Source organism: Sporothrix brasiliensis, assembly GCF_000820605.1.
Source record: "Sporothrix brasiliensis 5110 chromosome Unknown Cont20, whole genome shotgun sequence".
Classification (NCBI taxonomy): Eukaryota; Fungi; Ascomycota; class Sordariomycetes; order Ophiostomatales; family Ophiostomataceae; genus Sporothrix; species Sporothrix brasiliensis.
In genome coordinates this window covers 1,836,547-2,058,796 of record NW_024467139.1, presented here as the reverse complement: position 1 = coordinate 2,058,796, position 222,250 = coordinate 1,836,547, and the positions used below count along the sequence as shown (strand labels likewise).

Here is a 222,250-nt window from a genome sequence, read left to right as displayed (position 1 = left end):
CGGCGCGCTAGCGCTTGTCTTAGGGCGGCCGTTGTCGTAGGCCTCCCGCTGGCCGCCAATAAATTTTGGCTGTTGGAAGCGTGTCGGACCACACACGAAAGAGCCGCTTCGTCCTCCGTTACGACGTCGCGGCTGCGTTGAAGCGTCTTTCTAAATCGTAAAATACCGACCAATATCGGGGCCATTTTGCATGTGTAGGTGAAAGCGAATGCGGCGCTTGTTGCATCTTATTCGGAAGGCATGGCAAGGTGTACCTTCCTTCAATACGTTGCATGGGTACGCAACGTGGTGTTGCTGCTGTTGCCCTGTATAGCGAGATCGAGGCCTTGATACAAATCCAGGGAAGGAGCAATCTGCCAACAGGACGGCCGTAGCAACTTCCCTTTTTCTTTTCCCAGTGTCAAACGGTCGCTCGTCCCGTGGGCGGCGCTTCAGCCCTGTCGCGCTTTCCCCCTTTCTGCTCTTGCCTTTGTTTCTCCAGCAGTACCTTCCAGGAGCTCTTTCCGCAACTTCCCTCCGCTTGTTGCTGTTTCCATCTACTACTGTCCTCCTTCTTTTCGGGTCGCTCTCCTCTCCTCTCTTCTTTTCATTATCGCCATTGTGTCCTTCGCTTCGATCATCGCATCCTATACATCTCCGTTGCGTCCACAGACGGCCTGCATGCGCGGCCTGGCAAAACGAACTAGAGGTCGTCGCCTCCAATCACCACTGGTGTCAGCACTGCTGACGGATTCCCCCCTCCTCGACGAATACCTTCTCACCTACCCCCTGGTCCAGTCCCATTTCCTCACCAAAGGTCTCATTAGAGCCGGCTAGACTACCCTTTTCAGTCCAAAGATACCCGGTGATCGCTGTCTTTGTCTTGCTAGAGCTGTTTTTAGATTTACCTTAATCTTTCGTCCACATCAGCCGCATTTTCTCCCTCCCATTCCACGATACTCGGTCTTTCGCTGCCGTTGCTTTTTTTTTCTCTTCTTTTCTTTCTGTCTATCTTTTCTTTTTTTTTTTTTTTTTTTCCTTTTTTGATATCGCATGCCACTACCGCGGATCTCGACCAGCCGACAATCCTATCCCCGCCAACCACATCACGCGAAGGGAAAAGCAGCAAGCCACTCGTTTCAGGCACATCCTCCGCCAGTATTTACGCTGTTGGCCACTCTGTTCAGTCTGCACCGACCGTCTTGACGACTCTTCTTAATTCGTTGCGCCTGTCTCAGTAAAGCAGCAAACACGACAAAAGATACCTATAAACATAGCCAGTCGAGGGCAGTGCCTGTACTCCTCTGTTTGGCTTAGCGCCTGTTTACCTCGTTTGCTACCTTCCAACATTTTCCTTGTTCCTCACCATCCTCCTCTCTTCCTCGTCCTTCTTAATACCATGTGCGCATAAGAGGCCATGGATCCGTACGGCTCTACATGGGCCCCGGGCCACGTTCCTCCAGCACCATCCTCCGCTTCCGTCTCCGTGCCCTCGTCCGGGTCTGCCACACCTAGCAACGCGCCTCCTCTCAACCGATCACAGGGATCTCAAGACACAGTTGGCCATCGCATCTCCAGCCTCTCGGACATTGCCGACTATGACAACTATGGCGCCCAGCAAGCGGCTGCGCCGTCTCCATACGACCCGCAGCCGACCCTACGCGGTCGTCCGTCGCTTGTATCCCTCGACTCGCTCGTCTATGATGAATCCCTCAACGCTTACACGAGAGTACCAATACCAGCCGCTCCGCCAACTGCCCTCCCTCCGACAACATTGCCAGCAGTGGCTCCGTTAACTCCAGTACCATCTGCGCCGATCTCGACCGTACCGCCAGTTTTGCAATATACAGGTAGTCCACCGACAATATTGCCAGCTGTGGCCCCGTCAACGCCCGTGCCTTTGGCACCGACCTCCACTGTACCACCAGTTCTTCAATATAGAGATCTTCCACCGACAACACAGGGTGGTGGTGGCGGTGCGTGGGCAGTGTCCACAGTTGCATCCGAACCGGCTCCATACTCAACGTACAACTCTGGATATGGTGCTGGCTCTGCACCCACAGTTGCGGGCGCCACAATCACCCGTCGGCTCAGCAACATGCTCTCCGGACGGCGGCAGAGCATGCGCCGCGCCAATTCATCACATAGTACCATAATGGAAGAAGGGCCGTACGGTGGCACGAGGGAAAGCATCGACATGACCAGCTTGGTTCAGAATGCAGCACCTATCAGCATGTCGCCGACCTCGTCCAAGCCATACTCTCGCCTAGCCGAGCACGACATGGAGAACGGCGACGACAATATGCCGCCCCAACGGAGCGCAGGCGGTATGGCGTCCAGCAGTGTCCCCGTAGACCTGTCTAGCTTCTTTGGCCCAACAACGGGTCAAGACGAGGCGTTTATCAAGCGTCTCCATGAACAGGAGGCTCAAGGAACGCTGACAATGGGCCTGGGAGCGGGTTTTGAACCAGGAGCGAAGCTTAAGGAGTCGGAGCTGCTGGCCAACGCCTCTCATTCTGACCACCACACCACGTCGGCAAACAGCCCCACGTCAATCTTTGGCTCGGGCCGCGGAACGTCGCTGCGCCGGACGCTGTCTAGAAGATGGGCGTCCTCGTCTGCGGCATCTGCCTCGGCCTCCACGCCACTCACACCCGCCGCCGGCTCGCCCACCAGCACCAGCCAGCTGTCCCGACAGGGCACTGTGCGGGCACTCGCACAGAGCGAGGCCAACCGGAGGGGTGAAATCGTCGAAATCATTATGGAAGAGGAGGAGGAGGACGATACCACGACCAACAATCGAGACAATGGACATAGTCGAAACCTTAGCGACGATACAGCCAACGATGATTCCGACATCGCCAACGTCGGCTCCAAGGTCGACTTGAGCGTGATGTCGGGCCCCGAGGGGCCCGATCCCCTTTCGGGTGGCAGCATGAGCAGCGCGAATCGGCGGCAGTCGTCCATCCCATTACGCATGGGCACCACCGACGGAACGCAGAGGACGCAGGTGTTTTACCCGCAGCCCAACTGGCGACCCTTTTCCATGCGATGGCCTTATCTCATGACCTTGATTCTTCTGTCGATTGTGCTTGGCGTTGCACAGGAGCTCATCTACCGCATGTCATTGAAACGGCCGCTGGTCAAGTTCCACTCTCCTGAGGAAATTCCGGGCGGGCTCTACTTCACGGTCAAGTTTGTGCCGACCATTGTCGCCGTTACGTTCGGCGTTCTTTGGCAGATCACCGACTTTGAAGTCAAGCGGCTCGAAGCGTTCTATCAGATGAGCAAGGGGGACGGTGCCGTGGCGGACGAGTCCATCAACGTGGACTATGTGACGTACTTTACTTTCTTCCGGCCCTTCCGCGCCCTCTACTGCAAGCATTATGCGGTGGCCGTGTCTTCCATTGCGTCGCTGCTGGCCGTGTCCCTCGTGCCGACGCTCAGCGCCGCGACCATCGTGCTGACCCCGAATCGCGACGCGCGGCTGGCGAGCCCCCAGGGCGAGAAACAAGTGGTGATTGGTGCCGTGTGGTCCCGGTTCTTGACCGTCGTTCTCTTTGTGATCGCCGCGCTGGGCTGTGTGCTGTTCTTTCTGCTCCAGCGACGGCGCTCGGGCCTCATGTCGGACGTCAAGGGCATTGCGGGTCTTGCGTCCATGGCCGTTGTCAGCCATATCATGACCGACTTCAAAGGTATGGATCTTGTCACGCACAAGGAGATCCACAACAAGCTCAAGGACCACCGGTACGTGCTGCGCAACTCCTCACTGGCGCCCGACGACGAAAACCCAGTCTCGCTGGCCGAGCGCGAGCGCTACAAGGAGTTTGACAGCCACATGTCTGAGAACCCACACCCACTGATGCTGCGCGCACGGGGCTGCATCCCCTACATTGCCGGCATTCTGTTGTTCGCGGCGCTGATTCCCATTGTGCTCTTCACGCCGGCCAACGTGCTGACCGACAAGGCGGCGTGGCTGCTGACCGCGCTGGCCGTCGCGATCAAGCTCGGCTGGGGCGGTCTGGAGACATCGGTGCGCATGATGGAACCATACTACATCCTGTGGCGCCGGCACGCACCGGCCAAGACGCTGACTCTCGACTACACGGCGATGCCCTTCCTGTGGGTGGCGCTGCAGGCGCTCAAGAACGGACATTACTTGGTGTTCTTTGTGGGCTTCGGCACGGTCATGACCGAAGTTCTGACAGTATTGGTGACGTCGCTAGCCACAGTCGAGGGTCACGACTTTATCGGAACGGGCGCGTCGTCTCCCACGGCGGACACCGATGCGGACAGCGGTGAGGAGACGGCGCTGTCGTTTTGGTTGACGCTCGGCCTCGTCACATTTATCCTGTCGTATATGAGCATCGTGGCGACAGTGGTGTTTATCCGGCGGCGGCGGTCATTCCTGCCTCGGCAGCCCAACACGATCGCGTCGGTGCTTGCGTACATCCACCAGAGCAAGATGCTGTGGAGCTTTGTGGGCACGAGCAAGAGCAGCAATGCCGAGATGCTGGTCAAGCTCGAGGCGATGGGCCACAAGTACGGGCTGGGATGGTTCGAGGGCCGTGACGGACAGACGCACTGTGGCGTGGACCAGGAGGAGCTGATGAGCAGCTACAAGCTGGGCTACGACTACTCGCGAAGCAACAAGCCGTGGAACGATCAGCCCGAGGAGTGGCTGTAGATGTGCGCGGCAGAGCTCGAGTTGTGGTGATGTTGTCAAGTCTATTCAGGCGTTTTGGTGTTTTACTATGACATGTTGTCCTGGCGAAAAGGCGTGGAAATGATATCCAGAAGCATGTTCACAGACATGGACTATAATGCATCTGTCTCTCATGTAACATATGTCAAATGTATTCCAGTCGATTTTGATGAATTGTTTAACTTGCGATTAGTGACATATGTTTTAATTTATGTGTTTTTTACTATTGTATGCATAGATACGACGAGGTCTGCGTGCATATGAAATATTACGAATAAAAATAAAAAAGCAATATACGTATTTTAAAAATATTTGGTTTATTTTACTTTTTGTACTTCTCTCTCTTTGATGGCCCGTCCATTTTCATGCCATCGCATCTCGTGACTATGACGTCCTACCGACCAAAAAGCCAAGCAGTCCCGGATTTCTGGGTTGCGAGATTGCTGTTGATTAAGCAGGATTTTTCCTCCACGAAAAGAAGGCATCACCAGTTTGTTCATATTACACATGCCGCCCTGCGGCATCCATCCTTATTTGCTTGGCCCGCTCGCCTCTGCCCGCGAACTGCAGCGCATACTCCATACTCACACAGCAGAATAGATTAAATAAAGCACACGTAGTAAACACAAGGCAATCCGTCGTCGATCCTTCCCGGCTTGGCCTCTTCCAACTCCTCGCTGTCACGATCTCCCTTTCCGGCTTTTCTGCACACGCCTCACTATCGAATAGATTGCCCCCCCAACGGTGTACGTCGCACTACCGTGCCTTTCTTTTCCGTCTCGCAGTGCATTGTAGCAAAATGGGTAAAGGCGGCAAAAGTGGCACGCCCCAGGTGTCTTGTTCCGCGCTGTTTCAAAACTGGGAGCGGCCCCTTTTCGCTGTTTGGAATAGACACAGCGCAAGGCACACGTACGTTGTCAAGGTTGAGTGCCGCAGTACTCCGTACAGAGTACGAAGTACGCCGTAGCTCACTGAAAGTGAAAAAGAAAATGGATGCGAGAAAGGTTAAACAGAAAATACAATACGCACAGAGTGAAAATCACGACTCTCGACGTTCACACCACAAAAGCCTCGCAGATCAACCAGAACCATAGATGCCTCTCTTGTCTGTTCCTCATGACCACGGTCACACACTGCGTGGATGGCTGGGCCTAGATGCAGCCGCCAGCCAACCCCCTATGCAGCCCTCTTCTCTCTAGAGAGTGTTCATGGTCATGTTTGATGATCGCGAAGGGGCTCCCTTGCGGGCTCCCCTCGTTTGTTTCTGATTCGGCCGTCTCCCACGTTTTGTCTCCCAAGAGCTCCCAAGAGCTCCCAACGGACTCGATCGTCTGGACCCTGCGACCCTGAGTTTAAACCTTGTTTTCCATTTCTTTGCCTCGTCCTCTGACAACTTTAATTTTATTTCTGCAACAAGAGCACATGCTGCCTTGTCCGGCGTGCGTTCTCGTTCCCTTTACCTGGATCGGGCAGAACGGGATCCGGCCGGGCTCTGCCATCCAAGAGAGCGAGTGCATCACATCGACCGGCGACCCAAAACACAGCTCGGGTCGCAGACTGCCAAGAATTCGTGTTATCCGTCCCCAAGTTTTGATTTGTGAAGCTGTCGGTCAGTTCTATCGTCCGTTCATCCCGTCAGGCATCCAAAAAGTGTCGACAAGATTTGGCCGGATCCAGATGTCGATGATCGGAGGGGTAGGAAGACAAACTGTATTTCCCACCCCGACTGGCATCTCGGATGGATTACAACAGTACAGCGTCTCGCGCCGTGCATCAAGTCAAGCCGTATCAATACGGGCCAGCCCCCGTTCCTCTGGCTTCTGCTCTTTTGCCCGAGCAGCCGCCCCAGTATCGCATTCCAGTCAGTGCCGACAGATGACATCGACCACAGTCCTTTCGTGGGTGTACAGCCTCATTCATCGTTTCGAAGAGCCCTAGTACCGTGTTGTGTCCGTCGTCGGGCGTCGTCCTTTATTTGGACTTTGGTCGAGAGGCTTGGTGTTTGTCGTTCTTGTCTCAATCCACGTCTATCTTCTTATGTCTTGTCGATCATTTGAGTGCTCTCTTTGTTACGACTCCCCAAACATTACGCAGACAAATCGATCGTTGTCGGCGACGGTCCCATACTGTGATTGGCCCTTTGCTCTGTTATTAGAGCGTGTGCCCAGTTGTCCCACTGTTCCTCCACCCCTTTTGTTCGTAACAACTGCGTGGCTGTGCAACTAAGATTGCGATTTGTGTTCTGATGGAGCACGCGCGACAATGCAGTCGTACGCAGACGCAGGCACGACCTTTGCAGACGGAGTCGTGTATCGGATTCCTGGTCAAATGAATCTTTTGATGGCCTGGCCTTGGTAGCCGTCGTGCTCTGGAAGTGACATGCGGCCGCTGGCCTCTGACAATTGGTGTTTTGAGACAGGCTACAAGCGAATGTCCCCACCTCCTGAGACTCTGTTGTCTTCTTTGATCTTGTTGTTGGAAGACTCGCCAGCCAATAGACCTTGGCTGGACCGAAAGGCTGGTCGTCCGGCGGCTGACCACGCGTTCTGAGCAACACTGCATCACCCGTATCGTTGCAGGACAGCCCTGTGCCTGTTGTCACAACAGTACGCCGTAATACTCTCTTTCGTTGTTCCAAGGACCACATCGCGCTCTTGGGCCTCAGGATGGGCTTGTTCGCCGTGTTTCAAGATAGCCGACGCTGAATCTGGCTGAACTATGGGCAACAGCCAGCCTGAGAGCTGAGAGCTGAGAGCTGCAGGCCGTTCGGCTTGGGGCCTCCTTTCCAATGTCCCTTTGTCTTGTTCCAAACAGCTCCCAAACACGAGCCGATGGTGGCAGTGCAGAATGGGGAGAGAAGCTTCATTTCGTTCGTTGCGACGCGCCTTCCCCGTATTTTGGTATTTTGGTATTTTGGAATTTTGGCATTGTCTCCTGATTTCTGGGCCTCCATTCCCCTGAACAATCCGGGAAGGTGCGTTTCCCAAAGCGACCCGAGAATTAATACGGAGTAAGCTCGTATCAATTGCGCCCAAGAAGACAGTGTTGCAACGCATGTAGCACTGTGCCAGGCCGCTCCTTCACTGGAGTGCGCGTCACCTTGCAATCACTTCTCGCTCTCCTTTGTCGCTTCCTATTTTATCTCTACTGGTGAACGCTCCTTCCCCACTGCGCTCAGGGGTGCAAGTGTTCTGCAAGTGGGCCGGGGCACGCCCCAATTGGCAAGAAAGAGTGAGAGATCAATTCCTGGGCACAAGAGTAGAGGAGTAGAGGAGTAGAGGTAGTCGAAGAGCCAAGGCGCCAAGACGACGTGAAGGACAGGCCAGCAAGTCCAGTTGTCCAGGTCTGGCCTAGAGGCAAAAAAAAAAAAACGCGCGACATTGCATCTAAATTAAGAAACAAAGAGCGCAAGAAAAAATGGGGGAAAGATGTCAACGAGGGTCACCAAGCAGCCGTCGTGTTCTGATAGTGATGTGCACTGTGAAAGCCCAGGAAGGACCTGAAAGAAGGACCTGAAAGAAGCAAAGCACCTGAAAGAAGCACCTGAAAGAAGCACGATGCAGGAAAAGGTGTCGCAGTGTGGCGAGACAACAAGGAAGTGCGCAACCAAGACAAGAGACAAAAGAACCAAAGATCGAGGCAGGCAACACACCCTTGCAAAACGACGGCCTGTCATCCAAGCCTACGACTACGAGACGGTTCTTCGTCAGCGACCGCAATACGAAACCAGAAACAGCATCCAAAGCCGAAAATAGGGACGAAATGCACACGGCGCCGCCGTTCAGAATACGGCGCAGCCACGTACGAATTATGACAAACGACAAACGCGCCCGATAAGTCGATGCAAAAAACACACACGAGATGCATTGCAACGAGAACTGAAAAGATTCCATGCGACGCCCTTGACCGGCTGGCTCGGCGCTGCATTTGATTTCTCTTCAATACGAGGTGACACACAGTGTCTATACTGGAGAAGAGGCATGAAGATGTACTCTCTCCCATAATAATCGTGGTGAGATACATTATTGCGGGTAACAAGAATCCCACAAATATGCACACTGTGTTATGGTACATATTTAGTGCAACGCCAGACGTAGCAGCGGCATGTACCCCAGCACCTGTGGCCACCGTGTGGGTGGAACGCCGGTCGGGCACCATCATTAATAGCGATAAACAGGAGGGGCTCCAGGGGACATTCAGTGTGCATTACTGTATTCGTACGCATACTCTACAGGCTACAGCAGCACGCTATCCGCGCTCTACAGGCGTCGGGCGCCCATTAATGCCCCTGTTAACAGTCCAATCGCTATTGGCACACCCTTCACCCCCTCTATCCCGCACTTTCATTTGTCCATGCATGGATGCGCCCACACCCCAGTCGCTCTCCTGACCTGCTCGTCCCAGACTTCTGTGCGCTTGGGTGTGGTTTGGTGCCTCTCCTGCACTGTCACCACTTCGCTCCGCCCGAGTACGAGCTTCAGCGACTGTCCAGGTCTCAATTCGTCCCAATCCAGAAGTAGCCACGGCCCTCTCGCTGGCTACGTAAGATACACTGGCACCCACTTTTTGTGGCCCCGGCCTTCCCTGTTTGCTCTGTTGCTCCTGCCCCCGGCCATGTCCTTGTCTTTTCCCTCGTAACTCCCCTTTGCTCCTGCCAGCCAGAGACAGACACCAACCACCACCGTACCACAAAGGAAAAACAGAAGGAGGCGGTCCATGCTCTCGCTTTCCTCCTTTTCCTCTCGTCATTGTCCACTTCCTCTCGTTTTCATCATCACCAACCGTCCATCACCACTTTGATTTCGTCCCCTCTCCCATCCGCGTTTCCTTCGCTCTTTATCTGTGGTGCAATCGCCGCTCTCACTTTTTGTTTTCGACTCGCCAGCAACCGGCTCTCCCTTCGGCCTCCCTTCCTCTCGCCTGCGGTCGCGCTCCCCCCCCCTTGAAAACGGTCAATTTCCTCCCTCGCTTGTCGTCGTGGGTCGTCGTCTTTGCCATCGACCGTCCTGCACATCGTTCGACACTCGCTTAGCCTGTGAAAATAACTTTTCGCATTTTCTCTCGTTTTTGTATCGTCAGCATCGATTTCGTCGACGACTCGTTCAATAGCGACCCATGATTTCCCAGACGTAAATCGTTATCCATCGACTTCCAACTCGACAACCACAACCAAATCGAACAGAGGACCACCACCACCCGGTCCCCCTCTATCCGCAATCATGTGGTCTTCCGCGAGGTCGCTCCTCTTTGCCTTGGTCGGCGCGCTCAGCATCACCGCGGCTTCGGCCGACCAATTGCTAAAGTCCAACTCGCTCAACACTTGCCAGGCCAACTCCGGTTTCACGGCCAGTCTCTTCGATGTCGTCTTCACGCCCAACAACAACTCCGCCAGCGTCAACATGGTCGCCGTCTCCTCTATCGAGGGCCATGTCCTGTTCGACGTGAACATTATCGCCTACGGCCTGCAGCTCATCCGCCGCACGGTCAACCCCTGTGACGCCGGCCTGGCCGGTCTCTGCCCCATGACCGCCGGCAAGCTTTCCATGACGTTCAACATCCAAGTCGGCTCCGATGCCAGCGACGTTATTCCCGGCATCGCTTACAGCTTCCCGGATCTCGACGCCACCGTCAAGGTCTACATCAACATGACATCAGGTGACCAGGCCGGCCAGACCGTTGCCTGTGTCGAGGCCGACATCTCCAACGGCAAGACGGTCAACTTGCTCGGCGTCAAGTGGGCCACCGCCATCGTGGCTGGCCTGGCTCTGGCGTCTTCGGCTGTTGTCTCGGGCCTGGGCCACTCAAACGCTGCGTCCCACGTCGCCGCCAACGCTCTGTCTCTGTTCAGCTACTTCCAGGGCCAGGCCATGCTCGGTCTGACGGGTGTCAAGCTGCCGCCTGCTGCTTCGTCCTGGACGCAGGACTTCCAGTGGAGTATGGGCATCATCCGTGTGGGCTTCATGCAGACCATCTTCACCTGGTACCAGCGTGCCACGGGCGGCACGCCGTCCCAGCTGTTCAATTCGCTCACGGCTGTTTCCGTCCAGGTCGAGAAGCGCTCGCTCAGCCTTGCGGATGCCGCCTCGCAGTACCTTCCGAACGCCATTTCGTTCATGCCGCGCCACATTGCCATGGCCCCGCGCAGCCTGGTCCGCCATGTGACGACCGGTGTCAGCGCTGTGACCAACGCCGTTGCGAAGCGCTCCACTCTTGAGGTTAACAGCTCCGGCAGCTACGTTGTGTACGGTATCCAGCGCGTCGCGTACGTCGCCGGTATTGAGTCGACGAACTTGGTTCTGACGGGCCTGACCTTCTTCTGCATCTTTGTCGTCGTTGTCATTCTCGGCGTTGCTGCTTTCAAGGGCTTCTGCGAGCTTGCCGCCAAGCAGCGCTGGATCAAGAGCGACACGTTCCTTGAGTTCCGCAACGGCTGGTTCACCGTCCTCAAGGGCATCCTCTTCCGCGTCACGCTTATTGGCTTCCCCCAGATGTGCATTCTCTGCCTGTGGGAGTTTACCCAGGTCGACTCGCCTGCCATTGTTGTTCTGGCCGTCTTCTTCTTCTTCGGCATGCTCATCACGCTTGGCTGGGCCGCTTCCAAGGTCATCCGGATCGCCCGCCGCTCCGTCGCGATGCACCGCAACCCGGCTTACATCCTGTTCTCGGACCCCCAGGCCCTGAACAAGTGGGGTTTCCTCTACGTCCAGTTCCGTGCCTCGGCCTATTACTACATTGTCCCCATGCTGGTGTACACCCTGGTCAAGGGCATGTTTGTCGCCTTCGCCCAGTCCAAGGGCGTTGTGCAGGCGATTGCCTTTATCCTGCTTGAGGCCTTTGCTCTGATCGCCGCCACTGTCCTCCGCCCCTGGATGGACAAGAAGACCAACGCCTACAACATTGCCATTTGCGTCTTCAACTTTGTCAACGCCATTTTCCTGCTGATCTTCACCGACGTCTTCGGCATGCCTGGCCTCGTCATTGGCATTGTGGGTGTCGTTCTGTGGATCATGAACGCCGTCTTCTCCCTGGTGCTGCTGATTATGCTGATTGTGACGACGACTCTGGTCTTCATCCGCAAGAACCCCGATACCCGGTACCAGTTCATGGCCGACGACCGCGCCTCGTTCATGAAGTCGCAGACGCAGCTCAACACGACCACTGAGCTGGACGCCCTCGCTGTTACCGCCCGTGGCGACAAGGCTGGCTACAAGTCCAACCTTGACCTGGACGATGACAACGAGTCCATCTCGTCCGAGTCGCTGCGCCGCCGCACCGACCCCAACTTGGCGTCGGCCAATAGCGTCGCGGCTCCCAACAATAACTTGTACCGCGACCCGCCCCGCTCGCCCGTGGACCCGTCCATGCCCCTCTTCCCTGCCGACAACCGCAGCCACGCGTCGTTGCAGAACTCGGGCGGTGCGCCTCAAGCGTACGGTGGCTACGGCCCCGTTCCTGGCAACGCTCGCTCGCCGAGCCCGTACAACAACTCCGCTTCCAATCTGTCGGCGGGCGGCTACCGGCCACCGAACGGTGGCAACGGTTTCCGCCAGCAGAACAACGCTAGCCCTGCCAGCTTCCGCCAACAAAACAACGCCAGCCCGGCAGGCTTCCGCCAGCAGAACAATGCCAGCCCATGGCAGCGTGGTGCCGGCTACGACCACTAGAGGGGAACGCTACAGCGGCACCAACAGAGCTCCAAAGCATTGTGAAAGTTGTGTTGTTTGATTGTGCTTGGACGGACTGGCCCATCCAGCCATTTGTTGGGTAGCGTGTGCTTGGCAAGAACGTCTGTCTGCATCTGGCAGAGCAGTCCCTTGCTTGTTGAAATTTTATTGGTCTTTCGGTCTTTTTTTAATCTCTTTTTTATAAACAGCATGTCAAAAAGGCGTCTAAGGAAAGGAGGGCGACACTAAAGCCTAGGGTAGTTTTTTTTTGTTCTCTTTTCTCTTGTCTTCTGTATCGGAAGTGCGTTCGAGTATTTCTTTTGTCACCACCACGCTTCATCCCCCCAGCCTCCTCCCATTGCATATCAGGGACGGCTTACTCTATTCCCTCTGTACACAACCGACATCGTCCATTATCGCATCTGCGGTACTTTCTTTTTGTCTTTCATCTCTTTACTATCAGTCAACTTTTTTTTCAGTCTACAGATCACGCTTCACTAGTTATCTTTTTTCTTACTTCAATCACTGTTCTAAAGTACTTCTTATCCTTCACATTTGTAGTTCACCTCAGAAATACACACGTAAGTTGTGAGGCAGTTTGGAAGTTTTTATTCATCGCATTCTTTTGGGGTGGAATATTCAAGGGAAAGTTGGGAAAACAAATAGCCTTCGGGGCTTGTTACGTAGTTGTTACACATAGGAAACAAGATAAATATTAATGAAGTCAGGCAAAATAGAAGGTTGATAATGAAGAAAAGCCAATTCGCAGTCGTTTTCAAGTCATTAAGAGATAGAGTACACAGGCAAAAGAAAGAGCAAACACATAATACAAGGAGATAGAAAAAGAGAGAGGGAGAACCAGAGAAATGGTACAAGAGACGAGAGCCAAGAGTACAAATAAAAGAGGTCAGAAAAATGTAGTCACAAGGAAAAGAAAAGACGAGGAAGCACAAGACGATCTAGAAGAGATAGATGGAGAAGAAAAGAAAAAGAAAGAAAATAAGCAAAGGAAGTTGGGTGACGAGAGGCAACAATCATAGAGCAATGCTCTTAAGATCGCTGAGACCCTCGGCCTCGAGCTGGCGCATGGCGGCGTCGGTGCCACCGGCCTCAGCCACGGCACGCACAAGACGCTCGCTGAACTTGCGGGTCTTTTCTTGCAGCTCGCGCTCGCGACGGGCCTTGGTCTTGGACGAGCCGCTGGGTGCGACGCCGCTCATAAGCAGGCTGTGGTCGTTGGGCGTAAAGTTGACAAAACAACTGCCGCCGTTGGAAGAAGCGGACCGTGGGCGGTTGGCCTCGACTGAGGTAGACCGCTGGCGACGGCTGGGCGTCTTGGGCTCGACTGTGGATGCGCCAACTGCCGTGGCAATGGCAGCCGCAGCCGTCATGCTGGTAATGCCCTGCGTGGAGGACACGCGGCGCATGTTGCTGGCCGAACGGCGCTTGCGGATTGCGCCATGGCTAGAGGGTGTGGTGGCACCACTGGGCACGGTGCTGAAGCTGCTACTGCCGGGAGTGGGTGATGTCCGCGGCAGTGCCTGCATGGAGTGTGAGCGGCGGCCCAGCTGGTGGCCACGTGGCGTGCTGGGTCCGGTCATGGCGGCGGCCGACATGCCGGAGCCATCGTCACCGCTGCTGACCTTGGGCAGGTTATTGACACTGGACCGCTTGCGCGGAGAGTGCAGTCCGTCGCCACGGCTGCCATGGTAACGGGCACCGGCCGAGGGGGCGCGCGGCTTGGGCCGACGGCTGCCACCGTTGGCTGTAGCGCGGTGGTCATGGCGGTGCTCGTACTCAGTAGCAGGAACCGGCGGAGGCGGGGGGTAGCCCGTACCCTGTGGTGCGCCGGTGACGCCCGGGAAGTAGTACTGGTTCTGCTGGCTGCCCGGTGTGGTGGTGCCGGCCGCAGGCGGCATGTGGATCATGAGACCGTTGGTGGCCAGGTCGGGCATGCCGTAGCAGAGGTTGCCATTGACATCAAACGCCTGCGCGTTGGTAGCCATGTACTCGGGCGGGAAGCCAGTGTGGACGTTTGTGGTGTAGAGGGTGTCGGCGTCGCTGGCCTGACTGGCCTGCTCCAGCGGGTCACCGACGGCGGACTCGACGATGGACTGCTGCCACCAGTCTTCATCGGTGTCCATTGCCATAGCAGAGGCGTCGTCCTCCACGGTAGCTGCCATGGCAGCCATGGCAGCTGTGGCACTGGCCGAGGCAACAATGTTGGAGCCGGACATGTTGGCCGCGGCGTCTGCCAGGTACGCGCTCGGCGAGACCAACTGGCCGTGTCCCGTGCTTCTCCCAGAAATTTTTATGGCACTCGTGACAGGCGTGATGTCGTTGTCCTCATCTTGGATGTGCTGTGGTGAAGTCCTGCCGCTGGGCGCTGACGGCATCACAGAGGGCCAGCACGCGCTGCTCACACCACTGGGCGGCGGCGGCTGAAGGTGCGGGTGCGGCTGCTTCTGCTGCTGTTGTGGCGGATACTCCGTCTTGACGTGCGGGCGCAGAGCAAGCATGGCATGCTGCGGGTGCGGCTGGGGCCCTGGGGCACCACCTCCACCAAAGAAGGCGTTGGTATCCGCAAACGGATCGTCGACCAGGCCGTTCACAAATGTGGCCATCTCGGTCCGGTGCAGGTCCTCTTCGCTGACGTTCTGGTGGTGGTGCACCAGTTGGTGGTGATGGTGCAAAGAGTGCTGTGGAAACTGTGCGGCCACCAGACGGTGGAACTGGGGGCCGTCAGCGACGGACGAGGCGACAGAAGAACACGCAGACGTAGAGAACGTCGACGATGTGGAGGACAGAGACGATGCCGTGCCGGTATGTGGTGGAGTTGGCGGGTAGCTGCCCAAGGCGGCGGCGTGTGCGGCCGACATGTCAAAGTCAAACTCCGGGTTGTCCGAGCGGTGGCTGCGGTAGTGAGCGTGGTGGGTCTTGTTAAGCTCCGGCATGCCGGCGTCGTTGAGGGTGGCCATGGGCGCAACAGTAGGTGGCACGGCCTCATGCATAAATGCGGTGCGTGAGCGACGCATGTTTGACGCCTTGTTGCGGAGAGTTGCGTAGATGCTCTCAAAGCGGCCCGTCTTCTTGGGTGAGGACGAGGCCGTGCGCTGCTTCCTAGGGGAGAGTGCAGGCTGGCTGGGGGGAGGCAAAGGGATGTTGTCTCCAGACAGGGACGAGCAGGAGGCAGATGCTCGGTGGTTGGGATGAGGGTGGACAGGCTGGGAGCCGGGCAGAGGCTGCTGGGGGTGTCTCGGCGATATGCGAGCAACTTGGGCAGAGGGAAGAGGAGGAGGAGGAAGAGGGGGATGAGCAGACTGTTGAAGATTGTGAGAATGAGACGGAGAATGAGGCTTGGGATGAGAATGGGAAGAATGGGAAGAAGGAGCAGGACGGGAAGGCGATGAGGGCGGGGGGTTAGAGGGTAAATAAAGAAGTTGGGGAGCCTCAGAACGAGACGGCGAGGCAGAGGTTGTTGGGCCTGTTATGGTCGCAGTGCTAACAGAACTGGTCATGGACGATATGGACGAGGCGGTGGCCGCAATGTCCTCGTCTGGGCGATGCATGATCGAGAGATCTTGGAGACGGAGGAGCTGGTCGTCGTCCGTGGTGTTGCTGTTGGAGGTTGGCGCATTTCCTGGCGCCGGAGCTGTCGCTGGCGCGGCTGTTGCTGCTACTGACTCAACCGTCGCAGGTTGTGAGGGAGGCCGAGCAGATGCGGCGCTAGTAGTCGAGGCAGAGGCCATCCTGGCGTGGCTGCGACCCCTGGCCGTCTGTCCTTGGTTAGCGGGCACATTCCCGATCGGGAGAGAGGCATCAGAAACGCCGGCATCGCCTTGGGGCCAGGTGACTGGGGGTGTTCTTTGTTGAGGAGGCTGCTGCTGGAGATCATAGTGCAGCTGCTGGGGCGTGGCTCCAAGGGGGGGTGCGTCGTGGGGAAAGGGCTGCTGCAGGTGCACGAGGGAGTGTGACTGGGGATGTGCCTGGGGATGTGCCTGAGGATGTGCCTGAGGATGTGCCTGAGGGACATGCACCAGCTGCTCTTGGCTGCAAGTGACCGACTCTTGCATCTGGCGCATCTGCTCGTTGTGCTCCTGCAGCTGCTGGAGGTAGATGGTCTGCAGGTACTGTGTATGCTGCTGCTGTGCCTGCTGCTGGCGGAGACGACGGTTCTCGTCGTCTCCGAACAGATTGTCGCCCTCAAAACCTCCTTCACCAGCGGCCGGGACCATCTGATACTGGCTCAGAACAGCATTCATCTCGTCAATCTCCTCCTGGCTCATCTGCTGGAGCTGCTGCTGGAGCTGCTGGAGCCGGTCATACTCGCCGTCCATGGCGTGGCCCTGGGCGTCCATTGTCACGAGATGGGGATCTCTCTCTCTTTCAAAAAAGAAACGAAAAAAAGAGAAAGAAAGAAAAGAAAGAAAGAAAAAAGAAGCCCAGGAACACGACGTAAACTAGCCGTACGCTTCCCGTTTCGACCAATCAGGCTCACGGACCTGCAGTAGTTGCAGTCGCAGGGTGCAGTAGCCGCAGTACTGCAGACGATGCAGGCGATGTGGACGATGCAGACGGGTTTCTTTGTTTGCTTCTGCAACGGCGATCCCCGGACGGTCTTTTTTTGGCAGCCGCGTTCTTTCTCGACTCGCGTGGTCTTGTTTACTGCCGATTTTTCTTTCTTTCAGAATTTCTTTCAGTCCTTTCCTCGGCCTGTCTTTATCGTCTTCTTTGACAGACAAATCAGTCTAACGCAGACGGTGCACGTCTTTTCTGGAGTGTGTGGGTGTGAAGGTAGACTAGTCTGTCCCTGCGCAGGGATAGACGATCAGGGCAAAGATAAACTGTAAAGAGGCCGAAGCAGGTGGTGATGCTCGACTTGGCTTCGGTGGAGAGGCCGTTGACGATCTCCAGAGGTCGAGGTATAACGTCCACGGTGTGGCTTGCGGAGTGATGTGGCCTGGGTTTGTTTTTGGTTGCTTTTTTTTTGGTTGTTGTGAGGTCGCGAGACTTGGATTGTCCCGAAAAAGTAAAGCTCCGTTATTGAATGGTGTGACTTCCTGGTTGGGTTGTTGTGAACAGGAAGGAGCGACGTTCTAGACGATGTGCAAAAGGCAGAAGGAGAGGGAGAACACGTCGAGCTGGTCTTTCCTCTTCGGTCGAATCGGCGGGCACTTTCCCGTTTTGAAGAGCACCGTTCGATTGTGCTTTCCCCCGTGATGCCCGTTTATGACCGTTGGTGTCGATGCTTGGTCGTTCCTGCCACCCTTGCTTCTTGTTTTTTGTTTCTCGTTCGGACTCTTTTTCGCAATGATTTTGGAATCTGGCTGCCGCAACTTCCGTCTTCCTTTGTGTACGACAAGGAAGGTGGTGACTTGGGGATTGTAGTCGTTGTGGGAAACTGGTCAGCTCGACTTGAAACGGAAATAATGTTGAATGGGAAGGAGCGATGGCGTTTCAAGGAGTAAAGAAATATAAGTTTAGAAAATAAAAATAAAAATAAAAAATAAGATGAAGGTGCAGAAGAGCTGAAGACTGAAAGGATTGTGTGTCGATGCTGGCTGGAAAATGCAGTAGAAGTCAATTGATGCTTGAAAGGCTCTAACAATCGCGACGGAGACGAAGACGAAGAACATCCATAATAGACGATCACGTCGATGAGAAGGAGAGTTTTGTGAGGCAAAAAAGTATCAAGGCGAGAGAAGCAAAACAGCAACAAAGTATATCAGAGTCCGAGCATGCTTTCCAAGTGTCCGACTCAGTCTGTTTGCTCCCCAGCGCTGTCAACAAAATATTACAATGGACTGCAGCATCACTGGCACGGCAACAAGACGAGGCAGGCGACTTTTTTTGGTTCTTCAACTTTCAAGTAGGTACACGACAGAACAGCACTGATAGTAGCTGTATGGAAGAGGGCAGTCGGTCACAAGGAACTGTACGGCGAAACGGCGTCGTCAAGGCAATCGTTTACATTTCTGACGTGCACCAAACTTGCTGGAAATGGGGCCAGAGCAGGCCAAAACGACCGGCGAAGATCACCCGAGGTTTCAGTCGACAAGCCTCTTTCAGCAAACAGCCGCACATCGTATTACATCAACGTTTGAAGACTAGTCTGCACTTGCTAGTGCGAGTTGTTTTGCAAAACGTTGGCCAAATTGTGCCTTGACTTTACAACACTACAGCTTAACCCGATGGAGAAGGCCGTAAATCTTCAGAAGCGACAATCGACATAGTATCGACACAAACCCAACCAGAAGCACGACACCAGGGCAAAGAAAAAGCAGCACTGTATTTTGGCCATGCCGTATGGGCGCTGCAAAAGAACGGTGCGAGTTTTGTTGTGTTGTTGGTTCTAGAGAAAGATGGGTCATGTACTGATCCCTGTAATACGATTGGCTGAATAGTCAGGGAGAGTGGGACGGCCATTCCTCATCTACATAGTGTGATTTCCTCGTCCTTGTGGGCTTTCGTGTCAACAAGTCCAGCATGCCAGTTGGTATTGGTAGGCGAGTGCAAGACATGTGTCCAGGCGTGTGTACAAGTGGTGTGTCCTGTTTCCGTTGAAAAGGAAACAATTGAGACCAATTTGCGGTGGGAGGATAAGCCAAAAAAAGAACGAAAGAAGTAAAAAGAAAGAAAAGAGAATAAAGAGGACAGAAAAGTAAAACAACTCCAGTCAAAGAGAACAGAATAACAGAAACGAAAAGAAAGACAGAACAACGTACAGATACAAAGTACAAAGTATGTTTTCAGCCTTCTGGCTTGCTCTTTCTTTGCCTTTGACCAAGTTGTCTTTGACAGCTCCGGATTGTGGCTTGGCAGACAAAGCCGGACATGGGGGAGGGGAGGGGTGCAATATTACGGGAATTTGAGCATACGAGAGGTTGAAAAGAACAGGGGGCAGAATAGACCAGAGTGCAAGGCGCTGGACGATAGGAAAAGGAAAAGCGGCCATGGAAGAGGAGAGTCGACGAATAAGAGGCCAAGGAAACCGGAAGAGTTGGATGAATGAGCGAAGAAAATGAAGGTCGAGGACGAAGGTAAGAGGGGAAAGACCACGGAAACTAACGTATCCTTTGCTGCCATAAATAATACAGCACACTTGTGCAATCGTCGAGTCCACCACAGAGAGGCGGTGAATAACTCCGAGTAAAAACGGGTGCCTTGAAAAAGGGAAAAAGAAAGTCTCCCGGAGCCGAATATGCAAGTTAAAGACTGTACGAAACACAGTACTACCGCCTCCTCATTTACATGGCACAAAATAAGGCATATTTCTGTAGTCTTCTCCCTACACAGCTGAACTGATGGTAGATAGAATACGACGTCCGGTTGTACTGGGGGCGACAGTGGGAAATATGCTTGAATACGAAAGATGGTGTTGAGAAGATGCAAGAGATGTATTTCTCGAGGGACGATTATTTCCATCTTCATGAAGCGGCAGCTGAAAAGATGCAAAGAGAGGGATGTGATGGACAAGTCGCTTGCTGGGGAGAAGGCAAGGAGACCGACATGCCCACCCCCTCAATGCATCCACATTGGGCAATGAACCGCCTTTTTTTAGTTATTTTATTTTATATTTTCCTCCGATACTGTTGGCAGATTTCCGCCATCTCGTACTTGCCTCAACGGTTGACTTATTCTCGATACTCAATGCTCACTCGTCATTTTTTGGCTCATGATTGGTGTTGGCGCCGGAGTTGACCATCTCCCTTTGCTCGTGGCGGGTGATGAACGACGGCCATGTGGCTAGAGCTAAGTGAGCCCTTGGATCGCCAGACCGTCGACTGATGTGCTTTTGGCTTTGGATTTGGCGTCGATTTTGTCTTTAGACTTATTTGATGCCGTTTGCCGCTTAAGCGCGCCTCGAAGGAGCCTTCAGGCCCTGTTCACCGTTCCCCATCTTAAGCAGGTAAAGGTAAGATAATCTGCCGTACCGTCAAGTAAAGGCGAAAGAGAATAAAACCTGGGGGTAAGGCAAATGGCATGACTAGCTCAAAACGTGGCCTGAAGCTATTGTGTACGTCGAGTTCTTTTCTTTTATTTTTATTTTATTTTTTTTATTCCTTTTATTTCTTTTCTCTCTTTCTTTTTCGTTTGTTTCTTGATCTTACCGGCCGACACCTATTATGCTCTCCGCTCTTTCGGATAGTGCACCCTGTCATGTCTTCTGTCCCACATCCACTCAACAATCTTGTCAGAAGCCAAACTGTCATCCGCCACCCCCAACTACGCCCAGGATATGCCAAAAAGGTGCCTAGCATGATGTCTTTTATGCGCCAGTTCGACCAGAGTGCAACTGTCAGAACCAACAGACGGCACTAACCCCATTTTGAGCTTGTGTGCATAATGCTTTTTTGTGCGCTACATATCGTAATTCTGTCATACGCAGTATTTTTTCTCAGGCTGTCGTATTCCGGCCTGTCTTCTTTTGCTTTTGGTTGGACGCCAACCTACTTATTGTGGCCGCCAAACCCAAACGGGCCAAGATCCGGAGATGTGATCCTTAGTACACCAACTGACGGCAGCTCAACACTATGCTTGTCCAGCCTGCTGCAATGCAACAAGGGAGACCAAGATGGATAGTTTAAAGTCAAAAAAGACAAAACGCAAAAGACAAAAGACAGAGACAGGGGAAAAGAAGGGAAAAGAATGATAAAAAGGCTTGAATGGATGATCAGACGACCTTGTGCTGCTGGGCCCAACAGACGATCAGCCAACAACCTGTATCTCGACAGCCGTTGAGGCTTTTGATAGCGTGGACGGGCTGTTTTTGTTTGTTGTTGGCAGACCGTTTTTCTTCTTCATTATTATCCTCTATACTCGTCTCTGGCGTTCTTGTTTCCTTTTGTTTACTCCTCGTTTGTCTTCTTTCGTTTCACTCCTCTCCGTTTTCCCTTTCATTGTCGTTCACTCCTTGCAGAAAACATATCTACCGAGACCCCGGGTACGAAGACAATAGGTTCGCGACCGAACTGCCCGACTCCTCGGGGCGGATACCTGACGCACAGGGATTGTATTTTTAAACTTTTTCGGAGGGCGAAATAGAGAGAGCAATGACCGAAGGGGGGCCCGTGTTTGCAATGATTTGCTTCGCATTCGTGCCGTGTAGATGAAGGATGCAGATGCAGGCGCAGATTCCTTTCCTGTTAGAAGTCTCTAGCCCGTACGTCGCACAAAAGACAAAGAGACAAAAACGTCTGTTCACTGGTGTTATCCATACGAAGGTAACCAGGTGGCTGGGGAGGTTGAGGTTGGAAGAGTTGCCTATTTTGTCCATGTTGCAAATTTGTGCATTATCCGATGTCCGTCCACCTTATGAAAAACGACGAGGCCGGAGAGGTGACTTGCAGGAACAAAGAATGGAAAGGACAAGACATGGCTGTATGTTGCACACAGATGCGTAAAGATGTACGACGCAAGAGGATGCAAGATGCAAGAATCTAGCTGCAGACAGCCAGGCAGAAGCAGGGCGGACGAATATTGCTCCTTGCTATCGAGGCCATCACCACCAGTATTTGTTTTGTGGCAAGAAGACGATGAGAAATTAAAGGGAAAAAAAGAAAGAAGAAAAAAGGAAGAGAAATATGACTACAGAAGCCAATGGCCGGCCGTTACGATAGCAGGATAGGGGGGACGTCTGCATTACTGTTAAGCATACCGCAAGGACAAGACGACTGCCATTTCATGTTGAGTAGGATTTTGATTTGATTTAATTTGATTTATTTATTTATTTGATTTCTTACTTCTACTGCGTCACCCTGACATCGGCAGACCTCCTTCACCACGACCGCTTCTCTTTTACCACTCCCCTGACGAAAATCACTTCTACGGCGTTTCTGGAACATTTGAGCTTGCAGCCACAAGTAGAAAGGGAGGCTGTGGTCCCACGAGAACTACTGCTCCCACCTATTTTGACATTCAGATCTTCTTGACTACCCCCCATCTTCTTTTCAATTTACTAACTTCTCACTGCCGTATGCCGTATGGTATTCTCTTTGTTTGCTGCAGTCGACCACGAGCCACGAGGGGGCTCTGCGTAGTGGTGGAGTCCATTATTTGCGTCGTTTTTGGATCGCTTGTTATTTTTGGCCGTCTGCTTCGGCGTTACTTTGCACACACCATTATCCCCCACAACATTGCATAGCCTTCTTTGTCCGCATCGCTTCCTCCCACCCCTCCTTTTTTGATCTCTTTCTTCTCCTGCATCCCCTTCTTCCTTTTTTCTTTGTTGACAGCCAACCACCCCTGTACCACGGCCAACTTCCAATTCCTTCCTTTCGCCTTCTCCGAGCCTTCGATTCCTTCTTTCTTTCCCACGTCCCATTCTTCTGCTCTTCGTGGTCGCGGCACGTATGCATGAACTGACTATTATTGCACACGCCGTGCCGCATATACCATCCTGTTCCTCGAACCTGGTTTGTCGTCGTTGCCTTTAAACACAACAAACGAGACAATGGCCAACGAGACTTTTTGAGATATAGTCTACACTAACGCCTGTCTCACTGCTACTTGTAGACAAGTACTTTGTATTTTCTCGCTCTCCTCTTTCCTCTCTCTCTCTGTAAACCCGGTTCTAACACATGGCTTCATACCACACTAATCCTTACAAGGATTAAACCCGGCTTTACAAAACTGTAGGCAATCATGACCGGGCGAACAACAGTCGCGACTGACCAGAATAGTCAGAACAAGTATCCAGACCAATAGGACATCGTTTATGTGCTGCACAACTGCGAAGCGAGAAGGAAGGGAGGGGCAATCGACTGTCTGTTTGTACGGAAGAGGATACACAAGCGAGAAAACTGTTGAAGCAATACAACGAACAGACACACACACAGAAAGATAGAGAAGGAGGCAGAGGCGTGTCAATTGACGCGAGGTGTGGGAACATGTCAAAAGTGCATGTCACAGTAAAAAAGTAGGCCTGTCAAAATGGACTCGAAAGACGAGAATAGAAAGTGTGCCATCCCATCTGCCGATGCCCGGGCCTGTCTGTTGTCCTCTGCTTCTGCAGGGTGTCGAGGCCCCTTGCATGCCTTTCCCCTGTCCTGAACCCAGCCTTTTCAGTACTGACGAGCAGCCACACTAAGCACTTGCTAAGTTGACTGGATGGATGTCCGGTGCCCTGAAGTAGGTATGCAGCAGCCTGTCGCCGGCGTGCCCGGTCGGGTGCGCATCGTGCTCGTCCGTATCAGGAAGCCGGGAGAATGAGTTGGGATTGTTCAGGAGGAGGGAGGGAGGTCCATGTATTCCGTATGATGCGACGTATAGCGCAGCAGCGCACGGCGGTAATCCGGATCGAGAGAGAGAATGAGACGTGAGTGCGCCATACACCTACCTTCCTGAACCGTCCTCCGAACTGAGAGCCTTCCAAAATGTGGTGTCAGTATGTACAATGGTATTCGGACTCCTCCGAGTGTCATTATGGGCGCGCTCCATACATCAAGTCCGCTTGCCACTGGTTTTCGGACGGCACAGAACATTTTCGTTGCTCTATTCAGCTTACATCATGATTTCGCTGGTCGTTGGAGACAAGACGTCGACGCGGCCGGTCCCAGTCGAGGTACGGTCTGTGAAAATACTTAGCCTCATCCAGGATGCCGTGGGTGTGGGCGAGGGTACCATCGGGATATGCACGATGGCCCATGAATTAGCCGTCGCTGTAGAACACCACTTCCTCGCGTCCTCCCAGACGCATTGTCAGCACTCGTCAGTTCGCAGTGCTTTCTTTTTTTCTAGCTGCCAGTCAGTACATGTTGAGAGCCAGCAGGCAAGGGCACCGCGTGGAGGCTGATTTGAAGGTATTCTGAATTTTGAATATTATTGAGATGTTTTAGAGTGGGCATTTGTGACTGAGCCATCAACCCAAGCCGCGATCAAACCGTTTCCCCTGGTTTTCAGGGCCAGTGGGTGAGTGACAACGAGCTTTTTAATCCTGTTTCCTTCTTCCCAAAAAGCCCAGGTATCCATGAAAACAACCGACCAAAGCGACTCAGAATGAGACAACAAAAGAAGGTCCAAAGGGCAATGAACAAAAAGAAGAATAGATGCGAGAATGATGCAACGGGAAAGAGAAAGAGATAAGGGTATCGTCCCACGCGGAGAATGTAAGCTGAAGTAAGAAGAGCAGAGCGGACAACGCAAAGAAACGCCTGGTCAACAGCACTAAATGAGCACTATGGCAAACACCCGTCTAAAAGAATCCCAAAACGTCCTGAAAATCGAAACGAGGAATCTTGCAAAGGTGCATAAAATGACAACAAATGTAAATCAACAAAAAAAGAAACGAAATGCTGTTGTTTTGTATCCCATGTAGGATATCAGAAACGGTCGTCTACAATAAAGGTTGAAAAACGCCAGAAGCTATCGTCGTCAAAACGTCAAAAATAATAAGTTGAAGCAAGATGTAAATGAAGACAAGGCCGAATCAAGACATGTCGGCGGGCACATCGATCGACTCAGGGGCGGACGGTGCCCAAACAGGAAGCAGGTACTGCTGCGTCGGTCGTTGCACTTGTTCAGGCTGTTGCAGTTGAGGCTGCTCAACCTGCATGAGAGCTGGGTCCGGGACCGGCGGTACCAAGGGCTCAGGCGGTGGTGAGGGCTTCGCTAGTGGGACAGACTGCTTCTGAGCTTCGGAGTGGGCTGTGGCCAAACGAGCGTGCTCGCGGGTTTGGCTTGTCCTGCTTCTCCTCTCTCGGCTTTCACGGGGTTGGTTCGCATCCTGTTCTCGTTCTCGGTTTGGATCACGGTTTGCTCTCTCTTCGCGTTTGCGAGCTCGTTCCCGATGGCGTTCCCTGCGCCGTTCGCTGCGCTGATCGCTTTGCAAACCGCTGCCGTCTTTGTGGCTGCCGCCCCGAAGGCTGCTGGTGCTGTCATTGGTGGCCACGCTGCCATCGCCAGGCGGTCGCCGCCGACGCATACGCGGCTTGTTGTGCACGAGATTCGTACAGCGCATGGCCACTTCGGACGACAGGCGGTAACGGAAGGGTCCTATGTACTTGTGGAGAGACTCGGGCTGATCCGGGTCCCATAGTGGTGGCAGTGATCCAATGAGCGAACTGTTGATGCTGGAGGAAAGGCCGAGAGACGGAGCCTGCGCTTCGATGGCGATTGGGTCTGCCATCTCGACATCCATCCGGTCGTCGGTCGGTACTACGACATTCGAGCCATTTGTCGAGCTACCATCGGCAGAGTTTTCCGACCGAACACGCTCGGCCTCACGGGCCATGGCCATTTGGATCAGCCGCACACGTTGAGAGGGGAGCATGTACTGGCCGCTCGGGGTGGTGGTCTTCGCGCTGTCTTGATTAGTTGCGTGCGAGAGAGTGGTCGAGCCCGACGCAGATCCGGATACAGGTGTTTGCGCGCCCTCAGCTTCTTCCGGGATTGTGGAAACGCGGTCGGCAATGCTCTCCGTATTGGGTTTATCCATGTCGGCCTCTAACGTATCCATGGGCGGGTTCGGCCCGTCACTGTTATGTAAAAAGGAAAGTTGGTGTGGCTGGAGGTAGGCAGTGTAGAACTGTTTTCTCGGCTGTAGGCGCTCGCTGGTTCGGGTTGTTTCTCTTGCTGATGATGCTTCAGTAGATGGGTAGTCGCTGCGCTGGTCATTGTTGGAAGTGGTATCTTCAACACGTGTATCCATAGCATGTGGGCTACGAACAACGGAAGAGTCGGCCTCGGTCTTATGTGCAACCATATCAATTGCAATCGTTTCGCTGTGGTTGTCAATGGTACCCGTGATAAGCGACGTAGAAGCCTCGACCATGCTGCTGGAACTCAACCAGCCCTTCATATCGTAGCCGGACGACGGAACATCGTTGTGCAAGGGAGCCAAGTGCGGCATAGTGAGAGCTTCGCGTGACAAGGGAAGGGAGTGCGGGGGCGGGATATCGCTTCGTGTTGATGCGGATATGGAGGGTTGACGGGAGTGAGGGCGCGATTGTGGCAGAGAGTGAGAGTAGGACAGTGATTGTGAGTAGTAGGAGCGTGCGTAGGGCTGTGGGTGAGGGTGGAACGAGTGTTGCGGATATGGTGCTAGCATAGCCATGGATTCGAGGGGAAGCGGTGCCAAGTTATCGTCTCCCAACTCAATCGACGATGCTGCCGCCAAAGCTGCCGCTCCAGTACCAGCTGGTACCAGTGCTGGTATTGTCTGCTCCGCCTGCGCGGCGGCTAATGTTGCTGTTGGTGTTGCCGTTTCTGCGGGAGGTACCGTCTCTGGTTTCGGCTCTTGTGATATGTCGGTCTCGGGGCCGGTCTGCCGATGAAACGGCTTCAGGTCGAGGTTGAGATGACGCACGCTGGCATCAGCTAAAGCGGTTTGGCGCATCCGCATGCGCTGCAAGCCGTGCGGAACAACGGGACCGGCATCGATATCCACACTAGGCGCATACGACGACGAGGGACCGCGCTGGGACGCTGACTCTAAGGGCGATGGTGACGGCGGCCGAATCACACAGTCACCATCGTCATTTCGATTATCCTGGTCCATGTCGACTTCGAGATCCATGACGGGTTCGTTGCCACAACGGCGCAGACGGAACTCGGCCATGCCAGGGCTGAAATTAGCCAGGGCGTCCCCATATCGGCTTTCATATCGATTTCCGGGGCCACTACAAAGCTCGCCGCCTCGGCTGCGTCCGCTGCGTCCGCTGCCAATACCACTTCCACTTCCGCATCCACTGACACTAGTGTTGATACTGCCGCTAGTGCTACATGGTCTGGCTGCCTTCGTATGCTCGAGATGGTGGCGGCTGAACTCGCCGGCGAGCTGTTCGACTTCCCGTGGTGTTTCCGCAATAGACGGAGCCGATGCGGACGGCGAGAACAGGAACGGCGGCGAATGTGAGGGCGAGCGTTCCTGCGGGTTGGCATCGAGTGGGTACGGCATCCGTCGCCGTTGGCGTGACTGTTTCGGTTGCTTCGTAGCCTGGGATCGGTGGTGCAAGAAGGCGGAGCCTGCTGGCGGCATGGCAAGCAAGGACACGAGTGGCGATTGGATGTGCTGTGCAGCCCTAGATTGTGATGAGTTTGGCGTATGCTGTTGTAGACTTGAACTTGAAGCCGATGATGAGATGGGTTGCTGTGGTTGCGACTGTCCTTGTGGTTGCGTTTTTGACGGTGGACGAGGCGATTTGGAGTCACGTCGCCGTTGGCGCGGCCATGTGCGCAAGTTTCGTTGCCGCAATGCTGAGAGTAAAGCAAAAGATGACGGCATTGACGACGCATCGTCGGTGTCAACAGCTTCAATGGAGTCGGTGACGGTTCCTGGGTCGTTGTTTATTGGTATACTGCGGTGAATATTCCTGTTGTCGAGGTCGCCGCCGCGGCCATCGCCATCATCAGGCGGCAGCGGCGGCGGCTGGCCTGAGCCATGTGGTTGTCCGAACATCCCTCAATGTGGATGGGGACGACGGGGCCCACGGCCTCACGACAACAGCGTCGTCAATTTCGGGCAACCCGTTGGGTGTTTGATACTATTTGGCCATGTTATCGCTGCTGGTCCATTCGGCGAGTTTGTTGATTGGCCGTACAGTTCACGATTGTGGTGTCAGAGCAATGCTGATGCTCACAAGACGAGACACCATGGACCGGACGAGAGATAAAAAATGAGACGGCGATAAGGTGAGAATGTGAAGAGACGAAGACGATGGAACGCAAGACCGAAGAAGGAGAGAGAGAGCGAATGAAACACAAAGTGTCTAAGACGAGGGCGAAGGCGCAAGGTGTACGGGATACAGGGAACACAAAGTGAGGCCCAGTGCCAGGCGCCAGGAGACGCAGGAGGGCGTACACAGGATATACGACTGTGCAACTTGGGGAAGCCAGACGAGGAAATGAGGAGGTGGGCGTGAGAGAAGGAGACGACAGAGAGTGAGAGAGTGAGATAGTGAGAGAGAAAAAGACAAAGAGGCGGGATAAAAGGCGAGTGTTACACGACAAGGTGGATCGTGCGAAATAACGATCGATTGGCAGGAGGAGACGACAAATGTGGTGAGAAGGACGATCAAGAACGCGGAAAGCAGAATGCGGGTGGCTGCAGTGAAAGAGTAGCAGAGCGGAAGCCCACAAGAGAGACGACGAGAGGCCTGAGTGAAAGCGTTGGCGTCTGAGGCGTAGCCGTCTGGTTCAATGTCGACAGTTGAAAGATGGGAGTCGAGGCCAAGAACGTCGTAAAGTCGGCAGTGTTGACAAACGCACGATGCAGACTGCGAAGGAAAAGAGACGGAGACAGCACGATGGGACCAACAAGGTAAAGAAGGAAGGTTTGTTCACTGGAGAAGAAACGCCTGGCCGTGTTTCTGTCGGTGGTCCCCTCTTTTCTTGGCTACTCCGTGGTTTGGTCGTGGTAGTATCCCGCCGTCGTCGGGAAGACGATCCTTTCAGGCCCAGCCGTCCCCTCGCTTGGGATTTGAGGTTTACAGCGAGTCTCCGCGGTTCTTTTGGACAAGGTTCGTAGTTTGTGGGGCCGCAGCAGTGCTGGGACTCGATGGGATAATACTTGACAAACACTTGGTTAGAAGACGCTACTCACTGGTCAAAAAGGAGAGACAGGGCATGAGTAGACGAAAAAGGGTGAAGGCCAGGTCGTGAGCTTGAGAGAGACAAGGGCGTGGGTGGACGGGTGTGTGGATATCTGAGTTTTGGTGGAGATGGGAGGGACAATGACACCCCCCAGGAAACGGAAGAGGCCAGACCTAGCCCCCATAGAAAACGGAGGCGTGGCTCTTGAAAAGGTGATGGGACAAGACGTTTCTTTCTATTTTTTTTTTTTTCGTGTTGTATTCACTGTCGAAGAGATAAACCTGAGAAACATTCTGGTTGTGGGCAGTGCATAGACCAGAAGCACTCCGTATTTGGGCGGGTCCATCATTGTTGTTCACAATGTTAACGATTCAGTGGCAAGATAATATCTTACATATCATCTGGATATGCACATGTCCTCTACGGTGGAGCTGGCGAAAGCGTTTCGGGGCTAGGATGGCTAGGACGGGTAAAGGCTTGACGCCGGGTCGGCCTGGCTGGAGTGGAGGGAGAAATCAGCGTGTCGACCAGGAAGGACCCGGAAGGGACCCCCAATAATGGGGGAAATTGGAAGGCTGCAGGGAGACAGGGGAAGCGGTGGGTAGCAACATGGGAGACTGAGAATTGACTGTGAGATGTGGAATGCGAACCTGGGTACGAATTACCGTCGTCGCTTTTTCATATTGAAACTTACCTTGTAAAGTTTGCTTGCCAATTGCCGACGACAATGACAATACAGACAAGAGGACAAAGGAACAACCTGTGAATACAAAGCCTGTTGGATGCGTAAAGGCTTCATCGTACCACTCGAGGGGCGTAGAGACGAGAAGAAACAAAAAGGGCGGAATGAGAGGATAACAAAAAGGCGGTCGGACAGACCCGGCAATAGGGATTGTGATAGATAGGCTGGGCTCGGTGTGACCGAAACACAAAGATCGGGAAGTCGATGTTGGGACGCGGAGGCGAGGAGTGAGGAAAGATTGGCGGTATGAAGATGCATGGGGGGGGGGGGGGGGGCGCACGATGCCCATGGCGATGCGAGGAATGCAGAAGGGATGAAATGCTGGAGAGAGAGAGGGGAAGGCAGAAAGGGGCCGACTGGAAACACAGAAAGGGAGAAACGGGAAAGAGGCTCAACGGCTGTGTTTGGCATGCACGGGGCACAACTGCTACGAGCCAGACGAGGCAAGAGCGACGCGAGCGACACGCTGAAGATGCACCTTGAAGGCAGGAGCGTGGGCAGGTGCAGAGGTCAATCGTAATCGTCTACGACTGCAGCGTACAATGTGCAGAGCGCTCCGGACGCTGCTGCACAATACAGGCAGTTGCTCCTTCCTGTTCTTTTCATCGCTCTTCTTGCTAGTTTCGCAACAGAGAAAGAACGATGGCGATCGTTCTACGAAGCTCAGTACAGGGGCAGGTGGCAGGTGGCAGGTGGCAGGCACGAAGGGAGGAGCGACTGGCCCAAAAGATGCGAGTACGAAAGGCAAGGCGTGAAGCACGAGAAACACGCACGAGAAGCATTGCGAGACAAAAGAGAAATGAGCTGCCGCCCAATCACCAATAACACCAAAGTCCGTACCAATAAACCCAACGACCCAATTCGTGGGCAGTGGGGCGCAGACCTTGGGACAGCAGCAGTTCGTCCTGGGGCCATGGTGGTGGGATTTTTGTGTGTGTAATTCGTATCTCGATGCCGGAGCGGAGCAGCAAAAACGGCGAATCGCAGCGCCTCACAGGTCATCTGAGCGCTGAAGACGGGCGAGTGTGCTGATGAGTATGACATAGTAATTACGGAGGATCTGAAGGATTGTTGTTTGGAGTCTGGATTTCGGGGTTTCGGTAGTTTTCCATCATACTCGAGCCACGGCGGCCTGCATGCTCAACCGACAGAAGAGACGTAGAGGCGGAACAATGCACTGTGACACGGCACAATAGACCGTAAACGCATGGACTCCGTGAGTGTTTATTGGTTGCATCAGACCTTATTGATCTCTGTGTGACAGCATGCTCAGCACTTTAAACGGGTTGCCAGATACGGCGCCGCGAAAACACTCCTCATCGGGGCCAAGAGCTCTCCTCGCGTAGAATCATGAAAACATGGCCAGGTTCAACGTAAGATATGTTTTGGGTGCATCCAAGGCCAGGTGATCGCCAGGATGTGACAGCGAGAATGCAGTGGCGGGATTTTTTGACTTCTTTTTTTGTTCCATCATCAGTCCTGCCACAACTGCTCAAAGGTGTGAGCCGCGCAAGTACTCGGTACAGGAAAAGAGCACACACTTCTGCGACGGAGGATGTACCCGCGACTCGCTGCAAACTTAAACTCAACATGTTTCGTACAGCCTCCCTTGGAGCAACGAAGGACAGCAGGGCGTCGAGTAGCAAAGGGAGCGGAGAACCAAAATTGTGGCGTCCGGAAGCACCATTGCTAGCCAATCGTCGTGAGGGAACCCGCTGGGTACAGTTTGGTTGGAACACAGATGCAATCCAGAATGGGCATGCGCTCCAAGCGAGGTCACGAAATAGGGATGGTGTGGGTGGAGAGGGGGGGAAGGCGGCGCATGGAAGTGCGAGGGAGACCGCCTTTCATCTTCTTGTGGCGCTTTAACCTCTCCAAGAAAGAAAACCGTGAGAGAAGGAACAAAGATCAGACCCATGGTGGTATCTTACATTGTGGTTCTTTTCCAGGCTTACCAAAGTTCAACCAAAGTGAAGTGTCGTACACTCGGGTGCGATACCGAGAAAACTTAAATATCCTCACTTCTAACGAGACCAAGTGTCGCATTTTGGTTTCGTCTTTGCTGCTCCTCCGACGGCATTGAAGGAGCGGCCGGGTGGCCTCCAATCAAGGAAACCCGCCGCTACTCTGCATCTTACTATTTAGCCATTCATGAGAGCTACGAGGTGGCTGACAGGCAGGCACGAGAGGATTGATGCGTGAGATTCTCTAGGCAATCAGTGGCTATAGCGCGGGTCGGACGCAGGTGCTCATTGGACGGGTTTATGTGCGTGCAGCGATCGTCATAGCCGACATCTTGCGACGATATACGAAAAGAAAAGAAAAGAGATGCGCAACGAAAATATAAAAGAATAAAGCAAATGCGAGGGAGTGGTGTGCAGATGTTCAAATGCCTCTCCAGACATGTGGCGGTCAATAATCGTGGATGGGCGAGAAGAATGTCCGTTGTATTACGGGACACTTCCCCTACGAATTAAGCAAGCAGAACAGACTACGACCGTATGGGATGCTCGTAACAACCCATGAAATCCGACAAATAGAGTCGACGGAATTGCGAGGAACGGGAAAGGGGATCAGAGGCAGTTTCCCGGGAGAACCACGCTTTTGGGACCAGGTCAAGCCCTGTGGGCATTCAAACACAACCATCGGCGAGGTGACAGACCAACCCTGGTCGACAAAGTCCTTATTTCTGGCGGGCTTGGTTCGGCTACAGCTGGTGCGACCAATGGGGAGGATAGCATGGAAGACAAGGGGTGGGGGAAGGGTGGCTAGGCCAATCTCTGGCCGACTCTTGTGTCTGTTCAAAGACTTGTATTGGTGCGGTGCAGAGGAGTGACTTGAGTGGTCGCCGTGGTAGGGAAGATGTAAGCGAGAAAAAAAGAAAAGAAAAGAATGGAAGCAAACGTGAGGCGGCGAAAGTAACCTGGGTGACGACCGGAATATGTGCGACATATTACGACGTAAATACGGGTGGGGAAAGAATATATGCATAGAGGTATGGGAGCAGCATAGAATGTCTGGTTCGGGCAGCAGCCGCTGGGCAGGGATCACACAGAGCCCATACCCCGGTGAAGGTTTGAGAGTGGGCTTTAACTTACTGGGTACTCCAATTGAGATCAACAAATCTCGGGACCGACCAACGATGGAGGCTGTGGTATTTTGATACACCCTGTCGGAGAAACAGTGCAACCGTAATAGATTCTACATCGCGTGTCCAGTCCATTCCATCATGTTTACTTCTCCTGAGGGGCTACTTGTATGATTCCTACTTTGTGGCGTCTTTACTGACAGCAACATTCCACATTTTTGTCATCATTTTCTCTCTTTTCATACCCTGTCACGGGGTTGTTTCGTTTATGGGCCCGGTGAATGGACGCTTTCCCCTTCCCGTATCCGTATTTACTTAGGCACAACAGAACAATGGGCAGCGAGGATGGACCCCGAGAACCAACTGACACGGACTTAGCTCCGAGGACGGCGACTCCCCTGTCGACAAGAAAATTGGACAAATCACAAGGCCTGAGTTTAGACATGCACGCCACACTAGATCTCATGATCGTTGTAAATTGTAAACGTCAGTCTATTTTTGAGGTAGAAACGCCATTTGTTGCACAAAAAACAACCCTAAAAGAAATTCGCCGCTGTTCTGTACAACCTGTCTCTACCGAACAATGTCCGGCGGTGGCCAGGTATAGTCATACTGTACGACGTGCTTTTCTGGCCCTTTGACTTCCGTAATGGACCTCATGTCCACTATGGCGTTATGGGATATATCTCCCTTGACGCGGCACTCCTTTACTGTCACTATTTCTCCAATTTCTCTGTCGTGGCCAGAGCTACGGATTGGACAATATAACTGTGCCTCATGGTTTACAGTTTCCAACCACGGGGACATAACACTACGGTTCACAACCAAGTAGCGGTGGGCGCTGTTCCGTACGCCTTTTTGTTGCATTTGTCTTGGGATCATTACCACGGCAATGGCCGAGGACGACTTGTGACTGGAATTGAAGTAAATACAGAAACAAAGCTGAGCAGGAGAGACAAAAGGAGAAAAGGAAAGGAATCTCCGCTGATCGTCAGTCGGTACTGCCGCTCTCCTCTGCAGTAAATACTACTGATCGACGGGAACATTGCAGGTTCGCTTAGCACCATGTCTAGGGACTTCTGCAAGGGAACGCGCTGGAAAAAAGAAAAGGGTTTCGGTTGGCAAGAGTGGAAAACATACCTTGGCAAAAGGAAGATGAAAAAAGCAAGCAGACCAGATGTCAGACAGATCATTTCTCTCATGCACACTGCACGTCTTTTCACACACAATTGCCCTTTCATTTTTCCTTGTTGCCGTCCTCTCTGTTGATCACATTTCACAAAAGACACCCATGATCGATCTCAACGTCATCACCACCTGGATACGCGCATTGTCATCATGCAACATTCAGGCGACCCATGGATTGTAGCATTTCATTTCGATTATTTCTTTGTTCACTTTCATGTTGATTGTCCGGTCATTGATGTTGGCACGTCCTCTGGCACTTGCTGCCCTGCTAGTTTGTCAGTTTGTCAGTAACTACTGCCAAGTAGCCGTCCTTGTGTTTGTCTACTTTGCTCGAACGATTGGCTTGAGATCTTCTAGGTTTTGCCGATTGACGGCATTGCCTTGTTGTCAGTGTTCATCTCGTACGCTGTTTCCCTTTGGAGCAACACAGGTACTAGAATGTCTGAGTACTGCAATGGCGGCGGCAAAGCGTCAACGGTTTTTTTGTTAGTGCGAAAAGTGGCAAAATGTGATAGATCACAATATTTTCAAACTTCGCCCAAAATACTCTCACTCTTTCTCCAGGGAAGAATGCAGTCAAAGTTGGCTCTGTCCATTGGTTTTGACCGTTGTGGCCGTGTCCGCAAAGGATAGCATGCCCGTCCCTTTTACCTTTTGAAGTGGAGTACGTGTTGGACAGAACGCTTCAGAAAACCAATTTGTGTCCGTATACTTCCCCGTGTATATCACAACCATCATAAGACCCAACACCAGGGCCATTAAGCTGTTTCGGCTACAAGCCGGGATGAACCATGCTCGAAAAGGGGCCGAAATAGACCAAGCAGAAGACACAGACAGGCAAGTCGTGGAAGAGATGAAAAGCACAAGGGAAAAGCCAGAGCGGCTGTTTCAAAGGCTGGGTAATTAATATATGCCAAGGTTGTTGCTGCTTGATACCGCTTGTTGTCGTCTGCTGCAAGCCTCTCCCGAGTTACACTGTTTTGTTGCGTAATACTAAGCCAGCCATCGTATTTCATGGTCGGGCACTGGACCGAAGGCAACTGAAAGTTTCCGGACCCAACGCTGCTGGGGCTGTGATGAAACAGACCCCCCGTGTCTTCTATGACTTTCATTCTCCTTTTATTTCGTCATCAGAACTAACTTGAAGATGTCCCTCGCGTCTGTATGAGATCACGAAAAGCACGACTGTTGATGTGAGAGTGCTCCCGTCGATAAGTCGTCATAAAACCCGGAGGCAAATGGGATGAAAGACGGGATGGCCCGCTAAATGTTAGTGCGGTGTCAGTGCATACCACAGCGCTCGTCGATCACACGTGACCTCGCGCAACTCGGAGAAGGTGCCCTAAAAATGTGAAAGGTGAATTTGGCGATTCGAGAAGGAAGCAACGACTGAGCAGTCAACCAAGACGAGAGAAACAAACAAACACAACAAAACCTTGCCAATTGTCATCGTCAACATGCGTCCGTACAGATGCCTGTCATCTCTTGCCGGTCGCATCAAGAGTAGGCCGATCGTGGTCAACACTCATTCACGCTCTTCAAGCTCTTCCAGCTCTTCAAGCTCATCGTCGTCTTCCGCGGACCTCGCGCAGCGTTCTCTTTTCATCAATGTCCGTCCACCTCCCGCGTCTCTTTCCGAGCGCCGGTCTGTGCTGGGCGTGCTCGAGCGGTACGGCAAGGCCGAGCTGTTCAAGAAGCTGGCTGACAACAGCTCGTTTGTATGCATTGCGTCGAGCACGGCCATGGCGGCAGCGCTGATCCAGCGGAGTCCGCTGCAGTACGAGCTGCTGGCCGAGACGCTGCAGGCTGCACAGCCGTGGGGCCATCCGCGGGTGGCGCAGTTGGTGCAGCCGATTGAGACGACGTCCATGTCGACGGCGACCGCCAGGTCCGGCTCGCCGCCCTTGCCGCCCCCGCCGTCATCTTCGTCCTCTCCAAACTGGTCGACTTCGTCGACATCGTCCTCCCCCATCCATCAGCGCTCGTTCGTGGTCAGCGTCTTCCCCAGCATCGACTACCACCACCGCACGGTCGTCCGCAGTAACCCGCTCCGCGGACCGTGGCCTCGGGACCGTGACGAGGGTCCTTCGGGCATGGCGACCATTGTATCAGCCAACACCGACAACTACCGCGACACGTTCGTGTACAATGCGCTGCGAGCCGTCGTACCTGAGAGCGCGTCGTCCGCAGCGCTGTGCGACTGGCGGACGCGGCAGCCGGCGGCCGGGTACGACTCAGAGTTGGCGGCGTCGTCGTCTTCGTCGCCATCGCCATCGTCGTCGATAGCTGCTGCCCGCATTCAAGAACGACGAGCACGCCGGGCGCATGCGAGCAAGTCAATCCTGTCAAGTCTTTCTGGGAGAGCCGGCAACGGCAGCGGCAAGGCAGAGACCACCAAGCGCCCGAACCAGTGAAAAAAGAGGAAAGCGGATGGGAATTAATAACAGCTACCACATGCATCTATGCGTTGATTCCCGGTTGTATCGTGCCCCTGGCGCAAGGTACCTGCTGTGCCCCATTTCCAGTGGCAGGAAGAGCAGACACTGCCCCAGCAACCCTGCGGTGCTTATCCACGCTTTCCCGTCAGTCTGTACGGATCGTTTTGAAAAGCGCCACGCAGCTCTCTGGGGGGAAAGCGCGGGAGGACAGACCACGGATGATATTCCTAGATCAAAGGAATCCGATGGAGCCCGGAGCCACGACTGCAATAGGTCCTGCCAGAAATCTCGATGCTGGCCCTTGTTGCCACCGCCGATACCTCCGAGCGCGGCAGCTGCAGGAATTGCGAGACGGGGAGACGAGGCTGAGGAGGCCTCGAAGGCAAGCGGCCACAAGTGGCCCAAGTCGGCTGAAATCTACACGAGCCACGATAGTTCGAGACACCTTTCACGAGCAATTCGCAAGGAGACAAGCAACTTCCCAACTTTCATCACAATCCGTTTCAGGCTTTTTTGTTGAAATCTTGTCCGTTTTCGCATTCGAGCGATTTTCCACTTCTTGTCTTTGCCTGTTTTTTTCGTGGCGGCCGTTCAGCCACCCAAATGCCATTCCACTGAAAATTCGGTTGCCTATATGCACGTCGTCGTCGTGGTTGACGTTTTTGCCTTCGCAGTGGGCTTTGACGCCCGAAAGAAACGCATGTTCTATTTTTACTGGCTCATCCAGTCAAACCCAGCCAAGAACAGACCCAGGCAACGGTCGACCATCGGTCAGCCAATCGCACCCCCTGTCTCTTCATCCTCGTCCCCTTCCCACCTCTCCCTCCGTCTCTTCCTGTTTTCAGGGCCTGCACAAACCCTTCCAGGGCATTCTCTGCATGATTACAGAGGCACACGTCCCTTACGAGAATCTTCGTACGGGTCGTCCGTTTCAAGCTTTGGAGCAACCTCGGCGTCGGACTTCCCGCCCTAATGTTCAGTCGACCAGCCACATTTAACCTGCTGAACAAGCAAACAGCATGAAGAATGAGGAAAAGAGCGCACCCTTTTCAGCGCTCAAAGCCCGCCAAAACACTCAGAGCCTTGAAACCCAGCGAATAGGCGAGTGGACTTTGTGGGAGCCCTCGCTGTTTGTCTGGTTTTCGCCTGCCGGCAAGCGTTTCAGCATATCTCATTTGGTCCCAAATGCTTGGTTCGCCATTGCCTTTCGCTCTTTCGGTCCCCCGGCCCCCATGACGTTACTTCTCTCCACCAAACGCCCCGACCATCTGGGTGACTAGGTGTCTAAGCCCGCTTACAGCGGCATCGCCCCGTGACTCGGTGCGTTTGCTGCTGAATTTCGCTGTCAGACTCCTCGACCGTAGGCATCACCATACATTCGTCCTAATTGCCTCGTCACTGCATGCGTCGGCAAAAAGGGTCAAACGGGCATGTGCTTCGCTGGGTTTTGAGACTTTCGTTTATGTATATATGTTGAAGCCCACCTTTTCGTATCCTGCGAGGGAAAAAAATACACAAGAAATATAATCTGTTGACTCTCTTGTCTTACACGGATAATACGAAATCTCACCTGTACAACACGTGCGATCCATCACCTCACAGCCTGCGTCATCTGACAAACACCTCAAATCATCTGCTTTTTTGTCATCCATGTTCTCTTTATCTATAAACAAATAAAGGCAACCAAAACATCTCACTTTGCTCGCAAACTCGACTAACTCAAAATTCTGCCAAAACGGACTCTCAAAAGAGAAACGGCGCCTCACCCAAGAATATGACCGCAACAATGACTTCTGCAAGGTCCACTACAATGACCATCAAGCCTTACCTCCGCGTGTACACGGGAAGTGATATGCACTATCGCTTCGACGACGAGTCGGGGGAGTGGTACGACGGCGGCGACATACGCTTCTTTGACCGCTACGACTACGGCGACGAGGAGGAGGACAGCGAAGAAGAGGATGCATTCCCTCAAAGCATTGCAGCTGCTTCTAGCAGCTGGCAAAGTACCGACAACTATCTACCAAAAGATACAGGTGACAGCCTAACAAAGCAAGCCGAAGAGGCTACGTCAAAGGACGTCGAGACAGAGCAAGACGACCAGACACAAACACAACACGACCTTAGCTACTATGGTTATGGTGACTATGACTTTAGTCAGCTCAGCAGAGTCACGACCGCCTTTAACATCCACGACTTTATGGATCCCAATCCCATGAGTGCGGTTGAAGACCGTGATAAAGAGGGCGACAAGGAGGAAGACCAGGACGACGAGGGGACCGAGGGAGACTACGAAGACGAAGAGGACGCGAATCGGCGGTGGCCTTGCCCTGAGCCTCAGCGTTAAGGAGAAGAAAAGGAAGACCGAGACGGAAGATTTAGACTTTACCGCAGCGATGCGATTTGGGTGTTCCCCATGTAGTTTTACGGTCATAGCTTTGGGACAACGATATGGGGCGAGGAACACAGTGACCGCAGCTAAGTGGCTCCCTTTATACTATCACGGCCTAGAATGGCCACCATAATGTAATTAGGTACACGTCTATAATGCATTCATCCCATCCACAATGAAATTTCTACCATCCCTCCACAGATCCCAGCGCCGCATGTATCCGGCGGACCTCCTCGCCGCTAACCGTCTCGGCCTCGGCACCCTTTGCCGTTGCTGCTGCCGCGTCTTCCAGACACGATGAGTGGAACGACACCACGCTGGTGTGGCGGCCCTCCTCCTTTTTCGCACCCAAAATGGCCTTTTCCAGCGTGCTCACATTCTGGCTGCGCACACCACCGCCCACGACAATCTCAATGCTCGCATGTGGCCGCGCCTGGGCTGCGCCGGCCACGTCCCGTTCGGCAGCGACCAGTGCCTGCAATGTGTCTGCATGGTCGACAGCGCCGCCCTTGCCCGGCCCGCCGGCTGTCAGCACGCCCGCAAAGCCACAGTCGCGCAGGGCAGCCAACCCTTCTTCGGCCGCGTGGTTTGTCGCATCGCTGCCCAGAACCAGGTCGAACGCCCGATGGAAGACGCATGCGTACGGCTCGGCGGCCTGCACGAGCTGGCGATTGCGGTCGGCGTCAATGCGGACTTGCCCATCTTTGCCGTCTTCTCTCGCAAGAATGCCAAAGACAAAGCCGTCGCCGCGCGTTGCTCGTAACAAACCACTGGCTACAAAGGCTTCGAGGTCGCTGCGCATCTCGCGAAACTCGTCGTCGGTATACAAGAAGTCGGGCTCGCCCAAATCCGACGACGGCGGCCCCCGCGGTCGGATCATGACGCGCAATGGGACGGTTGACGTGGGGCCAAGAGCCGACGACACGGCCTCAACTTCAGCACGTGTCGGTGTGAGTCCGCCAGCAGCATAGGAGCCTGTGCGGTTGACTTCGAGGCGCGTGGCGCCGTGTTCGACGGCGACTTTGGCCGCTGCCGCCGAGAAGACGGGGATCTCAAATACGGCGGGCATGTTCTGGCCTGCGATTTGTTTTGTTCTGTAGCAAGGTCGAAGCGGGGAATGTGGCCATATACTTTGACAGCTGAAGAGTCAACTGAAAAGTGAATTGAAGATGGAAGGTTGATCCGTGAGTTGTCCAGTAGTCAATGTCGTTCGGTGTGATGTAAAATGTGGGGCCTGCAACCGCGACTAATATAAAAGGTGCAACGATTCCCGTGTCCAATTTATGTATGACATCAGGGCCACTCCCAGACCCTCTTGCTCCAGTTTTCTCAACGACACTTGGTAGAATAACGGTAATCCATCAACACTGACACTCAACACTGCAAGCACAAGAAAGGTAAGAAATAATTTCATTTGGTAAGACATCGCAAAAGACAAGGAGTTAGGAGAGATGTTCAACAAAAGGACTTAAGTCGACGCAACACAAAACCAAAAACCAAATAGATATCGAAATCGTTCAATCCTTCAAGGCGCCGTGAAGTTAGAGTGCTTTCCTTGCCAATGCATCCTATCCCTGCTCCCAAGCCAAATCACCGTGCACCAATGCTCAAAACAATTATCCCAAAAGTGAAAAGCAGTATCAGAAGTCCATGCTTCTCGACGACGCCGGTCATGATTCCTGCCGAGGTGTTTGCAAAAAGGTAGAAAACTCACCAGTAAAACTAATAACGAAAGGACAAAACAATAAATGTGCAAAGAGATCGGGGACAGCGTAGAAAAGACATGGTGTGGGAGGGGGGGGGGGGAGGGGGGGGTTACCATGTCCTACTCTTGGGGCCATTGGCTGACAAACATGCTGTCTGCCTCTTCGTCTTCCTTAATTTCGTCGATGGCAGACTGCCAGTCATTTGCAGCGGACAGCTGTTCATCCATGGCGGATGGGGTGATCGTGGGGGAAGTGGACCTTGGTTCTGAAGACATTGCCACCTGCATCGGCGCCGACACGGGCAGCAGCAGGTCACGGACCGACAACAAACCGCCACCCACCGGACCAACGTCCGCCATCGCAGATCGTGTCACACTTGGCTCGAGACTCAGCTCCTGCCGGCCCTGGTCCTGCTGTCGGTCTTGGCGTTGGTCTTTCCGCTGCTGAGGAAATAACAAACCGTCAACGTAGCTCTGAGCCGGCAAGGGCTTCGGGCCACCTTGCCGTTGCATCTCCTGGATGTTGTCGGGGAGAGGCACATGAGTCAGTCGAAGAGGCTCTGTTGAATGAGTCGGAGGCGGCATGCTAGAGAAAGCTGGCGGCTGAAGGAGCGGAAGAGACATGATCGCCGACAAGGACGGCATTGTGAATACGAGTGGATCTTGGGCGAAGTGGCCGGGGAGTCCGAGCGAAGAGAGCGCGGGGAGCGTCAGTGCGGCGGAAGTATCTCTCGGCGCAGCAGCCAAGCCGATGTCAAATCTACCGACGCCTGCAGCATCTGCCGCGTCTGCTCCGTCATTGGTACCGCCATTGGCAGTCTTTGTTGCCGTGTAGCCCAGCCCAGACAGGGTGGTCGTCCTCTGGTGAGCCGAGCCCGTATCGTAGTATGCGCTGCGGTGCTGTCTGAATGGTTGCGTCACTGTGTCAGCACTGGCTGCAAGGCGGAGCTCAGCAAAACGCGCGCGGTTCGACGGAAGGCGAACTGAGTCACCGACCAGAATACCACGCCGCACAGAGTTTTGGGCAGTACGGCTGCGTTGAATCGGCGCGTGGCCAGTTGTGAGGCCTAGAGGAAACGATTAGTCATGGGCCTCCTTCAGATTGGGATCAGATTGAGAGGCATATCGAAGCTGTCTTCGATAATGAGGAAAAAGAAGAAGAATAGCAGGGTCATATAGAAGGCGGCAGATGGAAGAAGCATACGTTCGTCTGCAATGTACGACCGCACAAAGCGGGCAGCATTGGGCGAGAACCGCTCGAGAACACAGTTTTGGAAGAAATGCTCGTCTTAAGAATCGTTAGTAGGCCTGAAAAGCAGAAAGAAATGTGATGAGCGATGGAGAAAGAGGAAATCTCACACAACATGAGGGCCGTATAGGTGCGCCGCGCCAGGCTCCCCATTCTGTCCTGCATCACCTTCCGAAGAGACTCCCAGCCGTGAGGCTCGCGACTGGGGCGAGAATAGAGCTGCCGCTTCTTGGAGGATGGAATGATCTCGGTCCAGAACACTCGTTCTTCCTCCTCAGACCAGACCTTACCTCCCATGGCTGCGGAAGAGTGCCTTGTTGTCGTAACTGTGAAGTGGGAAAGAAAGCCAGGAAGTGCCCAGGAAGTACGTTGGCAAACCCGCAGGAGTGCGTGTCAAAATGCTTGACAAAATAGAATAGAAGTGGCAGTCAAATGCACAGACAGAAGGAAGTGGAGAGACAGGTATGCAGACAAAGGCACAAAGAATGAGGGCGGAAGAGAAGCGAGGATGGTACAGTAATAAATACACCAGTTTACAAAACGATGAGAGTACAGAGATGGCGAAAGAGAAAAGAAGAAGGTCAAAAGAAAGTGCTCAGCATCGCGCACCAAGATGCCTGGATGACGAAGGACGGTCGGTGATCGAGATATGACGAGCTTCGAGTCGTGAGCTGTTGGACGATTGTTAAGTATGTTGAAACGTGGCGTTGTGATGATGAAAAGAAAGCGACGAAAGACGTGGAGAGGACAAAGGCTGGCGAAGATGATGTTGAGAAAAGGAGCTGTCACGATATTTGAGAGAATATTTATGGCAATCTAGGAAGCAGCAAAGTGAGCTTCAAAAAGGAGGGAACGACCATGAGCGAGGAATTTGGTTGCATATTCTCGCACAAGGACGATTCTTGGCCAACTTTATCGTCCTGCAACGTCCTCATGACCACATATTCTTCCGTCCGAAGCCAAGTCGATGCCCCGACTGTGTGGGCTGTCTAGCTTCTTGACGTGAAAGTGAGAGCAAAGTGACAGCAAGTGACGCTGAAATCAGCCAAGACGGGAGCATCTTCGGAGTGCCTTTTCAATAGACTTTCCTCCATGATTCTTCAATGGTGGAAAGCTCAATGTCCAGCAGCCACATAGTCAGCATTATTCAAATGGACTTGATGGCAGTGGTGCTTCGTAACCGCGCGCTGTCAGTGAGTCGGCGAGCCGTCGTTCCAAGCGAGCAAACTACGTTGTTAGTGACAACATAGTGACAAGACAACGACAACACCAAAGCATACCCTCCTGCCCCTCTTACGTCTTTACATTTCATCCCACCTTGGATTTTACTTACCACACTCTTCTTCCGAGGCGCCACGACACCCTCACGCACCCACAATCCCCAACCGCCCATTGTGTTGGCCAGCATCATATCCGTTGTCAGCCGGTCGCCGACGACGGCAATCTGGTTGGGTGCTGTCACGCCTGTTTCTGGGTGCGCACGAAAGTAGGCCATGATCTCGTCGCCACAGCCGGGCTTCTTGGTCGCATGGGGCAGCACCGCGACGCCTGTGCTCGCCTCCACGGTCGCCAGCAGACTGCGGTCCTTGTCGTGGCTCAGTGCGCCCGCCGTGTTAGACACGATGAGAAGCTTCCGGCCGGGGTACGCCTCGCGCAGTTTCTTAAAGTGTTGCTGCCAGAAAGGCCCGAGCCACGAGTCAGTTGTGACGTTGTCCTCTCTTCGCCTTTGTTCTCCCGATATACCCCGCCCAGCCTCACCTCATATGCCGGATACACCTCGCTGCTCTCGGGAAAGGCAAAGCAGTCGTCCTTGTCGAGCACGACGGCCTTGATCTCGGGCTTGCGGCCGCCCGTCCGAGCTACAAACGCACTGTCGAGCGGAATGGGAATGTCGTTGAATGTCGCCACCACGCCATGAGGCAGGCACAACGCCGGCCTCGCCAGCAGACGGAAGACGTTGACGGAGGCCGACAAGTTGAGATTCATTTTGAGGAGCGTCGGTAGTTATCTTCTGCTTTTATCCAGGCGTACGGCGTATGCTTGGAAAGCTCTACAGAGTCGATATCGACAACTTCAACATCAACCGAGGAGGTTCGAATCTGCGTTGTCTTTTGCACCTGCCTTTCTAAGAGCTCTTAGTGCGCTGAAGCTGGAAAGAGCTGTTGGCGCATTGACATTTGGTTGGAAGGAGCGGAGCGGCAGGTAAAGTGGGTCCAGTAACGAGTTAATGGGAAGGGGCAAAAGAGCCAGCCAGCGAATCGCGACTCGGACGCGCGCTGTGGAAGGTGCGACTGGCATTATCGCATTGTTTTGCTCCGTGCTCTTTTGCGTTCGACCTTTCTTCTCAAACTTCTTTCTTCCCATGACACAACACAGCATGCAATAAACGCCTCTTTCTACGCAGGCTGTCGCCATCCCTCCGCACCAATGGCGCGCACGACCACACCACGGAATAGTAACCGCGGCGGCGTGGCTGAGGCAACCACCGTGCCGACCTCCTCCCCATCTGCCACTCGTCTCGATCGACGACAGGTGTCGCCGCCCAGCGACACAAGCGTCGCCGAGCAGCTGAACACGCCGACGAGGAAACGATCTACGACTGCAGCTCGGAGAACGAACGGCACCGCCAGCGGCAGCGTATACGATGTGCCGGGCGATGATGGACGCGACGTCTTTGAAAACTCGCGCAAGACCGACGAACGTTACCTATCCGTGGCAACTGCCCACAAGCCCAATGGCAGTCGATCGAGTCGGAAGCGGAAAGCCACATCTGCCGAGCCTCTCGTCACAACAAACTTGGACGAAGAAATCGACGACCGTGGCGAAGAAGGCATACAGGCGAATGGCCATGGAGATGACGGCGAAGGGACGGACTCGGGCGATGGCCCCGCGCGTTCTCTGTCTGTGGCTGCAGAGACAGCATTGGACTCTGCCATAGAGGCTGAGCCGCCCGTGGCAGGACCCGTCGAGACGCCAAGGAAGCGTGGACGGCCACCCAAGGCACGCTTTGGCCGACCGTTTCGATTCGCCCGGCCGCTCTGTCGAGCAGACTCCCACGAGCAAACGGCGCCGTACAGGCGACGCGTTTGCGACGCCGACCAAATCGACGCCAACCAAGGCAGCTCGTGGCAGTGTTGCCCAGACTCCAAACACGCGGCGAACACTGGCAGACCGGTCGGCACGAAAGAAGAGCACACGTGCGCTTATTGACCGCATGGTGGCTGGGGCTGACGACGATGATGAGGACGAAGCAGCTCTAAATGACGCCATCCTTGATGCAGACGACGAAGATGGTGAAGACGGTGAAGACGTTGAAGACGACGAGGATCCAGAGGCTGCCGCAGAACCGGCTGCTTTCGAGCTAGGACAGGAACCCCCTGCCGTTCTCGAAGCCCACGAGGCATCCCTTGACGCCCCAACGCCGAGAAAACGCGGCAGACCACCAAAGGCCAAGGGCGCTGCAACCCCCGCAAAGGCGGCTCCTGCTGTTCCAGGTGCTAATGGACAACCTGCCAAGCGGGGTCGTGGCCGGCCGCGCAAAACGGATACCGGTCCGTCCACCTCTTCGGCTGCAGCACGAGACGCCACGCCACCGCGCGACCTGCCGGCCCACGAGCACTACTTCTTCCAGAACCGCGCCGGTGCCGGCATCAAGACGTCCAACAACACACTGGCTGCGCTGCGTCTTCTGACATACGACGAGTATTTTCGACTGCGCGACGGCGGCACGGACAACATTGTCAACCGCCACGAAAAGCAAATCGGCTACCTCGAAGAGCTGCATTCGCAGTCGTTTGCACAGTGGGCGTTTGAGCTCTCGCAAGGGTTTAGTGTGTGTTTGTACGGGTACGGCTCGAAGCAGCGCGTACTCCGCGCATTTGCAAGAGCGCTGCACAAGGGCATCCGCGACCACGACGCCCACAAAATTGTCATGGTGAACACAAACACAGCCGGCGCGGCGGCCACGGCGGCCGCGGCAGCCGCTGCGCCCTCGACCACAGGAGGTAGCATGGGTATGACCGCGTCCGCGGCCGCCTCCACGCTGCGGGACATTATGCTTGTCGTGGCCGCCGCCGCCGGCGGCGTGGCGTCCACAAATGGGAATGACGCCGCACATACAGCAGCACCAAAGTTGCCCTCCGGGCTCGCTGCCGCGGAACGCATTGTAATGTCTCTCCTGGATAAGGCTGGCAAGGCCGAGAGCGCCTTCCGGGTCACCCTCATCATCAGCGGCATCGACAGCCCCAGCCTCCGCCGCCCGGCTGCCCAGGCAACGCTCGCGCGGCTGGCCGCCCACCGCAGCATCAGCCTGCTGTGCGCAGCCGACACGCCCGGGTTCCCGCTGCTGTGGGACGGCGCCGCGCGCAGCCAGCAGAACTTTGTGTTCCACGACGCGACGACGTTCCGGCCGCTGGCAGGGCTGGACACGGTGGACGAGGTGCACGCGTTGCTAGGGCGGCGCATGCGGCGCGTGGGCGGCAAGGACGGCGCAGCGTTTGTGTTACGGAGTCTACCAGAGAATGCGCGGACGCTCTTCCAGCTGCTGGTGGGCGAGGTGCTGGCGGCCGACGAGGGACAAAAGGGCGGTGGTAGTGGTGGCGCCGGTGGCTTCGGCTACGACGACGAGGACGACGAATACGGTGACAACGACGGAGGTGACCACGACGACGGTGCCGGCGAGTCGGTAGCGCTTGAGTACCGCATGCTGTACAACAAGGCGGTCGAAGAATTCATCTGTAGTTCCGAGATGGCCTTCCGGACGCTGCTGAAGGAGTACGTTTTCTGCCTTTTTTTTTCATTCTTTTTTTTTTCGGTTCGGTCGTACTAACTCTCTACTCGTTAGATTCCACGACCATCAAATGGTGTTGAGCCGAAAAGATGCATTTGGTACAGAAATGCTAAGCCTGCCATTCCGGCGCGACGAGCTAGAGGCGCTTTTGGAAGACCTTGCCTCGTGAGACCGGGAAAAGGTATACCTGCCGACTTGTTTCACCGGGGACAACATTCATGATACTGGAGTTCATCATAGCAAACATCGGCGTTTATCATTGCGGATTCATGTTACTCTCATATCAGTCGCCATAGAATAGAGCATAACAAATGAGTGAAAAAGACGCAGGGTATTACTGCTGCTAATTACTGCATATCTATGGATATTGTGTATCTGTTTACTTTTAAAAACATGTTGAAAGGGTATCGTTGCACATAGACGCGTACAGAAAGGTTTGTGTACACCACATTATAAGCCAAAACTCTTGACACATGTCCATAAGATGACGGGCACGACAACATTGTCGTTGCCACCCGTCAGCACGGCCTCGGTCAAGCTGGCCACGGAGGCGCACACGGCGGCACGGGGCGCGACCGACTGTGCTGCCTTGCACCCGATCCACGACACGACGCGCTGGAGGGAGGGAGGGAGCGCGGCCCTGAGAGTGTGGACGACGCCTTTTGTGCTCGCTGCGCTCGCACCTGTCGCGTCTGTTCCCACGCTCGCTGCACTCACGCTCACAGGCGCCAGGGCCTCCCCCGTTGCTGCCCATCCGCCCACGCGCAGCCACAAACTCGCCAGCATCAGGCCCGCAAAGACCGCCAGGGCAAACGCGGCGCTGCCCTCGAGACTCTTGCCGCCGCCCCAGAGCCACTTGCGGCGGCCCCAGCGACGGCCAATCAGGGACGCGGCGGCGTCGCCCAGACCGACACAGATGATGCCGGAAACCATGCTGACATCACGCGTGGGGACGTTCCAGCCGTCGGTGGGTATACCAAATGTTCCCGATGTTCCCGATGTTCCCGATGTTCCAGATGTTCCAGATGTTCCAGATGTTCCGGGCGTGTCTGGAGTCGTCGGCATCCGCGGCAACGAAGCCATGGACAGCCACAGCGGGATGGCACAGCCAATGAGTAGAAAGATGTGGGAAATGACGACTGGGCCGCGCAGGTCGCGGCCGTCGACGTAGGGCGTCAAGAAGGTGGCAATGGGCCGCGACAGGGGTGGCAGTTGGCTGGCGCGCACGAGGTCGAGCAGCAAAAACACAGCCAGGACGAGAGAGAGGGCGAGGGCGGCGTAGGCCGGGTCGACAAAGGCGGCGGGCAAGAGCATGGCGACCATCATAAAGTGAAAGACCTTGCGGCGGGTGTCGACCTCGTAGACGGGCGACAGGGTAAAGACGACGGCAAGGCCAAAGACGATGACGATGCACCAGTAGGCCGCCAGCAGAAGACGGGTGGTGGCGGCGCCGAGCCAGGCCTGGCGGATGTGCTCGACCCAGCCGGCGGCACACGAGGGACAGGGGGCCGAGGACATGGACGACACCGTGCGCGGCGGCAAACACACCCAGCCCTCGAGGTTGGCCTTGACGACTTCGAGACGGAACCAGTCGATGTCGCCAAACAGGTAGCCCAGCGCCCAGCCAAAGGGGTCACGGCCGTGCAGCGCAAATGCCGCGACATAGGGACGGATGCCGGCCAGGATGACAAAGGCGATGCAGGCGTAGAGGAAGCCGGCATAGAGCCACTTGCGACGGCCGGCCTGTTCGTGCGTGAGGGAGAAGAAGGCACGGATGGTGGGCGAGGTGGCGCGCTTGCGGCGGCCAGAGGGCGTATGTGTGACGGTCTGTGTAGTGGAGTGTCGACGGGGTCTGCCGCCAGCGTTGGCACCTTCGGCGGTCGCATCGAGAGGAGCGGTGGTCAATCTGGCAGCCACCACGGTCGCAGAACGCTTCACAGTCTTTTGCGTGTTGTGCATCTTGGGCATCTTGTGCGACATAGTCTTCCATGCGGCTGCGTCCACGACACCACCATCCCGCGGCGGCGAGTGGTTGCCATTGTCGGTTGAGTCGTCCGAGTCGCCGAAGCTGTTGCCCCGGAAGTCCGCGCCGCCCGGGCCTGGACCATACATCAACTCGATTCGGGCGCGCCGCAGCGACTTGAGCTCGGCCCAGACACGGCTCACGACAGCGGCAGGCGACAGCAGCCACCAAAGGCTGTCGGTTTTTTGGGCGCTGGGATCGTCCCTTCGAAAGCGCCAGCGAGGGATGCGGGCAAGGAGAATGCCGCGACGGACAACGCCACCGCCGAGTACGAGGATGCCGACACCGCCGGCCCAGAGGAGAGCCTGCAGAATGACGGCCTGGGGCGAGGTAGCCAGGAAGAGCAGGTTGATGAGGGCGACGGACAGCAGCTGTAGCTCGGCGGGGAGCAGGCTGGTCGTCGTCAAGTCGTGCAGCAGCCAGCACAAGGTCTGGTGCAACGGGTAGATGAGGGTGGCCAGGTCGGGCGAGAGTGGCGCGACGGGCGTTTGAATGGTGGAATGCAAAGCGCGTCCCTTGAAGGACGAGGGCAGAGCCTCAGCAACCGTAAGTGGGACGACAGAGAGGGTCCAGTGGATCGGGCTGCAGAGCTCCGTGGACAGCGAGAAGGGAATAAGAGGCCTGGGCAGCGTGCAGATGCTCAAGACGAGGTTGAGGAGGGGAGCCGCGTGCAAAGTCGGCGTGGCGAGCAAAAAGGAGACAAAAACGGGAATGGTCAGCGGGTAGAAGAGAGGGGCCGGGTCGAAAGAGGCCGGGATGGCGATGAGCTGGCGAAGAGGGGTGCTCGGGGGTTGCTCCTCGGCATTGTCACCTCTGCCACGCGTTTCGTAGTGGCGCAGCCAGAGGACGAGACGCAATGGGTAGAGCAAGAGCAGGCCGCCGATGACAGCCGTCACGGCCTGCAGCTCGTAGCGCCAGTGAAGGAGCAAGGGACGCACGTCCGGGTTCGAGAAGAGCAGGGCGGCCAACGAGACGAGCAGCAGCAGTTCGGTGGACCGGCGGACGATCTCGCGGCGGCGGCGGCTGCGCTCGGCGCTGCCCCTGCCCTGACGACGATCCTTGTCGCGACTGTCGAGAGCGGCAGATGCAGCGACGGCATCGCGCTTCAGCTTCTGGAAGAGCGTCTGCGGGGATATGGACGCGTGGCCCTGTGGACGCCGTCCTTCGCCGTGAGCGTTGACGTCGCGGCCAGCTGTGGCAGCTCTATCAAGCTGTTTGTCCTGCGCGTCGTCCCCCACAAAGCTGTAGACGCTGCCGGCCACACTATCGCCGGCATCCGTGTCCGCGCCGCTGCCGTTGTCGCGCTGCTCCAGCCTCCCTGTCCTTTTCCTCCCACTCCGTGATCGACGATGCTGTTCGCTTTCGTGGGCACCGCCAACATTACCACCACCACCGCTACCGAAACTATGTGGCGGCACGGGCAGCAGCGGTGTCGACATGCCCGACAGCACCTCGTTCATTCCGCGCAGGCCCTTGTGTGGCTTCGATCGCGGCGCGGGCAGACCTTTGAGAAAGTGCTCGTCGTCGGCCTCGGTGCCGCTGTCGCTAGCGGGCGACGAGTCTTTGAAGAAGCCAAACCCGGACGCAAACGACGCCAGCGACAGTGCGGATGCAGGGGACGGGATGGCCCCAGCAGCATGGGCCGGGTGCGATGTGTCACCTGCACCAGCTGCGTGAAGTGTGTCGAGCGTGTCGTGTGTGTTGTTTGTTTGTGTTGCGTGCGCATGCACTTCGATGCGGTCGGCTGGGTGGAGGAGGTCGCTGTTGCGGTGGTGGTAGGGGTGCGGCGAGCGGGACAGCAGCCGCAGTCCGCTCACAGCATGTGGTATTGGGGGGCCGTCGTCATCGCCTGGATCTCGTATTGGTGGCTCGCCCATCGGTGCTTTCGACATTGTTGATGCCATCAAGGCCGTGGTTTCTATCGTCTCGTTTCGGCCGCCATCGCCGCCCATGCTGCCGAATCCGTTCGATACGGAGCTGTCCGACGCATTGTCGCCGCCGTCGGTGGCCGTCATGATGTTTTTTGTCACAGTCGCGGCGTCTTCCAGGGACAGCCGCGGTGTGTTATCGATGTGTCGATGTTTCGAGCCGAAGGAGGCCGAAGACGGTCGGGCCGTTGGGACGGCAAAATCCAGATGACGAGAGGTCGTGCGCAGTTACATGGCTCGAGGTCTGGCCGTCGAAAATATCGGATACGCATCAAGAGGGTGAGGTGCTAAATGTGACAGAGGTGCCACAGGTGAGCTGGTCGGCCCGTCATTGATGTCGTGCGATGCGGCTTGGTGGAGGACAAATCACATGAAAGAGAGGCTCGAGGCTGGTGATGTCCACAAATGTGTTTTCGTCGTAAGTTGTTGGTGGCCCACAATGGCAGGCGCGACAGAATGGTCGCACTGTACGACTTAGGGAAGGTGCGCTTGGCTTGTGATTTGGCCACATTTATCGACATTATTGGGCTAGCCATTGGCTAGCGACGCGGCTAGATTGGGAGCTGCGCGACTTTAGCGCGGTTAACAGCGCTATTGGTGCTGTATCTGACACCTAATAATGCGATTTCCTCATTTTGACGACACGGTGTTGTTTGATGCTCTCCCTGTCAAGGGATATAGAGAGCGGCCGACTTTCAAGATGCACGTCGATAATATCAGGTGATGCGTCTCATCTCTGCGAGTCTCAAACCTTACTTTTTGGTCGACACAGACTCATCTCTAACCCCGTTGTCGCTTGGCAGATGTATCTGGACTAGACGACAATATACGTCGAATAAAGCATTAAATATCCGATAGGAAAATAAGGCCATGTCGAAGAGAGTTTGATATGTAACCGAGCTGCGGCAAGTGGAGCAGTCGTCCTGCGGCTTTGTTGGGTTGATGACACAAACAATTATTGGAAGAAGTTGATATCTTGTAGTCTGCGGTGGATGCATAAACGTGGCCAGACAAATCTATACGCACACTATTTTTGAACTTTATTCTATGGTTTAAAATGAGAATACTCGTTTCTTCTGTTTTATTATTTTTATTATTTTTATTTTATTTTATTTTTATTTTTTTATCAAAGAAGAAAAAAAAACGTGTAAAAAGGAAGATTGAAAAAAAAAGTATTTATTTATTTATTTTTCTCTATATTCCCAAGGCAAAGCTGCCGAACATAAAACAAATAATATCCAAACAGACCGCTGTTACAAAATCATCGTCTTGCAATATCTTAAAGACAACATATCTCGGGTCATGCTCCATCGATAAGCGGCGATCTCGGCGATCTACACCATAACACTTAAACCGGTATTCCAAAAATAAACACCCCTTGCAATGAACCTTTTCCACTTACCGACTGCACTTAATTACTCGCCCTGCACAGCCAGGAGCCGAACAACCCCAGATCCGCATCTCACCATCTCCAATGCTCCAATGTACAAAGCTGTATGGACGCTACATTGTGTCCCGTCACCAAACAGTGTCAACATTCACCACCATTTCCACAGATCTCGACTGCCGTTGGTTCAGGACGGAACGCCGACAAACGTCGGCCAGCAAAACATGTTGCTCACTTCAGCAGTGGCTGCGGTCTGGTAAGCTTAGGTTATGGAGAAACACCAAGCTTTGCAGGCTTTTGCGTCTCGCGTTCATCCCCCAGCTCGGGCTGACCCAAATACACAACACCTGCTGGGGCCAACCGCAAATCCGGCATTGTCAAACGTCATGACGCCTGTGCGTTTGTCCGCCCATCGTGAGCCAGGCCGAGTCCATCAAAGTAAGGTGGGACGAGGCACCAAAACCGAAATGCAGAGCAAACCGCATAGCCAGATGCCGTCCTGGATGGTATCGCGTGAAGAACGAAGAGAGGCGGTCAACTCGGGCTCTTTTTGTTTTGACATGTCAACGAAAGCGCCAAACACGTCACCAACCTTGAGAGGTCCTTTTGTCAAGAAACGCCCGGGCGTCGACTTACCTGCATATGCGGTGGGGGTCCTGCATGCCCCGTTCTGGGCCTGCCTTCTGGGTCCGCCTAGCTTGGCTGGCTGGCTGGGCTCCAACACCGAACGCTGACGCAGCCCGGCCACATTGGCCTTGGCGTTACTGCCGAAAAAGGCCCCAAAGGCACGAAAACTGGGTTGCCTCGTCCGATACGAGGTCACCAACATGAGAGGAAGCAGGCGGGAGACCGAAGAGCACTCGCAAAACATGCAACCAACCGACGGCGTCGCCCATGCTCCTGCCACGCATTGTTGTCCTCACTGTGTCGTACTTCGTAAGTTGTCGTCGTATCCAGACAGTTCGTATCCTGCAAAGTATCTTACGTGTTTCAACCTCCTTTTTGTCACAAACAACCACTCTACTCCTAAAAGAAGCACCGCCCAACGTAGGACAGGGACTGACACGCCCTGTGCCCTCCTGCCTTGTTCGTTTGGCCCTACCCTTCGCTTTAGGAAGCCGCGAGGCGACCAGGGGAAGAAGGATCGAGAATATCGCCCTAGGCACCGCCTGGACCACGTCCAGGATGCCCAGGCGGACCACCCTATCCACCAGCCAAGACGGGCATGGAGAGCTGAGAAAGTGCATTACGGTGGGTTGTAGCAGAAGACTGCCACGGCGCTAAGTGGAGAGTGCTCTTTGGTTCGCCGTCTGGCCGTTTCCAAAAAATGGCCGACTTTTGTTTCGGTGGCGCCTTCCCTCTTCAGTTTGTGTTTGCGAATTTTCGCGTGGGTGTCTCCATTTGGCTGGCATTGGGCCTGCCCCTGACTTGTACCTTTTGGCAGCTCAGTCGCCAATCGCTCTCTCCCTTTTCGGCTGGCCCGGCCAAAACGGCAAGGCCACTACGGCGTACTCATGTCCCGACCTCCTTCCAATCTCCCCTTCGAATGCCATATTCCGCGATCCCAGCAAAAACCTCGTTCTGGTTCTCTCTGCGTTCTTTTGTTTTGTTACTATTTTTGCCTCGATGCTTCTCAATCCTCTCGCTTTGTCTTCTTTTCCTCTTTAAAATTCTTTCACTGTTTACGTTAGACCCTGGCAACCTTCGTTTCTTCTTTGTTACCTAGCATACGCCCCTTCCTGACGCTCCGTGTCTGCCTCAGAGCCAAATACGAGAAATTCGTTGTGCCAGCCACTTGCTTTTCCACCCGTCCACAAGTCGGAGAAGCGAGACAGCAACCACTGAGAGGTGCAGCTTCTGGCGCCACCGTTTCCTCTTTGTCCCGACGACAGTGACACTGCGTTGTCGTGACTCCGTACTTGGTGTCTCTGGAACGTGTACTCCGTGTGCCAACGACCCCCACACACACATCTGTGTTGCCTGCTTTTTTTAGGTCAACAAAACGAGGCTGACTCCCACTGGGCTCTCGACCACATATTCTATACTGCTGTCTTCTCTTTTCCGTTCTTCCTTTTTCAACTCTTTCCTATCATTCACCTCACCACACTTCTTCGACATCACCACATCCACAATGGCCTCCTATCCCACAGCAGAGGACGAGAAGCGGCTGCTTGCCCACGCCGCCGAGACGACGACGACCACCATCGCCGCCGATAGCCGGAAGTCCAAATGTTCGCATGCCTGCAGACGCCGTGTGGCCAAGGCCAAGAAGGTCGTCCACTTCACCGTGACCCTCGCCTTCGTCGTGGCCTGTTGCATCGCCGTCTTCGGCCTCGGCTCCCTCGCTATCGGCACTATTCGTTACGCCCGCCCCTGCAGCAAGCACAGCGGTGCCCACAACGTTGGCGGTGCTGACCGGAACGGCGCTGCGGTTGTTGTCGCCGACGGCGCCGCCCCTACCGGCAGCAGCTTCTCCCGCCTGCTCGAGGCCGTCTCTCCCGAGGCCCTACACGACCTGCTGCACGAGTACCTGCCGAACACCTACAAGCATGGCGTCTACCCCTCGGAAAAGCACGCCCTTGAGGCTGTCCACCGTCAGAACGCCGCCCTGGCAACATCCATTGTCCAGCTGGCCCGGCGCGACCTGAACAGCTCGACGTCCAGCACCTCACCCATCTCCTCCACGCCCTCCTCGACCTCGACCAGGAGCGGCAGTACGACGTCCCTGCCGTCGTCGACGTCCATGAACTCACCCACATCGGCCTCGTCGACGTCCTCGCACACCACGTCCAAGTCGAGCTCGTCGGGTACGACCACCACCGGCCGGAGGGTCACAAACGTCTTTACGTCGACCATCAACGGCACGCCCACCGTCGTGACAGCCACATCCGTTGTCGGTGCCGGACCCACCAACTCTGCCGGCTCTCCCACGAACTCGGGCACCCTGCAAACGGGTGCCGCCGCGCCCATGGGGGCCGGTAACAAAGCCCGCTTCGCTGAGGCTGTCGCCGGTGTCCTTGTCGGTGCCATGCTAATCTAAGCATCGCAGACGAACCAGCGTTGGGGATGAAATGACAAGGGGATCAAATCGGCACCTGCAGGAAGTGACACGGTGCAGATCTGGCAGAAGACCTCGATTCCTACTCCACAAACAGCGGCCTGTCACTGCCCTTACCTGTGGTCATCCTGATTTTGGTTCACTGGGCGGTTTGGGTATTGCGTTTCTGCACCCTTCTGTCATCCTTTCCTCCTCCGGCGCGTCAGATGCACTGTGCTCAAGTCTGCTCGCTGCCCTTTATGGCCTTTTAAATCATGATCCTCCCGCTCTCAAATTCTCTTTTTTCATTTTTCTAATTTGTCGTTTCCTTACATCATTGGCTACTGCTCTCTGTCTCTCTCTTTTGATTCCCCCTCCTTGTCACTCCTTTTGCATCATTGTCGTCAGCCCAAACTGTTTACTTTCCTTGAGCCTGTTTTGCACCACATTACCACATTCCTTTGCATGGACGGGGCGTTTATCATTGTTTCATTGGACTTGAGTTTGCTTTTTTATTCCTATCGAGAATAGCCTCTTTAGGTCTCTGGATTCACGAGTACTACATAGGTCGCAGGACATACAAAACACGGAGAATAGAATACTACAGTTTAATAACCAGTTCAAAAGATACTCGACGCGTTCTTGAAAAGTACCCAACGCGTTCAAAGTCCAACGAACCACGGGCCGTGGAGACTAGAAGCTAATTCGTGGGCGAAAATGTGCCACACATGCCTGACAGTCAAGCTGTACAGCGACCTTCGAGGCTTGCACTTGAATTTGTAGAATACAATCGGACGAAGAGTACCTCTGGCACGGCGGACAATCATGATTTTCTGCAGTGTGTTAAAATTAAATACTCTCTTCCACAATGTCTGAAGAAACCCCTCTGGCACGCAGCAACAAAAGTCTAAGACTCGTGGGTGAGGAAGCTGCTAACTTAACGGTATCCATTTTAGCATTGCTCTTCTCCTTCGTCGACAGTTCCGAAATAAAGAGTACAGAAAAACACGCAATGTCAAAACGCGCGAGACTATGCTCCTTGCTTCGGGATCGGATGGGTCGGAATGGATATATTGGTTGTCCAACGACGAAAGGGATGGCGGTGCCTGGCCTCGGAGCTTGTTACTGTAGATCTTTTCCTATGGAGATCTGAGAGGCAAATGTCTCTGGGAAGACAACATACGGCGGCGTTCATTGCAACTAGACGGGTAAAAACATCGATATTGATTTTATGTACCGAAACTGATATGATACAATGTTTACTGTCCATGGCCTTCGTTATTGAGGATGTGCCCACAAAAGAAATATTTAAAGTTTAAAGTTAATAAATGTTCTTGTAAATCCGGGGTGGATAAATAAAATAAATAAAATGGCAGCGTGAGGGATCGTTTTAAAAATCTTAATGATAACATGTTTTTATTTTTTTTTTATTTTTTTTATTTTTTTAAAAAAGACAGAAACGGAACGAACAAAAATGCAAGTCATATAAAAAATATATATGGAAAGCCCTGGAATAGGTAAAATGCCAAAAATCAAAAGAAATCGAACCAGTCACCCCAGTCATAAAAAGACCAAAAAAGCCATAATCTTTAATTGCTATAAATCAATGTATATTTTAAAAAGCCAAAAAAGCACGACGCCTCACCTTCGAAACCGCGGTATACCATGTACGCCAAAATAAGAAATTATATCAACAAACCAATGGACGCCTAACAAAATGGATTTACCAGCATCACCTTTTTGTTGTGATCTCCCATCTGTTTTTTCTTGTCAAATTCCAACAGACCCTTGTTCCCGTCCTTCCACTGCGCCGATCGTTTGGCTCTACAACCTGACATCTTCTTTCCCTCTACCCCGGGCCAATCTTGGGCATGTCGTTGTGTTCGCTAAGGCGTGATAGGTAATTGTTGAGATCCGCGAGCCGCTCCTTGTGGGACTTGAATAGCTCAGGGCGTGCGGCGCGCGCCTCCTCGGGCGATGCGTGCATCAAATCACGGATCTAATGGTTAGCAGAGGAAAGAGACGATCGCAACTTCGGTTACCAAACACTAGCCTCGCATGCGCACTGGCGACTGGCTTACCTTTTTGTCTTGTGCTTCGGCAAACCGGCGCTCTGCAGTTGTCATGCGCGCATACGGGTCGTTTTTCAGGTCGTCATAGTCGTCGTCGTAGTCTTCGTCGTCACTGCCGCCCTTGCCTTCCTTGTTCTTCGTTTCGCTCTTCTTCTTCCTCCTATCCCGGTCCTCACCGCCAGAGCCCACCTGCTCCAGCTCGTCCTCAGCGTGGCGTGCCCGGTTGCCCTCCTTATCCTTGTCCCGGCTGCTTCTTTTCTTCTTGTGCTTCTTGCTTTTGTGCTTCTCCACCTTGGCGCCTTTCAGCCGCAATGCGCCGCCGCTCGCAGACGCGTACTCGCCAGACGGCATGGCCAGTGTTTGTGGGCGTAACGTAGTGTGTGTGTGTGTGTGTGTGTGTGTGTGTTGGTATGGCTGGGAAGCCTCTCCCCGCAAAACTCAAACGGTTCTTGAACCTACTTCCTGCAGGGACCTATGTGGGACACTGTTTGTGTCTTGTGACGGGGAGCGCGGAACGACGGCTCCTTGGTCCCGGGGACCAGAGAACGCGGTTCCGACGCGAAAGAGTAGTTGTGTTTTCGAGAGACGAGCGCCGGCCGTTTTGTGTGTGGACAGGCGCGAGAAACGCAAGATGCATACCCCAGGCCCGGAGGAATGGAGGCGAGAGGTCCCTGCCGAGTCTGGATGCAGCTGGGGCGATGGGCTGGAGGAATACGACGAAGAGGAAAGAACGTTGGACGTTGGATGTTGGACGCCAGTGGCGCCTGGCTCTTATCGATTGGCAGTTGTGGCCGTGGATAAGAGTCACGTGCCTACTAAACGCGGCTGAACCTTGTTTTGCACGCACCTTCCTCCACCGCCTTTGCAGCAGAGCCCCACTCCTGCCAAAATCACTATTTCTTTGCATTCCTGCCGCCGAAAACCTTTCTCGCTTTCTTCTCTTCTTTTTTCCTCCCTCAGATCAAAAAGTATACCCAGAGGCGCCACGACCATCATCTCGAAATTCCAAACCCACGGTGATGCGTTGCTAGATTTGTATTCCTTCTCCGAAGGGATCCCTCTGCAGATTGAAGTCCACGATAGGAAGTTTGTCGTCTCGCCCTCGGGCCATGAGCGCGCAAATGTCGAAATTTCGGATACATCTCAGAACCAGTCATGCATCGCCAGTTTTGCATATCGTATCATACGCTGAGCGCCTTGGCTAGTCTTCTCACGACCGGAATAGCGTAGGACGTTCAGATTATGTCCTCGTTCTGCGCGCTTCGTGTTTGCGTACCCGTATCCCGCATATTCACAGCCAATTTGCGATGCATTCCGTCGCCGGACTTCGATTAATACGAGCGCAACACGACGGGCTTAAGTCGGATTAAATTCCAGCGATAAATTATAAGCGCGCCTTGAGCGGCATGTCGAAGACGACCAGGCGGCCAAACAGGAGGTGGAAGTACCATGCCTGACCGCGATGTCACTTGGCTCGTTTGCAGCGACCCTGAAAAGCAAAGTCGCGTCTCCCCTTTCCTCGTCTCTTTTTGCTTTGTTTATTTGCGCCGTCTGCATTCTATCCCGTTTGCTTTTGTACTTTTGCTTTTTATTTGCGAGCCGCGTGCCGGTCAGCCCCGGTGGTGTGATCTCCCTGGCGTCCTCGCTTCATCTTTTTTCGCGTATGGCTTTAGTAGGCCTTTTCTAACACTTTGGTGCGGGACCAGCTCTCGGCCACGTTCCTGGCCAGCTTGCGTGTTGTTGTGAGCACCCCGTGCATCGTGGTCTCCCTTGCTGTCAAGGTAAGCATAAGGAGACTACTCATGGCCAGTTAAAGTAGACTTTCCGAGGACGATGATTCGATCGTCGTTCGCTCGCTGCAAAGTACGCAATTTATTTGGACATGTTGTTGCTTCTTGGTCTGGAAGCGAACATCGTCAAGCTGGCCTGTGAGGTTGACTATACTCCACGTCGTCAACGTCGTCAACATCGTCAACATTGCCACTCTTCAGCTGTACTAATGGGCACAAACATGCAGTGTCTCACCACTTTCCATTAGCGGCGGCGCGTGTTTCCATAGTCCTCTGTGCTTTTGCTTTGTCATTCGTCTGAACCAGTGTTCTGTTTCGCGCCTTGTGTCTTTTGTCCTTTTCAGATCGTCCTTATGTGGGTGCAAGATCTCAAGAACAGGCGGCCAAGTCTCGTATTCATTTCTTTTTCATGGGTTTAATTCTTCTTAATTATTCTGACACCACAATCGCATGGCAGCGAGGCCAGCGCTGCTATGCATCGCCGGATGCCTCTGCAGGCCTTAGCGATCGCCCAAGAATGCTTCTGCTGTGGCACATGCGATTGGCCCCGTTGCAAGCCGTAGATTCGACAGAGGCATCGTCTGATGCAGCTAAGAATGTGACTGAATTTCCCACCCATTCTTCACGCCCTGGACCAATGCCAAAAAATCATACGACGGACGCATCTCCGCACTTCTTGCTCTCTGCCTACTGAACAGTGCTCCAGGCACGCGGATTCTGCAGCAAACGTGCCTCCCTTTCGCCGGCGTTTCCCTCGCATGTTGCTTGTTTTAGTCGAGGCACGATCTCGCGATTCCCGTCCTTCTGAACGTCTATATGAAGGCCGCTTCTCTCGCCTGTTGTTCGTCCAGCTTTCGTTCTTCTCCTCATCATCCAACAACGCTTCGACAGTTATCTTCTTCGACACTCCTTTCAGTCACTCGTTTATTTGCAGCTCTATAGCTCAGGCCACTCTTTTTAATCTTGTCTACTTTTGCTTCTCTTCACATTTTTTTTGTTGTTTTTAAAACACAACCCCCCCCAGCCACATTCAAAATGTCTGCTCTTTCGTCTAGCGCTGCCGTGCACAACGGCACCATCTACCCGACCACGACCACGACCACTGCCACTACCACGGAGACCTTTACCACCACCTACACTCATTGTGGCAAGGCTGCTGATGCCACCACTGTTTGGGATGCCACCTACACCATCATTGAGGTCGTCTGCGGCGATTCGGGTAGCTGGACCAAGCCCACCATCCCTCCCAACTTTGTCGAGACCGTTGTTGTCTGCAACGAGACTCCCGTGACTATCACCTGCCCCGTGGAGACCGGCAAGCAGACCGGCAGCGTCTCCATCTACGGCAACGGTGTGACCGCCACGGCCGCGGCCGATGCCCATGCCACTGCCAACGCCAACGCGGGCGGTAACGGCGGCTCATCCGCCTCGGCCAATGCCAATGCCAACGCCAATGCTAATGCCAACGCGGGCGGTAACGGTGGTTCATCTGCTTCTGCCGAAGCCCACGCTGAGGCTAATGCCAACGCCAACGCTGGCGGCAAGGGTGGCAGCGGCGGCTCTTCTGCTGGTGCTTCGGCCAACGCCAACGCCAATGCCAACGCCAATGCTGGCGGCAAGGGTGGCAGCGGCGGCTCTTCTGCTGGTGCTTCGGCCAATGCCAATGCCAATGCGAACGCGAACGCTGGCGGCAACGGCGGCAACGGCGGCAACGGCGGCTCGTCGTCATCGTCGGCCAATGCGAACGCCAACTCCAACGGCAACTCCGGCACCACCGTCTGCATCAACGGCAAGTGCTCCAGCACCTGGCACAATGGCACCAACACTGGTTCGGGTGGGCGCGCTTCGGCCAGCGCTTCGGCCCATGCTACCGCGGTCGTGACGGCTGGCTCGGCTACGCTCAAGAACTCCCTGACCCTGGCGGGCGCTGCGTTCCTGCTGGTCGGCCCCTTCCTTCTGTAAATGTCTTGGCATTCTTCGCCGACTTTGTCATTCATATAATGTATTCATAAGGAGTTGCTGCTACTTGATTTCTTTTGTCTTTTATGGGAATTTAATTTGTCGTTTTTCTACTTTGGGCCTTTTTTCTTTCACTCGCTTCACGACCTTTGCACCCTTTCGTCATAGGTCGCTTCTTTGCTCATCGCCCTGGTGAGCCATCTTTAACTTTTTTTACGGAGGCATTGTCTTGGACTTATTGGATTGAACCGAACCCAATGGGTCTCATCAATATTCGTTTCTTTAATTTAATTAAAACACGTTTTCTTTGACGCGCTGTGAAATGAATATTGTCATGATTTGCTTGCTCGTGTCTTAAATAGTCACCAATTTTCAGGGACTTGAACCTAACTTCGTCCGCCAAAGGAAAGAGCGTTTCATAATTATGACGTCATTTCTGATATGGCCGATTAAGCACAATATGAGCGTTAAGGTCCAACTTGTGTTTACTCGCAGTCGACGGAATGATCCTTTGCCGTTTCTTCATAGATATGCCTAGTATGAGTTACTTCTTGCCGTAGTTTGTCGTATTTTGTTACGCTGGCCGTCTGGACGTCTGGACTGACAACAGCCCAACACTCGGGCGGCGGGAGCGGCAGAATCCGCTGTAGTCAGGTACAGTTGCCTAAACTAGAAGGCGGTGAGATCGGGCATTACAAAATATCTCAACATCCCACCATTTGGTCGGTCTGATCGGACCATCCGTTGCGATACACATCGTAACTGTTTTCTTGGTATTTCCAAATTGCATGTTCTTTTTCTTTTTCTCCATTTTGGTTTGTTCGACAATACCATGCTCTATGAGGACAGTAAGGAATAAAACTCTGCGAACCTTCCCATCTCACCAACTAAAATGGCACCGATTCCTATCACGATCGTCACGGGCTTCCTCGGGTCCGGCAAGACGACACTCATTCTCAACTTGATCCCCCAGCTGCGCGCCGCCAACCCCAACTACCGCCTGGCTCTGCTCAAGAATGAGTTTGGCGACCTCGCTGTCGACTCCCAGCTTGCCGCGTCGAGCGCGGTCGCCGGTGTCCGCGAGCTGCTGAATGGCTGCATCTGCTGCAATCTCGTTGGCCAGCTGGGCGACGCGCTGGAGGAGCTGACGACAGACAAGGGCGACGGTGCAGGCATCCCGTCGCGCATTGTTGTCGAGACGTCCGGGTCCGCCTTTCCTGCGACGCTGGCGCTCGAAGTCAACCGCCTGGCGCGGGCGACGGGCGGCCGTTTTGCGCTCGACGGCGTCGTCAGCGTGATTGATGTTGAGAACTGGGCGGGCTACGAGGACACGAGCTACACGGCCAAGCTGCAGGCGCGGTACACGGATCTGATTGTGTTCAACAAGTGGGAGGCGTGCAACGAGCAGCGCTTTGATGTGTGCCTGGACCGGCTCGGCGATCTGCACACAGACGACGTGGCGTGGGTCAAGAGCCGGCGCGGCTGGGTGGACGCGGGGCTGGTCTTTGGCGTGGATGGCGGGCTGCTGGCCAAAGCACTAGGCGATGGAACGCCCAAGCTGAACGGCGACAGCAATGGCCATGCGAATGGCCCTGCAGACGGCCACAGCCACAACCACGACCACGAGCACAAGGACGACCACCAGTCCGAGGTCGAGGTGCTCTCTGTAACGCTCAAGGGGGACAGCGAAAACGCGTCTGTGGACGTCGCCAAGCTGTCGAAGCTGCTGTCGTCGGCTTCCAAGGACGAGGTATACCGCATCAAGGCCGTGCTCTCGGTCGATGCTGCATCGGCGTCGCAGCTTACGAACTCAGACGACAGTATCAATGTGAACCCATCGACAGAAGAGCTAGCAGAAACATCTACCTCGACAGAGAAGACGGGAACAGTACGTTACATTCTCAACTGGGCCTTTGGCCGCTGGACGATTACGCCCGTGGCACCGGGTATAGACGAGCACGCATCGAGCGAGCATGCGCCCCTGCGCATGACGATGATTTTGGCCCGTTATGAGAGCACCAAGTGGACCAAAAAGTTGCAGACGGGCGACTTTTTGGCCCTGGCCGGCGACGCAGGCGCAGCGAAGGATGCGTTGGCGGTTACAAAGATTGCGTGAGGGAGGAGAAGCTGGGACAGGTGGGGTTAGTTCACGAATTACATGCATGATACACTAGAGGGCGTTTTGGTAAGGTACCATACGAGATGTACGGTCTCATTTGTTATTATAAAGATTACACTGGGGATAATATAGGCGTTGCATTTTATAAACAATAAGTTGTGGGGGAATATAGAGAACACGTGAAGAAAACAGAGCGACCATAAACTAATTCTAAATTACAACGGTGGAGCAAAGTGCACCTGGCGCGTTTCGGTTGTTTTCGAGGCGTGTGATTCTCTTTTGAGTGCGTTGCTTTCCGCGCTGCTTCTGTTGCTTCTGCTTCTGCTGCTTCGGTTTGTGGGTGTCGGCTGGCTGCGGTGCCGCTTCTCAATGGCTGTCCCCGGGTTGCTGCTGAAATAGTACGAACTTTCTGGCCATATGGTCGTGTAGTCGCCACAGCTGCTACCATCGTTGCTGCTGCCATCATTCTCGTACAAAAGCGCCTGTTGGGCCCGGGCCTCGTAGTCGATGGCCGGGACTGTAGGCACAGTGGTCACAGCGGCAACTGCTTCGGACGGCTGAAGGCATTTTTGACTCACAGAGCCAATGGACACGATGCCCATCTGCTTCTGCTCCTTGGATGGCATACCGGTCATGGACTTGAGCAAAAAGGCGAGAGCCGTCGAAGACGACTCGGACGCCGCACGGTTAGCACAGGGGTCTCTCTCCCAGCGGCAAAATACAGAGCGACGATGGACCTTGGAAGTCCTCGCTTTGCTCCCTCTACTTGCCTTGATTGTTTCACTCTCCCACTCGAGGAGGGGCTCTCCTTTTTCCTCCTCGGCGACCAGGAGGGCCTCGACAATGGCAGGATCCTGTGTGCCGTATATGGAAGGCTGAGATCCGGTATCGGGCACGGCGAAAAGCGTTTTTCTCTCTGGACTCAAAGCTTTGTCACGCGCCGGAGACTGGGGAGGTGGTGTTAGTGGAGAGACGTCTGCTGAGTTTGGCCGTGGGCTCGGGAGATTTTGCGGTTCCGGATTGTGCGCCTGATACGGGCTCGAGAGCTGTGCTTGCCGCAGTGGCGAAGAGATTCGGGGCACCCAGAGCTCGGGATGCCGTGGTAGATTGTTTTTTCTCTTGTGCTGGGATTGCTGAGGTAGTGACAACGGTCGCTGTGACGGAGAGGGTGCAGACCGATGCAGTGGTGGTGGCAGCGGTGGGCGCGGCGGGGAGCTCGGCTTCCGCTCTTGCCACCGTGGCTCCGTAATACCTTGGATTTGTCCCGTCATGTTATTATCTGCGCCTGTCAACGGCCCCGTTTGTCCTTGGTAGTTTCCATTCTTGGAAGGATGCGTCTCATCATATGTCTGGCTGTCTATTAGGATTTGGCGGGGTGGAAGTACGTGAACGTTGTTGGAAATTCCGACTCTGACGGGCTGGGGAAGGTTAATGCTTTGGCCAGTTTGATCGCGGGCAACACGCTCGGCGAACGAAACCAGCTCGTGGGGTGGCAAGATTGGGCGACGCTGGAGAAGCGGCCTCGCAGAGAGGGGAGGCGGAGGACGAATCTGGCGCGGTGTCTGTTGGCGTGATGGCGGCTGGTGAGGCGATTGTTGGCTTGGTGACGGCGGGTAGACTGGCGACTGGGGAATGTGCGGGAGGGGCCGATTTGTATAGAATCTCGCCGTATTAACGTGGATGGGTGTTGGCGGTCGCCCTGACGTTCTCCGGGGCTGCGTAGACCGGCTGCTGCTATTGCTTGGCTCCCTCTGAACGCGGCTGCTATCACCGTTGTCGCCACCGCTGGCAGCGCTGCTATTGGTGCCACTTGTGCCACTTGTGCCACTTGTTCTGCTCCTCACGGTGCTGGCATTGCTGCGAGTACTGGGCCTCGATGCAGCATTAGTTGTTGACCGTACCGGCTGCGGAAGAACACTTGGGAGTGAAACTCTTGTCTGGTGGTCACGCGCTGTGTTAGCTGAAGTAGCCGGACCTGGTGCCGCGGGAGAGGAGTAGGTACGAGAAGATGATGTAGCGGCCGTGAATCTCGCTTGAGAAGATGGCGCTATTTTGCGCGGAGAAGTACGACTGCCAGTCAAAGGTGCTGGGGGCATCACCGAATGGGAAGTTTGGCGCCTGGAAGGTGAAGAAAAAGAAGATGACGAGGCTGGAGCATGCTTGGACGGAGAGGGCCCTTTCTCTTGGGTTTTCACGACTGTTTGTGTATGCGCGACGTGCTCCGCCTGCTCACGAACTCGGCCTTTCATCATTCTAGCTTTCTCCCTTTATGGACTCACCTCTTGGTGGGATATCGCTCTTTGGCCGAAGAAGCCGTCGCCTGCCTGCAGTTCCTGGAATAGGACACGGCACTCGTCTTCAGATGGGGCGTCGGATGGCAGGATAGGAACGACTGGACGGTCAGGGAGGTGCACGATATGGAAACTGTTCCTGGCTGTCGTTTGTTGCTGGGCGCGATTTGGTGTGTCGCTTCGTAGTCGATGTGTGAGGCCCTGGAAGAGGTGCCCGATGGCGCTGTTGTGACTGTGGTTGCGGCTGTGGCAGTGTTCGCGGGAGTTGCTGCTTTCAGCTGTTCTTGCTGCAACGGGTGCACTTTGGTGTTTAAGTGGGTTTTTCATTTGTGAAGTGTAGAAAACAAAACAAATTAGAGAAGAAAGTCGTCACTCTTAAAAAGGCGAGGGGGATGGCAATGCGAGATACGGATCAAAGGTACAACAGTCATAAATTGTTCATCGAAAAAGTTATGAACTGCAAATATCCATGCTGTTCATGATTGAACAAGACAATCTATCTTTCTTCTTATTTCCCCTCAACGAGCGTTTGACGACGGCATGGCGCTGGTTTTCTTACTTTCGAAGACGCCCAATGGCGATGCATGCTGGTGGACAAAGGTTCGTGTTGAACACCTCCGAATGCTCTTTGTCGTATCGTGGTTGCTGCGGTTGGTGGTTCTTTCAACAGCAGTACAGGCCGCTTTGTCGGTGAAAACAAATAGGTCAAAGAAATAAAGAGGGCGCCTGCGAAGCCAACCCGTTGCGGCTATCCTCAAGTCCAGAAATAGTGCTTCCGGTCGCATTCAGCAAATCGAAGGGCTAGAGGCTGACCGTGACCGTCATGTTGTTGCTCAGAATCATGAGCACTGGAGGCAGCCCCTGGCAGAGCAGCTCGACATCTGATAAATACTGCACGCTGGCACTCTCGTCCCGATGGGTGCCTTCGTCTGGAATCGGCAACGTTGTAAATAAGACTGCAGCACCGCCTGACAGATCGTCGCTTTCGCCGCTCTGCTGTCGCATCAACTCGTTCAAGATTAGGTGTTGTGCTCGGCATGGTAGATCGTTGAACGACAGGGCCAAGTCCTGAGTAGAATAACTTGAGCCAGTTCCACTCCTGTCGTCGGTGCTGTCATTGCTACCGCTACTTTTACCGCTGGCGGTACTATTGACACGCTGCCGGGACTTGTAGTCGGCCAACAGGTGCGTGATGCCGATGCGAACGTCGCCGCCGCCATTTTCTTCTCCCAAGTCGTTCTCGGTGAAGGATGCACGCTGCACGACTGGCGTTGACGAATGTCGTGAGAGGAGAGGACGATGCGGTCGCTGCTCTTGTTGTGCGGACGAATCTCTTTCTGGCTCAGCAAACGAGACGGATGGTCGTGGCGTCGCTGCCTTGGAACGTTTCTTCGTCGCGGATTCTGCGAGACTAACTCGGCTTTGTCGCGAATTTGTCCGCGAAAAGGGCGGACGTTCTGGCCGATTCGACTCCGATATCTCAGCAAACATGATTGTGCGACCCGAGTCTTCGGGATTCGTAATTCGAGTTTCTGGCACAATATTGCTCGAGAAGCGTATAGACGACGACGATGTTGGCGCTACAGGTGCAAGGGCGGCAAATTAGTAGACGTTCGTCCCGTAATACTGGGACACTGCTTGGACTTACGTGGTTTGCCATACACCGTCAACGAGGAGGTGTCTTGATGCTGTCGAGACTTGTCTTCGCCAGACTGGCTACTGACTGAAGACAGCGCTGGGGTTGACATCGTGCCGTAGGTGCGATCGGAAGCGGTGTTGAGCGATGGCATGAAAGCAGGCGTAAGTGAGGATGGGGCCGTCGATGTAGACGTTGACTGCTTTGCACGCTTTGACTCGTCTGTCTTTTTGCGGCGCAATGTTGGTCTCTGGGCGAATGCATCGCCGTGGCTTTTTCTGCGATCAGGTGCCGCCAGAAGCGGACGACGAATCGCATCTGATTCGTCGTCCACATCGTCCATGTCGCCTTCGGTAGCCGCACTCTCAACATCGTTGAAGTCGGTGGCGTTAAAATCTTCTTCATCGGACGTGGAACTGTTGTCACTGATCGCACTGCTATACTCGTCACCGTTATCGTCGCGATTATAGTGTGGATAAGCAGGCTGCTGCCCGGCAAGGTTCTGTGTGCGGATACCCAAGCTCACGCCAAAGCGAGCCAGGGCTGACACAGTCTGGTGCTTTTGCAGCTCTTCGATGTGCGCTATGCTTGGACGTCGCCTGCGTACGTCGTCCTTCCAATTTGCGACTGAAGAGCCGTCATCATTCCCGCTGTTTGGCCGCGGCGTTCCTTTTCCACGGATTTCTTGTAGCTTTGACCACCACAAAGAGGCCCCCAATACATCATCCACAATTTTTTCAATGGATGGGTCGGCGTCGCCTTGGACAATGGCTTCGTAGGTGGCCAAATCACCGCTTGCCAGCCAAAATACATGTACCTCGGCAGTGATGCGTAGCTTTTCAAGGAGCGCTTCTACTCTTCCACGTTCTTCCTCGACTTCATTTTCGTACTCAACAAATACCATGACGCGTAGACTGTACACTCGTTTCCAGGCCGGGACAGTGTGAAGGATATACCCGAGTTGGAGAATCAATGTATCTGGCAGAACAGCATTAGATAGTGACCCATGGCATTTTGCTAGATGGACACTTACACGTATCAAAGTTTGTTGTTAGGACGCTCTTGCCATCGGCTTCGAGCTCTGCTGACATTTGAATGGGCCACAGGTCGATGTACTTCTTCGTGTTAGTCCCGTCTGTCCGCGGCGTCTCCAGGCTGTGGAATCCCTTGGCAACAGCAACATTGATGCGGTGCCGCAAGGCCAGATCTTCTAGAATGGTGAGATATTCGGTGGCCTTCATCATGCCTTCCGTCTTGATCACATCTGTTGGCAGGACGCCTTCCAGAATCCTAGATGTAGTATCACCACGGCGCCGTCGTGGCCGGATGACCGCTGTATTGCTGACCTTCGACGGCAGATCTGTTGCCGTTCCTGTGGCTCGTCCTGCCGGAATGGCTGCCGCATCAGACAATGGCAGTTCTGGAATCCTTAGGACAGGATTTGTCGAGCGGAGTTCGTCCATGTTGTAGAATCCCAAAACAGCAATATTCGGGCGCATGCCACCCAGGCCACTTGCCAAGATGAGATTTCGTGCGCCCCATGTGATCGACGGCGACATGGTCAGCTGAACGAAGGCCTTGATGCGAGAATACTCGGTGATGTACTGCGACCACAAAGTCTGCTGTAGCTTGGCTTCCAGGACGCCTGTCGTGAAGTCATCCGTGACGATGACGTGGCCTAGGATATAGAGGCCGCCCTTCTTCATCGAGTTGCAGAATTGGATAAGGCGAGTTTGTCGACGGGGGTCGTTGGTCAATAGAATGATCTGAGGCCGCCAGAATTTGATGTGCTCGGGCTTCAAACGGAGCAAGTATTTGCGGACCTGGTGATAGATTAGATTTTGCGAGACATCACCCCAGCGTTTTGGCGGGCAGAGATAGTGGATCAGCAAGAAAAGCATCACAAGCAAAACGACAGACGAGGTAGCATAGGTTTCGTCAATAAAGAACATGGCAGCGGCCGACATAACACTGCCAAGCAGGGCCGTTTGCCAACTGAAGAACTTGAAAGCCGGCCGAAAATTGGGTGCGGACCCAATCTTGAGCAAGAAGCAAGCCAGGTTCATGACAAAAAATGTCACCATGTAGCCCATGGAAATGAAGGTGGCGATTTGGTTGAGGTTGGCAAAGAGCGCCAGCTGGGCAATTGCGTACGTCACGAGGAGAGCAAGAAGAGGTTCGTCGTGTTTTTCCGTGCCCCACGCAAACACAGACAGACCAGGCAGCAGCTTGTCTCTACCAAGAGCCTGCATCAGCTTGGACGCTCCGATAAGACCCATTAAGGCAGAGAAGAATGTCACTGCGCATTCGCCAGCCAAAATGATAGGTGCCCATAAGCTTGTTTCCTTGATGATGTTCGGCTGCGTTAAGAGCGACATGTGCGTTGTGCTGGAGGCTAGTGACATAATCACGATGAGATATAAGGAAAGTGTAGAGGCCATGGCCCAGAGGGTGCCGGCCGGGATGGAATTGCTCGGATTCCGGAGATCACCCGACATCGATGCACCGGCAAAGATGCCAGACGTAGCAGGGAACAGGATGCCAAACAGGTCCCGAAATGTGTGCAGACCACGGAAGGCAAAGTCCTCTCCAGAATGGGGGAAGAGGTTGGACCGGAGCGTGGCCAGCCGCATGCCTGTGAACTCAACGCCGCTCACTGGGTCTGTAAAGGGCTTGCGAACGAGCACGGACAGAGGAATGCTCAGGGTTGCGATGGCAAGGACTACAAGAAGGCCATTGCTCGCCTTGGCAAAGAGGGCGCTGCCGGCGAAGCATAGCGATGTGCAGATGACCAAAACGACGGTCTGAGAAAAGTAGCCCCACCAGTAGCCGTGTGGCACAAGCGAGTCGAAACTGAGGTCGATGCAGTCGATGAGACCGACGACGTTGAGTGCGGTATTGAGCACTTGGGAGAGGTAGAACAAGAGGCCGATGGAGCCGCCGAACTCGGGTCCCAAGGACCGAGAGATGAGATAATAAGTGCCACCGCCCTTAACCTCGCCGTTTGAAGCGACAGCCGAGAGGGACAGTGCTGTCACAAAATCGACGAGATATGACACGACGAAGAGACCTGAGTAGATGGTTAGGCCCAGATAATCAGATAATAGTATGTAAAGAATAACAAAACAGGTGGATAGGACTTTGCTTACCGAGCATGCCCAAGAGGCCGATCTGTCCAAGGATGCTGCCAAACCGCAGGAACATGAGAATGCTCAAGATGCTGAGGCAGACAGGCACATAGACGCCGGAAACGACGCCCAGCTTGTGCTTCTTGGCACCATGCTCGCGCTCGACTCGTTCCATGACAGGTAGAAGAGGTATATGCGCTCGCCGGAAGCTCACCAGACGCCAAGAGAGATGCCGAAGGGTGCCATGCGCGTCTGCCGACGCGAATACTAGTGGCTTGATTTCTAGTACGTTTCGAAGTCGAGGTTGCTGAAGATGGTATACTAGAGAAGTTGTGAGAATAAGGCCACGGAAGGGTTGAAAAAGTAACCATCAATCCCGGGATATCCCAGATAATTCGTGGCAGCTATGAGAAGCCGAGATGTTGTCGACGCTGCGGGGAGAATGCAAGCAAGATCTGGTCTGCATAGATGGAAACTTAACCGGACCAGGGATCGACAATGCTCGTGGTCCTTGCGATTTCCAAGGTTTTTGCAGCTGCACTCGGAGGCTCGATACTGCACATGTGTGACGGGACCCAGGTTAGCGCGAGAGCGAGTTCAATTTGAGAGCTTCAAACGGCCGAGAAAAGTTACCTTTCAACCTATGATACGAGGCTCAATCCGAGGCCATTTTGGCCTGACGTCTCGCGACAGCAGGGTCATTGCTGCGTTGGTTTGGCATGGTGGAGCTGGTCGCCCTGGCACAGGGCGCTTGGGGGAGCGCGGCTTGGCGGGTACAAGGCAGGGTGCTGTTTACCAATGGAATGTCTTGCTTAAGAACAACGTGAATGAGGAACGAAGGATGTGTATTTTGAAATTGAGACAAACGCCTTTCTGCTCTAAAGAGCTCTTTCCATAGTTTTATTTACAAGTCTTTTCGTACCTTCCCCGTCTAGATGGGTGACTGCAGGCACCTCATCGCAAAGGGGCAGGTGCAATGGTTCGCGCGCGAGAATTTTGACAAGAATGGCAACTGCGTCATCTTGTCTCAGCGGTAGCACGATAATCCTCGACGGAAGGATCGAAGGGAGCCATTTACTGCTTCCCCGACAGTTTCCTACAGCGAAATCCTTGTCCTCTCCGTTGGTCCTACGCTGTGCAATTAATGCTATAGAGTTGCACTCCGTATATAGGAAGAAAAAAGGGGACACTGGCGAACTAATACGGCTCGGACAACGGCGTATAAGCCCTCTTTTGCTGTATGACTCAGTTAATAAGCAGAGAAGTGGTCCGCTAGGCTGTGGAGGTCGCTGGCGGCGCGGGCAGGCACGACCGACCAGGGCCTCAGTAGTCTATTTTCGTCGTGGTGGTGGTCCGGTCGCCTGACAGTCACCTGCGGATAGCTTGACAGACCAAGACTTTACGGGGCAGGAGCCACCTGTGCCAGGACGAGATAAGGACGGAGCTTGGTATCACGAGCCCACAGGCACTGCGTGAATCGACCAACGACCGGCGCTTGTTTCGGGCAGTCGCCTGGCTCTTTTCCCGTGTCATACTGCAGCAATCAACAACCTCCTCCGACTCTGCTGCCTCCCCTCTCCAATTAATATTGCGTCTTCAAATAACGCACATCACCTCCCCATTGTCTCATCCCGCCCACAGCTTCGACTCTTTTGTCAGCTGTTGGGCATTTGCATCCACTATTCGACCGCTGCTTTTAGGCATTTTCCCACTTCGATTTCCTTTTTTATTGCTTCTATCTTGTTTTACGTCTTCTTAACTTGTCCGCTTTCTCCTGGCGCTCTCTCGACAAACGCCTTTGCGACAGCTCGGCTGTCATATCTGCTGTCGGCTCTGCCATTGGCCACGGAAGGGCCTCCTGCAGAACAGCTGCACTTCTCGCGATAGGAACAGACGGTCGTCGCCTGTGCCCCTCAGCGCTAACCGACGCCGTTTTCTTCGACTCAGACGCCCCGATATGCGACGATAGCCTCAACCTCAAACGTCTCTATCTCGACCCTTCTCCCCTCTCTCACTACCACCAACTATCACGGCCATGAGTGATAAAGGGCGGAGCTCGCCGGCTCCGCAACCGTCTCCCCGTGCAAATGCGGCCCTCCCTACGTCCTCGCCGATCGGCTCCTTTCGCGCGCGGTCCCTTGGCACCTCTGTACCTCGAGCTGATACGACTGCCCGTCTCGCAAATCCCGTCCAAAATCTTGGCACGTCGCCTGCATCGGCGGCCGGCGTCGGTGGCCGTGGGGGCTCGGGACGTTGGTCACCCTCAGGCAACATGACCCCCCTCGCTGGCGGAAGTGCTTCCGGAGCGTCGTACTCTGCCGGACCGGGCGTGTCTGCTCTGGCTATGGCACTCTCAAACTCTATTGGCACGTCTCCTCCGCGGTTCGGTACCCCTGCTGTGCGGCCTGCGTCGCCTTCCTCAGCGGCTGCTATTTCGACTGCTGCGGCTGCGACCAACTTTAGCAGCACGCCCTCTGTCGGCGGCACCGGTCTGACACCCACAAACTTCGGCTCCTTCGACTCAAGACAACGGTATGCGAGCACGAGCGGCGCCTACGAAGACCCGGAGATTGTGCGGAGACACTTGGTGCAGCGCACCGACGCTTCCAGCATCTCTGAGAGTGCGGCCGATGCCAAGGGAAAGCAAACTGCGCAGAAGAACGGCGCCGTCGATGGCGCAGCTGGGGGTGGCGGCGACACTGACTCGGTGGGTGCGGTGGGCGCCTCTGGCATTGACGACGACGAGTTCTCTAGTCTGCGGCTGCAGGGCGGCGACATCACAAGGCCGATCTACAAGTGGACGGAAGAGGCCACGAACAAGATACAGCGCAGCAAGAGTTTCACAATGCCGCGACCGGAACCCGAGAGCGAGGTGCTCGACATCAACACGATCAAAGTTCCTGGCGGGTTCCGCAGAAACTACCTCCGCCGCACAGCCGAGGAGGGGTACGGCACCTACGACGACGACGAGAACGGCGGCCACCGCCACGCTCACCACCACCACCACCACCACCACCCCCACCCCCACCACCAGGGCCCGCCACAGCAGCAGCCGCAACTGTTCACCTCGAGCTTCCTCGAGTTCTTGTCCATCTACGGCCACTTTGCTGGCGAGGAGCTCGAAGAGGATGACGAGGTGCTCAACCCCGGCGAGTATTTCTCGTCCGGCGACGACGTGTCTGGCCAGGATGTCGCCGACGGCGAGTACTGCAGCAGTGAGGGCAGCGGCAGCTCGGACGATGAGCGCGAGCCGATGGAAGACAGTGCGCTTCTGACGCCCTCGCGGCGGAAACGGCGGCGGAAGTCCCGGGGCGGCAGCGGCAAGGCGAGCCCCATGAGCGCCGCTGCTGTCTTGCTCAAGTCGTTTGTGGGCACGGGCGTGCTGTTCTTGCCGCGGGCGTACCTCAACGGTGGCATGCTCTTTAGCAACCTGGTGTTGCTGTTCGTGGCGGCCCTGAGCTACTACTGCTTCGTGCTGCTGGTGACGACGCGGCTCAAGATCGTGGGCTCCTTTGGTGACATCGGCGGTATTCTTTATGGCAAATGGTTACGGTTCATGATCTTGACGTCGATTGTCATCAGCCAGGTTGGCTTTGTGGCTGCATACATTGTCTTCACCTCGGAGAACCTGCAAGCCGTCATCCTCGCCGTCACCGAGTGCAAGACGCTGATCCCGACCAAGTACCTGATTCTGATGCAGATGGTCATCTTCCTGCCGTTCTCGCTGCTGCGCGACATCAACAAGTTGGCCTTCACGGCGCTTGTGGCTGACGCCTTCATCGTAATTGGTCTCGCGTACCTGTTCTACTACGATGTCCTGACTCTCGACAAGTTTGGCGTGGCGGACATTACCATGTTCAACCAAGACAGCTGGACCCTATTTATCGGTACGGCAATCTTTACCTTTGAGGGCATCGGCCTCATCATCCCAGTTCAGGAGTCGATGCGCCACCCGGAGAAGTTCCCCAAGGTCATGCTCGCCGTCATGGTTATCATTACGACGGTGTTCGTCACGATGGGCGCCGTGTCGTACGCCGCGTACGGCTCCAAGACGGAGACAGTGGTGCTCTTGAACCTGCCACAGGGCAGCAAAATGGTCAACAGCGTGCAGTTCCTGTATTCGCTGGCTATCCTGCTGTCTACGCCGCTGCAGATCTTCCCGGCCATTCGCATCACGGAGAACGGCCTGTTTACACGCAGCGGCAAGTACAACCCGTACATCAAGTGGCAGAAGAACGTCTTCCGCTTCTTTGTTGTGGTGGGCTGTGCGGCCATTGCGTGGGGTGGTGCTGACAACCTCGACAAGTTCGTTGCCCTCGTCGGCAACTTTGCCTGCATCCCGCTGGTGTACATCTATCCTCCCCTGCTTCACTACAAGAGCGTGGCGCGCAGCCGGCTGTGGAAGATCAGCGACCTTGTCCTCTGCTTCTTCGGCTTCATCGCCATGGCCTACACGACTAGCTTGACTATTCTGAGCTGGGCCAATTCGTCAACTGAGCCTGCCATCCCTGGCTACTGCGATAAAACGTAACGTTTTGATAAGCGACGCGTGTTGGAGTTGAAAGAGCTGCTATTCGTGCTTTGTTACTTGGCGAGCCCCTTGCCTCGTGCTTTTCATCTCTTGTCACTGTTGACATATCACATTTACCCCACCATGCATCATCATTTCCTTGCGTCTCTGTTTCCATCTATTTTTATCTCCTTCGCATGTTTCTCGCACTGAGCTTTTCTTTCTGTGTCTCCCATTTCTCTTTTGCAGGCATTCGAGGCGATGCAACTTCAGGACGACCATCTCTGTGCTGGCCCGTCCGCAGGTCGACTTCCGCTGGCTCTGCGACGTGGACAGTTTTGGATTATATGATGCGTTGGCTATTATACTATAGATAGAAGGCCACTATCTTTCTAGTTCCTTGTCTTCATGAGATTTCTGTCTCTTGGATGGACGTTGTCCGTCGCGGCCACCACATTTACTGACTGTTGCTTATCATCAGTCACCCAATCAGCACTGTATTTGTATTTCATAGCCTGGTATTTTGTAATTCCTTACGCAGTACAGCCTCTAGCAATAGTTGCAGTAAATGCCGCTCAGTTGTGTAGTTAGTGTGACGGTGGTTGTCGTGTGGAGAGAGCTCTGATTGGCTAGCCTTGCGAGTGTGCTGTGTAATGTACGAATAGCTTGTAGCTCTCTGTAATTCTAGCACTGTGGTGGAAATTGGGGCGAATGCTAACTGGCTAGCCGCCGCCACCTTCCCCAATTTTCACGAAGCCTCGCGCGCCGCTTTTTTGGCCGGCGCTCCCAAATCCTCAACCTCGCTCTTACATTTGCACTCACAACCTCGTCGTCGTTCGCCTGTTCTTCACCGCCATCGGCTCATCCTCTCTCACGCCCGTCGCAATCTGTCGCATCTCGCTGCGCAGCTTCGTCATCCCTCTCTACACTCCTCCGTACCGAGCTGCCTCGGTGGCCCCGAATTTCCTCACGGCTCGATCGTTGTTGACGCTATGAACGCTCCCGACAGGTACGTGGACGATAGTCAGCTGCTGCTGCACATCACTGCCGAGCTTCACACTACGCATATCGCGAGACGTCGTTGTGTTGGTAGACCGAGATGGACCTCAGCGTGCGCTTGGATGGAGATGCGCTTCAAGTGAGGCAAAAGTCGGCAAGCAGTGTTTCGATGGTACTTTCCTTTCTCGATCGTCTACCAGGAGCTACGGAAGCAAATTATTGGACTCGTCCACGGAAAGAACAAACATACATACAAGATGGCAGGTGTGCCTCTTGGGATCTGATGCTGGATTTTTTTGCTGCGCATGAAAAGGAAAGAGCTGTCCATCGCTCCTTCCTCACGGAACACAACATGCAATACGACGTCTGCTTCTGTTGTTTCTGTTGTTTGCTCTTTCCCGTCACCCGCTCCGTGCGCTTCGCTTTTGTCCTCGGCCCTACCCCTTTTTGCGTCCCATTACGAAAAGTCCATCCAGAAGCACGCGCTCAAGCATGACTCGCATTTTCCACAACAACGTACCTGAGAGGTTGTGCACAACAAGACGACGCAGAGAGTGGCGCTTTATAATATTTGTAATTTGGATCGATTGCCTCTAACAAGCTCTACAGATTCGAGCTGTTCATCCTCGCCGATGGCGAGAAGAAGATTTCCGAGACGCCGTTTGCCGGTAGGTTTCGGCCCATTTCTACGCCGACGTCGATTCGAGGTCGTCCATGGCCAGGCTCTAACGGCAATACGCAGGCATGGCAAACACCTCGGACTTTTTGATGAAGAAAGAGGACCACACGCTGGGCAACCTTCTTGCGGAGCATCTGAAGATGCATCCCAAGGTCCTCATGGCTGGTTATAAGAGTACGTCTACCTGCTCTCTATTGCACGTTCCGAGCGACTCCTGCTAACACAGTCAGTCGCACACCCTAATGTGGCAGAGGTCTTGCTCCGCGTCCAGACAGACGGCACCATTACGCCCAAAGAGGCGATTGTCGAGGTGTGCAAACAGCTGGTGGCATCGCTCGGCCACCTGAGTCGCGAATTCACGCGCGAGTACGAGCTGCGGCGTATGGCTACGGTCGGCGAACAGCAACAGGGTGCGAATGGAGGCTTGTGAGAGCAGACCCTGCCTGATGCTGTCTTGCTCTGCGTGTCTGGATCGTTTTTATCTATTTTATTACACGCTTGTTTTTCTACGTTTTGTTTTCTGGGCGTTCCGGACGGTTGCGGCAGGGAAAAGAAAAGTACAAAAGCCGGCACGTTCCGGTTTGAAGGCTGTACATATCATGTCACTCGGAGAAGGCGTTTTGAGGCAAAATGGAAATTGATGGTCAATTCGACATTGATGCATGCGGCAGTGCCCTTTGTATGCTTTTTAAGCTAGTAGCGACGTCAATGTGGATTAGTCATAATACATCACGTGATTATATACGGCGATAAGGTTGCCCCAAATCCAATATGCATCTGCAGATAAAGGTCCACACTTCAACTCCTCCTTCATACCACTCCACCGGCAATCAGGCTGTCGTTTCTCAACCTCGTGCGCCGACGACAAACATCGAATCATCGCGCCGGACCCGTTGCTGCGGCTGTGTCTGTCGAACCATCGACATCTGCGCCGCTCTAGACGCGACTTTGTATTTATATCGAACTGTATCAACAATCATCGACACTAGTGCGTGCCTCTTTGGCTGCATATTTCGCCAGACGGGTGGGGGCCAACGACGAATCGCAAAACAAACCTACCCAACCCACATCACACCGACCGAACACACGTCGCCTCCTACATCATGTCTGACGCTCGCAAGGGCACGTCGTCGTCTCCGGCGCCGGCGACGCCAGCTGGCAAAAAGGCCGGCGCGTCCGGGACACCCAAAGTGAAGAACGACGAGGAGGCCACGATTAAGGTGGCATCAAAGAAGGACAAAGACAGCAAGGATAAGGACAGCAAGGACAGCAAAGAAGGTGGCCCTGCGTCCAAGCCGAGCGGCACCATCAAACTGAAGAAGCCCCCGCCGAAGCACAAGCAGCCAGGCAACTGGAAGGAGGGAACTTTTGTGGATCGTAAGTTGTATCTACGGCGACAAAACTATTTCAGTTGTTGTGCGACAAATTGTTGCAATGCCGTTGTTAACATTTGTCGTCGAACAGAAGAAAAGAAGAAGGGCAAGAATGCCAACTCCGCCATCCCGGCGCCATCACCGAGCCCAGTGGTCAACCAGCTCGACGAGACGGCACGCGAAACATTTGCCACCGGCCGCCCACTCGAAGACGCGCTCAACCTGCAAATGTGTAAGCACTGCAAGAAGAGCGTACTCGCCACCGCCGCAAAGCAGCATATTGCGGCGTGCCTGAAAGTTAAGAAAGAGAAGGCACAGCGGAAGAAGGAAGCGAAGGAGGCCCGCGACCGGGCGCGCGAGCAGCAGCAGCGGGACGAAAAGGAAGCGCAACGCAAGCTAGAGGGCCGTGACAAGGACGACGACTCGAGTGACAGCGACGACGGGAACGACAAGAAGGCGGCGGGAACCGGGACGCCGAGCGGCAAGGGCAAGAAGTCTGCGGCGGCTGCCAAGAAGGGCGACGCGGCGGGCGACTCCAAAACGGGCGCAGCAGCGAACAAGAAGCGCAAGGCCGAAGCCGAGATTGAAAAGGCAGCGCCGAAGAAGAAAAAGAAGGAGGAGGCCAAGCCCAAGACAGCAAAGCCCAAGGGCCCCGTCGATGTGGAGCGACAGTGCGGTGTCATTCTGCCTAACGGTCAGCCGTGTGCCCGCTCTTTGACATGCAAGAGTCACTCAATGGGAGCCAAGCGTGCTGTTCCGGGACGGTCGTTGCCGTACGACATGCTCTTAGCGGCGTACCAGAAGAAGAACCAGGCAAAGCAGCAGAGTAAGTTGCAGGTGGATGTTCCCGAGAAGTCGTTTTTGATGGAATGTCTTGATTTACTAACCCACCTCTCGCAGAGGCTGCCATCGATGCCAGCGCGCCGGCGGAGGAAGAGGAGGATCCGAATGGTGGCAACATCGACTCGGATGAAGAGGCGGCGACGGTGATGAACGCCATGGCGAACTGGCGACCACGGCCGGTGGTGCCGCAGCACGCGTTTGCACCCATTAAACGCCAGTATCAGCTGGCACGGTTGTTTGAACAGCTTAACACGGCGACCAATGGCGGGCGTGTGAACATCTTTGGCGTGCGCGGCTACGGAGCACAGAAACTACCCGACGACCACCCGAGTCTTGCTGACAGCGAGGATGCTATGGGCGAGCCCGATCTTGACATGCTGACGACCATGATGCCGCCAGCAGTGCCAGCTTCTGTCGGCCGCGCAACATCCACGACGCCGGTGCCGCCACCCACAGTCACATCGACGACGCCAATACCCGTGCCGGCAACGCCGTCGTCCTCGTCACCACCTGTAGGCATGCGCAACCATAGCAGCCCGTCGACGACGCAGAGGCCAGTTCCTGTGGCTGGCCGTGCTTAGCATAAACGCGCCATAAAGGAGGAAAAGCCTGATATCTAGTGCCACTGAGACGATTGCTTCTTTTGTTCATACCCTTCTCTTCTTCGGCTGTCATTTTTTTTTCCCCTCTCCATTATTTATATCTCGGCATCTGGTGATGGCGCAACCGGCGTTTCGGACGGGAGTCGTGATAGAAGTCGGTGGTTTTTTTGTTATTTTATTTGGACATGATTACGAGGCGAATACCAAGTGTTTATATTTATATTTATCGTTTTGGACTTTCTTGTTGTCTTCCTCTCCCGTTGATGTCACGACGGTTGATGCCTTTGGTGTATCCCAATATCGAGTTTGTCGTTTTGTTTTCCCTGGTCGCGCGACCCGCATTGGGCGTGTTCCGGTTGGGCAACGAGCAGGAGCATGCAGGCAAAATGCAAGATGCGATGCACCCACCGCGTTGTTTACGTTATTATGCACGACGCAGGTGCCAACGCAGCAGCCGACATCAGCACCCAACCACGTCGACCACTCATGCATACAGCAACCCCCGTCTCTTCAGCGAGCAGCCCAATGCACCCGACAAATATACCGAGTATGCGGTGAGGACAGTGAACAAGTGGCGAGAACATATTATTTAGGCGAACAACTGGGGCGACGGTGAACGGCGGAACGACTGCCAGAAATCAAAAGGCAGAAACAAGTCGAAGTCAGTGTCTGCCTCAAAAAATAAATCATATAATAAGCGGTCGGCAAGCCTCCAAGGCGATTGACGCGCACCAACCTCTGCGTCATGTCTTTTGTTGTTTATACCGAAACCATCATTGACACAACACGAGTAGCATGCCTCTGTCGGAGCCGGTGACGTTTGCCATTTCGGGCTCTCTAGCCACTGCTGTAGCGGCACTTGTCACTGGCCGGGCCGTGTCGCTGGAAACTGTTGTTGGCTCCAAATCGACAAATCCGACCACGGCAGCAGGCAACGGCTTTGTTTTCTTCCTCGCCTATTATGTCGCGGCGACGACTGGACTGCGGCTTGTTGGCCGACACAGCCTTGACGGCGTGACGCCAACATCGAGTCGAAGTGCAGAAGCGCTGGCATTTATTGTCGGTGCAACAGCGGCGGTCTCTACGCGGTTACTTGGTCCGAGGGACGATGTTGAGCTACGCCATGAAAATACGGTTGGAACCGAGTCTCGCCCACAAAATGGGGAAACTGGCGCTGGAATACCACCAAAACATGACGCACGGCAGCATCGATGGTCACTCGCGGCCCTCGAAGACGACCTTGTCCTGGCACTCGATCCTGGCTTAACTTTCTGCATTCACGAGCTCCTGGCACGGCTGGTCGCCCAGAGACAAGGGAGGCGACACCCTTCGAGACAACAGCACACGAATGGCCCCAGAGCCGCCGTGATCACCTTCCTACTTGCGGCTACTAGCAAGGCCATTTCCACGGCCATCACATACCCGTTGTACGCAGCATCTTTTATAGCAGAGGCAGAAAGACGGCGACTGCCTCCAACAGAACCCGATGACGATGGCAATGACAAGATCCTAGCCCTGCTGTGGAAGACGTTCCGCCACCCGGGCGGTCCCCGGGCGCTCTACGACGGATGGTTACGGAACGTGGCGTCCGCAGCTCTTAGCCACGGCATCACCATGGCGATCCAACGAGCCCTATACGGCCTTGTCTTGCGGCTGGTGTGCTCGGCCACCAATGCCCTTCGAAAGAGGACGGCGTCCATCTCGCGCACAACGAAAGTGGCTCTCTCAGACGCAACCGAAGCACGTCGGTCATCACTACAGATTCCGGCTGCCACAGCCAACCACTTTCGTGACGAGCGGGAAGAGGCCACCAAGGCTGTCGAGACGTGGCTCGAGTCAACAACAGGAAGCAGCGGTGTGGCGCAGAGCAACGTAGGCCACGATACTGCCCGCCTACTGCCCCATCCCAATCCGTCAGCATTCCCAAAAGCCATTGCATCTAGCCATGAGTCATGGGTGGCGAACCAACGCACACGACAAGACGGCTCTCACCGCACTTCTCCCAAAGACAGGGCATTGGTTCGCTATGATGCCACTCAACGTACCGAGACGACCATTCCTCAGGGCCGGGGAGCTCCGTTCCAATCGACAAGCGGCGCAGAGTCGATAGCGACACCGACAGAAAGTGGCACGGGTTTTGAACGTGACGACGACGGTGCTGGTACTGTTATCTTTAACATGATCTCGAAAATCCCACGCGTGGTGAAGAAGTAGACAATGGATGATGGAGAAATAGATGGAGAAACAAATAGACTTGTTCATTCACGCGCACTCTCGAGTGTTGTTTGATACTGTAGCCCATAAATTGAAGCCTTTACTGTCCCCCTCGTGATATGCCCCCTTCTATATAAACGCCGGTTCAGGTATGATCCATTCATTGTATTCACCATTACTCTCGCCGTCTGTCCAGCACCTTCTAACACTGAAAGGCAACGCCATTTTTCTTGACTTCGCTGGCGCCACCGGCCGAAAAGCCCGTCCCTTCGCTGCGAAGGTCCACAAGGCCCGGCTTGACACGGTCCTTCTTCTTCTCTTTTTTATCCTTTCTGTCCTTCCTGCTCTTCTTGTCCTTCTCGTCCGGCGCGTCGTCCAGGTCCGTCTCGCACACGTAGCACCGCACCCTGCCCGTCGTTCCTGGCGGCGCGTGCGGGTCAAACAAAACAGACTGCCCGTTCGCTCCCGGCGGCTTCACAAATTTGTGCACGCAGCTGCGGCACAGCACATGACCGCAGGGCTTGGCCAGCACGGCTTTGGACGCGTTGGTGAGCATCTTGTTGCAGGCCGGGCAGATGTGCTTGCCGTTGGCGTCGCGCTCAAACTGCACAGATACGAGCGTGTGGAGCGAGTAGCTATGGTGGTCGTGGCCGGCTGGGCACAGAGGCGTGCCGTCTGCTCCGGCACCACCCTTGCCATCGGCACCCTTCGTCTTCGCGTCTGTCGAGCCGTCCTTGTGTCTGCTGGTCGACGGCGTCTCAGAGGGCGTCCAAAAAGACGGAAGGGCCTGGGCGTCGTGCGCGGCTGCGCGCTCGGCCTCAATGGCTCGCCGTGCTTTGGACCGGTCCTCCTCGGCAATGCGCTGCAGCTCGTCCTCGTCCAATGCGAACTTGCGCTTCTTGGTCAGCTGTGTTTTGTCGCCGTTGTCGCCGTTGTCGTTGTTGCTACCAGCAGCGTCAATGGAAGGGCCGGCTTCGAGCAGACGTCTTTGTGTCTGCGTGGGCGTTGGTGTCGATGTTGCAGCCGGTGTGTCTCTGTCGTGGGCGCCGTTTGCACGCCGGCCTGCCTTCCATCCAACCTTGGTCTCCAGTCCGGCCTGCACGAGCTCAAACTCCCTGACCGCCCGCGCCTGGTCCTCGGCGTCGTCGCGTGCTTGACGCTCGGCGCGTTCCCTTTCCTCCTGCTCGCGCGCCTTTTCCAGGCGGCGCATCTCCTTCTTTTGCGACAAGATGTTGTTCAAGGCGCATTCCCGGCAGAAAATGTCGCCTGCTGGGCAGGCGACGGGGTCTTGGGCGAGTTCGAGGCACAGCGAGCATGAGGCGAAAGGCAGGAAAGAGTCGCGTGTGAGGCGGGCCGACGAGACGGTCCAGGCAGCCTTGGCGAGTGAGCGCTCATAGGAGGTGAAGACGGCGCGACTGGTGTTTCGTTTGCCTGTATCGTGTGAGCGCTTGCGCGGACGAAGAACAAAGTGTCGAAAGAATAAGTGAAAAAAAAAAGAACAAAAAAAGAAACGGCAACTTACTATGCGACATGACGGCGATTTAGGCAGCCGTGGAGGTTTCGACAGCAAGAAGGCCAAGACAAATAGAACGTAAAACGAAGAAACCAAAGAAAGAAACGAAACAAATGGCTCGGCACGGGACGTTCTGGAGGTGGAGGAGGACGTGTGGTGTCCCTGGAGAGATGCCGAGAGGAGAAACGGCAGAGTTGCTTGTGCACTAACTGGATTACAGGCAATTGAAGCTGATAAGATAAGCGCAAGGCTGAGCAGAAAACAGCGCACAGCCTGGCCAAGTCGCTAAAGACAGCGCTGTAAATGCCCACCATTCGGTAGGTAAGGATATTTTAGGGGTTAACAAGCGACTGCTGTATCTTATCATTAACTGTGACTTAAACGTTAAATTAAACTTTCGTGAAGCAAGATGCAATAACGTCACTGGTGTGTCTATCCTGTCCTCCTTGGTATACATGAAGCAGTGCACGCCTGCGTCTAAGACAGGAAACTCGTCAAAAAGGGCAGAAAAACAGACACTTGCCGACCCGACCGAACATTCAGTCTGTTGTCTGCGAAAAGTATCTTCATCCAGTAATCATCATCCCCATCTTTCCTCTGTCCCCCTAATAGTCGTCGTCCACAAACGACTCAGTCTCCTCTAGGCCCCGTAGGACCTCCTCAATCTCTGTCGGGTCCGTGATCGCCCACACGCCGCCGCCCTTGACCAGGTCCTTGCCGCGCATGCCCACCTCTTTGCCCACGAGGTTGCGCCCGACCTTGCCAGGCCCGATACCGATCCACCGCCGCACACCCTCCTCCTGGTCCAGGTAGCGGATGCTGTCCCACCAGCGCACCGTCTCTTCGCACTGCCGCGCCAGCAGCTCTTTGAGGTCGTCCCGGCTGCCAAACGGCCGTGCCGTCACATTGCTGATGCACGGGATGGTGCCCGGGAAGGACACAATGTCCTCGCCCTCGCGACCCGCGACGCGGCTGTGGCCCGCCAAAAGCCGTCGGATCTCGGCCACGGCCGGACGCATAATGGGGCTGTGGAAGGGGCTGTCGCTGTTGAGCCGCACCGCACGCGGGTCGTGGCCCAGGAACAGCCGTACCTGCGCCATCAGCTCGCTGATGCGCTCAATGTTGCCGCTCAGCACGATCTGGTTCTTGCTGTTGATGTTGGCAATAAGCACCTGTTCGCTCGGCGGCGGTGTTGATGTCGCTGTCGCAGCTGCTGTCAGCCGCTCGCCCGTCGCGCTGTACCCCAGAAACTTGTACACGGCCGCCACCAGCGGCTCCATGTATTCGGGCTCCGTCACCACCGCCACCATGCCGTAGTCACCGCCGTGCTCGTCGCGCGCACGCTGCGTGGCGCTCGCCATGGCCTCGGCGCGTTTCCGCACGAGGTACAGGCTGTCCTCGAACTGCAGGTAGCCACCCGCGACCAGCGCCGCAAACTCGCCGAGCGAGTGGCCCAGTGTGACGTCGATGCGCTCGGCCACCCGAAAGTCAAACTCGCGCTCCAGAATCCGCAGAATCAGAATCGATGTCGCCATGATGGCCGGCTGCGCGTTGGGCGTCGCGGTCAGCACCTTGCCCGGCCCCTCCTGGATAACGTCCGACAGCTTGTATTTCATGTAGTGGTCGATCTCTTGTATTATGTCGCGCGCGGTAATGGGAAAGGCCTCAAGCCATGGCCCGAGCATGCCGACTTTCTGTACGCCTTGGCCTGGTGGGTCGTTAGTTTTCATCGTACTCCCACGCTGACAAGAACATTGCTCAGTGGCCTACCAGGAAAGAAGATTGCTGTTTTTGGCCGGACTTTTGGCGTCGAAGATGACCACCTGTGTTGATGCAGCTCATCATGGCGCAACACCGGACCTGAAGACGCAACCCAAAGGCGTCCCCGTTGTCCGCTGGCTGGACAAGATGTGCGTGGGCGTCGAGGGTAAGACGTCGAGAAGGGAGCGGTACGAAGCCCCGTCCGAGGGGCGTTGAGGAGAAAGCCCGCGAGAGAAGAAGCGAATGACGAAGTGGAGAGCAAGGAGAAAGAGGAGGACAATGGAAAGGAAGAAGAAAGGCGGAGTGGGACGGGAAGGGCCACGCCCCGCGGAAGTCGTCTCATGGCTTTGCGCCAGCCGGTGACGAGGTGTGAGGGGTGTCGGGTGCACGCATCAGCGACAGTCGGTCTGTTGGAGGAGAAGGTCGACGACGGCGACGTGTGGTATGTTGTCGAAAGAGCTGCATGCAGTCGAAGGAGGTGGTTGGAGAGGCTTCACAAGCCAAAATGCCCACAGCTCGTGGAAATGACGCCGGCGGTTTGCGTCCTGCAGTTTTGGCTGGCGAATCTTGAACAAATCACAGACTAATTCCGGCAAACAAAAGCCCGGGTGGTCAGTTGGGCGCTCGCGCTATGCGTTTGCGAGCATGATCTCTAGTATTTTCCGTCGGAGTCACGTCAGGGCGTCGTTCTGACGGAGTAGTGTTCGCCTGGAGAGAGTTGCAGGATCGCTTGTCGTGGGGCCAAGAGTCTTCCTTGGCACCTTCCTCCACTAAATGGGCTCGATGGGGTATTATTGGGGAATTCGTACGTTACACGGGGAAGTAATTAGGGGGCCTGAGGCGGCCCTGCAGCCAGTCGTAGCTCGGGCTTTTGCGGCTGAATTTGCGCGTCGTTCCTGCCCATTTACGAAGGTAACGGATTTCGGCAAGAACCACAGTTGATTCAGGCTTGACCAAGTCTACACCTGTGAGGCAAGAGCACCAGGAGCACCGCCGACAGATCCGCGAACAATTGGTGACTTTAGCGCATTGCCATCCCGAAGAGCGGTACCTGGAGCTCCGATTTATCGCGTTACGCGACCACTGTCAAGACCACGCCGGCAGGCGTCGTCGGCAACCAACCGAGCCGACCGATCGCTCAGTGTTGTTCTGTGACTTTGCATATGATAATTTGATTTCTCCCTCAACCAATGTACCAAACACATCGTCAAACATAGAGAGCCACAAAACCAACGGCATACATACCGTCAACATGATATGGCAACAAGCCAACCCAAACTCGCTAAATAGCACTTGCAACCGACGACACCAATGCATCCAATGGAGCATCCACCGCCCAGCCGCATCAACAAGATGTCCTCTAACCGAGGTATGAGAGAAACGGGGGCCACATGCGACTTCACAAGAACTAAGGTTGTCGACTCGTGGGAAGACAGCGAAAGTGACGATGAGGCAGCAGCCGAATACACACCTGCATCGTGTGCGTCTATACCAGTAGTGTCTGCTGAGCCGGCCGAGGGATGGCTGCAGGAAGTTCTCTTGGCTTTTGAAAAGTTACTGAAGCGGTTCGAGGAGAAGTTCCGTAACGTCTGGGCATAGATTAGGATATGGTGGGCCGTCGATGTTTTGTGCTGGCATAAAGTAATATAAATTGTGCTATCAAGAGTCGTGTATTTGTTATTGATCGATTAAGCCATCTGTAACCACCTGAAGGGTCCAACCTGCAATGCAATACGAGTTATACAACACATGCAACATTGCAAAACTGTGCACTCTACCTTTCGTTACAGAGCCTTCGTTTACTTCAGCAGCTCTCCGGCCCAGAGCTGTCACAAAGGCGTATTGTCGCGCGCAATTTGGAAAGTATCCGGAGCAATGGTACGTCCGTGACCTCTTCCCCTTCTGTTTCCAACGACACACATACTGCAGCTAATACGACGTGCATCCAGCCCTACTCCGTGCGCCGTCTTTGCTATTTTTTCTCCGTAGTTCAGCCAGTGCGTGTCTTGGGTCCCGTCTGTCGGACCCTTGCGGTTTGTTTTGGTTTGTAAGGAAGGCCTCGCTTTCTGGTTCCGCGCATTTATTTGCCAACCCATATCCCATATGCTTACGCCAATGCCAACCTAAACAGCCGGAAATCGGGCAGCGGTAAGCAACATGCAACGTGAAGTACACATTACAATCAAAGTGATTACTCCGTAGTTTAACCAGCGCTCGCTAACGCGCGCGTCCGGCCCGGCCGATATAATATATCGTCACGACGTTGGGCGATATAACAACAAAGGCAACACGTCGATGGCACTCTTATATTTCCAAAAATACGCAACCAGGGTGAAAAAAAGGCAGCTGGCAAGCAAAGAAACACAAAACAATTTGGGGGAAAAGGGGTCGGCGGGAAGAAACACGTCGGATCTCCAAGTGTGAAGCTCTCCATAGCGCCTGTTGTAACAACACACGTTCTGGATTGAGCTTGCGGTCTCCGTGCTCTGTGCTCCGTGCCCCAAATGACTGACACGCAAGTCAGGGTGTCTTTGTCGGTGTCGCCCTTTTTGTCTTTTCTTTTTCATCCTTTGTTATGAAAGAGGGAGTAGTTGTTGTTTCCAAGTTCTGGACCAAAAGTGGCAATTTGCATGTCAACCACATGGTTCCCATAGAACGGCGTCTACTAGTGCTTTCGATGGCGGTAAGGGGAGTGTGATAGTGACCACAGGGGCGGCGGTAACAGTGTGCCAAGTGTTGCTAACTGCTATTGCCCAACAAAGGCACCAACATGTCTCAGTCAGATAACCGGACGTGAGAGTGTAGCAATCCTTCCGCTCTTTAGCAGGGGATCTAAAGTGGTTGCCTAATTGGTCCAAACAGGCGGACTTTGGTATTTAGTTTAGCTTGGCCAGAACCGCAGCGGCTCGCCCGCTAGTCCGTCGCGCCTTCCCTCTCAGTCCTTTTCTACAACGAAATTTCAGACACCCTTTGTTTCTTGCTCTGTTTTGCTCCCGTCCGCCCTTCGCTCCTGCTGTGTTGTAAAGGGCGCCACACAGACTACTCTTCTGTCTTCTCCCCAGTCTAGGCCCGGTCACATTTGATTGCCAATGAACGCCCTGTGGGGGACACTGTAGACTCGCCCCAAGAATGCACCTTCCTCGAGCATAACAGAATGTGAAAGCCAGTGTGCACCCCATACCACCTTCCCTGTGTAATTACCCTGTCCACCCCCGCTTTTCACCCCTACAAAGTACGTGCACCCTGATCTTGCGCTAGTCCTCCTCAGACTACTTACACCTAAATTGTAAAGTACAAGGAGCGACGCTTGAATGCACCTTCCTCATTCTTCTGATGCGGCACATTCTTTGACTTCTTTCTCCTTTTCATCGACATCCTCTCTCCCATCGCCGCTTCGTCTTCTTTTCGCCCTCTCTTGAACCACGCTCTATTCTCTCCTCGTCTCGCCAGGCCTGTCACGCCCGCCCTCCTCCGACAACCTCTACCCCTTGCCTTCATCCTCTACGCTTCTCAACGTCAGGCAGGTCGAGAGCGACCAAGCGATACAGCATTCAACAGCCCACCCGCCGCCAGCAGCCTTTTCTTCCCAAAATCGACACTGCTTTCCAACGAACGAATAGACGGCAAGCCGCCACGACGTGCCGCGTCCTGATCCAACCATCGTCGTGAGATGTGATCGCGTAGACGAGTCAAAAGGGGCAAAGCGGAATAGACAGAGGCAAGGCGACCTGCAGCGAGAGCTTCTCGAGCCAGCCTGTCTCTCTGCCTTTCTCGTTCTTCGGGCCACCTCCTCGCTTAACACCCGTCTGCGTTCCACGGCAGCGCTCTTCTGGGTTATCTTTACAGCCTCTACGCGGGAAACACCTGGCCCTCGCCTGTCAGCTTGTCAGCCTGTCTGTCTGCGTCTGTTCCGCACGTCTAGAACGGTCTGCGGGTAAATACGCTCGCAATCTCTACCCTTGCAGCGCCGCCACCAGCAGACGAAAGGGGAAGAAGGAAGAGAAGAGACAAGGGACGATTGCATTTGGCCACCATTCAACCACTTGACGCCTCTCCTGTGTCGCCCCCGACCGGTCTCCTTCGCCAGTTTTCTTATCTCGATTTTCTCTTCACCGGGCACCATTTTCTTCTCACGGCCTTGTATTATTGTGCCACAACCTATGCCTCCAACTATTAGGTGAACTGCCGCCGCACTTCCTCCTCGGAAAGTGAACCTGCGCGTCCCTGCGTATCCTCCGCGAAGATGGAGCCTGTGCCCGAGACTGAACGGATGGAGGCGTTTCGCTCCTCGCCGCTGCCCACGCAGCGCCTCCAGAGCTCGTCATCCTTCATATTTGCCTCGCCGACACCGTTAACACCGCGGATGGCGACCGATCCCGAGAACAACCCACGAAATTCTCACAACCAGCGCCGCTCTACTGAGTCGCCTTCTCCCAGCTCGCCCCCATGGGTGCCAGCACCGAATACCCTTCCTTACCGGCCTCGTACCGCCTCACCCCTCTCCGGCTCGCACGTGCGGTCGCGATCGACCGCGAGCGTGGGCAGCCTCTATCCACCTGCCATGGGGCGGACACGATCTATGCCCGGCGTGAACGGCGCTGGCCACCTGCAGCTGATTACCGTTCCGCGGACATCCAGCCCAACACTCGGGCATCGGCCACCCACCTTAACCACGAGAACGCCAAAGAAGAGCCTTATCGAAGACGTCTTCCCGTCATCACCAACACGCGTCTCGGTCATACACGATGCAGACCAGCCAAATCTGCACGAGCGTAATAGCTCTCCCAACCTCGGCATCCATACCTTACCGACCATCCCCTCCGACGGCACACTCAACACGAGCATCACGAGCCAGCCACTCGCCCGCACCCGCCGGCCATCCTCGCCGTATCGGCGGCTTTCATCGTCAAGTGGCGGCTCACCCTCTTCCCTGGCACCGGCACCGCAAACCGTGTCGGCGCCCTCTCTTTCTACCACCACGTCATCTTCGTCAATCACATCGACTACCTCAACAACCTCAACCGCCTCGACCACCTCATCTGCTTCCACGACGAGTACCAGCTCATTAACACCTACCGCAACATCCGACGCACCCGTTCCTGTAGCCTATGTGGCCTGGACACCCTCATCGCCTGCAGCGTCCTCCCCTCTCTATCGGCCGTCCGACACGCTGCTGTCAGCTCCGTCCTACGGCAGCCTCGGCGGTCTCTCTTCGTCTTCCGTGCCCTCCACGCCGACGTCCACGCGATCACGCAGTCCGAGCATTTCCAGCTTGGAGACGATCCCCGACTCGCCCGACGCCGAAGAGGCTGCTCTCGAAGCCGAGCGCATGGCCCAGCTAAAAGCGGCAGCCGACGCCGTTGACGGAGACAGCAAGGGCGGTCGTGGCAGCCTTGACGTCCCGACGCGTGGTCGGACTCTGGCTTTTGGCTCACGGGACAAGCGGAAGCGCTGGAGTGTGTGCGGTGCCGAACGGCGAGGCGACCTCGATTTGGAGACGATCTGGGAAGACTGAGAACGGAGGACTAAGCTTTGGCTGAATTTCTCTGCTCTTCAATGTCCCTGATTTTAGCTCGTTCTTGTCGTGGTGGATTAACTTCACCCATCCGTTCCTGCATTTTACGATCCACCGACAGCATTCCTCTGGAAGGACTTGCTCTGATACCCTCGTGGCCTATTGCATTGTTCTTTTTATCAGCCCATTTTCTTTTATTTTTACGTTGCATCTCATCATCCAATGGCTGTTTTTTATTTATTGCCCTTCGTTATCTCATATCTCTTGAAAGGGTACGACAGCTGGCGCATACCCAAGCCTAAACACAGAACGTCACGTATCGGAATAAGGCCGGGTGATCCTTGTTTCTTTGATTATGCCCTTTGCACTATCACTTGCGACTGCTTGTTGTTTTATGTTTTACGTTGTCTTTGCTCTCTGCAAACTGGTTGGGATTCCGGGACACTATGCTGGACGGGAGGTTCAAATTATCTAGCGTTCAATGAAAGCTCCTCTTTTCTATTTGCAATTTTAGACACCGTAAACGTATATACCGTGACCATTTTCTATTTTGCCTGTAGGCTCACTCTTCGTACGCAACCAAAATTCGTTTAGTCGAAGGGAATTCTCCGCAGGGCTTCGCGGCCATTTTTGCGCATCTCGCCAGCAGCACCAAGACTGCTCGGCACGCGGATACCACAGCAGTCGCCCCATCCGCTGGGGTTGTGAATATGGCGCACGCCGCCCTCCTGAAAGACGTCGACAGTATCGTTGCCGTCTACAATCGCGTCCTCGTCCTCGTCGTCCACGTCGGCGCCCGCCTCGCCGGCCTCCTTCCCCTCACGCGGCAGCGTCATGCTCGGCGCGGCCGGTACCAGCGAACCAAACAAGAAGTGCTGCATCACGGGTAGCTTACGCAGCACCTCGGCCACAAACATGCGCCGCATGCCACCCTCGACCTTCTCCCATGTCTTGGTCGCCGAGATGTCGTCCAGCATGGGACTATGCCAGCGCAAGCTGTAGTCACCGCTGCCGCCGCCACCAGCCGTCAGTTTCTCGCCATCGCCCACCTGCACGACATTCGTCGTCGAGGCCGCCTTGATGCTATTGACAAATCGCACCTGGCCGAGATACAGATAGTCGTCGCCAAACTGCTCCAGCGTCAGTGGCTGGTGTACCGCCCGAGGCGTGATGTAGCGGTGATGCAGCAGCTGTGCGGCGCCGAACAGGAACGGTAGGAACTGATAATCATCCAGCCCCCACACACCGTGCGAGCCCGCAGGCTCCAGGTAGTATGTAGTCTGCACAAGGCGCATCACGTCGAGGTAGCGCGTAAATACACACAGCACAAGCGCCGGCATGTCGTCACGGCTCACGAGGCCCAGTTGGTAAAGACACAGCAGCCACACGACAAAGTGAAGCTCGTGGCCGGAGCCGTAGTCGATGCGCGCGCGGTTGCCAAAGGCCTGGGCCAGGTACGCCGCCGCTTCCGCAATCGCCGACACGCCCTCGCTCGCACCCTCGCGCTCGCCCTCGTCTTTCGCCGTCTCCTTCTCCTTCATTCCCAACTCCTCCTTGTGCCACTGCACTGCCCGCTGCCGCACCTGATCCACGAAGCCGCGGAATCGCTTGTTGCCGAACCGTGAGCCACCGGCGTCGTCGGGCGGGTTGGCATACACGAGCGCTTCAGCCTCGTCCAAAATAGACAGCAGCGCCAAGACGACCGGCGACAACGGCCGCTGTGGCAGGTTCTTCTGGTACGTCCGTTGCTGCTGCTGCCCCGGCCGCCACTGGCCAGGGATGTCTTCGGGCAGTTCCGTCCGAGTTTGCCGTGCTGCCGCCGCAGCAGCCAGAGCGTCTGCAAATACGCCCGCGGGCGTGTCCACCACCGACTCCGCCAGGCCAAACACCCACGCCTGCAGGAGGGTACAAGTTGCTGACTCCAGGAAAATCTCGTGGTCGTTCTGGCTCAGGATGCGACGGCGTGGGATGGCAAATTGGAAGTCGCCCAACTTCTCCGGCGTAGCCGTTGGTGGGAGTAGAGATGGCGTCGGGGGTGCCGGTGTCGGGTTGGCGGGTGCTGCGGCGCGGCGACGGGGCTGCAGCTTTGGGATGCGGTCACGCAGGTTAGGAATACTACTGGCATTCATGGTACCGGACGAAGACGGCACCCGCGTGGTGGCCGGTGGAATGCTTGAGGCAGCCATTGATGGCCGAGGATGCAGTGTTGCAATAACGAACCAGGTTCGAGGTTGTGTTGAATGCAAGTCAGTCTTGGGACACAAAACGAGCTTGCAGAGCCGGATCCTGATCCTTCGATAAGGTCGGACAGATACAGGACGTAAAAGAAGACTTCCCGATGTTGTTCGATATAAAGCTTCCTTTTTGTCGTTTGTCGTTAGAGAAATAGGAAGATGATGAACAGGATAGGGTTGAAGGTCTGACGTATTTTGGAAGGCACACGCTCCTTCCCTCTTTCCAGAGGCGAAGTTGCACCTCCCAAAGTGGCGTTTTATCCTTTAGGCTACCGCTTCCGGAGTACTTGTGGAGCTCGCTGAGGAAAAGGAGCCTGCTGGCGTCCCAAAGCTTCGACTTGCGGGGTAGGTGCGATCCAACTAGCGCAGGCAACATATCTTATCTTCTCGGATTGGGAAAGAGCAAGGCTCTGGAGCGTAAGTGCGGCACCTGCCATAAATTTTTCTAAAGATTTTTTTCCAGAGCCTCGTCAACACTCCAAAGCTCAACACCGCCAATATCGCCCAGTACGTTGCATCCCACCGCTACAGCACAACTGCCAGCCACGTAACTGTCCTTTTCGCCCGATTTCACAAACGCACAATGACTGCCGTCGCAGAACCGGTGGCCGTGCTGTCACCGCTGCCTCGCGCAGACGGCTCAGCAACTTACTCGTACGCCGGCTACACCGTTTCTGCGTCCGCAAACGGACCCATTGAGGCCCAGAGACGGGACGAGGATCCCGATGAAGCTACTGTCGATGTTGTCGTACGACCAGCTGCTGGTGTAGGAGGTATGTCCTTGCCAGTTGCCGGGGACGGGGCTCATCATGATGCTTTCTGTTCATGGCCCATGTCACCTCCCCACCCCGTATTGTTCGTTGAACATATGAACTAATTCTCGAGTCCACGCTGCTGACATCTTGTTGCTTTTGCACCTATATAGGTCCTAGTGAGCGCCACCTCGAGTCTGTATTGAAAAAGACACTGCAAGAGATCATTCTTGTGCACGACTTCCCACGCTGCCTCATTCAAGTCGTCTTGCAAGTGCAGGCGACGCCTGAGAACGACTATGTCAACACACGGTTGAACATGCCCGGCCTGGTGCGTTACTATCCTTGATGTTTATTGTTTTTTTTTATTGTTTTTTTTGTTTTTTTTTTGGGGGGGGGGCGTCCTTCTCTAGTTTACTTGCTAATACCGCTCAGAATATCGGCGTTCTTCCAGCGCTGCTGCAGAGCGCCATCCTGGCCCTGCTCTCAGCAAGCATTCCGATGCGGACCACGGCGACGGCGGCGTCTCTGGCCATTCTTCCGGAAACGAAAAACAGCACTCAGGCGAAGATTGTGACCAGCTTCTCCCCACGGGACGCTTCGACCGCTCGGTCGACGCATGTCTTCGCCTTCTCGGCCCAGGACGACAAGCTCCTGCTCGCCGAAAGCGAAGGTGAGTTCACCATGGGCGAGTGGGACGAGGCACTCGCCGCAGCAAAGAATATGTGCTGCCAGAGCCAAGAGGCTGTCGATACGTCTGGCGACGGCATGGTGCTGGACAGCAACGACAACGGCAACGACAACGGCACCGATTTGCGTGGTTTCCTCCGCTCAGCGGTCCAAGGGAAATTGGAAGATGCTCTCAAGTGGAAAACAGCACCGAGAGAATGATTTTTTGTCCTTCCTTCTCATCACATCTCACTTGCAACATGTTCGTTCCAGTCACTTTCTGGGGCATAGCTCGCCGCTTGTGCCGTCTCTTCCTCTTTTTAGGCTGCAGTTGTAGGGATGTGCACGATTCACGAGGCACAACAGACGATGCGAGGTCGCGAACCGTCCCCACGAAGCACATCTCAGGCATGCCAGGCCGCGAATTCGAAAGCAAAACGCTGCAGCTCGGCGGCATGGATCCGGCTCTCTATCGGCTTGTTTGATCAAGACCAGGGGAAGAGAGGGGAGAAAAGAAAAGAAGCAGCAAAGTCAAAAAAAAAAGTCGAGAGAGACAAGCCGTGAAAACAAAAGAGAACATAACAGGTTGACGGTAGAAGAAGAGACGCTGAACAAGGCTTGTCGCTGAGCCGAGGACGAGCCAAGAATACGACCAGCGACGAGCAGTCGCCGCAACCTCCTCTTCGTGTGACCCTCGATATCCAGCGGCTAGATGTGACAGCAATACAATATCGGTCGCATCTTGTTTAATCAACAACATTCGTCACACTACTCCGTCCTACACATCCCAAAATATAGCTCGTATGCTATATTTGGTGCTACCGCTGACTCCGGCGATCAGAGTCACTGCTCGGTCAACAAATGACAAGACAGACCATGTCACCAGTGATAGGGCTCGACGTAATGCTACACTGTTTGGATCCCATACGAGCTCCAACATCCAAGTTGAGCCAGGTCCGTACTCCGCCAGGCGCCCAGGTCGCGCCCGTCTCTTCGATTTCCAGCCTTCTCTTTTGTTGTACTTGTTTTATCTCCTTTTTTGTTCTTTCCCTTGTCAAACTCACTCTTACAACATAACAAACTTTTACGTTCCCCCGGCCTTTTCTCAAACGAGCCGGCAGGTGGGTCTAACTGGCACGGTTGTGTTTGGGATATGCTTTTCTCGTGGATATTTTAGGGGTGCTGGGGGGTGTTGGGGTGTTTTAGTAGCAAAAAATGCCCTCGTTTCATCTCCTTGGTCTATTTCAGCGTCAGTCCAGGTGGGAAAAGCCCTCCTCGATGAGACAGGAAGGCTCCGCTTTCAATGGATTGGACTGGCTCTTTGGGCCTGAGGGTACAGGTAGAATGGGAAGCGAAAACAGTTTTCAAAACAATAATTCTCCGTAGCCAGGCGTGGAACGTACATGGCCATACAAGTCGTTACAAGTGCTTCTCCGTTTGCTTCTTCTATCGGAAATAGCATCACCACATATTACAGCTTTCTTGCCCCTTTTGTGCCAGAAACAGAATGCTGGGTCTTGGCACTGGTTTGGGACGGTCTTGCCGCTTCTGTCCTATTGCAGCGCCATGCCAAAACACGTGGGTTTGAATAAGAAAGAGCCGCCGACAGACGTTTTGAGGTTTGGGAAACTGGTCCTTTTCGGTCGATCTCCGGTGAAGAGGGGAGGCAGAAAAGAGGCAAAATGGAAAGAACGGATCTCGAAGGTGCAGCCGAAGGGAAGGTGCCAACAACTGTCAGAGAACAGCGGGGGGCGGTACCAACGGCACGGTGGGCAAGGGCCTGACGGCTCCCACGTTTTCCCCTGCTTGAGAGTGTTCGTTGCTGCAACCGGCATCCCCACAGCGTAGTGATTGATTCGCGCTAGAGACCGGTGGGCAGCGGAGTGTGATCCACACGGGTCAAACTGAAGTGGAAAACAACCTGCCCAGCAAACAGCGAGCCTCTGTGAGCGACAAGCCAAACGACAGGGGATAGGTGGAAAGCGTGAGGAAATGAGAGTGTTATTTACCGTCAATTATTTTACCATGGCAGGGCAAGAGCGAGTTTGAAGAAGTGTCGTGGAGGGAAAGAACGAGCGAGGTCTACAAAATACACAACAGGGAGACGCTTCTCACTATCACTTCTCATAATGCTCCTGCCTGGAACAGCCGTACGTGGCTGTTTTGTAAACTTTATGGAAGGAACAAGCGGCCTGCGGATTTGCATGTACCTGCGGAGGGAGCAAAACGTGCGATACGTCGTAGAAACAATGTTGTATCCGACCCTAGAAGGCAAGAGCCATTCAGGCCCTGCCTTCACAGAGCTTGAGACACAGCGGGAAGGGGCAGCCTTGCCACTGACTACCTTTTCCCCTGTTACTCCTGCCGCGTCTGTCCAGTCCTGTCGACGTATTTCATCCCCTTCCATCCAAACCAAAACACACATTGATCTGAACAGATCCCTGCAGTTCATCCCCGTCTCGCCAGGATCACCAGCGCGGCGTACCGGCCCTTTGAAAGAATGGTCACTGAGAGCGCGAGCACGCTGTCGGATGCCCGTCGGGAAGGCCACCCTCATGCAGAGCAACACCTCCAAGGAAAATCACGTCCAAAAGAGACCGATCATCCAGGGACTGGAGGAGAAGAGAAAGGAGAGAAAGGAAAAAAAGCAAACAACCAGAACGAGATGCCATGTGCAGGATGATTGCGGATAGAAGTTGCCTCTGCTCCCTACTGGCTGGCATGAGCGCCGCCATTGTGGCGACCCAAGAGCCTCTGTTCACGAACGACGACATTGCGCTTCCGGATGTCGGAATGCTTACATCCCACTGACAACAGACCTTCTATTTTTAATTCTATCAACACACACTGACGGCGCCAGAGGCACAGATAAAACAGGACGAAAAGGGGCCTGGCCACAGAGGGCCATGGAAAGGGCTTGGCGTTGCAAGGAAGCAACAAATAGCTATCAAACAAACCCGCAGGCGTCTTGGGGATGGATCACCAAAGGCATCAAGATGCCGCCGGTGGACACTGCAGTGGGGTTGCGGCCCCGGACATATCCACCCCTTTACGACTTGGGTCTGTTGCTTCTCTTCCCCACCCCCCCTGAGCTTCTCGCGACAGATCTTCTATGCCACATACAGAGCTACGACGGTGATCTCGTGCAAAGGATGCGAAGGGACTGACCACATACCACAGAACACAGGCACAGATACGATCACATATTGGCCAAAGTTGTCGTGCCAGTTCCGTATTTAACTACCCACGGCTCGTCCAACCCGTTGCTGTCGTGAACCTCACCTCGGCTCTTTCTTTCTCTCTCCTGCCCTCCTCTCAGTCGGCCCAACACCTTTTCATCCCTTTCCATTTTTCTTTGCGCCGCAACAACGAGCTCTGGAGTTCCGATTGTTGTTTATTTTATTCTTTTTTATTTCCCTTCTCTAGACTTCTGGCTTTCAAGTTTCTACTTTTCACTCATATTTCTTAATTAGACCATTATTCACTCGCCGTTTTTGCTTCTTCACGAGCTTACTTTCTCAAGACTTTCTTTAACTTGGAATTTGTTTCCTTCTCTGTCTCTATTTTCGAATTCGTCACAGTGCATGGAGCACCCGCATAAAGCACATCCTTCTTTACCACCCATTTCAGAACTGTCCACCAGTCATCTTCGACTTTCAGCACGATTATTTCGTCGTCAATCACATTGCATATCCCTTTCTAGCGATACCGAAAAGCGTCACATTTGATCGTTTAGCCTTGTTTTTGTTCCCCTTGTGCTACTTTCACCCAACTACTGATATCGTGCCCGGCCGCATTCCATCCCACGTGCAGCATTTGGCACTGGTTCATCTTGTTGTTCGCCCATCACACGACTCGGCGTGCAGCAAAACTAATTAGCCCAGACGGCACACGGTCCTCTGGAACAATCCCCCCCAGTCCTTGCACTCCTACTGTGTGGCCAATCAGTGCTGTGCACTCGCCATCTTCAATCTCACACTTTGAGTCTGTAAGTACAAGCTGGGACCAAAACATCCGCCCTCTGCATATTGCAGGGCCAACCAAGACCAGCATCCTGATAATAGGATTCAAGGAAAAGCGCGAAAGTCTGGAGCTGCACAGGGTTCTGACTTAGTTGTGCTCTTAGTGTGTCTCAACCGACGGACTTGTCGGAATTGGCCTACTCTCGCGTCGGAAAAGCAACCTACGTGTACACAGAAGCTGGAAGGAAGTTCGGCCGGGCGATATCCTCGCCCTCCTTTCACCGTGGAACCTGTCTGTAAGTTGATGCCCGTTATGTGGATTAGCCCACTAGCGCCAGGTGATCCTTCTTTGCAATGCAAAGGTGGTGCACATTGATGGAGGAATATACCCGCGCTAACACCTCCAGATTCTCCGCGATTCTATTCCAGCCCTTCCGGAGGCAGACCTACCAGCCGGCTTCCCCACCAGTGTTCTGTCCCAAGTAGTGTCACACCTTCCAGCACTTCCAAATCTGTACCAGGATTTTCTCGGTAGCAGACCGCTAGAAGCCTTCCGAGCTATCAACCCAGATCAGGGTTTAGGCCAACGGCAATACCATTCACCTAACTCCGCCTTTTATTACCCAGCGGAAAAAGTATAAATAGAGCCAAAAGACTAGCAAAAACCAAGGGGGAAATCACAATGGCTAGCCGAGTTTCCTCGCCGTCAACTGCGATTCACCCTGCCTTGGCGCACACGACGCCTCTTGAAGGACTGGAGTCGTTGATTTCAACTGATCGCACCGACAATCTCACCGAACAACGTCCCAGGACATCCTACAACACCATTTCGCAGTCTGCCCTTCTCACTGGCGACAGTTCATCGCCCCTCACCGATCTTCAGGGCACGTCACATTCAGAAGCAAAGGACCAACAGACCCAACAGGCGCTCCAGCAGTATGTGGATCGCCTAGGTGAGCCAGCCGCCTTGTGCAGACCACAGTCTGCCCGTGCCCACCACGGCACTCTCGATTCGGTTCCCCGCCAAACGATCATCAAAGCTCTTGCTTCTGTCGCACGAAGCCACAAGCCTGAAGCTCTCTCGCTCGGCTGTGTGCTGAACGCCACCATGCAAACCTCGCTGCCGGTTGTCGAGGTTGCCTCGGACAGCCAGCCAGCTGCAGGTGGAGATCTGGATGCACAGCTGTCGGCATCTCTGCAGCCGCCTGCGACTGCGCAATTCCAGCCTACCACCGGTAAGGAGTCGTCGTCACAGCAGCTTTGCGATGCTCTCAACGACCTCGCCCTGCGCAGTAATGCTACCCCTACGACGTCTGCTGCAGCCGCGGCCTTTTCCGGGCTGAAGTCGCCTTGCTACTACCACGAACGCTTCGACGACGCCGTCGACATTGAGAAGGTTCTGGAAGAGATCAAGAACGACGAGTACATGTCTCACTCGCGGCTGGTACAGACTGCCACAGGAGTGCGTGAGGTTTCCAAGCAGCTGCAGCGCCGGCCCATCAAGCGCGCTGTGCGAAATATCATGATTGTCACCAAGGCACGCGACAACCAGCTCGTTGTCTTGACGAGAGAGCTCACGCAGTGGCTGCTCTCTACGCCGCGGTATGGTTCGGACGTTGGTGTCAACGTTTACGTCGATGCCAAGCTCCGCAACTCGAAGCGCTTTGGTGCTCCTAGCCTTGTGGCCGCCGATCCCCGCTTCGAGTCCATGCTGCGGTACTGGACCCCAGATCTGTGCTGGAGCCAGCCTGAGAAGTTTGATCTCGTCGTCACACTCGGCGGCGACGGTACCGTGCTCTTCACGTCGTGGCTGTTCCAGCGCATTGTGCCTCCTGTGCTGTCTTTCAGTCTAGGAAGTCTCGGTTTCCTCACGACGTTTGAATTTGAGCGTTTCCGCTATCACCTAGACCGCATAATGGGCAACGAAGGCATGCGCGTGAACCTGCGCATGCGTTTCACTTGCACCGTCTACCGTGACGGCACTACCCCTGGTGCGCAGCCAGAGGAGGGTGAACAGTTCGAGGTTCTCAACGAGCTTGTCATCGACCGTGGCCCGTCACCCTATGTTTCCAACCTGGAACTCTACGGTGACGACGAGCTCCTGACTGTCGTCCAGGCCGACGGCTGCATATTCTCCACCCCGACAGGTAAGTCGCAAAGAAGTTTCCTATACTGTAGAAAGGTTTTCTCTTCCCATCGCCTCTTCGTGCTTCTAACACACACTTTCAGGTTCCACTGCTTATTCTCTGTCTGCTGGCGGATCACTTGTGCATCCGGACATTCCAGCGATCCTGCTTACTCCGATCTGCCCTCATACACTGTCTTTCCGTCCCATGGTGCTTTCAGACACTATGCTTCTGCGTGTGTCCATCCCACGCAACAGCCGTGCCACTGCGTACTGTGCCTTTGATGGCAAGGGCCGCGTTGAATTGAAACAAGGTGACTGTGTCACCATCACTGCGTCGCAGTACCCGTTTCCTACTGTCACCCGCACCGATACTGAGTGGTTTAACTCGGTTTCGCGCACCTTGCGCTGGAACACGCGTGCCGCCACGCAGAAGGGCTTCGATGCCAGCCAAGGGGAGAGCGTCAGCGACCTGGCGTCTAAAGATGAAGTTGACTGGGACATTGATACCGACTCCGGCTATTATGCCAGCGAGGAAGGCAGTGTAGCTGCCAGCCCGCTGCGGCGGCAGATGAGTCTTCTCGGCTTGTGAGAGACTCCTCATTTCTCTATCCAAATCCGAGCAAGTATTGTAAGCGTCATTACATAGACCGTTGCATGTGTTTGCTTAATACCCAGACACGTCGCTACGATAGTGTCCTGCGACTCGAGCTCTTTAGCCTCCTTGCTTCTATGTCGCGCCTGCTTTTCACGTCCTGTTTTTATTATTGCTACTTTCTGCTGTACATGATTGACACGACCAAACATTGCCAAAAGACGTTGCCCATGGCATCATTTCATTGCATTTCACTCCCTCTTTCTCTCTTATTGTACATAGCCAGCTGGGAACATTTTGTTTTTGTATTTAGCGCTCGAGACTCGTTCGAACACCTTTTTATATAGAGCTCAAATGATTGAAGATCACACAGTTTGACTTCACCAAATTATGAGAACGAATGAATGATTTTATGTGTTTCATATTTTGATGTGTTTTGGGACAAAAGAAACATACAAATCCAAGAACAGCCCATTTGTACGACGTACGACGTATATCATACAAAGACAAAAGCCCCAAGCGCCAAGAGGCTCCTCGCGCGCTCGTTGGCGAGTCGAGGAGAAAGTAGTAAGAACAAAACATTAAGCTCCGGCCTACCGTTCATATCGTTGTGTTTTCTTGACAAAGTGAGAGAAATCGGGTGTCAGATCGGGTCCTTTGGTCACGTAAAAACGGAAAACGAGTACTGGCTCGAACAAATAGAAAGAACAAAAAACGGATACAAAGCAGTGATGCAGTGGGAAAGAGGCAATAGAGCAAACAAGGACAAAGGAAATTCAGGAGCACAGACAGTCGTCAGTAAGGGGGAAAAAGGAAAAAGAGAAGCAGCAAATCGTATCCAACAGTACCTGCGACACCACTGACGCAAAATTCAAGCCTCATGTTGGTATTACAGAATAGAAGAACTAACCCGCCACCCTCAGTAGATAATAGATTTTGATTTTTCCATGTAGATGGTCGCTTTTTAGTGTTGCTTGTGTGCGGATGTGTGCGTGTGTCTGTGCCGGCATCGAATAAGTAACAAGTGCCCCTAACCTCTAGAGAGTTTTATCCACGGTGTTCCGGTGTAGGATTATCGCGATAATTGGTGCGATTCGGTCGCTGAACCCAGCCATTTGCTCGAGAAGTGGTCGCAACAAAATAGCATCGTTGTTTGTTGAAGGCCGGATTCCATTTGCGCGGATATCTTTCGAAGGCAGCTGAACGCGCCAATTCAGCGCCAGTTACCCTGCGAGAGTGAAAGCAGACCAGCAATGCAGTCCATGTCGCCCTTCTTGCTCGGGCTAACCTGAGCACCGCGCATAAAACGCTCGACGTCATCCGGAGCAGAGAGAGTGGCTGCCCGGGACAACTGGGCGCGCTTCGGTGGTGATCGCCCAGATGCGTCTTCGTAAATGTCAGCAGCATCAAATTCGGCAACCTTGCCCCCCGTCATCCGAGTTGCAAGTTGGGCGTGTTTGCTGCCCTTGCTACCGTCGCCTCCCAATACGGCCCGCTGCTGGCGTCCGTTCCTAGACGATGGCAGTGGCCGGCGCCCGTTGCTTCCAAGGCTATTGGCACACAGCTGGCCGAGACTTGGACGGCCTTCTTCATCCGGGCTCCAGTTTTCCTTGTCGGAGTCGTTTCCAGACAGCAGCGTGGAGAGCTTAAGTTTCTTCTTCTTCTCGTCATCGACCCACATCTTGTCTTTACCGCTCTCCTCGCGAGTATTGGAAACGTTCTGCATCCGTGCAACGCTGCTCAGGGCGCGGCCAAGCTTAGCACGCTTCATGCCCGGTTTCGGAATGCCTGAGCGAGACGATACGTTCCGCTTGTGGCCGTTGGGCTGGAGCACAGAGGAGGACAACGTCATAGACGAGCTGCTAACCGACGAAGTTGAGCGCAGCAGGCTGATTGCGGCAATAGCCGAGCCGCTCGCCTCCTGCTCTGCGTGAGCACTGAGCTCGTCGTCAACGCGTGTATCCGAGTCACAAACAGACTCCCAAGCGTGCACATCACGCGAGCGACCCCGTAGCAGGCGTGGCGGGTGGGGGGCCTGGGGCATAGGGGGAGGAGCCGATCCGCTTGCTAGCGAGTTCGTCAGGCTAGAGATAGGCGGGAGCGTAAGGCCCAGGCTAGGCAGAGCCGAGTGGCTGCGGCTGAGGCCAGACCGGCGAATAGCAGGTAGAGATGTGAGCGGGCTGTCACTGCCGTTGCTGCTGCTGCTACCCGTTCGCCGGTCGATATCAACAGTGGGGTTCGGCGGAGGCAAACGCCGGGGAGGAGATGGCGACTGGCCTGCGATAACTTCAGCCTTGCCTTCAAGGGAAAGAGAGAGACGAAATGGGCGCTGCCGGGCTTGCTGCGTAGGGAGATGCTGCTGTTGTGGTGGAGGTGGCAGGACTTGGGTTGATGACGTAGGCCGGACAAAGGGTTCGAGTCTCACGGACTCGTTCCGGGGGTGGCCGCCGTTTGGTGAGGATCCGTTCCCCTCACTCGAGGAGAACGACGTAGAAAAGGAGCTGTGCATGTTCCAACGATTGGCCAAATAGCCAACAGAGCTCATCGAGCTTGAGAAAGAGCGAGGACCGGATGGTATCTGAGCAGCCATCGGTGCTCCGCTTTCGGACGCGGCAGATTCTTGTTGCTGGCGCTGGGCAAGCGCCTCGGGTATCCACGGGCCAATTTCGGGAGAGGAGGTGGGCGTCGTCGATGGCATAGGTGCAGATATGGAGGCGGACGTAAACTGCTGGTAGTGCGGGGGTGAAGACGCACCGCGGCCATCCGAAGAAAAAGACGAGTGCTGGGAGAGAGAGGCGTGGCCGAACGGGGTTGTCGGGTCGGAGGAAAGGGCGTGCATGCCACCGTACCGGAGGGCAGCGATTTCCTGAGGAGAAAGCGGACGAGACTTGCGACGGTCATTCTGCCTCCGGTTCTGGAACCAAATCTAATGAGACAATATAGTGGTTAATGCATGGCGAGGGTCGCGTCGAATTCGCGTCGACTTGACGGTTTGGCATTGTCAAGTCGTCAGTAAGATTATCTATACATACCTGAACCTCCTTCTCATTCAACGACACCCGGCTGACAATGTCCAGACGCGCCGTCTTGTCTGGCTTTGGATTTGCAAGGTAGGCAGCCTCGAGGATAGACTTGTCCTTGGCCCTGTAAGTAGGGGAGATGAGTGTTAGCCGCGTCATTCTATATACATTCTCTCTCTATACGTCTGTGTGTGTGTGTGTGTGTATTGGAAAACAGTGGATTAAGAATCAAGGCATATAAAACGTAGCAATGCAAGGGGGTGAGGCATCATGAGAACGCGTCCCACTCTATACTTACGCAGTCCGTTTTCGCTTGCCCTTGGGATGCCGTAGCATGCTCTGGTCACCAGCGTCGGATAACAGGGTGAGGGAGTCGTCGGCCTTGTCGATGTTGCTACTGTCACTGCTCCGTGGTGACGAGGTAAGCGGCTCGTTTGACGCGTCACCGTCGGGGCGGGCGGCGGCGGCCGAGGACGTGGCAGGCAGTTCGGACGCCATGGCGGGCGGTGATGTGAGGAGACGAAAGGAGGACGAAGGCGAGAGAGGCGGAGGAGAAGTAAACGGTGGAAGCGTCCTAAACGCGTTGCTCTAGGACAGAGGCTCGAGAGGAAGGAACGAAGAAACGAGGAAGAGGGAAGAGGAAAGAGAAGCAGAAGCAAGAGGAGGAAGGATGGGTAAAAAAAGAAAGAGCAGCACCGGCTCAGAGGTAAGGCAAGCGCGATCGCGAAAGCGGATCAGGCAAGACACGACAAAGCGCTCTAAGACGCCCACAAAGATACAATATACAAGAGACACGAGAACCGCGAAGCGTGTTGTAGCAGTGGATTCTGGCCAAAAGGCCAGTGGCCCCAGCAAAGCAATGCTGCGGAGGGTCCAATTAGTGGTTCCCCATTTCTCGTGCATATTAATAAACCCATGGCTGTTGCAAATACGCCCCTCACTTTCCCTATGTAGCTTTGCACTTTACCTTTGTGAAGCACATTCCCATGGCACGCGGCCCTCGTCTTTCGATTGCAAGTACTCCGTATAACACACGTACGATGTACTTGTTCGTTCTCCGTGTCAGTGAGCTTTATCCGTATCCTTCCCATCTCCAAAAGTAAAATACACGAGCTTTCGGTTGTTGCACCGTGGTCGTCGCCACGGCGCGCGTGGGAAGGTGCTTTCGTGCCTGCTCCTCCTTGGTGCAGCTAAAGAGCAAGATTGCCCTGCAGCAGCATTTTACGTGACCCAGCGGGTAGCCCCACTGGTGCTCGTGCCTTTTACCTTGTCATTCGCGTCAGCCAATAAAAAGACGCGCTGGAAGCTCTTGTGCCCCGAATAGGCAATTAAGCAAACAGACCCGCTTGTTTGGTTGACCAGACGACTCTAATTGCAAAGGCCTGCTCCTGCCGATTCTCGATTTTCAAGACCAAAAAGGGCAGTCTCGGAGCGCGTTTGTTTCCAACCCCCAGTCCCATCTTAATGAGACGCCCCTCTTTCCTCACCGTAGAAGCGCGCAAGCGTTGTCAGTCGCGACTGCTTCAATGCCATGCTCTGTCACTTGCTTGTCCTGTCAATTGGCAATTGCTCGTGCAACTTCCGTAAATTAGACCTGCCGGCCTGCGCTCTTGACTTGCACCTTCCGATCGCGTCGTCGTGCTGCTGGCGGGTCCAGGAGCGCCTTCCTGCATTGCAGCCCTTCCCTCTACTGTCCACAGAGGCTCCCTTTTGTCTCGTTCTTGCCTCTGTCTGTCCTACTTCGGTACTGTCTCCGTTCATATGCGACATATTCCGTCCTGCAAAATGCCAACCTCACACATACACGGACCCTCCCTTATTTTACTGTTCCAAGGTCTGCAGAACTGACCCGACCATTCCCTTTGCAACGCTACAAAGTACATCAACGCGCCACCCAGTCAAAGGACGGAGTACAAAATACCAGACGCCAACCCACACGGCCTTGGCCCGAGCACTCATCTTAAAATGCATTTCTTGTTGTCTCGTCTCACTGCAGCGCCCACCTCACCCACTCACCGACCATCCGGATCGACTGCCAGCTCCTGTCACATGCAGGGTATTAATAGCACGTCCGCGGGGTTCTGCCCATTCAACATCCTCGTCGCGTCCCAGACTCTGGTCGGCTGAGATTACATGTGCGGTGATGACGGCAGTGTCGTTTCGGCGCCCACTGCTGGCAGCGGTGAGTCTGGTACAAAAGGAACAGCCGTGCTATTCGTCGGATCACGTCCCGTCGACAGATCCATGTTGGTCACGGCGCGTCGAAACATTTCGAGGGCGAGGGCAGGTTTGTCCACCGGCAGAAAGTGGCCAGCGTCGTATACGACGGCAAAAGTCAAGTTTCCATACTCCCGCACCTTGCCCTGGGCCCTCCCCTTTCTGTTTCCACTTCCATAATCGGGGCTGTCAGGGTCGTCAAAACTAAGCGGCGTGTACGGCGTAGCCTGGAAAAGAAACGACTGTGTATACGTGAGGGCCAGGGACACCGCCTCGCCGCCAAACCTACAACAACAACAAAATGAGCAACAAGAGCACGCAGGTCATCTTTCTTTTCGCACGAGCCACGACACTTACCAATTTCCAATGTAGTCAGCATCGCCATGCACCAAGCTACATTGCGGGCCAAGTCGGTTAGTGTTAGCAAAGGGTCTAGTAGATACGGGGCAACGACGTGTGGCTTTCGGAGATGCTCCGTCGTTGCCATGTCCACGTCCATCTACAGCACTGGTGCGGCAATCTTACAGCACGCGAATGCCGTTCTCAAGCAGATAGTCGAGGTCGTCCAAGAAACTGGGGAAGACGTAATCTCCCGCGCGTGCAAATGCGTCATACACCGTCTCGCTTTGCGGGGCATACGCAAATGAGGCTGGCGCGGCCGCCGCGAGCTCCGGTATGCTGTCTACACCCAAGGCTGCCCTGGTCGTCTGGAGGTTGACAAAGTCCACAAACGACTGAGAGACAATCGGGTCGTGTGCCGGCCGGCGAATATCGTACATGTTTCGGCTTCCGTAAAAATAATAAGGGCCCTCTACATTGTCTCGGCCTGGAATGAATGGACGCCTCGTTTAACAGTCGGCCTTTGAAATGTTAGATTTGTGAAAGGCACGTGGTCCACTTACACATATATGTTGCTTCAGCACAGCGAGCAATGGTCCTGGGGCTTGTTCGGTTAGTAAAGAATGCACTCATCTTGTTGTATTACCGTATGGTGCCATCCGCTGTAATAGGAGTCCGCAAGGCTCTGAAATGCAGAGTAAAAAGCTCAAGCTGCGGGAGACCAACTTTTGTTTGTCACGTTGGTACTCCTCGTGACATTGCTGTATCTGATTGATACATCCATTGGGCATGTGGCAGGCAAAGTCCATAAAGCGTGAGACTGCGATGCCGTCAATACGTAAACGTTCGGGCCTCCTCTCGAGTGTGAGAATATGACATCTCATCGCTTCTCTCCATACGCACCTTCATCAGGAACAAGTGAGATGTTGTAAGTGTTGTTTGCTGCAAACTCTGGGAACTGGAATGGGGTTGGTCGTCATCTTCCGGATAAGCTTGAAGACTTGAGGCGTTCGGTGGAGACATCCACGACGCACCTCGGGAAATTGAGCAAGGGCGTCAATAATGCCGCTGCTAATGCCCAAAACTCCAAGGTCAAGAGGAATGCCAGTCATCGATCCGGATTTTATTGCTTCGTTCATACCGTGGAAGTACCGAAAGAAACCTGTGCGTTCTATTAACGAATCTCAAAACATGACAAAGGCAAACAAAAAGAAAAGAAAAGAAAAGAAAAGAAAAGAAAGACATACTAGGTCCATAATGGCCACCATAGCTCTCCGTCCAGAGATGGACCGTCTTTGTCGTGATGACCGGGTCCATTGTAGATAGCGCATGCATAAACGTTTGTAGTACATCCCAGGCCTGGGCTGCAGCTTTTTCTGTCGTGTCGGTGACCCATCCGGAGCTGCGTCTGCCATTCTGCGACTGATATGAGAATCCCACACCAACTGGCTGGGACAAGAACAGAATGTTGGATACCTCAGACCACGAGTGTGGGTTGAACGTCGTATTCAGTCCATCCGTTACCTTGCAGGGCCCGATCTCTAGCTCGGTTGATGGTGTGTTAGTCTCCTGCGACACAATTGCTGTATGATTGGACTCGGAACACCAGTCGGGGCCATACCACCAAAGAGACCCAGGAGGGAATCTGAGCCCGGTCCGCCATTCAGCCAAATGGTGAGAGGTGCCGTGTCAGCGCTGTGCCTGGCCTCGGAAAACCAGAAGAAGTAGCTCGCAGTCGCATTGTTGCCGGCATTGTCGTTCAGATCAACAAAACCAACAAACTCTTGGACACCTGCGGTGGTCTCACATATCAAACCGGGCTTTCGGTATCGCACCGAGGCGGTCTCCGAGAGGATCAACTTGGAAAAGGAGTCATTTGACGCGATATCGTGGACGCCTTGCGATACGATCGAGACATAACTGGTGAAAGCACCTTTAATCAATCCCGTGGTACAAAGTGTTAGCATGAGGGTTGTGCAGAACATGGCCATGTTTTGGTATCGCATCCTTCTTTCATGATATTTTCATGTTGTCGTGTTATTCACAGGTATGTGGACATACAGACGACTTACGACTTGCATTTCGTAGTGAATTTAATAAGGAATGAAGAAACATTGTTTTTTAATACAAGAACACGTATAATAACAAAAAAAAAGTCAAAAAAAATCAAAATGAAATCAAAACTAAGCCGGTAAAACACACACAATTCGCAAAGAAGTCACACGGAGCCTCAAATACCAGATGTCACAAGAAACCGGCCTACCACTGTCACGATTATCGCGTCAGGGACACGGTAGCAGACAGAAATTAATATATTGTAGCTGTGCACAATGCCATGCGATTTATAGTGCGCCTTTTTGTTACGTGCGTCAGTTTTGAGAAAATACAGTGATCATTTATGATAACGGATATAAAACCTGACATTTGCTATATGGTTTGAATAATCTCGATGACATCGCGATGACACGACGATAGACCAGATGTCGTGCACACAGTACATACAGTGTTAATTGAGATTATATACGGTGTGGACAATACGGAAATGCTACGAAGCTGAGCGAAGCTTCCCCTCCACTACTAGGACGGTGAAAACAGCAGCAAAACACTGCCCCACCAAGAAGGGGAAGAGGCCCAAAAAACCGGCTTAGCAAGACGAGTGCAGATAAAGGGAACATTCTCACCGCCTTCTTGGTACCCACGAAGAGGATAGAGAATCACACAGCTTGGGTGGACCAATCGCCGTACAGGAGAATGGAAGGTCTTTGCTCGTAGGAGCATATATCTACGTTGTCGTTTCTGAGTGGCTTATAGTATATTTCCAGTAAAAGTAAATAGTGAGTAAATGATTACCATATCCATTTGCACTGCATCGGTCTAACCAGGCTGAAAGCAGAAAGAGAGGGCCATGCAGCTTGCATTGGAGCTTTGGTACCTCTTTGGAATAATGCTTTGTCACCTGAACCGTTTCTCTTTTCGTCAAAAGGTCACAAGTCACATCGGCTCATCTCATGTGGTGGGTTTTTTATGCGGTCCCGACTCTTGCACTATTCATTCCTTTTTGGGTCTATCTATCCTTTCTTTGGTCGTTGCGAACTGTAAGAAGCAAAATTCCCCGCGCAATCATCATAGCGTATCGTCGAGTCGCGTCCAGTGCACGTTGCCGCGACGCACCGAACGGGTTGTCCAAATCTGCGGAGGTAGCGGCAACGGACGGACGCTCGTGCTCACCACCTCCTTGTGTGGCATGCAAAAAATAATTGAACAGACTACCACCGACTAACAAAACGAAACAGAGCCGAGTCGTTTAAAAGTCGTCGTCGTCCTCGTCGTTGGGCAGCGGCATGCTGGCAGCAGCATCCATCTCCTTCCGGTACTGCTCGAGCAGACTCTCGTCGACCTGGGCGGTGGGAGGAGCCAGAGCGGGGGCAGCGACGAATTCCTAAGCCGGTTGTTAGTATTCGAAAGAGCTTTAGAGGCTTAGGAGGTGTCAAGGGGCGCGTAACGTACCAGACCCGAGTTGCCGACCAGCTTGCGGCCGAGCCACAGGAAGGGCTTCTCGAAGTTGTAGTTCGACTTGGCCGAGATGTCGTAGTACTGCAGGTTCTTCTTGCGGTGGAACGTGATGGTCTTGGCCTTGACCTTGCGCTCCTTGACGTCGACCTTGTTGCCGCAAAGGACGATGGGGATGTTCTCACAGACACGGACGAGATCGCCTGGATGCGAGGATTAGCTTGAGAGTTTGTTTACAACAATACCGGAAGGAGGGCGTGATTGAAGAGGTGTTCACGTACGGTGCCAGTTGGGAACGTTCTTGTAGGTAATGCGCGACGTCACGTCGAACATGATGATACCGCACTGGCCGTTGATGTAGTAACCGTCACGGAGACCACCGAACTTCTCCTGACCGGCGGTATCCCAGACATCGAACTGGATGGGACCGAAGTTCTAGGTTACAGAGTTAGCTTCATGCCTTGTTATATGGCGCGTGCAAGTAGCCTTTGCCTGTGGGACGGGGTGCAACCGCGTCGAACTTACTGTGGTGAAACCCAGAGGGTGAACATCGACACCAAGGGTGGCAATGTACTTCTTCTCGAACTCGCCAGTCAGATGGCGCTTGACGAAGGTGGTCTATCATGCACGGCACCGTTAGCAAGTCATTGTTGTCTTCGAATGAGGGCCGCACCGGCGGCACGGTTGCGAGCTGCGAGGCTGAACCTGCCCAGGATAAGGTCGTAGCAAACACCTCAAGGCCGCCCGCCTGCCGCCGATTTGCGGGTAGAAATCATCTTACCTTGCCGGTACCACCATCGCCGACCAGCACCAGCTTGAAGGTCGGCACATTGCTCGCGGGGGCGGCGGCCTCAGCCATGGTTGTGTGTGGAAGGGTGAAGATGCGAAATGTAGAAGAAAATGCGGATACAAAAGAAACCCGAGAAAAACACCGTCTGAATATCGATTGTTAGTGACTGTCGTTTCGGACAAAAGAAGCGAAGGTCGTCGTCGCCGTCGCTGGTTCTTCGCTGTCTTTTGGCCCTTTCGAAGACCCTCAAAAACGAAAACAAAAAGGCGGGGAGAGATACGTCGGCCGAAGGCGGGCGCAAGGAAAGGGCGTGAAAAATAAAAGGCCAGACTCGGACGAAAGAGCACCTGGTGTCAGAAAGGCATTAGGAGCGGGCTTACCTTTGCGATGCTGTACTTAGGTGGTGGGTGGGTTGTGGTGATGATATCGTGGAGAGAGAGGGGAGGGAAAAAGGAGGGAGAATGGAGAGGGAGGTGGAATGCGCAGGCGAAAGAAATCTTTTTAATGATGTTTTTTTTTGCCCTGTTGTTGCTGCAGCAGGCGTTAGCCAGTTTGGCGGGCAGCTTCGAACTAGTGCAAACCAGGTTGGGCTTCGGCGGGGAAGAATCGCCAGCAACGGTCACGTGTTCGTTTTGTCAGCAGAATTGCATGAGGGGCAGGCAGAAAGAGGTTGGCACTGGCAGGCGTGGCGTCACAGGAAGAGGAAGGCGGGACACAGTGGAGCGTTTACAAAAGTGGACCACGGTTTGTATTTAAATAAAAAAAGAGCTTGGGTCGATTGCAGCGCCTAACAATGCGTTGCCAACACCGGCAACAACAGCTCTACTGTGTATTTTGCCATGGTATGTTGCGAGTCACACGTCATCCTTAAATACGAGTTTGTGACCCAATATCCTCGTCCCACTAGTACAATAACACATAGCTCACATCTGCTAACCTGGAGCCTGGCTCCTGGGTATCAACAGCTCGCAATTGGGCCCGAACAGATTCCGGTACTATATCGGCAAGATGTGGCACCCCAGAAGCCCTCGTCCACCCCAATTTCGACGCGGCGTTAGGTTCAGGCGGATCTCTTGTAAGCGACCCGAGCCGGTGCTCCTTGCGACCTTGACGAGAATGCGTTGCTGGTCATTAGTTAGCAACTGTGATGGGCCAGAGTGTAGACATGGCAGAATAGAAGAACAGAAGAACAGAAGAAAGGGAGAAACAACATACGCCTTCGTTTCCGGCCACACACTCGCCGACCTTCTTCAGGCCGTCGTGGTTGGCGTGGTTGACGTAGCCAAACGAGCGGATTTGGTCGCCCCCCTGCAGCCCGGCGTCGGCGGCAGGGCTGCCATGGACAACGCTGTTGACTTTTGCAAATGGAGGCTCGAGCGCCTCTGGGACCGAGTCGGGGAGAATTTGGGCAGCAGGTGCGCCTGCGTTGTCTGCTCTATCTTGTGCCCCTGTGGCGTCTGCATCGAGACTGGCAAAGTGCTCGTGCAAGAACTTTTCTATGACGCCCATCAAGTCCTTGTAGTCGTTCCGCAAGTGAACGATGCGCGACCGCGTTGTCCGTACTGTCCACACGTACCCACGTCAGCATTCAGCTTCTCGCGTCTCGCTAGGAAATGTAGGGTAAAAGTAGGTCGCGTTCGTACTTTGCGCCACGTCAATGTCGGCTCGAGGATACCCGTCAGGCGTAAGAAGCGGCGTGTTCATGTCAACATTGTGCTGGATGGAAAGACAGACGGTTAGTACATCACGCTCCAGTCCACACGATCGACACGCGAGTCGGCTACCAACAGAATCCAGGACGCTGCCAAGGGCCGTCAGCTCCGCTTCCATGTTCTCTTTCTTCCGTTGAAGCTCAGTGAACGAGAGGTTCTTGGCGTCGCCATTCGTCTGGCGGGCCGTCGTCGGGCCCGAGGGCACGGTGGGCGCGTGAATGTTGTTCATTCTCAATGGTAATCCCATAATACCATGCCCAGTTGCGGGAGATTGAGCATCGCTTTTGTTTCGTATGCAGAGAAGCACGGATGATGTGAAGAGCATCAGAGAAATCGGAGGTCAATTCATAGCGGGGCCTTCCTCCATCATTAGAAAACCGCTGACACTAGGCAGAATGACGCGCGGTAATTCAAGCGGGGCGATGGTAGGCCTGGACAGGTACAGTAGGGCCACCTAAAGCCCGTTGCTGTAAGATATGTCTAAGCTGTTAGTTCTAGCGGTTGCGTGTAAGTCACCTGTCAGCTAACGTCCCTCAGATCTAGATCTTTCCCTGGCAGTGACGAGCTGTTCCGCTACCTTAAAATGAGGAATTAATTTGTTGAACGACAAATAAGACCTCGGTAATACGTTTTGTGATAAACAACAAACGTAGAGAAAATTTTAGTCACTTCTGAGGCCGCACAACTTTGATTTCAAGGGGTCCTACCGAGGATGCTATCGCAATAGGCATCTCCTCTGTCTTTCTTGCCGCTTTCAGACGATACCTCTTTCCTCAAATGCTCCTTCCTCCCACGTTCACCTATGAAGGGAGGGGAAGGCGGAAGGCGGGATGGCCAAGTATGTGTGCACCTGCCTTGTGAGACGAAGAAAAACCCCTCCTAGCCTTTGCGTATGCCATCAACAAATTGTTGACGTTCACAATGACTTTCCCGCCTGGTTGCGTTTCCCCCATTAGTATGACTCTGTTTCTTACGGCATATCTCCGTGTTTCCCTTATCTTTTTACATCCATCCGCCTTATATTATCATTACAGGTCTAAAAAGAGTCCCTTGTAATTCGATTCCAGGACGCTCTCTCCATTCCTTGCCAGTATACGACAAGATGCCGGCGTCTACTTTCGCAGCGCTCGCCGATGACCAGAACATGGAGACCGATGAGGCCCTTGATAGCTTCGTTTGTGGCAGCCGCTTATCTTCACCGAGTTGTGACTCTACACGAATACTTCCCTCAACCTCACCCGTCGCTATATACGGAGAGAAGGTGGAAAGAAACGTTGTTGCCACAGACCTAGCTGACAGTGGGCCCGACGCTCTCACGACCGTGTTCACCAGACTCGTCGTGGCAGAGCCGATGTGTGGGCTGGAGCGTGCACCGACAGATCCCAAGTATTCCAGTCATGGCCCAGCAAATGACAAAACGGCTCTAAGGATCCCACGAGGAGGTCAAGATGACGAGCCAGAAGCAACCGTGGCCAGCGGTACGGGTAGTCTTTCGCCTGTACAGCAACTGCTGGTACCAGGCAGTAAACAACAAAAGCCCTTTTACAAATGGGTCAAGGCGCTGAACCGGCGTGGCACCGCACAACGACACCTTCGCCGGATAGATACGAGCGACCAGGCACGTTCCGACAATTCAAACAGGGCAACTTGCAGCTCTGTATCCCGCCGGAACTCGTCTTCTATTTCGTCCCTCGCCTACGTCTCGGCCATCCGTGATGCAAGCATCAGTGGTGCTAGTACGAGCCTTGCGCCCTCATCACGGAAACAGCGAGCGAGATCTTCCAAAAGACTGTCTAAAACGGACCGAAGCAGCCGTGCATCCTATTCTGCAAGGCTCTCCGAGGACGACCGACCACAGACACAGGCCGAGTTGGCAACGCTTGAGCGATCCAGACACCGTCGCCGTATCCTTGAAGAGTTGATCGAGACCGAGGAAGGCTACATCGGGGACATTAAATTCCTGATGAAGGTCAGCCGTCCTCCAGAAACTGCTTCCAGCCGCTAGGCAATGTCCTAGGCCACTGACAATTGCAGGCGTACCTGTCAATTTTTGCACCTTGTGCTTCGATAGACCCCGGATTCCGTGCATCCATGCACAATACTCTAACGAGCATTGTCGAACTCCATGACCAAATCCTGGGGGACCTCTACAAGGTCGTTCCCAACTCAGAATATGCCGGTGTACCGCCAGTGGGCTTTTTATACAGCTCGCAAGCCATAAGAATGCATAGAGGACGCAGTCTCGACGTTGTTCCTGAAGTTAGGACGGAAGGCCTACCGCTCTACGGATACTCGGGCTTGGCAGCCGATCCCCATACGGCCGCCGCTGTGGCCAACATTTTCATAAAAATCGCAAGTCATGTCAAGAAGTTCGAGGCTTGGAGTCGCCATTTTCGTGAAAACTAACATCGAAATAGAAATTCCGCTCCTATATATACGAAGAGTACGGTGTAAAATATGGAATGGTGATTGATGACCTCAAGAAGATGCACCGCTCCAACCCGGACTGGGACAAGCATCAAAGAGGTCTCGAAACCCTGGCATCTTTTTTAAGTTATACAAGGGGCCCAGCTGGTTCGAAAAAATCCTTGTCGATTAACGACCTACTTGCCAAGGTGTGTGTGATGCAATGGAACTAGCAATGTACTGAAGTGAATCGTACCAATATTGACGAACCTCACTTGAGTACAGCCGATACAACGAGCCTGTCGTTATCCTCTCTTGTTCAAGGAACTGTTAAAGGCCACTCCCGTCTACGACTGTCCGCATTCTCATTCTGAAATTGAGAAAGCGCTTGGTGGGCTCGAAAATATGGCGAGGGCCATGAACGAGGCAACCGACGATCCGCTCATCAAGTCCAACCTCCAGAAAACATGGCTGCTCGAAGAGCGCCTTCGATTTCCTTCCAAGGTGAGCAATGGTATATGATCTACCGTTTACCCATATGCATTTTGGCTCTTATGAAGCAGTTTCTGACCTGTTGTCTGTTACGACAGGCTGCTAGCGATGCGTGCAAAAGCTGGGTTCGTGCTTTCGGCCGCATCGAACTCTGTGGAATCCTCCACGTGTGCTGGCAGACCGAATTATCGGTCGAGGGTAAATACATGCTGGTCATATTATACCGCAATTGGCTATGTTTGGCAGTAGCGGATAATCCAGACAAAACTTACACGCTTCAAGCCTGCTTCCCATTGTCCAACTCAACTTTGGAGGAAGCGAACAATGGACGGGGTGAGTGTAAACTATGAATCTCGGGCATACTGACGTACGTAATCGAGACATTTGACTAAAACGTCGATAGGGTTGCAGTGTCAATCAGCACCATTTTCTTGGAAGTTTGCATTTGAATGCAATTGTCAGTTACACGAGATCCTGTTGACGGCCGGTTCCCAAACGGAAGAGCGAGAATGGAGACGGAGACTGGCCCGGAGTTCTACCAATGAGAGCCTCCCCGTATCTGAGGATGCTTCATTTGAGTTCATAAATATGAAAATATTGTCGCTTGGAACAGTTTATAAACATCAAGGTGCGTCTTCTATATCCTATGCCCGCCGCTATTCGTGTATACTGACGTCCAAATCCAGGCAGGACCATAAGGAGACGAACAACAACAATGCCGCTACCAAAGGCGCCGACATGTCACGTTGTTTTGAACAACACGTGCTCCGGAAAAGAACCACCCAAAGGCGCGTCCCAATCTACGGCTGGCAGCCGATCCAACTTCGTTCAATTTGGCTCTCGCATACCCGTCCTCACACCGCCTCGAGGCGATCGAGCTCACCTTGAATCATTGATCTCGGACGTCTGGACACGGGATATACTTTTCTGCACAGGCCTTGCAGCACGTCCTAAAGGTGGACACCACAGGCGCCCGTCGGCATCTTCGATTATGCGGAAACTCAGTGTGGCAAGCTTCACCGGTACGTTTAGCAAACGATCGACATCTCATGCCTCATCCCACAAGGCGGCGGGCGTCGAACATGACATCCTTCGACAGGTGGATCTGCTACAGCAACCAGAGAGTGGCTCGGTTGAGGGACAAGGTTTGGGCTACAAGGCTCCGACTGAATCCAGAAAGATTGACCAAATCAATGTTGCGGTCCATGAGCGCACGTCCAGCGATATTTCCACATCGTTTGACAGGCAAGGCGAACGATCATATTTTTTGGAAGGAATAACCGAGCGAATGAAATACTCTCTCCAGAAAAGAAGCAACCACACCGGATCAACAGCTGTTGCCGCGAATATTCCTCGATCTTCGGCCACTCGATTCATTGAAGAAATGGGGCCACGCAGGTCGGACAGTACGGGAGAAACAGACAACTCTGCTCACCGTGCGGCTACTATGTCTCCATCCATGCCAGACCTCTCCCCTCACGGCTCTCAGTCAACGGCGGATATTTCGCTGTCCAGCTCCACCGTCCAAATGATGCCGCCTTTGACACTGCAGCCACCACGGCCGCACTCGATAAAGCAAGCACGACACTGGCTAGGAAGACCGTTACTCCATCGAAGGAGTTTCCGTCGGTCTACCAAGGAGACACACCGTTGAATATTATATGCAAAGAGACGTTGCGGGGTTAGGTAACCGAGTGTTCTGTAACGGCAACACAGTCTTGCAGGTTCTTTGGCCGCGTGCGAAACAAGGTCAACCCGAGCCGTGCTCGTTTTGGTACAGAGCACTCTGTGCTTGGTATTGTTACCTCGTTATTCTCACAAGGACATGAGAGCACTTTCAATGCTATCTTTCTTGTTCACTTTGCAGTTTTGTGTCAGCTGTCCCAAGTAATATGTCCTGGTTTAACTTCAGTGGTATCTTTAGCACGGGGATACTAGCAGTGCTCGGGACAAAACTTCGTTTTAGAATCATTTCTAAAACGAATGACGACGTTTTGGTCCTAGTTGTGCCTGGGTTTGGCCCGTTCATGTCTTGTGGACCTCTCGCTTGTCTTGAGATCCAGGTCAATGACACATCGTGCAGCTCCGTCCTCCTTGGTAATTACACGTTGTCGAGCGAAGCTGCCCGCCCCATAACGTAGCCCACAATGACGTACTGTGGGAGAGCTCCAGAAGCGGGAAGGAGGTGCTTTAGTGGGCCTAACAGCGCACAGCTCTCTGGGTGGGGCGCGGCAATGAGGTACAGCTTCCCTTAAAACACTCAGTTCTCTCTCAAAAGGCATATTCTAGCTCACTGGAAATGTGGTGCCGCCAGTCCGGGCATTCTGATCAAGAGAGACAAAGGTCACTGGAAACTTTCGTAATAAGCATCTCCATTGACGGCATTCCAGAAGGTACCTGAAAAGTTGGTGGAACTTTGGTGTGCTTATGAGGTACCGGAGCAACCGCTCCTCAGCTTGACATGGCCCCACTATTTCGAATGGAACCTAGTTTAGCCTTGCACCTATGACGTATTGTCTGTTGTCGTGTAATCAAAGCTGGTCAGGAACAAACGAAGAGGAAAGAGCGACCAAAACGGCAAAAGGGAGGGTGACGCCAAGGGCAGCTTCTGTTTTTGGGTATTCGGTGACAATTAGCTCGCAGATAAAAGAGGAGAGATGCCCCTTTTTCTCCGTGGCTGTCTGTTTCCCTCTTGCTATTTCTCACAAACTCAATTCTTCCATCAATTCATCGACGACCATCGACGAAAGACCAACGACGATACATAGAACACTTCTATCTTAAAACGACTTCGACCTGATTGCTCAGCATCCCCTCACCACACTTCCCATAACCATGGCTCGCGTGCAGACCAAGATTCATTACAAGGGCGAGTACGAGGACTTCCTCGTTTTCGTGGACGACCAGGCGGACTACGAGAAGTGGAAGAAGGACTCGTCTGTGCCTCTCACCCACTTTGTCTCTACATTTACTGTCTTCACAACCCAGCGGCACGGCGTGCAGGGCCCCGTGAACGCGGCACCCCACAGCACACTGGACAACGAGTTCGGCACACATAATGAGGACGAGGTTATCAAGATCATTCTCGAAAAGGGTACTCTACAGGAGAGCGAGGTTAGTTTCATCTCTTATTCCGACAACGTGTGTGCTCCTTGCAGTTTTCCTTTTGATCATTTGCTAACTACAAGCAGGCACCTGAGCGTCTGGGCATCCGGAACGAGACCCAGGGTCCCCGTGTTGCTCACTAAGTGCAGTTAGAAAAAGAGGCCGAGAGTACGAGATAACTAGCTAGTAGGCGGGAAAGGCTGCCTCCCATTACAAGCCTCTCGTTCTCCCGTGAGTTCTCGCGATCGCGCGGTCGCGTGCTCCCCAATTCGCCTGGCTCGGCCGCGCTCCCATGTCCTCTCCAAAGCTTTCCCGTAGGGGATTCTAGGCCTTTTCTGTCATCTGAAGGGGAGGAATTTGGCTGAGCTGAAAGAAAGAGGGGGGAAAATATGAATCATATGGGGCAAAAGAAAGAAGTGTGGGCCACCGGTATATGACGGAAGCGACCGAGCATTCATTGGTCCAGTACCTTTGCTTTCCTTTTTCCTCTCGCTCTGTTTTTTAATGTTTGCTGTGTAGCAACGTAAAGCTTGCAAAAACCGGGGCAATGCATCTAAAATTTCAATACGAATAAAAATCGATATAAAAGAAAGAAATTCAATTTAATGGATAGTTAACAGTGCAAAGTGTGCGTCTTCTTCATTTTTTTTTTGGTTCTTTTTTTGGGATGGGCGCGCAACGGTGCTTTCGGCAGACTTTTAATCGCAAGCATAAAAACAGGGCATATGCTAGGCGGGGCTGACAATTGGTCTACGGAGCTGCTGCGATGTTAAAACCACGCGTTTGGTGAAATACTGTTGTCGAGAATAGCTATTGTTTTATTATAGAATATCTCGACTTCTTTTTCCTTTATTGAGGCGGTGTTTCGGTTTCCAGCCTCACTCTACGAATTATACGGAGGAAAAAAAGAGACGAGAGTGCTTTGATGGAATATGTAGTCCATTTATCGATATCCTCATCAAACACGAGACTGTTTCAGCCATTACTAGTACAACTGGAAATTATCACAATAGACGGGACGGTTTTTTTTTTTTTCAATTTTTTAAAAATTCATTAGGCCATATCGTAAATGTTTCTAAGAATATGTTGAGTTTATTTCCTGTTTGGATTTTCATTTTGAGTTTTCTTTTTTCTTGTTAATGAAATATACAAAGGCTTGTGGCTTTGTTGCGTAGGTCAACTGAATTCCCACGCAAAGATGCCAGGACTTCCACTTCGTCCCCTGTCTTCCTCTCGCCGCGTCTTTCCTTCTCAGTCCCAATTGTGCACAGATCCCCACACACTGGTAGTAGTAGAGAGACAGGGTGGGAAAGAACATAAAAGAAACGATAATAAAAGAAGATAGATTTATAAGATGAGAAATATAAAGAAAAGAAGCTGGGCGTTAAAAGGCCATCAGAAATCGTTCCGTTGATCAGGCCGAGAGAATGTGGTAGAGAAAAAGAAGACAACCAGTCGTGTCTTGTAAAGTGCCCGTGGTGTATCTCGAGACCCCTCGATGCCAGTCGTCCTCCGGGGTTTGAGCGAATTAAATTTCGACAGGAGTGGTTTGTCCGGAGAGAGGAGACTGGCACGGCGTAGATACTGTCCAGTATTCGGCGTTGTCGGAGGCGGATCGTCTACACGCGGCCGGTGCGGCTGCCACGCTGGGGAAGGGACCATGGCTTGGCGCAGATGATTTCGCCTTCGCTGTAAGCCCAAAAGTAGACGGCCATGCCGACGACGTAGTAGATGGCGGAGTTGGTGCCCTGGTACAGCAGAACAGCGGCCAGAGATGCCAACGGGATGACGGCGAGGCGGGACTCGAGGCTGCGATGGATGGCTGTGCCGGCAAGGGCGCCGAGGGGCCACTCCCAAGCGAGCATGAACAGACCCAAAAGCAGATTGACAATCTGCAATATCGGAACGGGTTTGACGATGGGGTCGAGGTTGCGGGTCAAGAAATCCCAGAAGATCTTGGGCCAGAAGAAGCCCTCGACCGCTGCAGCCACTTGGTCTGTGATTCGTTAGTATGACGAGAACATTCTGGCCGTACGAATACATCATTCTATCTGGGTTAGCTTGAACGTACAGGTAGCAGCAGTCAGCACAATGAGCCGTGCCCAGTGGTTCTTGATAAGACGACCCATGATGACGGATTAGGGTGATGTGAAGTTGGTGTGAGGTTGGCGTGAGTGGTGTATTGCTGTCGATGTGAATCGCTTCCTCTTTTTATTCTGCGGATGTCACGATCAACGATCGTTTTTGTCGGTCGGTCTGTCTCGTTTTTCCGTTCCCCAACGACACACTCTAAAAGATAACGAAATGGATTTTTTTTTGACAAAACAAAGTATCCGTCGAGAATAGAAGCGAAGGTGATGTAAAAACAAGCAGGTATCCTGACCCGCGAGGAAGTTAAAAGGTGTGTTGTAAAAGAGATGTTGAAAATACAAGTCGAGAAGAAGCGAATAAGAAAGAAAACAACAACCAGTGTCGATATGAAAGAAGGCTATCGACAAAGCGAGTGCACAGCGCTGGAGAAGAAGAAAGAAAACAAACGGGAGGCAAGAATCGAACGAAGAAAGGAAGCAGGAAGAAGTAGAAGATGAGAAGGGTGGGTATTGAAGAGGCTGGAGCCGGATGTCAAGAGAGTTTTCTTCGGTTTCTGTTCTGTAGGTCCACCACCCAAAGCCAGGACTATATTGGGGGTGGTGGCCTTGGTGGGTGTGGGCGTGCTGTATGGGCTGCTCTGGAGAGCGAATACGTGCCCCAAGGGCAGTACCCGAGGCCGGATGTCTCGTGTATCAGACGGTCTTGTTTCCAACGGGGGCCCGTGTCGGATGTTTGTGGGTTGATGCTAATATGGGTCTTGAAAAGAGAGGTGTAGAAAAGGCTAGTGGGACTATGGGGGTCTGAAGGTGGATGTGGTGGTTGCTGTATTTTCCGCCTTGTATGAAAGTAGTGCTGATGTTTTTGCTGATAGGGCCTGTTGTTTCTGCGACAGTGTCGTTCTATTGCAACCCACGTTCGGATCTTCTGATCTATGACAACAGCGGGCATCCGAGCGGCATAAAGCAGCTGCTGTTTCTGGTGCAAAAGGACAGAAAGGGAGAACGACCAAGCCAAGGTGAAGCTCCGTGGGCCAAGGGGTGAGCCTCAGGACAGAGGCTTTGTCGATAACCCCCAAGAATGGGTTGACTGGGGGTGGCAGCAGAAACGCGTAAAAGGGGCTTGAGCCAAGCGACAACAGTATGAAAATACGATGAGAATGGAGACGGGGGGGGATGGGCACGGAGGCTGGAACAAAACGCCTCAAGATGGTGGAATTGTGAGGGTCCGGATGGGAAAGTGTCGTCGAGATCGATGTTTGAGATGGGAAACTTGCATCAGATATGGCAAAGTTTGCAATCCCGGTCGGAGGTAGGCAGGGCCAAAATGTAATAGCGAACGAAAAGGGAAGGGGAGACGGAGAAAGGGTCTCAATGGCGTCGACAGAATCAACGGAAGTCAGGGGATATCAACAAGGTAAAGCCAAATGGTAAGGCTGTAGGCAGATGATGGGCGAGAAGGTCGACGATGATCCACGTCCACGGACGGAGGCGTGTTGCATGAACAATAGAGTTTGAAGATCAGACACAGGACCGGATTGCGGGCGGACGGGGTTGGATTTTAAGGAGGCGAAGCACGGAAAGGGACATGCGTCTGAGAATTGGGGAGGGGGAGGAGATAGGTGTGTGTGTATGAGACTGAAAAAGAGACGATGTGGTAAAGGACGGACTGAAAGGCTTCAAAGGTGAAAGAAACGGGAATGAAATTTAGCTGAGGAGACAATTGATGGCAGCTTGGCTACTTTGGAAACACTTTCGAGTTTGATAGTCGACAAGGGAAGAGGACGGGGGAGGGGCCAAAAGAGAGCGAGGGCCGGTCCATATGTAGTTTTTGGTCTGCAGCTTCATTGTGCCTTGCTGTTCGTGGGCAGGCAATCAAAGCGGCAGTAGTGCCACCGGCATGGGGCTGCATATATTGGTGCCTTCCTTGTTTCCTTTGTTCTTTTGTTCATTCATTCTATATCAAGGCGGCTGGCAACGACGGCAGCGTTCCCTCGTCGATTTCCTGGCCTCGTCTTCTCGGCTGCAGGCTGGCGGATGGCCCGCGTGCGAGTGACGACGCATCGCAGCGGCTCCATCCCGCATGCAATCGAACAGGAACAATTCCTGCATATCGTATGGCCAGGCCATTGGGCATTGGCAGGGCAATGTGCTGCTCACGATGCCCACTCTCCCGCCGCGCCTCAACGGCCGTCGTTGAGACCCAGGAGGCCGACCATTGTGTGGTCGAAGGCCCTGGGCGACTGTGAAAGTGGACTGTGTTGCCCTGCCCCTGGCAAACGCCCTCGCAGGAAAGTGACGACAAGACAGCGTTGGTGGTGTCCCAAGCGTGTGATTGGATTGCTGGAGGGAGAATTGACAGGAAGAATGAGAGAGGTTGAGGATATCAACAAAAAAAATGGGGAGGGCAGTCACACCCCTGTCCTGCACCTTGCCGGCCGTTTCTGGGCGGTTAGAGGTTTGGGGTGCTGGCCAATCAGGGCGGCCAGTGTTGGTGGGTCGTGCCCTTCAGAGTGACAAGGTGACAAGAGTGTGCAGTCTCCATTTTCTGCATGTCTTCTTGGGGCCTCTCTCCTCTTTCCCAGAGAGCCCCAACCAACCCCCTGTTTCCTAAGGTTGCTCCTTCCTGCCGAGCTGCCTTCCGTCGTGCGAATCACACCCATCTTTGGGGCTTGTTCCCATAATAGAAGCAGCTTAACTCAAGCAGTGTCAGTTCGTATCGAAGACTTTGGGAGAACCTTCCTGGCATGACAACCTGACCAACTTATGTGTCATGCGTTCGATACCTCTGAACCGGGGCTGTGAGCATCCCTGTCCCATTGTCTCTGGAACCGTGCTCCATGGGCATATCGTGATGCGGTCGTTTTGCTGCGCTCTCTTGCCAAATCTCTGTCAGCGCAATGAATAGACGACCTAGCATGACCCTTTTATGGCGACGATATGTATTGTTCATTTGCTAGGTATTATTACGTTGCACCCGGGGACTTTTACATATCTCCTTGCGGAGCACTCGTTCATTTCTGTCAGCACGACTCCCATCATAGCGTCTGTAAGACCGCAGATTGGACGTATGATATAATACAATACAGTCTGGAATAGAGCGATTGTGGCTGTCAATCATGTGCGTATTTACAACGTATCATCTTATTTACTTAAAATCGACCGGTCGAGCCACGACATAGACTTCAAATGTGAAAGACAGGACGACAGGCGACTCATCTGCATCGCAACGGTCAAAGTTCTCTCTCACCGTTTCGCTCAAACACGCTGAGACGATGATCTGACAGACCCTCCGACAGACCCTCCGGCAGTGGCGCATCGCCAAAAACCCTGAAGCAAAATGGGTTTGAAGCTTGAACACCCCCGTCTTTGGCCCTAATGGCGCGCCCAGGGTGGTGTTTGTGGTTTGCACCCCTGTCTCGCCAGGAGTCAGAGTGCTGACGGGCGCAGTCGGGGCGGCCAGAGCGCTGTTAGTCAACAGGAGCCTATGAAGAACCATTCGAGGCTAATTGGCTGCTATCACGTGGATTTCAGGGCCATGGCACCGCTGTCTGTTAGTAGCTCGGCACATGTCGCTAGCGCTGAAAATGCACCACACTTGGTCACGTCCACAGGTGCTAAGACTTATTAAGACAGGTGATGTTGTTTGCGGCTAAACGATCTAAAAAGGCACGCTGAAAGGGGTTAAAGATAATCTGGTGTGAGTTGCGTCGAAGGAATCGGATTGGCTCGGCCCATCATAAGACTTCGTCGCAGCGAGATTTGCGTTTTCTTGAAAGCTGACAAGCAGTATGCCGCTCTGTAAAATTAAGACTTTATCCGCACCTTCCGATCTCGCGAAGAGCCTCGTACTTTCCGTCCTACGGAGTAGGTATATCACAGCTCGTGGCCTCGTGACCCGTGTGTTGTAGTCCGAGGAAAGAAGGCGATGCCGCACGTCACTGTGTCTGTTTCCTGCCACATTTCCTCTCTTGGCAATACCGGTTAGCTGCATCTGCACCAACCGCACTCATCACTAATATAAGGGTTGCGCACCACACCACTTTTCTTTTACCCTTAATGCTTTCACATATCTTATACGCTTTAACGGTCTCTTTACGTTCCAAAAGATGGATTAAAAGCCCTGCTTTAAACAAGTGTAAAACTGTCGTACTGTTACCCTTGTACTGGGTGCCATCTCCGTGCCGCCACGATCTGCTCGTCTCCGAGAACGCCACAGCCAGCCACGGGTAAACGAATAGGTAGAATAGACCGGCGATGTACGATTTAATACAGCGTGAACAGAAAGGTTTTGGTGATCGTATCCTGCCCCCAGCAATCCACCCATTCTCCGTTTTGTGCTGGATTCCGTGCGATTTCCACGCCAACCTTCACCAGATAGCCTCGTTGTCCACTTACTGCAGGTAAAAAATCAGGTGCATTTTCTTTTTGGTGGACATATTACCCAACAATTATGGCAGGGCTCGTTGGCTGCGATGTTGTCGTTCACTTACACCAGCGATTTACATCAACATCATGGCGACCACGCTCAAGTGGCCCCACTTTGCAAGTTATTCTTCAATCCGAAAAGACTAGCTTGCCGCATTGCACAACGCTAGCACCGTTCGCGGCTTAGCCTGGGCGGTTGCAAAGCGTTGCTCATTGGTTAGCGCTGGTCTTCCCGCCCTCGCCATTTCACCTCTTGTTGGCTTTGACCTCAACCTCTCAGCCTTTCAAAGCCAGATCCTTTTTTCGACCTCAACCGCCATCACTGGCTGTGTCTGACAATGTGTTGATTTTATTGGCTTCTTTATTCTCATTTTCACCTCCCCTGGTCAACGAAATTACTCCCAACGACCACCAAAGGTGGCCAAGTCTTGTTGCGAGTTCAAAGGCCGCGTTGCGCATCACCATCACCAATTCAGTCAAATCACATTGCATGAGACTATTGATTCCAGAAATAGAACACAGCTGTCACATTGCTGACATTGTCCGGGGATGGTTCCGCTTTAGGATTGAAGCCTGGAGACAGCAGACGAGGTAGAAGAAAGTCCGGGAAGGAGTTCGAAATTACCACCTACGGCATCCAACGTCGTGTCTTGCCTTGCACAAGTACTACTTTCTTGCTTCTGGGAGTGAATCGGCACAAACAGATTGGTCTTGCATCGTGCCATTGTTCACTCTGCAGATCCCGCTTTTGGTTCCTTTCCGTCTCCAACAAACACACTATATTACAAGCGTCTTTTCGCCCCCAACCGCCATTGCCTCTGATAAATTGAAAATAAGGCTACGGCGAAATGCAGCTCACGGCACGGAAGGACAAGGGACTGCATATTGTTCTCGTAGAGACAGCGTTCAATTTCCTGCCGCGTTGGTTGCTTTTCCTGCCTGCTGGTAACTTTTGGCCCCCAACCTGCCAGTCATTTTTGTACCCAATTTTCTTTCAACTACGGATGCATGAACTGAGGTGCGTTGAACAGGTACGTAAAAGTGGTGTTTGGCAAAATAACTGACAGCATGGCTGAAGGAATCCCCAACTCCTCACCGCTTCGCTTCTCAAGTAGAGTTGAACTGAGATTTGAAGAAAAACCGTCACGAGGCCAGGCTGCTATTGCATGTCTCTGAAAATCCCTTCAGTCACACCCGTCTTGGCCGCCATTTTCATATTCGTCACCTGTCCATTGCTCTTTTTTGGCCTTCATTCTCCACAAAGCGTACGCGATCCTTGTATGTCGTATATCTGGTCCAAAAGAACCCCCTCAGACCCACCCAAAGGCTCTAATAGAGCAATGAAGTAAAAAGAAAGAGGCTGGGCTATGCTGCATACTTGCCGTCCGCATTTTTCATGTCTCGGTTTTTACATTTCTGGTCACCCAACTAGCTCTTTACTAAAAGGATGTTAGGGCTCAAACGGCAACAGCTCTCTGTGCACAGACAACCGAAGCTTCTTAGTTCGGATTTGTCTGTCGTAGTTCGTACTTGAACACCATCGGCTGCCCTTCAACCATTCTGAAGACCGCGACTGTGATTGTGATTGTGATTGTAACTGTCCGGTGAGCTAGCGGGGAAGTGATGTGTGGTTGCCCATGCCTATCAACTTATCGGCAGGCTGACCGAATTCACGTTCGTTGACGGAGCCTGGGCTGTCTTGGAATGAGGTCCTAGTTGGAAGGCCAAAAAGGCCAACCCGATTGACTACTGCCGTGTCATTACTTCGTAGATTGTATGGATTTGATGAAAGCGACGCTGCATCGCGGTAAATTAGAAGAGTGCCCTCCGTACAAGAAGGGACACAGTTTGGTGGACATTTCTTTACTATGAGAGACAAATAAGTATTACTACTGTACCAAGTACTGCAAGAGTGCAAAGACGTTCATGTAGCCCGTAATCGTAATGTTTTAACGGGCGCTTAAACGCGCTGTGGGAGGCAGCCACAAACTCCCTGTCTACGCAATGTCGGCGCCTCCATAGACCAGACAATTGGCCTTCGTTTGCCCCTTTTGAAACGGGGTGTGTCGTACAGCCCGCGCAATAATAAATACAACAGGGAAGCGCTGCAAACGCCAAAGAACAAAATAGAACACGGCGAAGTGAACAATGGAAAGCACGACAATAGCGCCCGGCAAGGTCCTCACGAGGGACGAGCCGAGGGGAGCACATGGGAGATCGCTCAACGTGCAGGACGCCCTGTCTTTTCTGTGGGAACACAACGATCCCGAATTGTAGACTGGCTGATGGCCAGCCGATCGAGCGGGAGCAGAACTTAGATGCTTCGAGCCAGAGAAGGCGAGAAAGAGCAGAATTAAAGCAGCATCCGACAGGGCGCACGAGATGGAGCATGTTCCTTTTGCGAACAACCGAATCCACGGGTCAGGCCCGCCATTCATGCCGGCTTCCTAAAAGTCGGCCAAGCGGGAGGCATCCTCCGCCCCCAATATATCTGCAAGTTGATGCGGACTTCGGCCTCCAAGGTCAGAGCAGAAGCGGATCACGTCCTGCAAAGTAGTTTCGGGTCGTTTTGCCGACTCTGCCGTTGCAGCAATCAGCTGCTTTGCGCCGTCGGCCGACAATGGCAGCGAAACTCCAAAGTACATGCGCACCAAGTTTTGCAATGTATTGTTGTGATTGTCTTGATCGAACCGCGACGGCATCGTGAGCTGACTACAAAATGCGGCCACTGTCGCTGGTAAAGCTGCAACAGCAGTCAATGGCAAGATGGACAGATCCATGTCACGGAGGCTAAGGAGAGTAAAAGAGGGTTAGAGAGCGCATTGCTAGCATTTCCGCATGCCCTCTAAAACAGGATCATTGCTTCCTTACTTGAGTTGCAACTGTTTGTAGGCCATCATGTTGTGTCCCTCACCATCGCCCCGCGAGAGGAGAAAAACAACAACACTGCCAGGGCCGTTCTTCCGTTGCGCAAGCCGTTGAAGTTTTTTGGCTGATTCCAGTTGGCCTACATCGCCTGGAGCGACAAGGAGGAATCGGATAGTATCGCTGGAGCCGTGAGCGCCAGCATCAATCCCCTCCGACGCTACGCGCACAGCAAGATCATGCGAGCTCAGTCGCGCTGTCTCCCATCGAGGCTCAGCTCGCGCGGCTTGGAATATAGGAACGACCGATGCCCACTCGGGGCGGTCCCGGATCGAGGCACAAAAGATCATCTCGGTAATTTTGGTCCGCGGACGGCTAGGCGACGGTGTCGATGGCGGAGGGCCTGTAACAGGTCGTCTTTCTAGTGTTTGAACTAGACTCGGCTGACGAGGTAATGCAGGCAGAGTCGATGAGCTAGATGCTGCCGGGAAGCTATTTCTATGCTGAGCTGGACGGGCGGGTGCCGTCGTGTTCACACTGGCTCGGCGAGATTGTGGCAACGCCGGCCGCCGGAAGGGTGCTGACGGCGTGGCAAAAGAGTCGTGCATGCGGAGTGGTGTCTCTCTTTGGTGGCTCAAAGTGGCCTGGTCTATATACAAATGAGATCTATAAACAGGAGGGTGTCTGTGTAGAACGTAAAGCCGTGGTGACGGTTGCAGCCGGCGAAGTGGTGATGTGGCGATGTGATCGTCAGAAGTAGGAGGTGTTGGACTTTTTTTTCTCCCTGCTCCTTTCTCTTTCTTTCCATGTGATTCGTCCCTTCCCTATGGGGCGGTTAATAGTTGTGGCTTCCCAAAAAATGCAATTCGGGGTCGCTCCTTCTCCATTGCGCCCGTCGGCGATTGCCCGGGCGCACCTGCCCGAGACGTTATTCCACAGCCGCCCTCTACAAAACGCACTGCCTTCCCCCTTCCCTGTGCTTGTTTGATACGTCCCGTTAAACAAACTCTACACTCCTATCTCAACGCTTCTATCATAACGCAGCCACCGTTGCTTCCCTCGCTTGTGGTTTCGAATCTTCTTCTGTGGGAGCCGGCGGCAGGAGCGGCTGTTTTGTCTTCGGGTCACGGAAGCCCCGTAAGGCCGCCTCCATTGCGAGAATACGACTCTCACGTATCCGTTCGTTGCGAGCATATTCTTCTTCGGCTGACCGCAGGGCCTCCACCTGGTCTGTCAGCTCCCGGATGCGCTCAGCATTGGCGTCAGGCTTCGCGGACGACCGGTAGAACTCGAAGATTACGAGTGCACTGGCAATCACCAGGATGAAACCGTCACCAACCACGTCAGCAAATAGGTCGACGGCTTTGCTTTCAGGCAACGGCCGGAACTTGCGCCGCCACACACTTGCGCCTGGGTTCACAACCATCGTCGCCGGGTGCGATTCTTTTGCGGTCGTGCCGTACTTGGCACGGTCAGCGTCGTCCTTGGCCTTCTCGCGGCTCTCCTTCTCTGTCTGGTCCTTGGTCTTGGCAGTTGGTGCCTCGGCTGCCTCAGCCTTTTCCTTGGAAACCTTGTCGGATTTGCTGTTCCGCAGCAGGGCCACAGACATGCGCATGTTCAGCTGGTGGATATGCTGGCCGTACCGCGCAGCAAAGCGGCGGAAGCCCTCGTGCTCGTGGGCGCGCACCTTGATGCGGTTCTGTCAATGGTGCAGCGGGTTAGCACAAGAAATTGAGCGACTGCAATCCGGCATTCCTGTCCACAACACTAGCCACACCAAGACTGCAGCATTCTGTCCACGTACCGCGCCATACTTGGAAATGTGTCGCACGAACAGGGCACCGAGCTTGAAGAGGGGAAGGGCGACCATATTTCCGGAAATTCAAGTCGCGAAGCAGTTTACCAAGGGCGCATCTGTTGGAGTATGAGGTTCGAGGGAAAGGGGGAAGCGGATGTCGTTTATCGGTTCGTAGGGACCATTGCAGGAGTTGTGAAGAAAAAGAAAGTTGCCCAGCTCAACGTCGCCGATTGACCATCAGCACCAGCCCCGAGCAGCTGTATTCACACGAATACGCACTCGATCAACGCACCAGAACACACAGAACAGTTGTTTCGTGCAAGTCTGCACCCGTTTGTCGTCGGCAACATTAGGATGCGACATCCACATGCGCATCGCTGAAACGTCAGCCTGGCGGAACAGGTGGGTCACAAGCGTTAGGTAAGCATGCTGAGTCTATTGGCCAATCACCGTGCACGCCCTGCTCAACCATATCACCTGTTGCTCAGCAACCAACGGCCCCGTCGACGACAGCTTTGGTTCACTTTTGCGCGTCTTTCACGGTATTGTTTTTCGTTGTCCACCACGGCCACACCTCGACTTCCGACGGCATACAACGCGGCACCCTTCATTTTCACGATACCCAGGTTTGTCCGTTTTTCTGTGTCGCTTTGCTTTTTGGCTTTTTGAGCGCCGTTGTTCATCAGATAAGTCGTGCTATTCGGTGAGTCGTTACTTTTTTTCTCTCTTTTTTCCCTCTTTTTTAATTTCTTTTTTATTTACTGCCTATCCTTTTCACGCCTCCTATCGAGCCCTTCTCGGCCTACAGGCTTTTTAGCTTCTGTTGTCTTTTCACTACACCTCACAAGAATTGACTCGCTTCCCATTCTTGCCGGCATATTCGCTAACTGTCCAATGTAAACAAACGAACAGAACATCGACATCGCCAGATTTATCGTTACAAACTATTCAGTCTGTTTATCAGCAGACCACGAGCTCTCACGGCTTAGCGAACCTACAAAAACCGACAAACAGCCAACCAACAACGGATGACAAGTCACGACCGCATTGTCACGACGGGATCCAGCAAGCAACATGGTTGGAAAGGGCATCGATATGGAGGCGCTGTCGCCTAGGGATGCTAACGCCAGGCGTCCTCGCACCAACGTTGCCGACCTCAAGACAAAAGCAGCTGCGCAGCTTAAGGCCAGCAAGGACAAGGAGCACCCGCCGCCGCCACCGCCAAATGTTACCGAGCCGCCAAGCGCCGACCGCAAGGATGGAGCCGTTTACCAGGTGGGCAAGCTGCTAGGCAAGGGCGGCTTCGCTGTGTGTTACTCGGGCGTTTTAGCCGGCACGAAGAAGCTTTATGCACTCAAGATCGTCAAGAGCAAAATGCCGACCAAGATGGAGCAGAAGGTGAGAAAATAACCTCCAATGCTATGAGAAAATAAGTATCACTAAAATTCTGACCACAATCCCCCGCCCCCCCAGTTCCAAACCGAGCTCCAGATCCACTCCAAGATGCGCCAGGTGAATATTGTCCAGTTCTTCCGCGCCTTCTCCTTCGAGAGCTCTACGTACCTCGTGCTCGAGCTGTGCCCCAACGGCTCGCTCATGGATATGGTCAAGCGCCGCAAAGGTGTCACCGAGCCAGAGGTGCGGTTCTACGCCGTCCAGATCGCCGGCGCTATCAAGTACATGCACGCCAAGGGTATCATCCACCGCGACCTGAAGATGGGCAACATCTTCCTTGACAAGAACATGAACGCCAAGATTGGCGATTTTGGCCTCGCTGCTCTGTTAGTTACCGGCCGCGATATGCAGACCATCCGGCGTACAACACTCTGCGGCACGCCCAACTACATTGCGCCTGAGATCCTGGAAAAGGGAAAGAAAGGCCACGACCATATGGTCGACATCTGGAGCTTGGGCATCATCATGTTTGCCATGCTCACATCAAAGCCGCCATTTCAGTCGTCGACAACAGACGAAATTTACCGTCGTGCAAAGGAGCGTGATTACGAGTGGCCGACAGCCGACGGCCGCTTCATCAGCGAGGAGGCCAAGCACGTCGTGGCCTCTATGCTGCAGGAAGCACACATGCGCCCCGATCCCGATGCCATTGTTGAGCACCCCTTTTTTGTGACGGGCTATATGCCCACACCCGCAGACATGACCGTCCGTCTACGGGAACTGCCCCCCGAGCACGACGTCTTCTACCAGCACCCCGTCAGCCGCCGCATCCAAGCCCAGAGCCTCGAGACTCTCAAGGAGATGTGTGATACATGCAACGTGGGACCGTGGAACCCGACCAAGATTGTCTCGAAGCCAGTTTGGCGCGAGATGGCCGCCGAGGAGCAGGCTGGCTTGACTCCAGCCATCCCGCTCTCTGATGATATTGTGTACCGCCCGTTTGAGAGCTGGCTTCAGGAGAACCAGCTCTTCCAGGGTGGCAGCAGCACAAGCGCAAATACCAACAGCCGGTACGGCACACATCAAAAACAGCAACTCCAACCAACCACGTCTTCCTCCTCAACACCATCCCTCTCCGTTCCGGCCCAACCTCCTTTGGCCGAATGGTCTACGCAAACTGCTACAGTCGTCGCAAACGCAATGGAAGCTTCAGCAAAGCGCTCAGCAGCAGCAACTCTCTCGATGGCGCCGGTAAGCCTACTTCGAGAGCCGCCGCAGAGTTTCGCCGCTCAGCAGCGGGCACAGGGTCGTCCCACACGAAGCAGCGGCCTTGCTGAGACAGCACAAATTGCCTCTGCAACAACCACCATCACATCGACTACGACGACCGCAACACTCCCTACCTCCACTTCTGCCGCCACAGTTTCTGAAACACCTGTGCCTGGCCTCGTCCGGCGACCGTCTGGACGGCGAGATATCCCTCTCGGAAACGGCCTGTCTCTCCAAGCCCGCGAGCAGAGAGCTGCCGCTACAAAGTCAACATCCACTACGACGACAACTACTGGCCGCTCCCGCACTCTCTTGCCAGGAAGCAAGCCATCCGCAACAATGTCCGCGATAGAAAAGAGGACTTCTGCCCGCAGTGCTGCGATGGCGACTGCCGAGTCAGCACCTACCATCGGAGCCGGTGCAGCACTGAGCGCGGCCAAAACCACCAGCAGGGAAGTGCTGGCTCCTGGTGTTGAGAGACTATCGTTGTTTAACCCCAAAGAGATCCATGAGCGCATTCCGAACAGCGAGCCGGATGCCGTCCTTCTGCGCCTGCGCAAGCTACAGACTGAGCTGGATCGTGCGCTGAACGCGCGCACCATGGCATTCATTTCACCCACCCGCGACAAGGCCCATGCAACACCGCCGCAGATTGTCGTGAAGTGGGTTGACTACACGAACAAGTTTGGTCTCGGTTATATCTTGAACGACGGCAGCATCGGCTGCATCCTGCGCTCGATCCCGGTCGAGTCCTCCAACACGGCAATCGAGGGCAACAAGGACTCTGGCCACCTGCCGCCAGCGTGCCTTTTGATACACGGAGCAGAGCGCCACATACTGCGCCGCGAAGATCCTAGCTACGCCGACCGTTACCAGATTGTGCCCATGGCATCGTCCGGAAACGATGGCATCTACTTTTACGAAAACAACGGCGAGCAGGGGCTTGAGCGTGTCCGTGTTGACCCGCAGCGTTTCCGTGTCGCAGTCAATCCGCACACTGGCGTTGCTGGCAAGCTGTCTGCTGGCAAAGATGTGTACGATCACCGCAAACGGGAGTGCATCGTTCTTTGGAAAAAATTTGCCAACTACATGCTGGCATACGGCCGCGAACTGGACGGAGGCATTGATGAGCGGGCCAACGACCACACCCGAAAAACAGCAGCAACAGCAGCTGTCGACAATTCTGTCGTCCCTAGCGACGTTGTCACCTTTTACCAGCGATTCGGTGATGTTGGCTGTTGGGTCTTTTGCGACGGTCATCTGCAATTCAACTTCCCCGACCACACCAAGGTCGTGCTAGATGCTGCAGGCGTGTGGTGCCACTTTTGGCACCTCCCTGCGGAGGCAGCTCAGCGTATGGCAGCCACGGGACTCTTGGAGGAGGTCGCCCTCGACGAGCGCAGCGTGCTCTCGTACCCGCTGCAGACACTGCTCAACTTTGGTGTCGGCAGCTCCGGTTCCAGCTCAGCGGCTTCTCTGTCTGGAGGCGCTCCCACATCGAGCAGTCGTCGCCGGCCCGTGATCCGCCCCGAAATTCAGGGCATCCCTGCGGCGAACGACTTCCGCCGCAAGGTTGAGTTTGTTCGCAGCGTGGTGCGCGAGTGGGTCAACAACGGCGGCATGGGCAACAGCGACATGAGCCGTGCGCGCCGTCTGCGGTGGACGGGCACCCGTGAGACTCTCAAGCAGGTTCCTGGCACAACAACGCCCACTGCAATTCCGGCCGCCAAGCATGTATGGGTGACCATTGGTGCGCGGCAAGGCGACGTCCGCTTGTCCGCCATGGTTGATCCCCGCCGGCCCAACGAAATTGGGCCTGATTTGGAGGAGAAGCGGTAATGGATAGATATTGGATATGTGAATAGGGGGGACTATGAAGAAAGAGGGGCTCGTTGAGGTGTTTTTTTTTGTGTATTTCTGGATATTGGATTTCTGATGCCCTCGCAGTCATGACTTGTATTCTGTGCGCCCTCGATTAGCTTCTTTGGTGTTGACTTGCTTTTTGTGTTCATTGCCACCATGAGAACCTTGGTTTGACTACCCAAATTGCGTGATGTCTTATTTCAGTTGTCAAGTTGCTTGTGCGTCTAGAGTCGTTGAGGTGTTTTAATTTGCAGTCCTTTTGGACTTTGTCAGCTTTTCCCGTTTTGCCAATCGCCAGCTTAATCGCCAATCGAGTTTAGAGCAACGATTCTTCAAGACACATGTTTTCGGTTCACTGAGAATCGCCGTGCTCGAAGAGTGTGATATTGCGATTTTGAATTAATATAAATGTCATAAGTAGAAAAGGGTTGGTATTGACAGAAAGCAAGAACCCCGAAAGAAAATGAAAGGAGGGTATTTTTGTTGCAAGAGCCCAAACGTCGCCACATAAAATGTTCATCATGTGAAAAAGAAATCAACTCGGAAACCAGATAAAAAATCGATAACTTGAGCAGGAAAAAGAGTACAAAATCAAAACGATGCAATAAACTCAATAAAGATACAAAAAAAATCGTTAATAAAAGAGCAATCATGTGGCAAGACGGCTTACCGCCGACCTAAAACTGGCTCATCGACGACACCGCAGCGGCCCGCAAACGGCGCCGTATGCCACGGCTTCGTTGCCGGTAGGGCCGCCCACGCCTATCTGGCCAGTCAAAATCACTGATCCCCGGCAGGATCGCGATGGGTGTTTCATCAAAGGTGGAGGCAGCGGAGAGGAAGCCGTCCCGCTGAAAGTGCAGGATACCGCCACGGGTGGGATCAGTGCAGAGCGCAAACAGGTCCTGGCCATTATCAGAGAAGCTCAGGCCGGCCAGCTCGCCAAAAACGTCAAATGCCTGGCGTTTGTCAAACGTCTGCGCGTCAATAATGTGCAGAATGTCGGCCTCTTCGGCGGCCACCAACACGCGCTTGCCCGAGCCGGCGGGCGAAAAGCGGAGGCTGCGCACGCCGGCCATGGTGGTGCGCAAGGTTCCAATGGGCGTCCAGACACCCGAGGCCGTCGACGTCTTGCGGGCGTCCCAAATTTTGATGGCGCGGTCTTGGTTGCCGGTGGCGATGGTATATCCATCGTCAGCCCAGGCACACGCAAAGCCAAAGTCAGCGTGGCCTTCCAGCTTCTGGAGAACATCAGGCTTCGATGTGCCGTTCGCGTCCTTCATATGACGCTGTTGTTCTGCAGCCACAATGTAAGCATCATTGCTGTCCCCCACCACGACACGCATGCGCCGATCGGGAGAGACTGCGGTGCAGTTGACGGGGAAGGAGAAAAAATCGTCGGAAAGAATGGACTGCGTCGTAAGATCCATCACACGCAGGTGCGAGTCGTTGGACGACAAGGCCGCCACAGGCCCACCCGACCGGCGCGCGCTGTGTATCTGAATATGGTTGGATATCCCACTGCCCAAGTTGGAAAAGGTGCCGGATCCTCCTGCACCAGAATTCGAATCGCCAGCGTATTCGGAGTCGATGTTCTTCGTGCAGTATTCGCCGTTGAACCCGCCAGACACAAGGACACCCTGTTCGGCGGCGATTGTGGAAATCTGAATATATGTATCCGACGGGTATCGGAGGGCAATCGCGGTCTTATCCGTCGCAAAATTGTACTGGCGCACAATGCTCCGGCGGTCGGCATAAAAGACGCGCGACTTTGACGGTGCGGCCAGTAGGTTGCGGAGCTGGAAGTGTGCCAAGTAGGGCGCTTTTCTCATTTTCATTTTACAGAATCGAAAATACGTCTCCGTATTCTGCGGCATGACCTCTGTTGTGTCAGGCTGGTAGCAAGGAGAGGAAGTTAGTAAATGAAATTACCGGTGTTAGGGAGGAGAGGTGATTCTCGACAACTCACTATCCATGCATCTTGATTGTTGGCGCAGTAGTTGAGGTACCTTCGTTGCCGAAACGCACGAGCCTCGTTGCGTGTGATGCCCATTGCGGCCCATTTAATGCCCTGGTAGTCACAGTGGTCTCCTTTAAGATCGGACACCCCGACTTCGTGGACCTCAGTATGGAACAGGTGCTCCGTACCAGTGGGGCTAGGTACAACCGTGGGCACCGGGCCGCGAGACGTTTGTATACCCCGGACATTCACGCGCGTACATGCCTGCCAGTTCACCAAAAAGCGTTTCAAGTCTGGATTCGTAGGACTCAGCTCGTTATTCATCGGCAGCCCGGCAGTGGTTGTAAAGGTGACCGGTAGCGCCATGCCCAGAGGGAGCTCCACGCCAAAGTTGGCATCAGTAAACGCACCGTGACCCGCAGCAGTTGGGACGGGGGGCCCGGGTAAAACATTTTGTTCCAGGTTTAACTCGGTTGCGGGCTCGGCGTTCGGAGCGGGGATAGCATCGTCACCGTTGGAGGTGGGAGCGGGGTTCGGCGAAGTAGAAGGAGCAGGGTTGTGGACGGCATGATGCACGGCATAACCATTCCCATATGGGACAGTAACGTTGTAATAGCTCGGGATCGGCAACGGAAAAGGAGGAGCCTCCGGGCCGGTGTGGGTGTTTTCGTAGTGTGGCGGTTCTTCTGGCGTATATGGCGCGAAAAAAAGGCTCGAGAACGAGCCGTTTGCAAAGTGAAAGTCCTGCAGCATTCCAGGCGGCGGAGGGACTGTGCCTGGGACCAAGGCTGGCTGCGTGCTCGGTTGGTCTGCAGCCGCGTCAGCCATATCGCCCAAGGTTTGTTGGTATTCTGGGTGATGCTGCTGCTGGGTTGCAGGCGTCGCAAAAGAGAGGTCCCCAGCTGGAGGTGTTGGCACATAGTTGACACTGAAGGGTGACCACGGTTCGAGAGCACTCCCAGTTGTCGATGACACGACAGGGTCCAGGATATATGGTATAGGCGGGACGTGAGACCAATCTATCGTCGGAAGCGCAGCGTGGGCATTGCTGAAGTCAACTTCAAGGGTGTCTGGCGGAATCGTAGCTATGCTTCCTTCTTGGCCCTCATCGGGTACGGTAGGAACAAGGCCAGCATCAGGATCACCGGTAGCGTCTCCAGCAGCGACCCCCGCAGCAATTCCAGCAGCGGCACTGCCCTCGACAATACCACCAGTCTCCACTGTCATCTGTTCGAATTCGTTCAGCAACGGCTCGCCGGTCGGTGCCGCTTCAGCTGAAGGGGTCGGTGGCGATGCCATGTCGTCGGCCGTCTGCAGGCTTTCGGGGCCTCTCTCGTCGTCGGCCCCGGGCATGATGTATGGTTGAAATGAAAACAGTAACGGTCACTGGTATCAGCTAGAACATGATTACGGCTCGTCCGATGCGACGGCCGACGCCGACGAAAGAGGGCAAGCCGCGATGCGATCAGGCGGCGAGGCGTTGAGGGCGAACGAGCGAGTCTGGCAGTCGGAATAGTTTCTAAGGACGATGCGGACAAGAGAAGAAGATGTTGAGATGGATGTGGACGATAGGAGTGGCAAAACAGACGAGGAGGAGAGAACGAAGCCAACCGTCGGGAAGACTTGGTTCGTCCGTATCAAGATAAAGTTCGCTTGCGGGAGTTTAAGACCGTCGACGTAGTGCTGCTCTCGGGCATATATGGGTCCACATAGCCTTTTCGCCTCCTAAGAACGAGATAGGGAACAGACCTGAATGCCGGTCAGAAGATGTTGGAGGATTAGAAAATATGTAGAGGAGCTACAGAGAGTAAGAGTAGGTAAGATGCCTTGCGTAAAGTAGATGTAATGGGCTGAGATTGTTGGTACAGGTGGGGTGAGGCAGGAGCGACAAGGACAATGGGCGGAACCGATCAAGTCGACTGACTGGACGAACGGGCGAGCTAAAACCACAGGGAAACTGCGGGTGTGCATGGGGTTGCCGTTAAGAGCGCAGTAATGACCGGCGCTTAATGAGAAAATGGGGCTTGGACGGGACTTTGAACAGTGGAAAGGGCAGGCGGTGTCGAGCGCTGGTGGGGCTACTCCAAATGTCCAAGGTCACGGCAGGAGCGATGGGTGCAACAGACGTAGTGGACAGAGCATGGAGTACGATTTCACAGCAAGCTCTGCAGTTTCGATCTCAGTACTTCCAAGCAGAAAAGTATTCGTTAGAGACCAAGCGGAAGCTGGCCACGTTTTCGCAATGGATTAAGAAAGTGAACGAGTGCGAAGGAACCGCACCAACGCAGAGAAATCGAACAAGGACCAATTGTGGGGCGACAGAACATATCGGGCACCGCGCAGTAGCGGCAACCGTGGATGACAGTGCGCCTTCTGAAATCGGTGGCTGGCTTTCAAGCCTCGCCATATGTACGTCGTACCTTCCGAATAATCTTAAAAAGAGTAGCTTCGCATTGTCGTAGCGGCGGTCGCTGCTTCCTTTGAGGAAAGATAGTCTGGGCTCGAGCTGTTTCTGTTTCTTCGGAAGTCGTGCAGGTGCGCCAGCTTTGCAAACGAAACGCAAGAACGACCGAGCACCGACCAAATAAACGTACGTTGTCCGAGAAATGTGACATGTCAGTAAGGGCAGAGGGCTTTATTGACGAGTCCTTCCAGAGACCGCATGCAAACAAAAGACTCAATTTATTTCCTCGCCGTAGTCAACGGCATTGTTATCTACGGCGTGTAACAGCATGCTGTACTCTATTTTCACGGAATATACAAGACTTGGAGAATGTTCCTTCTATTAGCCAACCTGACAAGGCTGGTCTGCTAACAGTGACGAGGGAAAGAACGTGAGGGGACCGTAGCTAGGAAACCCCAGGATATCTAAAAGGGGAAGGAGAGTGTCTGGGATTTAAAAGGAAAGAGGTGCGGCAAGTGTGACATGGGAGCCAAGAAAATGACAAGCAGGAAGAGGGCAAAATACCTGCCACTTTGGGCACGCCGCTCATATCCAGCATGCTGGAGGCGTATCGCCATCTTATATGGCGAGCACTTCATATTCGACTACAATCCATTGCCGTCAGCTCGGTCGGGTAGGAGGGAGTATGTAGTTTCCCAGACCCTGCTCCGACCCAATTCTTGACCGTTCATTATACACCACTCGATCAATGATCAGAATGCCCTCCCCGTTTGTTCCTGCGGTGCGACTTCCAGCAGCTTCTTGCCCCTTTCCAGACAACTTCCAGATTTTTATTCACGTCCTGCTTTTATTTTTCCGACCGTTTTAACTCTTGGGCTCCCTTTTTTATTTCTGCGGTTGGTGTCACACAGCATAACGCTGTGGGACCTTGCCAATAATGAGAGGAGAGTGGGAAGACAAACAGGTTTGCATATTACTGTTGGTCCAGCAAGCAAAATGTCTCTTTGAGTCGGAACAGCCGTGTGAGGTGTGGTTTGTAATAATGGTCTTGGACAAATATACGTTGATGGTTTTCAGCTTCATTTCTGATGTGATATTTTATTTATCTGATATTTTTTAATTACCACTTCATTTTTTAGGTCTGTTCTATTCCTTCTTTTCTTCTCGTTTTCATTTTCTTTTGAAAAAGGGGAGCCTTGAAGGAAAGTTTCCGTATAAAAATAAAACAGGCGCTCGTGTTCTTTCGTTATTTTTGACATCGCCATTATTACTCGCCCACAGCTCCAAAAACAATCTACAACGGGAAAGAAGACAAAAAACTAGACACCACAAATAGGCCAGCTGATTACCCTGTGGAAACACCGCACAAGAACCAAACAACGTCTCGTATTGTCGACCTGCATCACATATGGAGTAGTTTCTCCGGTACCCCACCTAGACCACAGAGTTGTGTGGCCTGCGTTCGCGGTTGGATGGAAGAAGTTAATTAAATGATGCATAGATAGACACATTACGAAGGGGTGCTGTATTTCTTTGTTCGAAAGCGAACGGTCGCACAAGGAGCATATAGAGACATGTAGATGTACGTTACCGACCATAAAGAACACGATGAGGAAACAGGGTTGTATTGGGTATGGACGAGCAGCAAACAAAAACTTTGGAGGGAAAATACGTTTATATCATCACATCGGTCGTGTTCGAAAGGCAAGACACGATCCGAAAGGATAGCTAATAATGCAGACAAATATCAATGATTTATAATCCGTTGGAAACAAAAATTATAGATTTTATAGGAAGTCTCTACATTATAGATGGAATTAAGTATAAAAGACGACCGCTCATGTATATACAGGTATACGATCAACCACAATTAAGACGTTTCCAAGCGTCGACCGAACCATTCCTCCTCCGAAGTGTAGCAGTAAAAATACGTAACTGAAAGAAGAGAACGAAAGCACATTTCAAAAAAGGCAAATAAAAAAACGTAAGCAAATGAGTGCACGAGAACCATACCGGGCACGAGGATGGCGAAAAAAAACGGAGAAGCAACGAAACCCGACCGTAAAGGAAAGACAAAATGGGTAACTTTTCTGTCTCATCAAAGACAAAGAATTGCTTGTCGGGCGACCGTGTGCTGCGAAAGCGTGGTCGTGACGGCTGTGATGCGCCAGACATGACGTAGTAGAGGGACGGGGAGCAAAAGATGAATGAGCGACAGAGGGTAAAATGAAAGTGCACAGTGATTGATGAAATGGAACTCAAATCGTATGGTAGAGGAAAATAGGCCGAAAAAAGGAACGTATATGCATGTCGCGAAATGAGTGGTATCGATTGCCGAATCAATATCTTCCCAAAAATAAAAGCCTGTGTAAAACCCCACCACCCCCACAGACATAAAAGACCTCCGTCGGCATTCGTGAAGTTGGTGTTGAGTATGTAAAAGTGTGTTGCAGTATGTATTTGCGTTTTGCGCGTCTATTGAAACCCTCGCCACCCCAAGCCCACCCAAAGACGCATTGGCCGGGGCTGTTTTGATTTCCAAAAGAGAAAGAAAAAGAATGCAAAGCAATCAAATGAAAGTATTAAAATTTGGGTAGTATCCAAATGTATGGTCGAATTCGGCGCAGCATGATGACCAAGCATGATGCGGTTATAAACAAGTAACCAGCAGAAATGAAGACGGCGCCCCGTATGTAGCCTCAACGATTAGAAAAGCTTGATTCAGGGGGAAAGCAGGGTTACTGCTGTGCCATTACATGACGGTGCAGTTGTCGTCCTTGTCCTTGGAACCGCTTTTCTTCATCTTGGCGTTCCGGGGAGGGCCGACTTCCATTGGCACACCGCCACCGCTGATGGCCGAACGAATGGCAGCAAGGCGCTGCGTGGCACGCTCGTCACCAGCGTCGGCAGCCTTGACATACCAGACGTTGGCCTCAAGAATGTCCTTTCGGCAGCCAATGCCCATCTCAGTGAAGTAGCCGACAGCGTACTGTGCCTTGACGTAGCCTTATGACAAAGTTAGTTTAATTATCCATACAAGAGATGAAAGCACGGAGGACCGGGGGTGAGGGGGGAGGGTTGAGAAGAAACGTACCAAGCTCAGCAGAGCGACGAGCCCACTCGTAGGCCTCTTCCTCGTCCTTCTCCAGAAGTGGCTCTGCGCCGACCATGTACCACGCGCACAGGCCCATCATCGCACCGGGGTGGCCACGCTCAGCAGCGCCGGTGTAAAAGTGAACACTCAGGGCCGAATCGCGAGGGCAGTTGAGGTGGCCGTGCTCGTAAGCGTCGCCCATACGGTAGTTGGCGTCGGGGTGACCCAACTCGGCAGCTTGCGTAAACAACTCAGCGGCATAGCTCTCGTCCTGGAAGATGTCATCGCCATAACCGGTTTCGTATAGGCAGCCCAGCTGGTACGGCGCGCCATTATAAATGGCATCGGCTGACTCAGTGGCGAGCTTCAGCCATTTGAGTCCTTCGCGGTAGCGCTTCTCGCCAAGGTCGCCCGACAGGCATGCCTTTCCAAGGCGAGTCATGGCGCCGGGGTGGCGTTTTGCGGCGGCGGTGCGGAGGAACTGGACTGCCTTGGCAGGGTCTTTGCGACAGCCCCACCCAAATTCGTAACAGAGAGCAGTGCGGTAGGCAGATTCAGCGTGGCCATGCTTCGCGGCAAGAACGAAGAGGGGGAACGCTGCATTATAATCTTCTTTACCCTTACTGAAAAGACCCGATGCGTAGCCGTCGGCTAGGTAGTACTGCGCAAATGGATATCCGTTGTTGGACAGGCGCTGCAGGATACTGCGAGCCTCACGCACAAGCTCCAAAGGTGTGGCGCCTGCAGTCTCGACGTACGGGCTTTCCAGATCCCGCACAATTTTAGGGCTGTTCTTCCGCTTCGTCGATTCGTCGTAGCTCAGACCCTGCTCCTGCGCTGTTGAAATCAGGAACACAGCAAACGAGTACTGGATGGACATGTCGGTCGTCTTCTTCACATTTTGACGGTACATTTCAAGCGTCTTCTGAGTGCTTAGAAGGGACGCGTTGGAACCAACATTATTGCGCAATTGGTTGTTGTCGAGCGCAATGGGCGCCGGCGCGGGTTGTGGGTAGGGTACGTTGAGCATGTCGGCGTAGGAGGACGGGCGGGTATCAGGTGACTTGCGGGACTGGGCCGACGGCGCGCGCATGTTGGAGTTGCCGCCAAGGAGACCAGGGGACCGCCCGCGCGGGCTCATGTCAGAGTAAACGGAATAGGCCGACTGAGGACGAGGCAGCGAGCTGCGGCGGAACGTGTGCGATGTGGGCGTGAGGTGGCGGTTGATGGCAGCAGGGTTGCCGACCAGGTCGGGGTTGGAGGAGGACCGCAAGTCAGCGTGCTGTTCCTGCTGCGCAATAGCGGCCATGCTGGCAGAGTGTGGCAGGTACGTCTGGTGGTGATACTGAAGCTGGGGGACGGACTGACTGCCAGGAATGCCGTCCTCGAGTGAACTCTCAGGAGAGAGGTCGCCAGAATTGAGCTGCTCGTTCGGGCCGGAGATTGAGCTTGTGCTCGTCGCAGCGGACGACTCGGTCGATATTTGCTGCTGGCTCGAGCTGGCGGTTATGTTGGTATCGCGGCTGTGGCGGTTGTCACCGCCGGGGCCGGCGAGGCCGCTGTCTGCGTCCGTATCCGGCGTGGCCGTGCCACCAAGTCTTGTTGGATCAGGCAGGCCAAAGTCCAGTCTCGGCGCCTGGCCGTTGTCGGCAGCCGATCGTACACTTAATATTGGCAGTGCACGGCCGTCTAGCTGGGGCGGGTTTACGCTCTGGTACGTATCGTGGTAGCTGGGCTCCGGCGAGTCAGCGTACTCCACGCGGTCCTGGGATAGGGGCGTATGCGGTGGTGGTGTTGGCGCGTCAGGGGTCTTGGGCAGGGAGCGGTCTGTGGCTGTAGCAGGGCCGAACGAGTAGGCAGGCGTGGACTCGATGCTGACATCCGTTGCCTGAGCCCAGTTCTCAGGCTGGAAGCTGACCCGTACCGGTGAGATAGGCGACTGGCGCATGATCGGCGAGTCTGCGGTGAGCGTGTGAATGGCTGGAAGCGTCTTCGGCTCCTCGGCCCAGCTGCTGGACTCGGGGGACAAGGTCTGTAGCGGGAGGGGTTTGCGGCCCAGTGGGCTTGACGGCGGCGAGGCGGCATGGGGCGCCGATGTTGTGACGGCTGCCATTGTGAGAACCGTGGGAGAGAAGATGGGAGAGGAAGTGAGAGGAGAATGAGAGGCGAAGAAGTCGTTGAGAAAACGAGTCTCAACGTGATGATGGGAAATAGGGCAAATGACAATTTCGGTCCTCGATGTCTTGTTCTTCGTATTCTATCTTCCTGGTGCCGTGTTGGTCCAGAACGATTCGCAGTTTCCAAAACCTTCGATATTGGACGTCTTCATATAGAAGATATGTGAAGCTGATTGTGCGAGCAAGAGCGAGCAAGAGACCAGAAACGAGCGGAGCGCGAGTCAGCGGCAACAACAACGATGCGCGTCGAAGCTAGCTGACAAGCAAGGAGACGAAGAAACCGGAGAAGGAAACGAACGACCAAGAAGGGAAACAGAAAAGAAGCAGAACAAAAACAACAGAAAGCCCCAAAACGAAGGCCTGGATTGGATTTTCAGTTGACCAAAGAGTCAAGACCCAGGAACGGTAAATAAAAAAGACCAGGGGGGGTTGAGGGGAAAGGCAAAAGAGAGAAGGTGAATGAGGGAATGGCGAAAGAAGGAAAAAAAAACGAGTGAACAGTGACGAGAGTTAATGGGAGGCTAGGCTTTTTCCCATGGGTGTTCCAGGTCTAGGCTGTTCAGGAGAGCTTGAGGGGAAGACTTGGACTTGTGAGGTTTCCTGTGTGGCTGTCCACTTAAAACATGGAACCTCTTCCGTCCGTTCCTGTTTCTTTTGGCGCCGCCTATCTGAATTGTCTTGCTTTTTGCTCTTATTTTCCTTTTCCTTTTTAGTGTGCCAAAAAGGGGCGTGGAGAACAAGTGTGGACTGGGTTAATTGGCCCTGGAAGGGTCGTGGAGCCTCCCTGATGGGGTCTAACCAAGGGAGCCCAGACGGGTTAAGAAGCTATTTAGAGAGGCACCAATTTGGGCGATCGAAGAGGCAGTTAGGGGACGTCGTAAACTGGTAATCTTGTTAGGGCCTCGCGTGTCGGAAGATGCGGAAAGGATCGATGTATCCTAACTCGCAAAGCGTTTTTTGTGTCTGTGTGGAAGTGGCCTGCATAATGTATCATGGATCCTATGTGCAGGGCCAAGCTGTGCAAAAGTCGCGTATGGGCACAAGTGAAGCTGTAGACTTTGGACTCTGTCATTGACCGGGCTATACCAGTCGCCAAGTTCCTGGGTGAGACGTGATTTCGAAAAGCAGGCTGTGAGAAGAGGAATACGAGGCTGCAAAGAATATGTCGATATGCGGGAATGCTGTTGTGGCGACTGGCACTGGCACGAGAGAACGGGCCCGGGAAAGGAAAGGGGCGCAGAGGGATGGGGAGGGGTGGTGGTTGGCTACAGGCAAGACATGCAAGATGCCCTTGCACAGCAGCACTCTAGCGTTTTGGAGAGGGACCTGACAGATCAGATACTCCGTAATGGCAGACGGAATGAACAAGGGGTGGGATTCAAGCTAAGGCGGCAGAGAAACAGAGAGGCTGAAGGAATTGTGCCGCTAGGTAGCTCGGCATCGTCACAGGAAAACACAACTGGGTAACGCTGAGAAGGCTAAATCCAGTGTCGCAACGCCGGTTCACGGACAAGACAAATAGTGCGTACTTTGTGGGAACCACCAAACGGTATGACGACGGCGAGTCACATACGCTGAACTATGCAACACCAAAATGGAACAGACTGTTCGGAAGAACGACGAGGGATCAAGCGAGCGGAGAAGGTGGAGCTGTATACTGTAATACTGTAGAACAATCAATTGGGAACAGGAAAACAGGACGCCGCAATGCTGAGCAAACACGCCAGGCTGATTGCACTGCAGCCCGTAGATAGAATGAACTGAAAAGCAAACAAGACAGGCAGACAAGTGGGACAAACAAGGAGGTAGGCCAAGGCTTGGAAGGGCAGTGAGTAGCCCGCAAGAGAAGCAAAGGTGACAAGTAACGAAAAGAGATAAATTGAGACGGGCGGCAGGCCAAGTTTGGTGTTTCTGGGACTGAGAGATCTTGTAGCCGAAAATAGCTGATGGCGGGTTGGACGGCAGCTCGTGGTTATTGGCATGGGAGGCAAAAAAACAACAAAAACATAACGAGGTGGACAAACAGGAAATACGACGTCCCGAGTCAGATGCACCGCCCCCCTTTTGAGACGAAAGTAGGAGAGCGCCAGAGCCGGAAGGAATCGCATCATTCACTGCGCGGGCTGTTGCGAGGGAAGGAGCGACACATTGCATGAGCACCTGCACTGCAGTGCCTGGAACCCACTGAGCCCACTGGACCCTCCCTGCATGGAGGATTACTTTGACCTTGTCACTGCACGTCGTAAAACAGTGCCTGGTATCAGGGGCAGGGCGCCACGTCAAAATGGCGAGAATGAGACCTCACCGAGCCGTTTGACAGGGGTTGGCGATGTTGGCGGCGGTTGACCACAAGTATGACATATTTGTGAGTCTGTTTACGACTCAGTCGTTCTTTCCTTTGTTGTGTGCATTCGCTCTCTGGGGTTGGAATGTTTCCCAGGCAGGTGCGAGACGAACGTTGTGATCCAAACCACGAGACAACATTCGCTGCAGGTAATTCGTTCCAGGAAAGCCCAGTCGGGCGCGCAATCTACTGGACTGGCGAAATACGAGAAATTGTGCGCAAGTGCAACCCTTACGCTGACATCTGGCAAAGCAAAAACAAGAGGCCATTCGGAAACTTTTCCGAGGTAGTTCTCAGAACGTGCTTGTCACTTTCGTCAGTTGTTGTCTTGCGTTTGTTTCTCCTTCGTTCTTGCTCAAATCGGGCTGCATGCCTGCCTTTCTTGGACAGCTTTTATTTTCCTCGACCAAAACGGCAGGCAGGCCGCCATTTCGCGCTTGCCTATTGGACTGGATCCAACCTCGCAAACTCGAAGTTGCCTGTGAAATATCTGCCTCGTCTGGCTTGGCACCTCTTGTGATGTGCCACTACAGACAAAGGACTAATTACATGCTCCAATGTCAAGGAAGTTTCCGCGTCCGCACTCAGGGGCCTGACCTGGAGCCCGGTGTAGGGCAAGGTGAAAATAGACCAATCCATCTTGCGCGTTTTCGTTCAGCGCGCGCTACCGACGATTGCGTCTTACGGAGCCCACGATGAGCGAGACTGGGGGACTGGCTGGTTCAGCAGATGTGTGGCTGACTGACTTAGTATCATTCCCTTTCCATAGGCCTCTCCGGCATCCTTGTCGCCATTTTAAAATTGGATTTTCAGATGGTCTTGGCAACCAGAACAGTTTGGAAAACCAATGAGGCTCTTCAGGCTGCTGCTAGCAATCGAGTCCACATCGCCGACTGTGATGTTTCTCCATGCGCCAGTTTACGCGTTCGCTCCGAGGTTTCTGATTCTGAAAACCGCTCAGCCGGGCAAGACATGCTGTTGTCGCACGTACAACCGCTGTTTCTGAGGATGGCATCTCACGCAGCACAAGACATTGTGGCGTCGTTTGCACGGTTAAAGCCGACTTCGCAGAAAAGCACAGCACTGTGGTGACGCCTTGAACCCCTGCACTTTAGTTTGAACACGGCTGGCACCATGAGGCAGCGTTGAAAGAAAATCAAAATGGTTCTATATTAAAATTTGGTTGGTAGCAGCTTCCTGCGTTTTGTCCAGTTACGGGCCAATAAATGACCCCGTTCTTGTTTTCCCCCCAGCCCCCATGCTTTTTTGTTAAGCTTTATTTCTTTAGTCGTAGGCTCTTGTTAGTCCCTGAGATGTCCACTACTTGTCTTGTATTTCGTACTCTTTGTTGAACTCTTATGTCGTACTCCGTTATGAGAAATGGTTACTTTCAGATAGCGGCGTTGGATGTGAGACATTCGATATCCTCACGAGGCTCTGAAAGAACTGTTACAAGGGGCGGGGAATCCATTCGCAATGGACCACCTCACCGATGACTGACCGTCGTGTTTTCTGGTCTGTAACTTACGGAATGCTGGCGTCTCCGCTTTCATGGGGTCCACTGGTCCCCTGCTGACTGCTTCCGTCTGTCCTACTGAGTACAGCCCTGTTAAGTCAGCCCCATCGCTTAAACCTCAGTCAACGAGGCTTGCCCGTCGAGGCTAGCCTGGAAACAAAAGAACAGAAAGAAGGTATGGGAGGAAGCTGAGTGAGACGGTGAAAGGGAGAAAGAATAACTTGCGCGATAAGAAAAGAGAAAAACATGTAGTGACGAAAAGGAGAGGCAAAACGCCCACTACTTCAAAGGCTGAAGGTTTCGGCAGCGTCGCGCATAGTTTGCCAAATCAGGTATGTTAACCAGACTCATTCTGAGGTCGACCGTTCAAAATTCCAAAAAAAGACGACGGAGAAATTCTGCAGTGTTATCGCTGTAACAGCAATTACTAGGATAATTTCTGTATTTACCGCCCTATTCTAGTTCGCGCCTTCTGTTTCAACATCGTCTTATCCCACTTCTGACCTGAGAAGCCGCGCTTGAGCCGTATGGTCTCCTGTTGGCTGTTCTAACACTGTCCAAAAAACAAATCGGGAAGTGACCAATTCTACGCCGTTTCCTTCCCAGGCTGCCCGGCACTAAATTGTAGATTCTAGTTTAAAGAAGAAGGCGCTCTCAGCCTTCCCCATCGCTTCTTTCCCGATTTCCTGTTTCCCCCGAAATGCCGTGCCCTGTCTGATGTTGTAATTACGACAGGGAAAGTGCCAGATGTTCACCTTTTTTCTTTTTACATTGATGACGCCCGTCACTCCAATTAATGCAACTTCCCGAAAGCGGCTGCCGACCGTCTATTCCTGCCCCAGTAGATCTTGGCTGCACTGGCGACTGGTTCCCTTTCCAATGGCTGCCCTATTTACAGCCTTGTTTATCCATGCCAATATCGTCGACATCCCATTTCTGCCAGCCCAGGACTCAACGAGGCAATGCGGAGTAAACACACCATACATATCTATCAGATGCAATTCCAGGGTTTTTTCTCCTTGGCATTCCGCGTACGATAAAAAACAACGGAGACGTCATCTATCAATGCTGGTCTCATATCCCATTTCGCGACAATTTCGGAATACAGCAGTAAGTTGGGAATTTTTTGCCAACGCGATTCATTTCAGGGGGCTTGGGCTTGGGCTTGGCTCGCTTGGGTCTAATTGTCATGGTGAAGAGTATTGCGTCGTTTCTCTCCTGTCTCTTTTTCACGCTCGTTTTCAATCGTACCTTCGGAGCCCACGGCGCCTCTCCGATCCACCTGGTATTCGTGCTCTTGTTTCGCCTTGTTTCGGTTAGCCTCTCCAGAATTCTTCGTATTCAGTTGTCCGCAGCCTCCAGCTAACGTGAGGCAGTAGCGCTGTTTAATAGGAAACATCGATTTGATGGTTCTTTTTCTTGTCATGCTGGTTTTGTTCAACACTTGTTCTTTCCTTCTCTATCCACATGCAGCGCTGCAAAGACCACGCTTTCGCTAATTTACGAGGAGTAGTCGTCGTGTCTCGGTTTTCAAGCGGGCAGGTCTGTGCAGCGCCAGATGCAGTACGCGAAAATCGCTACCTGTAATTTCGTGTTTGTCGTTTTGAGCCGCAAGCCTCAAGACTTTAACTAATCTTGAATGTCTGAATCGCACATGAGAACATGGGAACTGGGACACGTACAGACCATTACTGAAAGAATAGAATTTACGCGTCCAGGGGTGCAGAGCACTTGCATTTTGCCTCTTTGTTTCTTGAACCGTTCAGCAATATACGGAGTACTTTGTAATACTTTGCGTTCTGACTTCCCCATGGTAATCTTACAGCTGACATGTCAGTGACGCGTTCAGGGGGTATAGCGGCCGCGTTTTAGGGGCTTTTCCTATAAACACTTTTCTTAGAACTGGACTTGCTGGATAAAACTCTTGTGCACCCATAGCCTTACATTTGGCTTGACCAGTGCTTGGTGACGTATGTTGGCCACTGGAGGGGCTGCTTGGTAGATCCGAATCTCGTAGATCAAGTCCGCCAGAAGGGCACCAGAGAGATGAGCAGAAGGGCAATACCTCTTAGACAACTGGAGCCGGATGGCGGCTGCCGCTGGACCCGGGCGAAGGGTTTTGACGCCCGTTGGACTTGGCTATTTTCGTATTTGACAGGTCCCGCTCGTTATTTGAGAAGACAGAGTATTCAATCTCGCGAATAGGAACAAGTTGACGATCCGATGCAAAACGACCGTATGAGAAAAAATATAGAGAAAATCTGCAGTTTACGGGATGGAAGCTCGGAAGGTCAGGATTGCCACAGGGTCCTCGTGTCAAGTTGGTTCGTATTTTGTTTAAACTATTTTTATGGAGCCAAAGGAGAAACACAGCCGTGATTTTCGCGCTTGCAACAAGGCAGGAGACGGGCAATAGTGGGCAAAGGCCGAAGACAACTCTTGAATACGGAAGTGGCGACCATCCCGTTGTACGGAGTGCTCCGTGGCCGTTTTCCTGCGTACAATTTCCGATTGAGAAAGAAAGAGAAAATTTTACTTCTTCGTAATAACCGGGCCTTTGACGTGAGAGTTTCCAATCGTTATGTGATGACACGGGTCTCTCGAAGCGCGTCGCGCAGATCCGACCGCTGGCAAGACCGCGACACAAAATCCAGCAGTCGTTGCCGTCGCAATACGTACGACAGGTTTGCAAAGCAGGAGCTAGACGGAGCTCTTTCAAGACACATTCTGTCGTCATAGAAAGACGGGACAAGTGTCACCAAAGCCAAAGATATACCGAAATAGGACCAAGGAGTATGTTGTAATTACACAATTTGAATATAGCCTTATTTGATACTGAAACCGGTCCTGCGGTGGCCCATATTGAAGCGGCTCCCTCCGCGTGTGTTTCTACCCTGTTCATATTTGGGACTGGAACATGCACATGCATTTTCTCGCATCTATGCCTTTGCATCATACATCATGTTCGCAGCGTCCACACTGTCCATAACGGGGATGACCCCCGCGACACAAGGCCGGCCAGCCCCGTCAGGGGCCACTGATGCCCACTCTCCAGTGGCGGCCGGAGGGGCACATCATGAACTTAAGATACCTATAGCGCAATACATGCAAGTCCTATTCCGTATGTCGCAGAAAGAATACATGGAGCAAGGACGGAGCATAGAGCTTGGCAGCCCGCGATAGGGGGACGGGCCCAGAGAAAGGTGGCAGTTGATGGGTCGTGCTGGGTAGCATGTCACTGGTTCAAGCTTTGCTGTCTTGGTATATATGGCTGTATATTGGGCACTTGCAAACCTACGATTGGCCCAAGACCTGTTTCTCCCACAAACCACATAGTGCTATATATTGCTGCCCGTGCTTCTGTAACGTCACCATTGTGGCGAGGAATCCTTGCATATCAGGTTTGTACAGGACCGTTGTCACAGTCATACAGAGATATTTGTCGTTTAAGGCGTTGGTTTTTGAACCGTTCTTGATGTTCTTAAGAAAACGTCGATTGTAAACCAATGCTTTCAAGTACGGCCTACGTCTATTGGCGAGGCTTGTGTGTGGTCAAGGCATACGATCATAGCCGTAATAACTGAAAATTACAGGCAAGCTGAAGGCATGCTGCAAGGCGTAAGCAATACGACGCAGACTGAGAACGATACCAGCATTTAGACTCTGAGGGCTCATCGGCCGGCACGGCATTGCGACCCAGATTCCAGGGGAGAACCCTCTGGCTGTAATAAAACGGGGAAGACCGGAGCAAAACACTAGACAAGAAACAACCTACCTGCGGCCGCGAAATCAACATCCTGCTGCATGCTCGTACTTCGTACGATGCAATTTTCTTTACGGGGCGTTGGTCCATTGGCCAGACTGATCCGCAGACACGAGGCAAACGTACGTGGCTGTGTCGCAATCTCGCACTCCTGTAATGAATGCGTCAACAACACGAGGCAGAGGAGCAAGATGAGGTAAACGGCACCTATGAGAGCCATCGAGAGACCAAGAAAGCTTGAGGTGACGGGAGAGTTGACCGAGGTCTGGTCGACGTTTTGTGGACCGTCACTCCCAGTAGCATCGAACTTGACAGCACTGATGTCATTTCTCATTTTGCTGTCGTCTTGGGGAAAAGGGGCACAACATTTGTTGATTTCGTTTCGCCCTGCAGTCCAAATATTAAACGAGGTTTCCGTGCGCCATGCCAAGATACATACAGTACGGATTCATATATATACTGTTTGAACGGCTTTTGACTACGGCTGGAGTGGGGCACTAGTGACGAAGCAGTGGCTCTGGTTGGCCGACAAAAATAATAACCGACTATCCTTTTTCGGTTGCCGGGGCACTTCTTCGTAAAGCAGGGTAGCAGCAGCACGACCTTGTACCGGAAGGTGTTTTATGCCCGAGGAAAATGCCCATAAATACATTTAGGAATACGGAGCACCCTCTAGTGCGCAGACATTCAAAAAGCAGGAACCAGCCCGATACACACTAGTCTAGATCGAGGTCACAGTGTGAACTCGAGTCAGGAAGGCACGGTTCGAGCTTGTTTGTGCGAGGAAGGCTCGACTTGGGATCTGCAGGCCACCATTGCAGCGTTCCTTAGGCTCAGGGGAAAGAATAACGGTAAACAGTAGCACGGGTGACGCCCCTACACAGAGACGCAAATACACATAAATACACACAACAAACAATGAAAGCTAGCAAAGGAACAAAAGGCTTGAAGAGCCAAAATCGCACAACAATACGGAGCGCCAGGGGCGCGCTAGTGCTGGACGCTGCTGCATTACGAGATTGTTGTCCGGCAAGGAAAGCGCCCGACAAAGGGGGCACCTTCCGTCTTCTCAAATAGGTGGGCCACTTTAACAGCAACACATTCCAGCGGCCCCAGGCGGTATTTTTTTTAGGTGGCTCATTATAGACCCACCCACTTCTTTTGTTGTAGAGGGCCCCAAATCAGCTTGGAAGGAAGGGACAAGATCCTCAAGAGCAGAGCGCAAAGCATATTGCTCATGCCCATCGTTCTTACCTGGGTCGTTTTGCCCCGGTCGTGCTTGCCTCTGCTGGCCAGTCCAGACCGCACGCCATACTCAGTAGCTATCCTCGTATGCATCTTGCCTTCCGTATCCCATTGACTCGTTTTCTGCTCCTTTTTTGCTTCCTCGTAGTTTGTGTCTTCCACGCTGTATCGACCACTCATCTTGGCACACGCTGTGTCGGCCACAGTGCATCGCTCGTTCGACCCCCAGCTTCACGTTGTGTCTAGTGTTTTCATCTCGTTTCCGGCTCCCCACCACTCGCTACTGTCGTTTTGAGCATTGTTTTTTCAAATTTCGTTGTCTTCTATTTTTTATCGGACAGGGTTTTCCTTCCATCTGAACCTGATCGATCCCTCGAGTCTCGCCCTCTGAGTCGCCCGCTTGCTCGAGCACCTCACACACCGTCGCCTCTACTCCATACGCCTCACATTCAATCTCTTACCGTGCCTCGCCGCGGATCCTCTGGGTTGTCCGCTTCAGAACAGGTGTTGACCTTCCCAGAAAACATTCAAAACACCCGACGTCTGTTCTTTAGCAGCCCCGTATCCCCTTATCGAAATTTGCTGCTTGTTGTTGGCATGACCGACTTACTTTCATCCTTCCACGACCAAGCATCTCTCTTTCATCGCTTTTAGCCCCAGCCCGTCCGCAACGTAAGCCCACAAGGAACACAAACAGCCGGCCCTGACCCTGTTTCTTGTTTGCTTGGTGGCAGTTCTCGAAACGGCCGTGCTCAGAGACATCACAGTTGCAGCGATATCAAAACACCTAGGAGAAAGAAAGGAACAAGGAAGACCAGACTAGACGACGACCAGGACACAAACACAATCCGGTGCTCTCGACCTGCTCAAAAAAGCCGTTCTGATCGCCAGGCTGTGGTGCTCGATAAACCAGGCAGCTGACCATTCGCTGTTCACGTCCGGGTTGCATTTTCCCAACTCACATTCGCTCACCCACAGCCTGCTTCCTTCTCTCCTTGAACCACCACTTCACGCGAGGTGGTGCTTTAGCTGGTGTGTTTTTTTGAAAGCCCTGCTGGTCGCCGGCGCGACGGCACTGCAATAGCGAGACTTTTCGACTGTCGACCTGCTTCCCCGCCCCTTCTCGACGATACAACAATACTTTGGATTACCGTGTTCTCTGGCAAACTCTTGCGCCCGCGCATCGACAGCTTCGAAAACCAGAACTCAAAATTCGAAATCTTGAGAAAAAAGACGGGCTACAGACACGCCGCTTCATCGTTTTGCGCTGAATTCTATCGTCCTTCGCTCAAGTAAATTTCATACTCGCGCTGCTGCCCGTTCGACGCTCCACTGCGCAATTGGCGGTTGCTTTTTGCAGCAGCGAATCGGCTTGGCGCTTGTCCGTGGTCTCCTGAGAAACACGCACACACGCGTGTGCACTCACTGAACGGGGACGTAAGGTTGACCAGGGGCATTATCCACAAATAATACCGCCTACTGCTTGTTCGGCTGCTCTCCACGCCCCCAGCCCAATAGCAATTACTGCAGTAAGACAGGCCCTTTTCGTTTTTGCCTCCCCCCTCCGCCCGAAGTCACGGATTTGTTGTGCGCTCGCTCCTCTTTTCTTGGGCTCTCCTTTTTTCCTCCCGTGTTCCCTCCAATGTCCATTTGTTCCCACCACTCTTTCGCTTGATCTACCTCGTTTCCCATACATTCGTTTTGCTTCGTTTTCTCTTTTTTTCTACCTACTTGCGTTACCTTTTTGGAATACGGTTTCTTGTTGTCGCTGTGTTTGGTTCGAGCCAGCGTGAGAGAGGGCCCCTTTTCTCTCGTTTCTCTCGTTTACTGGATCCGTTCACATCGTCTTCACTTTCATTTTTGTCTTTCTTGTCTCATTCGTTTTCTACATTGTTTTGTCGCTCCGCAGACGCGAACGCCTCGCCCGTCCTTTCGTCCTCCCTCTCCCTCCTCGACTCACTCAGATCTCGATAGCAAATCGCAGCTCCGAAAGGGTGAATAGCCCCCCGCCCCCCTTTTCGTACTACCCTTCCTGCCTCGTCTCGTGACCATGGTCGTATGGCTTCAGTTCCTGACTTCTTGCGACAACTGCCATTCACATAATGCATCTTCGTTCACTATCGGAAGCTCGTCGCTAACCTGACTCTTCTTGCAGGGCCATGTCTCTCCCCGACCGACCTGGCGGCGGTCCGGCGTTTGACTCGCGGAATTCGTACCGCGAGTCACCCCAGCGACGTCGCCCGACAGATGTCGAGACTGGTGGCTATTATCCCGTCGACGGGCAACATCAACGTGGGGCATCAATAACCTCTTTTACCGAAACGGTCAGGGGTCCTAATGGAACAGCAGACAATCTACCTCTTACAAACGCCCCGGAGCACGTCGAGGCCGCAGCCAGAGACGCCCAGCCCTTTCAACGGAAACGAAGCCTGATTCGCCCCGAGCGGAACCGGATAGGCAAAGACCACCCCAACTACCACTACCGCAAACATGCCGCGAACATGAACACTATACCCTCATCGACGGGCAACGACCCTATTTTGGAAGACTTAGAGGGTGCCACCGATGTATCCGGCTCACGCATCGGCGATGCCGTTTCCGACACCTCGCAGACGCCTCGACCGATCGGCCGGAGTCGCACGAACAGCGACGAGGTCGAAAAGAACCGCGAGCGGCGGCGCGCTTCCGGCCGCGGCAAGTCGACAAAGATTCGGAAAGATGGTACCCGCAACAAGAAAGCCGAGACAATTCGTCCACCGAGTTTGTGGAACGTGTACTGTGCGATTGTGACTTTCTGGTGCCCTGACGTCTTCTTAAGAACCTGCTGCAAGAAGACTGCCAAAGAGCAGCAGCGTGCGTGGCGTGAGAAGATGGGTCTCATCAGCATCATCCTCATGATTATGGCGTTTGTTGGCTTTATCACCTTCGGCTTTAACCAGGCTGTTTGCGGGACTCCTGGCATCCGTCTGCGCGTCAACGAGGTATCTGGCGGGTACATGATCTTCCACGGTACGGCATACGACTTGAGTACCTCGCAGCATCCGCCCGCTGAAGGCATCCCCCGTGGTACCAACGTTCTCTTTGATTTGCCCGAAAAGCATAGCGGCCAAGACGGCAGTTTCCTGTTCCAGAACGTCAACGGCAAGTGCAAGGACGTCATCACGCGGGCGCCCAAATCTGATGTCCCCACGGACTCGAACAACAACCTGGCGTGGTACTTTCCCTGCACGACGTACAACCAGGACGGTTCAAGCGCTGTCAATCTCACCATTCCCTACTACCTAGGCTACGCTTGCCACACCACATTTGACGCCCGCAACACCTTTTATACTCAGCTGCACAGTACCGCCTCTGTCTACTTTACCTGGGAGGATATCAAGAACAGTTCGCGCAACCTGATTGTTTACTCGGGCAACGTTCTGGATCTCAACCTTCTGTACTGGTTCAACGAGACACAGGTTACTATCCCGAACCGCTTCAAGGAGCTCCGTGACACCACCACATCGGCGAACCAGGCCATTCGTGGCCGTGATGTGACCCGCATGTTCCAGTCCTCTGGTGACAAGGCCTACGCTGAGTGCTTCGAGGACATCATCAAGGTCGGTACCGTGGACACGGACACCGTTGGTTGCATTGCCTCAAAGGTTGTTCTGTATGTGTCCCTGGTTCTCATTCTGTCTGTTGTCGTGTCTCGTTTTGTTTTGGCCATCTTTTTCCAGTGGTTCCTCAGCAAGGCCTACGCGGCGTCCAAGACGTCGCAGTCGTCCGATCAGCGCAAGCGCAACAAGCAAATTGAAGACTGGAGCGACGACATCTACCGCGCTCCCATCCGGATGCCGGGTGATGTTGGCAGCAGTGTAGCTGGCGCTAGCTCTGACCGCAATAGCAAGCGCAGCAGCTTCCTGCCGACTACGTCTCGCTTTTCTGCTGTGTCGGCCGGCGACCGCAACTCCCGTATCCGCATGGCACCAACGACCATGGCCAGCCAGAGCTCGGGTGCCCAGCTACTTCACCCCAACTCCCTCTACCGCCAGGGCAACGACAGTCGGAGCAGCTTCCTTCGTGCAGGGTCTTACAACAACAACGTAAGTCCAACAGACGGCCCCGGTCCCGCCGGCTTTATTCATGAGGCCGTTGTACCGCAGCCCCCGTCGGACTGGATGCCGTTCGGTTTCCCTCTTGCACACACGATTTGCCTCGTCACCGCCTACTCGGAGGGTGAGCTTGGTATTCGCACGACTCTCGACTCGGTTGCTATGACGGACTACCCCAACAGCCACAAGGTTCTTCTTGTTGTCTGCGATGGATTGATCAAGGGCAAGGGCGAATCGTACTCGACTCCGGATATTGTTCTGAACATGATGAAGGACTTGACCATTCCCAGGGATGAGGTTGAGGCGTTCTCGTATGTTGCTGTTGCCAGTGGTTCCAAGCGTCACAACATGGCCAAAATCTATGCTGGTTTCTACGATTACGGCGCCAAATCCAGCATCCCTCTCGACAAGCAGCAGCGTGTGCCGATGATGGTCGTTGTCAAGTGCGGCACGCCGGATGAGGAGTCCAAGTCCAAGCCCGGCAACCGTGGTAAGCGCGACAGTCAGATCATCCTGATGTCGTTCCTTCAGAAGGTTATGTTCGACGAGCGTATGACGGAGCTCGAGTACGAAATGTTCAACGGTTTATGGAAGGTGACGGGCATCTCTCCCGATTTCTACGAGGTCGTATTGATGGTCGATGCCGACACCAAGGTCTTCCCCGACAGTCTCACGCACATGGTCTCAGCCATGGTCAAGGATCCGGATATCATGGGCCTGTGTGGTGAGACCAAGATCGCCAACAAGCGTGCCAGCTGGGTGTCCGCCATCCAGGTGTTTGAGTATTTCATCTCGCATCATCTGTCCAAGTCCTTCGAGTCCGTTTTTGGTGGTGTCACCTGTTTGCCTGGTTGTTTCAGCATGTACCGCATCAAGGCTCCCAAAGGTGCTCAGAACTACTGGGTGCCGATTCTCGCCAACCCCGACGTTGTCGAGCACTACTCGGAGAACGTCGTTGACACGCTGCACAAGAAGAACCTTCTGCTCCTTGGCGAAGATCGTTACCTCACGACGCTGATGCTGCGGACCTTCCCCAAGCGGAAGCAGGTATTCGTGCCCCAGGCCGTGTGCAAGACCACGGTTCCTGAGTCGTTCATGGTGCTTCTGTCGCAGCGTCGTCGGTGGATCAACTCGACTATCCACAACCTGATGGAGCTAGTGTTGGTCAGAGACCTGTGCGGTACCTTCTGCTTCAGCATGCAGTTCTTCATCGGCGTTGAGCTGATCGGAACTCTTGTCCTCCCTGCCGCTATTGCCTTTACCTTCTACGTCAGTAAGTACAACCTATTTCCTTTCATTTTCTCGGTTTCCTGCAGTCCGGCCCTTCCCGCCTTTCATGTACAGAGCTGTCACTAACGAACCAAGTTATCATTTCCATCGTTCATCGCCCGCCACAAATCATCCCGCTTGTCCTTTTGGGTCTTATTCTGGGTCTGCCCGCTGTTCTTATTGTGGTCACCGCGCACCGGTGGTCGTACGTTCTGTGGATGTTGATCTACTTGATTTCGCTTCCGATATGGAATTTTGTCTTACCGACTTATGCCTTCTGGAAGTTTGACGACTTCTCGTGGGGTGAAACGCGCAAGACGGCTGGTGACAAGACGAAAAAGGCCGGTATTGAGTACGAGGGCGAGTTCGACAGCAGCAAGATCACCATGAAGCGGTGGGCCGAATTCGAGCGCGACCGGCGGACACGCAGCCAGTACTGGAGCTCGCGCGAAAACCTTGTCGGTGCTGGTGTGCCGAGCGGTACGTGGTCGATGCCGCCGCCGGGCCACCAGCAATTTGACGAGTACTACTCGGACGCATAAGTTCTATCGCACCTCTTGGCGCTGGTTCTTTTCTTTCTGATTTTGGCCCCATTACTGGTCGTGGCCCTTTCGATTTCTTGTACATCTCATATTGCCGGATTTTCTCACTGCATTTGTTTGCATGCGTAGTCTGTTTTTTTTCCTATGTTCTGCTTCCTGTCTCTCACTCTCTCTCTTTACGGTGGGTTTTCTCTGTTGTTGGCAAACCATTGGGCATCTGCTTTGATTTCTCTTTGTCTTTTTTTTATTTTATTTTTCGAATCTCTCTCACACTATTTTATTTAATGACACACAACACACACTTTACATATGCACATTTTCATAGTTTAGGGGTTTGCAGAAAACTGGGTGTTTGCGCAGGGTTAATACATGGACGACACGTCTTTTACTTATTCAAATGGCACTGCTTCACCGTGTTTCTGTTGTGTTCGACACGATCTGGTCATTGCGACCAGGCTGTATTTCTCTATGGTTGTTTATGCTGGCACTTGCCGACAGTCTTAAATGCTGCGACCTGCTTGGCATCTGATTCTATCTGTTTTTTTATCCATGTATGTAATCGGTGAGCACCTATTTTCGATGGTTGACTCTAGTTCTGCAACGGGCTCGGCTCCTGGCTCGTAAAGTTGCCCGACAGCGAGCCCGATGCAACGCAGATGGTGCCGGCGCCCTGGCTCAGACCTGTGTCGTCGGTGCTATTCGTCTTGGAGCACTGTAGGCCGCGGGGCACGAGGGACCCAGACGCCTCGAACTTTGTTCTGCTTTTGTTAGAAAACTGGCCGTGGCTTCGCATATTAAGAAAAGAAATAAAATAAAATAACGAAAAATCTGGAGACAGAATAGCTATACTTACGCAGTCTGGCCGGGACATGTTGCCTCGATGGCGGTGATCTTGCCCTTTTGCCAGATGAACGAAACGGTGCTGTCGTCGCAGGCATATCGTGGGGTCAGGCTGGTGCCGACGGTCAGCGACTGCGACGAGGCATTGTAGGAGCAGGGCGTCGTGATTTTGGTTCCGCTGTCGATGTAGAGGAAAGACACGTAGGACTGGGAAGTGTTGGCCGCCGGCGACCAGGTCGTAAGGTTGTCGAGGGTAAAGGTGGCTGGGTAGTAGCAAGACGAGGATGACGAGGACGAGGACGGAGCAGAAGAATGGGACGAAGAGGAAAACGCCGAGCCAGTGCCGGTCGGTGCGGCCGCAGAGGCAGATGCCACCGGATCAGGGTTGCCCGCTCCAAAAAGGGCCAGCAGCTCGTCGGGGATGTCGTACTGGAGAAGTTGCAGGCCGTTGGCAGCTGTGGCCAGCAGAGAGAGGAGAGGGAGGTGGGCGAGAAGCTGCATGGCTAAGGAGGTTGGTGATGGTGTTCCAAATTGGAGTTGCACTGGTTGAAGAATTGAAGAGAGCGATAAAAGGCAGGCCAGCTGTGCCAAGATAAAATTGCTTGATGCTTTAAAACAGTCTGGAACCAGGCTAGACTGAGATGAGAGAGAAAATAACAAAGAAATAGATTGGAGATTAAAGAAGGAAGATAGAACAAAATGATTGGGAAGAGTGTGGATAGGAAGATACGAACGGATAGAGAAAGCAAGGCAGGACCTTAAGAACAGAATAAAAGGGGGCGTACGACGTGGGAAGAAACAGATCACTTCGAAGGAAAAATGACTGGGCAAAGTAGAAAGGAAGAAAACCAAGGATGTAGTTCAGCAACGACGGCGATTTTCTTCTCCTTCCCTTTGCCAACTTGCGTTGTCCGTTTGTACCTGCCTTGCCAAGGAACGCGGTCTTTCCCAATCAAGTATTTTTGTTCTACTTACAACAGCCGCTGGCGCTCAGGACCCCTTGCGCCAAGAGCTTTGTTGCCCCTGACCAGTGTTAACGGCGCCGTTTGTGTATGTCTTGGGTCATCCTATCGCACTACCAACAAACTGCGGCTCGGCCGACAATTGCACAACACATCATGGGCGACGCAAGTACTGTGTACTCCGTACAGCGTACGGGAGACGGGCGTCCGGTAGTACAACAGAAACAGAGCAGAAGACGGAAAGAGCTACTGGATCCGGCTTCACCAAAGTCCAAAATACCTTTCCCGGAGTAATACATCACCAAAAGGCAAGTCCGTCCCTCGAAAGGGGCCCGCGCCTGGCTACTTCCTCTCCCTCGAACTGGCGCGCAAGATTGTGACCACCGGCCGATCGCTACTGGGCCCAGCGTTGGAACAGCCATAAAGCACGGGGCTCTCACTGTAAATATCCAACCTGGACGAAAAGAGTGGCTCATGCCCCGCCGTCGACCCAGTTGTCTAGCTCTTTTTTCTGGTTATTGTTTGTTTCATGTTTCCCGCTTTTAGCACTGCCATCGCACTGCTTTTTGGACGGAGTGAAGCGCACTGTGATTACGTCGTATCCATTCTCGTAAGGTATGCGATATGGGGCGAATTAATCACATGAAAACAGCAGCGGCGACAGCTGATAAAAGGCACAGAGGCTATATTACTCTGCATTTTGCCATACGACCGGTTAAGAAGCGAGAGGAAACGGCCCCGTTGGTCTCTCGTGGCACAGCGCGCGCGCGACCAACGGCTGCAAAACAACTTGGCAGCTAACAACAACTCGTGTTGAAGACGTGCATAAAGGAAAGCCTGTCCTACGACATCCTCTTCGCGCGAATGAGATCCCTGAGCGTTGCACCTGTCGGGGGCTCGGGAGGTATCCATGTGTCTCCGGTGATGCTCGCCCTTCCCGCCTTGTTTTGGGTCGTCTTTGCCGGAATGGCACGACGTCGAGCCCCAAGTCATCCACGATTCCATGAACACAGGCGAGACAGGCTCGACAGAGACAAAATACGGAGTAATAAGTATGTCGTACGTCAGAAACAAACAAACATCGAGGCAGTCATATCGCATGCACGGTTCCGGGGCTCAGAAGCGATGTACCAGGGTCCATGGTCGTATCGGCAGCCCTTGTGGACGGTGACATGTCGAAATGCAGACCTCGTCCATGCACAGTGCCGATGGTACAGTGTTCTTTTAGAGTACAAAGCACATATTTGACTACGGAGGACAATGACTAAGCCGATTGCACCGCCATACTAGCCGCCACACTACTTGCCACAGCAGCACGTGCACCCCAAAATATCGAGGGCTTCTCGAATCTGCTGAAGACAAACGTGCACGTGACGCACAAATATTCCGAAATCCTGGACATATTTTTCCGTCCATAGCCCAAGCGGTGCACCATTAGTTTTTCCGAACAAATAGAGGATCCACGCATCCAAAAATCCACTAGTTTTTTTTTCCCACACGCTGGCCGAGGAAAAAAGCTCATATTACTTTTCGCTCTCGTTTTGGCCCTTTCTCTCTTCCATCGACAACCGACGAAACGACAACCACAATCGTCTCGACCAACCCCCGAAGACACGATCACAATGGCAAAGGAAGCCGCCCCCAGAACCGGCCTGGCCGTCGGCATCAACAAGGGCCACGTACGTTCGATCCCCGATTATCCCCAAGGAAGACAGGCCGTCAATGGCGTCGGACGACAGGACGACAGCGACAACGACGACAACGGGCGATGGACAATGCAGGGACGTGATGGGCGGGTTGAGAATTTCTTGAAGCGCGTTGGGGGATAGCAGCTGCCAAGTTTTGTATTGGCACCGAATATTCCCTGCGAGTCAAGCTGGAGCATTGTGCATGCACTGGACACGATCTGCATTTTCCGTCGACCATTGACCGTTGAACGTCATCTGTCGACCGTCTGTCCCGCGACCATCAGACCTGGAACATCCCACGGGAACCACGATGCAAGACGCCGAGAAACACAGAGACTAACCTCCCGCTTAGAAAACCACCCCCCGCGTTGTCAAGCCCCGTGTGTCCCGCACCAAGGGCCATCTGAGCAAGCGCACCGCTTTCGTCCGCGACATCGTCAAGGAGGTTGCTGGCCTCGCTCCCTACGAGCGCCGTGTTATTGAGCTGCTGCGCAACAGCAAGGACAAGCGCGCACGCAAGCTGGCAAAGAAGCGGGTGAGTAGTCGAGGCCCCAAAAAAAAACAATATACGCTCGACTCTTGTGTCAACTACAGACTAACATGCAACCAGCTCGGTACCTTCGGCCGTGCCAAGAGAAAGGTGGACGAGCTCACCCGGGTGATCGCCGAGTCGCGCAGACATTAAACGGAAAACCAAAGATGAACGAATTTGCGCGAGTTGATGATTTCCATGTTCCTGGGTGATAAGGCCGAGGAGAGAGGATGCATCTGGAGGGGGAGCGGTGACGACATCAAAACACAAGGCGAAACGCATACCCGAGGGCCACCTAACACTCGGCTTGCTCAACGGGGCAAATGGGAAACGAGGAATTTAGGAGTCGAAAAGCACCACATATGACGCTCCCCAAAGCGGTGGCTGAGGAAGGATTCGGGGAAACGAGACAAAAGGGACCGCAGAATCAAACAACTTCGACAATCCAAACCGGGTGGACGAGAGAGGGAGAGTTTTGCGGTTTTCTCGTTCTTCTTCTCCTTCTACATTGCTTCCACAGCCTTCTTGTTTTTAGCTTTTCAGCGTCCTCGCAGTCTGTTACACAACCCCGCCAACCTCTTCTTTTGAGTCCTTTTATTACTTTTTTATTCTTGCTCTTGGGTCGGCATTTCGGTTGGCGTCAACACAAAATCAAATCTACAAAAAATAAGAAAATTCATGCAACAGTACATTCCCTTAGTGAATTGCAAATGTCTTTGTATTGGGGGTAATACAGATGTAAAACTGGTGCTGATTTGAATTCTCGTACGACGTATAAAAAACACAACATCATGCTAAAGTGTATTATGACAAAGTGATTGTCTCTCCGGCGGCCGCCCTACTTCTTTGCTAGCCGCAGGAACTTGGACATCTTGTTGACGGCCTCGTTCTTGTCGGGCCGCTTAGTGTCGCCGCCTGCCTTTGATGATGACGGCTTGGCTTCCTCGTCCTCGTTCTCGTCCTCGTCGGTTGCCGTAGGCGGGATCACAATGTCCCGTGCCAGCGCCGCCACTTCCGGCCGTACATACGGCTGGCCGGCTGGCGGTGCGGGAACATCCGCTCCGCGCCGGAAATTGACTACAATACCGCCCCGCATGCCATAACCGCGGACCAGGTCGTCTTTGGCGCTGCCGGAACGGTCGAGAATCACGTCTCGTGACATGGGCGGTGACAGCAGAAACGCATCGTCTTTGACGGCCGGGTGAAGCACACCACGGACGGCGGCGTGAAGGGTGGCGCCCGTCGCACCGTTGGCAAACGACCACATGACTGTGTGGCCGTCCGGGAAACGGATGCGGACGTCAACACGGTCCACGGCCGCCGCTTTGGCCTCACGCTCACGCGCCTCCTCCTCGAGCTCCTCGTCCGACTTGAGCCGCTTGTTCCGCCCGGCCTCTTCAAGCTGCTTCTGATGCGCCTTCATTTGTGCTATGGACGGTGCAAAGACCGACTCGGGCTCTTTGGCCCAGCGCAGTGACGCTGCCGCAGGCATGCCAGCCGTGGCCTTGGGTGGTGACCAGACCTGGACCGGTTGCAGATGCGACACTAGCTGAGATGCGCTGTCCACGTCCATGGGCTCTGCAGCTGCCGGCGCTGGCCCTGGAGCTGGCGGTGCCTCCGGCGCCTCGGTTTCTGGTGAACTCTCCGCTGGTGCTGCTTTTTCTGCAGCACTACTTGTCGGCGCCAGTTCTGGTGCGGCCGGAGCTTGTGCGGGAGCAGGCGCAGCCACAACCGCCTGGCCGATAGCGACGTCTACGTCTGTCTTCTCCAGTTGGGTTTGCACCGCCTCCATGGCCTCTTGCAGCGTCATATCCGAGGTTCGGAACTCGAGCACAATCAACTGGCTGCCCGTGTCGATGCCAACCTGTGACAGCGTCTTGCGGAAGTCGGCAAGTGAGGACAGCACACGGCCGCAAAACTTGAGCACCGGCGTCTCCCAGTAGAGCTGCCCCGAGCCGCTGCCGACCACCGCCGCCGTGGTCGACCCCGTTGTCGCGGACCCCGTGTGACTTGTCCGCGGCACGCCCCGCGCTGTGATGTTCAGCCCCTTTTGCTTCGCACCATCAGCCTCCTCCAGGTGCCGCAGAAGCTTCCACAGTGGCGTGTCGCTTCGCACCTTGGCTGACACACGGTTGTAGGGGAAGCCGAGGGCCGCTTCCGACGGCGGCAGGCGGAGAGCGACGGTAACGGCCGTTGGCGTCTTGGACTTGACCACCAGCTCGAGCTTGGCGCCCTGAGTAAGGCCGACCGCGCGGATAGGGTCTGTCAGGTTGATCGGCTTATTGTTATGCTTTAACAAGTAGTTCTCGGCATGGAGCTTGAGCTTTGTGCAAGCTTCCTCGAGCACGTCCATCATGTACCCGCCGGCCGGGGCCTTGACATTGGCGCGGCGCAAGTCGGTCGATATGACGATGAAGGAGGTCGCCATGGTCGACTGCGATCGTAGAGAGATGCTTGTCAAGGGGGTAGGAGTGCGGCCAAAAGGTAAAGCCCAAAAGATCAAAAAATAAAAAGAAGAAGAAAAGTCTGGGATATATCGTTTGCGTAGGCCCCAGTTGTACTGTACTGGCGATCGCGGGGAACCTGTCAAAGAAAACGGAGCTGGCTAGCTAAACAGCTTCCTGGATGTAGGCAATAGGCATGGCCAAATCGTTTGTAAGTTCAAGATACCTGTCAACTCTTCCAACAGGTATATTGTGGTGGAAAAGGGCAAATATCCGACTTGTGATGTAAGTATTGCAGAAGACTAGAGAATTGCACAGAAAGCGGAAACGTAGGCACAGTGGTTGTTCTTGCCGATTGGAGGGGCCATCTCACTAAGTGCAGGAAAGAGCTCTCCTGCCCTGCCGTAAATAGTTTTACTAATAAGCTTAGGGGTGGTGCCTGCCTCCACGCGCCACGCCGCCACTGGCACAGCAGGCAGGCAAATACGCGCGGACCAACCACAACAGGGCGGGCAGCTCCAGGCCCAGGCTGGCCAGGCCAGGGCGTCAGCCAGCTCCACCTCAGCACCACCAACCAAATCTAGGTCACGTTTTCCAGCCGCGCCAGCTGCATGATTGCCTTCGTTTTGGCTGTGCTGTTTCGTGAAGCTCCAAAGTCTTCAATCCCATCACGACCATCACGACCACACCTTATCCAGCCCACATTGGCATCTCCTCGAACGATTGTATCACCACAGACACCTGCGAATCTCGCCCTTATTTCCACGTATTCATCGCATTGCATCTTTGCAAGAACTAGATCTCCCAACCTCCCCTCCGGAAGCTGCCCTTTAAGCTACATCGTCTTCGCCCGGCGTCTCCTCTCTCCTCCATCTTTCTCGAAGCGCAGGAGCCGGCTGCTTCTGTCGATTCGTCCTTCTCTCCGACAATATGGTAAGATATTTGGGACGACTACATTCAAGCATGCGTGGCCGACTGGGCCTGTCAACGACCATGAAGCTGACCTGCTTTCTCTCTATAGTCTTCTCCCTTCTCAATAAGTACGCATTTTCCGACTTCGCTGAACGATGATGTATCGTCCTGGACACATTGCATAATGCTGTCTACACCAAACCGCGCGGATTTGCAGATGCTAACGTAGCTCTCTCCCCACAGACGGCGGCGCCTGTGTCGCCATGGTCGGCAAGGACTGTGTCGCAATCGCTTGCGATCTCCGCCTCGGCATGCAGGCTCTCACCGTCTCCAACAACTTCCCCAAGATCTTCCAGTACGGCGACCACGTCTTCCTGGGCCTGACGGGCCTCGCCACCGATGTTAGCACCGTCTCCGACCTCTTCCGCTACAAAGTCAACCTGTACCGCCTGCGCGAAGAGCGCCACATTGCGCCCAAGACGTTTGCCAACCTCGTCTCGTCGTCGCTGTACGAGAAGCGCTTCGGCCCCTACTTTGTCAGCCCCGTCGTTGCCGGCCTCGAGCCCAAGACGGGCCAGCCGTTTATCTGCGGCTTCGACAGCATCGGCTGCATTGATTTTGCCAAGGACTTTATCGTGTCGGGTACGGCGAGTGAGCAGCTGTTTGGCACATGCGAGAGCCTGTGGGAGCCCAACTTGGGGCCGGAGGACCTGTTTGAGACCATCTCCCAGGCGCTGCTCAACGCCGTGGACCGCGATGCGCTGTCCGGCTGGGGTGCGCACGTGTACATTATCGAGAAGGACAAGGTGACCAAGCGGTTGCTCAAGGGACGGCAAGACTAGAGGGGAAGGGGTGACGAGAAAATGAGGGCAACGGAGTGTGTAAGACAGATGGATCAAAGAGCGAGGTAAATACGAGCTCCTCGTATCTTTCAGTATCTGCACTCTTGGAGCGTCCTCGGTGTAAGATACCATTCGTCTTTTAATGGATGGTCCAAAATACGTCGTCCATCCATCCGTGCAGCGCATTGAAATTAAACATGTAATCTACGATAAAAGAAAAAGCGATATGAGTTCGCCAAGGTCGTTGCAAGTGGAGAGTACGACCATGGCTTCGCCTGGCTAACTTAAATATGAACGGAGTCTCTTTTAACAATTTTTTTAATATTTTGGCCGCGGCTTGTTCCTATCTAAGAGCCACCCCCAACGCTGAATATAGTTCCACATTTTAAAATACATGTTCCTCCGAATGTATACCAAATAACCTGAGATGCGTGTGGTATTTAGGTTATTTGGTTTTCCTTCATTTTCGTCCCCCTTTCGAAATGATGTCTATATGTCTATCAGAGGTCCATATTCATCCGAGCTTGATGAATCCCGTGTTCTCTGCACCATAGGCCAGGCAATTTTGCATTCTATTAAGAATGCGCATTCTCGCCAATTTTCTTTGAGAGAAGTGAGGCAAGATCCGTAGATACCTGCTCCCCATTAGTTCTGCTTCTTCGCCGTGGTGACCTTGGTGACCTCGGTGGACGGAGCATCAACAAAGAAAAGGCGCTCCAAGAACTTGAGCACCTCGTCGATGAGCACCACCGGCGCACTGAGGACCAGAACCGCCTTCCACTCGTTCCAGTTGAGCGGCAGGATCGAGAAGAGCGTCTGCAGGAACGGAATGTACAGCAGGGCAAAGTGCAGCGCCATCGACAGCGAGATAGCGTAGACCAGGATCATGTTCTTCCACAGCGGCAGCGTCAGGAGTGACTCGCTCGACGACAGCGCGTTGATGGCGTTGAACATCTCAATAACGACCAGAATTGACAGCGACACGGTCGACGCGGCCTTGGCGCGGTCGTCGGCGAACATGGCGCAGCCAATATCAGAGAAGTCGGCTGAACAGCGGTGGAAGTGCGACAGCTGCCAGAAGCTAATCTGAGGGCCCTCCGCATTGTACATAAACCACCATGCATAGCCGGCGACGGTGGCCAGGCCGACGTACGTGCCAATGACGAGGTACCGGAAGAAGAGCCAGCCACTGATCAGAGCTTCGTCCCGCTTGCGGGGCGGGCGGCGCATAATGTCATGGTCAGGCGGGTTGAACGAGAGCGCCGTGGCCGGGAGACCGTCGGTGACCAAGTTGACCCACAGCAGCTGCACTGGGATCAGAGCCTCAGGCATGCCCAGGGCAGCCGTCAGGAAGATGGACACGACCTCACCAATGTTGGAGGAGATCAGGTAACGGATGAACTGCTGCGTGTTGTTGTAGATGGACCGGCCCTCTTCAATAGCAGACTCAATGGTGGCAAAGTTGTTGTCGGCCAGGACCATGTCGGCGGCCAGCTTCGACACGTCCGTGCCAGAACCCATGGCGACACCAATGTCGGCCTTCTTCAGCGCAGGGGCGTCGTTCACACCATCTCCAGTCATCGCCACGACCTCGCCGAGCTGCTGGAGCAGGTCGACCAGGCGGGACTTGTGCGTGGGCTCGACACGGGAGAACAACAAAGCGGTCTTGGCGGCCTCAAGCTGCTCGCTCGGGCTCAGGTTGTCAAACTCGCGGCCCGTGTAGCTCTTGCCCGTCACATCCTCGTCGGCGCCAAAGACGCCGATCTGGCGACAGATGCTCTCAGCGGTGTTGCGGTTGTCGCCCGTGATCACAATAACGCGGATGCCAGCTTCTTTGCAGAGACGGATGGACTCGGGGACCTCCGGACGGGGCGGGTCGAGCATGCCAACGAGACCGACGAGCGTCATCTTCTGCTCAAGCTGAGCGTATTCCGAGGTCGTCTTGGCCGAGTGAGCGAGCGCGTGGCCAGAAACATCGTCGACGGTGGCCAGAGCAATGACACGAAGACCATCGTTGCCGTAGTCGACAACCTCACGCAGCAGCAAATCAACCAGGTCGCGGGTCAGCGGCACCTTCTTGCCGTCGGCGCCCACCAGAGTGTGCGAGCACCGCTCAATGATCGACTCGGGGGCGCCCTTGACCAGAAGCTTCTCGGCATCGCCGTCCTGGACAAGGACAGACATGCTCTTGCGGTCGCGGGAGAACTCGTAGGTGGCAAGGCGAGGCAGTTTCTCCTCGTAGTAGGCGCTGGCGTGGTGAACAAGGTCGCGGGGCTTGGTGTTGGCGGGGGCAACGGGACCGATCTTCTCAGCCAAGACGCGCAGTGCACCCTCGGTGGGCTCGCCGATGTTAGTGAAGGTGTTTGAGAGCGAGTCGTAGGCAAGGCGGGCATCGTTGCAAAGCGCAGCGACCTCGGCCAACTGGCGGACGGTAGACGAGGACTCGGACAAGTTGGTCACGGCCTTGCCACGGGAGGTTTTGATGTTGCCACGAGGCGAGAAGGTGGTCCCCTCGACGGTCAGCTCCTCCAGATCCTTGCCATCCTCGCGGATGTAGACAATCTTGTTCACGCTCATCTGGTTGGTGGTCAGGGTGCCCGTCTTGTCGGAGCAGATAACGCTGCAGCTGCCGAGAGTCTCGACAGACGGCAGGCTGCGGACAACGGCGTTCTTGGCGGCCATCTTGCGCGTGCCCAGAGCCAGACAAGTGGTGATGACAACAGCCAGGCCCTCGGGAATAGCCGCGACGCCAAGAGACACGGCAATCTTAAGGTAGTAGATAGCGCCCTTGGTCCAGTTGCCGTGGCTCGGATCGCCAAAGTTGGGGATGTTGATAAGCCAGACGAGAATGCAGATGACGGTGATGACCTTGGCAAGAGAGTCGCCAAAATCGTTGAGCTTCTGCTTGAGCGGGGTCGGCTCGGAGATTTGAGCGGTTATGCTCTCGTGAATATCGCCAATAGCAGTGTTGGAACCGGTCAGAACGACAACGGTGGTCGCGCGGCCCGTGACCACGGTGGTGCCAGAGAAGAGCATGTTGACCTGGTCCTGCTTGACGGCCTTGTCGTCCTTGACGACAGCGGCGCTGTCCTTGTTAACACTTTCGCTCTCGCCGGTCAGAATGGCCTGGTCCACAGCGAAGCTGTTGCTCTCGACATGGACCAGACGGCAGTCGGCTGGGATGCGGCTGCCAACAGAGACGGAGACGATATCGCCGGGAACCAGTTCGTCGGCCTTGACGCGGGCGACGGTGCCGTTGTTGCGGATGACGTTGGCCTCGTTGGCCGAGTACTCTTGGAGCGCCGCAATGGCCTTCTCGGCGCTGCTCTCCTGCGAGACACCGACGACGGCATTCAGAATCAAGATGGTGAGGATGACGGCTGGGTCCACAAAGGCACTCCAGCCACCCTCGTCCTCAAACAAGGCGAGCACAAACGACACGACGGCTGAGCCCAGCAGGATAATGACCAACTGGTCCTTGAACTGCTCGAGGATGAGCTCCCATAGCGGAGTAGGTGGCTCCTCGGCGATGGCTATGGGCGAGGTTAGCATCTTACTCCGCAAAACAACATCTTAGAAACAATCCTGGCTCTCCCCGTCCAATATATACGTACAATTACTGCCGTGCTTGGCCCGCTTCTCGCGGACCTGGGCGTCCGTCAGTCCAAGAGCGCCGTCAACGCCAAGCTGGGCGAGGACCTGCTCAGTCGACAAGGTAAAGGCGTTCTCCATGGCGAAGAGGGTCAGGTCCAGGACCTCAACAACGCAATGTGAGTCAACACTGAAGCTCGATGTGAGTCTCGAAAACTTTGGAGATATGCCAGGTGCTATGCAGAATCTGACAAGGTCGAAGACTGTGCCAGCAGCTCTAATGTAGCTACGCCCCGACTGGACACTGAAGAGGGGGGACAAAAAAAGATCGGACACGGCGTGGAGGAGGCAAGGGAGGGACAAAAGGAGTAAGAAGTGGGAGACAAGGCTGGCTTGCAAAGACGTGCTTGCAGTCTCCGCTGGACTGGTAAATGTCCGTCACAACGAGGCGTCCGTTTGAAAGCGGTCCAGGGACCAATTGCGTGAACGCAGGCCTGTCGAGCACTGGATGATGCAAGGAACAGACCAGGGCAGCGAAAGGAACGCGGCGGAGGACGACGAAAGCAGCAGAGCAGCAGCAGAGAAACAAAAAGAAAAGAAAAACAAACGACAGAAAGAAAGGGAAATAGAAAGCCGGAAAGACAGAAAGTGAGAGGCTGGAATAAGCCGGGCTAAGGCACTGCTGAAAAATCACAGCTAGAGAAAACTTCCTATTCCAATGGCTCCTGTCCGCGGAGGAAACGTGTTCGGCGGCGGCAATGGGTGTGGTGCGGGAGTTTGTCCATTTATCAGAGTCAAAAAGTGAGGTTCCAACATCGCCCAGAATTCCCCTGAACAAGCGACGTGTCTTTTAGGCCGTAGCAGCTTTTTAGAGAGATACTACAAATACGGCGCCTGTAGAAAAGGGAAGGCGCACCGTGCGTTTTTGCCATTGCCAGGCACCCAGCTGGCTAGCGCCCCTAGTTTCAAACAGCAAACACGTTTAAACTATCTTACCAGGCGAGGCAGGTACGACCCTGTTGCAACGCCACGGCCGTCACTGTCCACCAACCAATCCAAGACCTACTTCTCACTAGCTCCTTCCTCCGTATCGGGCTGCCCATGTTTCCGTTAGATGCTCGGCACTCTTCCGTACTTTCCGCCTGCTGAGTATTCTGCCACCCAAACGAGGCCCGTTGCCTGCCGTTCTTGCCTGCCGTTCTTGCCTGGCCTGCATGAGAAGGAATTTGCCTGCAAGCACTTGCTGTCGGGAACTTAAAAGATTTGGAGAGCAACAGGAAGGAAAGAGCTTCCAACACGTCCCCCAGGCCCCACTTGCAGCAACCATTACACAACCCAACAAGCGACACTGGGCAAGAGCCTCCCGGTCAGTATGGCTGGCCAGGCCCAACTAGGGCTACAAATACTCCTTATAGAGGGCCACGTCGCCTCTCAGGCCTCTAACCAGCAATCAATAATCGTGCACCTGTTTGATCCGCGCTGAATTGAGCCTCAAATCGAGAGGTCACATGGCGAAGAAACCACACAGCCGATGATCGCCACTGAGACCACGGTGTCTATTATACAGATGGCCAACGAACAATGGCTGACAAAAGGCTCGGATAAAACGAACGAACAGTGGATGGTGAGAAGAAAAAAAAAAAAAAAAAAAAAAACTAGAAATAGGGAAAAAGACAAATATTAAAACTACAGCGGAAACAGTGTCGTGAAATAGATCAGCTTCCTCTTTGGTGGAACGCGTCTTTGGTATGGTGCGCAATGTGATACGAGACAACTAACGCAGCAAAGTGCTTGAACCGAGCGTACTGGTAATGTTCTTGAACTTGGTATCATTTCTGTCTTATGCCAGCCGGCTTATATCCTTCGTCTCAAAATAATGCGGCCGAAACCAGACCGGGCATCCACAAGCATATGTCTTGTACTATCATCTGACGACAGTTTGTCCGACTGTCCGCATCGATCCTACATGCTTTCAACAAGCAACCATTGGCCGAAACGTAGTGCTCATCGTCGGATGTGAGTCAGGTCCGTGCCTCTCTGCTCACAGCCCGGCCAGCACGCTCTGTACACCCACGCTGCTGGCGTCTTCGCGGCGTTGCACGAATGCCTTGAAGTCGGCCTTCTGCAGCTTCTTGCCGCTGACGCCCGTGCCCGCCGCCGTGGTCAGGTTGCGCGAGCGCTCGCGCAGAGCCTCGGGGCCAATGATAAACAGGTAGCCCACCTCAGTGAGGACCTCGATCGTGGCCTCGCCGTCGCGGCTGAGCGGCCAGGCTTTCAAAGTCGACACGTACTTGGCAATGTCCTTGGTGACCATCAGGCCGCCCGTGGCGTTGACGGCAAACTTCTTAAAGTGCTCAAATAGGAGCCGGAACAGCGCCATGGCCAGCTCACTGCTAAACATGTCGAGGTTGCGCCCATCGATGGACTGCGTCGCCAGCGTGGCCACCTTGTCGAGGAACGTGCAGATGGCGAGGCACGTCGGCGTCTGCAGCGTGTCCACAAGGCTCTCCAAATCGTTATCGCGCGGCCGAAAGTCGGTCCGCTTTTGTGTGGCCAGCGTCTTGGACACCGAGTTGACGACCACGTCCACCGTCGTCTTGAGAATGCTGTTGGTCTTCTTCTCGATGGAGTCGATGCCCACGCGCGTCTGCGCCTCCATGTTGCGACGCACTGTTGGGTTCGAGTCGGCCAGCCGGATAAGCACCGTCTGGATGAAGCGTGCCATGATGCTCGTAATTGTCACGGCAGGCCGCACCGACGGCAGATAACTCAGGTCGGGCTCCGTCTTGACATTTTCCTGCGACGTCGCCACGTCCAGCGCAGCGTCGAGTGCCGTCTCCACGTACACGCGGCCCATGGCCATCATCAGCAGGCCCAGCAGCACGTTGACGTCCTTGGGCGTCTCAGCGGCGCTGCCCAGCTCCAACGTCCGGCGCACGCTCTCGGCCAGCCATTTCATCATGCGCTTGGCGCTGGCCGTGCTGAGCACGCCGTCGTCGTCAGAGACCTCAATTTCGTTCTTCTTGTCCGTGTCCTGGATGCCAGCGACGCGCAACATCATGGTCTTCTGGGTGGGCGTCAGGTCGGACGACTCCAGTCGCTCCATATAGGCGTCCTTGGCCGAAGCCAGCAGCTGCGTGCCCTGCTGGGCAATCTTGCCCATGAAGCCCGCGCGCGTAGCCTTGGGTCGCCGCGAGTGGTACAGCGTAAACTTGAAGAGTAGCGAGTTGTACATCTCCTCCAAGCTCCTCCGCTCCTTTTCAATGTAGGAGCTGCCCACCAAGTACGGGACAAACAGCTCCTCGACCTGCTGGTCCAGAGTCTGCGCAATCTGGCTGGAGCAGGGCTCTGGGTGCTCGGTCAGGCCGTGGGTCTTGAGGTCTTCCACAAGCGCGCCGATGTAGCTCCGCGACGCGTGCAGGGACCGGAGATAAGCAAGCATAGAGACGGTGCTCGCTTTCTCGAGCACCATTTCCAGGCGCTGCTGGATGGACTGCTGGAAGACGCGCTGGATAAACTTGATCAGAACCGTCTCGTAGTAGGGGAAGGCCCGCTTGATGATAAACGACTCCTCCTGCATGATGATGCGGACTTCGTCAATCAAAGACTGCAGGCTCGGCTCAACACCTGGTGGGTCGGCGTCAGGGTCGGCCAACTGGTTCCATGTCTCGCCGTCGGTCGTGACCTCGTCCGTCAGGAGCTGGTCCCTGTCAATAAAGAACTGGTGCTGGTTGACAAACGCGGCGATGACGCTAGTGCCGCCGTTGAAGTCGTGCAGCACCTTGGCGCACTCCAGCATATCGTCAAAGTTCTGCCGCCGGTAGCTGTTGTTGAACTGCTTCAGCAGATCCTGCTCCAATGTCTCCGAGAATTTTTCGAGGGCCTCGCGTGTATTGTGTGTTTGGCCGCCGCCGCCACCGCCGCCCGCACCGTTCGTACCACTGCCGTTTGTCAAATTGCTCGTTCCGTTTGTGCCATTGACTCCGTTTGTGCCGTTGGCCCCGCGCCCGCCTTTCGTCTCGGCCCACGATGCCGGGTCCAGCCGCTGGCTGATGCGCATCAGCTGCCTTGAAATCACGGCACAGCGCACTTTGTTCTCAGCACCACCCTGCCGCTGGATATCTTCGAGCGGCGTCAACTGCCCCGTCTCGCACAGCTCTGTCCAGCACTGCACGAGGAAGGTGGCGTCCAGCGCGCGCCTCCGCTTGCGGTCCAGCTCCTCGAGCTTCTCGCCAATCTGCACGGCAATGTTGCCACCGCCCGTGTCGGGCCCTTGCCGGCTACCCCGCTCGGTCGACCCATTTTCTGCCTCTCCAGGGTTGTTCAGGCTCAGGTCCAGCGCCTCAAACTGCGTCATGGACTGGTCGAGCTTGCTGCCGAGGGTGTCGAGGGTCTGGTCGTGTTGGATCTCCGCGCGGCGCACCTGCGACAAAATGTCTGACTCTTTTTCCTGGAGCTCCTCGGACAGGGAACCGAGTTGGGAGAGTGCATCTAGTAGCAGCGAAAGAGGAAGACTGTTAGCTCGCGACTCCCACCTCCACCCAGCAGCAGTTCCAGCGCATTCTTTGCGATGGCACACTGTAGCACAACTTACTCTCAAACGTCCGGATCAACGGTTTCGGGTCGAATGCCTGCTGTGCCGCCGCCCCAGACCGGCGATTGGACGGTACAGCCGTCTCAGCCAACGTGTCCACAAAATCGCGGACAATAAAGTCCTTACTAGAAAAGTCGTCGAGAGTGAAGCTGGGCCCTTTGGGAAAGAGGGCCCTTGAAGCGGCCGACGAAACGCGCTCCATTGTGTCTCCGTTGCAGACAGCGTCGACGGGAAGAGGGCGGGAATATGAGTAGGGATCGTTATACTGCGTTCAACGGTGAAAGGAGGCGGCCAGAATTGAGGGGAATGGAGGTTGCTGATGGGCCGCAGCCTCGCATCGCCCAGCTATCCGATCCAAGCGGCAGATGTGGTGGCGCGTTGGATGCTGTGGTCGTCAATGTCGTTTGTCTTATGTCGATTGCGCCGTCGGTGCTACAGAGTGACGGTGGAGGAAAGGTGTTGAGTTGGGGCGGCTCTGGTGGCCATCTTGGAAGGGAGCAACATCGCGGATCGACAGCTTGCCCACTGGATGGCGCTGGATGTTAGCGTGGCGCGTGGCTGCAGTCGTACCGCCGCTGGAGCAATAAGTCGTAGTCACTGTGGCTTAGGTGTGGGGTGTCCTCGAGGGCGCTGCTGGGGGAAAGACAGCGCTTGTGATTGGACCGCCGAGTCAGCAACAGGGAGGGACGCCCCAGCCCAGGCCCCCAAACCACATGCTTGAACCAAGCCAAGTGCGCGAATCTTATGAAGAAGGTGCGAGCTACAATCCAGGAAACTACGACATACAACTAGATGATGGACGCTTGCCCTGCCGCGCGGCCAACGTGATCGCTCCTTCACTTGTTTTGCTGTTTATATCTCTGCCTACGGGTGCTCTTTCCAACTTCGATCCATTTGATACTTTCCCACCTTTCTCTTCCCGCCGGCATCCACAGGCAATTCCTCCCTTCACACACATAATGTCGTTCTCATCGCGAGACACGCTGCTCTACCGCAAAGATGCGCGGTCTGGCCACAAACTACTGACACCCGAGGAGCGGCTCGAGATTGTCAAGGTGAGTTCATTCTCGTTTCGTTCATCCAACGACGTCCCAGACACGGGCAAATGGTCGGCCAACTTCCGGTCTAGAAGACGAGTTCTAAAGACAAAGACGAATGACGAGGTGAAATTAGATGGCATCTTCGTGCCGTTTTCTTTACGCCGCCTTTCGTTTTGTCTTGTTGCTTGAATCGATGATTGGCCGCTTCTCTACTTGATGTCTGCCCTGCCAGCCGTCCTCGTCAGCCGGACCGTGAGCGATGCTGCCGGTCACTTCATCAAACACCTCCGTCAGCGACGACAATCGAGAACACAAGACTAACACAGCTCTGTCTTGCAGCCCTACCTCCCATCACCACCCAAATCAAATGCTGCACGAACCGAGACCGAAAAAGCAGGCAGCCACAGCGACTCCGGCCACGCCGGTCACTCCGGCCACTCCAGCGCCAACAAGTTCCACCTCCGTGACACGACTCGGGAACGCTTCAGCGTCCGCAGTTTCGTCGCCCACCAGCTCTATGTCCTCGTGTACACCATTGTCCATGCCATTTTCTCCGTTTACCGCCGCTTCCGGGTTGGCTACCATGGCGTCCGCGACCGTATCTACTCTGTCCTCAAATACCACCACCGTACGCCCGAGATCATTGCCCGCGATGTGCGGGACTTGCGGCGACTTCCCAAGCACCTGAGTGTTGTCTTGCAGCTCGAGGATAATGGCCACGGACTTGCCGAATTAGAGCGCCTCGTAAACGAGGTATCCGATATCGCAGCCTGGTGCGCCTCAGCCGGCATCCCCATGCTCTCCGTTTACGAGCGGACAGGTGAGATTTGATGGCCCGGAGAAACCTGGCGATGCAGCAGCGTAAAATAATAACATTTGTACAGGTATTCTCAAGAGCTACTTGGCCGACACGCACCGCGCCGTATCGCACCGTTTAACAACCTACTTTGGCCGTGTGCACCCCGCCGTGACGCTACAGGCGCCGCATCTTCCCTCTATCGAATCGACGGTGTCCCCGCACGCACGCGAGAACGGCGAGACTGACGACGGACACATTACCGTCATGCTGCTGTCGGAGGAGGATGGCCGCGACTCGCTTGTGGACCTGACCAGGACGCTTTCTGAGATGGCCCAGCGATCCAAGATCTCTCCGTCCGACATCAGTATCGACCTGATTGATGCCGAGCTGACCGAGAGCGTCATGGCTGAGCCCGATCTCCTGCTTCTCTTTGGCCCCCACATTGAGCTCTCAGGTTACCCGCCCTGGCAAATCCGCCTGACCGAGATCTTCCACCTGCCAGACAACCAGAGCGTAGGCTACCAGGTGTTCCTGTCGGGCCTTTACCGCTACGCTGGCGCTGAGTTCCGTGTTGGGCGGTGAGCAACACAACCGTTTTGAGGCCGTTCTTAAACCGACTTGCCGCAAGCCATGACAATCAAATCGTGCAAGTGCTCCACCAACTTTTTACCAGCTTTGATCGCCCGCGTTGGTCTATTTTTATTGCGACCTTAATATTGCGACCATATTTTCTTATTTATATTTCCCTCCCATGGCATTGCAAACTACTTCAGCGACCCAAGAGCGTGTGTTTTCATGTGTTATCGACGTGAGAATTAAAGAGAGTCGAGACGGGATCAACGGGCGACTGGGCTTCACGTAAATTGTTAGTGCGCCACACTTATTTAGAAATTTTCATGACGTAACGCCACACTTTTCACCTCTCATCTTCTAAGTTTCAAAATTTCAGCTTGCCAGCAACAGCGCATGTAATTCTTTGTGTTTATATTTGGCAGCGACGTAATTTCGTTGTTTTGTCGCCTTATTTTTGTTTTGTTTTTGATTTATTTTTTACTGCTTTCTCCCCGTGCTGTGTCGTCCAAGAGCAGCTTTTCTGGAGACGCTCATTCCACTTTAATTTCTCCGTCCGCAGGTGATCACTCCTCCACATGATAGCCGGCCAGAAGCGTCCGCGGCCGAGCAGCAGCGACGACGCTGACGTGGGCAACAACTCCAGCTCTGGGTCAGAGATGAGCATCTTTCGACCTCCTGTCCTGCGGACAGCGGCGCTGACGGCGTCCGCAACCCTGAACAAGGCGCTGTTCACACGCACATTTGATATTGCGGCAGCACAAGTGCACGACAACCGCCTCATCTCCAAGTACCAGAAGGCGCTGAACTCGAGCAAAGAGCTGCTACGCGTCGAGCGCGTAGCGTCTGTGGCTGATGTCCCGGAGGCACCGGCAGAACGAGCCACCGACGCCGCCGCTCCGGCCAAGCCAGTCCCCAAGCGGAAGTGCTTGCTGCTGCGACCGGGCATCGTGGCGTCGTCCCCCGACACGTGGAGCGACGTGCTCAAGCAGGGTGTTGAGAAGAGCGAGCTTGGCTTGATTCCTTATCAACTGACCCTACACTACGAACACTGGACGTCACGCGAGGTGCTCGTGTCGGTGCTGCCTGAAGAGTTTCACGACGACATCCCGACGGGATTCAACACCGCCGGTCATGTGGCGCACCTCAACCTGCGAGACCGCTTTAAGCCTTACAAGCACATTGTGGCAGAGGTTCTGCTCGACAAGAACCCGCAGCTGCGCACGGTTATCAACAAGATCGACCTTGTCGGCACAGAGTCTGTCTTCCGCACGTTCCCCTACGAGGTGCTGGCCGGGCCCGACGACATGGATGTGGAGGTGCGCGAGAACGCATGCACGTTCCGCTTCGACTACAGCAAGGTGTACTGGAACAGCAAGCTGGAGCCGGAGCACACGCGGCTGCTGTACCTGTTCAAGCCCGGTGAGGTCGTGGTGGACCTGATGGCAGGCATCGGGCCGTTTGCGGTGCCCGCAGGTAAGCGTGGTGTCTTTGTCTGGGCCAACGATATGAACCCCGACAGCTACGAGGCGCTCGGAAATGCCATCCAGCGCAACAAGGTGGGGTCGTACGTGCGGCCGTTCAACGAAGACGGCCTGGTGTTCATCCACCGGTCGGCAGACCTGGTGCGTGAGTCGTCCGAGGCAAACGAGGGTGCCCTTGACGTCCCCGACACGGTGGCCCCGAGGAAGCAAGGCAGTAAGCCGGCACCAGCACAGGCGCCGACATCAGCGCAGGCCGCAAGGGAAGATGCTGCGGCTGCTGCAGGCGGTCCCAGGGCGAGGAAACAGCCGCCGCCGCCCCGAAAGCACGTTCCTGTCCCTCCGACCATCTCACACTTCATCATGAACCTTCCAGCCTCGGCCATTACGTTCTTGCCTCGTTTCCGGGGACTGTATGCTGGCCACGAGGACCTCTTTTCCCCGGCCGCGGGTGGCGAGGCGCCAGCCGGCAAAGTCTATCCCAAACTACCCATTGTGCACACGCACTGCTTTGCACCCAAGGACGATGACCAGAGCATTCCCTTTGGCGACGTGTGTGCCCGCGTGTCGGCAGAGCTCGGTGTGCCAATGACGCTCTGCTCGCAGTACGAGGACATGGAGAACGATGACCCGCTGGCGGGCGACCCAAGGAACCTGGTCTATGTGCACAATGTGCGGGCCGTGGCACCTCATAAGTCCATGTTTTGTGCCAGCTTCCGGCTTCCGGCATCCGTGGCGTTCGCGCCGAGGACAGAGACGGCGGCAGAAGCAGAATAGACGGTGCGGAGGAGGCCGGACGATGCGATGGGCGCTGTCATGCTAAGGATTTGTCATATGGCGTTCATTTTCTTGATCTCCATCGGAAGTACGGAGCACGACAGAAGCAATGGATCTTTCAGCCGACAGCCTGATACTCCGCCGTAAGTTGGACTTTGTGATACATGCCATTGGCTCATTGAGTGGCTCATTGAGCTTCCTCTGGCACGCCAAATCACGTAGTTTGCACGGGCTTTTTGCTAACTGTCGTCGACATATTGTCGATGCCACAACAGCTCGGACAGCTACAGGTTCGGTGAAATAGCCGCTTGTTTGACAAAACGATCAAAGCTCTACACCCCAGAGCTCCATGCCAATTAGTGCTGCGAGGCCTTCTCCTCTCATTCACACTCATTCACACACGTTCCCTGCAGGATTTTAATTGTGACGGGGTCGCAGTGTGACAACCCGATCTGCAGGCGAGTTTACATGGCGGAGTGCGGAGTTCGACAGGAACTTGTGGTAGGCCGTTACTTGTGAGACAGGTTTGCAACGTCGAAAATTTATAGTTCTCGCGAATATATCAGAAACGTTTTTATCGACACAGGCATACAATGTATTTACACAACATTAATCCAACACAAACCCACCGAGCTTTGAACGATGAAATAAAAAGACAATAATTCAATGAAATATCAGTCATCATATATCCCGAAGCGACAAGGACTAGATGCACCTTAAACACAACTGAACATGTCTGCCACCATGCACTTGCATTGTCTGAGAGTCAGGTCAATTAAAATAATCAGCCCAGCTTGAATGGCTGGCTAACCCAAACCAGTAACAAAGAAATCTCATATTTAGCAGTGACTTTTCGGACGTGGTGAAATCCAATGATAAGTGTCCAGTGTAGCTATGTCGATCAAGGGATGGGTCAAAGCCGGATTCTGGAAAAGTACGTCGTTGTACGTTTCTGCATAGTGTTTACAGACTTGTTTATATGGATTACGAAAGGGTCAAGTACCAGCACAGCACGGGCGAAAGAGCAAAGGGAACAAACAAAGTAAGGACCACGAATAGCGACCAGAAAAAGAACGGCAGATCCGCACATGCTCTTGTTCGCTAGGACAGGATACGTATCTATCAAAGAGAAAGTATCGAAAGGGAAAGAAGGGGGCAGAAGCAAGATAGTGCTCCATTGTAGATGTTAGGGCGAGCTGTTGGTAGCCGGAGCTCTGATAGCTCGAGTGACGGCCGACCAACGGTCACAGATGTTGCTATTTTAGACGCGCCGGAGTGTTGGTTTCCCTTTTTCGTGACGGAATCTATCGGCTGTACATCGGTTCAACCGTTTCTTGTGCTGCACGTGTGTTCGCTGCGGATGGGTTTCGGGTGCACATGCAACCAATTTCATATGCATATCCGTTTTCCGCATCACAAGCTGCCGTTGTGAAAAACATCTGATATTCGCCATAAATAAAAAAAAGAAAGAAAAAAGGAAAAGCAAAAAAAAGGAAACGACAAAGCAATGCCAGCGCATACCGCACCCTCACGTCTCGGTCAAACGGGACGACTCTTCGACTGACATGCACATTGTCAATAAGACTTATATGGTTGCCCTCCACGAGGTTGTCGGCTTCGCAGACGAGCAGCTGACAGAGAGCCGAAATTGTGCTTGATGCTTTGTTACCTCTCAGCAGATTCGGCGACGGGCTTGTCGAAGATACTTGTCGCCCAAGGCAAGTCAACATGGGTGTCGTCACAACACGATGCTCTTGAGAGAGCAATGTTATGGGTTTTCCCATGCGTCGCCATGCATATGTAGGATGTACGTCGAATCAGTCGTTGTCCGATAAGAGTGATAGTGCGATTGTGTGAGATGATATCGTTATCGCTCCTCCCGGGGGTTATTATCCGCGACATGCACGAATCTCCGTCGCTTCACCGGGGAGTGGAAGACAGGGAACTGGTGGTTGCATCGTACGGAGTGTGCAAATTTGTATTCTGTATGGGGCGTGGATCTATTAGCTGCCGGGATGGAGGGGGCGGCCAAGAGCTCTGGCGAACGACACAGAGGCCGGTGAGCAATGGCAGGTACGGCAGAGAGGGCAAGAGCAAAGGGCAGACATAGCCGAGAACGAGAAGGAGTGAAGACGTAGGAAGGCGCCATGCGCTGCAACCATTGGGCGACAGAGAGGGAAGGCGCCGTGTGAGCGCGTGGGGGCATCGAGGGAACCCCAGGAAGGAGGAAGGGTGAGCGCATCCAGGCACACAAAGACAAACAAAAGCACACAAGACGCATGTTACAGCATGCAATCGCACACCACCGCGCATATGCACACAAGCAAAAAGACCGTCACAATACACTGCGAAAAAAGGCGAGCAATTGTCCGGGGTGAGAGAGGGGAAACACATGCAGGCGCTGTTAGTGCGGCAGCGGTATCTCAGGCATTTTCTGCAGACGCCTCCAGACTTCCAGAGTACCGCTCTAGAGAATATCAACCGGGAAAGAGCGAGGTATTCATGAGAAAAGGGAACAGACGCAAGGCATCAAAGGGAGATCAAGAGAAAGAGACAGGAGCAAGACGAAGATAAAACGGAGCCTCGTCCGCAGCCCTGTCTTGTCTAGGCCCTTGCTAGAACGGCTTCCAGCCTCCTGACCCCTGTTCGATTGCCTGTTTCGACCGAACATCCTGGCTCTGGATATGGACGGTGTCTCGATTTTCCATTTGTTTATTCTCCTCGTCGCGCTCTGCCCGTCCTAATCCTGCCAGGGGTGTCGCCGCAGCAAAATCCGCATTTAATCAAGGAAAGCGAAGCAGGGGCGGCGGCCACTGTTTATGATGTACGCGTCGTTGCCGGACCTGCCTCTTATAAACAGGGCGAGGATACGAATGTACAGCGTACAGGAGCAGCAAGGTATTCCTCTTACGTGTTCTACGACGTCTTCGGCCTCCCCTGCCTCGTTTACCCGTCTTGTCACGTCTATCACGGACGGCAGGACGGCCGATTTTGACGATAAAGACCTTTGGGATCGGAAATTTATTCTACACATGTATTTTCTCGCATTGAAGTCATAAACTACGGGCGTTGATAGCTTTTCTTTTTCTTTTTTTTTGCCTTATCTCTCGCATCATGTCATAATTACATTGTGAAGTCTCCGCAATCGTATCAAAACTCTCAAGGGGTTGTACATGAGACTGTCCTCCGTATTAAGCAGGCCAACAGCGAGTGTCCTCGACTCAATCCATCTCATAGAACAAGGTCTCTGACAAAAGTTGTGGGGGCCATGCCAGGCCATGTCCATCGAACGCTCCTACCTTTGCTGCCGGGCATCGCCGGCAGCGGAGATCAGCAATGGCCGCGATAGGCAATTGCAACCCCACCAGCCCACTTCCTGATATTGCGTCTGTGAGGTTGTAATATTATGTGCAGGCAAAGTCACTGGACTGACAAACTGCGGTATGATGAGCTCCTTAGGCGCACACACCGAGGAACATAACACTCTGAGGGATGTTTTGTTGCGCTTGCAAGCCGAGTGTCAAACCCCCACGAGTACCAAGGCTCATAGTCCTAAGAAACTGCCCCACCACAGCAGGTGACGCTCCTGCCTGTAGACGCCACGACCGGCGCTGCTCTCCTAGGTCATTTTCGGAAGGAGAGGAGGGCGAAGGTCAGAAAAAAGGCCAACCGACGAGGCAATTTGTTGACATCTAGAGATCATGCTGCTGTAAAAAGTCAAAGTAGAAAAGGACGAGGCATGACACGGGGAAATGAAGACAGCGAATAAAGATCAATACTCGACCAGGTGTAAAAAGAAAAACAAGGTAAGGGAGGGTTGGGTTTGAAGTCTATCCTGTGACCAGAACCGAGCAGTGCCAGCTGGCAAGGCCCCTCCTCATGCCGCTACACCCTCCCTCTCCTTCTCTTACGAGCTTAAAAGACGGTGAACAGCCAGCGTCAAGGAGGGTGGACGGTACGAATTGGAAGGAGGGTGGGAGCAGAGCGGGAAAGAGGGGAGGAGGGGCAGAATGAGAGGAGCTTGCAGTTGGCTTGGGACCGTTCGGGGCAGATGACGAGATATAAAAATGACAGTGGGGGTTACAACAACCGTGTGATGGGCCATCGTACTGCTCAGTAATTAAGGGCAGGGAAGTGAAGGAAGACTGAATATGAGACGTGCGAGCACGTTGCAAGTGCATCGGTTTCCGTCTTTTATTAAATGACCAGCTGCAACTGGCCCTGTTCATTATGTGCCGCAATTGTTTCGATAGCCGTATCGACAGGCAATCTACAAAGTAATTTGGGCCGGCCGGAGCTGTCCACATGGCCAGCCGTTCACACGCTGAAGGGTGCGCCAGGGTGGCAGTTCCTTATTTTCCAACCAACAATCGTTGGGCTAGAAATACTCCATCTCTGCTCGGAAAGCACCGTCCGCAAAACAGTTAGGTGACGACGTTGCTGGAGCAAATGGATGTCAACACTACGCGGCACAGACTCGACAAGCTCGATGTCAAACGAAGAAGGGGTGGGAAGCAAAATCGCGTCTTCTGACCTGTCACTTTTTCCCTCACTGATGGACCTGCGCACTAAACCCGAGGGACCATGTCTGGACAATATATATCGTACGTCGTATGTATGTCGTGTGGGTATGATGTACGCCGTACGGTGTAATACTTTGAAGATGGGTCTTGCAGGTACATGTTTATGACCCCAGTTCTCACCGCAAGGTGGGTATTGTTTCGTATTCTGCAAGTGCGTATTCTCCAGCACGACAAAATAGGCTTTGGACAGGATCGACATTTTGATTGGGCCAGGTACTGGCTAGATAGCAAATGGAACCCTAGAGGAGCCTGGAAAATGGAAAGTGAATCACAAAACAGCTGGCAAGCGTACGACTGTGGGAGCTTGGTGTGTCTAGTCCAAAACAAAGCAAACTGTAAGACGATACGATTCGTAAGAACCTCCTATGGTGCCCGGACTCACAGGCTCTGCACATCACTTGACCACTGCTTGTGGCAGTAGATCGTTTAGACTTCGATGCCTTTGTCCAAGCTCTTTCCCCCCCGAGGCGAGAGCTGTCTGAGCGAGTTTCCTTTTGTGTTACCAGCCGCGAATGAATTTGTGTCCCTCTCTTGTCGATCTCATGATATACAACGAAGACATTTTGTCCCCGGGTGCACATCACATCGTCATCATTGCTCTAATGGCCGTCGCGAGACCTGGGGAATTTGTCGATACCCATTGATGGTATGTGCCATGTCCGGGAGATCTCGCTGATCCATCGCTCGCCCTATCGCGTTCGCGCCTGTCTTCATATTTCGTGAAAGGACTCGAACAAGGAACAAAGCAAAAGAATTACTGCGAGACGGGTTTCACAGTGACAAAGCCGCAGAGCACCCCAGCCCTGTGACGGTGGCCGATCTCCCAGAGTCCCGGCCGTCCCTCCTTTGAGCATCTCCCCTTCGTAATCTCCATAGCATCCTAATCTATTCCTTCCCTGGCAATGTCTTGCGCGCAGTAGGCGTCCTGGCATTCGCCCTCTTCGTCAACTACTTACATCTTGAAGCTCAAGGACATCTTTGGTGCTTTGTGGTATTATTACTAGGCGTTTCGGTTGTAGTAAGGAGTAATTTGCCGTCTGCATATGTGCCTTTGCCCTCTGGAATGCAATTCGGCCCATTCGGCATGTCTCACATCTGCCGTTGGCTGCAATCTGTCGTGGCGGAAAGCATTTGGACCAGCCCCCGGTAGGCGGTCGGTCACTCGTTGGATGGCTTTGAACGTCCATTCGTCAGGTATGGCATGTGTGGTCACATATTAGGTTTGTTTCTTTTCTATTCCCATTTGCGGCACTCTCAGCGCAAACCTTCCTAGCTGTCCGCAACTGTCTGCTGTTTTGTCTCAAAGCAACCATGCTGTCATGCAAATCAGGATACGGCAGGTATAACCAGGAAGTATGGGGTATTATGGGGTAGTTACCGGCCACGATAAGTACTACACGGATTCGAAATACTTTGGAGGCAGTCTGATTCAAGTACGTTGTACGTCGTACTCTGTATGTGTGTTGTACATTTCTCCATACTCGTATCGTGAGACCCACAACTGACTTGCAAAAGTGATACCAGTAATACCAAGACATGGCTCAGACTTGTGCTTGCCTCTACCCCGTGAGCGCGAATACTATATCACATCATAATTACGCCCTCCGTTCGTATGTTCCTTGCCCTTTTCTGTCACCTCTCTTTACTTTATATTGTCTCCCTTCCCTCGCCACCCAGGCACAAGGACGCGCTGTGTTCAGTGGTTGGCAGGATTGTAATCTTAGCCGGGGCATTGATATCTCGCGTGCCAGTCGCTCTTCCCAGGCTCATTGGCCCTGGCTAGGCACTTTGTTGGTCCGCCCAGTGTGAATGTGATTCACTGACTAAGCTTCTTCAAATGGCCAGGCCAACTGCAGTCAACCCAAGTGTGACAGTGAATGTAAAGGGGGGGGAATCGGACAAAAACCGTATTGATTTTTATGCCTTCGTCTCTCGTCTCTCGTCTCGCTCAATTACCACGGTTGTCTTGTTGTGTTTACTACCAAGTATGCCGGAAGTGTTCCTTTTGTAGTTCCTGCCGGTTTTCGTTCCAGGCCATTACAACCAACCTCTCCAAACTTGTAGATTCCAATGCGCTTTGCCCACTTCGTTTTTGTTGTTCTCCGTTCTTTTCCCACTGACTTTTGCGGAGTTGCTGGTTCCTCGTCTCTTATTCGTTAGTTTGTCAAGGCACCTACAGGCGGTCTGGTGGAATCGGCTCCCCGGAAGTGCACTAGCCCGGTAGCAGCTTAGCATCCATGCAACTGGTTCACATTGTTGCCCTTCTCGATTTGATGATGATCCAGAGCCCACCTCTACATGTACGTCGTACTCCGAACGAGTCGCTCCGCGTATGAAAACAAGGAAACGTTCTCCGCATCCCACAATCGGCTGGTTTCATATCTATATTCTGCATACACACAACGTAGAGGCAGAGCCATAAGCTCGATACAGACCTCGTCGCCACCGCCGAGCCAACTCACGGGGCCTCGGCAGTGACGCCAACAGGTTATCCATCGCTGGTTTCTTTTGTGTGGCAATTCCGGGTATTTCGACCGCAAGGATTAAACACATATTGGGAGGCGCGTAAAGTACATCGTATTACGAAAGAGAGGCCAGCTCTTGACTTCCTCCTCAGACCACCGTGAGAGGGAGCAGGTTCTTGGGGCCAAGACCCAATGTGGTATACTGTGTATACAACGGGCTTGGGCAAGAGGGCTTGACAGGCTCACAGGGCAGCCACCTGCCCTAACTGTCTGGACCGTGAGGCGTAAGCGATGCAGGTCATCCAGGTCGCTTCTTTTTCGCTTTGATGCATGGAGAGGAAAAATCGAAATACGCTAACAATGCCCGCCAGTTTGCCTCCCCTCCACTCCCCCAACGAAATTTTCTTCGACGACCTGTCCCATTTTCTTCTCTTCTGCTGTGTATGTTTTGCTCCTTTTTTTCGACTATTTGCAGATGTCAAAGGTGTCAGCATCGGGTGTGCGACTGACCTGAGTTTCACTTGCTGGATATTTGCAGCGCTGGAACAAGGCAACTGCCGCTGGAAACGGCGCTTTGGCAGCCGTTCACTGATTTTCGCAGCGCTCGGCATGAACGACCTGAGGCCCCGTCCCAAACAACGCTCACGCCTGGTCCGTGCTCCATTGTCGTTGCAGTTTGTCTCCGTATGTTAGGTCATGTGTCTCGACAAAGACTTCAAAGAGTTGCCTTTTCAATGGCTTTTTAACAATACCTCCTGCCGTTCACTAGATTGTCGCTGCTTCCCCCTCATTTTCGCCTCCCGCCCCTTTCACCTCCTCCTGCCGAATTTATTCTCTGTATTTATTGATTGTCGTGCTTTCCTTGCGCAGCAAGGGGCGTCGATTGCGCCTTCCCCTCTCTTAGTCTGACAGGCCATTGCAAGAGAGGCCTGCAGAGCACAACACAATGGGCCATAACACCCTCACGGAGCGTAGTATGGCCAGTCTCCATGGTGTCCATTTACACGTTGCACGTACTAGAATTTCCTCTCGCAGCATCTTCTGTGTTCATTTAGGCGTTTTGCAGTTGGCTCTTTCGAGCCAGCAAATCGACATTCACCTTGTGCATCTCACCGTTAAATCGTCAGCCAATCAGCGTAGCCCCTGCGGCCACTGGAGCAGGGGGTGGAAGAGGGAAGGTGCAAAGACAAAAAGGTACTATTATCTGACCTTGCCTGCATGCTCCTGCCGCACCCAGACAGTGGTCACCTGCATATTTGAATGGAGTAGGCTACTCGTGGTCGCCATTCGCAGGTCCAACGCCCAGGCCCTCCTTCCTTCCATTTCCCCTCTTTTTTTTTTTTACGAACAGCGTACCACCGTAATTACAGAACCCCTTCGTTCCTGACTTTCCCCCAAGAAAACACCCTGTAAGACATTGTTGATTTTTTTTCTCCATGCTTCCTTCCTTTCTTTTGTTCGCTTCTTTTCGCTATTTTCCACCCCATTTCGCCTCCCCACCTCCTCCCAGACAGCATCTCCACACATCCTTTCTCCCCATCTGCCCCCCTTCACTGCCGTGCATCCCCTTGCAACCCATGCAGCCCGCCTGTTGTTGCGTATTTCCCAATCGGTTGCGCTTCTCGGCGTCTCGTTCTTTTCCGTTCGTCTTTTCTTGTCTCTGGGAAGACTTGGACGAAGCGCTGTACATTTGTCGAGCCACCTCGATGATCGATCTCGACTTGCTTTCGAAAACGTCATCGCAATTCTTGTCTTTTCCGCATGTTTCTCGACACTGGATGTCCTCTCCCCTTTACGCAGTTCTCTCGGCAGTGGCAGACCGAGGACGGAATTGATAAGATACACCCTTGTCACCGACCTAGACCGACGGTCTTTGTCCCCAAATTGCCTCCTTTGATCCATCGCAACGGAGTACTTCACCCTACACAACCCACGCGGCCTCGTGCTCGCCTCCCCGACTATATTAGCTGGGCCAGAACACTTGCTACGACTCTTGGTGTAAAAACAGAGACTCCTTGCACGCAACAGCCTGCAGGGTGTGGTGGTCTGGCCGGAAGTGGAATTGTGGGCTTTTCGAACCTTTTTCTTTATTAACCTTTCTTTTCTTTTCGTTTCCCATTTTTCCATTCGCCTTTATTGACTTCACGCTTTCGCCTTTTTTTCGCTTGTTGCTTTCTTCTCTCGCTCTCTCGACATACCCACGACAAAACGCCGCCTCATTAATACTGTCTTGTATGTGCACCCCCTTCCCTTCCCCAGACACCCTAGCCCATTCCCATTCCTGGCTGCAGAGAGCGACAGTCACGATTGGCAATCCCTCCCATGCCATTCTCGCTCCTAGCAGTCTGGAATCACACCCAAACCTGCGTCCTCCCACACGCCCTTGCTACCACTCCTCTTTCCCACACACCCTCTTTCACCCTCTCACACCTCAGTCCGATGAGCCGGTACATTCATCCGTTCTTCTCGAACTCACACTCTCTTCCTGTGCCCTCCTTGCTCTCTCTGCCACAACAAGATTGAAGCGCGAGACTTTCGGCACAGCGACGATAGCAAAGGCCACCGCCTTTTCAGTTCTTCGCTTTCTCATGCAGCTACCCTCCGGCTCCTTTTTTCTCTCTCACGCCACGCACACTGCATCTGCATACCTCTTTTTCGAGTAGACAGAGGACCAGCTCTCTCTTCTTTTTCCTTCTGGCCCCCCCCTTTCTTGCATCTTGCTCTCCAACGCCCACGTCTCGCTTTCCCCTTCTTCGTCCCGCTCTGCGTCGTTATCTTGCCATATCTTCGATATCGAACTTCGCCTGTCCTGGCACGCCTTTGAATCTGACTCAATATAACAGAACAGCCTTCCTCCTTCTTTTTGCAGCCTTGTATTCGCTCGCTTGCTATCGACCTCCATCTTCACTCGCTTTTATCGCGCCTAAACATATATCTACTACCACGACATACTACTACTACTATAATCATCTAATATTACATCTGACCCCGGGAAACGATTCATTCTAGCTTTCTGAGGAAAGACACGCAAAGCACAACAACCCAACATCGTTCTGCAATCGTGATTCGTTTTGTGGCAAAAACGTTCTTGGTTTTTGTCTCTCAAACTCACTCAATCCGCTGCCTCGTCTGGTGCTCTCGGTTGTCGACCTCCTCTTCTCTCGGTGCAACGAACCAGTCAAACACCCGACCGCTTCGGCCTGCTCTCCTCTCGTTTTCATCTCGCCTATAATCGCCCTTCCTGTCGAAAGGGGCACTCTCTAAACTTTGCCCATTTACAAGACCTATTTCTCCTTACCTACGCTGCCTATGACAGAGATCCGGAAGTTGGCGACTCGTCGGAGTTGAGGATTTGACGGGAGAGGGATTAGGGTATTGCGATCAATGAGACGAACCTGCTTGCCTTTTCGATCAACCTCTTTTTTTCGCTATGGCCGTCGTCATCACATCTGACGAGGCCGCTCACTTTGCGCCTGGGATGCGGCGCTCACACTCACAGCCCAAGTTCTCTACAAAACAGACTGGGTTTCGACAGTCGGCGTCCGCCTCCAGGATCAGCGACGTCTACCAGCAGCAGCAACGCCAGCAGCAGCAGCAGTCTCAACAAACACAGCACATATCACAATCCCCACAGTCTGAATCACAGGCACGCCAATCCTCGCCCGAACCATATCAACAGATACCCGTTTTCTCCGATTCGTCAAATTCCTCGAGCACGTCGTCTCCCCGCGCCTCTCCTACTGGCGATGCTGCTATCGCTTCGTCATCACCATCCAAGCTCCTCGTGCCAGCTATGCGCTTGCCACAACGCCTTGGCCGCCCGGGCTACGGCTCATCACCAAACGGAACTGACGACGGCACAGATGCCGACGTGGCCATCGACTACCCACATTACGATGGAGTGAGCTACTTCAACCCGACCAAAGATTTTGATTCGCCAAGTCCCAGCGGTATTGGCGAGGTGTATGCCGCATCGCCGAACGACAACACAACCGTGTCGTCCACAGGCCCGTCAAGAACGAACTCGTCCGATCAGTTCGATCTGTTTGAGCATGTGGCCGGGGACGACACGGCCGTTCGCGCGATGCCGTCTCGTCATGTCGACTACCTTTCACATAACTGGAAGGAGGAAGACATTTGGGAGTCGTGGAAGTATATCGTCTCGCGCAGAGGCGACTACAGCAACTCGGCACGGCTAGAGAACGCTTCATGGAGAACGTGGATAAAGTCCAAGAACAAGCTGAAGACCGTTTCTCCTGAAACGCTCAACTGGTAAGCTTAACCCCTGACCATGAACGGGTCATATCTGCGCATTCGTTTCGTTCTAACACAACCAAGGCTCAAGGACTGTGATGTGACGTGGCTGTATGGCCCATTACAAACAGGCCACGCTGCCGTGCCTCCTGGGCAAGTAGCAGATAGTGTCGAACTGACCAAGTCAAACTCGTTCCTGGCGAACAACAAGAAACCCATCCTGAAGAAGCGGAGTATGTCAGAGATCATGCTTCAGCGATCGCTGTCTGCCTCGTCTTTGATCAAGCAAGCTGCTGCAGCCGTCCAGGCTCAGCAGAAGGACTCGGGTGCGCGGAGGATGTCTCGCCCACGACTCGAGCGTGCTACAACAGACTACGTTACTTTTCCCTTTTCTTCTCGCCAGTATAGCACGGGCCCGCCTAGCATGCTGCCGTCTACCTCTTCCTCAGGAATTGTCTCGCCGACCTCAGAACGAAGACACATCCATTTCAACGAGCAAGTCGAGCAGTGCATAGCCGTTGAAGCCAAGGGAGAAGACGATGATGCCGATAGCTTCATTGCCCGTCCCAATTACGACAGCGACTCGGATGACGGCGCCATCATGATGAAGCGCACAACATCAAAGCACCGTATGCAGCCGCGTCGGCGCCACAGCTACATGAACCACCACAATGAGAGCAAAACCATCGCCATGCTTCCGTCGACCACCCTCAAGTATCGCGAGGACACGGAAGATCGACCGGGTGCCGGATCGACCGGGTCCGCGATGAAACACAGTTATCGCAGCCCTGTTCTGTCACCCTCTTCGTCGCAGGAAACGCTACGTCCGTCAAAAGCATCCGGCAAACTTTTTTTTGGTGCGGATGATGACGATGACGAAGACGACGAAGAGAGTGACGGGCACGTTGTCCAGCAACCCAAGGATGACGACGATGACGATGACGATAACGATAGCAATAGTGATGACGACAATTTCGGTATGGCCATGAGCGGCCCAATCCTGCGTGCCGGCGGCCTAAAGTTGTCAGGATCGACCTCGAGACTCGGCGGCAATTCAATCGACAGTGCCCTGCACGCTTCATCCATGTTTGACAACATTGGCAGCAGCAGCAGCAGTAGTGGCGGCGGTGGGCTTAAGCGAACAACTTCGACCAGCAGCCTTTCCGCAGAACCTACCGGGATGCGTAGAACATCCTCGGGCATGTTCATGCCCTACGACGAAGGTGAGCCAGCAGAAGGCGGTAATGGTGGGCTGGTTGGTCGAGTCATTGATACGGTCAACACAGCCCGCGACATTATCCACGTTATTTGGAACGTCGGCTGGAGACCTTGAACAGCTTGTCGCATTTTTACCCCGCGGCGGGCTTTCTCGAGGTACTCTAGGGCGGTGTCCTTTTAATTTGTCGCCTTTGGGCTTTGCTGATCTGTTTGTTTGCTTTGATGAATAGGAGGAAGCTCTAGGACCTTGTCATCTATCCAACGTCATCATCGACCTCGGTGATGGCATCGCTATTTTGCCTTCTTTGGGAATTCGCGCACGGATCGTATCCTTGTTGGTTTTGTCTCTTTGTTTGTACAATAGTATAGCAACGAGGCGGCACACATTTTAAACATTCGGAAAGCCGGCGGCGGACAACACGCCATCAAATCGGCACACGATATTGGCGCCGATTCATATCAACCTAAATATACCCCAGATCATCATCTCGCATTACGGCCGCACGCCAGCTTTAATACCTTCCTCCCCAACTCACCATCTCACGACCTACCTCGCAAACCACGGGAAGTTTCTTGGTTTACCTTTCACGTCATGATCTCGAAGCTGTTCGACGATCGATTACATCTTTCCTATGGCGAAATGGCATTTTCAACCGGCGTTCAGTTTCATTTATTGTTTTGCGCTTTGCTAATTCATTTTGTATTTTGCCTTCCTGGGAGTTGCCAACTTTTGCAGTTGAAAAAAAAACGGAATTTTTTTTGGTCGAAAGGGTCGACACAAAACAGCACACCGAATACACTTCGGGAGGGACAGGGGGGAATAACATGATTTTGTTCCGCGTTATCTTGTCGTTTGACGTCGCCACAAACAACTTGTCGGTAACGCCACAACATATTGTGGGTGCGGTTGTGTCGGTATTTCGGTTTGCGGTTCATCTTGTCTCAAAAGGCGTGCGTATTTTCATTTTTGTCTTCATCGCGGCTCGCGAGGGGATCATTCATTCGTCACATTGCTTTCACGTTCTGCGCTTGTTTTGTTTTATTGTCAGGGCTTTCGCGGGGATTCAGGGGCCACGGGATTAAGGGACATATTTGGATCGGACAGGCGCGAGCTGCAAACCGGGAAAAACAAAAAAGGTTACGGAAATGCGTTTCCATAATCGCAACGGAACGTTATAACATAAATGGCATTTGTTCCACCATCTTTTTGGCGTTGATTTTATGATGTTAAAAATATAAATCGTACTATTTTTATGGAATTAAAACCCTTGTAGAGATTACAATGCGAAACTATTCTTGGATACAATATATTCCACGCAATAATCAACACCATTCAAGTTTAGACGTCTTTGTGGGGTGGTATCTAAATGTAATTCGTGACATACAAAATCCAAAAGCCTTTCTATGCGAAGAAATACGAAGATAAAATGTTTCTCTTTTCACAGTTACACACAAGATGACTAATTTGAGAAACGCCAACATGGCAACAGAGTCATATCCGAGACGCCGACCTCTATAAAGCATCTCCCAACCGGCGAACGAGTACCATGTTTCCGTGGACATCGACATGGGACAAAGCCACAGGGTACACCTGGCCAGGCTGGATGTCTTCGAGGGTCAACCGCTGCATACCGTCGTTGTCCCTATCTGGGCCAGTGGCGTTGAGACTGAGCACATCCATCACCGCAGTTTGCTCGAACCAGTCAAGCCGGCCCGAGACAAGACCACGGCGCCTGTCGATGCGCGAGACGGTCAAGTGGAGATTTGCAAAAGGTGTCGATGTAGTTGTCTCGGTCGCCTCGCTATCCTTATCGGTTCTGCTGGTTATGCGGGCCTCTTCGCCGAGCCACGCCCTCACCATTGCTTGCAGGATCCACTGGTCACGCCCAGCTTGGTTATCAAGCGACCGAAGGGCGCGTTCACGCACTCGAAGTAGCGGCAAAATATCCTGTTCCATCTGCGTCCTTGTAAAGGGCGGCCCTGCTGGAGACGAGGCCTTCACTGGCGTGGCGTTGCTCTCGCCGTCCTTCATCTCGGCCAAGAGCGCGCCTTCAACTTGCCAATGAACTAAAAGGTCGGAATACCGGCGCAGCGGGCTTGTCGCCTTGGTGTACCGCGCCACACCCATAGTGACATGAGGCACGGGCACAGCCGTCATGTCGTCGGCTCCCAGCAGCCGCCGAAGTTCGCGCAGCGAGGCATCCTCGGGCCGCTTGCCGGAGACTAGGGCAGGGTATATTTCGTCCCGCGTCAGCTCCCGCAGTCGATCGAGGTGGCGCACCGCGTCGGGTTGGCCACGGAAGGGTACTGCAATGTTGCGTTCGTGGCACCAGTTGGCGGCCACCTCACCCGCCAAGCGCATAATGCTCTCCACGAGACGGCTGCCGGCAGCAGAAGACGCGGCTGCTGCGGCAGAGACTGCATCGGCACCTTCGTACCAGATGCGAATATACGGGTCGCCGGAGGTTTGCATTAAGGATGCGGGTGTGCTGTGTTTGCTGTTTGTCGAAGAGATCATATCCGCAGCCTTTGGCGGGCCGGATTGCGCGGCAGCATCTACAACGACCACATTGGTGTTGTCCAGTGACACGTCAACAGAAGGACGTGGCCAGTACAGCGGCATGGCGCCATGGGCGAGGCGCACGGCACGGAGTGCGGTTGCTAGTGTCGAAAGCGTTTCGAGATCCTCTTTCTGGTCTGGCGTGAGTTTGTCTGCTGTGGTCATCGTGCGTGCGGCAGGGGAAGAGGGATCAACTTTCGTTGTGGCTGGAGGCGTGCCAACTGAAAAGGAGGATGTTGTCCACGGCAGCTCAAGTGCCGATGGCTCAGCCAGGGCATCAATGTTATTGTCACGGATGGCTCGCTGTTCGGCTTCGGCGACAACGGAAGAAACTTGGCTCGGCGCAATAAAAATGACGCGGCCGAGACGACCAGGTGTGATCTTGGACTGTAGCACATCGCCTTGCCGATTGACCCTCGCACTGAACGTCAGACAGGGCTGGCCAGGGCCCAAAGAAAACTGCTTGCGCACAACGTCGTCAGGGAACATGCGCTCATGGTGGCCTGGCAAGTAGGCTGTCTGGGGCATCCGTGCGGCCTGCTCGGCGAGAGCACTGCCCGGGCGAATGCGCGAGCCCGGGTCGGCAACATGTGCATGGATCCAGAACTCATCCGGGCAATCTGCGATGCGCTCAAGCGCAACGCCGTCGTCAATATCGGCAGCCTCTGGGGCATCAATACAAAAAGCAGTCAGATCACCCCAGTCCCGGCGTTTACCCTCGAATATATCTTCAGACAAAGGGGATGCGGTAGAAGCAGAATCAGTGGCTGAGAAGTCGAGGGACGGCGATGGCAGCTGCTCCAGTGACCGTTCTAGTCCACCTGTACGGAGAGGCGGGATATCCGGCAAACCCAGTTTATAGCGAGCAGGAATGTCCCACGGAGTTACCCAGCCGACTTCTTGAAGGAACGTCCATCCAGTGGACATGACAAGGAATTGGCACTCTGTATACCGATCGAGCGCGCGGAGGATGGCCGACCCGGTGCCATGCAGCCGCGACGATGGCGAGAACCGCTGCGAGCTCGCCCAAAGGTGCATAAATTGAAGAATCGCAACGTCTGAAGGACTCCACTGCTCAAAGTTGGAGTGTACATTATGTTTCGGATTTCGCTCTGCGGTGCCAAGCATGCCATAAGGCGACCAGTCGCGGGTCTTCCGGCTCCGGTCAATGCTTCTGCGTGCTTTTAGAATAAAACTGCCTAGCGTTTTCTTGGCCAAGGCCTTATCGCTGAGCTGACCACCAGAGCTGACACGGTCGGGGTCTTCGTAGAAACTGCGAACGATTCGGTCCACACCATGGATGATATCAATGTCCTCGCGAGGTGCAATCGCAAACAAGCAAGAACGACTGTGGCTGTGCTGCTTCTCACCAGTATCAACGGCGGCCGGCGACAAGGCATCGTCTGTCTCACTGGCGTTTCCGAGGGTGGTTGTTAACGGGCGGAAGGCAAGGTCATTGGAGGCAATTGAACGGTAGACAGCGTACATGGCGGGCGCCGTAAATTCATCCATACCCTCAGCGCCACTGCCACGGCCCCTCAAATTTCGAATGGGAAAATGGTGCCGGTGGTTGTTGTGCTGTCCACGGGGACCTAGGTGTTTATAACCCTGGCGCCGAAGCAAGACTGACGCAAGCTGATCGAGTGTCATGTATGTCTTGCGATGCTGTGGAGCCGAGTCTGAAGTGTTTCCAGAAACTTTTCCAGAGGATTTACCAGGGTCCTGTTCTGAGAGTTGAAGGACGTCAAAAGCGTTGTCAAGTACACCGGCATGAGCCATGTGGATGCCGGCAGCCTGCTCTGCGAAATCGGCCATCTTCTTGAGCAATCCAGCACCTGCTTCGCGAGAGGGTCCCAGCTTAAGGTCTTGCAGCATATTGAGTTTCGAGTCAAGAGCCGCAGCGTCCGTCCCCCCCGCGCCGCTGGAATCAGTCGTCGTCCCTTGCAGGGCCTCCGACGGCAGCGCTGCAATGAGAGGTGCCAGGTCGTCTGGGGTTGCGAACCGTGTTACAGCAAACAAACTGCGCACGCCCGAGCTCACAAACCACTTTCCCGTATTTGTGTAAAAGTGGTCGACGCCGCGGAAGTTGCCTAGACATACAGCCAGCAGCTGCACTCGCCATGAGTCCGTGCGGATCTCGATCAAGTCGCCGGCGCGAGGCGCAACGACACCATACGGGCGTGCAAGCAGCGACGGTGCGTCGTCTGGGTCCCCTCCAGCACTTCCCCAGGGAAGAACCTGGTCGGTGTCGTCTGTAACATCGAGGCTCGTCTCGCCAGTCTTGATCTCAGCTAGAGTATGGCTCTCGACACGTGTCAGCGAGTTTTCCGTGGTACCCAAACGGGCTGCATCACGCGGTATCGGCCGGGCAGTTGCCAGGTCTAATGCAACAAAGTCTCGGAGCTGCTCGCGAATCGACGGCACGCCACGGGCCCCCCGCGTCACTTCAGAGTCAGACGTCTGGGCCATCCACGCCATCCTCGTGGCATCTGAGGATTTCTTGGAGGCGGCCATGTCGTTTTCGTCCACGCGGGAACGGAGACAACGGGCTGAAGAAAAGTCCTGTTAAAGCGTTAGAAAATGACCCGGAAACAATTTCACGGACAGAAGCTCCCTCATACCCTCGTTGCACATTGCCGCTCGTGGCTAGACCATGATCGCGATATTGACGCTTGTGTTGACGATGCCGCCCGAGCAACACAGTTTTGGCAGGCAAACACACGCAATGCGCCTCTCCCGGCATAGGGCGTCATTCTGGGACACGGTGAGGTGCGAATTGGCATGTAACATAAAAAATCTCGTATGTTGCCAGCCCGTTCTGCTGTAAAACCAATACGCCGTTCGAAGCTCGAAGGCTCGAAATTTCTGCAAAAGGCTGAATGATGTCGGTAGCTCGCCCCCTAAACATTTTGTGGTTACAAGCGTTGATTGGTCCTGCCGGGCAAGGCTAGAGCTGCTGTGATGTCAGGCAGGGCCCCATCGTTGGCACCTTCCCCACAAAGAAACTTGCCTTTCATGGCGCCCTAAGTTGGGCAAGAGCAACTGGTGGCGCTGGGGGCCTAGCTTTTGGGCCAGGCCCAGTATTATGCGAGCCGTGTAATTAATGGCGTGAAGCGAACATTTGAAAAGGGTAGGGGGACGCGCTGGCGCGTCTCACGCTACATTCATATGACAAGACCTTTTGTTGAAGAGAGAGGAAGGCACGACACAGCACGAATATTGCGACTCGACCAGCCCAGGAACGCCAGGCAGGTGCGAGTTGCGATCGCCATTTCGTTTTACAGCAGCACGCTCTCTTCTTGAGGGCGGGCATTCCTCGTTCTCACCTTCCGCGTCCGCCCAGGGCCCTGGCGTCTCGCCGGCCATTTTGTGTCGCTCTCCCGATTGCACCTTCCCCATACCTGCCATCAGCGGCGGTGGACCATTCCACAGCTCGACCTGCCACGCGCTTGCCCTGACGAACTCTTTCGACCTCTCCCACCTTCCCTCCTTGTTTTGTTCGTGTCGTCCGTGTCGGCCGGCCCTTCCGCCATGGGCACGAAGCACCTGACGGAGGCGGATCGCCTGCGGGCGCGAACGCTCTTCTTCGATGCCGGACTGCCCAAGGCACGTATCTGCCAGATCACCGGCTTCAGTCTTAACCAGGTCAAGCTGGCCATCCGCGAAAAGACGCCCAAGACACGGTCTGGACGGCCCCCACGGCGACGGCTGGGTGCGGCATCTGCCGCAGCGGCGTCGAGCATGGCTGGCGAGACACCAGTCGGCGTTGCGCCGGACGCAGAGGATCAGGCGATCGTCCACGGACACAATGGACACGGTGAGCAAGGAGATGCCAGCGCACTGGGATTGGCCCATTTGTCGGTGCCGGCGCCCCCGCCGATGGTGGACGACGTGGCGGCTGATGCAACCAACGCGGCGCGCCGCTCGGGCAACCATATGCCGTCTCTTCACCACTATGGGCAGCAACAGCAACAGCAACAGCAGCATCAACAGCAGGACTCTCTCCACCATGGCCACCATACTGTGAAATGGGAGCCAGGGTACCATCAACAGGCTCCCTACTACGCGTCGTGGACTCAGCCAGTCCCGGGAAGTCCCAACTCTGCCGTCGGTGGCCATCGTGGATCTGCTACGCCTGCTTCGCCGACTCTACCATTGCCGACCACTTCGGGTCGTATGCTTCCAACGGTCGCGCCTCTAGGCATTCCGTCTCCATACTCCTCGGCCAACAGTCGTGGTGACGGCAGTGTCAGCGGCAGTGTCAGCGGCAGGGACGGGCGAAGCAGTGACGGTCACGATGTCTCGTCGTCAACGTCGTCATCGTCGCTTGCGTCCTCAGCCACGTCTTACTCGTCTATGTCGTCTTCTGTGTCTGGGGGTGGCTTTTCGCTACCTTCGATTCTCGCATCGGCGATGGGCCCGTGAACGGATAGGAGATGTTGCGTGGTCATATACCAGTCTCCAGTCACGGCATAGCATGCACCGAATTGGTGCTTTTGCCCTTTCCACTTGTTTTCTAACCCCCCTTTCCTTGCTTTCGTATAGCCACTTCTTTTCGCTTTGCTACCTGTGTTCCTCGGCATTATACCACCTCGTTCTGGGCCTTTCTTTGCACTACGATACCATTTTCTTTTTGCCATTCCAGCTACCTTTTTTTTTGAGTACTCGCAGCCTGTATGGATTTTTAATGTCTTTTTGAGCAGACTTCTATTAATTTGTTGGGTTATGGTGTATTCGTGTCTGTTTTTGCAGTGTCGACACACCTTTCATAATTCTATATGTTATGTTCTTGTACATTCTATTTTATAATCTTATATTCTATCTTTTATATCTTCGAGCGTGTTTTGTTGTGTATTGGCATGTTTTTGTTCGTTTTGTAATTTTCAAGTGTTTTTGGAGTGGGTTTTATATGTTATATTTACTCATCTACAACGAGACATAAAACATTTCTGTCTCGTTTTGTTCGATCGTGTCCGACAAGAGCATTGCTCCCAGTGGTCTACCAGGACTTTTACAATGCGTAATTGTACTTTACGTCGCAAAAAATCAAACAAGATTTTATGCTTGAATTTATTTCCACATCATAGTTCCGTCGCCAGATGCAATACCCTTCAGCCAGCTCTACCACTTTTCCCTCTTTGCTCTTTCTACATGTCTTGGCTTTTTCCAACGTGCGGAAATTGCCAAGGACCCAGAACAGATCGTCCGATTGTCCAGAACGAGTGTGGATAGGAGATGGGACGACCCAAGCAGGCTGAAAGCAAAAGTGATGACAAGGCTCGCGATTGCCAAAGCGATGGGCATGACAGCTGGGCTACCGAGTAGATCTGGTAAGAGATGCAGGGGTTCGTCTTCTCAACCCTTTCACTCCAATATCGAGCAGTGGACGAACCCTTTTGCAAAAAAGAGCCCCGTAATTTGCGCGTTCTCACCAACGCTACGAGAGCATTAATTTCATGTCGGCGCTGTTCTCTTTCGGATTCGATCGACATTGAAAAAGAGGACCAACCTCGTTCGCGATCCTATCCCCTGGACCGGGGAAGGTGGGCTTGGGAAAATTAAGCGAAAAAGAGATTTTGAAAATAAGAGGCAGAACACAGCAATTCTTTAGAGCAGTGCCACCTGTAACGAGCTTTTCCGGAATTTGCTCTCGAAAAAGCCAGCCAGTCAAGTTAGGCCACCGCGTTCCCAGCCATGTTGCAACCGCCGAAGCATCGTCGCTCGCTTTACTGAATAGATCAGAGTTGCACCAGCTCCTTTCCGCGTGGCGACCGAGTCATGCTATGTCACGGTCTCTACTACAAACATAGTGCCGCAACAGTTGCGCTTGGACACAGTAAAAAATACGGTGTGGACGACAGGGGACAAAAGGCGGAGGCCCGTGTTTCCATGTACTGATTTGCTGTGACGCTGGACGTGGACCAAAGACGGAAAGAAAAAGGGGTTGGCCGACGAATAAAAAGGCGCATCTCGAGTGACAGTTCCGCAGGAAAGTCGAGGAACAACGGGACGGGCTCTGCTAATACTCTAGAATGAGTGTCGCCGAATGCTAGATGAGAACCCCATACGTCGTAATTACTCCGTAGTCATTACGAGATTTGCTTTGCATCCCCGTTCTGATTTGTGCGTAAGTGAAATTGGCAGCGAATACGAGGTCATCAGGCCCCATCAAGCAGTAATCATTGGCATATGGCACACGTATGTGTAGACACAGAAAAGGAAAAGGAAACGCAGGGAGAGCTATTTCGACTCAGTGACAGACCTGGCAAGGAAAAGTCGAACTCCGCTGGGTATTGCAACTCTCTTGTATTCGTGTGCTTTTCTTCGGGAAGGAGAAGGATAGTTACGAGACGCAAGAGCACGCGACATTAGCGCCCCCTGCGCTTCCTCCCTTCAGCAAAAACGCGACTTTTGCGGTCCTTTCCTGGGATGACAGTTTCGGTGCCTTAGCCGTCTGGCTGGTGCCCGTCTTGGGCCCGCAAAACACACTGCAGGAGGTTCCCTCGGCGCATTTTCTGCAAACACAGCTCGCGAGCCACGCGCTCAAGGTGGAGGAATGCTGTGGAGAGAAAGACTTTTTGTGCTTTCCAAAAAGGAGAGAAAAATACAGCCAAAAAAAATTAAAAAAAAAATTAGCACCGGCGTTTCAGGTGGTTCTACTCGGCAGACGTTTTTTCGACAATTTCACGATCCCGCAGCCCACAGAGCCCCCTAGTAATTCGCAATAAGATAAGATACATTGGGGATATTAATGAGAACGGACGTGCCTTATTTCAGCTTCTTTCAAGCTAGTGGCTACAAGACCCCAACTCCTTCCTATGGGGCGCATTATTTAATGGTTTATTAAAGATCAGGGGCCGAGAGAGGAGAGAGAGGGAGATGGAGAGATGCAAAGAACGGCGTTTGGTCGGCGTACGGAGGTGCATTCCGGAGAAGTAAACAAACCCGGCGACTTTGAGAAAGCGAGGATATCCTTTTATAGGGCGTGAGGTGCCCGATTCCGCAGCACATTGGGGCTGCTTTAAGGTAAGCAGAGTCCTAGATACCCAGCCCAAGGCAAATATGTTAGTGCTCATACGTCGCAGAGTCATGACACGCTGGGTATGGGAAAGCCCTGGAGACACATTCCGCAGCCAAGCTAGGGGGCGTTCGCAACGCGTTCTTCATCACAACAAACTGGCTCGGCATTGCAGTCCTGTACATTCAGTCAGTGGCCGCCATTCATAGCAGTCGTAAGATACGAATACGTATGTGGACGGACATGAACCTTATGTACTGTGCAGTACCTTGTATGTGTACGATCACTAAGATACGTTCCGGTCGTCGTTGTTGCCATTGTTTTGTTTGCTGTGTTTTGTTGATCGTTTCTCTCCGAAGATCGATTGTTCGAGGCCGGATCGACGGGTCAACCATGTTTGTATTCCTCTGCAGGGCCCTTTCTTTGGTACCCGTTTTGTTTTGATATGCGCCCCATCCTTTTCTCGTTCGCACTCGAGGCACTCAATTTTCCATGAATTCTCTTTCTTTTTTACACACACTCTGGTCTTCTCTCCCTTTCTCCCATCGTAACGGACATAGTTACGGAGTCTGATCCGCATCTGTCCACCACAAACGCAAGTGGCCTCACGACTATGTACTCCATATGTCCAATGTAAGGGATACGGCACGTTTCACAGACTGTGTCTGGCCCGAAAGAGGAGCAGAGTGATCACGGAACCCTACCCGCAAGCTTCCTGAGGGATGATGCTTTACTCCGTACATCTCTCGGCATTCTTTCGTTATCGTGGATGCTTGGCTTATTTTTTACATCTTGGTTCCCGCTTGTCGCAACGCTCTAAATGCTCTCAATTGACGGCGCTGGTTTCCAGTCTCAGCGTCCCATTTAAAGGAAGGCATCGATCGGGACTGCGTCCATTTCGCAAGGTTTGATTCGCCAACAGGGGAGATTAACAACAGCACAAGAAACATATGAAGAAATAGCAGTTGCTCCGGCTGTATTGACAAAGGGTGTGCGCTTCGTCGTTGGCGGACGGCAAGCCTTTCAAGCAAGATATATGTGCACATGCACAGAGAGATCCGCCAAGGAACCGCCACGCTCTGCGGGGAGCGCCATGACGGCTGGATACACAGACCGTATGACTCGAAAGTGGATGAGGAGCCTGACCAGGTAGTTTGTAGAGGATACTTGTGCGAGCTTTTGTGTTCCAAGGCTTCCTTACCGGTACTCCAGGTACGAATTATTAAGATTTTGCTTGTGGCTTTGTACCTTTCTCGACCTTTGTTTGTTGTTCGGTGATTTGTTTTCAGTTTATGGTGGTTTGCGAAGTGATTTGGTCGAGTCACGAAAGGAAAAGTAAGTTCCAGCAGAACCCGAACGAGGAATGGACGGGAAAGACGAGGACCCAGTTTTCCAGGGGTAACCACCCAGGATTTGGCTGACTTCTGTGAAATTAAAATGAGCAGCCACCAATGACCGGGGTCGTGCCTGCACATCTGCATCAAGGGTGGGTGAGATGGGCAGGTAGCGCGGAGCTAATGTCGCTTAGCTAATTTCCCAGTCCTGGCCACTGACGGGCGACCGAGAGCCACCAGGAACCAGAAGCAAGCTCCCGACGCTGTCGATAGTGCAAAATAGGCGGCGTTGACAGACGTGACGTGCATTACTTCGAAGAGATTCATGAACCGGCAGGTGCGTCTGGCGAGCAGCGGCCACGTCCCCCTTTAAATCGAAAGCGTTTATACGGGAAGGAACGGGGATGCCTGTGGCCAAGATTGGTCTCGTCAGCAGAAAAGGGCAAGACCTCAAAAGACCGAACGCACTGTGCCTCGCAGCTCCTTCTGTATCCATTTTGGGCTTTGCAGGGCCACACGCTCCACTACCTCCTGATCTTGGCAGACCCGCGTGTAGTTTCTTTGCTCGGACACAGCCACGGGACACACTGGGGATGCTCTTTCCAGGTCTTTCAGTTGAGGCGACAAAAGCAAGTGCCTGACTTGTGTTGGCAAGAGAATTCGCGCCTGCGACTTCTGCTCTAGCAAAGCATCGTCGCACCTTCCTGTGCCGGGTGGTGGGCAGCGCCAGTGGCAAGAGCGTGCGCCTTGGGAAATGAGCATCGCCAGTAGACGGTCACGGCCGGTCTTTTGGCTTCATTCATGTATATTTTTTTCGAATGCCGACAGCCTCCGTACAAACCGTGCACCACCACACGAACCTGCACAGCGCTATCAGTACTCAACTTGCCACACAACTTGCTGCCTGCGCAGAAGTAGCTTTTCCCAATGTCGGTCAAACGCCACCGGGGTCCATCCCCTGTCCACACCACCATGTCACCGTTAGTGCGCAGCTTGAGCTGCCAACGCGAGCAAGGGCCGCCCCACAAGAACGGGCGCCATGCAGCCAGAAGAGAAAAGAAAACAAGAATCCAGGAACCCACAGGCCGTGAGGGCGACATTGGACAATCCATTGCAATCACGTCCAGCACGTCCGCGCCCAGCCCTTGGCCGTCCTGGCTTGCACAAATGTTTTCGGTGGAACATTGTGGGTGTTGTGGGCTTTCAGCGACCTACCATGCTCCGCGTCAGCGTGTGGTGTGTGGACGTTGTGCTGGGGGTTTGTTTAGTTTTTCCTTTTTCTTAGATCCTGACCACGGCCTTACCTGGCTGGCTCTCACGGGCTCCCGATGGCCTCGATGGCGCTGCCATCCCCCTTTTCTCCTCATGTCTGCTTCCTGTCAAGGGAAAGGCTTCTGGATGCGTCCAGACACTCCGGTACTTACTTCGCCGTCCACTCGGCCATTGTGTGGGATCATCGCGAGGTCGCACTCTCCGCGCAACCAGACATGCCTCCCACGGCCTCTGCATTCCCTCTCCTCTCTCCTCTCCACCCTGTCCTCGACCGCCCCATAATAAGGTGCACTCATCGTGGGTGAGAGAGGGTCAAGAGGTGTGGGTGTCTTGTTCTAAAATGGTTTAATAGTATTGGCGCCCGCCCACCCTCTGAATCTCTCTTCTGGCTTCCCTCCCTTTTCTCCTCTTTTCCCTTTTCTTCTTTCCTCCTTCCCTTTTTTTCTTCTTCTCCCTTACCCTTCCTCCCTCCTCCTTTCCTATCATCGACCGGATGTGGTAGTCAAGTCTTCGAAAGCCCCCTTTGCTTTCTGTCACTCGTTATACTTGTTTTCTGCTCAACAAACCGCTTCACTCTTTCAGCGGGCGCTCTTTTTTTGCTTCCACTTCTCACGATCAATACATACACGCCAAACGACCGTTTCGGTAATTTTCACTTCTTCTGCGTAATTCAACATGAAGGCTTCAATTCTGGCAGCAGCTGCTGCCCTCGCCGGCGGCGTCAGCGCCAACCGGGTTCACCACCGCCACGCGGCCGCCCACGACATGTTCCAGAAGCGCGGTCACGCCGAGGGCGAGGTCTGCACGACCATCGTCAGCACGATCTACGGCGAGATGAGTACGTTTTGCGCAGCACCCGAAATCCGCTGGCCCAATTTTTAAAAAAAAGTCTTGGCGTTGAGAGACACGTGGAGGACGTTTTGTTATTTGACAGTGGCATCGGCTTTGATATTTATGAATATATCTCGACCGTGTAAGTCGTAACGGGATGGATGGATACTGACTGCAGTCAACAGCCTGGCACCCGACGCCCGCGTGCAGCGATACCACGACCACGAAAGTCACCAAGACTCATGCCGTCACGACGACCGTCACCAAACCCGAGACGACAGTGACGAAGCCCACGACGACCGTCAACCTCGAGACCACCGTGACCACCGAGACGCCCTGCACCGTCCCGACCATTGTCGTCCAGACGTGCCCGACCCCTGGCACCTACACTTTCCCGGCCACCACCGTCGTGGTTACCGAGACCACTACCGTTTGCGGCGCCGAGACGACCTCAGTCCCTGCCGGCACTCACACCCTCGGTGGTGTGACGACTGTCGTCGAGACGGAGACCACCGTGGTCTGCCCGGTCGCTACGACCTCTACGCTCCCCAACGGCGTTGTGACCAGCATCATCCAGGAGACCACCTACGTCTGCCCCTCGGCTGGTACCTACACCATCGGTCCCGTCACCACTGTCTGCGCCACCGAGACCGTTGTGGTCATTCCTGTCGTCACCACCTTCTGCCCTGGCACCTACACTCGCCCGGCCGTCGTCACGACTGTTACCGAGACTGACGTCGTTGTCTACTGTCCCTTCAGCATCCCTACCACTGCCCCTGCTCCCACTACGACCCCTGCTCCTGCTCCTGCTCCTGTGAAGACCACTTCGGCCGCTCCTGCGCCGCCGAAGTCCACGACCTCTGCGGTCGCGAAGCCGCCCACCACGCACAGCGGTCTCGGTGGCTCTGGCGACCAGTGGGCCATCACTTACACCCCGTACACCAGCAGCGGCGGCTGCAAGTCGTCTTCGCAGGTCCTGATTGATCTCCAGGAGATCAAGGCCAAGGGCTTCACCACCATCCGTGTTTACTCCACCGACTGCGACACCCTGCCCAACGTCGGTGATGCCTGCGAGGCGACTGGCCTGAAGCTCATCATTGGTGTCTTCATCTCCGAGGTTGGCTGCGACAACGGCAACCCTGATGTCGCTTCCCAGATCGCTGCCATCAAGGCCTGGGGCAAGTGGGAACTTGTCGAGCTTGTCGTTGTTGGTAACGAGGCCGGCAACCAGGGCTTCTGCACTCCCGAGCAGCTGAAGGAGCTGATCGTTGAGGTCAAGGAGATCATCGTCGAGGCTGATTGCAGCGTCCCCGTCACCACCACCGATACCGTCAACACCTGGCAGGACACCAACTTCTCTGGCGTTCTCTGCAGCGTTGTCGACGTTGTTGCCTGCAACTCTCACGCCTACTTCAACGCTGAGACCGTCCCCTCTGAGGCCGGTTCCTTCGTCGCGGGTCAGCTCGAGATTGTCAAGAACATCTGCGGTCTTCCCGGTTACGTCATGGAGACTGGCTGGCCCTCGCAGTGCGTTGCCAACGGCGTTGCCACTTGCTCTGAGTCTGACCAGGCCAGCGCCATCTCCTCGCTGAAGGCGGCTCTTGGCAGCCAGGTTGTCTTCTTCTCGTACTCCAACGATGACTGGAAGGACAATGGCTCGTGCGGTTGCGAGCAGCACTGGGGTTGCGGTCAGCTCTTCTAAACAACTCATTAGTCGAGCCTTTTGACTACTGCCCATTTGTTTATAAACAGCGCTTCCCTTTCCACCGCCACGGCCTGCGGCCTGTCCTCTTTTCCACCCCACCCCTTTATCTTCGCCCCTCCTACAGAGCGACGTTTCTTCCTGTATATGAATGAACATTTATTTTCTCTTGGTCTTCTGTACAACCTCAAAATCATATCCCGTCCCTCTGCCTTCCCCTTCTATGGGACGTCCACACGTTTTTTGTGCATTGTGCGCCACGTGCTCTTTTCCAACTTTGCGTGCATGTGAAACGATTGTAAACTACGACACACAGCGAAATCTATCTCTCTCTCTCTCTCCCGCCGTTTAATCTTATTTATGGGCCCAAGCCAGCCCGAATCCTTTCTAGCCAACAGAACGCATTAGCGTTTTCATTATTTTTCTTTTGTTGAATTCTATCCGAACATGTTAATTTTCTACTTCCTTTTCTTTCTTGTCTAATTATTTATGAACGAAGCTGCATTTGGCTGAATGAGACGTCCTCTTTTTTCCAGTACGGGTCGTACGTCAGTAGTGCTTGCTTGTGATGTTATATCAAGGTATTGCGATACCAAACCTCGTAGTAAAAGTACATATAGCTTTGTTGACCGTTAATTATCAGAATTCTTAGACTGATGTCGTCTGAAGGTCAACTTTGTGTAAGTCGATTCGCTGTCAAGTGCAACATCCTAATGACTAACATTGATTGGTTGATCCCACCAATCGGAGGCCGCGCACAAAAACACTGAGTCCGTCGTACCTGCAGAAGTTCTCCGCGTAATAGCGGCGTAATGAAAGCAGGGACCGTTTTGGTAGGTCATGCGACCGTTAAATCACCTTGCCAAAAATTGATTCTCAGGGCTGGAAATCAGGCAGGCGCGATCGCCGATTCTTCGAGAGAAAAGACAAGAACGTTTCGGAACTTTACTGAAGTATCTTGAACCTTCCCTCGCTTGCCCACCATCGCTCTTGCCTCTCGCAGCACTTATAGGACGCGCTTTCCCAATCCGCCACGAAAACGATCTATTACGCCGGACTGCTTCTTCCAAAAGCAACCGACCCCAACACATTACTGGCGCATACGACGTGTCACTCTGGAAAAGGCGGTTTCAAAGCAAAAAGTCGACTTCACATTGAGGTTCAATTTTCGGGCAAAACTACGTGCGATGCGGCGATAGCAGCAGGGCGGACCCAAATAACGCCGACGTCATTCGCTTTCTCCACCAAACTGTGCGTGACAACACATCGTCGCCTGCCATGAGGGCCGCAATGGTTTGCGGTTTCGCCCTCCATATCGCGTCGCTACTCGCAAGAGAAGATTCAGGCCAATCTGTCCTTGGCGACCATGACGACATTGACCGCTCTGGCAGTGGTGGCCGCAGTGGTGACTTTCGCGGAGTGACAGAGGCACGACCGGCTGCTGTTGTCCCAGAGGAGACGGCCACGGCAGCCGGGCCTGAGCGACCACCTGCCCCTTTGTCGGCACCTGAGTCGGCGCTGGCAGTGCCATTACCCGTCTTCTTGTCGCTGGAGCGCTACGCACGGATGGTCGATGTCACGTACTGTGTGGGCATGACAGGCTCGGGCATTTCACAACCGTTCTCTTGCGCTTCACGATGCGCAGACTTTCCTGAGCTCCGGCTCGTCGCGACATGGAACACGGGCGTCCTGATGCGCGACAGTTGCGGTTACATTGCCGTCGATGACAGCGCCCGCGAGATCATTGTGGCGTTCCGCGGCACGTACAGTATCGCCAACACGGTTGCCGACCTGAGCACGATCCCGCAGAAATACGTCCCCTACGAGCCAGGCGAGGGCGAAGACGAAGACGCCGATGTTGCCAGGCGAGCCAAGTGCACGAACTGCACGGTCCACATGGGTTTCCTGGCCTCCTGGGAGAGCGCGCGCAGTCTCATTCAGCCGATTGTCGCCGAAGCCCGGCACCAGTCGATGAACTCGTCGCCGCTGCTCGCTGCCCCAGCCGCCCCCTACCGTGTCCATCTCATTGGCCACTCTCTGGGAGGCGCCGTAGCCGCTCTTGCGGCGCTGGAGATGAAGGCTGTCCTTGGCTGGGAGGATGTTCAGGTCACGACCTTTGGCGAGCCGCGCGTAGGCAACCTCGGATTCGCGAAATTCCTTGAAGGCGTGTTTAACCTGCGCTCGAACACGGCGACAAAAGAACCGAAGGAACCGACTGTGGCGGACGCGTACCGCCGTGTCACGCACAAGAACGACCCCGTCCCGCTACTGCCGTTGTCCGACTGGGGCTATCGTTCTCATGCAGGCGAGATTTTTATCACAAAGGTGAGCCTGTCACCAACACCAGAGGACGTCATACAGTGCCGGGGCCGGAGTGACCCGGCATGCAGTGACGTGGACGGCGAGCATGACGGCTCTGGCGAAGAGACGTCCGCTTCGACGCGCAAAGGTATTATCCCGCCCAATCTGAAGCTATGGGAGCTCTTCTTTGCACACCGCGATTACTTCTGGCGCCTGGGTCTATGTCTTCCTGGCGGCGATCCCGCGGACTGGGGCGGCGAGCGGTACAACTACACCAACGACGAGCTGTGAACAAATGAATATTTGGTTCGGCACCGTGATTTCCAATCGTTTGTGTTTACTTGAGTCTATTTGAAGGCGTTTCTTCATACCAAGCATGTATTCCCAGCGTCATCGGTTTCGAGTCTTTCCTTTTTGCGCTGTATATATCTAGTGCTCTACTGCTGCTTACTGTTTTTTTTTTTTTTGGTCCCTCATACACCAAGGTAGCTGAAATTGCAAGGACCAAAAGTATGGAGATAGCCAAACATGTGTCACGATTACGTTTGTTGATAAGTTCGAACCTTGATGTGGTAGGTGAATGACGTAGCGCGCGCTTCCGCTTCCTTGATATTAGAGTCCACCCGTGCAGGACGAAGACCAACATCAGCGCCGCTGGCCTGAAGGCAGGACAACGCGGGAGCCAGCCCAAACAAAACAAGCCTGGCATCCTTCTCATAGCTGGTCGTGGTGGTACTGGATGTTTGCTTTCTTTGTTTACCTCGCGCCCCGTCTTAGCGTTTGTGTTTGGTTCTGCCTTGTCACCTGTTTACAGCGTTGCGTTTGTTCTTTATGAGCGAATGACAGCCGCTTTTTTGGCTAGTTTGGTGAGTTTTGACTGATTGGATGATAGGCTCCTGTTCTGTGGTAGCCAAGCAAACACATCATTTCCCGCTTTTGCCGTCAGCATTGTATCAACACGCCTTGAACCAATCTGCATGGTCTGAATGGCCTGATAGAACGTGGCATGCAGGCTGCCGCCGTGAACCGTACGGTATGGGGTGGGAGCGTGACGGAAAAAAAAAAAAAAGAAAAAAAATGAGCGAAAATAAAAGGAATTGGCTATAAGTGGCCGGCGGCCAAGCTGGCGGTGATGACATGTCCTCGTGACAGGCCCCATCATACCCACATCTGAGCCCGAAAAGGCGAAAGCCGGCCCAAAGGTGGGTGTGGTGTGCGTTGAGAGACACGCCGTCGCCGCATCCGCCTTCAGCCTGGGCCCTGCTTCCTCTTCCTGGTAAAGTTGGCTGTGCTGTATTGGAGTATCGTTGCATGCTGCAAAGTTGTTGGAAAGTCTGCAGAAAAGACGCAACGCTCTGTCCAAGTCGTTCAGTTTCAACAAGCATGGACTGGCGTATCACTAGCGAAGACGTATCTCGCCGACGTATCTCGCCACAAACAACAGCTGCCGAAAATGCGGTGCGAATCAGGAGCTGGCAAACAAGACAGAACTGCGATGTTCGCCAAAGAAAGTCTTTTGGATAAGGGAACAAGGCTGGGGCACATCCTGGCCGAGGTCGCGTGTTTGGCGCAATGACCCACCATCACGAGACGACACAGGCAGGTGCGATCTAGACGTACAAGTCTGGGAGAATAGGGCAGGAACAACGCTTCAGTCAACTGCCTTCATTGTTAAGAGGTTGCAATTGTTGATGTGCCGTGCGTTTGATATGGAAAAGCACGCGGGCGAGACTTGGCCTCTTGACTGTTTGCATTTGTTTCAACTGTTTCACGTCTGTTGTGTTGCTTGGCGCTGCCTTGTTTCCCACCTCTCCGTTGTTTTCGTTTCGTCTCCAACGCTCTTTCCCGCACAGCTGTCAACTGCCCCGCCCGCTTTCACAGACACTGCCTCTTGCTCAACGTTCCCGAGCGCGACGGGCAAATGCGGTAACGGCTGTGGTCTTGTGTGTTCTGGACGGCATAGATGCGCCCGGCTCTTGCCCTGCTTTGCCTGTATTCCTCACCGTTTGATGACCCCACTTGTCCTGGTTGGCCTCTCGCTCTCAATCTTCGTTCCTTCCCTCAGTCTCGTCCTGCCCCAAATACGTCGTAATATTCTGTATGTGCTAAGCCTAAAACAACCAAAGGCGCTCAGGCCCATCTTCCTCTGTCTGTCGTTGGTCCTCAGGGCCTAGCCAGGACCCAGTCCAGGTACTTTTGTGCTAGACACTGCTCGCAAACGGCCTCTCTGCCTGCACAGAGGTCGCACCGCGGAAGGAAGCCTATTAGCGGCGTTTCCACCAGGAGGCCGCGACCTCACTGCTGGCTGGCCATCTCCCGTGCCTCGAACCTTCCCTCTTCGCTCGTTGGCCAGTCTTCGCTCGCCCCTCCCTTTCGCACTGGCTCTCTCCCTATCTCATCTCCCCCCTCCTTTCCGTTTCTTGCGTCGCTCCTGCAGTTTCTCCGCCAGCGCAGCAGGAACCGCCCCATGCACACGTCTCCTTCCCCCTCGCAAGTTGGTAGAAAGTAGAAAATAATAATATTAAATTGACTACGAAAAAATACACACCACTTGCTGTACAACAACCCCCCTCCCCCAAAAAGGACTTCATCTCACACAACACAATCCTCATCTCAACGTACCCAACTCCGTCCACTTCGATCTCCCCCACCACAACATCTTTTCTTCTACCGCCGCCGATTTACATCCGCATCCTCCCTTTTTCACTCTCGACACAACTGTCCTCGCCGTATCCAACAAAGCCCTTTTTCCCCAGCAGACTCCTCTGTTCCAGATAAGACGAAACAATGGCAAGCGAGGTAAGGACATGCTCCCTCTCCCTATTCCCCCCCTTTCGACCCCCAGGCCCTCCCCGGCCTTGTCTTGCATCGATCGGCCTGTATTGCACCGGCACGGCCTCATGTAATCCGTTTTATGTCTGGCCACATCGCCTGCCAAATCCCACCCCACGCGTCCGCCTGGGCAACGATGGTTATCTTTTCCTGTCTCCCGGCAGCATATTATGACAGACACCTCCACGTCGAAGACGATGCCGTGGAGGTTCAGGCTCGCCTTGCCGATGTCTCCCATCTCCAGCGTCGGTGCTTAGTTGGCTGTGATCTGGCCTTGGTCCGGCAGCCGCCCGCGTTTGAAAAGCTGTCTGCTAACATTATTATCTCTCTTTACTAGCGCGACAAGTATGTTCCTACACCCCTGCCTTCTAATCACACATTCGTTTGTTTGTTACTCCGTACTGGAATATCGAGAACGAAACATTTCCGGCCTCAGCCCCTCCCATGGCTGCCGCAGCACACCGCTGTGCGCCTTAGGGAGGGGAAGCAAGGGGACAGGGCGAGAAGTGAACGGAGAGAACGGGAGATTCTGCGCCTGATCGTACGCAAGACACAGATGCTGACTTTACGCTTTTTTTTTACAGCAAGACCTTCCTGGCTCGCCTATGCGAGCAGGCTGAGCGTTACGATGAGATGGTTACCTACATGAAGGAGGTTGCCAAGCTGGGCGGTGAGCTGACTGTCGATGAGCGTAACCTTCTCAGCGTGGCTTACAAGAACGTTGTCGGCACCCGCCGTGCCAGCTGGCGCATCATCTCGTCCATCGAACAGAAGGAGGAATCTAAGGGCTCCGAGAAGCACGTTGGCACCATCCGCGAGTACCGTGACAAGATCGAGGCCGAGCTGGAGAAGGTCTGCCAGGATGTCCTGGATGTTCTCGACGAGAGCCTGATCCCCAACGCTGCCAGTGGCGAATCCAAGGTTTTCTACCACAAGATGTGCGTCCCAGAAGCTGCCTTTAAAATTATAATTTTTTTTGTGATACCCCATACCCCTGGGTGTGACCGACCGTCCTCTTACTAACTGCTGGGCAGGAAGGGTGACTACCACCGCTACCTGGCAGAGTTCGCCTCTGGCGACAAGCGCCGCGGTGCCGCGACGGCTGCCCACGAGGCATACAAGAGCGCTACCGACGTTGCCCAGACCGAGCTGACCCCGACGCACCCCATCCGCCTCGGCCTGGCCCTGAACTTCTCGGTGTTCTACTACGAGATTCTGAACTCGCCCGACCGTGCGTGCCACCTGGCCAAGCAGGCCTTCGATGACGCCATTGCCGAGCTCGACTCGCTCTCGGAGGAGTCATACAGAGATAGCACCCTGATCATGCAGCTCCTGCGCGACAACCTGACCTTGTGGACGTCGTCGGATGCCGTCGACGCCGAGACCACTCCTGCCGAAGCCGCCAAGGAGGAGGAGAAGGCTCCCGCTGCCGAGACGGAGGAGTCTGAACCCAAGGCTGCCGAGCCCGAGCCGGAGGCTGCTTCGTAAAGCATACTTCCGCCCCCCTCTCGACCTGCTTTAGAATCCTAATCCCATATCTGAAAAAAAGAAAGAATTCTTGAACACAGACAAGCGCTACAATGAAGACGGCCGGGCCGGATCTCGATTAGGAAGGGACTGCGTTCGCGATTGGTACTCTGCCGAATGCCTGCCAGTTGGGCTTGTTTCAGCCTGTCCTTTGTTACTTGTTCTCTCTTTCTTACACCTCCCCTTGTTTTTGTTTCTGTGTGGTTTCTTCGCTTCTGTCTTGTCCTTTCTCGCGCGCGTATTTGTTTACCAATATGGTTTATTTTATTGTTTTTGACCCCGCCATATGGTCTCTGTACACCAGAGAGTAGCTCTCCTACATTTCGGCAATACCTGCCTTTGCCGCCAGCTTCTTGCTTGTGGACGGAAAGGGGGAGGGATGCAATGCAGAAGAGGCGAGAAATGTAGGGGAAAACGTTGGGTGTGTCAATGTTCCAGTTGACACCGTTCGCCAGTACCTGCGGGAGAGGAGTGTGGTCATGTTTTTTTTGTGTTTGTTTCCTCCTTTCTTCTTTTCTTATCAATCTCCCGGTTTCCGGGACACAACGGGGCAAATCCGGGTTCTTCCAGGAGCAGCTCACCCAACGACAACCGAGATGCGGCGCCCACGACAATCGCTCTTCTTCTCCTGGTCCCGATGATTTCTTTTGCTACACTATCGTCTTTCCGAGATATATCCTTTCCTTAAAGCTTGCCCCATTCTAAACCTTATATTTCCCATCTCTCACTTTGCTCGTCTTGATCTTGCTTGGTGTGCATGTGTCTATGTTTACGTAAATCGTTTGTACGACGGGGCTGCCTCTTCTTCCTTGATACGCAGAGAGACAGACGTGGACGATTGATGCCTACGTCGGCTTGTCTTTTTGGTTCAACCTAATTTACTATCATTGTATCTGACTTTATATGTGCGGCGAGAAGTCCAAAATATGCAATGGGCGGGTTTGCAGCTCTGCATCTCGTCGCCCCCAGCGTATCTGTTTCCATCCAACCTTGTATGACCACATCAAAGCTCTCTCCTGACTCAAGCCATGCTTCTTTCACTTGACTCGCCGGGTATCTATGCCGGACAAATGCAAACAAACTTTGTGCTTCCAAAAAAGACCAAACGACCAAGCTACACAATAGAAAATAACAAGGAGAAGATACTAATGAGGGACAAAACGGAAACGTCCGCTTCCGATGTAATGCAATGCTTCGTCTTGACAACGCTACTTGGATAAGCCGCTATACTGTGTTGTGTAATAAATATGGTTGCAACGTTCGAATTTCGACGTTCGGATTTCTTCCTTCTGCTGGGTCTTGTACCTTTTGCACATCCTTAAAACATCTTGGCTAGGCGCGAGCCTCGCACTGGCGCGGGCAAACATGCAGCAAACCGATCACGCTCTAAAGAAAAAAGTTAGCACCATGACAAGAAGATTTCTTAAGAAGCCTAAGACAACGAGGGAAGAGGAGAGAATAGCACTACTGACCTGTTTCCTTGTCGAACAAGATGGAGATGTCGTCGTGCTCGCCAGGTAGGTCGGGCATGTCGAGACACACAAACGCAGTCTCACTGTGGCTCATGACTCGGTCATCAGCATTGCCGCCACCGCCACCGCTAGCTCCGCTGTCTGAACCGCCGCCTCCATTGCTCGAGTCGGCAATTGGAACGCGCGGAAGCGGGAACTTGGCATCGTCAAACTTTATTCCAGCCTTGCTGCCACGGCCGAAGGCCTCGAACACGTCGGTTCCCTTCAGAACGAAGCTCATGCAGTGGCCGTAGTGGAAGTCCTGGAAGAACGCTAGAAGCTGGACGACCTTGGTGTCTGGGTTCGCGACCACTTGAATACGCGTGTGTCCTGCTTCCCACTTTTTGTGGATGGGTACAACCATGCGGCGCCGTGCAATGCCAAATGTCGTGGCCACGCCATCAAACAGAACCTTGTAGCCCGTGATGGCTTGCTGGACAACGTGCAGGTCTGTGAGGGTCGAGAAACGCAACGCCCGGCACGTCGGATAGGACTTGGCGACGCGCAGGCCATCAGCCAGGCCGCGGCCAATTTCTCTCGGCACCTGCACGTCTGACACCGCTACGGTAAAGTCCTGCTGCGCCTGGCGCACGAGGACCAGAGATGTGTTGTCCTGTACATCGAGGCGGATCTTGAGTTCGCCTGGGGCTGCATTAATACGGTCGACCACGGTGCAGTCGCCAAATTCAAAAACCATCCGCAGGTGCTCGGCAAGGACGGTAGGTGGTTTCGTTCCATCGAGACCGTCATCGACGTTGATCACCCGCAGTCGCTTGAACGCCAGTTGTTTGAAAGCTGCGAGAGCCTTGTTGCTACTGGCGCCGGCAACCGCACCACCCTTTGATGCAACGCGCATGTCTAGTGATGAGAAAGGAACATCAGCGGTAACTTGCTCGTCGGGCTGCAAGGCTGTACCAGTTAAGAGGCTATGAAACTCGGCGCGCTCGTCAGTATGGCCGAAGGTGAGGACCATGCTGCCCTTTGTGCGGTTATTTTCGAAGCGTAGCAGCAACGCCGGGTCGCCCTGGTCGCCCCGTAAGAAACTAAACTGCACTGGCACGTCCGGAAGGTAGGAATGAGATATGCCGTACAACGTCCGGGTGCGCGTACCGGACACGACAGCAACGCGGAATCCTCGGTGGTAGTAGCGCCGCCCCGTTGCCGCGTTCTCTTGTAGCGTCTTTGAGAACAGAGCCACATCACAGTCGGGTACAGCCTCCTTGGGGAAACTGCCGGTTGGCGCAGAAGATTCAAAGTACTGGAACGCCTTGAGCGTTGAGCGGAAGATGGGGTTCTCGCCACTGCGTGGGTAGAGCTGACTATGGATCTTGGAGCCAAAATCATACATGCTCCACAAAAGACCATAGTCCTGCTTGGACAGTTGGATGGCAAGAATGAAACCGCGCGGTAGCCGGACCTCAAGCGAATAAAGATCGGACCGCCAACGTACGTCTTCCCAGTTGGGCCCTGGATTCTTTCGACCTTGAACACGTAACTGCACATTTTCATTTTGGCTGGAGACCACAATCTCCAGCATTGCAGAGCTCTGAGGGCGAGCCACGCTCAGCATACAAGGAAAATGAAATTTGCTCGACGGGTGCGGAGACGACTCTCGGTCTTTCTCCATCAGATACACGTCTGCCCACATCCGGCTGAAAATGAAGTCATCAGCGGTGTCTGCAATGGGCAGTGACTCGAGCATTGCCATCCGAGGACCAGAGACGGGCGACGCAGCCAGACTGGACGTCCAGTTGCCCTGCAAGAGAGCGATAATATCGGAACTGACAGGGGGGTATGTCGCCCAGATTGTCTTATCGATGATTGCTGGAAGGAAGGCGTCCTCAGGCGGCAAAATATTGTTGCGTTTCATGGAAACGGCAAGCTTGCGCAGGTTGTACAGCAGAGCCGTACGGACCTGTTCAGGCTCACCACCAGCAGGCGAAGGCACATCGAGCAAAATCTCGCCAGCTAGCCAGTATGACTTGGCCAAGTCAGCGAAGGCCTGCTGCATAGCAGCTTCGTTGGCCCGCGATACTGGCGAGTCGGCACCGGGACCTTGGGCTGACCGCTCTCGAAACGCATTCTCGAGACCCATTCTGCCGATGATAAACCACCACAAGGCGGCGCGGGCCAGTTCCTCAGCGGAACTGGATGAAAGAGGGTGTATTGTCTCAGATTGCAAGCGGAACAACTCGAACAAGTGGCGAGACCGGGCAATAAACGTATTAATAGCGTCATCTCCAGCAGCCTGAACGACGTCGTGAAGATCGGCCATTGGTGGTCGAGGCGAGGTTGCAGAGCCACCAGACGTCGCAGAGTAGACCGATGCAGAGTCGTCGTCGTGCTCCCTGTTCGATAGTCGGCTGTTGGCATTTTGGCGGAAGGAACCATAAGCCCGATGCACGGCAGAAGTTGGAGAGGCCATCGACGGGGGACTGTACTCCTGTGCAGCTTGCCTGGCGCGAGAGGCGAAGGAACTGCCGTCGGGGGTGGACGCCGTTGAGGGTGGTGGTAGAATAGGGGAAGCCTCTGTGTTTTGGGGCGCGAGAGCCGGCTGCGTAATGCCGTGTCGGGGGTTCCGCGGAGGCGGCAAAGAGGGCGGTGGTGTCATCTTTGTGGGCGAGTACCTGATGGGCGATACCGGCTTCTTTTGATCGACTTCGGGGCTCGACGGCGGGCTGACGCCATCTCGTGAATTTTGGAGCAGAGCTCGACCCTCGGCCTCACGCATTTCTGCTTGGTGAATCTCGATAAACGACCGGCGTTTCTCATCCCGGCCTAATGACGGATCACCAAGGAACGGATCAACTGCTAATTGCCTGGCGGGTATCTTTTCCGGCACGGCCTGCGGTTTCCGTTCCGGTGAGACGCTTCGGTGGTCTTCCCGCGGCGACGGCTCAGAGATTGTAGAGTAGCCAGTCTGGGTCCTACGAATGGGAGGTGGTACGAAGTTGTCGCTGTCGAAAGGTCGTTGCTGTTGTTGTGGAGGTGCATTTTGGGGTGGGATTGGCGGTAGAGGTGATCGCAAAGGCAGGGAACGAGAAGACGCGGCAGACATTGGTACAGAGGTGTCGGAATTCGGCAACGGAGCGACTTGCGGGCGCGCTTGCCGGACACTGTTTGTCCGTCGCCACCTGCCAATTTCCGATGGTGGTATGTCGGACTCATCACCACCCTCGCCAATAATCTCCGGGTAGGTATCGACAAACCGAACCGCCAGGCCCTTAACGCCGGGGCGTCTCTGCTTCGGTGTGTAGTGGCTGGAAGATATTGGGCTGTGAGATGCACCTGTAACGGGGACGGCATTAGGATAGCGCGATATGGCTCGTGTGTCTAATTTGGTCAGCTGGGGCGGTGCCGAATGTGCCACTTGGAAGCCGTCGAATGAAGGCCTCGCTGTGGTAGATGAGCGCGGAGAGGATGCGCTCGGAGCCGCGCTGGACGGCCCGTGCAGAAAGGCATTGATCTCGTCGTCGCCGCCACTATCACGCAGCTCGTTGGACGTTTTGCGGTCGCGGCCGCCAAAGAGCTTGCCCATTAGGCGGCCCTTGCGTGACCGCGGGTCGTCTATGCCATGCGCCGCGGCGGGGCCATGGTCTCGGTCCATAGCAGGTTGCTGCCGAACGGGGAAAGAAGGGAAAGAAGGAAAATCTGGCGGGTGTTATCGAGATTGTATGGGTGCGGGGGTTTATAGTTGTGACTGCAAAAGGAGCCCGCCTTTGTCATTTATATTATGACTTTCTGAGCTTGCATGAGAATGGCCGTCATGAGAGGAAGGAAAGGCGACCGGTGGTGCGTTAGAGCGGTCAAACCGGTCAAGGACGAGGCCGTGCAAGGGAAGGAAAGAAGAGCCAATGTCCTCTGCTTCTTATTCTCTCGAGCATAGACTGCCGAGTAACTTCACAAGATTGCGGAGGCCTGTGTCGAGAGCCGCAGCAATGACAGAAAGCCACTGCCCAGGGTCGTTGGGGTAGAGGTGGTGAGACGGTGCTCGAGTTCGGCCACGGTCGACAAGGGCAGTGCCGACAATGCGAGGGTCCTGCGGGATTGTTGTCGTCGTCCAGAATCTGCTGGCCGCCGCAGTCGTCTTTCTGGGCCAATTCCGAGAAAGAGGCTGGATTAAGCAAAGGTCCGCGTGCTCTCGGCGCGGGAGTGTGTGCGGGGGAGGGCGGGAGATACGGTGAACGAAGACAAAGAAAGGTGCCCGACCAAGTCGGGTGGGGAGACGGTAAGGGTTCGTCGAGATTGCGGTTCAATGTCTAGTCGTGCGTTGCTGAGGAGTATGGAGTGGTGTGAGTTGGGTCAACTGTGTTGTGGGCAGTAGACCTGTGAATATGTTTTGATCGGGTGGCTCTTTCTTGTGCGGCCCCACTGTGTACGTCGTACTTGTTGTTTCTGTCGCTCGATCGCCCTCCTGGGCTGTCCTTTCCCTGCTCCTGTTGCCCTCCTGCTTTGTTTCAGGACAAGACAGCCAAAAGAGGGAAACTGCGATGGGCGAGGCTTACAGGGAACGAGGGAGGGGTGGGAGGCAGGAACAGGTCACCCCTCCTTTACTCCGCTCTCCACTATTATTTCCCTCTAATGAGGATAAGATATGTCGCAGACCTGTTGTCCTGTCGCTTTTCTAGACGTTTTATGGAGCCGTTTGAGGCAGCGACAAAGTACGCCGCAAGATACCGGTATCTGTCTGGTCTTCGATTGGTGTGGCCAGCTGGAGACCATGTCGTGAGATCCAAATGTGGATGTGGAATGCCCAAGGAAGGATGTTTTGTCGCAAAAAGGACATCCGAATGCAAGAAGGGACTAGGGGGAAGGACGCGACCATGTACACTCATATGGGCTGAAGATTAAAATAGCCATGCCCGAGAGGACAGGAGCGGAAGCTACGATGCAACAGAAAAGCGGAATACCTAGCAGGAGCGACATATCATTATAGAGGAATGTTGCCACTTTGGGCGGTGCCAGGAAAGGGAGGCAAGAACGACGTACGGAAGTCCGTCCCTAGGGAACAGAGAAAAGGCCTGTTATACCTTTTAAAATAGGATGCAAGGAGTTCACTCCGTACGACGTCCGAGCCCTTCAGATAGCCATATCTGGTTTCTTGTTCAATTCAACGAGCATCAACACATCCAGCACCCCTAATCTACCCAGGCCACCGAACCGGAAGCCGTTTAGATACCTCCCGTCCAAAGGTGACAGTTAGCGAGGTGCTAAATACGACAACCGACGGAATGTCCTCTCCACTGACAACACAGGTACCGCAAGCGCCATTCGATGGCCAAAAGGGGAGCAACAAGAGACGGATTCAGGGTCGAACACGAAAGCTGTGGAATGCCAAAGAGCCCCCTTTGCAAAGACACTTTGTAGTTGGAGGTTGTGGTTGCTGTATCATCTGGCTGTATATCAGCATTTGGAACTACGGCAGATATTCGATATGGACGATTGTCGCAGTTACGATGTCGTACCGCGCAGGTGGCCTCGCAATGCGCCGCTCGCATTTTCATTCACGTTCCAGTTGGGCAGTGGCTGCCCTGTTTGTGCCCTGTTTGTGCCCTGCTTAGTCGTGCAGGTCGTTATATCCCTTGGATGTAAATATTGGGCAGTGGACGTTATCTTGAGAGAACCCAGTCGAGCCAGTCAGCCAGTTCACAATCCCAGTCAGAAGGAGTCCAGGCTCGTGCTTGTCTCTCGATTTAGCCGTCCGCTAGTGTTGCTCCAGTGCCTGTCGCCAGGTCTTTTCCAACCGGTTTTGGTCGTGCAAAGATGCCCTCTTTTACAGCATGTAGTGAAACGAGGCTGCTAGCCAGGAAACAAAGCATGGTGGAGGAAAGGTGGCAGCTCGACGGGTGTAGCATAAAAAGCCGACAGACGAAGATGATAAAGAAGAGACGAAAAGGAGAAACGGGGCGCTGCAAGGACTGACAGCCGCGTTCTGGGAGGGGACCCTTTGTATCCCCGCTGTTCCGTCACACAAATCAGAAGGAAGGCTGGGAGGCAAAAGACGGGACGATCCACCTTGATGTACGAAGCTGTGCCTGGCTCTTGACTCGATGGAAAGCAACAGTCGCTCGGTGGCTCAGTTTTGTTCCCGCACATACACAAGTCTCTTTAAGGTTCCCAGTCTTCGACTTGCAGTTTCTAATGAATTCAGTGTATGGCCATGTAATTGGATAATGTATTACAAAGTTCCTTAATTGTTGTGTGTAATTGCCTGTGTCCCAGAATATCGCCATGTTTCGCGTAGAATGCCCCCTGTTTCCTCGACGTGATCCATCAGCTGATAAAATACCTCCCCACGTGATGCATATTCTGTCAGTTTCCCATGCGACGTAGCTGACCTTCTTCCCACGGGCCTTGCATGTCTCTTTTGCTAACCAGCATCGACATTATACGGTGTATAAACATACTCTGCAGCTTCTTAGACATCCAAACCGCGCCAGGATGGGATCCTTCGCTCGAACTAGACATCTGTCGGCCAGCGAGACTGGAAGCAATCAACTTTAGCGAAAAAATCAGAAAACCATCAGAGTCTGTGAAGCGACAAAGGCCCCGGCCAATTTTGTATATCCTGTGCGAGAACGACAGAGGGCAGATTCTTTATCTGGCATAGTGCCAGGCATCCACATTTTGTTACACTGCTTCTTTCTACTTCGTACAGACCGCACCTTTACAGATATGCGGCGGCTGTCCCAAAACGATTGATGTTTGTCAGCCAGGCTCAAGAAGCTGCACATCCTATGTCTTGCGTGTCGTGTGTCGTGTACCATGTTCTATGAGACAATTGAGCTCATTGTTGCTCCTTTCGACATCCCGACTTGCTCACACTGCCGACTTCAAGTGTAGCATTTAGCAGATGTAAATCGTCAAGAATGCTAGCAAGGCTGTGGTGTTGGATCTGCAAGTAAGAGGCCGCCCTCGCCACCCCCTGGGCAAGTTCCTTATTGTCGTCACTGGCGAAAACGGTGATTTCCGCTTGTCGTCGTCAGTGGCAGACATCCCAGACGCCTGTGTCAGGGTTGCCAAGGAATAAAAGAATCCCAAGAGGGAGTTGAGATCCTCCGAGTGGATCGAAATGTGTATCGTACTCCAAAAGTAAAATAAAACGTGCCTCAGACCAGCTCTGCGTGAGGTTGCTTCTGCATGCTGCCTCACCCTGTAAGATAGCTTCTGGATATCGGCCCCAACAAGTCGTGTGGCGCAGTGCAGAAGGACCATATCCTGGCGCAATGGCCGGATTTGGGACTGTTGGCACGACTTAACTGCACTTATTGCTGCACCTATTGCTGCACGTTTCTATCGGATACACCACAAACAGCGGCCTCCTTGTCAGCAATACATTGTCGCCAGTCGCTCTTACCCCTCTGTCACAGACAGATCGTAAATTTGGAGATAAAGGCAAGAAACCTTTCTCATATTAATTTAGGCACCGTTTTGGCAACTACGACCAGACAACTCAGTAAGCTCCTTTCTCCTTCAACGTGCTCTTGGCCTAGCCGAAATGCGCCTGAAACCGCGCCGGCTTGGACCTTGGACGGGAACTTGTAGCGAGGCCTTGAGCTCGTTCATCTGGCGGCGCTTATTGGCGTGCGGTGCACGGTCGCTGTGATTCTCCGATCCTGGAGACGAAGACTTTGACCAAGACTTTGACCATCCGCAACGTCATTCATTGCCCCGCAGCTGAGAGCAAGAAGCACTCTGGCACTCCCTTCGTTCCTTCCCCTCCTGTCCCACCCTGTCTCGGGATCGCTCATTCGCCCACCGCGACCATAGCTAGCAAGGCGCTGCTTCCCAACGAGCCAGAGGTAAGGCTCCCAGGACGTGGGAATCGCGGCAAACGTAAGGCAATCGGTAGTCTAACGGTCTCCGTAACACCGCAGAGTG

General features: G+C 53.8%; 58 protein-coding genes across 58 annotated transcripts; 29 read left to right on the top strand and 29 right to left on the bottom strand.

The window, feature by feature from the left end:
- Nucleotides 1–1,396: 1,396 nt before the first annotated feature.
- On the top strand, nucleotides 1,397–4,666 carry SPBR_06489 (uncharacterized protein; the record flags this gene model as incomplete). Its single annotated transcript, XM_040764745.1, has 1 exon — nucleotides 1,397–4,666. The coding sequence occupies one exon, from the start codon at nucleotides 1,397–1,399 to the stop codon at nucleotides 4,664–4,666; it is 3,270 nt and encodes a 1,089-aa protein (XP_040616543.1).
- A 5,237-nt stretch (nucleotides 4,667–9,903) lies between these two features.
- On the top strand, nucleotides 9,904–12,348 carry SPBR_06679 (uncharacterized protein; the record flags this gene model as incomplete). The annotated part of the gene is made up of 1 exon (XM_040764935.1): nucleotides 9,904–12,348. One exon carries the CDS (start codon nucleotides 9,904–9,906, stop codon nucleotides 12,346–12,348), a length of 2,445 nt encoding a protein of 814 aa, XP_040616542.1.
- A 1,034-nt stretch (nucleotides 12,349–13,382) lies between these two features.
- Nucleotides 13,383–16,706, bottom strand: SPBR_06479 (uncharacterized protein; the record flags this gene model as incomplete). Its single annotated transcript, XM_040764735.1, has 2 exons — nucleotides 13,383–15,485; nucleotides 15,855–16,706. The coding sequence occupies 2 exons, from the start codon at nucleotides 16,704–16,706 to the stop codon at nucleotides 13,383–13,385; spliced, it is 2,955 nt and encodes a 984-aa protein (XP_040616541.1).
- An 8,069-nt stretch (nucleotides 16,707–24,775) lies between these two features.
- SPBR_06645 (uncharacterized protein) lies at nucleotides 24,776–27,325 on the bottom strand (the record flags this gene model as incomplete). The annotated part of the gene is made up of 1 exon (XM_040764901.1): nucleotides 24,776–27,325. One exon carries the CDS (start codon nucleotides 27,323–27,325, stop codon nucleotides 24,776–24,778), a length of 2,550 nt encoding a protein of 849 aa, XP_040616540.1.
- Nucleotides 27,326–27,494: 169 nt separating this feature from the next.
- Nucleotides 27,495–27,745, bottom strand: SPBR_08032 (uncharacterized protein; the record flags this gene model as incomplete). The annotated part of the gene is made up of 2 exons (XM_040766282.1): nucleotides 27,495–27,543; nucleotides 27,576–27,745. The coding sequence occupies 2 exons, from the start codon at nucleotides 27,743–27,745 to the stop codon at nucleotides 27,495–27,497; spliced, it is 219 nt and encodes a 72-aa protein (XP_040616539.1).
- A 7,608-nt stretch (nucleotides 27,746–35,353) lies between these two features.
- On the top strand, nucleotides 35,354–36,310 carry SPBR_07628 (uncharacterized protein; the record flags this gene model as incomplete). The annotated part of the gene is made up of 1 exon (XM_040765882.1): nucleotides 35,354–36,310. The coding sequence occupies one exon, from the start codon at nucleotides 35,354–35,356 to the stop codon at nucleotides 36,308–36,310; it is 957 nt and encodes a 318-aa protein (XP_040616538.1).
- Nucleotides 36,311–38,144: 1,834 nt separating this feature from the next.
- On the top strand, nucleotides 38,145–38,681 carry SPBR_07914 (uncharacterized protein; the record flags this gene model as incomplete). The annotated part of the gene is made up of 1 exon (XM_040766168.1): nucleotides 38,145–38,681. One exon carries the CDS (start codon nucleotides 38,145–38,147, stop codon nucleotides 38,679–38,681), a length of 537 nt encoding a protein of 178 aa, XP_040616537.1.
- A 229-nt stretch (nucleotides 38,682–38,910) lies between these two features.
- SPBR_07689 (copper homeostasis protein) lies at nucleotides 38,911–39,795 on the bottom strand (the record flags this gene model as incomplete). The annotated part of the gene is made up of 1 exon (XM_040765943.1): nucleotides 38,911–39,795. One exon carries the CDS (start codon nucleotides 39,793–39,795, stop codon nucleotides 38,911–38,913), a length of 885 nt encoding a protein of 294 aa, XP_040616536.1.
- Nucleotides 39,796–40,551: 756 nt separating this feature from the next.
- Nucleotides 40,552–41,977, bottom strand: SPBR_07234 (uncharacterized protein; the record flags this gene model as incomplete). The annotated part of the gene is made up of 3 exons (XM_040765488.1): nucleotides 40,552–41,498; nucleotides 41,636–41,719; nucleotides 41,791–41,977. 3 exons carry the CDS (start codon nucleotides 41,975–41,977, stop codon nucleotides 40,552–40,554), a joined length of 1,218 nt encoding a protein of 405 aa, XP_040616535.1.
- An 846-nt stretch (nucleotides 41,978–42,823) lies between these two features.
- On the bottom strand, nucleotides 42,824–43,666 carry SPBR_07729 (uncharacterized protein; the record flags this gene model as incomplete). Its single annotated transcript, XM_040765983.1, has 3 exons — nucleotides 42,824–42,907; nucleotides 43,014–43,352; nucleotides 43,439–43,666. 3 exons carry the CDS (start codon nucleotides 43,664–43,666, stop codon nucleotides 42,824–42,826), a joined length of 651 nt encoding a protein of 216 aa, XP_040616534.1.
- Nucleotides 43,667–44,107: 441 nt separating this feature from the next.
- Nucleotides 44,108–46,638, top strand: SPBR_06651 (origin recognition complex subunit; the record flags this gene model as incomplete). Its single annotated transcript, XM_040764907.1, has 3 exons — nucleotides 44,108–44,644; nucleotides 44,730–46,453; nucleotides 46,524–46,638. The coding sequence occupies 3 exons, from the start codon at nucleotides 44,108–44,110 to the stop codon at nucleotides 46,636–46,638; spliced, it is 2,376 nt and encodes a 791-aa protein (XP_040616533.1).
- Nucleotides 46,639–46,919: 281 nt separating this feature from the next.
- SPBR_06448 (phosphatidate cytidylyltransferase) lies at nucleotides 46,920–50,507 on the bottom strand (the record flags this gene model as incomplete). The annotated part of the gene is made up of 1 exon (XM_040764704.1): nucleotides 46,920–50,507. The coding sequence occupies one exon, from the start codon at nucleotides 50,505–50,507 to the stop codon at nucleotides 46,920–46,922; it is 3,588 nt and encodes a 1,195-aa protein (XP_040616532.1).
- Nucleotides 50,508–53,938: 3,431 nt separating this feature from the next.
- Nucleotides 53,939–54,847, top strand: SPBR_07668 (uncharacterized protein; the record flags this gene model as incomplete). Its single annotated transcript, XM_040765922.1, has 1 exon — nucleotides 53,939–54,847. One exon carries the CDS (start codon nucleotides 53,939–53,941, stop codon nucleotides 54,845–54,847), a length of 909 nt encoding a protein of 302 aa, XP_040616531.1.
- A 1,846-nt stretch (nucleotides 54,848–56,693) lies between these two features.
- On the bottom strand, nucleotides 56,694–57,267 carry SPBR_07897 (uncharacterized protein; the record flags this gene model as incomplete). The annotated part of the gene is made up of 2 exons (XM_040766151.1): nucleotides 56,694–56,843; nucleotides 56,926–57,267. 2 exons carry the CDS (start codon nucleotides 57,265–57,267, stop codon nucleotides 56,694–56,696), a joined length of 492 nt encoding a protein of 163 aa, XP_040616530.1.
- A 2,474-nt stretch (nucleotides 57,268–59,741) lies between these two features.
- SPBR_07656 (uncharacterized protein) lies at nucleotides 59,742–60,668 on the top strand (the record flags this gene model as incomplete). Its single annotated transcript, XM_040765910.1, has 1 exon — nucleotides 59,742–60,668. One exon carries the CDS (start codon nucleotides 59,742–59,744, stop codon nucleotides 60,666–60,668), a length of 927 nt encoding a protein of 308 aa, XP_040616529.1.
- Nucleotides 60,669–61,557: 889 nt separating this feature from the next.
- Nucleotides 61,558–62,781, top strand: SPBR_07387 (uncharacterized protein; the record flags this gene model as incomplete). Its single annotated transcript, XM_040765641.1, has 1 exon — nucleotides 61,558–62,781. The coding sequence occupies one exon, from the start codon at nucleotides 61,558–61,560 to the stop codon at nucleotides 62,779–62,781; it is 1,224 nt and encodes a 407-aa protein (XP_040616528.1).
- A 218-nt stretch (nucleotides 62,782–62,999) lies between these two features.
- SPBR_07549 (uncharacterized protein) lies at nucleotides 63,000–64,055 on the bottom strand (the record flags this gene model as incomplete). The annotated part of the gene is made up of 1 exon (XM_040765803.1): nucleotides 63,000–64,055. The coding sequence occupies one exon, from the start codon at nucleotides 64,053–64,055 to the stop codon at nucleotides 63,000–63,002; it is 1,056 nt and encodes a 351-aa protein (XP_040616527.1).
- Nucleotides 64,056–65,876: 1,821 nt separating this feature from the next.
- On the bottom strand, nucleotides 65,877–70,014 carry SPBR_06396 (solute carrier family 12 (potassium/chloride transporters), member 9; the record flags this gene model as incomplete). Its single annotated transcript, XM_040764653.1, has 4 exons — nucleotides 65,877–66,655; nucleotides 66,724–67,625; nucleotides 67,747–69,781; nucleotides 69,861–70,014. 4 exons carry the CDS (start codon nucleotides 70,012–70,014, stop codon nucleotides 65,877–65,879), a joined length of 3,870 nt encoding a protein of 1,289 aa, XP_040616526.1.
- Nucleotides 70,015–71,874: 1,860 nt separating this feature from the next.
- SPBR_06662 (solute carrier family 36 (proton-coupled amino acid transporter)) lies at nucleotides 71,875–74,370 on the top strand (the record flags this gene model as incomplete). The annotated part of the gene is made up of 1 exon (XM_040764918.1): nucleotides 71,875–74,370. One exon carries the CDS (start codon nucleotides 71,875–71,877, stop codon nucleotides 74,368–74,370), a length of 2,496 nt encoding a protein of 831 aa, XP_040616525.1.
- Nucleotides 74,371–75,341: 971 nt separating this feature from the next.
- Nucleotides 75,342–76,457, top strand: SPBR_07483 (DNA-directed RNA polymerase II subunit RPB11; the record flags this gene model as incomplete). Its single annotated transcript, XM_040765737.1, has 4 exons — nucleotides 75,342–75,358; nucleotides 75,958–76,016; nucleotides 76,091–76,201; nucleotides 76,279–76,457. 4 exons carry the CDS (start codon nucleotides 75,342–75,344, stop codon nucleotides 76,455–76,457), a joined length of 366 nt encoding a protein of 121 aa, XP_040616524.1.
- Nucleotides 76,458–77,130: 673 nt separating this feature from the next.
- Nucleotides 77,131–78,824, top strand: SPBR_07033 (SAGA-associated factor 73; the record flags this gene model as incomplete). Its single annotated transcript, XM_040765288.1, has 3 exons — nucleotides 77,131–77,404; nucleotides 77,492–78,226; nucleotides 78,301–78,824. 3 exons carry the CDS (start codon nucleotides 77,131–77,133, stop codon nucleotides 78,822–78,824), a joined length of 1,533 nt encoding a protein of 510 aa, XP_040616523.1.
- Nucleotides 78,825–79,640: 816 nt separating this feature from the next.
- On the top strand, nucleotides 79,641–81,059 carry SPBR_07242 (uncharacterized protein; the record flags this gene model as incomplete). The annotated part of the gene is made up of 1 exon (XM_040765496.1): nucleotides 79,641–81,059. One exon carries the CDS (start codon nucleotides 79,641–79,643, stop codon nucleotides 81,057–81,059), a length of 1,419 nt encoding a protein of 472 aa, XP_040616522.1.
- A 202-nt stretch (nucleotides 81,060–81,261) lies between these two features.
- On the bottom strand, nucleotides 81,262–82,591 carry SPBR_07315 (nitric oxide synthase-interacting protein; the record flags this gene model as incomplete). Its single annotated transcript, XM_040765569.1, has 2 exons — nucleotides 81,262–82,490; nucleotides 82,582–82,591. The coding sequence occupies 2 exons, from the start codon at nucleotides 82,589–82,591 to the stop codon at nucleotides 81,262–81,264; spliced, it is 1,239 nt and encodes a 412-aa protein (XP_040616521.1).
- A 586-nt stretch (nucleotides 82,592–83,177) lies between these two features.
- SPBR_07529 ([acyl-carrier-protein] S-malonyltransferase) lies at nucleotides 83,178–84,257 on the bottom strand (the record flags this gene model as incomplete). The annotated part of the gene is made up of 1 exon (XM_040765783.1): nucleotides 83,178–84,257. The coding sequence occupies one exon, from the start codon at nucleotides 84,255–84,257 to the stop codon at nucleotides 83,178–83,180; it is 1,080 nt and encodes a 359-aa protein (XP_040616520.1).
- Nucleotides 84,258–88,576: 4,319 nt separating this feature from the next.
- Nucleotides 88,577–89,848, top strand: SPBR_08985 (uncharacterized protein; the record flags this gene model as incomplete). Its single annotated transcript, XM_040767111.1, has 1 exon — nucleotides 88,577–89,848. One exon carries the CDS (start codon nucleotides 88,577–88,579, stop codon nucleotides 89,846–89,848), a length of 1,272 nt encoding a protein of 423 aa, XP_040616519.1.
- A 590-nt stretch (nucleotides 89,849–90,438) lies between these two features.
- Nucleotides 90,439–92,034, bottom strand: SPBR_07105 (peptidylprolyl isomerase; the record flags this gene model as incomplete). Its single annotated transcript, XM_040765359.1, has 1 exon — nucleotides 90,439–92,034. The coding sequence occupies one exon, from the start codon at nucleotides 92,032–92,034 to the stop codon at nucleotides 90,439–90,441; it is 1,596 nt and encodes a 531-aa protein (XP_040616518.1).
- A 631-nt stretch (nucleotides 92,035–92,665) lies between these two features.
- SPBR_07546 (exosome complex component RRP46) lies at nucleotides 92,666–93,725 on the top strand (the record flags this gene model as incomplete). The annotated part of the gene is made up of 3 exons (XM_040765800.1): nucleotides 92,666–92,855; nucleotides 93,008–93,165; nucleotides 93,270–93,725. The coding sequence occupies 3 exons, from the start codon at nucleotides 92,666–92,668 to the stop codon at nucleotides 93,723–93,725; spliced, it is 804 nt and encodes a 267-aa protein (XP_040616517.1).
- Nucleotides 93,726–98,147: 4,422 nt separating this feature from the next.
- On the top strand, nucleotides 98,148–100,182 carry SPBR_06849 (uncharacterized protein; the record flags this gene model as incomplete). Its single annotated transcript, XM_040765105.1, has 2 exons — nucleotides 98,148–99,612; nucleotides 99,812–100,182. The coding sequence occupies 2 exons, from the start codon at nucleotides 98,148–98,150 to the stop codon at nucleotides 100,180–100,182; spliced, it is 1,836 nt and encodes a 611-aa protein (XP_040616516.1).
- Nucleotides 100,183–101,398: 1,216 nt separating this feature from the next.
- SPBR_06725 (homeobox transcription factor) lies at nucleotides 101,399–103,703 on the bottom strand (the record flags this gene model as incomplete). Its single annotated transcript, XM_040764981.1, has 4 exons — nucleotides 101,399–102,478; nucleotides 102,611–103,111; nucleotides 103,218–103,329; nucleotides 103,504–103,703. The coding sequence occupies 4 exons, from the start codon at nucleotides 103,701–103,703 to the stop codon at nucleotides 101,399–101,401; spliced, it is 1,893 nt and encodes a 630-aa protein (XP_040616515.1).
- A 1,631-nt stretch (nucleotides 103,704–105,334) lies between these two features.
- On the bottom strand, nucleotides 105,335–106,201 carry SPBR_07708 (uncharacterized protein; the record flags this gene model as incomplete). The annotated part of the gene is made up of 3 exons (XM_040765962.1): nucleotides 105,335–105,707; nucleotides 105,780–105,815; nucleotides 105,948–106,201. The coding sequence occupies 3 exons, from the start codon at nucleotides 106,199–106,201 to the stop codon at nucleotides 105,335–105,337; spliced, it is 663 nt and encodes a 220-aa protein (XP_040616514.1).
- A 440-nt stretch (nucleotides 106,202–106,641) lies between these two features.
- On the bottom strand, nucleotides 106,642–107,752 carry SPBR_07490 (uncharacterized protein; the record flags this gene model as incomplete). The annotated part of the gene is made up of 3 exons (XM_040765744.1): nucleotides 106,642–106,712; nucleotides 107,009–107,344; nucleotides 107,383–107,752. 3 exons carry the CDS (start codon nucleotides 107,750–107,752, stop codon nucleotides 106,642–106,644), a joined length of 777 nt encoding a protein of 258 aa, XP_040616513.1.
- A 1,313-nt stretch (nucleotides 107,753–109,065) lies between these two features.
- SPBR_07540 (GTP-binding protein nuclear protein Ran) lies at nucleotides 109,066–110,130 on the bottom strand (the record flags this gene model as incomplete). The annotated part of the gene is made up of 6 exons (XM_040765794.1): nucleotides 109,066–109,200; nucleotides 109,269–109,474; nucleotides 109,553–109,706; nucleotides 109,797–109,889; nucleotides 109,945–110,019; nucleotides 110,053–110,130. The coding sequence occupies 6 exons, from the start codon at nucleotides 110,128–110,130 to the stop codon at nucleotides 109,066–109,068; spliced, it is 741 nt and encodes a 246-aa protein (XP_040616512.1).
- Nucleotides 110,131–111,056: 926 nt separating this feature from the next.
- SPBR_07641 (26S proteasome non-ATPase regulatory subunit 9) lies at nucleotides 111,057–112,002 on the bottom strand (the record flags this gene model as incomplete). Its single annotated transcript, XM_040765895.1, has 3 exons — nucleotides 111,057–111,185; nucleotides 111,277–111,623; nucleotides 111,705–112,002. The coding sequence occupies 3 exons, from the start codon at nucleotides 112,000–112,002 to the stop codon at nucleotides 111,057–111,059; spliced, it is 774 nt and encodes a 257-aa protein (XP_040616511.1).
- Nucleotides 112,003–112,875: 873 nt separating this feature from the next.
- On the top strand, nucleotides 112,876–113,778 carry SPBR_08997 (uncharacterized protein; the record flags this gene model as incomplete). Its single annotated transcript, XM_040767123.1, has 1 exon — nucleotides 112,876–113,778. One exon carries the CDS (start codon nucleotides 112,876–112,878, stop codon nucleotides 113,776–113,778), a length of 903 nt encoding a protein of 300 aa, XP_040616510.1.
- Nucleotides 113,779–117,506: 3,728 nt separating this feature from the next.
- Nucleotides 117,507–117,919, top strand: SPBR_07982 (RNA-binding protein; the record flags this gene model as incomplete). Its single annotated transcript, XM_040766233.1, has 2 exons — nucleotides 117,507–117,785; nucleotides 117,863–117,919. 2 exons carry the CDS (start codon nucleotides 117,507–117,509, stop codon nucleotides 117,917–117,919), a joined length of 336 nt encoding a protein of 111 aa, XP_040616509.1.
- A 1,476-nt stretch (nucleotides 117,920–119,395) lies between these two features.
- SPBR_07928 (PRO41 protein) lies at nucleotides 119,396–119,905 on the bottom strand (the record flags this gene model as incomplete). The annotated part of the gene is made up of 2 exons (XM_040766181.1): nucleotides 119,396–119,772; nucleotides 119,848–119,905. 2 exons carry the CDS (start codon nucleotides 119,903–119,905, stop codon nucleotides 119,396–119,398), a joined length of 435 nt encoding a protein of 144 aa, XP_040616508.1.
- A 6,833-nt stretch (nucleotides 119,906–126,738) lies between these two features.
- Nucleotides 126,739–126,993, bottom strand: SPBR_08029 (uncharacterized protein; the record flags this gene model as incomplete). The annotated part of the gene is made up of 1 exon (XM_040766279.1): nucleotides 126,739–126,993. The coding sequence occupies one exon, from the start codon at nucleotides 126,991–126,993 to the stop codon at nucleotides 126,739–126,741; it is 255 nt and encodes an 84-aa protein (XP_040616507.1).
- A 1,196-nt stretch (nucleotides 126,994–128,189) lies between these two features.
- SPBR_07731 (opa3 domain containing protein) lies at nucleotides 128,190–129,026 on the bottom strand (the record flags this gene model as incomplete). Its single annotated transcript, XM_040765985.1, has 2 exons — nucleotides 128,190–128,855; nucleotides 128,961–129,026. The coding sequence occupies 2 exons, from the start codon at nucleotides 129,024–129,026 to the stop codon at nucleotides 128,190–128,192; spliced, it is 732 nt and encodes a 243-aa protein (XP_040616506.1).
- A 1,002-nt stretch (nucleotides 129,027–130,028) lies between these two features.
- On the top strand, nucleotides 130,029–131,686 carry SPBR_07062 (uncharacterized protein; the record flags this gene model as incomplete). Its single annotated transcript, XM_040765317.1, has 3 exons — nucleotides 130,029–130,352; nucleotides 130,428–131,419; nucleotides 131,536–131,686. 3 exons carry the CDS (start codon nucleotides 130,029–130,031, stop codon nucleotides 131,684–131,686), a joined length of 1,467 nt encoding a protein of 488 aa, XP_040616505.1.
- A 271-nt stretch (nucleotides 131,687–131,957) lies between these two features.
- SPBR_07176 (uncharacterized protein) lies at nucleotides 131,958–133,457 on the top strand (the record flags this gene model as incomplete). Its single annotated transcript, XM_040765430.1, has 1 exon — nucleotides 131,958–133,457. One exon carries the CDS (start codon nucleotides 131,958–131,960, stop codon nucleotides 133,455–133,457), a length of 1,500 nt encoding a protein of 499 aa, XP_040616504.1.
- Nucleotides 133,458–134,158: 701 nt separating this feature from the next.
- On the bottom strand, nucleotides 134,159–136,794 carry SPBR_06626 (uncharacterized protein; the record flags this gene model as incomplete). Its single annotated transcript, XM_040764882.1, has 2 exons — nucleotides 134,159–135,280; nucleotides 135,451–136,794. 2 exons carry the CDS (start codon nucleotides 136,792–136,794, stop codon nucleotides 134,159–134,161), a joined length of 2,466 nt encoding a protein of 821 aa, XP_040616503.1.
- Nucleotides 136,795–140,597: 3,803 nt separating this feature from the next.
- Nucleotides 140,598–143,052, bottom strand: SPBR_06676 (uncharacterized protein; the record flags this gene model as incomplete). The annotated part of the gene is made up of 2 exons (XM_040764932.1): nucleotides 140,598–140,851; nucleotides 140,940–143,052. The coding sequence occupies 2 exons, from the start codon at nucleotides 143,050–143,052 to the stop codon at nucleotides 140,598–140,600; spliced, it is 2,367 nt and encodes a 788-aa protein (XP_040616502.1).
- Nucleotides 143,053–154,143: 11,091 nt separating this feature from the next.
- SPBR_06424 (chitin synthase) lies at nucleotides 154,144–157,889 on the top strand (the record flags this gene model as incomplete). The annotated part of the gene is made up of 2 exons (XM_040764680.1): nucleotides 154,144–157,351; nucleotides 157,423–157,889. The coding sequence occupies 2 exons, from the start codon at nucleotides 154,144–154,146 to the stop codon at nucleotides 157,887–157,889; spliced, it is 3,675 nt and encodes a 1,224-aa protein (XP_040616501.1).
- A 589-nt stretch (nucleotides 157,890–158,478) lies between these two features.
- SPBR_07788 (uncharacterized protein) lies at nucleotides 158,479–159,230 on the bottom strand (the record flags this gene model as incomplete). The annotated part of the gene is made up of 2 exons (XM_040766042.1): nucleotides 158,479–158,647; nucleotides 158,743–159,230. The coding sequence occupies 2 exons, from the start codon at nucleotides 159,228–159,230 to the stop codon at nucleotides 158,479–158,481; spliced, it is 657 nt and encodes a 218-aa protein (XP_040616500.1).
- A 2,083-nt stretch (nucleotides 159,231–161,313) lies between these two features.
- Nucleotides 161,314–162,064, top strand: SPBR_07791 (large subunit ribosomal protein L36e; the record flags this gene model as incomplete). Its single annotated transcript, XM_040766045.1, has 3 exons — nucleotides 161,314–161,508; nucleotides 161,732–161,914; nucleotides 161,990–162,064. The coding sequence occupies 3 exons, from the start codon at nucleotides 161,314–161,316 to the stop codon at nucleotides 162,062–162,064; spliced, it is 453 nt and encodes a 150-aa protein (XP_040616499.1).
- Nucleotides 162,065–162,749: 685 nt separating this feature from the next.
- Nucleotides 162,750–164,339, bottom strand: SPBR_07113 (ubx domain protein; the record flags this gene model as incomplete). The annotated part of the gene is made up of 1 exon (XM_040765367.1): nucleotides 162,750–164,339. One exon carries the CDS (start codon nucleotides 164,337–164,339, stop codon nucleotides 162,750–162,752), a length of 1,590 nt encoding a protein of 529 aa, XP_040616498.1.
- Nucleotides 164,340–165,530: 1,191 nt separating this feature from the next.
- On the top strand, nucleotides 165,531–166,109 carry SPBR_07895 (20S proteasome subunit beta 3; the record flags this gene model as incomplete). Its single annotated transcript, XM_040766149.1, has 1 exon — nucleotides 165,531–166,109. The coding sequence occupies one exon, from the start codon at nucleotides 165,531–165,533 to the stop codon at nucleotides 166,107–166,109; it is 579 nt and encodes a 192-aa protein (XP_040616497.1).
- A 645-nt stretch (nucleotides 166,110–166,754) lies between these two features.
- On the bottom strand, nucleotides 166,755–169,841 carry SPBR_06524 (Ca2+ transporting ATPase, sarcoplasmic/endoplasmic reticulum; the record flags this gene model as incomplete). The annotated part of the gene is made up of 2 exons (XM_040764780.1): nucleotides 166,755–169,642; nucleotides 169,724–169,841. The coding sequence occupies 2 exons, from the start codon at nucleotides 169,839–169,841 to the stop codon at nucleotides 166,755–166,757; spliced, it is 3,006 nt and encodes a 1,001-aa protein (XP_040616496.1).
- Nucleotides 169,842–171,741: 1,900 nt separating this feature from the next.
- On the bottom strand, nucleotides 171,742–174,496 carry SPBR_06592 (uncharacterized protein; the record flags this gene model as incomplete). Its single annotated transcript, XM_040764848.1, has 2 exons — nucleotides 171,742–174,191; nucleotides 174,295–174,496. The coding sequence occupies 2 exons, from the start codon at nucleotides 174,494–174,496 to the stop codon at nucleotides 171,742–171,744; spliced, it is 2,652 nt and encodes an 883-aa protein (XP_040616495.1).
- A 757-nt stretch (nucleotides 174,497–175,253) lies between these two features.
- Nucleotides 175,254–176,715, top strand: SPBR_07204 (di-cis-decaprenylcistransferase; the record flags this gene model as incomplete). Its single annotated transcript, XM_040765458.1, has 3 exons — nucleotides 175,254–175,349; nucleotides 175,674–176,154; nucleotides 176,219–176,715. The coding sequence occupies 3 exons, from the start codon at nucleotides 175,254–175,256 to the stop codon at nucleotides 176,713–176,715; spliced, it is 1,074 nt and encodes a 357-aa protein (XP_040616494.1).
- A 566-nt stretch (nucleotides 176,716–177,281) lies between these two features.
- On the top strand, nucleotides 177,282–178,961 carry SPBR_07044 (tRNA (guanine-N(1)-)-methyltransferase; the record flags this gene model as incomplete). Its single annotated transcript, XM_040765299.1, has 1 exon — nucleotides 177,282–178,961. One exon carries the CDS (start codon nucleotides 177,282–177,284, stop codon nucleotides 178,959–178,961), a length of 1,680 nt encoding a protein of 559 aa, XP_040616493.1.
- Nucleotides 178,962–189,439: 10,478 nt separating this feature from the next.
- On the top strand, nucleotides 189,440–191,596 carry SPBR_06787 (protein phosphatase type 1 complex subunit hex2; the record flags this gene model as incomplete). The annotated part of the gene is made up of 3 exons (XM_040765043.1): nucleotides 189,440–190,281; nucleotides 190,348–190,639; nucleotides 190,667–191,596. 3 exons carry the CDS (start codon nucleotides 189,440–189,442, stop codon nucleotides 191,594–191,596), a joined length of 2,064 nt encoding a protein of 687 aa, XP_040616492.1.
- A 1,398-nt stretch (nucleotides 191,597–192,994) lies between these two features.
- SPBR_06451 (mitochondrial exoribonuclease) lies at nucleotides 192,995–196,555 on the bottom strand (the record flags this gene model as incomplete). Its single annotated transcript, XM_040764707.1, has 1 exon — nucleotides 192,995–196,555. One exon carries the CDS (start codon nucleotides 196,553–196,555, stop codon nucleotides 192,995–192,997), a length of 3,561 nt encoding a protein of 1,186 aa, XP_040616491.1.
- A 1,017-nt stretch (nucleotides 196,556–197,572) lies between these two features.
- Nucleotides 197,573–198,466, top strand: SPBR_07683 (uncharacterized protein; the record flags this gene model as incomplete). The annotated part of the gene is made up of 1 exon (XM_040765937.1): nucleotides 197,573–198,466. One exon carries the CDS (start codon nucleotides 197,573–197,575, stop codon nucleotides 198,464–198,466), a length of 894 nt encoding a protein of 297 aa, XP_040616490.1.
- Nucleotides 198,467–204,340: 5,874 nt separating this feature from the next.
- On the top strand, nucleotides 204,341–206,198 carry SPBR_06946 (glycoside hydrolase; the record flags this gene model as incomplete). Its single annotated transcript, XM_040765202.1, has 2 exons — nucleotides 204,341–204,503; nucleotides 204,682–206,198. The coding sequence occupies 2 exons, from the start codon at nucleotides 204,341–204,343 to the stop codon at nucleotides 206,196–206,198; spliced, it is 1,680 nt and encodes a 559-aa protein (XP_040616489.1).
- Nucleotides 206,199–207,488: 1,290 nt separating this feature from the next.
- On the top strand, nucleotides 207,489–208,790 carry SPBR_07330 (extracellular triacylglycerol lipase; the record flags this gene model as incomplete). Its single annotated transcript, XM_040765584.1, has 1 exon — nucleotides 207,489–208,790. The coding sequence occupies one exon, from the start codon at nucleotides 207,489–207,491 to the stop codon at nucleotides 208,788–208,790; it is 1,302 nt and encodes a 433-aa protein (XP_040616488.1).
- Nucleotides 208,791–211,467: 2,677 nt separating this feature from the next.
- Nucleotides 211,468–212,819, top strand: SPBR_07289 (tyrosine 3-monooxygenase/tryptophan 5-monooxygenase activation protein; the record flags this gene model as incomplete). The annotated part of the gene is made up of 3 exons (XM_040765543.1): nucleotides 211,468–211,580; nucleotides 211,916–212,269; nucleotides 212,366–212,819. 3 exons carry the CDS (start codon nucleotides 211,468–211,470, stop codon nucleotides 212,817–212,819), a joined length of 921 nt encoding a protein of 306 aa, XP_040616487.1.
- A 1,503-nt stretch (nucleotides 212,820–214,322) lies between these two features.
- Nucleotides 214,323–217,976, bottom strand: SPBR_06440 (uncharacterized protein; the record flags this gene model as incomplete). The annotated part of the gene is made up of 1 exon (XM_040764696.1): nucleotides 214,323–217,976. One exon carries the CDS (start codon nucleotides 217,974–217,976, stop codon nucleotides 214,323–214,325), a length of 3,654 nt encoding a protein of 1,217 aa, XP_040616486.1.
- Nucleotides 217,977–222,250: the final 4,274 nt, after the last annotated feature.